This window comes from Ricinus communis, chromosome 10 (genome assembly GCF_019578655.1).
Source record: "Ricinus communis isolate WT05 ecotype wild-type chromosome 10, ASM1957865v1, whole genome shotgun sequence".
In the NCBI taxonomy this organism is placed as follows: domain Eukaryota; kingdom Viridiplantae; phylum Streptophyta; class Magnoliopsida; order Malpighiales; family Euphorbiaceae; genus Ricinus; species Ricinus communis.
The window spans coordinates 19,095,750-19,361,665 of record NC_063265.1 but is presented as its reverse complement, the minus strand read 5'-3'; the positions used below and the strand labels follow the sequence as shown (position 1 = coordinate 19,361,665).

Below are 265,916 nucleotides of genomic sequence, written 5' to 3'. Positions count from 1 at the left end.
ACCTGATTCTTTTTAAATAATCATTATATGGATATATGAGAACTTATTAGTGCAATAAAATAGATATAAAATTAATGTTGGTAAATATATATACTTCTCATGTTTATTTGCCTTAGCATATAATAAATATAAAAATTTCGTAAGACTATACTATATGATTTTTATAAATGACTAATATAGATATAAATAGAAGTATCATAAAGATAAAAGTAAAAAAGTTATTTTATACTAATATTATTATAATTTAGATTATATATAATATATAAAATAAAAAATTTAAATATAAAATAAATAAAATAATCACGTGATAGCATGAATAAGTTGCTAGTATATATATATATATATATATATGTCAAGTTTTTTCACGAGACTCTACTTGGCAACATTTTATAAAGTCACATCATGTAGAATTTTAATAAAAAAATATATGTGGGTTTGATGTGATTATATATTAATTTATTATGACATTAAATACTAATCAAATCAAGTGATATATTAAATGCATTTTAATTTTAAATACTAATAAAATAAAATGATATAATTAAATATTTATTAAAATTAAATAGTAGGTAAATATAATAAAAAGATTAATGATTATATAATGCCATTAATTTATTATATATGTATTATTTTTATGACTATTGAAGTTTAATGTTATTAAAGTAAAATGGTAATATTAAGTATGTATTAAAGTAAGATAATAGCTAAATATAATTATTTTTTATAATATAATATATTTATAATTAAAATAAAATACTTTAAACTAAAAATTTAAATAATAAGATCATCAAAAATTATGCATTAGCACATTAGTCTCTCTAAATATTAGTTCCTACATGTTACTATCTAGGATTATTTCCTCGTATATTAGCACAATTATTGATAGTAATCGAGTCGTTATTCGGTGTCACATGATACCCATATGAATTTTATTTTTAATAATCGGTAGAATCAATATTCTTTAAAAAAAATTGTATAACCTACGAGTAAAATATTAGTTTTATTGAATTCTTCATTCGTATTATTTGTACTAAAAAGAGTAGCAGTTAGCAAGTTTTAAGTTTAATAGTTATAATTAAACTTATTAAATTTTATATGACAGTAGAATGAATGTGTAATCCATGAGGATTTGGTTCCACCACAACTTGTATACTTGGATTCGGTTCTACCTAACCTAGTAACCTTCAGCTGGTAAGTCTACTCCAGGAGGTAGGACTCGGACTCGTTTGGCGAACAAGTGAGGAGAGTCAAGGGTCCCTATATGAAGAAGGTCAAGCAGGTATCTGGAGGTAGAAGAAGATAATAAATTATATTCTTTTAAAAATATTTATCTAATTTGATTGTCTGAGTAAATATAAAGCTTGTATCAATTTCCTTGGACAGTCATCAATTACCATAATTATTTGTAACTATTTCATTTAAATATCATGAAAATGTAAAACCAATTATTAATGAAAATAACAATTAGTTTTCACATGGTATCATGATATTTTTTTATCTAAAAAGAATTAATTACTCTTTGAGACATATTTATTACTTCAAAGCACCAATAATGATAAAATAGTAAATCAAAATAATGTTTAATGAAGAAAAATTCAAGATTAATAGTAAAAACAATTTCAATATCTTTTGAAATCTTATAAAAAAGGAAAAAAAATTTCTAAATATTAAACATTTTAATTACTTAAGATTATAGTTTAATAGATATTAGATATACCCAATTAGTCGTTAGATTACATTTAAAAGTTTATTTTATGAAAACTATGCAAAATTTAATGTTCTTTCACTTTAAATTTAATAATTATTTTATCATTGATTGTATAAAATCTAACAAGTCTAACTATTATTATTTACATACAAAGCAAGTGAATCAAAATCTAATATATTTAAGTCTATAAGTTAACAATTTATTTAAAATCAAAATTATGAAGTACTGAAACTACATAGTTTTGATGTAAGCAATGAAGTGAAAGTTAGAGAAAGAAACACACTAACACAACATACAATACAACCCTAATTTTATTTTCTTTCAAGCCTCTATTGCCCTCTAACTTGTGGCACTCATCTCATCTGTGCTTCTTCTACTACGTTTACTAGTAATCAAGGTCACTTTCTTGTACTTATGGGATTTTTCTTAATTTAAGGTTTTTCAAAAAACTATTCCCATTTTTGGGTGATATTTTACATAATACCAATTTTATAGTGATTTTTAATAGTCTAAATAGGTGGATTGAAAAAATAAGGTAGTTCCCTCACGTACAGATAGATATAAATTTTGCAAGCTTTGTCCGCTACTCTTCTAAGCGGATATAGTTTTATATTTTTTTTTTATCTTTTTGTATTCTTTTTAGTTTTATTGTATTTGTTTTAAATTTTTTACAATTGTAATAAATTTAAAAATTAATTTTATTGCATGATGCTATTTCTAATTTTTGTAGGTAGATGTAATCATTTAGTTTAAAATATTTTGATAAATAATTCATTAATAATTGAATTAATTTTATTAATTAACTACTATTACAGTATATTTTCAAATTAAAAGCATATTATAATAAACATTAATGGCTAACTAGTCATTTATTCGTGGGTTGCATGGCTATTGTAATTATTTTTTGATTAATAGACAGAGTTTAATAAATTTTTTAATATTTTATAATTACCTATAATATTTTAAAAAGTAATAATTAATTAAATATTTTTAAATATCTTTCTTAAAATTCTTTTAATATTTTAAGATTTTATTAGTTTCAAAAAGTCTTCTAATACAATTATTTAAAAATTAGTTAATTAATTTTTAATGTTATATAAATTATACTATAATTATAATTAATATTACTATTTTTAGGATTAAAAATTATTAGATATCAATAAATAAAATATTAAGAATATAATGAAAAATATTAATTTTTTTAAATCAGAATTATTATTTAATTAAAAATTAATTTATTATTTGATATAATACTAAAAATATAATTAAAATACTATTTTCTAGAATTAAACTAAATTTATTAATTAAAAATTTGATTATTAATTAATAAATTAATATAAAATTAAACTTAAATATCATGTATAAAAAATAAGTTCACATGTAAAAGCAAAAATCTTATATATTAAAATACAGTAATATATGATAAAATTTTATGTCTCAAAATTTTATATATATATACAATAAATATATCACTTATAAATTTTATAGTAATTACAATTATATATCTCTAAATAAATTTGGATAATAATCCTAAAACTCCTGGCCTTCTGAAATTTTTTTTTTTTAAAAGAAATTAATTTTCTTAAAAAAGTTGAGCATGGACTAGAAGACAGGAGTTGTCCACTAGTTCTCGATTCTCACCCCTCTCCACATCTTAAAAAACCAGCATGAAGTAGAAAAGTTTTTTCAAACTATTTTAAAAATAAAATCAGTGAAATTCTAAAAAGTAAATTTATAATAATAAATTAAATTATATTATTAATATTTTATAGATATATTTTTAATTTTTCTTTCGATTGAAATTTTAAAAAGTAAATTTATAATAATATAAATTAAAATAAAAAAAAATTCGGTATATATTTTTAGCATTTTTTTATTTTGATTTTAATGCCAATTATTCACTTCATGCTTGTTTTGATTTTGTTTTATCCACTGAGCAGCATATATGAATTAGTGAAACCATGGACTATAAAAAAATCTGTCTTCAATTTGACTGCCCCAAGAAATGGTGTGCTGTTTAGTTAGTTCATAGCCTGTCTTCTTCATTCGTTACATAACTTCGCTAAACTTCCCTATTTTTCTAATAGCTGCCCTAATGCTGGTCGCCCATGAGAAGCTGTTATCTACTTTCTTGCTTCGGAGGATCTGCATTCTGATCTTGCTGGAAGTGTCACTCTCCGTCAGTTAATCATAGCTGAGGTCACATCGCTAATAGCTATGGGAATCAGATTGGAGCACAGTGACAAGTATCAGTTGCTTCGAACAATCAAGGGAAAGATTGTGGTTATGATGCATTTATCGCAATTGTTTGAAATATTTGAGAGGGCCTGTAATCAACTCGCAGCATTTCTTAAGCTAGAGCGATCTGAGGTATGAATTTTGTATCCACTCTTTGATTTCAGAAGCTTGTTCTTTTTCGACATCCTTGCAGTAAGGAAAACTAATGTGATTGCTACTTCTACAACTTCAACCTCACAAGTCTTTCTGGATGCTTATCATTTAATATTCTGCTGTTCACTATTGTACGTGTTTTTGGTGCAACCTGCTTTCTGTTATCTGATTTGATTCACCATAATTTGCTACACCATAGCAAATTGCTGATTATGCAAAAGGTGCATTATTAGTAATTAAGAACACAATGTAATGTCATAGCTACAAGAAGTCTTTTCATTTCACAGCTTCTTAGTGATACTGTAGTTATTTGCTTATTGTTCTGTTAGATTTTTGTCAAATACTAGTTTGCTATTCTTCTTGCTTCGAGTTCCATCTAACCTAAGTTCTGCAAATATTCTAAATGAATGATCTGTAACTGTGGATATTTATAGGATACCTTGTCTATACCATATTTATCTAACATAATTAAATGTTTGGTTGGTTTGTCCATGCAGGGTTCAGAAAAGCAGGTATGTGAAGAAGTTGCATGGATTATGAAAGAAGCAGGCTTTACTGTGAAGCATGAAGATTTGGATCTATCTCAATATGAGGTGGATATGGTTCGAGATTTTCGTTATAGATCTAAGTACACACAGGAGGAGCTGCTTGAAAGATGCAAGAATGGGAAAAATGTTGCTGATATGAGGCTTTCAGTTGATCTGCTGTCTTTCCTCACATCAATTCCTTGATTCCAGATAATAGGAGAGTAGATAACACGACGCGAGTTTGAATAAAGTTTATCTAAGTATTCCTTTTAACACAGTTAAGCCTAAAGATCTGGCACTTGCAGAATTTGACTTGCGGTACTACATGGATCAAAGCAGTTCACAGCCATTTCAAACAGAGAGAAATGGAAAGTCGCGAAGAAGGGAAGTGAAGAACTGCAAAGAGAGCATTTTAGATATAATGTCCTGCCCCGCCGTAGCCTATATTATGAAGACAGGGACTTAAGGTAAAGGCTTTCATTCTAGGACAGAAGGATGTTTTCAACCAACGAGAAAATGAAACTTTTCTAAAAAAAATGCTATGTACAGAGGTATCAGTAGGTATGAGGCGTGTTCATTTTGTCTCCCGAGCTATACAATGCATCAGCATGAAGGCGATGTTTTTTTCTTTGGGTTGGGGTCATACCTGGTTTTTCTCATTAGCCATATCCAATTGATGCCCGGTGTTGAATTGAGTAATCTGTAAAGAAGTATTGTATTATTGAAGAATTCTAAGATTACAATTTGATTATTTTAGCATATATATACAAGTGTGCAACGGTAGCCTAATCTATATAGTTGGTTGCCTTGTAAACTCTGACCAACGTCCATTTCTTCTTAAGGGAAGGTTGAAGTGACCTTTCCCTGTCACAGGGATGGTTGCTCCCTCCTCTATGTGCCTGTAATGAGTAAACCTGCACAGGTTTTTCTGCCTGTGCAGTGTTTGAGGCTACTTCCCTTTCTCTCTTTTCTTTTTACTGATTTCAACACTCCCCCTCAAGTTGGGTTCGTAGAGGTTGATGGAACCCATCTTGTTGAAAATGGTTTGATAATTATTTTTGTTGAGCGCTTTCGTGAACACGTCGGCTAGCTAGTCATGACTTCTGACAAATGGTGTTTCAATTTCGCCTAATTGAACTTTTTCTCTGATGAAGTGGCAAGTCACTTCAATGTGTTTGGTACGTTCATGAAACACTGGATTGGATGCAATATGACGTGCTACCTGGTTGTCACAGTACAGCTTCATCGATTCGTTGCATTCAATTTTTAAATCCTGTAGGACTTGCTTGATCCAGGTGAGCTCACTGGCTGTAGAAGCCGTGGCCCGATACTCAGCCTCTGCACTTGATCTTGCAACAACACTTTGCTTCTTACTCTTCCATGTTACCAAGTTTCACCCTACGAAGGTGCAAAAGCCTGTAGTTGATTTTCTATCATAGCTTCCTGCCCAATCTGCATCAGAGGAACTAACTATGGTGTTAGTATTATTTTTCTTCATCCAAATTCCTTGACCCGGGGTGCCCTTAAGATACCTAAGTATCCTGTCAATTGCTTCCGAGCGACTAGTGTGAGGAGCATGCATGAATTGGCTTACCATACTTACTGCATATATAATATCAGGCCTTGTAACGGTTAGGTAGATTAATTTATCTACTAGGCATTGATATTAACCGATGTTAGAGACAAGCTCACCGTCTTCCAAATTAAGTTTGACATTGGTTTCCATTGGAGTGTTGGCTGGTTTTGCTCCCAGTTTCCCAGTCTCTTTTAGTTGGTTAAGGACATACTTTCTCTGAGATAGGAACAACCCTTTGTCAGATTTGGTAATTTCTATTCCAAGGAAGTATGACAGTTGACCTAGGTCTTTGATGTAGAATTCTCTTTTTAGACTTTGCTTAACCTTTTTAATTTCTTGGTTGTCATTTCCTATTATTATGATGTCATCAACATATACAAGGGTAACAATAGTATGTGTGTGTGTGTGTGTGTGTATATTTGAAAAACATAGAAGAATCTGAAGTGCTTTTACTGAAATTAATATTTAAGAAAAAGAGGCTTAGTTTGGCATACCACGCTCTTGGAGATTGTTTCAATCCATAGATTGCCTTTTTTAGTTTACATACCAGCGAAGAGTCTGACGTGGATTTATGTCTTGGAGAAAGGGTCATGTAAACTTCTTCTTCTAGGTTACCTTGAAGAAATGTGTTTTTCATGTCCATTTGAAAAATGTTCCATCCTAGATTAGTGGCAACAGATAAAAGAATCCGAACGGTGTTCATTTTTGCAACAGGGGCAAAGGTTTCTTGGTAATCAACCCCATAGGTTTGAGTGAATCCTTTGGCTACTAGCCTAGCTTTGTACATTTCAACTGTCCCATCACAGTTAGACTTTATTTTGTACACCCATTTGCACCCTACAGATTTTTTGGTTAGTGGAAGAGGCATGATGTCCCATGTGTTATTTTTTCTAGGGCTTGGAGTTCTTCTTCCATGGCCTTACACCATGTTGGGTTGGTGTTGGCTTCATAGAAGGATGTAGGTTCATGTAGGTTCGGTATGGGTTGTGATGTTACTTAGGTATGTCTGATATTGATTCGAGAACTTATCATATGCAATGAAGTGTTGAATTGGGTACGATACCTTATGAGACACATAGTCTCAGAGTTTTACAGGGGGCGTGTCTGTCGAGTGGATCGCCTCAAGACAATTTCTTCTGCTTGAGTGGATTCAGATTCGTCTTCCAGTCTTTCACTTCCTCCCCCTGAAGAAATTATGCTTGAGTGGATATTTTGCTCCCCCTCTGAGGGAACATCTTAATTGTGATGACTGCTGTCAGAAAAAATAAAGTTATACAGAAATAGTGGAGTGTGTGGCCCATGAGTGTGAGATGGAGAGGGATAATAAGAGTCATTTTCAACAAAGGAAACATCCCGTGAGATATATGTTTTGTGAGTAGTAGAATCATAGCATTTATACTCCTTCTTTTGAGAAGAGTATCCTAAAAATATGGTTTTAACTGAACTTTTTGTCAAACTTATGGAGTCGTTTGATATGAACGTAACAGAGACAACTAAAAACTCTTATATGCCCTAATTCTATTTTTCGTCCTTTTAGAATTTCTAAGGGACTGAGGTTCTGTAAAGTGACACTTGGCAATCGATTGATAAGATATGTGGCAGTAAGAATAGCATCAGACCAAAATATGTTGAGAACATGATTTTGGAAAAGTAAAGTTCTGGTGACTTCAAGAAGATGCCGATTTTTTCTTTCAGAAATCTCGTTTTGTTCAGGAGTATTAATGCACGTAGTTTGATGCAAAATGCCATTTTGTTTAAAAAAGTCAGTAAAGTGTTTGTTGATATATTCAGTGCCATTATCTGATCGGAAAATTTTAATGTTGGCATCGTACTAATTTTGAATAAAGTGAAAAAAATCTTGAAAGCAAGTGAAGATCTCATGTTTCCCTTTGAGTAAAAAAACCCAAGTGGTGCGAGAATAATCATCAATAAATGTAACAAAATACCTGTAATGATTATAGGACTCAACAGGGACAGGTCCCCAAACATCAGAGTGAATTAGTTCAAAAAGTTTGGTAGAAATAGTGGAAGATAAAGGAAAAGGTAAACGAGTATGTTTGGAAAATTTGCACACATCACAACAACTAGAATTTAATTTATAATAAAAGAGTTTATTCAAGACAGAATCAGAAGGGTGCCCAAATTGCCATGCATCAACATATCTTGACCAACAGGTGGAGTGGCCATGAGGCATTGGCTGGTTGGGTCTTTAAGATAATATAGCCCGTTTTCTAGTCGTCCTTCACCAATCGTCTTCCCTGTAATTCGGTCCTGAAATTGCACTGTGGATGGTGAGAATATAACATTGCAATTTAAATCACGAGTGATTTACCAACAGATAGCAAATTTGATTTAAATTCAAGGAGTAGTAAAACATTGTGTATTTTTTTATTAAGTAAGTTGGCAGTGCCTTGGCCATAAATGATGGCCTTGTTCCCATTAGCAACTGTCACATATTGGGAATCAGCAATGGGGGTAAAATTTTACAAATTCATTAGATTTCAAGACATGTGATCAGTGGCTCCGGAATCAATGATCTAGTTATTTTTATTTTGATAGAGATTAGCAATTTTTAGAGAAGAGTGTGATACTGAACCTAACCCATTAGACTGCTGCTAAACCAGGGCTTGAATTTGGGACAACAATTGTGTGAGATGCATGGTGGAGACTGTTGGGTCGGGTTTTTAGGTCCGGTCAGTGGTTCCAGGTAGGCTCGAGTTGGTGGAGGTGGATCCGGGTAAGGTTGGTTGTCCGGGTCAGGTGGCCATGTGGCCTTCTGATCCAGGTCGGGTCTGGTGTCCGAGTTGGGTCGGCATGTAAGGTTCGGACCCTGCATAAAACACTTCGTTTTCACCCTTGTTATTAGGGTTCCTTTCTTTTTCTTCTCTCCCAGTAGCTTTGCCAAACCTAATGGCTTTGTCACCTCTATCTCCTTTGTCCCCTCACTTCACCCCTCCTTTCTCTCATCCACGATTAGGCTTAAGCTGGGGGTGAAGATGCCAGCAATTGTCACGATGGTGACCCTGTATTTTGCAGTGGTCACATCGTTCGACATTGCTAGGCTCCCCCTTTAGTCGGGCAGTATCATGGGTAGGGAATCGTCGAGTGGAGCACGCTCGGTTTTCAGCAGCATCGAGGGAGAGAGGAACATTTATTAAATTTTTGCAAGTCTCTTCTGGCTGGATGTTTGCTATTACAGCATCAATCTTCGGGAGTTTGGTCGACAGGAGGATTTATGACCTCAAGCTCTAGTAGCTTGAGTCCAATCCTCCTAGGTAAGTGTACACTAGATCCTGTTCTGCTTTTTTCTGGGTTTCTTCTGGGTCAGTTGTCGGGGGAAGATAATTTTGTAGTTCTTCCCATCGGGTTAGAGCTTCTGTGGCATATTCTGAGCTATTTTTTGTGCCTTGCGTGATTTATGCCAGTTCTTGCTTGAGATTGAAAATATGTGCAAAATTTTATTGGTGCCCGTATAGCCCTTTCATTTTTGTCCAAATGGCCTGTGATGATTATAGCAGCATGCACAGCCTGGAAATTTGGGGCTCTATTATGTTGGTTAGCGTTGACATGACCATATGGTCAGTTGTTTGCCATTCTTCTATCTTTTCTGTTTCTTCTTCTGTCGGGGCCTCTGACCTTTCTGGTTTGGGTCTGGGTTTTGTTCCTGTGATGAATCCCAGTTTCCTTCTGCCACTGAGACCGATATAAACAGATTTCGACCATTCGAAATAATTTTGATTACCTTTCAAAATTACACTGGTAAATTTGTTATCACTTTGAGACATGATGAAATTCTGAAAAGAATTCTAAAATAGTTGTGGGGTTTGATTTTTTATTTGATATTCACAAGTCTGAAGCTTGCTCTGATACCATGTTGAATTTGAAGTAATCTGTGAAGAAGTATTGTATTATTAAAGAATTTTAAGATTACAATTTGATTGTTCTAGTATATATATACAAGTGTGCAATGGTAGTGTAATCTATACAGTTGGTTGCCTTGTAAACTCTGTCCAACGTCCCTTTCTTCTTTAGGGAAAGTTGAAGTGACATTTTCCTGTCACAGGGATGATTGCTCCCTTCTCTATGTGCCTGTGATGAGTAACCATGCACAAGCTTTTCTGGTTGTGTTGTGTCTGAGGCTACTTCCCTTTCTCTCTTTTCTTCTTACTGTTTTCAATACCCGGTTTTATGAAAACTGGAGGTTCACTTCAGCGAACCTCTGTGGATCTCATAGTTTCTTTGTACAAATTTTCGGAACATTGCCATTTGTGGAGGATATCTTGAGTACTTGTTGTGAGAGTGGTGGATCAATTACAAATACGAGTACTTGTCTAATTAAGTTTAATGTCCTATCCTGTGATTCATGCTTACATATGATTCCTGAGGGACTAAGCTCAACTGATTGAGATCAATTATGTAACTGGTAATGCAAGTGGATACTGATATTATCTTTTCTTTGTATTTTGCAGCTGCCTTTTGAATGTTGATGGGGGGCGACCATACATGCTTAATATTTTCAAGAACTGTCTTTATTTCATTATTTCATCTCTGCATGATAATGGACAATCATGCTTTGGTGTCGCAGCAGCTAATGGACAAATCAACTATCACCAGCAAAAGTTCATCGTAGAGAAGCACTTAATACCAACCTCCTATAATTGTTTTTCCCAATTAGTAGCTAAATTAGTAGGTAATTTAAATTTATATTAAAAAAAATAAGAAATAGAAGAAATAGATTTTTTTGGGGAAATTACATGGTTTATTTATTTTTATTCTTTTGACAAAATACCATTTATAGGGTGTTTTTGTATTTCTTTATTTTTACTTTAGTTTTTTTTTCTTCCTTTTATACTGTTCACCAAAATCAATTGCTTCAACCTCAAGCAATGGATAATCATGCAATAGCTTCATGATTCCAGTACTGAGATGGGATTACACGATTCATTGCAAGAGAGTTAAAAGTAGAAATTGAGTCGACGTACATATGTTATTTTAGGCTTGAAAAGGGAAACTGACGAGAAACTGAATTATTTTACATACCATCACCTCTTGTTAGTATTCCTTCAAAGTAATTCTCTTCATTTTCAGTACAGAATTGTAAGTAATGTAAGTTTTGAAGCTGATGAAGAAGCATGCTCTGGGTTTAATTGGCAGTGTCGCAAGAAATTCTTCCATTAAATCTTCCTTGTAAATAGTGTTTGTTGGAGCCAAGTTGGTGAGGATAAATGCACACTGGTGACAGGAGGATCAAATGGGGTATTACAAATTCATGAAAGTTTTATTGAATAAGTAAATGATAGGAATTATTTATAAATTGAAAGTCTCATTATTTAAGAATTATAAATTTTGTAATACAATTTTAAAAATAATTTTTTAAATTTTTTTTTACTTAGTTGTATTTTAATTATATTTGAATATAAAAGTAGAATATATGAATAAAAAATAGTCATTAATAAATTGACTACAGTAATAAAAAAACTCTAGTGTCAGTTTTTTAGGCGGAAATCATTTTATATGAATAAAGTATGGCTGGATACATAAATGGGTTTCTAAATTTGCTTTGTTTTGCAATTTGTCCTACAATCTCAACTTTAACTCAATTAAACTTTTTAATTACAGGTTATTAATCTTATACCCTTTAATCACAGACATTATGCACGTATATTTTACGTCATCTAAGAACATGTATTTTTGAATAAAATAATATCTTTAAAATATAAAATAACGACTAAATACATAAATTCAATTGAACTTGTCTCATGTTTGCAATTGGCTCTTCGAATTCAATTTTGATTCAATTGAACCTCTCTCAACTTCACTGATTGTTATTTTTAAATCCTTCAATCACAAATATTAAGGGTGTGTGTTTTATGTCATCTAAAAAATTGCATAAATTTGAATAAAATAATAATAATATATTTAAAATATAAAAATAAGTAAAAAAATAAAATAAAACAATAAGTTTTAGTTCTCAAACAAAACTTATCATTTTTTGATATCTGTTAAATATTTCATTTATGGTTACTGATATGAGCATAGCCCGTGAGAATAAAAAGAAACACTTGATGACAAAAAAGTTAAATGAATATAATGGTTTATTTTAGTTCTTTAGAAAATATAACTTTTATTTTATTTAATAAATTAACAAAATAATTTTAATGTACGATAACTAATATATTAGAATTAATGGAACACATTTTTCATAAAAGATTAATCTAAAGCGCTTAATTTCCATATATGAAGGATTTAAATATAACAGTTCGTGAAGTTCATATGCACAATTGAATTAAAGTTGAGTTTAAGGGGTTAATTATGAAAATAAGACAAGTTTAAAGTTTAATTATATATTTTTCCTATTATAAGTAACGTCTTTAGTGAAAATATTAATTATTTATTACTATCATTAGTGGAGATATTAAAAATAATAGTCTGTAAAGTTAAGAAGTCCAATTGAATTAAAATTGAGTTCGGATGGCCAATTACAAAAATAGAACAAGTTCAAGAAGGATGCATTTATATATTTAGCTACAAAGTATTTATGTAAATTAGACATTAATATGGATGTAATGGTTTATTAATCATAATTTATTTAGATATATATACAAATCTTTATATAAAAACGTAAAATTAAAGTTTGTTTTATGAAATCAAATAAAAATTAAATTAAAAAATATATTAAAAATATTAGTATAATTCTTATGAAAGAGAGTAAGGAAAAGACTTCAAAATAATTAAATAAATAAAAGAAAAATTATAGAAATTTTTTATAAAAATTAGATTAAATTTATAATTCTAAGAAATAAATTAAAAAATTTAGATTAATTCTTATGATGACAGAGTGAGGAAAATAATTTAAAGTAATTAAATGGTTAAGTATAAAATTATAACACTTTTAGTACTAATTAATATAAATATTTCTAAAATAGTTAATGCATTTCTTTAATACTCATATAATTATTATTTTTTAGTAGTTTTTTCATATAAATTTTTAAATTCACTATAATTTAAAAATTATTGAAAAACTCATGTGAAGAGAAAAAAAAATTACAACTTTACACACACACACATATATATATATATATATATATATATATATATATATATATATATATATATATATGGTAAATGAGTTTCTTCCTCAGTAAATAGATAAAAAAAAAAAAAAAGTTTTTTCTCGGTAGAAAACATCAAGATTCTGTTTGTCTTTTAAATTATTTGATAGAGAATTAAATTTGTATGAAATAAATGTGTGGGTTGTTTGGATGTGCCAACTTATACATATGTTGCAAGTGAGAGTTTTTCTTTTAATAATTTGCCCATCTTTAATTTCTTTTCTTAAAAAGGTCTGATATTTAAATAATAAAAAAGTTGCATTTGCGCCTATAATGTCTTGCAGTGGTGTAAATTGTGAAGAGCAGAGTTTGGGACCTCGGCCTCCTCATAAGTTGCCAGCAAGTATTCTGTTAACATTCCTACTTTTCATTCTTTTTATAGTGAAATTTGATATATTTTTTAATGCTAGATATAAATAAAAAATATATACTAAATATTTTTACTAAATGTTATAAATATTTTAAATATTTATATTAAAATATGTGGAATAAATAAAAATAATTTCAGATACTGATTATGTATTAAATATATACTAATATATATTAAATAGTTTCTATAACATATAAAATTAATACTAAAAGTACAAAATAAATTTAAAAAATAATTTTAAATATTAGTTATGTATTAACTATATATTTAATATCTATAAAATATATATTAGAATAAATAAAATAGTTATTTAAAAATAATTTTAAATTTTAGTCATATATATTAAATTAATATTGTCAAATGGATATCAAACATTTACTAAATAATTCAATAGTATAAGAATCATAAAAACATATATTAAATTATTAATAATATAAATTATTATATAAAAAATATTTCTAATGTTTACTATCATATTTTTAAAATAAAATTTTAATTTACAGTATTTTGAAAGAACAATATTTTGATAAATAAAAAATGATAATTTTATTATTTTATAAAATATCTCTAAATTTTATTTTTTTATTTATGGATATTTTTAAGTTGTTTCCACCGAACACTTTATGAGCCTTATTAAATGTTAGAATAATATCATCCCAATGGATTCTAAGGATGTTCTATAACTAATAAGATAATCATAATGCTCAAACAAGATATTAATCACCTCATGGAATTCTATTAATACATAAAATGGCACCTTTAAATATTAGCATGCCTACAAAATAAGATAATTTATTCTGCATTTTTGTTTACATAAGAATTTTCCACTCTTTACCTTGGAAGAGGTGCCTTCTAGGATTGATGCTTTTGTAATGAACCATTTGGTTGTTTCTTGAGGTTTTTTTTATGCATTTTTTCCATGAAATAAAACTTTTACCAATAGATACTAAGAGTATATTGAATTGAAATTTATAAAATTTATAAAATTTATTTATAAATTTAAAGTTAATAAAATAAAAATTAATTTAAAATTTTATATAATTAAAATTATATGAAATTAGTTATAGCTAAATTAAATTCTAACAGTATAAATGAAATAGATTTCATAATAGTAAATCAATATATTCCGTAGCATTAAAATATCTCTTTTAATTTATTATTTTTATTTTATATTTTCTCTTATGTCCTTTTCTTAAATGAAATAAATTTTTTAATGGATTTCAATTATATATAGCATTTAAATTGTGTTTAGTTGAAATCTATAAAATTTATTGAATTTATTTACAAATTTAAAGTTTATGTGCTTTAAATTAAGTAAAAACTAATTTAGAATTTTACACAATCAAATTTGTGCGGAATTAGTTATAGCTACATTGAAGGTCTGTTTGGTTTGACTGATTAATGCAGCTGGTAGCTAGTGGCTGATAACTAGTAGTTGATGGCTGATAAATTAAACTATTTGGTAAATTTTTATTAGAAATTGTTGTTAGTACGTTAAATGACTATTGAAAGTATAATTTACTATTAAAAATAATTATTTTATTTTATTATATTTAATAATATAAATTAATAAAAATAAATTATAATAATTAAAATTATTATAGTTAATTTTCTTAGCTCAGTTGTATTTATTATTAAAATATTTATAAAAATTATTTTAAAAATAAAATTTTAAATTTCTACTAATAAGAATTTCTAATTTCAAATACTATAATTATATATATTATAATTATTTAATAATTAAGAATAATTTCAAAATAATAATTAATTATATAAAATTAGTTTAAAATAAATTATCAATAAATTTTAATAAGGATAATAATATCTAAATAAATAATAAAATCAAATAAGCTATTAACTAATAAAAAAAGTTTTAAAATAGAGCTGATACAATCAGCAATTAATTAGCATTAAATCAACTATCAGCTGCTATTTTTTAAGTTTTTACCAAATACTTTAATACAACTATTCAATGTAAAAAAACTATCGGCTGCGTTAAACCTATGAACCAAATGCCCTCTAAATTCTAATAAAATTAGTATAATTTTCAAATGAATTCCACGTTAAAATTTAATATATTATATAACATCAAAATATCTCATTTAATTTTGTCATCTTTATTTTATTTGTTTTTCATATTTTTTGTAAAATGAAATAAAATTTTGTCCGAAATTGAACCAAACAAAGCGTTTTGCAACTGATTATTGTTTTCTTTTGTTGTGGGCTTGACATTTGCGTGTTACCAGTTTCTTGGAAAAACCACAACCAGAAGAATTAGGTGCTTCTGTTGAAACCATACTTCTGATCGATGAAGAGGAAATGACCCTGAGATAGGGAAATACACTGTCACACTTGTTCGCAGAGAGATAAGGGCACATTTTGATATTGCCATATCTTTTCCAGAAAGCCTCAAGGGGTTAGAAATTGCAACTGTTCCCCTTTGAAGATAAGATCTAATCTCTGTGGTTAACAAGTTTTTCCTAACTGCATCAATTGAGAAATGCCAAGAAAGGGCGACTTGGCATTGATCTTTTGCAAGTAATACATTTGCACTTTATATTTTTACTTGGACAAGTTGAAATCCTTGAATTTGGTATTATATATATGGAATGAATCATAAAATAATTCCTTTGCAATGAATCTAATTGGTATGCTTTATATTGGTTCCAAGGTTAGAAGTAGTAACATAGACTTGGTTTCTGAACAATTTTTCTCTGGAAGATCAAACGAAGGTAGAGGGTTTGAGTCCACAATCAAATGCTTGTAATTCTTCGATCGATAACAAGTTTTTAGTGATTGTTCTTGCATTTTCTGTGATACAATTCAACCATATAGTGTGAAGCCTTGGACAATCAGGCATAAGTTCTTTGCTGTTTCAGGTGTAAATTCGAAATTTTTTAACTTTTTCTTTATCTTATCAGCAGTACCAAGTTTGAATCACTTACATCTGATGTTTAGATTCCAACCCTTGTTAATTTTTTAGGACAAGACATCAAAAGGACCCTTACTCAAGATAGTGTTCATGTCTATTGCTAGTAGTGTCAGTCGTGCACTGCTACAGCCTTAGATGTTTTAACTTTTTCTTGTCTGTTTTGATTCCTTTGCTTTCGTGTGCTAGCTGCAATGTTCATATCATTTCTTGTCTGTTCATTCAAGCACTCTTCAATATTTCTTTTTCTAAAAAAGAACTAATAGATATGTGTTTTCACCAGGCTTTTATTTGATACGTGACTTTAAAAATATGAAATGGTTATTTCTTTTTTTTTTTTTTTTTTTTTTTTTTTTTTTTTTTTCTGCTGATTCCTTGTCCAGAAAATCGGCGTGGGCTATACTTGCATTATTCTTTCCATGCCTCAACCCACATGCCTGCAATCCATTTCAATTGCTTTGTCCCTCCTCCTTTCCTTATTGATGTAATTTCTTCTGATTTGATTTAATGAAAGTTCATGTTTGTATCAGCCAAAATATCATACAAAACTTAACTTGATACAGGTGTCATCTCTTGCTCTCTCTCACTACCAATCCTTTTTCTTATCTAAATTTGGTAGATATTATTTTGGCTGAAAATGGGGTAATTGCCCAAGCCATAAACCCTTAGAGACTGTAGGGATGATAAAAATAGAAAGAAATATTCACACCATTAGGCAACAGGGCAGCAGCATTTGTCAAGGCATGAGCATCTCTCACCATGTTGAAGTCACTATTCACCCTAGATTCTCCCCCATTGATCAAGCTTGCCGCACTAGCACTAGCACTTCAAGACTGCTCAACCCTGTATTCCAAGCAATGTTCAGGATGCCAAGTTCCCCAGAGCTCGACAGCTATCTGAGCATAAGAAGCAGCCTTTGCTTCAGAACCAGTGATCGATATTCAGGCGTTCCTGCATGCTCTAACCCACTGCTATCCTTTAACTGCCCCGTCAGAATTGATAGGAGAAATTATAAGAAAATGTAATATTGGTAACATATTATGGATGTGTTAGCATTATTGATATAATTAATGGGATTATTTAGCTTAATTGTAGATATTACATTCCCTTGATTGTAGTTCTGTGTAGATATTATGAGTTATCTTGTAAAAAAGAAAAGGCTATTTCCTTGCTACTATATACACACAATTTTCAATGATACAATGGGGTCCCTCTGATTTCCTGTGTTCTTGTAACAGGTAATCCCTTTGAGCTTCAACAATGGATTGCATTTATGGTCAAAACTCTGAATCTCTGCACTAGAATATTTATGCTTCTTCAGTCATTCCAACTGTACCTGAGCTTGAGTGATGACTAATTAACCAAAACTGGGTTGCTCCTAACCACTCCCCTAGTTGGTCAAGTTCATAAATCTAGCTCGTACTGCTCGTCAATCTGTGAATTCCTGGAACTCAGTACCCTCGGTACTCACTTCCACAATCTCAACTGCTTGCACCAATCGCTGGAATTGACTTGCACTTGGCACCCAAACCGCCCATTTCTTAGAAAATGACCCTGCTTTCTCCCAGAAATAGGTCACCTTTTGATGATAAAAGTAGATTATATCAATAATATTATTTTATAAATTAAAAGAAAAATGGAATGCAGTGATAAATGGAAATAGTGCTAACATTCCAGCCTTTCTAAATTTAGAAAAAAAGAGCCAATAGAATGTTATTTAGGAAAATATCGGAAATTTAGGAACTCCTCCCATAAATAATTAATTATTTATGGTATTTTAAGTTATATTTTATTAGCCCTAGCATTAAAAACAAAAGGGAGAAATTATATTTTATGTGTAAGAAAGTCATGTATTTCTATTTTTGGTGCGTCACGTTTTATTTCCCTCGTGATTTGACTATAAACAATTAACTGGAATTGATAAGAGCTTTCAAGTCCGTTCCCGTACACTTACAAACAAAACCCAGACTCTATTTATTTCTCTTTTTTCTTTATATATATACATATATATCTGCTTTTATTGGCGGACCCCAATTCCCACATTCAATTCCAGTTAATTCAACCCCCTCGTGCACGCGCCCCTCAACCTTATCACCGGCTTTTCCGGTCACCTTTATTTTCTTTTCTTACCTAACTACCCCAGTTTCCCGCTCCGATTTCCCACCTCCCCAACGGGTTCCCAATTCCTTCAAATACATGTACTCCACTAGGCGGCCGCCTATTGGCTGCTTGGATCCAAATTCAAACTTTTACATATTAATTTTTTAAAATTAATTTATGTGCCTTTTAATTATTAATCTTTATTTTCCATAAAATTAAAAAAGATTACCCATGTTATTTTTTTCCTAAAGACATTAAAAATACAATTTTCAAATTAATAAATCACATTATATAATGCTAAGAAATCAATAAATTATTAATAAAATATCTTAAAATTATTTAAATTAAAATATACACTGCTGTCAACTCAATAAATTTATGAATATCTAGTCTATTATGGTGGATGTTTATTTTCAAAGGGGTTTCAACTTTTGATAATTACCTTTGAAAATGAACCTGGACATTATCTTGAAGAGAAAAGAAAGAAAAAAGGGCAGAGAGAGAATTTGGACATTAGAAGAATACCAGTGGATGAGGAGTTAATTTAGGATGAATTTCCATACAATTTGACCCATACTTGGAACATAAATCTTAAATTATTACAAAATCCAATTTTAACTACAATATTAAGTTCTACCCTACTTACTATTAATCATTAACCAATAAGATATCGCCAACTTATCCACTAGTGTCAGTGGTTGACCTTTCAAATGACAGTTTTGCCCCTAAGTGGGTAATTCCGTCAGAATACTCCTGACGTGGCAGAGTACTTTTATTTGGTAAGTTCATAAAAAAATTAGCAAATACATCACTAGAATATTCAATCAAACCCCATATTTGTTAAAGTCTAATTCTTTTCTCAATTTTTTAATAAGATTTAATTTTCTTTTATTAAAGGTCTTGGAAAAGAAATACCGAATTATTTGTTTTCCTAAAGGTAAAACTTTAAGCTTATTTTTTCAAGAAAAAAACTGATCTAAGACAAAGTTAAATTGAATCATTAATTAATTTTAAGAAACAACTTATATGCTTAATACCATTCAATTATTAAATGGTTAATCAATAAAATGTTTTATCTTTTGAGAATTATGTATTTTATTTGTTTAACTAATATTATTTTGTTGGTTTACTTTTATAGGAGACATAACTATTATATATTATTTTACAAATATCGATAATTATTTAAATATAAATTATGCAATGGTTAGGTATATAATGAAAAATGTTAAATTTTGAAATTATTTTTCCTAAATTATTAAAATTATTATTTTTGTATTTTTTCACGAAAGAAAGCATAGAAATTGGAGAAGGAAGAGAAAGAAGCTCTTTTTTTCTCCTCCTTCTCTCTCTGTGTCAAAGACTGTCTCTTTTGTTTTCTTTTTCTCGGAAACAAACTTTTCTCGAGAAGTTTTTTGAAGTTTAACTTTGTAGAGAGAGGCTTAAGCATAAGTAACTACTTCAATACAGACAGACAGATAGATCTGTGAAACTTGGTGTTTTCACTTCCTTAGCTGGAACTAATAAGTGAAGAGGTAAGATTCTATTTCTATAACCTTAAAAAAACATTGTTTGCGTCTTCCTTTTCTTTTATGTCTACTTCTGATCATGTTTTTCTTTGTCTTTCTCTCTCTATATGCATACGTATATACTGATTATTTGATCACATGAAAGGAAAGATCTTCGATTCTTGTGTCACGGGTCTGTTTCTTTTCTTGTTGGGTTTTCTTTTGTTGCTTAAAAGCTAGATCTTTTTTACTAATTGTTGATCTGGGTATTCTTTTTTTGTTTGTTTATTTGGTTTCTCGCTAAACTTATTGATGTTACTGTAGTTGTTGCTATGTACTTTTGACTGTGGATTACTTGTTTATTTGACTGTCATAGCTGCTGAATCTGAGTCTTTGGATCTCTTGTTTTTGTTTTTGAGCTTTGGGGTTTCTTCTGCTGCTGGGTATTTGGTCTCTTGAAATATCTTGCTGTCTGTTTTTACTCTTCTTTGTTTTTTTCTGTTTGGGTTCTGAGAAAAATTGATGAAAGTGAAAATGAAAAATGAAATGATCGTTTCTTTTTTCTTTTTACCTGAATAACAAAATCCAGTAAGCTCAGTTTGCTTTTGGTATTTTGATTAGTATGCAAATCAAAAAGAACATAAAAGTTTCAATTTTTCTCCCTTTTTCCTATAAGTAGACTTTAAATTGTTATTCTTGGAAAAAAAATATTATAACCTACAATTTGGTTTATTTTCAAAATGAAACTTGAGGTTATGAACTACTGAAATAAGCCATTTTTAGAATTTTTTTTCTTTCAACATTTTTGTGCCCAAATCTGTTATATAATGATAAACTTTCTCAGAGAATCTAAGCGAAGAAAGAAGTCCTTTATCATGTTGTTTCGCAAATATTCGAAGTAGATGTACTCCATTTCTGCCCCTTTATCTACACAATGAAGGCCTTCATTTCCTTGCTTCAGTGCTGCTTGCAGTTGTAATTGTAGTTTCTTTTATTTTCATGGTGTGGGTTAGAAAGTAACTGGTCCTCTTTCTATGTTGTGCAATTTAGTCCATCAAAATAATGGTTAGATATAGGGTTATTAATATTTGGCGTTCTTTGCTCTGATAAAAGCACAATCATTATATGTATTTGCAGGTTGATTCCAATGGGGTTGGTTTACAGTTTCAGTTATAGTTTTAGCAAATGAAAGTATGTGCTGTGAATTGGAGCATTGGAAGCCCACACCATCCCCGATAGTACCTCTGATTTCTCTTCAAGAAAGTAGACAAACCAGCATAGACATGAATCACTTGACTGTTGAGACTGCTGATACTTTTGCAAGCTTGCTTGAGCTCGCTGCTAACAATGACGTTGAAGGCTTTAAGAGATCAATCAAACGTGAACCTTCATGTGTTGATGAGGTTGGATTATGGTATGGTCGTAAGAAAGGCTCCAAGCAAATGGTTAATGAACTCAGAACCCCGTTGATGGTTGCTGCTACTTATGGTAGTATTGATGTTATAAAGCTAATTCTTTCTCTATCAGATGCTGATGTCAATCGCCCTTGCGGCCTTGACAACAGCACTGCCCTGCATTGTGCCGCTTCAGGTGGGGCAGTGAACGCTGGAGATGTTGTGAAACTGCTTTTAGCAGCAGGTGCTGATCCTAATTTGACAGATGCCAATGGTCATCGTCCTATTGATGTTATTGTTGTTCCTCCAAAGCTCCGAAATGTAAAATTTACTCTTGAAGAGCTTCTTGCCATTGATAGGGCAGTCATTGGGCACAATCTAAGGATTTCCACAAGCACATCAGATTCAAATTCTCCGCCTCTCTCACCTTCTGTGGAGAATGGCTCTCCATTGTCTTCATTAGATTCCCCAATGAAGTCAAAACTCAATGATGGACCTACTGCTTCAGAGAAAAAAGAATACCCAGTTGATCCATCTCTGCCTGACATCAAGAACAGTATCTATTCGACCGATGAGTTCCGAATGTATTCATTCAAGGTCCGACCTTGTTCTCGTGCATACTCTCACGATTGGACTGAATGCCCATTTGTTCATCCAGGGGAAAATGCTCGAAGAAGAGATCCTAGGAAGTTTCATTACAGTTGTGTACCCTGTCCTGATTTCCGCAAAGGGGCATGTAGACGAGGAGACATGTGTGAATATGCTCATGGAGTTTTTGAATGCTGGCTTCATCCCGCTCAGTATCGAACCCGACTTTGCAAAGATGGTACAAGTTGTGCGAGGAGAGTTTGCTTCTTTGCCCACACTGTGGAGGAACTCCGTCCATTGTATGTATCCACTGGTTCTGCTGTTCCCTCTCCTCGCTCGAGCACCTCTGGTGCTACTGCCATGGATTTTGCTGCTGCCATGAACCTCTTGCCAGGTTCTCCTTCATCAGTATCTGTTATGTCTCCTACACCATTTACTCCACCGATGTCTCCATCCGCGAACAGCATGTCTCATTCTTCTGTGGCTTGGCCCCAACCAAACGTCCCAGCCTTACATCTCCCTGGAAGCAATCTCCAGTCTAGTCGCTTGAGATCATCACTTAATGCAAGAGACATACCTGCTGGGGACTATAGTATGTTGCCTGATTTTGATGTGCAGCAGCAACAGCTTCTAAATGAATTATCCAGTCTCACTCAACCACCTTTGAGTAATAATTCATTGAATCGTTCTGGTCGTTTAAAGATTCTAACTCCTTCAAACCTTGATGATCTGTTTTTTGCGGAGAGCTCTTCTCCTCGGTATGCTGATCAAGCATTGGCCTCAGCAGTTTTCTCGCCAAGCCACAAGTCTGCAGTTCTGAATCAATTCCAGCAGCAGCAGAGTATGTTGTCACCAATCAACACAAATTTTTCTCCTAAAAATGTTGATCCCCATTTGTTGCAGGCCTCTTTTGCATCAGGCAGGATGTCTCCCCGAAATGTGGAACCTATCTCACCTATGAGCTCTCGAGTGTCTTTGTTGGCTCAACGCGAGAAGCAGCAACAGCAGCTTCGCAGCCTCAGTTCTCGAGAATTAGGCACCAATTCTGCTGCCATCGTTGGCTCCCCAGTGAACTCTTGGATAAAATGGGGTTCTTCAAATGGGAAACCAGACTGGACTACTAGTAATAATGAATTCGGTAAGCTTCGAAGGTCAAATTCATTTGAGCTTGGTAATGGAGAGGAGCCTGATCTATCATGGGTCCAATCACTTGTTAAAGAATCTCCTACGGAGATGAAAGAAATAATGGCCATGCCTGTCTCCACTAACGGTGCAGCTTCTTCGAGGGAGAGTTCAAATGTGAATTCCCAAATTGAATCAGTTGATCACATGGTGGGGGCATGGATTGAGCAATTCCAGATTGATCAGCTTGTGGCTCAGCAAAATTGAAATTGATTTTAGTGAGTCCTGAGGTAGTGAAATGAGGCTAAGTTCTGGTAAATACGTTCATTTTTTGGGGGGTTTTGTTGTTAGTGGTGTTGAAGGTAACAGTAACAGAAAGGTCATTTTGGAAAAGGAAAATATTCATTTCACCAATTTATTGTTACAGCAGAAGTTAGAGAGAGAGAGAGAGAGAGGACAAAAGAAAAGGTGAGACAACCTCTGGGTTGGAGTCAAAGAAATTAAGCCCAGAGTAGGTGTATTTTTTGTTTTTTCTTTCCCAATATTTTGAAATTTTAGATTTCTGTCATTGTCATTTTTTTAACCTTTCTTTTTAAGATGAGCAACATATTAAAGTTGCTATGTAACTGATTTGCTATGTCTGGACAAGTCTTATATTTTCACCATGACTTTCAAAATCTATAGAAAGCCATGAGACTAATGAAAGAAAATTTTCAAGGTTATACTATACTTCTGGGAATGGAACAGGTTACAGGTGATTGTATTTGATGAATGTGAGTGCTTTTAATTGTAGATTTAAAACTTTAGGAGCAGTGGCAGCAGAACTACAGACATGGGAAGGACCGGATCAACTTATTCTTGGCGCATGTTTTTCGTAGACATCGGTTGATTTGGCTGTTACTGTAGCTAATAGCTTGTGTTTGGCATGAAGTAGCATATCAGGTTACAGGTTGAACACCAACCATTTTTCAGTGTTGCTGCTCCAATGCTACTCTGTACTACTAGAATCAGATTTTTCCTAAGGATGATATATGGGGTTCAATGGCCGATCTGCTAGCAGCTCCACAGTCTCGAATGTTTGTGTTAGATTGCAGAAATTGTGGGTTTTCATTTTCTTGTGTTAGAATGCAGAAATTGTGGGTTTTCATTTGGAAGTAAGTAAAGATCACAGCTCCCGGGAATAGCTTCCTGTTCCATTCCTGCAGATATAGAAAGTACTACAGTTTAAAGCAATTGCAGCCAAGGGGCATTGATCAAATGCAGCAAAAATAACTTCTCCAAGGATAGCAAAGTTACAGTCTTTCTCCCATATTCTTGGCAGCCAAACTAGTATTTTCTTAGGAAACCATGAAACCTGTTACACTTATTTTATGAATAGGAAAAATTCCTCTCATAATACCCCCAACTAAAAATTCCACTCTAAACATATATATATATATATTATTATTGCCTGGCCGACAAGGCAAACGATAACAATATAAATCCAATAACTGACCTATGAAAAAACTTAGTCCAGGTGTAGAATCTCAACTACACATTCATTTAATGTGTAATTATTACTTGAATGTCATTGCTCATCGGTTTATGTACCTTCAGTCAAATTTTGTTCACAACTGAAATAAAAGGGAGTTTCAGAATTGATCCATTTAAAATCAAACGTGACGTTAAGATCATATTCTAAAAACGAATAAGAAAGTATTACAAGAAATTTGTAGCCACAAGACTCCAAATTCTCATCTAAACTTCTCAGTTAGCTTCAGGACAAGGAATAGTACAATGTCTCTATTCTGTCACAATTCTTTTTTCTTTTTCTGCATACTGTATTTTATATTTTATTTTAGAATTATAGATTAGAGTGCTATTTTTTTAATTAGAAATTTAAAGGGTCTTACGTTTATTCAATAAAGACAATCATATCTATGCCAATGGCAATCAGGCATGATGTATATTTGCTCAAAGAGATTGTTTAGATGTCAAAGGATCACTCGTATTGAGAGACTTAAGCTTCGACGTATCAATATAATCCTTTAAATATGATACTAATTTAAATATTGGAATGGTTTTCCAGACACATCCTGAACCGTTAACTTGTGTGAAATCAACATTTATTTAGCAGGTCCCTGTTATTATTAGCCGTAGAAGGCAACACAGTTCTTTTTTTCTAAAAAAAAAAAAGAAAGGAGGAGAGAGTAAAAGTTTTTACGGCCAATCACAAGGAATTATGAACAGTGAATTCCAGGAGCTACTTGGCCGTATAGACATTCATCAAGTCGCCGAAAGTGACCCATGAGTGAGTAAGATCATCCCATGTGTTTAACTCTTCACCACACACCAAATCTTTTCTTTTTCACTTCTGCTGTTGATTTTACAATTCAATTTTGTCCCTTTATATGATAGTCTTCTTTCTTTATATTAAGGGAAATTAATTATTTAGATGTAGCCGTGGTCCTTGGCCATTTGGACTATAATCGAGGGTGAAAGCAAAAGAATTTAGATAAATAGATATATAATATATCTTTAGTTATTATATTTATATTAATTTATTTTTAATTATAAATGATCAATAATAATAAATTACCCAATTTAAATATAAAATTTAATTAATAATATTACATGTCAGTATTTAATACAATTTATTTCTAAATAATATAGTAAACTAAATTTATTTTTTTTGTTAATAATTTTTTTAAATATTTTCAGCAATATCAATTATATTTGTATAGCAATAAATGAGATTTATTACAGAACCAATTAGGTTATGGTTTCAATAAAAAATTAATATAAAGTTATAAACTCTTACTTTTACAATTTGCTCAGACTTTATTATTTGGAATGCATGGAAAACCAATGGATATTAAAGGTGTAAATGGAACTGAGGAAATTCTTAATTTAACAAAATGAGAGATTTTATAAACACTCAAATCCTGAATATAAGTTTCATAATCCAGAGTTTTTGTGGAGGGGACATTTTACAAATCTATAAATCTCCTCTTTTTCTTTAACTAAAATATAAATTTTTAACCAAATTCATAATTCTGAGAAATCTTTAAAACCTCTCAAAAAAAAAAAAAAAAAACCTACTGTTACTTTAAGCTATCTTTCAAGGTAATAATTTGTATATTTATAGTAATTTATTTTTATAATAAGATAAAGTTTCTATTAAAAAAAGTTTGTATTACTATGAGATCTTTTTTTTTTTAATCTTTTACTATAAAAATTAGAAAATTTCACAGGCACTATTCCTTCAAAAAGGATTTATTTTTTTTACTTTTAAAAAAAAAATTCATGACTTCTTTTCCAAGAGTTTTTATTTATGTTTTCTTTTAGAATTTCATCAGAAAAATAATATTAAAATTATACTTAAAACATACTGAAACAATATTAATTTTTAATTTATATTATTGTGAGTTTAATTTTTATTTTATATATTTTTTATTTTTTAGAATTTTATCAAAAAATACTAAATATATCTAAAAAATACTAAAATTTTATTATCTTTACTTGTATTAGTATAAATCAAATTTTAAAAATTTTTTAAAAAAAATATTAAAAGTATATTTAAAAGATACTGAAGAAACGTTATCTTAATTTGTATTACTATAAAATCAACCAAATGAGATAAATTTATCATTTCTAATTTATATTTTTATGTTTGGTATTTTATGCATTGAATGATATTATTATTTTTATAGTAACTAGCATTTTTGGATGAGATAAAAATATGTATTTCTAGAAAAAAAATTTATATAAAAATATAAAAATAAAATTAATAAAATCATTTAATAATATATGAAAAATATATTAAAAAAATATTAATAAACTCTTAGAATACTACAGTAAAGTTTAAGAAAAATATAGAAATAAATTCTTTTAAAAGGAGTAATAAGAAAATTATTTTATAATTCATTTCCGTATTATTTATAGGAAAAACCCCCAAAAAAAGAAAAAAACTCAAATGTTTTCTTTTTAAAATCCAAAGATTTTAGAGACTATTTTACGAGTTTTATTATTTTTTTCCCCGAAACGTAAGCGTCGGCGCCAAATTTAAGAAAAATGAAATTTGTAATCTCTAAATCTACGCAGCCTCTTATACGATTTAATATCAAATGTGAACCCTATATAAAGCCATAAACATCTGTCGAAGAGAAAAAAGGAAAACCGGAAAAGAAAAAGAAAAAGGGAGTTTCTAGCAAATTCCTGAGAAGCAAACAAAAAAAGTAATCTTTTTGATTAAAGCCGGTGGAGAGAAGAAGAGAATTACAAGTGTCCAAAATGATATAAATAAGAGTGTTGGGATCCACCAATAGTCTCCATGATAGGGAGCCAATCCAGCCGGCCATACACATTTCCATCTCATTTATATTCCTAAATATCATCTGTTAGATAATCTGTCCATTTTAGCATCTTGTCCTACACTCACCAAAATAAAATAAAATAAAGAATTTTATTTCTTTTTCTTATGGGTATTTTGATTTTTGATATGGGCTCCTCTCCAAATATATTGTACACTTATTTATTTTCTACAAAAAAAAAAAAAAAAAAACTATAAATTCAGGCCAGTCCAAGAAAGATTTGGATTGAAGAGGAAATCGAAAAGAGTGCAATCCCATCCCTTACATAGGACCAAATCTTTCAAAGTTGGGTACCGGGGACCATATTCTTATCTTAATACATGCAAAGTGAAAGTGTTTGTCAATATAGAACTTGTTCTTCTCCCATGTCTATGTCCTTGCGCCTTTGAAATTGAGAGATAGTGAAAGATAATTATACATGACCAACATCCAATTTCTATTTCTTTTTCTTTTCTTTTCTTTTTTTCTTAAAGAAAATACTAAAAGGCACGTCATGAAAAAAAAAAGAAAAAGATAATGTATTAACATTTAATTTGTTCGTCAAAAGAATTATTTAGATGTGAGGTTATATGATGCAGAAGGTGTATTTTTATTTTTGTATAAATTCTGACTGTATTACAAATAAATTTATTAAGAAATAATCTGATTAATATTCGTATTTGTCAGAATTAGGATGCAAATATACTCATCCATTGAAATTTTTATATCGTAATCTATAATTTATTAAATTTTTAATAATTAGAGTTATATTAGTAAATAAATTTAAATTTCTAATTATGTACGGGTATACAAATATTGCACTAATCATATTATATATATGTTTTATTAAATTACTTTAAAAAATAATTTTAACGCTAGTGAAAACATAAATTTAAAATTATGAAATTGCAAGTGTACAACAACACAATAGCGAGCAAGTGAATTTGAGGAATATATAATATGAATGAAAGCAAATAGAAAAAGAGATTTCTTAAGAATGAAGTATTGACCTGAGTGGAGAATATGAATTACAAAAGTCCAACTCATTATAGTGACATTTTTAATGGACGCGGCCAACCTCATAGAGTTGGCACTTCTCTGTTGTTGCAACTCCAACATGTTCCTTTCTTCTTCTTTTCTTTTCTTTTTTTGCACTTTGACCTTATAAACTTTTTAGCCATGGCTAAATTAGTCCTTTCAATCTCTTGGTTCATTTAGATCTGGAATTTAATTTTTTTTAGACTAATTGATTTCTTTTTCTTTTTTTTTTTCAAAACATAAAAGTGTGATTTCCACTTTCATAAAGAAAAAACCATAAAACTATTTTCAAAATTAAATTTAATACATAATTAATTGTTTAATAATAAGAAGGCGTCGGTCCAGTTGAAATATTTCAGTGCATCTTTAAAACTATTTTCTCAGTTTTATTAAATAAATAAATAATAAACATGTTTCTAAGCACCATCATGAACAACAATTTTGTCATCGACAACAATACAATCGTTAATGCCGCTTCCAGCAACAAAGCCACTGTCAACACCGTATCCTACAATAAAGTCATTGTTACCGTTGCTTTCTGCAATCAAACCCTAATCAACAACTCTTTTAACAAAGTAATTGTAAAAAATGTCCCTTGTACAAAGCCATCGTCTCCTTTAACAAAGTCACCACTCCTTATAACAAATCTATTACCTCTGCAATAAGCAACCAATAATAACAGGAACATCAACTTTGTTCAAACAGATCAAATCTTTCCAATATCATCTCTTTTCATTCCCCTTTTAACTTTATGACTTTATTTGAGCTTCAAGAGAGGGATTTGATTAAACAAAGAGTTAACAGGGTTGCCTCACTCTTAACCATCGTCCTATTGCATCAGCCTGTGTCATCATTAGTTCGATATTGGCAGCACCTGCCTAAGATGTTACCTACAACTATTACCATCATCGAATCAAAAATTAAAAAGAAAAATTAAACCAAAAGAACAGATTTGGTGGTGCCGCCTCCACTTGAATTAAGAATAATTTCTTGATGGAGAAGATGATGAAAAAGATCAAGAATTGAGAAAATAAGAAGTGAAAAAGTGAGGATAGAATTATAAAAATGACGTTTCATAAGAAGTGGAACTCTTTCTTAAATTTATTTTATTTTAATTATTTTAATAACTTTACTAATAAAGTGTTTTTAACTTTATTATTTAAATTATAAGTGTAAAAAGTGGGCATGTTTTGACAAAAAAAAAAGAAAGAAAGATAAATTGAGCCCATTTTGCTAAATATTGGATTAGAATGACCTAAATAAATTGAAAGAGGTTATTTGATCCTGTGAAAAAAATTTAATGGCAAATTTGAACTTTATTCCTAAGCTGCAATGAATGCATACAAGTGGTGGTTATGTGTTGCCATTCATCTTCTGACAGCTCTTCATAAAAAATTTAATGAAAAATCTAACAAACCTTTTTTTAGAAATTTCTTCTCAAATTTTATTATTTTTATTTAGCTTAATATTAATTAAATTATTAATCTGAGATCTTTTTAATGATTTTATCTAATTTTTTCGAAATTAAAAATATATTTTTAATTAATTTCTTTTAAAAAAATTTGATGACAATTTTTATAATTTTATAATAAAATAAATAACATAATAAACCGTTTTTATTTTTTAAGAAAATTTATAAACCAATAAAAGGCTTTATCTTAAATATAACAATGAGCCATTAGAAATTTTATATATATATATATATCTTGCATATTTAAGTGTGAATTTTTTGTTAACTTATAAATATTCTTAGTAAATATAGTTGATTTACTGCATCATTTTTATTTAAAAAGTAATAAATTATAATAAAAAATATTTTCAAAAATAAATTAAAAATATGAAAATTAATTTTCAATTTCTAAAATAGTTAGCTAGATAAAATTATTAAAGAAGTATAAATTCTAGTGCCTAATAGGTAATTAGAACTTTTTATTTTTCTATGATTGTTATAAGTGGATACTTAACACTGGTGGCGGTTGACTGGTTGCATATTTTGTGCTTTTTTTCTTTTCATTATTTTGTTTATTTGAATTGAAATAGGTATCTTGTGCTTTTCTTTCTTTTTATTATTTTATTTATTTAAGTCGAAAACACATCTTTAGATTTGTTTAGTTGTTGAGATTTAATTTTCTTTTGATGATTTATATTGTTGCTTATGTTTATTTTTATTGTAATAGAAAATCATAAGAAATTTTTTTAAATGAATCCAGTTTACCATGTAGAATTATATACTTATATTACATAGCATAATTTATAATATGTTATATTAATATTCGTCGTTTTTCATTATAATCGGTAGATTTAGTGATAAGTCTAGAATATTATATCAAAACTTTCTATTCATAAGAATTTTTTTATAAAATTACTTTTAGTCAAATTATAAATGTAATGTAATATTCTATTATATATTTCGCTTTTTGTATTTATTTGTGATATTTTTTCTAAAATAAAAATAGTAACCGGCATATTTTTAGAATTATATTAAATTTTAAAAATAAGTTAACATGTTTCTACATTTTTCTTTATAAAAAAATAATTTATTTTCAAATAAAAACAAGAAGTTTTCATTTGATTTATTCCAAATCTATTCTTTATACTTAAAATACTAAATAAATAAAAAGTAAAAAATAGTCTCTTATAAACTAAATATATTTTACAAATTTTATAAATTTTCTATAAAAATAATAAAAATAAAAAATTCTCTACAAATAAACATACTCTTTTAACTTTTATCTTCGATTATCATTGCCGGCTAAATATTTCTTTCCTTGTGTATACATTTCAGAATTGGATCGAAATGTGTATATATATATAACTTCCAATTGGCTCATAATAAAGACAAAAAAGATATGTGTTATTTTCAATCTTATACTTTCGTATAAAGATATGGAAAAAATAGATGGAGTGCGGCTCCTCTTTATGTCAATTTTCAAGTGTTGTATTGGAGAATATTAAACACGTTTCTTTCTGTTTCGACAAATATTTTCCTTTTCATTTTTTAATGTGATTTTGCTTATATATGTGCTTTCCATTATCTTCAAGAATACAATAAAGTATTTTACAAATGGAAATTCATTAAAATTTGAACTTTATTCTTACAAAGAAAAAGGGTTGTTATCAGTGCCAAAAATATAATTTTGTATATCTAAAAGTACATATTTTTATGAACAAAGTAGTTAAATGTCTTAATAACGTGACCTATGCAATAATCAATATAAATTGATTAACAACTTCATCAACCAGTGAAGGGCATATTTCAATTAAAGAAAATGGTAATCTGTATAGTTTAATAAATGCCCATGCTTTGGTTTAATTAACCTTTTTTTTATTTTATTTTTTGGCTTGAAATGACAGACTTCCAACTTTGTTTTTGTCACATTATCAAGTGCTGCATGCTGCATGTATATTTTATAGGAATGATGCTATAGGAATTGTGTATCGCCACCAAGGGTAGACACCATTTGCGATTCCCCAAGTTTGAGTTTTACCATGAGAGTTCAGTTTGGGAGAAAATTGATAAATATACCTTTGCACATTGGCCTGAGATTCTGCATCTTCTACAAATTTCAGCATTGTCTTAGCATTTGGTTAGGATGCTGTATATAATTGTTAGCGTTTGGTTAAGATGTTGTATGTAATTCTATCACTAAAAAGTTTATTTTTGTAATAAAATGCGTCTCTTGTGAAATAAAGAAGAAGATGAAAAATAAAAAGTACTGTAAAATAAAGATTAAGAATAAAATAAATAAAGAGAAAATGGAGAGTACTTTTTTTATATTGTGTATATGTATGTATATGTGTTTATTTGTTTTATTTCATTGATTGTAACACCTATTTATAGGTGTAAAAGGGTTAGAGAGATGGAGTTCGATTTATACGAGAAAATCTATTCATAGACATAATGATAGGCATCAAATATAATCTAAATATTATCATAACACTCCTCTTTGGATGTCTATTATAATGAATATGTCTCGTTAAGATCTTACTAAGAAAAAACCCTGTGGGAAAAAATCTTAGTGAATGAAAAGGAACACATTATTCATGTAGAAGCTTGCGCCATAATATTGCCTCGTTAAAAACCTTGTTAGAAAAACCCAATGGGATAAAACCTAAACTAAGAAAAAAAAGAGTACAGTGCATCAAAATCTCTTCCTCATGAAAACATGACTTCTAACAAAGATCTCCTAGTCTGCAAATGCCAATTTCGTTTACCAACTTCTCAAATGTTGTTGTAGGGAGTGCTTTTATAAATAAATCTATCAGATTATTAATACATCGAATTTGATGAACATCTAGAATTTTTTGCTTTTGAAGCTCATGTATGAAAAAGAACTTTGGCGAAACGTGTTTGGTTCTATCTTGTTTAATATATCATCCTTTGAGTTGAGTAATACACAAGCATCATTATCTTTATATAATATTTTTAGACTTCCTTTATGAAATGAAAGATCACATGTTTCTTTGATATGTTGGACCATAGATCTCAACCATATGCATTCTCTACTAGCCTCGTGCACTGCTAATATTTCAGCATGATTAGATCATGTGGCAATTAGAGTTTACTTAGTAGAACGCCAAGATACAGTAGTGCCACCATATGTAAACAAGTAACCCGTTTGTGATCGAGCTTTATATGGATCAGATAAATATCCAGCATCTGCATATCCAATTAATTATGACTTTGAGTCTTATGGATAAAATAAGCTCATATCTGATGTACTACGTAAATAATAAAAAACTCATTTCACACAATTCCAATGACTTCGAGTTGGTGAGAAACTATATCTTGCTAGCAAATTCATAGAAAATGCTATATCGGATCTTGTATAATTAGCAAGATACATTAATGCTGCAATAGCACTAAAATATGGTACTTCTGGACTAAGTATTTCTTCACCATCTTTCTGATGATGAAAAGGGTTATTTTTCACATACAGGTGTCTAACAATCATAGGAGGATTCATTGGATGAGATTTATCCATATTAAAACGTTTCAATATCTTTTCAATATAAGTTGATTGATGAATAAAAATTTTTCCAAATAAATATTCGATCTGCAGGCCGAGATAAAATTTTATTCGTCCCAAATCTTTCATTTTAAATATATTTTTAAATAATTTATTATTTTTATCAACTCTTCAGGAGTCCCAATGATGTTTAAATCATTAACATAAACTGCACTTTCAGCAAAACCATAATTTATGTTCTTAATAAAAATACATGGACAAATTGAATTATCCATATATCCTTCCTTCAAAAGATATTCACTTAGGCGATTATACTACAAGATTGTTTCAATCCATACAAGGATTTTTGTAGCTTAATTCAATACTTTTCTCGTAGTTTTGAGCTACATGCTTCAAGTATTTTTAGTCATTTAGGAACTTTTATATAAATGTCATTATCAGGCGATCCATATAAATAAGTTGTAACGACATCCATAAGATGCATATAAAATCGTTCTAAACCTGTCAGGCTAATTAAGAATCTAAATGTAATTGCAGCCACTACTGGGAAATAAGTTTCTTCATAATCAATGTCAGGTCTTTGCTAGAATTCTTATGTTACAAGTTGTGCTTTGTATCTCACAATCTCATTTTTCTCATTGCTTTTACACACAAAAATTTATTTATAGCCTACTAGCTTAATATCATCAGGTGTTAAAACAATAGGCTCAAAGACTTGGTGATTTTCTAATGAGTTTTATTCTGCCTAGATTGCATCTTTCCATTTAGGTCAATCATTTCTGTGTTCATATTCAATGACGGACTTAGGTTCAATATCCTCACTTTCTTTTACAATATCAATTACCACTGCATGTGCAAATACATAGTTGATAATAGTTTAACTTTGGTTCCATCTTTTACTTGAAATGACATAGTTGATTGTTATCTTATTGTTTTCATCATCTTTAGGAACTCTTCTAGGATTATTTGTTCTTCTATATCTTTTGTTATAGACTTTTCAAGAACATCAATTTTGGCACTGTCACTTAGTTTATTTTATTTTATTTTCTTTTTTTGATTTTTATCCTTGGAACCAAGTGGCCTACCACACTTTTGGCATGTCATGAAATCATATTAATATATTATCCTACTGGAATATCAATTCTAGCCGGAGCATTTTCAACTGGTATATGAGATTTAGTAACTCTTTTTGGTTACTAAAATGCATCTGGCAATTGGTTTACTATATTCTTACAAATGAATAATCCTTTGAACTTCTAGTTCACATTGTTTTGAATAAGGATCGATATGATTTAATGATGGCTCATTTCGAACAATTTGTTTCTCTAATTTCTTATTCTCTCCCCTTAACTTAGGAAACAAAGCCTCATTAAGATGATAATCATTAAATCTCACAATAAAGACATCCCTCGTTAATGGCTCAAGATATTTAATGATAGGTGGAGATTCATATCCAATATATATTCTCAATTTTGTATATGTGGGGTCAATTGGGACATAAACAACGCATCCAAAAATTATCAAATGGGAAATATTTAGCTCCTGGCAAAAAATCAACTATAATGAAGAAAATTTATGATAACTAGTTGGCCTGATGCAAATAATAATTGGTGCATGTAAAATTACATGTTCCCAAACAATTATTGGGAGATTTATTTTCATAAGCAATGGTCTAATTACTAATTGGAGACATTTAATAAAAGATTATGCTAGACTATTTTGAGTATAAACATGAGCTACTAGATGTTCAATTGTTATTCCAATTGACATGCAATAATTATTAAAGACCTTAGATGTAAATTGACCAACATTATCAAGACGAGTTGTTTTAATAGCATATTCTGAAAACTACGCTCTTAATTGAATTATTTGAGGAAGTAATATGGCAAATGCCAGATTTTGAGTTAATAATAAATATATATGTGACCATCTTGTTAATGCATTTGTTAACACCATAAAATATTTAAATGGCCCACATAGTGGATAAATTGGTCCACAAATATTATCTTATATAGGTTCCTGGAATCTAGGTGATTCATTTTAAATTTTATCCGGTGAAGATCTAATAATCAGCTTTCCTTGAGAGCAAGTTGAACATGAGAATTCATTAGATTGAAGAATCTTCTAGTAGTAATATATTTGCTCTTCCGGAGCCTTCAGTTATTCTTTTACTATCAAATATTGTATTGACATAAGTTTCTTCCATTGTCAAGTGAGAAAAATATTTATCATCTCTTAATATGGTGAGCGTAGTAGCACTATTTGCAAGATAAAAATCTGAAAATCATTTATTCTTAATACTACTAACGATTGAGTAGGATCCATAATATTTTACCTAGGTAAAACAAATAACACGTCAATTAGTATCAATCTTTTCAAGACTAATATATTTAGTTATTCAAGAAAATAAAATATTAATTTCTTAATAAATTGGAATATTATAGGTTGATACAATACATAATTACACATTTAAATTTTGACTATTTAGATATTTTAATGCATTAACTTTCAGTTTGACCTAATAAATTTTTAAATTTAATTTTTATAATTTTTTAAATATTTTTAATTTTCATTTTAATTTAATAGACATCCGAATTTTATTTAATAATAATATTTAAATATTTATGTATAATTTAAATGGACATAATAAATGAAAAAAGATGTCAAAAAATATTTAAATATCACAGAAATTATAAATTAATATGTCTTTCAAGTTAAATAGAAATTTAAAGTGTTAGAATGACCAAATAATTAAATTTCTAATTTGGCTATTGTAAATTCTTATCAAAAATTTGTATTATTTGATGATGCCGTATGAATTGTTAGAAATAAGATGAAATACATATTGTTATAAATATTTTGATATTATTTTAACATGAAAATAGTACTCTTAGTCTTATCTTCTAAAGATTCTTAATCAAAATGGAAAGTATAAGCAACACTAAATCATAATAGTTTTTTATTGATCTATTATAATTCTTATAATAAATAACTAGTTACGTAGTTAAACACTAAAAAATAATATTACAATAAATAAAATAAATTTTAATAATTAATAGTAAGTTCACCATTAAATAGTAAATAATTTATTTCCAATTTAATAATTATTCTAAAAAAATAGAATGTTAAAACTTATTCTCTAATTAAATAATAATTCTTTATTTTTGAAAGATAATATTTTAACATTAGAAATTAGTGACTACATTAATATTATCAATAATTAAACATAATTCTTTATTCTAAAAGAATATATTATATTCATTTCTCATTGAACAAAAAAATATTATCTTAAACTGGTAACATTTTTTTTCTTATTAATATTGCTAATTAATAAATTATTGAAGTAATTTTATTTCATAAGAAAAATTAGTAGAATTTTAAGATTAGCTTCTAAGTAAATTTGTTTGCTTCTTTCTTTTACACTTTCATATATATATATATCCGAATGAATCATCCTTTCCACGGAGGTAAATCTTTACCTGCTAGGCAAGAGGATATCAAGTTACAAATTCTATACAATCAGTTTCGCTACAGCACCTTCAGCTCTAGGTAATTGTCCATCATTTCTATATTTTTTTATTGAGTGACTTATTTAAAAAGATATAAGGGCCGATGAATCAGAATAGTGAAGAAATAGTGAAGAACCAGCAAATGAAGGAACCAGCAAATTATCTCTTCACTGCTTATTATTTCCTTCTATTTCCTAGATCTCGTTCTAAATTTGGTATCAGAGCCAATTGGGTTCCGGGATTAGAAGCATATCTACATTATAAAGATTTTACATTCATTTTAGACTGCATCAGGTTTCCTATAGGCAAGTTCTGTTCATTTTATGCGCAGTAGTAAGTCCCGACGGACAGGGCAGTAAAGCTGAGAGCTGTGGTCCAGGCTTGTCTAGAAAGTTATTTTGGTTTAGGTTAAAATGAATTTAGAACCTTTCTTCTGTAGATCTTCTTCTTTCTCAAATTCTTCTGCCTCTGAATCATCGAGGTACAAAGGTCTAGTAAATAGTGAAGAAATCACTATTGAAGATTTTTCAAAGCATATTGACGATTGGGAAATACCCAAGGTCCAAAAGAAACAAATTTATGAGTTTTCAAAGTTCCCTCTCTTCAAGACTGATTTTACAATCAAGACTGAAGAAAGAGATATCCAAATTTCAAAACCTTTTGAAGAGATTTATCTCTTAAATCCAAAGACCCGCCAAAAGCATATGGAAAAGGATTATAAGTATATCCACATAGGTCTAGTCCAGGTAGGTATTAAGCCCCTTACCAGAGAAGGTCTAGATACTTCCATATTAGCCGTCCTTAGGGATGCTAGGTTTACAAATTTCTATGATTCCCTGTTAGGTACTGTTGAGTCGAGCCTCAATAAAGGACCTATTTCTTTCAATTGTTTTCCAAATGTCACGATTTCTTTAAACGATAAAAATGTTTTAAAGAGCATCGTTCTTCAAATCAAAACTCACAATTACAAAATGCTTGAAAGATCTATTCCGATAGCATTAATTTTCAAAATTCATTACAAAGCTATGATTTCTGCCTTTGGTTCCAAACACAAGCTACACTCACCAAAAGGAGAAACCCTGTTCCTTCAAACAGATCTATCCAAATCAAATACAACAATTCCAAAGACCATTCAATGGAAAGACATTACACTTCCAGAAGAATGGATCCTTGAAGGTGCAACCCAACCTACTTCTCCAAAGTAAACAGAACCAAACACAAACCTTAAACACATAGCCCAATATCCAGATGGAAAGGTAAAGATCACATTCAACAGAAAGTCAACTTCCTCTAGATTTTCTGATGATGGTTCTTCAACCTCGACCACAGATATTGGAAGGGTATCCAAAATTCCTTCTGTTATCTATGCTCCTTACAAAGAACCAATTCCATCTCAAACTCAACCCAGATTTTCAACATCTGATATTCCAAAAATACTCCAGAATGTTGATTACCAAAGCAACATCCCCAGACCAGTCTACACAAATCCAAAGAATGATGACGAAGATATAGAGATAACCTCTACCCCATCTTCACCATCACCATCAGCCATTACCCAAAACCTTGAAGCAGAGATCAACATGATTTCAAAAGAGTTTGAAATTGATAAAAAAACTCCTGCATGAAGATTTCTATTCAAAGAAAAACCATCTTAAGAAACTTTGGTTTTTTAAGAATTTTTTAAAAGAAAAAGATAGTATTCAGGAAAAATACTATCAATTTTGCATTCAAAACAAAGCCCAAATCAAATTTTTTGATTGGTTTCAAATTTACTGCAAAGAAAATGGTATCCTTTATCCCTTTAAGGATAAGTCCATTAGTCCTGTCACAGTAAGGAACAAAGCCCCTGAGTGGAAGGTAGGAGAAAACCTAACTGTCCAGTCTGAACATCCTCCCCTTAGGAAGATAACCATTCCTTATGGAGAGAGTGAGATAGAGGCTACACCTTATAAATTGGTAGGCGAAGACCTAGATAGGAATGTCAAGAACATTGTTCAGCAGAACAATTTCTCAAATACCTGTCTAAACACTATAGGAAAGCAACTGGTTAGAATAGAAAACCAGATTCAAAAGCCCCCTGTAGTGGTGACATCTCCAATCCCTAATCGGGTCAACCAAAAGAGTCGAACTAGTCAGGAAAAGCTTAAAAACCCAGTTTTTAAGCCTTATCACCTACAAAGCCGAGCCAAGACCATTTCCAAAAGCAAACTGAGTTTGCCAAAGCGTCAGAGAACAATTTAAGTAGGTTAGCAACCTCCGAGTCGTCCAACAACCTAGTACCGGATACTCCTCAAAGTAGTAGGAATATCAGTGCTATAGGACAAGCCCAAAGCGATGAGTCTAACGATTCGGAGCTTGAAAGCCCCATTCCAAAACCCTTCAATATCAATGATTGGGAATCCAAGCCCCTAGAATGACTGGAATACTCCTAGGAGTACCGCTCCGGATCTAGGAATTGAAAATAGGAACAACATCCTAACCCGGTCTAGATTCAATGCCTCCTACCATGAATGGAATATAGATGGAATGTCCGAGTACAACATCCTTGGTCTCTTGCAATGATGACCATGGCAGCCAATGCCTACAAAACCCAAAGTGGTACCTCCGATAGAGCCATTGCTGAGCTCCTGATAGTTGGATTTTCTGGCCAGTTAAAAGGATGGTGGGATTATCATCTCACTCAAGCACAGCAACTCCAAATCCTAGGTGCTATCCAAACAACAGTAGAAGGAACTCCAATCCTAGATGAAATAGGAAATCCAATTGAGGATGCGGTTTCAACCCTAATCCTCACTATTTCCCTACATTTCATAGGAGACCCTTCTCTGCTTAAAGACAAAAATGCCGAGCTCCTTAGCAATCTTACCTGTAAGAAGCTTAGCAATTTCCAAAGTTACAAAGACACTTTCCTAACCAGAGTCATGCTTAGGGAAGATTCTAGCCAACCTTTCTGGAAAGAAAAGTTCTTAGCCGGTTTGCCTAAGATTTTAGGTGAAAGAGTTAGGAATACCATAAGAGAAGCCCATAGCGGTCAAATCCCTTATGATTTCTACACTTATGGTGAGTTAGTTAGTCTAACCCAGAAAGAAGGTTTAAAGATTTGTCATGACCTTAAGCTTCAAAGACAGCTCAAATGGGAAATGAAAAAGACTAGGCAGGAACTAGGTAGTTTCTGTAACCAGTTTGAGTACAACCCAATAGAGCCCGTGTCTAGTTGCAAAGGGAAATGCAAAGTTGATTCTTACTCAAAGTCTTTCAAAAAGAAGCGATTTTCCAAATATAGAAAGCCTTCTAAAAGCAAGGAGAATTTCTATAAAAAGCCATCTTCTTCCAAATTTCATTCTAAATTTCCAAAGAAAGATTCTAAAAAAAGATTTTTCAAAAATTACATGCTTTAAATGTGGTAAGAAAGGCCATACTTCGAAGTATTGTAAGTTTTCCAAAAGACTGCTTGAGCTTCAAATAGAAGAAGAAGTTTTGCAAAGATTTCGCTCTTCTAGTTGATTCATCCGAATCGAGTTCTCAAACGTTGAGGAAGAATTTCAAATTGATGAAATCAAAACCTCAACTGATTGTTCTGAGACAGATTCAGAAAGCTCTTCAAAGAACATTAATATGCTCACTAGGCAACAAGAAGCTCTTCTTGAGGCTGTAAAGCATATTAGTGATCCTCTTATTCAAAAGCAGGTTTTAAAAGAAATTTTAAAAACTGAATCTCTGGTTCCTTCTTCTAGTAAGAGTACTTATAATCTTACTATGATTTTAGACAAAGGAAAGAAGTTGAAAAACCCTCTTCCTACTGTTCAAGAACTCCAGAAGGAGATTAAAACCATCAAAACAGAACTCAAAGAGTTGAAAGAAAAACAACAAAATGATTCTGCTTCAAAGCCCGATCCTCAAAATGAATAGTGATTCCGATTCCGATGAGGAAAATGATTTTCAAAACCTTGAAGTTTCTGAAAATGTTCCTGAAAACTTTATCAATGTTTTAAAGGAAATTACTTCAAGAAAATATTTGATTCAAATAAAGCTTGTTTTCCCTGGTGATTTCCAGATAGAAACCATCGCGTTGTTTGATACAGGAGCAGACCTCAATTGTATCAACTGCGAACTGGTTCCTAAAAGGTTTCATCAAGAAATCAAAGAAAGGCTAACTTCAGCCAATTCTTCAAAGATTAAGATTGCTGGTAAAACTGAAGCCGCAATTCTTAATAATAACATTGCTTTAAAGACTGTTTTTATTCTTACAAAGGATCTTCAAAGAAACTGTTATCTTAGGGACTCCGTTTATCAATTTGATAACTCCCTTTAAAGTGACAACTTCGGAATCATTTTCAAAGCTAAAGATTCAAAGATTGTTTTTCCTTTCTAGAAAAACCAAAAAGAGAAATTTGAATCTTATCAAAGCACATTCCATTTACAATTTTGAAATCAATGCTTTGATCAAAGGTAAACAAACCCATCTTTCTCATCTTCAACAAGATGTGGGTTTGAAGAGAATCCTAGATCAATCATGAAATGATTTTTTCAAAGAAAAATTTCCGATTTTCAAATGAAGATTGAGGATGAACTCGCTCCGATCTTCCAAATGCTTTTTGGAATCGAAGCAACATATGGTAGATTTGCCATATGAAAACGATTTTCGGATAAGCAAATCCCTACTAAAGCCGGACCCATTCGGATGAATGAGTCTTTAGAAAGCCATTGATTAGAGATTAAAGATCTTGAGTTTAAGGGTTTAATTACAAAGTCTAGATCACCTTGGTCTTGTGCAAACTTTCTATGTCAATAAGAATAGCGAAATAGAAAGAGGAACTCCTAGGCTAGTGATCAACTATAAACCCTTGAACAAAGCTCTTAAGTGGATTAGGTATCCTATTCCAAATAAGAAAGATCTTTTACAAAACTGCATTCATCTTTTCAAAGTTTGACATGAAATCAGGATTTTGGCAAATCCAGATTGATCCAAAAGATCGTTACAAAACGGCATTTACAGTCCCATTCGGTCAATATGAGTGGAATGTGATGCCTTTTGGATTAAAAAATGCCCCTTCTGAATTTCAGAAAATCATGAATGATATTTTTAATCCATTTTCAAAGTTCTGCATTGTCTACATAGATGATGTTTTAATCTTTTCAAATTCCATTGAACAACATTTTAAACACCTAGAAACATTCTTCTATGTTGTTAAGAAAAATGGTTTAGTGGTTTCAAAGTCTAAGATATCTCTTTTTCAAACGAAAATTAGATTTCTTGGTCATTACATCTCTCGGGGTACAATTACTCCAATTAAGAGATCCCTTGCATTCACTTCAAAGTTTCCAGATAAAATTTTGGAAAAAACCCAGCTTCAAAGATTTCTTGGTAGTTTAAATTATGTCATGGATTTTTATCCTAATTTAAACTGTCTTGCAAAGCCTCTGCATGATAGGCTAAGGAAAAACCCTCCTCCTCACGATCAAAGATACAAAGATTGTCCAAAGCATTAAAAACAAGTTTTAGAAATTCCTTGCATCTACTGATCCTTCCGCATTTAAGATTGTAGAAACGGATGCATCGAGTTAGGATATGGTGGGATTCTAAAGCAAGTTCAAAATTCCAAAGAATGTATTGTCCGGTTTATCGCTCACCGGAAGCGATACTCAAAAGAATTACTCTACTATCAAAAGGAAATCCTTTCGATAGTTCTCTGTATTTCTAAATTTCAAAGCGATCTTTTAAATCAAAAATTTCTTTTAAGGATTGATTGCAAGTCCTGCGAAAAGAAGTTTTACAAAAGATGTCCAAAATATAGCTTCAAAACAGATTGCAAGCTATCTTATCTGTTTTTGATTTTGAGATTGAATTTATTCGAGGAGAATCAAATTCTATTCCTGACTTTCTAACCAGAGAGTTCTTACAAAAACAGGAGTGATACACAATGCCAAGAAAGTCAAAATCCAAAGAAGAAAAGTCCATGGCTACTTCAAAGCCCCAAATCAAAGCCCGATGAAGGAAGTTCTCCCTTCCACTTCAAAGCCCATCGGGACTTGGTGAGATAATCCAAGAAGAAATTAATCAACCGGATCCGGTTTCAACAATAAATGGATCCCTTCAAAGCCGATCAAGCCAAACAAATTCAGGAATGGCTTGCCCGGTAAGACCGAATTCATTCAAAGAGTAGAAGAATACAAAGACAAATGGTTCAATCCCCTACCGAACCATCTACAAAGCAAATTATTCCAAAGCTAGAAGCAACTCCAAAGTCGTCATCTTCCTCCACAAAGGGTAAAGGTATATTATCTATCCCTTTTCAAAATACCGAGATAGAGATTTTCCCTCCAAATCTATCTCAAAACTCAAATAGTCTTTCAAAGCCAAACTCTCGGAGATTGTTTTGACGCAATCAAAACGTTTTAAATCAAATGAGTATTTGGAAAACCTATTTTCAAAATGTTTTAACCATTGAGGAAGGATTCGCAGAAAGCCCTCAAAACCCGGTTTCAAAGATTTTCCTCCAGTTGGTTTTTTAAACCCTGGAATATTTCAAAGCCTCGGGCTTATTACCGGTCAATCCTTGAGGTTACTGGTTCAGTAAATTCAAGCATTTCAAAAAGACAAAGCCCATAAAGACCCTGCATATTCAACATGCACAATCCAAAGAATCCTTCACCCGTCTGATTGGGGTATGGATTTACACTCTCTTCGTTCATTTCCTACTTCTCTAAAAAGAACCTACCCTTCAAATCTTAACACCTCTTTCTCCTATTGGGATTACCAGCAAGCCTGGTTCAATACCTTTCTTATTCAAAACGAAGGAAGAAGCCACTCCGGCTATTCTACTTCCGACACCAATATCCAAACCTCCAAAATCCCTTACTTGGTTTAAGCGGTGGGTGGAATTACTACGGTAATGCCCCTGAGACTCTTATTCCAAGTCTTACCCCTGTTCAACCTATTTAAAGCAAATTACAAACCAAATTCCATGGAAAGCGTTTTCCCCGCTCAAATTTCTTTTTACCCTGGGTATGTGTATGGTACTTTCACTTCAATCCGCTTCCGGATGGTGAGATTACACTTATCCGTCGATTCAAAGTGAAATGGTGGGATAAATTCAACCACCAAGACAAACTGTCCCTAAAAGCCGCTCAAAACTTCTTGACCAAACATACTGCCTCCTCGCAAAGAACAAACAACGTTCTTGGCAAGTCTTTTCTCCTTCCAAACCGAAGAAGATTTCCTACAACTTATAAAGCGGTTATGCGAAAGGCAAATCCAAAGCCTCATCATCATCCTCTTCCGTTAGTACTGCATTCGATTTGGATGATCCGGTGACGATTGTTATGGGATACTCAAAATCTCATAAATATTATCTCCTTCTTTAAAAGCCCATGGGTTAAAAACCAGAAATGGTAGCCCAAGGTTATTTGTGTTGGGCCAAAAAGCCCACACTAAAGCCCAGAAAAAGAAAAGAAAAAAAGAAAAGAAAAAGAAAAGAAAAAAGAAAAAAGAAAAAGAAAGGAAAAGAAAAGAAAAAGACAAAAGACAAAAGAAAAAGAAAAGTAAAAAAGCAAAAGATTCCTTCAAAGCATGGCCGACAACTTTCTCAAAAGACGGTTGGCATTATCAAAAGATTCCAAAGCATGTGAAGCATCTCCACAAGACTCCAAAGACAAGTGGAATCATTTCTTCTCCACTAAGCAAAGCATCCAAAGCCCGTGACAAGTATCCAAAGCTCCAAGACCTCTATATATAGAGGAGTCCTCCTTCTTCATCCCTCAGAATTTAGAATTCAGTAAAACATAGAAGAGAGAAGAAAGCTCTTCCTGAGTCTAATTCTCACAGAAGAGATTAGAGTAAAAAGAGTGAGTAAGAGAGAGAGAATCTTGTAACTCCTCTTGTAAGTCTATATTTTCTTCTGTTTCAAAGTTTTACAAAGTTGTATGTTTATTTAAAGCTTTCAAAGATTGTTTATATGTTTATGTTCAAAGTCTGTTATTATTATTAATAAAGCAATTCAAAGTTTATCTTCTTTATCTATCTTCTTCTTCTTTCCCCATCATCAAACGTATGCTCTGTGCTTGCCTCGTAAGAGGATCCTGCACATCAGAAACTTGCTGGTTCTTTCTGTTCAAATTTATTTATTTATTTTTTTTTATTTTCAGATCTATAAGTTTATAGGCTGGAAAACAGATTCTGCAAGAGCATTTAAAGCTCCTACAGGCTGCTTAAAGCGTGAATCTGGTTACAACGCCACGAACTTAGATCTATATCTTCACTGCTTATTATTTCCTTCTATTTCCTAGATCTCGTTCTAAATTTGGTATATATATATATATATATATATATAAATGGGGAGAGAGAGAGAGTTTTTAAATTCCTACAAAATGTTTGTATCAATTAATTGGGTTTAGGTGTGATGATTTTAATTGGGTGATACTCATAACTCAGTTATTTTATATTCCTATAAAATGTTAGTATCGAATATAAAATAACTGATTTTACTCAATCAGATGCTCATTTCAATAACTAACTCAGTAAAAGAGATTTTAAAAATAGAAAATAAAAGAGTTACGAGTATTTTCTAAATTGGGTGATAATTTTAATTCTAGAAATTAATATTTTATATGATTAATATTGTATCAATTAATAAATTAGATTAAATAATATTTTTACTTCTAAAAAATAACATATTAATTATATTTTTAATAATACATTAACTAATAAGTTAGTTTTTTAATTATAAAAGTTTAATTCTAGAAGAATAGTAATACGAGTTGTATTTATAAATTTATAACTAAAGTTAATTAACTTTTTATATTTATTACATTAAGTAATTTTATAATATTATAAATATTATTAAAAAAGATGCTTAAGAATAGTTTAGATTATTATTATATTCTAAAATGTGCTATATAATTATGCAATATTGAGAACTTTATTAATTTTATCTATAAGTACACGTTTGATTGAGTTTCGGTATATATAACAAAATTGGAACAGATGATGGAACAAAGTGATAAATTTAAACGTTCATGATAGATTTTGCAAATGGTCAAAATTCATTGTAGATAGAACCGTTTTGCCATTTACAAATAAATTGCGTAAAATTTTGAAGAATTTATTTCAACTAATTTATCTTTTTCTTTGGCTTAATTGCCTATGAGATTTCATAGGTTTATATTTTTTTTATAATATCATGTACTTGCAGATATATCTAATTTAATAATAAATTAAGATATTTATTTTAATTTTACTTATCTAATAATATTATATATTTTCTAATTTATTGTTTGACCGTCAAATAATAGTTTAAAAGATTATTAATTTGATAAGACTGATTTGACGGCCAATTAACGAAATTAAGAATCTCTAAACTTATCAAACACGAGCAATATGATAATGATACATTTTTAATGACGAGATACATGAAATATCTTTCTTTATTTGAAGAAAAAAATACATATTTAAAGTTATAAAGTAGTGAAATAATAAAGTAGATTTTTTATATTTATCCTCAAAAAATAATTATTTATGTCTAAATTATTTTGAGCGGGTTTAGATGGACTAGACAGTTATTATGTCCAAGACTTAATTAATTAAAATAAAATTAGTTATTCGTCTAGCAGCTATGTTGCTAAACAATTTAGCATTTAATAGAAAGCAAAAGTTGCATTCACACTTAATAATTAGATGAGTGTCCGCCCTTTAAGATATTATTTAAGTTAATAATAATGTTAATAATATTATTATAATATCAAAATTAATAAAAATATAATAAAATATTAGCATATTAGGCAATTATATAATATAAATTATTAGACACAATGCTTACTATCTTAAAATCCGATGAATTTTGCTTTAATTTCACTTTTCTAAAATAAATATTTGAAATAAATCGTGATAAATTTAAAAATAATTTGCATGAGTAAAAGTGAGAAAGAGAATTAATATGAATAAACTGGTGAAAAATATATATTAAAAGAACAACTAAATTAAAAAATAAAAATTATAAAGAATACCATGTCAGAAAATAATATTATACTAGAATATATGATAATAAAGTTTTACAAAAAATACTAAAAGACATAGAAAATAATAAAAATAAATTTATATGAAAAGAAAATTCTTGATGAACATGAGAATGATGAAGTTGAGTTGAAATACGTTTGTGTATAAAATAAATATATAGTAAAAAAATAAATAACTCAAATATGAGATTTAAGAGTCCATTTTTTCTTTTTTGTTTTAAATAAAAGATTAAGAGTTAAAAGAAGAATAATTATATATAGAAGAAAAAAAGCAACGAAAGAGAAAAAGATGAAAAATTTAGATAAAAGGACAATAAAATTGAAAAATACAAAATTCAGTAGCTTTTAAGTACTTCATTTTAAAGAGAAGAAAAAAACTTTAAGAGAGAAAACTATTAACAAAATATCTTAACAAATTGAATTGAATAAAATAACTATACAAGTTCACTTTATAAAATGAACTGAAAAATCAAAATAAAAAAATAAATATTACACTTCAATAGTGTTTTAAAGAGTACCTTTCTTATTAATATTAAAAATACTAAGGTTCCTTGTAAAATCTTATCTAAAAGCCATAAGAAAATCATCTTCATCTAAAATGAAGCTAGCAAGAGTAAGAACAACATTGTTGATGATATATTTGAGATTAAGTTTCATTCCCATATAAGAAAGGGCTAAGCATATTATAAATGAGAAAAGGGTTTTTCATAAATTTAGAATTCGAACATCAAAATTTGTTATAGAAAAGAAAAAAAATTAAACGCTTTTAATTTTTGAGTGAATTAGAAGAAACAAAGTTGTATGTTGATTTTTTTTTAAATTTATTAATATATGAAATAATTAAACTGATTCAGTAAATAACTGTTATTTTACCTAAATTTTAAAAATTATTTTTTAATAAAACAATAATTCATAAGAACTAGATCTAATTCTCCATTCGTTTTTGTTAAGCAATAGGGAATGTATATCTTTTTTCTTTATAACTTGCTTGCAATTCAAAGTAATTGGTTGTAAGTCCAGAGAGAGGAGTTCCTTTTTCTTGCATATTGCAAAATGTATGTTTGGTGTATTTGGCCAGAAACTTAATTTTGGAGTGGTTTGAGCCTCCAAAAAAAGTTTGGGGGTCAAATTGACACTTAAGCCCTTCTTTTTGATACATTTTACTTTATTGTTACCTTGAAAAAAATTAACCAATGTTAGAATTCCACTTTTCATGTGAGGTGAATTTAGGTTGAATTTCAATAGAATTTGACCCTAATTAGACTAAAGTTTAAAAATTGTGACAGAGGGCAATTTAGCTTCAGTATCAAGTTCTATACTACTCATTCTTCATTAACAAATAAGATTTCGCCACCTAATTCACTAATGTCAGTGGTAGACCCATCAAATGACAATTCTATCCCTTTATCAAACAAAACTTTAACGTGGCAAAATACATATGGTGAGACTGTAAAAGTAGTGAGTACTTAATTTAGAATATTCAAACCCATACTTGCTTCCTTCTTTTAGTGATGTAATTTCTTTTTTCTCTAATTGGATAGGCAATTTTTTCAAAAATCCAGGAATTAAAAATAAAAACTTTTTTCCATTTTTAAATTTATTTATATATTTTTGTATTTTTCAATGAAAGAGAGAAAGCAGAAAAAGCATAGAAATTGGAGAGGGAAGAGGAAGAAGAAGAAGAAGAAAAAGAAAAAGAAAGCTCTCTCTTTTTCGTTTGTTTTCTCTCTCTCTCTCTCCTCATTTTTTTTTTCCTTCGGAAGAGAAAATTTTCTCGGGAAAATTTAGGACTTTAACCTTGTAAAGAAAGGTTTTAAGTAACTAGTCAAATATATATACAGATCTGTGAAACTTTCTTTGTCTTTTTAACTTTGCTTAAAACTGGAACTTAGAGAAGCGGTAAGATTCTTCTCCCTTGCAACCTTAAAAAAACATTGTTTTGTACTTTTGATCATTTACATGTCTGTTTCCTCTCTGTCTGTGTGCGTATTTAAGTGGTTCATATATATGTTACATTTTATACGTTCTTTGTTTGGATACAATGAGTGTGTTTGATCACATGAAGTGAAGATCTTTGTCACGGGTCTGTTTCTCTTATTTATTTCTTAAGTTTCTCTTTTTGGGTTTTCTTTCTTTGCTTCTTTTTACTATTTTTAGCCTCCAAATGTTAGATCTTTTTACTACTTGTTGATCTGCTCATTTTATTTTACTTTTTCGGTATTTATTTTTGATTATGGGTGTTACTAACTTTTCTATTTGAGTGTTGAATCTGAGTCTTTGGATCTTTGTTTTGTTTTTCTCTTTGATTTTTTTGGGGTTTCTCCTCCTGCTACCAGTATTTGATCCTTTTTTGACTTAGTTTTCATTATCTTGTTTGGCGGCTGAGACAAATTGATGAAAAATGAAGATGATTAATGAATAGATCGCCTTTTTTTTTTTTTTTTAACAAATAACATGCTTGAGTAAGCTCAGTTACTGGGTTTATTTTAGGTATATTGACTTCTGTTCTAAAATTAAATAGAAAAATAAAAAATTTCACTTCTTCTAAGTAGACTTTCATTGCCAACCGACTTTCTCTCTAAAGTTGTAGTCTTTTACGTTATGAAATTTATTATCCTTGGAATAATTATAACCTGCAAATTTGGTTTAGTCATGGTGGTTTATACTTCATTTGGTTTTTTTTATAGGACAAGGAAAATACTACTGAAAGTAAAAGCCATTTTTAGGAGTTTCTTCTTTCAGTATTTTTGTGGCCAAATCTATTAACAATTTTAAACTGCCTTACAGAATCTATGAAAATAATTCTGTATCTGGATTTTCTTAATTTGCTCATGTGTGTCATGTAGTGTATCTGGTGTTGCGTGGATCCCATGAAACAAATTTGTACTATTACCAAGAATTGCTACTGCCTTATATGGTGATTTTGTCCTAATCTTCAAGTAGATATACTCCACCACTACTCAAATTTCTATACAACTAATAGGGCCTAGTGTTTCCTTTCTCGTGTGTTTCTTGTGGTTGGATTTAAAATTTTGCTTGACAGTGTGGATCTATTGAAAAGAATTGGTCTAGCGTTTCAAATGTATATTTTGGTCCACCAAATTTTTCTTTGCTTTTATGGTTTGGTGTTGTTTGGTCTTTTATTATGTGATCCAATTATAATTGTTATGTGTATCTGCAGGTTGAATCTGATGGGGTAGGTTTTCAGTTTCAGTTGTGCTTTTTACAAATGAAAGTATGTGCTGTGGATTGGAGCGGTTGAAGCCAACGCCGTTTCCAACATTACTGCTGATTTCTTCTGAAGATAGTAGATCCACCAACATAGACATGAATCACTTGACTGTTGAGACTGAAGATACTTTTGCGAGCTTACTTGAGCTTGCAGCTAACAATGATATCGAGGGTTTTAAGCGAACAATAGAGCGGGACCCTTCTTGTGTTGATGAAATTGGACTATGGTATGGTCGTCGGAAAGGCTCCAAACAGATGGTTAATGAACATAGAACCCCACTGATGGTTGCTGCTACTTATGGAAGTATTGACGTTATAAAGCTGATTCTCTCATCATCAGATGCTGATGTTAATCGTTCTTGTGGCCTAGATAAGAGCACTGCCCTTCATTGTGTTGCCTCTGGTGGTGCAGTGAATGCAGTGGATGTTGTTAAGCTGCTTTTAGCAGCAGGTGCTGACCCTAATTCAATAGATGCCAATGGTCATCGTCCAATTGATGTTATTGTTGTTCCACCAAAGCTTGATGGTGTGAAATTTGCTCTTGAAGAACTTCTTGTTAATGATGGATCTGTCATTGAGCGTGATCTGAGGGTTTCCACAGCAACCTCAAATTCAACTTCTCCGCCCCTTTCACCGTCTGTAGGGAATGGCTCTCCATTGTCTTCATCAGATTCCCCAGTGAAATCAAAGCTTCATGATGCAACTATTTCCACTGCATCAGAGAAGAAAGAATACCCAGTGGATCCATCTCTGCCAGACATCAAAAACAGTATTTATTCAACTGATGAATTCCGAATGTATTCATTCAAGGTTCGGCCTTGTTCTCGTGCCTACTCTCATGATTGGACCGAGTGCCCATTTGTTCATCCGGGGGAAAATGCTAGAAGAAGGGATCCTAGGAAGTTCCATTACAGTTGTGTCCCATGTCCTGATTTTCGCAAAGGGGCTTGTAGACGAGGAGATATGTGCGAGTATGCTCATGGAGTTTTTGAGTGCTGGCTTCATCCAGCTCAGTATCGAACCCGTCTTTGCAAAGATGGTACAAGTTGTGCGAGGAGAGTTTGCTTCTTTGCCCACACTGTGGAGGAACTCCGTCCATTATATGTGTCTACTGGTTCTGCTGTTCCCTCTCCTCGCTCGAGCACTTCTGGTGCTACTGCTATGGATTTTGCTGCAGCCATGAGCCTCTTGCCAGGATCTCCTTCATCAGTATCTGTTATGTCTCCTACACCATTCACTCCCCCAATGTCTCCATCTGCGAACAGCATGTCTCATTCTTCTGTTGCTTGGCCCCAACCAAATGTTCCAGCCTTACATCTCCCAGGGAGCAATCTCCAGTCCAGTCGCTTGAGATCTTCCCTTAATGCAAGAGACATTCAAGCTGACGACTACAGTATGCTGCCAGATTTTGATGTGCAGCAGCAGCAGCTCCTAAATGAATTATCCAGTCTTACTCAACCCGCTTTGAGTAATAATTCCTTGAACCGTTCAGGTCGTTTGAAACTAACCCCTTCAAATCTTGATGATTTGTTTTCTGCGGAGAGTTCTTCTCCTCGGTATGCTGATCAAGCATTGGCATCTGCTGTTTTCTCCCCAACCCACAAGTCTGCAGTTCTCAATCAGTTCCAACAGCAGCAAAGTATGTTATCACCAATCAACACAAACTTTTCTCCTAAGAATGTTGATCACCCTCTGTTGCAGGCCTCTTTTGCATCAGGCAGGATGTCTCCTCGAAATGTGGAACCTATCTCACCTATGAGCTCTCGGATGACTATGTTGGCTCAACGCGAGAAGCAGCAACAGCAGCTTCGCAGCCTCAGTTCTCGGGAACTAGGCTCAAACTCCGCTGCAATTGTTGGTTCCCCAGTAAATTCTTGGTCAAAATGGGGTTCTTCAAATGGGAAACCAGACTGGACTGTTAGCAGTGACGAGTTTGGTAAGCTTCGCAGATCAAATTCATTTGAGCTTGGTAATGGGGAGGAGCCTGATCTATCGTGGGTGCAATCACTTGTTAAAGAATCTCCTACTGAAATGAAAGAAAAACTCACCATGCCTGTCTCAACTAGTGTTGCCATGGGTGCTTCATCATGTGAGAGTTCAAATGTGAATTCCCAAATTGATTCAGTTGATCATGTGGTGGGGGCATGGATTGAGCAATTGCAGATTGATCAGCTTGTGGCTCAGCAAAATTGAATTCAATTTTACAGAGACCAAGAGGGTAGTGAAAACAGGCAAGGTTTTGGTAAATACTTCAATGTTTTTTTGGGGTTTTGTTGTTAGTGGTGTTGAAGGTAACTGTTATAGCAGAAGTAAGGGAAGTGAGCAAGGTCACTTTGGAAGAAGAAAATATTCATTTTCACCATATAATTGTTACATCAGTAAGTTAGAGAACAAGAAAAAAGAAAAGAGAGACAGGGTGAGATAGCTTTTGGTTTAGAATAAAAAAAAAAAAAAAAAAGACCCAGGCTAGGTGTATTTTTTCTCAATATTTTCAAATTTTTAGATTTCTATTATTGTCATTTTTTAACATTATGATGAGCAACATGTTAAAGTTACAGTATAACTAGATTGCCCTGTTTGTCAAACTCTTATATTCAACATGACCTTCAGAATCAATAGAAGGCCATGACATGAGACTAATGAAAAGACTTTCTTTATGGCTATGTAGTTCTTGGACTGGAATGAGCACAGGTGGATGGAGTTGTTGATGATTGTGGGGTGCTAGTAATTTAGAGAGATAATAAAGTTGACAAATGATGTATTTAGTTTATTTATTGCTATTATTCTAATACCCTTTTATTTAATGCACAACTAGTTGTTATTTCTTGTGCTACTTGATTTTTAATTTCCATTTATCCCTTCTTAGTGGGTTATTGGAGATGGATTTGGAACACCTGTGCTTTGGATTCCATATCCAAGTAGTGGGATATGGGAATTTATGTGGAATGTGCACATGAGATGGAGATTGATGAAGAAAAAAAGAAAAAAAATGCTAATCTTTTTAATCCAGATTCTTCTATTTGATCAAACATATCAGATCTTAGTTTACAATATTGTTTTTTATTACCTAGAAACCATGATTCCCTCACGGGAAATACTAGCCTTCCTTTTCTACTTCCTTCAACAAGAGATATCATAGGAGAGACCTAATTGGTAAAAAGCTGAAAAACCATTGTTTGCTTTGACAATTCTAGCCATTTTTTCAAAAAAAGATTATGATAAAGTTAATCTGATTTTATAACTATTGATATTAAAAAAATGCATCAAGTTCCGATCTGGCTATTGGTCCAAATATGAGTTATTGTTTTGAAAAACAGCAATGTGGCAAAAGCAAAAGTATATTAAAGTTGGCTTTCACCTTTCGGTGCCTCGGTTAATTAGTAAATATTTCTTTGCTTTTTCTTTATAAAATATGTTTCTTCTCTTTAATTCTCACCACTAAAGATGCCTAAGTCCATAGTTTTCAACTTTGAAACTCTTAAAATAAAAGAAGTTCACTAATGAAGAAGGACAAGAAAAAGGTAAACAGGAAAGCACAAGAAAGGGCCTAGTGCATGAGGAAGACATAAAGAAAACCAAACAAAAGAGAAACAAGAAATGCAAATAAGAATAGAGCAAAGTGGCTCGCAATGGGAGGCTTTCTTTTAGAGCAAAGTGGCTAAAATGAGATGATCCTACTAATGGGACCTCTAAGATGTTGACTAGTTTTAGGTTTTGATAATAGAATTTCATGGGTTGTATCATCACTAGTTTTTGTTTGGTTGTTAAGAAAACATTGATTTGGAATCTTGAGATTATTACCAAAACTTAAGAAAAAAAAAAAATTATATTCAATAGCTAAGCTTGAAAAGTTGGCATATTTCTGTTTTGCTAATTCCCTTCCAAGCAGAAAAGATGTAGAAATAGGTGACTAATTATCCTTTTGGTTATTCCTCCACTTGTTTTATTACTATCTTTCTTTTTCTCTCTTTTTTCCAACATTTTATTTTGTTGTTAATATTTGTCTTAATCTTCCAAATAGGCCATCCAAGTTTAATCAAGGTGGTTAATGCATGTTTTAATTAAATCCTTAATTTTCTACCTCTTGTTGTTCAATGGGTGCGTAAAAGGATAATTTGAAATTGAATTGAATCAAAAAAACTGAGAAGTCGAATTTTCTTTTTCTAAAAAAATAGAACTGAATTAAACCAAAAATAGAGATTAATAATCCAATTTAAAACTTTCAATGTTTTCTTTAATTTTTAAATTTAATTAAATTTATCTAAACATTTTAATTATATTTATTAAATTTAACAGCAATTATTTTGGTTTTAATTTTTTTTTTGTTGGTAAAACCTATAAAAACTTATTTTCTCGAATCGAACTAGAATTTATCTGCATTGATAATCGAACCAAACTGAACTTTCAGTTTGGTTTTAATCACACACCTTATCGTTATGGCATCATCATCATCATTTGATTTTATGTTGTGGTTCTTGTACATTTCATTTTAGTTTAGAGATTCTAGGTATGGTTTGGTGAGCATCTATGGGGGGTAGTTTGGTTAAATATTGGTTAGAAAATTTCCTAATCAGGCAATCATCATTGCAGTTCAATTTCATTGTCAATGTTAGAGTTAAGCTTTATAAATTTAAATAAAAATCCTTAGACACAATCTAGCTGTTGTGGAGTTGCTATGTGTGGTAGGTCAGAGTCATATTTTTGTTTAAGATATTCTGTTTCTATAGATAAGTTTAATTATATAGCTTATATTTCATTCCACCTTTTCTTTCAGGTTGCAGATAATTTAAACTCTAGTTTCCATTTTAGGCAATTTCTTTCATTATGGAGATGTCCATGTGAGTAAGATATTTTGGACTTTTGTTTTTCTACATATTTATAGAATTAATTTGAGAGTATATCGGATAGGATATTTACAAATGGCAAAATACTATTTTAAGAGTTTTAATATAGTTGTATACTCAAGGTCCGAACTCGAAAGCTTAGTTAAGTTAGAAAAAACCTTTATCATTTCATCTACAATCTCTTGATTTTTTGAATTTAAACCTTTTAAGTATGGATTTAAATTCTAAAAGAACTAGCACAAAAGGGTTTAAGAGTTTTAATATAGTTATACTCAAGGTCCGAACTCGAGAGCTTAGTTAAGTTAGAAAAAACCTTTATCATTTCATCTACAATCTCTTGATTTTTTGAATTTAAAACCTTTTAAGTATGGATTTAAATTCTAAAAGAACTAGCACAAAAGGGTCTTCTAACTCCTTGCTTATACTTTTATAAGTAGTATGATTATTTGTGATGAATAATTTTAAAAAAATTTAATTTTTATAGATCAGGTTATTTTATTTTTTTGATAGTTTTTAATAATCATAATGCATGGGTTAGGGAGAAAATTGAAAAGACAATCAATTATTAGAAAAGTTAAAAGGAAAACACTCTAAGATTTAATGGGTCATAATATTTTCAGTGATGTTGGTGACTATCTTTGTCTGAAACTAGACCTACCAAACAGTACTATTTAAAATGATTCTAGATTCTTGCAAGAACATGGGACCTCAATGAAACTACCTGTATTATAAATTAAAGTATTATGTCCTTTGAAAGGGCCAGACCACATTAAGAGATTTATAGATGCATATGCTTGAAATAACAAGTTGATATAAGAAATAGCAATAATGAAGAGTGAGGGTGGGTGGGAAGTTGGTGTGGTGTTAGCTATGGCCTAACCAATTTTCACTTCAGACCCTTTAATTAGGTCCAGAGATTAGGTTTTTGGTAACCAAATAAATGCCCTGCTACTGGGAGACCTGTCCTCATGAGATTAGGATAATCTTTTAAAGCACATCTGAATTAGAGACATCCCCTCTTTTGATGATAAGGATGTTTCAACTTGAATCAATCAATGATAAGGGATAACCACTAGAAGCTTTTTTTTTTTTTTTTTTTTAAAAGAAAAAAGAATTCTTTTTTTGCTGTCCAAAAAAAGTTAGCATTTCAAAATCTTGTTTCTTACATAAAAGAATAAAGATTTTGAAAGGTCAAATAATGTAATAATAAGATGATGGTTCAAAGAGAACTTAAATGTGATTAGATCATTGCATTTTCAGAATCTAAAGTATAGGAATCAGAGATGACAATGGTGCCAATTCCTCACCCTTGCTCAACAAAGTGGTTTTCATATTCTTGTAACCGAGTCAGATTGTCAGGAACCGGCCAAGTTAGTCAATAACAGTGGTCAAGATTTGGAACTAGAAGGATTACTGCAAGATATCAAGATGATTTTATAGAGGATCTAGATGTTTAAATAAAGAAAAAAATAACTTACTTTTGTTAGAAGACAATGCGATCAAGCAGCTCATATTGCGGCTAAATATGGTGTTAATGTATCTGAATGTAATATCTGGTACATCAAATCCTCCAACTTTAGCATCTCATGCATAAAATTTTGTTGGTTGAATGAACAGTTCTGATACACCTGTTAGTGGTAAAAATAATAGCTCTGCGTATATGCGCAGTTTGGATTACAGGCAGGACATTGTCCAGAGCAATTTTCTAGCCTTGCTTCTCAAATGCCTCTTCTCTACTGGAAACAGTTTGTACAGAAAGCTAAATAGTAGGACCATATGCAAAGGAGTTTAGCAGCCATCAGGCCAATAACTCAACAGTCAGACAATCAAATGCTCATTCATATCATAGTGCAGGAATCCTGAGGTCTAAAGCTTGATAATAGCTCTCCCATTTGAGAATTTCTGATGGAGCAAGATAACTGACTTTAGCTTGCAGGTTAGCAGGGTAGTCCATATGAACGTGAAAGTCATTGTCATGATGAATCAATAATAATGCCTGCTTGTATCAATTAATTGTGCATCTATCTAGTGTAGTACATAAATTTTGGGGCATGGAACTACATAAACAAACAATCCATTCCCCAACACATTTTACATTTTCCTCTCTTTCTACCATCAAGACTTTCATTTGTAAGACATGCAAGTTAAAAACATGTCGAACAATTGTAGATGAACAGATGGAGAAGGAAGTCAGCTCCTAAGAAAGGTCCATGGTCCCATCCCAGTTCCTATCCTGTGAATAGAAAATTACAAGTGTTGAAGCAATTTGTCATAGGAAGCATGGATCAAATGGAATGAACTAAGATCAACCCCAGGATAGCAAAGTTAGAATTTGTTTACGTGTATTACCTCAAAAAGCCAGCGATTGCACGTAAAGCCATAAAAATGATTAATGCAACCCAGATACCGACAAAACCATGACTAGAAGATAGCGTAAATAAGCATAGGATACTAATTATTGCCACCAAAACCTGGATACAGGAGGAAAAATGTTAAAAAGTGAGAAATATGATGCAAGAGAAGAAAAACTATAATGAACAAATCATATTTATTGGTGTTAAAATGGAGAAGATATATAGATCATAATACACTATTTTATGAATTCTGTTCAACGGTGGTTGCAAGATCATCAATTTCTGCTGTATTCTTGCTAACCAAAATAAGCTCTTTTTAAACACAACAGGAAAATGAATAGTTATCGTGAAGGAAAAAAAAGAAAAGGTGGAAGGCAAGCGATACCATTGAGTATGCAGAGTATGCGAAGTCTGATGCTCCATAGTTAATTCCGTCGAAAACAAATGCTAAAACATTTATCGGTTGGGTTGCTGTAACAAACTAATAAGCAAAACAAACAAAGTCTTAATCTCAAAATGATCCCAACTCCAAGCGACACAAGGCAAATACCCTTTTCTTGTAGTTAGAAGAGAAAGTGTGAAATTTACCGGCATGCCAACAGTAATAAGGTGCAAAACGCTGATGTCTTCTGTAAATAATCTTGAAGCAAACTGTAGTCCAACTAAAAGGATGACTGAGAGCAGTAGCCCAAGAACCAAACCTAACTGCACTATGATGCCATAGTAAACAACTCAAAAATATTTGAAAGGGTGATAGGTAATTCCTAAACTAAGAAATTATCACACCTGCAATACACGAGAAGCAGTGGCTTTGGCCTTGTCATAGTCGTTATTTGCAAAAGCACTAGCAAGGATTGCCTGGAAAAATGGAAATCGATTTCTATTTCATGAAAAGTTATTAAGAATCATAATACATTTCAGGATTGCAGTAAGGTTAGATATTGTAACAAAGAGAATTACAAAATTGGCAAAGACTAGGAAGCAAAAGCAATATTAAATTTTTTATCATAATGCTTATGAAAGGCTACTGTGCTTTGATTTGAAATAAATTCACATATACCTGCAAAAAACTGAAATCAATCATGCAGTGAGCAAACTTAGTCGATATTGCTTTGTAGTTCTGACTTGCCCAGAAATTTTTAGATGATAAAATGATGATTTGTCCTTCTCAAAAGTTCAAAGCATAAGACCATAGTTTGGTACTTTGTGGCAAAACATAACTAGCACAAATTATAATCAACAATAAAATTGCATGTAAGAACAAAAATATTAAACTAGCATGTTGTCATTACTCTTTCCAATAATCTATTCAACATTCAATAAAATGGGCAAGGAAATTGTGCTTCCACATTTCAAATGCATGAAGTTAACATTAAAGTAATGAATAATGAATATAAATTTATCTTCAAAATAAAGATTTCTTACTTGTCCGGCCACAGCCAGCCCATCTGCAAGCAAAGAAGTTGACATGCCAATCTGCAAGCAAACCTGAAATGCAGCCATTGAAGTAGATCCATGTCTTGCAGCAAGTGATGCTGCCAGAGTGACACAGAATGTTGAAGCTATTACCCTCATCAAAAGTAGAAATCCTTGACGAAAGCAACAAAAATAATATTGTATAGATCAGTTCAAATAGTGTATAAAGCCAGTAGGAAGAAAATGAATAGAAAGGAATTGAAAGTGTGCCATGCACACAAATACAAGGAAAGAAGGAAACAAAAAAGAAGAAAAGACTTTTACCATTTTTGAGAAACTGACTAAATTGTAGATCTTTAATGCTAGGAGGCAATAGATCAACATGTTCTATTAATTTCCATAGCAGTATCAGGGAGATTAAGTACCTATTGTAACAACTTAAGATCAATGAACTGTAGAGTCTTAACCAAATAATTCTCAAAAGCCAATATAAGTGCAAACCAGAAATTTGAAAAATGACCAGGATAGAGATTGAACTTACTGAGAAATAACATGAGCAATGGCTGCACCACTAACATCCAGCCGGAATAAGAAGATAAAAATTGGGTCCAATACGATGTTTACTGTGTCTCCCACAACTGCACCAATCCCAACAAAAGTAAATAATAACTACACTAGAATTTTAAACTGGTAAACCACAAATTCTGTTTTCTCTTTTTGAAAAAAGAGCAAGGAACAGAAGAGAATTGCTCAGTTTTTTTCAAATTAAAAGCAAGAAGACTGATAATCCAGGCGAAGGATTTGGGTCATTTGGTGAACTGACCTAAATAAAAATACATGAGTACATACACTTGGATCAAAATAATTAAACTGTGGATGGATAAAATAAAAAAGAGAGAAAAAAATCATCAGGATATTATAATTTAAGTAGTACAATTTTAAAATGTTAGAAAAAAATTATCATTTCAAATATTTTGCTCATACATTGTGTTTCTTTCTGTTTAACAATATAAGCGTGTGCGAGTGATGTGAAGATCCTATTTTCAACGTGCTTTTGCATGCAAATATAAATGAGCAAGGAAATCATTCTTGAGAAAAATATATTGACTATTGCTAAGAAGAAAAGAGGACCACTACTGTTTCAGAAATAATTAAGTGAAACCATGTTGATGAACAGACACCAAGCCAAGTGCATACTAATATCTCAAATTGATTTTCCACCAAAAGGCAACATGTTAATGGGAGAATGCAGAAAACAAAATTTCTCTCACCAGTAGCATATAAAGGAGTTTTTGTATCCTTAATTCCCCGAAAAACCCCTTGCATGGCCAAAGAAAGAAGAACAGCAGGAGCACCAAGCGACCTCAATACCAAGTATTGTTGTGCTGGTATTAACATGGGAGAATCCTGCATTAATAATGTTGGACTTAAAAAACTATTCGAAGTTCGAACAGGAATTGGTACTCGGATCTAATGTTACTTCTGAGGTGTGATGGAATGGTGAAAGAACTGGCAGCAGAAAATTTAAAATAACTTCCAGCAAGTAAACTGGAATATACAAATTCAGTAAATTATGCTTCTAACAGGTCTGATGGTACAAAACAAGCTACAAATGAATGTCAGACAAGCCATTAACAAGTTTAGCCATCAGAATAGTTATCAGGCAACAAGCTTGTAGCCAAGGAGCCCCAAGTTACCACATTTCTAAATTAAAAAGATGCAAGAGAAATGAAACATGATACTCGACATTTCAGTCACTCAAAGACCACATGAAAACACTTACAGAATATACACCCATGTAGCTCAGGATTGTTTTAGCAGAAAAAATGAGCAATAAAGCCTGAATTATTCCAAGCACACAACCAACAACCAATGCTGAAGAAGCAGATGGTATATGCCTTCTCTCATCATGCCTTTTGGTGAAAGTACTGCTTACAGAGGATGTTTTGTTTGTGGATGCTGGTTAGGAGAAAAACAAAGACGAGCACATTATTATAGACAAGCATGTTCAGGACGTTATAAAACAGTCGAACAAGAACACCAATATGTTGGCTCTATCAGAATACCAGGTATCACATATATAGGCGGATCTGTTCCATATGCAGAAGGGAAAAAATAGGACAAACATACCACCTTTAGGTAACAGCTCTTCCATTTCCTTATTGACAGTGAAACCATATTCTAATGATGCATTTTCCTGCACATGAGTACTCAGTTTTCCAGTAGCATTTTCCTCGGCAACAAAAGAAGTTGTAACACTGACAAGGGGGAATATTGCAATCTTTGATACTTGATTAAATACAGCAATAGAAACACCCACAGCAGCAAGCTCCACAGGTCCTATAAATAGCAAAATGATTGAGCCACTGATGATAACTAAAGAGAAACGTTGCATGGAAGTAGCTAATCTTTTCCCTATGTTGGCTGGTAAGCTAAGAACATTGATAGGTTATTATTTTTTTCCTGCAATCTTACCTTTTGTCCAGACAGAGTTTGTTTTCATTTGATCTAATTGTTGATGTAGAGTACTTGGAAATGAATTTAGAATCTTATAATATGCTTATACACATTTTATCCATGTTCCACATTTCAAACAAGGACCAAATGAAGAATTGAGACTATTAGAGAGGCACTAGTTTCAGCTTCCAGGTCATTTCTGCACAGCAAATTTGCCACGATACACATCAAATATAGGTACCTTTGATGCTATAGTTATTACAGTAATAGAGAGAGCAAATATATTCTCAGAAGGAAAAAAAATAGAGCAACTATCATCTGCGCAAATCCATATTTGATCATAAATATGATGGCAATAGGAAAATAGAGTCTGATTTTAACTAAAACTTGCAGACACTTGAGAAACAGAGAAAAAAATACTAAACTTTTTAGATGCTGATTAACAAACATAGATGCACTGAACATCCTCATCAATTTGCATTTGAAGTTATTAATGAGAATTAGAAAACAATCAAGAGGGCAGAAAAGTAGTCAATATGCTAGCTAGCTTTTATAAAGATTGAGAACTATTTGCGCACAAACCTAAATGGCCAATGAATGCTGTGTCAATCAGAGAAGCAACAGGATCTGCTGCTAAAGCAAGTGCTGCAGGAATTGCAATTTGTGCTATTTCTATCCCTAACTCATCCTTCCTGAAAACGTACCTGTGCAAGCCATCGTGGATTTACACATGAGATGTAATTAAATCAGTTATACCGTTCCTTATAAAAAACTACACAAACATAAACTTTCTCAAAACGCAGGATGAAGACCTACTAACAAAGAATTAAAGAAACAGAAAACAAACCCAAGTTGTACAGCATGATAATGGTTGCATCTATGAGAAGGGACAAAGCCCACATGCATCACTTGCATCAATATTTTTATGATTGATACAAGAAGTTTATCTCTGATGATAATCATGAAATGAGAATGAATAAATTAAGATGACAGCTCTAAAAAACTGTAAATGGAGGCCTAAATTTCTAATTAACACAATCTAATGGTACCTTGTGTCTCTGAAGAACATTAAAAGAGGCATACTGGCCAAGTTTTTCCACAAATTAAGAACAGCATCTGTGGCCATCAATAGAATGGCTCTTTCTCTTCTAGATGGAAATCGAATATTACAACGCCTCAATAGAGAAAATTCAAACATGGGAACAAGAAAAACCTCAAAGAACAACAGACTGCAATAATCACCAAAAGTCAAAACAACAGGGAAGAAATTGCTGCCAACAGGTTAAAATTCAACAGCTAAAGAATGGTCAATAAAGACAAAGGAACTCCATGCATGCAAATAACCCAGAAAGAATCAAGATTCAAGAACCATAATTCCCAAGAAATTCCATGCATGCAAGAACAGAGAACCCCAGAAAGAAAAAAGACTAATAACACCAAGAAATGCACTATGCTTAATTAGAAAGATAACAGACAAAAATATAGTTGAAAAATAAAAGAAATGTGGAGAGAGAAACTAACCGTGTTTGACTTAAAATCTAGGATGGACCTCCCTCAGTTCAGGAAGCCCCAGAGTGTACTAAGAATAGAGCCAAGATATATAGGTGTTATACATATATTTATATATAGTAAAACGTACGTAGAGTATATAGGCTTATATTATCTTAGTATCCACCATTAACCGCCACCTTTTCAGTTCTCACGAGGCCTAACATAGATTTAATCGAAACGTTAATTTCTTCAACAGGGAAAATTGTTTGTTTCTTCTACTGTCTAGCAAAAGTTTGATCAATATTATAATCACTTTTTAGTTGGGATTGCAATTTTAATATTTGATTAAATAATCTTGCTTGTAAACCATATAATATATTCATAAAACATATATTAGTATTACTTTATTCTATGACATTAATCTTTTTTATTATTATTTAAAATATATTTTCATTTTGTAAAATACTAATATATTCTATAATATTATTATGAATTCAGAGATTATAATTAATAACATTTCATTTTATTTTTTCAGTAACTATGTCTTAAAGTTAATTTACATATTAAATTATCATAATTGGCCAAAAAAATTAAGTTTCGTATAGATTTCCAACTGCTATGTAAATATTGTGGTCATCATATCCTTCCCAGACAACCAAACCCTTAAAGGCTCTCAAATTCTATTCCACATCACTTAATTTTAGGTCTGTATACCTTAGAGATACAGCCTCATGTCTGGTTGTCCTCATTTCCTTCTTCCAATTAGTATGCAGACTTGCTGGAACATCAGAACTACTGTTTGGGCAGAACACATGCAACTCACACGAGTAGATTATATTAACAATGCAGAAAGAGAATAAAATGAGGCATCATAATAACTTTTACTTTATTCGGCAGTGTGCTCAGTGCTTAGATTCATGGAGAGCCTCAATTTTCATTATAAAGGAGAATAAATACATCCGTCCTCACGAAGCACTTCCCTTTCTGCCAGCTGCTAGACCTATTTGGTAAGGTCTAACAGGTAAGATCCCATATCATCAGGATAAATAAAACTATTACACTTCTGTCACCAATAATCGCCACATGAGCATTTTCCATCTTCAAATCGATGGAACCGGTTATTATCCCTTACAATTATTACTCTTCCAGAGCACTGAGACATAAATTTGATTGCAGTATGGCAATTGCCACATATCCGCAAATTCTTCATAACTCTAATTGGCCTGTCTGGTGGGACAGCAATAATCCCAAATGCAATGGCCAGCCTTTCACTGTGATACCTAATTGTCTGCCTTTTCTCCTCGCCATCCACCTCTCGCAGCACAAAGCTCGTGTCTGCAACGTAACCAGCTTTCTCCATATCCTCCTCCAATTCCTCCAATTTCTGATAAATCTCATTGGTTTTCTCATGAGACCTATCACCTGCAGCAAATGTATGAACTCTATTACCTTCCTCAATCCAACTCAATCCTGTCTCCTTTTTAACACCTCGGTCCCTAAGCATCTTTCTAGCTTTGGCTGCATCGCCATATCTTTGAGCTGCTGCATAAGCATTGGCTAACAGCACAATCATACCTGAGCTCACAGGACCCAACTCAAAGATTCTATCAGCCGCAAAGGCTGCAAGTTCAGTGTTTCCATGAAGGCGGCACCCTGTCAGAAAAGCTCCCCAAACAGACTCTGTTGGATCTATGGGCATTCCCTTAATAATTGCAAGTGCTTCTTGCAATTTCCCCGCACGGCCAAGCAGGTCCACCAAGGTGGCATAATGTTGAGCCCCTGGCTCGATCCCATACTCCTTCATACGCTCAAAATAACGCTGTCCTTTTTCAATTAACCCTGCATGACTGCAAGCATAAAGCAGACATAAAAAGGTAATAAAATTGGGTTTCATCCCAACATTTTTCATCTTGTCAAACAAATAAAAAACTTTCTCTGTATGTGCATGTTGAGCACAAGCAATCAACATAGCATTCCACATACCAAGATTCTTAATAGACACCTCATCAAAAACCTTAAATGCTGCTTCAACAACACCACACCTTGAATAGAAAGAAATCAAAGAACTACCCACAAAACTCGAGGAATCGTAACTTGTTTTCAAACACAAACCTTGTATCTGCCTCCCTAATTCAAGCAAAGTCGAATCACCACATACCCTAATAACACTCGAATAAATAAAATCATTCACATCTAGGTCCTCCAATAAAGCTTCTTTAAACAGTCTTAGAGCCTCCTCATCTTCACCCACTTGAGCATATCCATAAATCATCCCACTCCAAGAAACCACATTTCTCTCAGGCATTTCATCAAATACTTTCCTCGCATCACTTAATTCCCCACATTTTGCGTACATGTCAACCGTAGAACTCCCAACAAACACATTGAAATTATACCCAGTTTTAATCACAAAACCATGTACTGATTTCCCAACATCACACCTACCCCAAAAGGCGCAAGCTTTAGTAGCACTGGGGAAAATATGATCATCAGGCCTTATATCATGTAGAAGCATTCGACGAAAGTACTCTATGGCAAGACAAGGAAGATCATTCTGAGCTAAAGAAGAGATAACAGAGCTCCAAGTAGTGGATGACTTTTGAGGGGTTTCTTCAAAAACTTGAATTGACAAAATGGGCAACTGGGTCTTTGAATAAAAGTTAATTAGATAATTAGAAACAAGTGGGATTGGTTGAAGACCTGATTTGATTATATAGGTATGAAGTTGAAGGCCATTTAAAAGTGATCTTGATTGGGTTTGAAATAAAAGAAGGTTACAAATGTATCTATATTTTTCTTCAAAAGATAAATCTTTTATTATCTGATTTTGAGAGGAATTCTGAAAAGAAGATGATTGATTAGAAGAAGTGGGTTTTTGACTTTGCTCAAAAGTGGGTTTAATCAAGACGTTTTGCAAGACTTTTGAAAGAGTGGTTTGGGCTTCTAGGGTTCTTTTGGGAACCTGGTGAAGCATCTAGCTGTTGTTAGTTCTGGAGCTTGCATCTCTCTGCAACTTTTTACATTTGGCGGGAGAGAGAGTTAAGAAGAAAATAAAAACTATGGTTTAAAACGCAGCGTTTTGGAGTAAATAGAAAATTATACATTTTCTTTTTTTCTTTTGGTTTCTCTCTATTGTTCTCCAATATTCTTTCGAAACGTGCAACTGCAAGCCCTATTTCTTTCGGTTCTTTTACAACTTATAGCACTGAAAGTTTGAAATTTTGATTACAATTTATTATAATTCTGCTAAAAATTAGTGAACATTGTTACTCTACTTAAAAAATGGAGCAAAAAGAAGGGTTGATATGGAAATCAGAGTCATCAGAATTACCAGAATCAATGGTTTCAGTGAGTATAGGCAGAGCCATAACCACTCTACTTACTGCTCGGACCAGAAATCTTAATCACTCCATTTCTCGCCTCGCTCTAGATTCTAACAAAAGACCATCAGCCGGGTCATTAGAGGATTCTTTATGGTTTCTGCATAAATTTGTTAAAGATGCGGTTGAGAGAGACCACCCTATGGATGATATTCTCATTCCCATTATACAACATGTAATCCTCATCTTAATTTTTGTTTCTTTTTCCTTTGTTTTCATGCAAAAGGACTTATTTACTTAATCTCAAGCAAAGTTTTGATTTGTATGTGGATTATTTTCTCATTCCCCTATTCAACTTGTAGTTTTTATATGATTTTATAGTTCTTTTATTTGATGATAAATAGCTCAATTGATTTCAAGTGAAGTTTTAATTTGTTATTCTATTTGGTGTGTGTATAATAGCCTTTGATGAGAAAAGACTTGAAGCATGGTGGGCAAGGAATGATACTCGTAAATTGGCTGTTTCAAGATGAATTTCTTTTCCAAGCTGTTGCTAGGAGTCTTGGTGACATAATTCTGAGAAAAGATGATCGTTTTATAGCTCTTGCTTGGTGTATTTTTATTCGTAGTCTTGTGGAGTATGAGAGTTTTATGGATCAATATGCTCTAAATGGTGAGGAGATGGCTGCCGGCTCTGCTAACCCTTTTGACCAATTATTTTTCTTTCTTGCAGTTCTGTTTTCTATGAAGATTGATGTGATTGGAATTTTGGGATTTTTTTTTCTTGTGGCAGGAATAAAGGACAATTACAGTTCTTTCTTGAAGATAAACTGCTCGTATATCCCATGTTTGTTACAAATAGTATGCAAGGGAAGGTAGATAAATCTTCTCATGTTGCGTATTAGACTGATGAATGTCGTAACAATTTATGGCCAGTTCTATACTGATTTTGCTAGTCAATGCAATGTGAATTTGCATTTCCTTTCTTGTCACCTATATTTAGTCTTGTCTGGTTGAGTTGGATACGGGTATGTTATCCGTGTGTGCATTTGCAGTTTATACTAAGTAGTTGTGGATATGATTGGCTGTGTGATTTATTATTCTATAATAATTATATTAAATTTAACAATGCACATGAGCCGTCTATAATATAAAGCTATAATATGTTTGTCACCAGCCTGGTGGCATTATAAGTTTTAGATTGAGTTTGTTTTGGAGAACGAAAGAAGGAATCATTAAGAAAAACTGCTTTTTACATTCTCTCTTAGGTGTAAAGAGTGTATAAAAACTTTTAGAGAAAAGATTAACTGAAAGAAAGGAAATCAATTAGTTATTTATCAAAGTTTCATTTATTCAATGACCAGAATTAGACGAGGATATCGTATTTGGTCAAATACCTAGCAACAAACTCCTATCTTCCTTTCATTACAGTATTTCTGAACAAGTTCCTGGATAACAAGCCTAAGGGTTTTCTTATTGATGATAGTATCTAATATTACGAAAAGTTTCTTTGTGATGGGATGAAATGTTTGTCTACAGGACCCATATTATGATCACTTTCATTATTGAGAATGAGGCCCATCATTGGAGTCATTGTTTCTACAACATCTTTGCTTGGTGCTTGATTTTGAGGTTCTGTTAGTGATATTCTTCTAAAATGATTGGTCTGTAACTAAATATAATAATTGCAATTTATGTTGTGAGTGTGTATGTGTAGCTTGAATTTGGATCAGTATGTTCATATGATGTATTCTGTTTTATGTCTCAATCAACGTGGTTTGCATGGTCATTTAATTTTTAATTACTCAGGTAGTGTTGCAAGTTATTATTCAGCTGAATGTGTATAAAAAAATGCAATGTCCATACTCCCAAGTAGTTTTTTTCTTATCTCATCTTTTATCATTTGGTATTGTAGCATTTTGCAGGATGGCTTTGAGTTGCCCTCTCGCCTCTCAGTATCTGCTGCTGATTGCATATTAGCTATCAGTGAGGCATTGACGAAGAAGCCTAAGGCATTGAATTCAAATGCATCAGATCGGCCTATCAGTCTTAAACCAACTTCCATGGGAGAGAGGAAAGTAAAACCAACCAGTAAATCATTAGATGACTCAAATTTTGACATGGCATTCTTGCTTTGGGACTTGATAAAGGAGCTTATTACTCTAGTGCAGAGACTCCTTGCTGTATGTTCTATATTTAGTTATATGACTCAAATATTTGATTTTTCTTTTTCAGATTCTTTTACTATTAGCAAATGCTAGTTTCTGATTCTAGAAAAATAGTAGAAATGTTATCTTAACTTTAACTTCTCTGATTATTTGTAATTCGTTATGTAGCACCATTAAAATTTCTGAGATCAGATTTTGTAGTCACATAGAATTCCCATTCTTTGGCCTGTGCAGTGGAGCAGAAAAAGTAGGCCTTTACACGCTAAAGGAGTGGAGCAAGTGCTTAAATGGTTGCAGGAGATTAAAGGGCAGTATGGCTTTATTCAGGATGAGGCAGGTCCTATACCTGCTGTGTGGCTTTAACAAATGAATATTCCTATTTATGTATAGCTTTTCCAATTATTATGACCTGTTTGTCTGGTATATGGAAGACAGGTGCAAACATTCACAAAACTGGAGCGTTGCTACTCTCTTCATGTTGGAAGCATTACAGCATTTTGTTGCGTTTGGAAGATCATAAGTTTTCTCAGCATTACAAAGAATTGTTGGACCAATACATATCTGGCATCCAGGTTATTTCTACCAAATCTTTGTTTTAGCAATTTTTAGTAATTCACAATGTTGCATGAGAACTAGTTTTCGCCGTTAGTCATTTACAATGGCAGGCTGCATTTGGTAGTGGATGGAAAAAGTTTAAGGAACAAGAGTATGGTATTGACAGAGTTGGTAGTTTGTGTCAGTGATAGTGGTTGTGGTGATGTGAAACCTGACAAGTGGGCGGGTTGTCATTTAATTGAAAGAAGTAGGGAACTGACAAATTTTGCCTTGTTGTAACATATATTGCGGTTCATCCCAAGTTACATACTTCTCTCTCTCTCTCTCTCTCTCTCTCTCTATCTATCTATCTATCTATCTGTTCTAGCTAAAATATTTTGTATCCTTCAAGTGATGGAGTTGTTAAATTGCTGATGAGAAAAGAAAATGCATATGCAGTATTATACAGACAGCCACGCCGAGGGCCACATAGAAGACAAGGATGGTGCTGTGGAGACTAGAAAGTTTTTCTTGAGCTGTCTATGCCTTCTTTTAGGACGTTTTGACTGCAAGAAATTTGAAATTACAATGTCAGAGTATGGGATGCAGATATCACGTATTCTCTTATCTCAGGTTTGTATCCTTGAGGTCTCAGAGAAACATTCGAACATGTAATAGTCACATTTCTGAAAAGTTAAACTATACAACCCTATGGCTGATACAATAATTATGTTTAAATTTCTTTTGATCTCTTAGTCACTTAGAGTAGGCAACTGCTATAGTTTACTTTGTTCTAGTTTATAGCACTACTTTGGACGGTTGTATCATAACTGCCTACAGAATGTTTCACTCTAGATAGAACCAGTAGTTGATTTCAACTACTTGGGAATGGCACATTCAGGAGGAGGAAAAGGAAAAAGGAATGTTGCTTAGTTAAGTGAGTTGTGGCTGTTGCCACTTGTATAAGTGATTGTGGTAAAGTGCCATATGGATGTGCGAATGCATATTGGGTCTTTATATGTTACAGATGTAATGTCAGTAGTTTAATAAAGCTTACAACCTTCAACCTTGTTTTGCACATCAAGTGAAAGAAATCAAAGGGGAAAACTGAAATATATGTGAAAATCTCTTCTTTTTCATCTTTCCCTTAATTGCTATAACTTTTATTCTGTACTAGGAAAAGTAATGTAGGAGGGATATCTGATATATTCACCTGAGCTGTATGAGCTGTTGAGTGGCTGAGACAGGCTGTACGATTGCATTCTATTTGCTGCACCATTGATACTGCCAAGAATTCATTTTTGCATTAACATATTATTTTATAAATAAATCTAAAGGTTTCTTATTTTAAAAAAAAATCTTATACTTTTACTTATTGTTCCTTTTCTTCCATTCTTGATTTGCTGTTTTTGGACTGAAGCTTCATTGTACTGATGAAGATGTCGTAGCCGTGGCTGTTTGCATATTTAAGGAAGCCATATTTAAACCAAATAATTCATCTGGCCGTGCTGACAGCAGACAGATGGATGCATTGCTACCTTTGTTGCTAAACCTTCTAGATGAGCAGGATGGCATAACTAGAGCTGTTGTTATGTTAATTGCAGAATACTGCTCCATGTAATCATTCTATTCTGTTCACCTATTAGTCCTTGATAACATAAATAAATTCTTTATATTCCATATCATGGGTCTCAAACTTTCGTGAATATTAAATGGTTGACCAGGACCATGGACAGTAACTGTCTTAAACAAGTACTGCAGCGCCTTGCTTCTGGAAATGCTCTGCAGAGAAGAAACGCTATGGATGTCGTGTCGCAACTGGTTTGCATGTCATCAGCCTCAGTAAATAAACTTTCCCATGTGTCGTGGTATAAGATTGTTTAAAAGTGAAATCCTTCAGTAATTTCTTTTTACTTTCATATTTTTCTCTGTTTTACAATTTTCCTAATGTGACTATTGCAGGCAAGATTTAGCAAACAACTTGCTTGAGCGCTTAAGTGATGAAGATATTGCAATTTGTCAACAAGCATCTAGCTTGCTTTCAGTGATAGGTTAGTTCTGACACTGTAAACTTTTCCATTTTTCTGCCTATTCAATCTCCGGGATTGGCATTCTTGAAGTATTGTCTATAAATATATTGAGTTTATGGGAGAAAATCAAGCTATTTGTGGGAGTAGATCAAGCATTTTCAGTTTTGGAGGATTGGCAAGTTTTGGATGTGATAAGTCACTGTGGGCACATTGTTTTATTGGCACATCTTAAGGAATCAATGTCAGATGTATTGCATCTTAATCGCGCTCATGCGAAGAGTGGTTGTATATGATCTTTAGAAAGTCCATTTTCTTGGAATGTACAAGGGATTGAAACATTTATTTATCACTGAATAGAGATGAATTCTGTATAGTAGCAGCAGGAAGTAGCTAGTGCCCAGTTGAGGCGTTTAGGAAGAAATAATAATTGACTGAAAAACACTCTTATGTTTATTTCATATATCTCAAGGTATTTATACAAGATACCTAGACCTATTTAAGGTAGTCAACTATATAGGAATAATTACAGGAAATGTAAGTCAACTATATAGGAATAATTACAGGAAATGTAAGTCAACTATATAGGAATAATTACAGGAAATAAATAGAGGAATATTACAGCTATAATTCCTAAATAAGTATATAGCTATATATGCTAAGTCTCCCCCTCAAGTTGGTACATAGATATCACACATGCCAAACTTGGATAATGATGCATGAAATGAGCCACTAGTAACGGCGTGAGTCATCATGTCGGCCAGCTGATCTACACTCTTAATGTAAGGAACTTCTATCATACCAGAATCCAGGTTATCCTTGTTATAATTCCTGTCAACTTCAATGTGCTTAGTTCGATCATGTTGAACCGGATTGTTAGCTATCTCAATAGCTGCAGTGTTATCACAATAAAGTACCATAGGTTTCATTGGACCAAACCCGAGTTCCTTTAAGAGAATTTTTAACCAAGCAAGCTCTGTGGTTGCATGATGAAAGAGCCCGGTATTCAGCTTCTGCACTAGACAATGACACCACATTCTGTTTCTTACTCCTCCAAGCCGCCAGATTACCTCCAACGAATGACACATAGCCTGAATTAGACTTTCTATCCAATTTAGAGCCAGCAAAGTCAGAGTCTGTGTAACCCATAATATCCAAGTGTCCATGTTTGGAGAACATAATACCTTAACCTGGAGAGGACTTCAGATAAGCCAAAATACGATTCACTGCATTCATGTGTCGATCACTTGGATTGTGCATAAACTGACTGACAACACTAACTGCATATGATAAATCAGGCCTAGTGTGAGTTAGATAAATCAACTTTCCCACTAGTCTCTGATATCTCTCCTTGTTAGTCGGAACCTGATCAGGATAGATAGATAGACCATGATTCACCTCAATGGGAGTATTTACAGGTTCACAGGCAGAATTACCAGTTTCAGCTAAGAGATCTAAAATATACTTCCGTTGGGAGAGAAAAAGTCCTTGCTTGGACCAAGATACTTCAACACCGAAGAAGTATTTTAGAACCCCCAAGTCCTTCATCTCAAACTCCTTGGCCAAGTAGCTTCGAAGTTTCTTTATCTCACTAGCATTACTACCTGTAACAATCATGTCATCAACATAAACAATAAGCAAGGTAATATCATCATGTTCCCTCTTATAAAACAGAGTATGATCTGTCAAAGCTTGCTTAAAACCATACTCCTTCATTGAGTTGCTTAACTTGCCAAACCATGCCCTTGGCAATTGTTTCAACCCATACAATACCTTTTTCAACTTGCACACCTTACCTTCTCCTAGTGTAAATCCTGGAGGAGGATCCATATACACCTCCTCTATCAAATCACCATGGAGAAAAGCATTTTTTACATCAAATTGGCGTAATGGCCAGTCTAGATTGACTGCAAAAGTCTCTTGATAGTCAATCCCATAGGTTTGAGTATAACATTTGGCCACCAATCTAGCCTTGTACCTTTCAACTGTCTCATCTGACCTGTATTTTACTGTAAACACCCATTTGCATCCTACTGTCTTCTTTTCCTGTGGCAACTCAACCATCTCCCAAGTAGAATTTTTTTGGAGAGCCTTCGTTTTCTCTTCCATAGCATCCTTCCACTTAGGATCTCTAAGGGCTTCCTGAAAGTGACTAGGAATAGACACAGAAGACAACTGGAGAGCAAAAGCTAGATGAGCCTTAGACAGACTATGATAAGAGATAAAATCAGAAATAGGATAAGTGACATTAAAAGATGACTTGGAAAAACCCAACCTATCAGGTTCTCTATGTTCACGAGGGGGATATCTCCTACCATGATCGTGATCCATAACTTGTGGATTCAAAATAGCATTTTCTAATGTTACAGGACTAGAATCTTTCTCTAAAGTTGAAGTTGTAGGAGAGGGAACACATACCTCAGGGTTAATAGTAGAAGAGTCATCTGATGGCATGGTAGTATCATCAAGAGGGGCACTAGAGTCAAGAGAAGGCATAACAGTGGCATTCTGTTTTCTTATTGTATAACTGTTGTGAAATAACCTAGCTGGTCTTTCATCCTTTTTCTCCTTAAATTCAGACTCAAACTCAACAGAATAAATATTATCTAAAGATTCCTTATTCTCCATAATAGCTGAATTCTCCCCCTTACTCGACATCCACAACTTCTTCTCTTCTAACCATAACCATTCCTCTTCCTTACTACTAATCTCCCCCTGAAGAGGAATCATAGATACATCCCCAAAAAAATAAGATACTTGTTCACAAAACTGAACATCCATGGAAACATAATATTTACCTGCAGGAGGATGAAAACATTTATAGCCTTTTTGAGAATTAGAGTAACCAAGAAAAACACATTTAAGAGCACGTGGATCAAGCTTATCCCTATATATAGAGTGTACATGAACATAACATACACAACCAAAAACCTTAGGACAAATATTTAGAGCAGAAGGAATAGAGTGAAATTGTGATAACATCCTTAAAGGGGTTTGAAAATTAATGATACGAGCAGGCATTTGATTAATAAGAAAGACAACAGTCATGACAGCCTCAGCCCAAAACCGTTTAGGAACACATGCATAGTAAAGCTTAAAGCACGGGCAACCTCAAGGATATGACGATTCTTATGCTCCACTACACCATTTTGTTGTGGTGTGTAGGCACAAGTTGTTTGGTGTAGGATGCCATGTTCTAGGAAGAAATTGGTAAGAGACTAATTTACAAACTCACGACCATTATCAAAATGGAAAACTTGGACCTGAGTATGAAACTGTGTGACAATCATTTTGTAAAATTGAGGAATTACCTGTATAACATCACTTTTAGATTTCATCAAATATACCCAGCTCACTCTAGTGCAGTCATCAATAAAAGACACAAAGTATTTATGGCCTGAGGTAGATGGAGTAGAAAAAAGGACCCCACACGTCAGTATAAACACATGAAAAAGGAATAGAACTCTTATTGAAACTGGTTTTGAAAGGAATACGATGGTTTTTAGCATAAATGCATTGTTCACATCTTAGACTAGAGATAGCAACATTGAACGCTCTAAATAAGAAAAAGATGGATGCCCCAAACGACAATGCTATAAATGAATCTTCTCTCTACTTGAAAACCATGGCTAGGTTCAGATTTAAATTTCGTAGCCCCCTCTAAGTAATAAAGACCTCATCTTTCCTTACCAATGCCAATCGTCATCTTCGTACGTTTGTCCTGAAAGACACAATGAGTATAACCAAATATTGCAGAACAATTAAGACTTTTGGTAATCTTACTAATTGAAAGAAGCCTGTTAGAAAGATCAAGGGCAAGTAAGACAGATGACATTGAGAATGTAGGAGAAAATTAGACATTCCTAACTCCTATAATTGGCATAGAAGTCCCATTAGCAACCTGTACAGACTTAACAGGTCAAGACATTAGAGAGGCAAGTATAGAAGAATTACTAGTCATATGGTCAGTAGCCCCTGAATCAATAACCCAAGTGTTAGAAGCAGTAGAAATATATGTCAAACTAGAATTACCTGGTTGAGGAGACACTTGAGAGACATGAGAAGCAGAAGGTAGAGAAGTGTCAGTAACAACAATCTAAGCATATTTTTTATTTTTCTTCTCAGCTTGTTTAAGTTTATACCACTCCGGATAGTCATGCTTCTTCCAAAAAACATCTATTGTATGCCCGATACTATTGCAATGAGTGCAGAAGCGAGAATTGGAAGCAGTAGAATTCACAGGAACATAAGTAGTCACCTGAGAGGTGCTCTTTTGGATCATTAGAGCTGAAGCCTCAGAATGATTTTTTGTTCCCATGGTGACTTGTCTCTGCACTTCACAACGAACTAAAGAGCAGGCTTCTTCCAAGCTTGGTAAAGGGGAGGTAGCCAAAACACGACTACTAACTTGATCCAAACTGTGATCAAGACCTGCGAAACATATAGATGCGATCCTCTGCAATACGCTTCCTTTGTTTCTCAATATCAGCAGCACATGTCATGTCATTGGGCCTACGATAATCAAGCTCCATGAAAATTGAATTTAACTCATTGAAATATTCTGGGAGAGGTCGACCACCCTGGCGCAATTGAAATGACCTCTTCATCAGTTCATATACTTGGGAAGAGTCAGAAACATCAAGATAGCTCTTTTTAGCTGCATCCCAAACTTCTTTAGATGTCCCACACTGAACAAAGTGCGACATCAGATTATCAGTCATGGAATTAATAAGCCAAGACTTGACAAGGGCATCTTCAGCTTCCCATTCATCATAGCCCGGATCATCTTCTGTAGGTGCAGCCTTTCTTCCAGTAATATAACCCTTCTTCTTCCTGCCAGCAATATGCATCTCTAAAATCTTTGACCAAACACGATAATTAGAACCATCCAATTTAATATGGATTGGAGAAGAGGTCTCATGAATGGTCACCATCGAGAGTTTCTTACTATCAAGAATCTCTTTGTTGTTAGTTTTAGTAGACATTGCCGCTAGATGACAGCTAGGGTTTGAACAAAAGAAGGCAGCGGAAAAAATTTTCTTTTGCTCTGATACCAAAATAATAATTGACTGAAAAACACTCTTATGTTTATTCCATATATCTCAAGGTATTTATACAAGATACCTATACCTATTTAAGGTAGTCAACTATATAGGAATAATTACAGGAAAGGTAAGTCAACTATATAGGAATAATTACAGGAAATAAATAGAGGAATATTACAGCTATAATTCCTAAATAAGTATACAGCTATATATGCTAAGTGGAAGAACAGGCTTTTCCAGCTGAATACCATAAGAATTACTGAGTTATATGTAATGCTGATGTTAATCAATTCAAATATTCACTAGTTAATAATTACTAAGGATTGTAAATTTTGAATCTATTTATGAAAGGTTGAAACTATATTAACATAACTCATTGAATTTTTATTCCATATGTGGTAGTCCTCTTGAAGCAAATTACTTTGCTTAAATAAGCAGTTAGTATCTGTCTGGAATCCATAGGAAACTGTGGTAAAGAAAACCAGTATTTGGACAAACTATCAAATAAGAGTTTATTCACTTTTAAGCTTGCAATGGGAACAATATTAAAATTTGAAGACACTACTTGGAGTTATTTTATCCCATCTTTTTTTTCCTCCTGTTCTTTCTCGATGGTGGTAATATTTATATGCATGGTATATGCAGGCATATATGAGAATTCGATGCTCTTTTCTGAAGTTCTTATTTGCTTTTGAGCTTAGATGAACCTCTCATATTGACATGGTTCAAAAAACCCAAACAACCAAAATGAGCTGCAATTCATTTATTGTGTTGTTGCTAAGACTTGTGCTTGGTTGAGTGCTTTGCTGGTTTTGTTAGTGCATTTGGTTTCATGCTATCATTGCTATATAAAAAAATTATAAGTTCAGTTTTTTTTGCCAATTTTAGAGGATTTCCATTTCATATAGGTAATCCCTGATTAAGTGTGGGAAGATTCTGAAAGATAACATAGTTCATCATATTTAAGATGTCATTTACAGAAGCAGAGTTGGTTCTATTTACCCCAGTGATGTTTGGTAGTCCAGGGATTCTGATTAGCATTTTGTAGTTCTCTCTGTGGCCTTGTGTTTCCTTAAGGATTTCAAAGTCAAAACTCTGTTTGATTCTCCTAGAAGCTCTAACCTAGGCATTTCTTGTTCTTATGTGCTGTTATATAGATTATACCGGCATGCTAGAAAGTGATACTTATCTGTGCTGGTATGCTTTTCTCGTAGTGTTTGTTTCATGCTTTTTCTTAAATTTTTCAAACCTCCTTATCTCTTCAGACCTGTGCATGTCGTGATCTATGCTTATTTGAAATATTTCCTTTTGTCTTTAGATGTTACATTATAGGTGAAGTTTCAAAAAATTGGATAGCCTTTTTGTTTTAAGTTATTCCTCTTCTATTTGTATCATTCTTATTGTTCGTGGAAGAAAGAATTTTCTTCTAAAAAACTATCTCCTTTTCTTTGTTTATAAAATATTCATATAAAAAAGAAAAGGATATTAAAGGAATTTTCTCCTTTGTTTTGCAGACCCATCATTAGTTATGCCTGCCTTGATAAGCCTTATCTACTCATCAGATAAAGGATTGCAGTCATATGGTAGTACTGCCTTTATTGGAATGCTTAAACATCATAACCAGCAGCCTGAAGTTATATGTTTACTGTTAGACTGCCTCAGGTATTTATTTCGCTTTTTCCCTACTAATTATCAGTGAAACTTCATGAGAAAACTAAGGAAAAATGGTTTGTTTATTTTTTCTTGAGTTTTCCAAGTGAGTTCTGACTCTGAACTATATTGCACCTCAGTTTTGCCTATCTACTGATCTTTTCTCCTCTCATGTTCTTGCAGCAACCTCAGCAAAGTCCCTAATGATTCAAAAACTACAGAAGATCTAAGTGAAGGTATTTCTCTCTCCAGCTTGTTACAATTTGGTAGATCAATTATGATTGTCATCTTTTTCTTTCTCTATTTTACTCCATAATTTCTTCCCTTGACGTACACGGCCAACTTGGTATTATGATATTTAAATAGTATTTTTCTGTATATCTTCACATTTTTGCTATATAGGCATAATTACTTCGATACTTAAATGTACACTGGTAGGCGATCCCTAACAAAGTATATTAAAGCATATTTATGAAAATAGATTGACTAGAATAAATGGCTATTCTTATAGAGCATACTTTGATACGAGTAATAGTATTTGACATTTTAAGTTGATGGGAAATTTTGGGAAAACGGACGAGCTCAACGGCTAATCTTCATGTATATGATATTATTGCCAAGTAATTTGGGGGTAGTATGATTGTCTAAGTGTTGGATGAGTTATGGAGGAGCTATTGCTCTTCTTTGTAACTCCTTTTCATCCTCTTTCACTTCCTCTTTCTCTCTGTCTCCCCCCAAGATTTGTAGCTAATTAACCTAAATCCAATTTGTTTACTTACAGTTTGAGCAAGGATGGTTTATTGGAATGATTCTTTTCGGGGTTTTAGTGCTGGTAACTTGAACTGTTTTGGTCTTGGTACTTGTGTAATGGTATCAGACTACATCAAACAGTAATGCTGCCGCTATCTTGAATTTTGAAAAAACATAAATGAGAATGAAAGTTATGCAATACTTAAGTTAGTAAACACCTAACTAAAGAACCTTTTTCTTTGCTTAAAATGCAAAAATTATATAAAATAGTTATGAAGAGAGTACCTATCATTAATTAAACAAGATCCATTATTTCTTATCTAAAAGAATAACTTAGATCATATATGTAAATAGTATCTAAATAATATTAATTATATAACTTAGACCATATTCATATTGAATTTAGGTTAAAAAAAATTAATCAAGCAAATAACCTTCAACATTCAAGTGCCCCTCAAATAAGAATTCACAAGCTATATGAAATTTTATATTTTTATTTACTTAATAAAGAAGAATCAAGGGAAAGAAGAAGATAGGGAAACAATTGAGTATTGGTGTTGTGATATAAGGAAATAATGTCTACATATTAGAATTATTGCTTTGTACAAAGAAAATAAAAAATATGTTAATGTCAGACTCTTCTGCCTAAAGGAATAAGATTCCAAAGTATCATCCATATTGGGCAAGACAAGTGATATAGGCTTACTGCATATGCTATTTCATAATCCCTATATCTCATATCACCTCTGCCCCATATCACCCACCCAAAATACCATTTTGTAATGGCCAATAGGGTTTGTATCGGTTGTTTCTAAACCCTGATTCTTACCAAGCAAATGTTGACAAATTTCTTTTGTGTTCTTATATTGTTGTTGGTTTATTTTCTTTGAAGGTACATTCCTGTATCTCAGCTGTTATTTATTTATTTCCTTTTTTTTTTTCTAGTGAAAGAAAGTATTTGATTTATTTTTTTCTTTCTTGCTTCATTCTTCTAGCAATTCCTGTGATTAGGTATTTGTTTTAGTCCATTATGTTCAAGAGTGACATTAGTGTTCCTCTTTGGAAGAATGTTTGTTTTGCATGTGAGCTCGTCTTGTTGTTCAATATCGCAGGACCTAAGGTGGATATCGATCGAGTACTCAAGTTGATGCCAGAGTGGTGTAAAAATGTAAGATTTATGGTTAAATAAGTTGGATATACTTTTTGCAATATTGGCCCAATTTAATGATTTCTATGAGTCGTCCACTTCCTTTTCATATTTGTTGTCTTTTTCTCCCTACATTAATGTTTCTATACGTGCGTGTGCATTGGCTTTCTCATGCATCCCTTGGGTTTTGTTACATTTTGTGTTGTTTTGGAATTGATAACACTAAGGCATATTTCTTCATTTTTGTATTCGGTTTTTTTATTTTAAAATACTAGTGTTTTAACTGCATTTTACATAGACCTAATGGAAAAAAATTTTCATGCATATATTATTAAATAGTTTATATTTCTATTTGATGAAGAGAAATGTCGCAAAGGATAGTGGAGTAAGTTTTGGAGTTCTACAGTTTCAAAATATGGCTGTATGTTGCTTTCTCGCCTTACTCTCATCCCTTCCCTTCCAACCCATTCCCCAAGCCATGTCTCCATAAACAGAAATATTTTAAGTGGGGAAAACAATAAAATTTGCCTATTATATCAAAATATCTTAAGTGTTTTTACTATACAGAAATATTGGAAACATATTAGAGATGCTGGTCAATTTCATACTTGTGTAATTTCAATAATTATTATTTTATGACATTAAGTTATTCTCTTATTTATAGTTCATTAATTCTATTTTCAAAAACTTGGTTGACTAAAAGTTCAAAGTATTCTGATTTATGTTTATACCTCTTCTACTGTTATTTATTTATAAGTAATTATTTTCATGTTGGAGAATGTAATCCCACGAGGGAAAAATACAAAAAAGATGAGGCGACATATAAGTGCAAAAGATTGGACATTAGCACAAGTCAATTTTTTTATGCAAGATGAGTTCCATCTCCACTTATATGATCACTGCTATATTTTGGCCCATATTTTCAAAACAATGGAATTTCTATATGGTACCGGAGCTAAAGATAACTCAATGGTTTGATGATCATGGGCTTGTATTTAGATACTTGGAGTTTGTGCTAGTAGAGGTGTCTAGATCCATTTGTTGACACAGGGCCTCCAAGAGTAGTCTTAGATATATCTATGATGAGCCTCCAAAGAGTAGCCCTATTTTTGGCAAGTGAGGACTAGTCTGGTCCAAATGCACTTGAAAGGAAGTGTGGGAGAATGTGTAATTCTTCTGCATGAAAAAATACAAAGAAATAAAGTGGCATATAAGTAGAGAAGATTGAGCCTTAGCACAAGCTAACTGGTTTTGTGCAAGATGGGCTTCCAACTCCACTTATATATATGGCCAGTGATTTGTTTTACCCAACACTGATAAGCTTCATGGAATTTCTACATTGTGTTTGCAAATACAATTATGAGTCATTGGATCAAATTATAAGTTAAATCATGCCAGTGAAAAATATTTTGGCTCCACCACTGCCTGCCAACCCCTTCCTCTGCAAAATAAATTTATAAAATTGCTGCACATGCATGTAATAAGTCCTGACTAAACTGTGCTGATTTCATGTCTTGCATTTCAGATATTGATCAGTTTTTCATTTAGTCTTTCTAAATACTGGAGGTCACATTTCACTATAGTCTCTTTTTTGCTTTGACCTTATCTTTTTCATATTATATTTTTCTGTAGTTTTTATTTTATATTATAATGGAAGCAACTGTCTTCTAATTTAATCTTTTAAAAAAACTATTTTCATTTAGTTGTTACTGCTGCTTCTTGTGTGTTGTTAAGATCTAATTTTGTATGAATGGCGCATCTACCTCTACACTTACCCTATTGATTGGTATGAAATTTTATAGGTTCAAAACTGGAACTCCATGATCATACTGTTGCTTGATAAGATGTTTGCTGAGCCTGCAAATGCAATAATTGTAAAGTTTTTGAGTTATATAAGCGAACGCCTAGCAGAAGCAGCAGATGTAGTACTCTATTATGTCCTATCACAGATGAAGCCACAGAAAGGGTTGGTGTATGAGAATCATTATGCTTTACAATATTTTTATAATCTCTGTACATGTTTTCCTGTTGCATTGACTTAAAGTTTTCACTGCTTTATAATTTTTGTTTGAATTCTGTTTTCATCAGTGCCTTTTGTTTTTACTGTTTTATTTAATCTTTGATAATGAGTATGGACGCTTTCACTATAGAGCTCATCTATATTCTTTCTTAACACTTCATTGGAAAGTGTTTTTGATGCCAACATATTTTTCAGATAATTTAGATTTTGTGATCCATATATAGCTGATATCGTGCAGGCTTATCTCTAATTTATCAAAATAGGGAATTCAATGTGATTTGCATATTCAACTAGTAAGGATCATAATAGATAAATAGTATTTATAATTGTACATTCAGCACAGGTATATATCAGTTTTGGTTCATTTGGTTATTTCAATGTTTGAAAATTTAGATGAGTCTTTAATAATCAATATGTTAGGAAGATGGAGAGTTTCAGTTGCAAAGAAGAAAAGATGTGAAACAAAAAATATTAGAGGATTCCAGATTCTTCTGAGACATGAAAGTACGCTTAGTAATGGTTACATACGAGGAGTGTGAGAGTGTCCCTTGATCTATATCAGGTTAGCATAAAACCTTAAACAGAACCATAGACATTGTTTAATTGGACTACTTTGTTGGCCAAGATCTTTTATTGCTGTAGCTTTGGTTCGGTTTATTAGTTTATTTGGTGCATTGAAAACCGGTATTTGTTCCGGCTATGAATTTCCCACACGCCCCAAGTGATAGGACTTGTATTTTGTGGTTTTCGTTTTCCAGCTTTAATCCAACAATAACTTTGTTTCAGGTCCAGAACAGATTTGTTATCTTCAATCTCTCCTTTTCCCTAAGCTCTCTGAAAATTAACCCTTATGTGGTTAGTACACTTTTTCTTTTCGGATACATTTTGACTTTTTCCTTGTGCAGAATCAATGAAGGTTTATTGTCCACATGGAAGAGTAGATCCTGCAACAACGAGGACTTGATGAAGATGCAGCAAACATTATTTGAGCGTCTTTGTCCATTGCTTATTATTCGACTGCTTCCACTGAGAGTTTTTAATGACCTTGAATCCTCTACTATGTATGGTCAACTTCCCAGTCAAGTCATTACTCAGGGTGTGTTTCTTTTACTTTTCTAATCTATCTATCTCTCTCCTTTCCTCTTTTTACTATCCAAAATTTCACTTTATATATACAGTTGCTTTTTGTTGTAAATCTCAATATCAGGTGCGTAATTTAATGGTTGGCCCCTTTTTACTTCTTTCAATGACATAGTTTTCTATAACTCTGAGCTAATTCTTTTAACCACACTATTCTTTGTATTGAACTTGGGTTAAGCATTCTTATTTTCAAGGATTTTTAAATAAAAATTTGGTCGTGCCTCCCTACTAGCACCTCAATACTTTGCTACATATCGCTTGATTTTATAGGTGGAAAAACTTGTTTTTCTTTTCCCAATTGAGCATTTATTTTACATTAAAAGATCTAGTAAAATGTAATTTAACAGTAGAGTTTAAAGTTATTGTTAATTGAACAATATTTTGCTATTTTGTCTTTAAGTCAGGACTCATTGTTGGTTAAAGGAACAATTTTCCTAAAGCTATAAATCAATTCAAGCATAGACTTTGATAAACTCATATTATAGTCTATCCTCTGGATTCCTTGTTTACAACAATGAATTTTCAAGTCATCTTCAAGTTAATAACTTCTTATAAGTGTTTATAACATGAGTGAATCCTAGCTATGATAGCTGCTTGATTTTCATGCGTAGTCTTTCTAATTGCTTTACTGGTAGTTTGTTGATGTCGCTAACTTTTAGCTTTTTTCAGAATGCGGAGATGTCAACATTGCTGATGACTGCATTGCTGCATTCCTTCTACAGAGGTTAATCTATGAGCATAAGCATCTTCCATCTTTAGCCACGAAAAGCAACTTGGTTTTTATTTTTATTTTTTAAATGTCATTGCAGGGCATTTAATAAGTATGAATTTGAAGATGTACGAAAACTTGCTGCTGAGCTCTGTGGCCGCCTTCATCCACAGGTACCTTGAGAGGGACATTATCTTGCCTTATTTGCTGTTAATGCATGCATCACCCTTGGCATTTTTTGGGGATCTAGTTAATATTTGGACTTCTGGCATTTTACACAAATCTGATTTAAGCTTGTTTATAAGCTAAGCTGCACATGTCTATTCACCTTAGCTGATCTGTTAAATATATGCACAAGACAAAACTTGTGTGGTTCTGCATATGTAAAATAAGCAATTTTTCATATTTATAAGTGTGATGTTATAATGTTGAAAATAATACCATATGTTATTTATAATTAAAACTCTTTTCTTATTTTTAGTTGTAATTTCAGAAAATAAAATATAGAAAAGGAAAGGAGTATCATTTGAATGCTTATTAGTGGAACTCCAAACTAACTCATCAGCAGATTTTTTTTCCTGAATTCCGCGTTATTTTTTAGTTTTTTTATATTATTAGGTTATTCTTTAGTGATATTATATATGGTTTAAGGTTAAAAGATTTTATTTGTAAATCTATATCAAAAAAATGCAACTATTGGTGAAAAGCTCCAGATTGAAGCTGCTTTGGAAGGGAGCTGTTTAGCGTCCTACTAGCTACCAGTTCAAAAAAGTAACTAAACCGTAGTTCTGTAGTTGGGAGTTGAACAGCTGATAGCTCCTCCCAACAGCTATGCGAAACACCCACTTAAGGATCCATTTCATTTTCTTCTTCCTTTATTTTAAAAGAATCATGATATTTGTTTTTGCAAAATCAGAATGAGCTTGGATCAGAGCCCTTTTTCTTTTTTCTCCATTGGACTGTTAGATACATGAAATTCCAATTTCTCCTACTAAGAAACCTTATAATGATTTCTGCCTTATATCAATTTATAAATAATCTTTCAGTTGGTGTATTATGTATGGTTATCAATGTAGTAGAGAAAGCATGTAGTTGCTAACTCCGCAAAAGTATGCAATTGCCTTAAGATGCATATTTGTGTTATCCCACTGCAATCTCTTCCCAGTCTTTTTTTTTTTTTGTCAGTACGTGTATTTAATTTATTTTGTATTGATACATTTTTTAGATTGTGTGGCTTTTGGATGCTGCATCCTCAGTTCTTATCGACTGTATTCTTATTTATTTCTCCAGTACTCGTAAACCATTCTAACTGTCTTTGCCTTTTTCATTCTGTAGGTGCTCTTTCCTGTTGTTTTGACCATATTAGAAAATGCTGCAAATTTTCACGATATACTGAAGATAAAAGCTTGTCTGTTCGCCATTTGCACTTCGCTCGTGGTAAATGTAGTCTTTTATCAATACTATGAAGTGTCATCTCAAGCAGCAAAAAGCTTTTTACTTTTGCATATATTTTCATGTCTGAGCATCTCATATCCAAGTATGTATTAGGTGATCTGAGTTGTTATCATGTTTTAAAGGTTAAAGGCAAGGATTCAGTTTATCATCCTGTTATTTTTCAAATTAGAAAAACAATAGAAGCAGTACTGCTGTGGCCGTCTTTAGATGGGGATGAAGGTAAGTTTCCCCACTCCTCTATTGCTCTCATTGGTGTAGTTCTTGATGGTTAACTTTCTCTTTTTTGTCTAATTTCAGTTTCAAAAGCACAGCATGGATGCATCGACTGCTTAGCACTAATGATATGTGCTGAACTGCAAGCTACCGAATCTCTTAAGGACTCCTCAAATAAGTTTCGCATTGCAGGGAAGATCATTGATTCTGGTAGGTATCTTACCCTAATATGAGTACTTAGGTCACTGATGAGGGCACGTTTTACCTCCTTTTATGGCCAAATGCAGGGAAGTCTACAGCAGGAAACTCTGCTCTTGCTTATGTTATCCATCAACTGGCAAATGATAAAAATGAAGTTTCTGTCTCCTCGTTGAATATTGAAAACTGTGAATTTGAGGCGACAATTCCTTGTTCCTTGCGTCTTTGTATGGCTAATGCTCTCATAAGTGCTTGTCAGAAGATCTCGGACTCTGGCAAGAAGTCTTTTGCTCGAAGATCCCTCCCAAATCTGATTCATTCTGTTGAGGTATCTTGGTTACTCTATGAGAAAACTATAATTCTCTCTCGTGCAAAGATTTAATCATTTTTTTTCTTTTATGAGAAAAATCTGATCCTTCATAATATCTTCCTGTCCTTTGTGCAGATGATTTCACATCCAGAGATTAGAGCTGCATGCATCCAGGTTATGTTTTCAGCTGTGTACCATCTAAAATCTGCAGTCGTACCATATTCAGCTGACCTTCTCAAACTCTCCCTGAAATTTCTTCGAAAAGGGTCTGACAAGGTAATAAACCCCAGTTCTAGGCATTTTTAAGTTAGCATTGAGAACTATGATGCTTTGATTTCAAGCGGTACTAATTATTCCTGAAGTACATGTATAGTTCCTCAAATTTAGGGTGTACTAAAATTACATCTGATTCTATTGTTGGATTTTTATTTTCCATTAGGAAAGAATGGCAGGTGCAAAGCTGATGGCATCGCTTATGGCAAGTGAAGATGACATTTTGGAAAGCATATCAGAGGGATTGCTAGAAGCAAGAATAGTGCTCTCAGCTATATCTTCTTCAGATCCTTCACCTGATTTGCAAGTTGTCTGTAAAAATTTACTAGCATGTATAACTTCTTCCTGAGTTACTTTTATTTCGTTTCTTACATAGCAGATAGGCTGGCCTGCTAAGAATGCCATTTGCTTTTGCTACTGATAGTGTTATATCTGGTAGAATACACTTGTGGATTACAAACATTGCAAAAATGAACCCCTCCTGTACAGTCATACCATTTTATAGAGTATTGAGCAATTCCTGTGAAAGTATTTAACTTTTTCTTTAAAGCGAAAAAAGTGCTGCATCAGCTGGAGTTAGACTCTTCTAATAGAATCAACCCATTTATTCTTCTGAAACGAAGTTTGGTTTCAAGCTGCTTCTTGAATCAGAGAAGTAGACAATGAAGTTTGATTCTAATCCGGAGTTGGAATATAAGCACACAGTGTAATATTCAAAAATCTGAATTAAAACCTAGACTGATGGTTTTTTCAAGGAATTTTAAAAATAATTTTGAAAAAGGTAAGACCTTTAGCCAAATCTTTTTCATGTAAAATCTCCTTCATTTAGTATATCTTAGATTCAGGAAAGAAAAGTTCTCTTCTTTTTTCCTTTTAGAACATTAACCATTTTCTTTTGCAAGTGGTTTAATTGGCATGTCTTGTTTAATCGGACTTGGGCTGAATTTCGAATATATAAGCTTATAGTCGAGAAGATGTTTCAAAATTACAGAGCCAAAATTGACTTGAAACACTACTTTGTAAAATTATTAGAAGCTTTATATGTTAGGAGATTTTTTAAAAATACTCTAGAATCAGCAATAATTAATGTAAATTCTTTTTTTTTTAAATGTTGTTTTTTAATTTTACTTTTTAAATAACAGTGTGATTATTCTTTTATTGTTTTTTAGTTTTTGTATTATTATTATTTTCAGTTGTTTTATTTAAAAATAATAAAACATGGACTAAAAATGTAAATTTGGAAAAAGAATTTACAAAAATTATAATTTTATATTTTAACACTTTAAAAATAAAATAATATCATAAATTTGATAAAAAGAAATTAAAAAACATATGGATATTTCTGATATTTATCCTATTTATTATCCATTCCAAATCTGCTCAGAGCTGTTCCTCCTGCCAGCCTGTAAATGTGTCTCTTTGATGTTATATTTCATCCTTTAATTTTTCTAATTCTTTTTCCAAGTAAATAAATTAAATTAGTTTCTGTCTTAAATTCGTTTTCAATTTTTTAATAAAATATTGCATATCATTTTTGTCTTTGGTCTTCACTAATTATATGGCATTACAATTTTTGGTCCTCTTCATGTAATTTTATGCGAGGCCCCGCTGGAGTTTGATTATTTGCCTTTGCCTAGCGTACTACAATAAATGCATCTCTTTCTCCCAATCATAATTAATTAATTTTATGTTTTAGTAATTTGGAAAATTTTTTAAAAAAATTATTCTATTCGCTATGAACAAAATTGTACGAAAGATAAACGCGAATGATTTTAAATAAATTATCTTTTGAATCCATAAATTATATGATTGTAACTTGTTTGTTATACATATAAAATTCAAGGGTAATTTTGAAATTGTACAAAAATAAAATTATTAAAATATTATTATCTTAACGGGCTTTAAAGATTTATAAATTGTTTGTCTATTTTATTCGCACCTAAATGATAAATTTCATTCAAATCAATAAATTTTCCAAAATTATCATCAAAATTTTTCAAACTAAACATCAATGAGTTTTATTATTCCATTTCTTTAACTATAAATTCTTCAATGATGAGTGGTTTAATTTAAGAAAAAGAAAAAAAATGAAAATGGAAATAAAATAAATAATTTTTATTATTAGTGTTCGGTTCATCAAAAATTTTTTCGAATAGCTTATATTATTACTTAGTGTTTATTTTTTCAAAAATTTTAATACAGCTGAATATCTAAAAGTTTGAATTTAAAAGCTTAATTAAACCAAAAGACACTCGAGTATAAGCTTGTACCAAAATCTCCATTTGTTGCACTCTTTTTCTTCCAATTTAAGAATTTTCCCTTTGAATTTTATCCAAACAAAATTTCTGTAACACTTAATTCTTGAATGAATATATCTTATTTTTTTCCCTTCCTTTCCCAGTGTTATTGTCGTATGATTGTATTGTATGGATGTCAAGTAGACCGGCGAAGTGGTTGTGCACTGGGCGGTGGTTGGCTGCTAGCAAGCAGCTGATTTGTTCCTCCGGATTAGTAGTTGTGAATTTTTGTTTAAAGCAGTTGTGGGCTTTGCTTGATCACTCTTTTTTCTATTCTTTAATATGTTTGTGGATCTTGATCTTGCTAGAAAAGTATATTTGCCTTCAAAATGAAAAAAAAAGAAAGTCAACTATAAAAATACCATATACATATCTATTTTTATTCGTATTAAATTCTAAGCCATTAATTATTTTTCACATAAAATTTTTATTTTAATATATTTATTTATTTTTGACAGATGAATATTAAGTTCATGTATAATTTTATGAATTTTTTTCTATTCATTAATTGATTAATAAGTTATATTTTTAATTAAACAATGATTCCAATTTAAAAAAAAATAGTATTCTACTTTTTTTTTTGAGTATTATATAATCTAATAAATTAGCTTCATTTATTTTTAAAAATAATATTTTAATATCATATTAACTAATGAATTGATTTTTTAGTTATACAATAATTTTAAATTCTAAAAAATGGTAATATAAATTTCATTGTAGTATTAATTTATATATAATAATAAATATTTTATATATAGTTTTATTTTATTGTATTAATAAAATCTTAAAATATTTATTTTCTTAAAAAAGATGCATAAAAATAATTGATTTATTATTATTTTTTAAAATATTATACATAATTATAAAATGTTAAATTTTCTATTAAACTATCTCTATAAACTTAATTTATATTATTATTTATAATCAAGATAATAACCACACAGGTAAATGACTAATAATTATAATTATGAAGTTGTTAATCTTGTTTGGTAATATATGAAATAAAAAGTAATATTTAAATAAAATTAATAAAAGGTATTTTAAAAAGAAATTAAAATCTTCTTTCTAACTTAAGAGGATGAGATTAACCAAAATACATAAATAAATAAATTAATTAATTTTTTTAAATTGAATAAAAATTTGGAAAAGATTTTCAAATCTCCCTTTCACGAATTTAGTATAGACTTCCAAAAGGAATTGATAACCAAACAAAGAGTACGAACCATAGAAGCCTAATAAATTAAATTCTATCATTTATGTTAGAGTCGAAGCAAATGCATATAAGTGATATATATATATTAATATTACTGTGTTAAAAAGAAGTGGACAAAGTGAATTAATGATTGGTTTGACCAATGGATTACATGGGAGATTTCGAGATATAGGCAAGTAATAATATCTTCTTTTCTTGCGTTTGAATAATAGGAGAACTATTCTGTTGGATATCAATTTTTTGAAATATATATGCTCAATCAATCTATTGCTTCCTATCTCTATTCTTCTATATCATAAATCCCACAACTTATTGTTCAAAAAAAATAATTAATTTTATTTTTTTATTTATTTAGCTCGAATTATTCCAGCACTCTCTTCCTAAAATAAAAAGACATATTTTACTTTTCAAGTGAGATAAAATAATATTTTTAAAAGTCATTTTATAATTTAATTTTTTTTATAAATATTACTTTTATAATTTTCTATTACTATTTTTTTATGAAGAATGAGTTAGGCGCTTTATTATTAAATGAGGTAATTTAAGTAAAAAGAGTTTAAATCTTTAAAAATTAATTAAACTAAAAAAAGTCAAAATCAGGCGAGTTAAATCTTATTCCAAAAATTGCCACGCTACTGTTTTCTCAGTATTTATTTCGTGTCGTGCTATGTTTTTTTTACAATTCGATTCAAAAGATAAATTTTGAATTTTCTTCCTTTTTCAAAAAATAGAAAAACTAATTCTATTTATTTTTCTTATGATATCGTGTGGTTAACTTATTCTCACAAAAATTATGATTATTAAGATAAAAAAAATTAATAAATGAACATAAACTTTGAAAAAAATGAATCTGAAAATTAAAAAAAAAAAATACACATATATATAATTCAGAAGATAGTCACCTTCCTTCCCCCATAGAACCATCCTATATTCAAATGTTCATCCATTTATCTCTTTTTGTAGAGCAAGCATAGAAGAATAATTTCTTCAACAACCATCTAGAATGTTGTTAACTTGAATTTATATTTTTCATATTTTGTTAGCTCACAAATTAATTAAAAAAGAAGTAGTTTTGTTTCACTAGTATAATCATTGAAAAGGAAAAAGTACTCCATTAAAAAAGGGTTTAATTACTAACAAAAATTTAAACTTCCCATTTGTTATGAATTAGTATGTAATTTTTATATTTTTTAATTTAATATTATATACTTTAATATTAATTTCAATTTTAATTTTTAATAAAATTTATTAAATTTACTGATGTAAAATTAATTTTATAATAATACAAAAAATTGAATCAATATTAAAATTATTATCTTATCTCATTATTAAAATATAATCATTTAAACACAAATATTATTTTTTTATTTTCTAAATTTATAAATTTATATATATTCAATTAAAATATTTTAATAACGAAACAACTTAATACGTATATATATGGTGCGCCCATGTACGATCCAATTCTTATATTTAAGTCACAAAAATTAAAATCTTTCTCTTTGTAAATAAAAATTGACAGCAACCTAATATTTATTTTTAAAATGTAAAAGAATTAATTCATTAATGGAACTAAATCTTTGGAAACTAATTAAATTTTGAAATGATAAAGACCTATTAGTAATCATGATATAACTTCAGGGGGTTTAATGTAATTCACCCCACGTTATAAACCTGAAAAGACTATGGACCATGGGATAAACATAACATCAAAATTTATAGACCCACTCTCTGTCTCTCTCTACTCATCGTCTGATTCCATCATTCATTGTCCTAAAAGAAAAAAAGAAATCCAAAACCAGAACCTTATGTAATTAATAATAATAAATATAATAAATTATTTCTTTTCTCGAAATTATAATATAAATATCCATTACTAATCCATACCAATTCTAATCCCACCACTCTCCCCATCTCTCTTAAAGAAACTAATAAATATAAAAAGATCCAAATCAAATGCTGCAAATATTCTTCGCGGTGGCGTTCTCGGCGGTGCCATTGACACTGTACGTACCGCCGATTCGGTCCCTAAACTTATTCTTAGAAACCATAGAAGAATTGCTCCGACAGTCGACCTCTTACACTATTCAAGCCTATCCTCGCATACGCCTCGCTTTCTCTCGTCTCTTCTCCAATCTCTTTCGCTTATCCTCCTTCGCCAGGTAGAATCATAACTACAACTTCCCATCAATATTTGTTGTACAATTTCTTTTAACCCTTTTAATCTTATCTTTTTGTTGTTAGAGGGTTTCTGTAATTTTTATTTAGTGTTCTCGTTGTTATTGTTGTTGTGTCGGTGGTGGCGTTGGTGGCGGCGGCGGCGGCGGCGGCGGTGATTCTGGATTTTTGATAAATGTATATGGATTGTACTAAATGCTGTTATTGGAAATAACACATAGTTCGAATTTCAATTTTGTTTCTTTGTCTTGTTTCATTTTGGAAAGTCAAAGTCTTTATCTTTAGTTTATGGATTAAATATATGGGTTATTTCTCTTTCTTTTTATGATCTCGAGTGAGGTTTTGAAATTTATGGTTCAAGATTTTTGTATCAAGATCATACACAATAGTGAGCTTACAAATAAAAAAATTGATTACTTTTACTCCTGTTTATTCCTCTAAGCATCACCTATTTTGGTAAATCATGATGAACAGAGGATTTAATCTCATGATCATGAACACCTTCTGTTTTGTAACAGATGATTTTAATGCTAAAGATGGGGCTTTGGAATTTTAGAGAGGCAAGTTTCATCCTCATGATTTGTACCGTAGTTGATAAGATTAAGTAATTAGTGAATCTTTAATTAATTGCTTTTGGGTCTGGTTATAGATCATGACGGTTCTTCACTATTGATGATAAACCCTCCCACCAACAGTTCAGACTTAGAATTCTGATCCTGAATTTTGTTAAGTGAATGGGGTCAGTGTAGAAGAGGTTTGGCGTTTGGTATGGAGGCTCACTAGTGTACCTGAAACATAAGGGTCCACAATAACAATTGCCTGCAAATTGGGTCTGTGATACAATATTGTTAAGTTGTCACTTCTATTTATATATATGGTGCCATTAAATTCTGCTAGTTTCAAGCTTTAGTATGAAATTGGACATGGTATTGTTGTCCTAGCATTATCCAATAACTCAGTATTAGTTGTTTGGTTATTTCCTTTTCTGCATTGTATTTAGTGTTGTGAACTTCTTTAAAAGAGAATTGATCAAGTGATTGATTAGAGGAATGCTCTTCTTAATTCTTAATTAGATGAACATCGAGGACAATCTAGAGTTGTGATAATTTAGGGCCTGATTGGATCTGGTGATAGTTGGTAGCTAAAGACCGAGAAATTAAATCGTTTAGTAAGATTTTTATTAGCAATTGCTGGTGGAATATTAAATAACTATTGATAGTATAATATTTTATTTTATTATATTATATTTAATAATATAAATTAATAAAATAATTTATAATAATTAAAAATATTATAGTTAATTTTTTTAGCTTAATTGTATTTGTTATAAAAATATTTATAAAAATAATTTTAAATATAGAAATTAAATTAAATTCTACTGATAAAAATTTATAACTTCAAATACCATAATTATAAATATTGAATATTATAATTATTTAACAATTAAGAGTAATTTTAGAATAATTATTATTTATTGTAAAGTATAAAAATTTAATTATATAAAATTAATTTAAAATAAATTATTATTAATAAGTTTTGATAAGGATAATAGTGTCAAAATAAATAAATAAATTCAATTATCAGTTGGTAAGAAAAAAATTTAAAATAGAACTGATATAATCAACAAATTGAGACTAAATTAGCTTTCAATTGTTGTTTATTAAACGTATTAATGTAGTTGTCCAGTGAGAAACAACTATCATCACACATCTGAACCAAAAAGTCAATAATATATATTAAGAAATGGAATAAAAGACTAAGTTACAAAGACTAAATCTATAAACAAATGACTTGTAAACTATGTCCTAAATCTATAAACAAATGACTTACTTGTAAACTATGTACTAAATCTATAAACAAATGACTTACTTGTAAACTATGTCTTTTATACGTGGTAATGGTAATTAATCACTTCTAGATTTGGATACGGTAGTAGCCACTTGCCAGAAAGCTTTTGTGCAATTCTGCTTTCAGAAATAAAACTGTTTAGCATAATTTGGAATTTCTTTATGAAACTGGAAGAGGTAGTTGATTGAATTGGATCGTTGCTCAGTTTAGATATTAAATGTATATATGCGAGTAGCAAGACAAAGGTAATGCAGAGTCATAGTTTTGGGAGTTGAGAGTTGATTCTTGATGGAAACAATTTTCAGCTAATCAATGCAGCTGGTAGCTAATAATAAATAATGAATAAAAAATAACTACTAATATAAATATTTAGTAAATATCTATGAATTGTTATTTTTAGTATGTAAAATAACTAATTTGGGTATAATTTAGATTTTTTTTAAAAAAAATATAGGTATAATTTATATTTAAACTATAATATATTTTATTTTATAAAAATAAAAGTATAAAAAAAAGTTAATTAAAATAAAAATAATGATTCATAAATTATTTATCAGCAAATAATTAATTCCCACATGATTGCTGTCAAGAATTAGAAGAATCACATAAAGAAAAAAAACAGCAGCAACATGGCTAAATGAACAAAGGGATTAGTAGTGATAGAAACAAATGATACGTTGTGTGCATCAAATATAGTTATAAGCACCAACCTGTTTTCATCAGTGAAATTTAAAAAGGAATAATGAATAAAATATTTTATCGGTTGTTTGTCAAAAGTTCCTAAGAGGAGCTATTCCTATCGGCTATTATTTGAGTTAGATACAGCTATTAGCAGCTAATATTAAAATCTCATCAAACAGATTTTATTACAGCTGTTAGGTATAAATCAATTACTAGCTAGTCCGAGCAGTCGAACGAAACACCTATTTAGTCATACTTGGTAGGCTTAATTATTTGAAAATTTTTATGCTTTTTGAGTGGTTTTTCTAAATTATCCAATTTTTATATAATTTTCTTTTCTATTATAAAGTTTTGATAGTTAAAGTTGAAAAATAAAAAATAAAAAATAAAAAAGCAAACCACATCAATAAATCACTTGCTGACATGGATTATTTATCAAGACAATGTGTTTTGTTGTAATGAAATTACTTCCAAGAACTTCTCGTCTCTCAATCAAGAAAAAAAGAAAAGGTGAATCGTTCTTCATAATTTTCTCTAGAACTTCCACGAACAACTTCTCTTCTCTAGTCCTACTCTCTCTTTCTTCCCAATGTGAGCAAATGATTTACTGATGTGGCTTGCTTTTTTGTTTTTCTCTTTGTATTTTTTAATTAGTTTCGGTGCCACATTAACATAAACTAACCCAATTTTCATTTTTAATATCTTTTTTCAACACAGCAAGAATGGCAATTGCTATGAAAATTTAATAAAAGAATAGGTTGCAATTAGACCAAAGAGTTAATTTTGGAGTGAATTGTACTTTTCTTAACAAGTTGAGGGGGTAAATTCTCATTCAATAACTGTAAAGAACTATTAAAAAAAAAACTTTCTGGGCACAAGACACTAGACAGCGTTCGAATCAACTTCCTTCAATTTACACCGATAGCAATAATAAACTCCTCCAGCCAGACGAACGCCGTTGTCGGTTACGGCTTCCCGCCTGCGGGTCACCGTTGTATAATTCAGCACAAACTTGTTTTCTTTGGCTGCCAAGAAAATTGAGCACACACATATCCAAGTTTGAAATCTTTTATTTTTATTATTTTTTTTTAAATCAGGGCGCAGAATCCCGAATTTCTCTTCAGTAAAGAGTTAGGGTTTTATTTGTATCGTGTAATAATTATATTACATGGATGGCTTGTTACGCTAGTGGTAGGTGATTTTGGAGACATTTTGAATTATCCGATTTCATGGCCGATACTTGTAGCGCCGATTCGGGTGTTGCGTGGCTTTGGGCCATTGAGTATCTAGCAAGCTTCAAACAAATAGACCCCTCCATTTTACATGGTAAATTAGCACGTTTGCATAATCGTTATTTACATTTCTGGTTATGTAATTGATTTTTCTTCCACGTAAAAATACTATTTTGCTTGTCGTTTTGATTGGATTTTTCTTTTCTCAGATTTGATTGATGAGGCTCCTGAATTACCTGAGGATTTAGGAAAGAACACTAGGGAAATGGTTGCTTTGAAATGTTTGGAGCATTTGTTTACTAATAATACTAATGAAGCTCCGAATGATGCCCCCTCTGTCCCGAATCAAAAGATTAAATTTGACCTCAACGAAGCTTGCGAAGATGTGCTTCAATCCATACTGAAAGAGGTAAGCTTTTATTTTTTTTGGATTTGGTTTATAGATATATGAAGCATAAATTTTATAACATTGTGCTATTAATTTCTAATGCTGTTAAGCCATGTTTTTCCTTTTCTTTTCTCCATTTTTAGATGCCTGTATCTGATTTAAAAATGGCTGGACCGGATCTGTTGAAATGGGATGTGCCTCCTTTTATCTTGCACAAAAGAGCTTCCATGCCAAAATGTGCTTTAGAACAGGTAATTAGAAATTTCTATTTTCAGTAAGTTCCCTGTTGCATAGAACTAGTAAAAGATTTTCTTTCCTTATTTATTGTTGGTCATTGTGGTCCGTTTGTTGTGTATAACAGCTGAAAGATGCAATTCTTGAAGGTACTCATCCATATGCTGCTTTCTTCGGAGAACTTAGTGGTCTGGTGCATAAAAATGATGAGAATAATAGAATCACTGTTAGTTGTGGGACTGACAGTAATGGCACTGATGCCCAAATTATGGCACCAGAAGGAAACAACATTCATTTGCCACTTGAAAATATGAATAGAATGGTGAGAGATGATTCTTGCCTGAAAAATTTATTACCCTTGAAAAGGAATGGAAATGATTTGGATAATGAGCATCCAAGTGGAGACTATCAGGAAGATCAAGGGGGCATGGATGAGAGTGATCTCCTTCTAAATGCTAAGAAGTTTAAGACTAATGCCTCGTGTGCTAAGAAGTCTAGGGAACAGATTTTAATTTCTCAACCCTGTAATGAATTGGTGGAAGATTCTTCCAGAATGATGGTTGGAGATGCACAAAAAGAAAGTTGCCATGTGGAAAGAGTTGCACAAATAGGATTAGGTGAATGCTGCTCTTTTGGGAATGGTCATGGCAAGTTTGTTGCTACAGAGAGGCTTGGGGGAATTCCTACTGCTGATGCTAATAACTTCCAGAACAATCATTCTGACCGTGTAAATAATGCCAACAAAAAGTCAGAAGGTACATTTGGAGATGGATCCCACCAATGTATCTTGGATGATGAAGTCAATAAGGCTGAACCTAGAGCATCAAACGGTGCATCCTCTCTAAGAACCCCCCAAGAAGTCTCCGCTGATGACAATAAAAACAACCATGATTATGGTAGTCAACTTAGATCACCGCAAGTTGTTTCCTTGAGTGGATTTCCCAGAGGTACCACTGTCGAAAAATCAGAAGGTGGCATAGAGAATCTTTATCAAGAAGACACATCAAGTGAAAGTGGTGGGTATCATCATGAGATGATTGATGTTGCCATGGAGAAGAGTCATTTCTTGAGCTCTCAGTGTACCCTAAGTCATGCTTCTCCATCTAACTGGACAGAGCTAAATCTTTGTGTACAATGTAGCAAAGATGGTCAGTTGTTGGTTTGTAATGCTGTTGGTTGTCCATTCGTGGTTCATGAGAAGTGCTTAGGTTGCTCACCAAAATTTGATGAGAAGGGAAACTTCTACTGTCCATTCTGTGCATATTCTTATGCCATCTCGAAGTATCTTGAAGCTAAGAAAACAGCTACTTTGGCAAGGAAGGAACTATCTGCATTTATTCATAAGCGTCCTGAGAGATCACATTTACAAAAGCTTAGTAATTTAGGACATAATGAAGATGAGGATAATATTTGCAAAATCCATGAGACTGCGGATTTGGGGGAGAGAGGATCTGATAAAAAAAATGATAAAGTGCGTGCATGTATAATCAATGGCCAAGTTGAGAAAAGAATAGGGGATAGGCAACCAGAGGAGCCTATGTTATCATGTATTGATGTGAATGTAATGTGTAGAGAACAGCTTGGTGCAACTCATGGGATAACTCATATTGCTTCTGAAGCAAATGAAAGTGAAGAGATGTCTCCAAAGTCTTCGTTTGCAAGGGGACTTGACAGAGAAGACCAAACTTCTGCTGGCCTTAAGTCTCATGGTGATAATCCAATGTCCAAAGACAAAGAGATGTTTTCTTCAAATAAAGAAGAAGCTGAAGGAAGATTTGAGAAGGAAGTTTTAGAGCAGCAAAGTAGTGATGTATTAGAGAAACCGGTTTGTGCTGGTAATGTTGATGAAGGAGAAACCTCTGACGATGAAAGTGATGAAAATATGATGTCTGATTACTCCATAAGATTACGGAGGAGAAGGATGAGAGAGATTCAATAGTAAGTTTGTAGATATTTTTCAAGTATCTTAAGTTTTCTCTAGATTATAATAATATGTCCTCTTTTTTTTTCTACTATGCTGGAGTAGAATCTTGAAAAAGACTTGAATATACCAGCTTCTTAATTTTTAGCTGTTGTCTTTGCCCTTTGTATCTGATTTCTGCATTCTTTGACCAAGTTCCGACCAACTAATTAGGTAGTAGGACTCATTGGAGTAACAACTGATAGTCTGTGTAAACCGTGATATGCAGTGCATACCCAGCAACTCCTCAGTTCAGGCGAAAGAAAGTTCCATGGACAGCTAAGGAGGAGGAGATACTAAAGGTACATAATAAGAACAAGCATTTATTATTTGACCTGCCTTTACATGGGGGCTATTATGTTGCTAGACAGTCAGCAATGAAAGATATAAAATATGTATAGCTTAGATGTCAGCTCATCAAAGTGTTTATCTGAATGTCTAGAAAGAAATCTGTTTAGCAGCGGATGTGATCTTTGTAACTCTTGCTAAGCAAATATTATGTAGTTCTGATTTTGGCTTTCAAAATAAGTTAAAAAATGAACCCTGTGGTTTAGCAATTTTTCTTTCTGGACCTTGGTTCTTTTTTTTGCATTTGTGAATTACTTGATCTTTCTCCCCATCCTTTTTGCTTTAAGTTTCATTTTTAGTTATTAAATTGCATTGATTATTATATAATGCCCATCTGGTGTAACTAACTTGGAAGGAAAATATTTTACTACTGATGTTGTATATTTCTGAAATGGGTGCTAATACTGGCGCTTCCAGACGATTTTTACACATCCAGTATCAATTTTATTGGTTAAGTTGACTTTTATGGCCTTCTTATGTTGCAGAGCTTGTAACCATATCATTGACCTTCCACATGAAAAAACCAACTCTCTTAATTGATTATTACCGCGGGGGGAGTAAAACCACAAAAATACTAAAATGTGCAACAATTGATGTTCAATATATTCAATCTTCCAGGATAGATGGGACTTGAGTAAAATGTCAAAATGAAGTCCAAAATTGTTCTTGATCACACACTATTTAAGTGTGTCTGCTTTGCATCTTTTGCTTATAGACTAATTCAAGTTTTTATCTGTCATTTTCTTTATATTTCAAAAAATATAATAAATGTGCTAAAGAAGTTCTATTCTTTGTTAGAGTTTGTGTACATAAGATACGCATGGAATTTTAGGAGTCTCTTTGATATAGAAGAGAATGCTTCTCGATATTATTTATAAAGTTGATGGTGGAAGCAATATTTGCATTCCCCGCCCTTTTAGAAAAGAAAAGATATTATTTACATTACAAAAATTTTATCCAAAAGAAGAAAAAGAATCATCAACATGGCACCAATGTAATGCCACATGATCATCCATTTAGGTGGTTGTTGCATGGATAACTTTCAAGTGTAATTTTTCTTAATGCCACATCAGGACATGTAATTTTTTCGCGTTAACTAAAAAGTATATTGCTAAAGTGATAAGGAGACGAAATCAAAAGAAGAAGGAAAAAAAATCCCCCTAAATGAAAAGGTGCTAAACTGCAGAGTTTGTCTTTTAAACAGCTTCAGAGCTTGAAATTATATTTGTATGCTTCATCGTTCAGTAGATTATTGAATTTTGATTTTGATTTTTTTTTTCATTGGTACAATTGATACTTGAGCATTTCATTTACAGGAGGGAGTGCAGAAATTTTCAAATATTAGTGACCGAACTATTTCGTGGAAGAAAATTTTGGAGTATGGTAGTGCAGTATTTTTGCATGATCGTACTACAACAGATCTTAAGGATAAATGGAGGAACATATGCAAAGGAAGTCCTAAATGCCAATAGTCTTATTATCTGATCAATTTTCATACAAGTCCTTGTATGATTCTTGGTTTCTGATAATTGGAGATTACACTAGAATCTAGATAAATCTGATCTAGATTGCTTTCATTATTGAGGGTTCCATTTGATCTGGCAGGTAGACTATAATCAAGTCAGACATTGAGAAAGATACCTGTGCTTGCGTGATAATATGATTGGTGCCAAGCATATTATGTATCTCACTGGATGTGCAATATGTAGACTCTCATGTACTCATCAAATCCAGAAACAAACACCAGTGTCAGAAATTCTAGAAGTTTTGGGTGTTATCTTTTTATTACATATCATGACAATATGATAGGTGTTGCATGTGATGGCTGTATTTGTATGGGATGGCTGTTCTCCATTTTTGCCTCTCCAACACTGTAAAAGATAGTTGTAGATATCTAAATTTCGGTATTTTTGTTGTTTATTATTTTAGTTTGATGTGTAAAGTTGCTTAATTTTTTATGAGATAAGGTACAATTTTGTTCCATTTTATCTTTTATGAAAGCAATCTATTAGTTGCATCTGCTAAGAAGGTTCTCTTGCATAAAGTCTATAATGCAAATTATTTTTAACAATCATTCAACAGGCTAGCTGTAAGGTACAGTTTTTCTAAATTAATATTTTTGCAGCAGCCAGCAAATATACTTGGAGTTCTTTCCAGTATTGTTTTCTGATTGGATCAGGTCCTCCAAATTCTTTGTTTTGCCAAATTTGTTTCATTCTTCCACTATATGTCTCCCCCCTTTTGTCAGGGTTGATACTTAAATTTTACTTCTGAAGATGCGATATGTTCTGAAAGGTAATGTAGCCAACACTGTTAGAGAACTGGTGGAAGCATGAGGAGCATTCTTATGGCCATCTTCTGTCTCTCTCTATGTCGAATCTTTTTATCATCAATCATCAGGGAGAAGTAATGGTCATGTCACTTTAACTCTTACGGTCGTTTACAAAAATAAAACCTGAAAATGAAAGATTGGAAAGGAGACTCAGTTACCAGTCAGGCAAATCTCAGGGGATTAATGCATCGCGTTGTCCATGTAAGCATAGTTGCATTAATTCATGATCATATATAGCAATGAACATCGCCATCTCATGTATTCTTTTTTCTTGGTCGTCTGTCAAACATACATGCAATTACAGTCTTTTCTTTTCTATTTGTCTTTTTTTTTGTTTTTTCTTAAACACTAAACCCTTAAAAGAGAGAGAAGGGCATGGGATAAAGGTGAAGGGTGTCTCGAGAATCAAGTCGTGAATGGCAGAAAAACATGTGAAATAGGGCTCGTGAAAGTTAAAAATGAAGGAGGTGGATTGTCCTCCTAAGTGAAAAAAAATTTAACTCGTGTAGAAAGAAACACTTGTTTAGAATCCAAGAAAGAAAGAGAAACAGAGAGAGAGAGAGAGTGGGACTTTTATTGATAGCATGATCTTCATTTCATTACTCAGAAACAGCCAAGACTTGAGAGAGTTTCTGTCTGAACCCTAAAAAATTTCTACTCCCTCCACCCCTATTCTTTATTGCAATCTTACTTACTCCCATGTTATTCTTCAGGATAATTTTGAAGGATTTGACTGGATGGCTGCTTTCTATCAGTATTTTTCTCTTTGATTTTTACATAGAATTACTGCTTTTACAATGATAAAACCATCCTCTTAATGCAGATTTCTGAGGCTGTAAACTGCATCTAATTCTGTTTTTTCTAAGAAGTCCCATGTCTTGAGTATTTTTATTTTTATTTTTTTCTATTTATAAAAAAAACGATTAAGATAAAATAATTATTCTTAAATATCTATGCTGTCTCATTAAAAAGAAATTAAAATTTAAAATAATATTTTACCAGCTAAGAGTTGTATATAATTAGGGTTGAAATTAATCGTTACTATCTCTCCCGGCTGAACTAAAAATAAGGCAGATTAAACAAAGTACACCCAACCGAGCAATCTGCAAACAAAAGGTTATGAAGCCACGTCGCAAAAACATTACAGCATGCATCATTCATTAACTGAGACATGAATATGCTTCAGCTCACCAGTTGCATCCCACTCTGCTAAAACCACCCATCATACATCTCTGTTAGGTTAATCTTTTTAGCATTATATAATTATATAAATTTGTGTTACATATCTCAATCCAATCATTTTTATACCGTTTTGTTTCATTTATTCTCTATATATGATATTTGTAGCCTTTGGTTTTTTTTCTATTTAGTGCAGCAATAATACTGCATACTGAAGTTTCTAAAATAATTAACCAAAATTCTATCTTTTAAGATACCATTTTCTAATCATAAGATGTGATTATTACTTTCTCAGATCATATCATTAGTAACTAATTAACTTGAAAAATGTGTTGTATGTAATGGATTCATCTCCTTAACTAAACCAACACTCCCAAAAAAAAAAAAATAAAAAGGGTGATATAATTGGAGAAATTATTAGATAGAATCGATGTAATATGTTATTTGTAGATTAAATTAATTATATAATAATATGTAATTATTTATTAAGTGACCTATTTATATTAATTAGTTTATTTATTACTATTTACCGAGTCTACTAATAGTGTTAACTTCTCTAATCCGGCAACTTGCATATTAAAAAAATTATTGAATAGAATTGATTTAATATGTTATTTATGAACCAAACTAATTGTATTATAATATGTAGCATTATTTATTTATTTATTACTATTAACCGATTATAGCAATAGTGTTAACTCCTCTAACATGGTATCTTCATTGTGTTCATGCATGTCAATCCATTCTCATGATTAAATGGCATTACATGATCTGCTAGAAGTGAAATCCCTAAACTATTATTAGTGTGACTTTTTCCACAATAGAAATTCTGAGTAGTTAAAGTAAAATAAAATTATGTGGTTTAAAAAGATAAGATGGTAATAATTATTTATTTTAATTATATCAGCTTTTTAAACGGTGCAAATATTTATACTAATTAATAAAATGAGTTTTTTTTTTTCTCATTTTAAAGAAAAAAATCTAAGAGAATGATGAATCAAACCAAATATAAAAATATATTTATAATTTGACCATTTATTTAAACCTGAGATTTTAAAGATTTGAAAAACTAGTAGTATTAATATTAAGTGGTAAACTCACTAACGGTAACATGGGCACGAAAACTTTGCCTAAACGTGAAAACATTTAAACCAAACTGCATTCTTCACTCCCCTACTTATCCCGCGCCTTCTCACACTATTTTCTTTCATTCCTCCACACTCACTTAACACTCTCTTCTTCTACACTTGACATTCTTCTTCTTCTTCTTCTTTTTCACTAAACTTAATACAAGAAATATCTATGGAAAATTGCAGGAGATCTCCTCTGAAGCCATGGAAAAAAGGCCCAACAAGAGGCAAAGGTGGTCCTCAAAATGCCATGTGTGAATATAGAGGTGTAAGACAAAGAACTTGGGGAAAATGGGTGGCTGAAATCAGAGAGCCAAAGAAGAGAACTAGGCTCTGGTTAGGTTCTTTTGCTACTGCTGAGGAAGCTGCTATGGCTTATGATGAAGCAGCCAGAAGATTGTATGGACCTGATGCTTATCTCAATCTACCTCATCTCCAACCTGCATGCAACAGCATTAATAATATTCCTCTTAACAACAAGCCACACAATAAGTTCAAATGGATTCCTTCCAAGAATTTCATTTCCATGTTTCCTTCTTGTGGTTTGCTTAACATACATGCACAACCTAGTATTCATGTCATCCATCAAAGGCTTCAAGAACTCAAGAAAGATGGGGTTGTTGGTCAATCCTCTAACCATGCTTCTAGCTCATCTTCTTGTGATTCACGAAATGAAGTTATGGTTGAAAATGATAAAACCCAAGTAGAAAATCTTGCAGAAGTGGAAAAGGAAGTGGAAATAACATCAGAAAAGATTGTGAGGCATGAAGAGGAGAAACCTCAGATTGATCTAAACGAGTTCCTTCAGCAGCTGGGGATACTTAAAGTGGAGAGAGTGCAGCAGCCAGAAAGCGATGATGCAACAGAAATGAGTTCTGTGGTGCAAGAATCTTCGTTAAATGATGATCATCAGGAAAATGTTGCTGCTGCACTTGCAGACAAGAGCTTCAACTGGGATTCACTCATTGAGATGCATGGAATTGGGGATCATCAAGGAGCAGAATCACTTAGTACTTTCCAAGTGTATGATGTTCAAGAAGAACTGGCTTATCCAGCTTCCATCTGGAACTTCTAGGACGATCATCTGATTTTGGTAGAATGAGTGAGTGCTTCCCGCGCTAGCTGGTTATTTGGAAAATAGGACTGTTTTCTTGCCGCTTGTTTAGACAACACTTGAGTTTTAATTATTTCTACTGCAAGTCTAGTAGTTTGCCATTTCTGTCCATTAGTGTCAGAGATTCACAATCGAAGGAAAGCATTCGTATTTGACCATGACAGAGAATCAGTGATTCATCACTTGGAGAAAAGGAAAATTCACTTGTTTTTCAGTTGTAGCAGTGAACAGTTCTTTCAACTTATGATTCATGTGAGCTCACTTCATGTTTTCTTTGGCTCACATAACTAGACAAGATTTGTGTTTCTGAGATTTAATTTTGTTAGAAAGCCATCACCAGACTTATTCTAGTAGCAGGCTATCTATATATTTATATATTATCCTATCTTAAAAGATGCCGAATATAGGGATGAAAAAAAATTCAATTCTGATAGGAATTCATCTCCAGCCTGAATTCTATAAAGATTATCCCGCCGTCTATAATGGAGCGGAAACAGGATTAACATAATTAAAATTATAATAAAAATAATGATACATGCTCTCTTTATGATACAAATTAAAAGTTAAGAGTTTTATGAATTAAACATTTCACTACCCAACCATAAGTAAAAAAACCTGGAACTAAAGATTTCACTATCCAACCATAAGTTAAAAGTCTAAAGTCTGCTAAAGTCTAGCAGTGAACAGTGAGCTATGAAATATCTTCTCAAGCAGATTAGGAAAAAGAGAATTGCTCCACGTGATGCACCATATCCCTTGCCAAGTCAATCCAGAAATCCAGACTTCTACCTAGAAATCACACATAAGACTTTTGGCAATTGCCCAGTAAAGATGAATGTTATGATAAGCCATCTTATCTTTCTTTTGCTTTCCTTTTATCCCCTTGCCTTAAAAAGGAAATTCAGATAGTCAAAGTTAATCAGCTTGCTCCCATTTGGTACAAATACAATTCCAAACTGTTGGCTACTTGTGATGCAAAATAAAATATTTGTAAGACATGGTTTATAAACTCAACATTCTGGTCAAGCAAACAACGATAAACATTAACAGGTTATGCATAATCAGCCTTCTTTCGGAAATAATTTCGCAGATAAATAATGCCAGTAAAACCAAATTTTCAGAGTATCAGATTCTTTGGCTATAATTATTTTGTTGGAACTATATCCTGCAGTAAGCAGGTCAATGATCCCTGATATGCACAGGGCCCCCCTCCATGAATCTTCTGTTATTCGTTGCAGTACTCCGCGGCACTTAGATACTCGCCATGTTCCTCAAAATATTCAATCAAGCGCTTCAAAAAGCCATCGCTAGTCACTGTCTCAGTGTCACAGACAAGGCAACACTGTCTTCTTGCTCGTGTCACAGCCACATTCATTCGCCTGCGGTCGCTCAAAAACCCCACCTGAATCATTGAGGAAAATTTATTTGTTTAACCCAGTTAGATATGCTATAAATTTAATATTTCTAACATCTAAAACCCAGAAGAAATAAAAAAAGGTGAACAATAACAATGCTTGTACTACCTCTTTCTTTGAGTTTGATCGAACCATTGAAATAATGATGGCTTCTTTCTCTCGGCCTTGAAAACCATCAACTGTTGAGATCTCCACATCCTTGAGCTTATCTTCATTGCTCCTCAATATCTTCAGCAAGACAACCTGCAGTAGTAGTTGCACAGTACGTGAGAGAAACGCCATACAAGAGAAAAGATGTGTACAGTTATTGAAAGCAGATTTCCATTTGTCTGGAAGCTATTTAGAACAGTCACTACTATATGCTGAATAGTGAAGCTCATAATTGCAGAAACTTTTATACCTGTGCAGCATAGGGGGTAATTATTCCAATATCAGAAGCCTGAACTCCATTCTCAACAAGTCTCTTAGCATGGGCCACAGCAACATCAGCTTCTCCCTCATTTAACGTGCTCTCTTCTTCATCCTTTTTTTCTTCCATGTCACACCTGAAGCACAGTATAGCAAACTAATATAATGTTACTTGGTATTTTGATAGTCTTTGAGCAACTAAGAGGTTGCAGGAATCTTCTGAATTTGTTCCGTCAATTTTGCTTCTCATAATAATAAAATGGTCTCTTGCTCTGATTGAGCTTGAATAGGTAGTTGGAAAATATTACCAACCTTTCGAATAAAGAAAAAAAAGGTTCCCTTAAAGCATTTGGAGATCAAGTAATTTCATGCAACACTGATCCTGTCAAGAATATTGATTATTAAGCAAATGGCTGCTACTACCTACCCAGCAATGTCTATGAGAAGAAGGGTTGGTTCTGTGGCTGAAGACCTCTTCACACCCTCAAGGTCAGAAAGCATATGAGCAGCAATACTAGGATGGGCCTTGATCTGGAATTTTAATTCACCAACATAAGATGAAAAGAAAAAAGGAAAAAAAAAAAAAGAACAGCAAAAGAGAAGAAATATAATATCAATGATCAAAATATTCTGTCCACCAATTAGAATATAATGATTTTCTTTTCACTAGCAATTTTACTAGGTTACCGAAATCTAATGTTAATTTAGCACCTTACTATTGTATAGCTCCTTAGACGACCAGTTCATAATAAGTTCATGCATACGGTACTGGACAGTAAGCATTGATGTAACTTCATCTCCATACAGGTCCGCAAGGCGTTCAAAGAGGGTTCTTCCTAAGCCTTTCTTCTCAGCTTCAACACTTTGGATGGTCGGAGGAAGCTGAAGATGGTCTCCAGCAAGTATACACCTTGAACCCTGGAAGAATGATCACGCTCGTCAGCTGGCACTCAAGTAAGAACAGATTAAGGAAAGCACATAAACCAGATAAACACAATCTTTATCAACCTATCCTTCAAAAGGATCAATATTTTCCTTATTTTACATAAGTGAACCACAAGCATTTCCCTAATAATTAACCAATCCTCAGTCTCAACTAGATGGGTCAGCTGCATGCATTTCAGTGGTATGAGACAGCTTATCACATCCACATCTTGAAAAAATGTCATTGGCTCTGGCCACAATGTCATTGCATATGCATGTCTTCCTGTCTCACATGTGCATCCACATCCTATGAAACATACCAGCAGTTCTAGACTTCTAGTAGACATTCAACACTTAAGAGGTTCTAAAGAAAATGAAAATGAAAGCTTTTATGTTCACACAGATACATGTTGCATCCAGGACTATGCAATAGACTACACCTTTAACAAAGCAATCCAGCAAGCTATCTCAAGTGCTTGAGCAGCTTCATCAATAATAACCAAATCAAATGATGTATTGTCCAGCTTGTGAGATAATGCACCAGTCAAAGTTGTCAATACCACATCTGCATTTTTAATTACATCTGTCACAGCTAGTTGCTGCCTTTTGCGTTCTTCTTTTGAAAGAGTCCTGAGCTCCTTCTGGATGTCCCTTCTTGTGCTTTTGTCTTTGGTTTTTAACAACTTCCCATTTAATGCCTGAACAATCGCAAAGAAAGCATGTTGGAAAAACATAGTATATTCTTAAAATTGATGCAAGTGCAAATGAAGCTCAATATTGAATAAACTTCAGAAACAAGTGCCTCCTGGTAATTTCTGCTAAATTGAAGATAGGTTTAGCTTATTCTAGGCAGAAACATATTCTTTACTGCAGGTATTTGTTTCTATCTAACTTTCAATGGTAAGAAAAAATCCAGCTATTTCTAACTACCTCAGTACCAATTCTAGAAAATGTAATTTTCATCTTGCCCCACCACTTCAGGAAAGATGTATACTACCTGAAGAGATTAACACAACAATATGTTAGCAAGAATACAACCAATTCTGAATACCATCCTTCAATTGTAATAGTGCATTGGCACGAAGAACTATATTCTTTTGCTGCTTTCCCCAAAATTAACCTGTTTTCCTCCTACAATTGGGATTTCATGTCTGAATCAGGTTGAACCTACAGAAGGTGGAAAAGGGGCATATGTAGCCATCTCAATAGAACTTAGAGGTTCAGCAATTACAAAGATATCCTCTCTTCCCCTCAACCTCCTTTATTATATTTCCCCAGGACAAAACCAGAATACAATTCAAAGGGAAAAAATGAAAACAGCGAAGAAGAAGAAGAAGAAGAAGAGGAGATTCCAACAAAATAATCAGACCACTATGCTTACATGTTGTCACCATTTTCGTTAAAAGGGAACTTATCTCCCATGTTTCTCCAATTTATACCTTGCCAGTGGCACTTTGGCCAGGCTCCAACTTCTTCATTCATTCACCACATTAGACTAAGTGAACGGATGGTATATCATTAATTTTGTTCAAATCTAAGACAGAAAATAGTCACGCTTTAAATATGTACTTTGGCTCACAAACCATAATGCCGCACAAAATTTTATAGCACAATTGAAAATGAAGGTCGAGGAAAATAAGGAATACTGTGTTCCCTACTTTATTACTAAACTTCACTGCTGCAAATAATAGCAACAACATTCTATAGTCAAATGGTCATTGTTCAGCAGCTTCAAAATTATCCTTCCATTTGAAATAGGAGAAATAGAAATCTAGCAAGTGTAAGCTGTAATCTAAAACATCTACCTTCATTTCCTTCCTGATGTCATTTGCAAGAGAGCTATTGTCTCCCTTTAGAACCTGAAAGCAGAGGACAAAATACATACATAAGAAAAAAGCACCAACCTGGTACAAATATGTGGGGAACAGTGTTACTAATTCCTAGCATTTTGAAAAAGAAATTGCAGAAAAAGAAAATAGAAAGAAGAAATTGAGGAATTTCCCATCCACATCACAGCAGAACACAGTTATTAACTCCTTCCAGTTTGAAGGAAACATTACAGGAAAAGAAAGACAAGGAAGGAACTTCCCATTTACATCACCACATTTACTATCTAGTATTTGGAAGACATGAAGAACATTTCGGAATTTATAACTGGCTGAAAGACATTTTAAGAGTATAAACTAACAATACCAAATTAACAATACCTATCTTCATAAACAAGAGCCATAAGTGGGCCCGATTACGTATCGGGGTAACAAGATGGGAGCAAAATCTTTCACTTGACTCTCCATTGATTTTTAAATGAACAATAAAAACTCGTGACTGGGAGACCATATTGACATGTGCCTCAACAGATTATCATGAAAGATAAAAAAAATCGAGCTTTTAATCTTTCTATTTTGAAAAACTGAGTAACTTGATATACCTGTGCATCAAGTGCGCTGTCCAACACTTGAGGTAGTAAGCGTGCAGGGTGCCCCAATCTCACCAACTTTACTCTAAAAAAGTTGCACAACCAAGAATGAAGTTATACATAACTCTTATCCTCCACAAAAATATACCTCCAATAATATTAAATGTGGTTAACAAACATCTGTGTCACATGGCAATGTGCATAACAAGCGAAGGATCCTTAAAATCCAAACTCAAGTGCTTATATCATTATTAGTGCACATTAAAAAAAATTCTTATGCTTATGTACTGAAATATTTTACCTTTTCAAGTCTGTAAGCTGTATCTAAAATGCTGAAAAACATAATTTTTGGGATTGCAGAGAAGCCTACGATTGCATCAATATTTTTCTGTACCTGTGAGGAACAAGTCGCTCAACAATGTTATCCACTGCAATATTTGATGCGGCGCATGCAAGGATCTTGGCTCCACGTTTTACTTCTTGTAATATGATTTCCACCACAGTTGTTGTTTTCCCAGTTCCAGGGGGCCCATGCAGCAAGAATACATCCTTTGATGACAAGGCCTTTGAAATTGCATCTTTCTTGACCAAAAAGAAAATCAAACAAAAGAAACGAGGTTCTTTAGCTTGCGGAGATTCATGAAGCCTAATTAATAACTACTGCACAGAGCAAATAATGGAGCAGCAGCATGCACATCCAAGCTCAGTGATAATCGCCATACTTCATGAATTACACTTATTATTTGAAACCAAACACATTTTCAGAGGCTTTCCTATAAAGCAAGAAAATGTACTTAGAAGAAATAATTTGAACTACTTTACCTACTTGATTCTTTGATGATAGGACAAGAAATTGAATCACCCAAATTATAGAGGATAAAAAGGAAAACAGAAATATCCTTAAGTACCAAAAATTAATAAAGACCAGAAGAAAAACATTTAAAGCATCTTGAATCATTCTTAGAGGTGTCTATATATACGCTAATGCCATCAACATCAAATTCATGACTTTAGAGGGAACATTGTAGAGTAATGAAGAATAAAAGAAATATGACACCCTTAAAATGATAAAAGGGCATGTTTATATGCAAAGCACACCTGAGAATGATCAAGATTGGAGTTAAATGGAGTAAATGTAACACCCTTCTTTGACATTGTTGGCTGTCTCTCTCCGAATAAGACAGGAACTAAATCAGCAGCAGGACCCCTTTGCACACCTTTGCTCAATTGAATTAAGGCTTCCCTCATCCTCCGATATGTTACCTGCATGACAGTCCTTTGATGTGATGACAGGGAGTTCTATCACCCATTTTCTGGACTTCATAGCTTTTCCAAACAAGCCAACATATATACTAGACTAGATAACAGATTAAGAATATGATAGTAAATAAGAAATTCGATGCTATGTGCTTGGCATAATCCAACATTGGACTGCTTATAAATATTAATGTTAATGATAGAAAATTTTTTCTAGTATGAGTTTCAAGCTCACAAAACACTTACGTTGTATTTACAATACCATTTGAAACTTGTAACAGGTAAAGCCAACAGAAGACATGCATAAGCAATTAGAAAATTTAAATTGTGTACCTCATTTGCCACCTTCTCCAGGCGCAGGGGACTATTTAAACCCTCTTCTGGTATATCATCAAAGGCAACAGTGATGGATGAGTCCTGTGCAAGGTCAAAAGTTTCAGGTACAAGTCAAGAAAAAGGATTGTCTATGACAACATCATAATACTCCATTCCTATGATAGAAAAATCTACCTTTAGCCGGTAAACCACCCCTTGTCCAAGAGCAGGAGATCCTAAATCAGCCTTGTTTGGTTTCAAAACTACCACATCATGGGTGCTAAACTGCAACAATGAAAAAAGTATAACATGAGCTTTTATGAGGGTGAAAGGGCAATTGGAAGCAAAGCGAGGTAAACAAATTAACCACATGTCAAAGAAGGTTCTTCTAGATTAAATATTTCGATTTAGTTCATTAATATTAGTCAAATATACTGATGCCAGTTCAATTCCTTGAAATTAACAATCACATATTTACTCCTTCTACTAATTACATCTTTCTAATTACAGCTTTATATTCCTAAGGTAATATGAGGAGACAACCATCCCTCCTCCCTATTGTTCCAATTTAAAATACAGGATAATACCAGCATTATGGTTCTTAAAATGATGCACAAAGTAACAAATTAACACGCATAAACTCAAAGCTGAAAACTTTAAAAGCTATGTCATCAGGCATCAATTTGAACTCCAGCTCAACTTTAGTGTAAATTACTTCAACAGTAATCTCCAATGTCAAGAATTTGATGGATAAAAAAATCGCCACATACATCAAAGCTAGCAGATAGTTTCAGTAATAGATTCCTTACCCTATGAGAAGGAAGAACATCTCCTTTATTAGATTGGAATTCAAGAAGAGTTTTCCCCATTAGCCCTGTCTAGAGTCATAACAAGAAAAAGCAAAATATTCAAATTTTAATGCAGGCAAAGAAAAACAAATAAATCATATATATATTGCATAAACAAAACAATACCTGCGCATCAACACACTTCAAATTAAGAATTGTAGAGCCTCTCTTTTGAGCATTATCCAAGTTTCTTGATGTTCCTGAACTAATAGAAGCTGATATCTCAGCTTCCTTTTCAAAATAAAGAAAAAAAAAAAGATTCAGGTTTTACCTTTCAAACAATTCATAGATAACAATCAAAATAACAATTAACAATTGAAAGTGAAAGCAGGGACATAAAAATTGAAAAAAAAAAAAAAAAGAGAAACCTTTTCCAAATCGAGTAGAGGGGAGGTGATGGAAACAAATTCTTGGAGAGAGAGTTTCTTCTTTGTCTTATCCTTCTCCATTGCCGCTGCAATCTTGTCAATGGTTGCTTCCACTTCACCTTATAATAAACCACCGGACTATGAATCCATGGGTGAAAAAGCAAGGCACTGTCGTGAATTTGTAATTAATCAATTATGTAATTTATGTCAAAACAATATATTATTGCTTTTAATGATTGTTATAATTTTGTTAATTTTGTAATTAAATGGTAGAAATTGCATAAATTAATTTTTTTAGAGAGAATTTTTATAAATTAAATAAAAATAGTAATATATTCATGCTGCAGATTATTAATTCTCTATAAAAAAGAATTACAAAATTTAAATATCCCTAATGATTATTAAAATTCATAAAATTATAGTTTAAAATAATCCTTAATTAAAATTATTTTCATGTTTATTATTTTTAAACTGTCTGTTTTAGTTACTGATGTTAAAATAATATTACCCCAGAGTTCATGGGAATCATTGTCATTTTTGTAAACTAAATAACACCCATTAGAAAACACAATAATTTATAAAAAAAAAAAAAAGAATTACTAACCTCTTCTTTTTTTATGATGACAATTTATGCTTGAAAAAATAAATAATACCAAAATAACTAAAAATAAGATTTTTTTTTTTATCTATTGTTAGTATTATTTAATAACAATGATTATATAATAAAATCCTAATCTATGTACAATTTAACTTAAAAACATATTAAAATCCTATCCAAAATATTACCTTAAAAGTATTATTAAAATCTTAATCCAAATATAATTAAATTCAAAAATTATTCATTAATTGAAAAACTAATGGAAAAAGGAATTTAACTAACTGATTAAAGCTAATGGAAAAGGGATTGAAACTTTATGAAAAACGTAACATAATTAAGAACTTAATTATGAAAAATGTAAGTTAAGCTTAATAATTATTGTTTTTATTATATTATCAAATTCATGCAATTAAAGCTAATGAAAAGGGATTGAATTCTTATTACAAAATTTAGATAAACATTTTTTACTTTTTATTCATAATTTATTAGTATTCTAGTTGTATACAACCTTTATTTTTATATTATATTTTTTATTGATTATTATTACTTTATTTACCCCAATATTACTACTACATATTATTTTTTATTAATTATTATTACAAATTTTAAATAAATGTTTATTTGATTTTTATATTCATAATCTTTTAGTATTATAGTTATATATAAATATTATTCCTATACTACTACTATATATTATCTTTTGTTAATTATATTAAATTATTAAAAGACCAAATTAACTAATCTTAACACAAATTTTATCCCTATATTACTAATACATATTATTTTTTTTATAGATTATATTAAATTATTAAAGATTAAATCAATCAATATTAACAACATTGATTATAAGCATGTTTCAGTAATTTTATTTATTTGTCTCTTTATATTTTTATATATATTATAATTATGATTATGATAAAAAATTGAATGTCTCAAAAAAATACTTTTTGAAGTTAAATTGTTAATATGATATGTCTGTTTAAATAGTTTGTTGACAAATTTACAAATAAATAAGACCTAATAGAAATCAAATTTAAATTAAATGAAAATTTTAATAAAACTTATTAAGAAATTGGTTAATATTTTTTTAATCAATATTGATGCACAAATTAGAAAAAAAAAAGTAATATTCCAGAAATTTAACAAAATATATATTCACCATAATCAGCTGTCATTATTGTGCTAACTCTAGTTATGATACTAGCTATCTTTTGATGTAACAGTAGCTTTTGTTTAATGGTTACATCCTTAATCACTATATCATATTTTTTCTAGCATAGGTTAAATAATTATATTATTTTTAGGTGATTATTAGTATTTATACTATATTAATATTTATTGGTTAATTTTGTCTTTTAATAATTTAATATAATTAATAAACAAAGATAATATATAGTTGTAATATAGGAATAGAATTTATATACAAGTAAGATACTAATAGATTATGAATAAAAATCTTTAAAAAATTATTTAAAATTTATATACAACTAAGAATATTAAAATATTATAAATAAAAAAATGGAAAAAATTATTTTTTTTTTTTAAAAAAAAAGGAAAAGGCAACAGAAAAAAGTAAGAAAAGAACTTACATACATTTGGTACCATTTTAGTGCAATTAACATTTATTGGAATGGATCTTTTCACATAATGCATATCACATGTTGAAATAGAATATCGAGATAGAATGTTAAAATATTGAAAATAAAAGGATTAAATCTTTTTTTATAGAAAACGAAAAAAAAGCCATTACAATTTCCTTGAATAACTATTAAATCAGTTTTTGTAATGTATTAGCTATATTCATGGGAACATCATTAAGCTTCAGCTGTGTTGAAAGATATTTAAATTTAGATTTTTTTTTACTTACAATTAAGAAGTTGAAGATTTTTTTTGAGTCTATTTGAATAAGTTTTTTGTTTGAGTATCTAGTTTTAATTGTAAATTTTTATTATAAATTAATAAAAGTTTAATCATCAAAACGAGAAAGAAGTATAATTTAATTATAATACATAAATTATTTAATATTTTATTTATTTTAATAATTCAACTAATTATTAAAATTTATTGGTACTAAGATATGAATTTGTTAATTAATTAACTGCACAACTGTTTATAACTGACATGACAAATTCAAAATAAATCACCAACTTTATATATTAACATCCTCTATGAAAAATCAAAATTTTGAATATTTAAGGAAAATGTAAAATAAGAAATACAAAAAATGAATTAGGATGAAGCTAAAAAAATAAATCTAAAATAGATTAATATTTTTATAATATTATTTTCTAAAATTGATATATTAATAATTAATATGTTTCATGGTAACTCTATGTTGTAGTTGATAATATACGAATTTTATAATGATAGTGATAAATAATATTATAAAAAAAAAAAGAAGAAGAAAAAAATTGAAAAAAAGTGATAAGTCAAGATTTAATGTATATCAATACTAGAATAGAGATTTAATAAAAAAAAAGTTTGATGAAAGTTAAATAGAGAAAGTCTTATTACATTACCCTTATTAGAAATGTTAATTTTAATATTACTATACTATTTTATTAAATTAATATACTTTTACACTATATGTGAATTTTTAAATTTTAATAATATATTAAATTTATTTATTATTAGTTGTAAAAATGATTAGCATAAATTGTATAAGTTATAAATTAGTTTATTTTTATAAATAAATTTACTATAATAAAAGAATTTTGTCATTATCTTAACAATAAAAATATTTATAATATTAAAATTTATATTTTATTTTATTTTTTAAATAATAACGAGTCTAATAATTAATATTCACGTACGATGCAAGTGAATAAAAAAATTAATAATAAATAACTGTTTTAGCCGATAAATCATGTTATTTCCTTTAGTGGGTATATTTTCCTTTTCCAATTAAAAAATTCTCATTCAAAAAAAGTTTGATCCTAGAACTTAAAATTATATAAAACTTAATAACATAATAGAAAAATAAATAAAAATTATTTAAATTTCTTGAATTAACAAAGTCTAAATTTTTCAAAGAAAATACACTCCATTGGATCGATTTTATTGTCTTTTGATAATTCAGATGTATGAATATTAAAAATAATTTATATTAAATACATTAAAACTATATAAATAATAATAAAATATCTAAAAAATATTAAAAAAATTGTATTATTTTTTAATATAAAAATTTCGCTGTCCCTCAAATTAAAAGGTCAAAATTACAGAGTAATTTTTTAAACTTTTTCTTATATAATAAGTTCCATAAATGCTCCCACAACGTATATTTTTACTCAAATAACAGAAAAGGAGCAAAGCATAAATAATTAACGTAAACAAATCTAGCTATATTTTCTTATTCATTATCATCAATGCTCTTTCTCGTCCCAGCACTGATAATTCGATTTTTAGATATCGTTTAGGTTGAAATATTTTTAGAATTGATGTATTTAACTAAATTTATAGATCCTTAAATTATATTTATTTAAATAATATAAATTATATAATGTTATTAAAAATAATATTAAAATAAAAAAATATTATAATAATTCATCAATCATTTAAATAGTAAATTTTAAAATTTCTATCGTCTTAAATAAAAAAATTAAAATCCTTAAAAATAAAAAGTTTTAAAAAATGAAAAATATCTTAAAATCTATAAAATTTAAACTATTTTTTATTTTCTAAATAATAAAATTAAATTAAAATTATAGACTTTATTAAATCATTCATTTCTCAATCCTAACAATCTGAATAGTTGTAAATCCTTAGGAAATGATAATAGGCAATTGTGATTTTACATTTGTGGAAAGATCAGTTAACATAGTCGAGCTCCCCATTTATTGAAGTTATATCAGGAGGAGTTGAACATTGCTAAATGTGATGTGAGGACATAAAGACACAGTGATAAAAGCAGTTGTAGAAGCAATTAGAGTATGCCTGCTTGTGATCCCTTACTAACATAATTGTTCATGTTATTGCAAAACTTGGTCTAACTTGATACTAGTGGTTCTTTGTTTGATTTACTCTTGGTAAGAGTGAAAGTTGAAGGATTAATAGGGGTAATGTGCCATGTTCTGTTGAGCGATTGTCTTCAGCAGCAATAGGTATCAATTATTTATTACATCAGGTTTAATAGCAGATTCAGAGTGTACAAAAGTTTAAATTTTTGCTTGATAAGGTATTTTTACACCTGAAATCTTATCTGTATGCCATAAGATTCTACATTATAGCTTGCGAAACCAGCTAATCCCAGCTTTTTTAATATCATTCAGAAGTTTTCTTCAATGCGATAAGGGTGTTATCTGTGCTAAAATGCCTTTCATAGATTCTGCTTCCCCACATTGATATCTTTGTCATATCTAACATTAAAACATTGCATGACAGTGGATTGCCAGAATGAAGTATGGTTTGGCTATTTAAATATCATCCTACTTCTTTATTAATAAGCTCAAATTGATGACATATATTTATTGAAGAAGTAGAGGGGATAGGGTTAAATCCTTTACTAGAAAATTATGGAATGGGAGTCTTCATCTATTGCACTATATCCACTACTCATCAGATTGAGCTTAAAAAGGAGAGTTATACCACAATGTTCTGTTATACAGGTTGCGCTGTCTAAATTACTAATCAGATTGACTAGCTTAGCTTCGTTGTTGCTAATTGATTTCTGATAACCTGTTCCTGCATAAGTTTCTGAAACCTTTGACTTATGAGGAAGAAGCTCCGAAGTTAATCATCAGGAGGAAGTTGAGTGTTACTAAATGCTAGCAAAGGTAAAGGTGAAATGGGGATGAAGCAGTTCTGGTGGTAGCCGTAATATGCTTAAAATCCTTTTCTCTGACACAAGTTTTTATTGACCCTGATAATTAGTTTTGTTGTTTTTGTCTTTGATCATAAGAAGTTGAAGGGACTTACAAGGGTCGGTGCCTCATGTTTGCTTTGGCACAGTAGTATGCTTGGAGCAACAGAAATTATTTTGGATAACTTCAGTTTTATGAATGGCAGGCTAGAAATAGGAAAAACAAAATTCAGAACGTTGCTTGATAAGGTGGTCTTCACAAATTCTTTCTCCTGAAGGCATCACTATCCCAGAACCATGTTCCCAGGTGCAAAATAGAGCATTCACTAAAGACACTCGGATGATTTCTATGTTGTTTTGTAGCATTGGTTTTCCTGGTGAGAATAATTATAATCTTCTCCATCTTGATGGCATAGACATCTGAATATAATCCCTTGGTAGCTGATGAACTATGAATCAAGACTGGCCTTTTCTACTGAGCAACAAAATTTTCAAATCAGACTAAGCTTCAAATGAAAACTATCCCTTTTGTGATGGCATTGTCTTTTTGTTTAATGTATTATCGGCCCACTCAATAGCCTTTTAGCTTTTTATTTTGAGATTTTGTGTATTCATAGAGTTGGCAATATGGCATACCGGAAAAGTGGCATTCCTCTTGTAAAAACTCTAGATCCATTTTCTCTACTGTAGGAAAAAAATTCATTTTTTTTAGGAAAAATTACAAAAATTACCTATATATTTTTATTTTTTATAAAAAATATGGTGTAATCTTTTTTTTTTTTACTGCATGAAAATATCAAAAATATGATTTTTTTAACTTTTTTTTGAAAAGTACGGTATTGTTTTTTTTTTTTGGCTTTTCTTTGATTTTTTTTATAAAACAACTAAAAAATAACCACACTGTAATTTTCAAAAAAAAAAAAAAGTAAAAAAACATATTTTTGAAAAAAAATATTTACACAGCAAAAATGATATTTTTTTGTTGATTTAAGAATATTTTTGAAAAGTTTCCTTATTTTTATTCTTGCCTTGGGACAGTTTCTAAACAGGATTAAAACCAAAATTGTTTCTATAAATATAGACCAGGTAGCGAAAATAGTAAAGATTGAAAATTCAAATATTATTAGTGCAATTGTTTTCAATATACATATATAAAACATTTTAAGGTAATTTTTATATTTAATTAGGAATGACACTTATAATAAATAATAATTATTTTAACATATATGACATATAATTATGACTATTAGTTTTTATAAATTCATTTTTATATTTTTATATATAATTAAAATGATAAGAGTAATTATACAATTCGCCAACAAATTAGCTAAATTTAGATTTTATTTAAGTCCTATTTGTTTTTTATTTGAAAAATGACTTTCATAAAAGAATAATAGATTTTATTAAAGTATTATTGTGGAGTTATATTATTATAAATTTATATTTTAATTATTGATAATTAATTAATATTATTTCAAATAATTTATTAATTTTATATGTCATTATATTAATTTAAAATATAAATAAATTTACATATAATTTTTAATTATTTATACAAAATAAAATTACATATGAATTTTATAATTATCAAGTATCATCAGTTAAATTCTAAAAATAGATAAAAATCTTTAATAAATAAAATAATATATTTAGCTGATTAATAACTAAGTTGTATATAAAATCGACTAAACTAGAAATTAATTTTATTAATAAATTATTAAATAGTCTTTATAAATTTATATGATACTGTATAATTTATGATATATTGAAATGATTTAAAGACTATACTTTTAATAATATTTTTTTAAAATCAATTCTTTAAAAAAGATTTTATAAAATAAAAAATAAAAGAATTTAAACTCTCATTTTTCTTAACCTATTTGGTGGATAGAAATTTGAAAATTTTAAAAATAAAAGAATTAGTATTTCTTTTTTAAAACAAAACTTAAGATTTTGAAAACTTTTAAAAATCTGTTTGGAATTGCAATTGGATATTAAAAAAATAGATTAAATTTTTTTTAATTTAGTATATTGATTTTTAAATTTATTTATAAACTATTTTTTAAAATATATTTTTAAAAAAATATCGATTCATTTATTTTTTCTAAGAAATTAATTTAAAAATTTTAAAGTCATTCAAAATAAAAATTAAAATATAGATAAACGCTTTTCCAAACTCTCCAAACTCAGGCTTCTGATATGGTACATATAATGAGGGATGGGAGAACTCCACAAAGCTACTCACAATTTACTGATACATATCCAACAAAGTGATACTAACACACAACAAAGCATGTAAATTAAGACATTAAAATAGTCAAACATGACACTAATATAAAATATTTAAGATACTAAAATAGAGACAATCTAACACTACTAAATTGAAGCAAGGACACAAAAGTTGCTTGCTCTAAACAAAAGACACCAAAAGATACTACTAATAATAAAATTTAATTACAATATCCAAAATAAACTTCACGACTAATAATTTTTCTAATCTATTTTATATATTATCTTTATATTTTTCACTCATAGTTAATGTTAAATAATTAAATACTAAATCAATGAAAAATAAAAAGACCTTAATTATTTTTCTAATGACTTCCTAACAATAAAATTAAAAAATATTGCATTTATTTTAGTGAAAGAGATAATAAATAAATAAATAGAAATTTATGTGTTTTCTTTAACTTTTTTTATCCAAAGCTAATAAAAGTATTTCATGTAACAAGAAAAAATACGGAAAATAATAATAAGAATAAAAAGTTAAGACACTAAAATAGTCATACATCACACTAATGTATAATATTTAAGATAATAAAATAGAGACAGTCTAACACTATTAAAGTGAAGCAATGACACAAAAGTTACTTGTTTTTAAGAAAAGACACTAAAGATACTAACAATAATAAAAACTTAATTATTATATTCACAATAAACTTAATAATTAATAATTTTTTAATTTGTTTTATATATTATTTTTATATTTTTCACTCATAGTTCATGTTAAATAATTAAATACTAAACAATGAAAAATAAAAAGATCTTAATTATTTTTTAATAACTTCCTAACAATAAAATTTAAAAATATTGCATTTATTTTAGTGCAAAAAATAATAAATAAATAATGAAAAAAAAAATTATTTACTGTCATATGATGAGAATGTTATTTGTGCTATTAAAAAGTTTCAAAGCATTGTGCTTTCTCATCTTGAATTCTATGTCGTACCTAATATCAAAATGTTAAAAGACAGTGGATTACCAGATTCACGTATTGTTTGGCTACTTAGAGCGCATCCTATGATATTTATAACAAGCTTGGATCGATTTGCTGAGATTGTAGGAGAAATAAAAGAAATGGGGCTTAATCCTTCGCAAAAAAACTTTGTTTCTGCAATATGTGTAATGAGGAAATTGAGGAAATTCACATGGAAAAAGAAATTTGATGTTTATGAGAAGTGGGGTTGGTCTGAGGAAGAAACTCTTGTCGCTTTTGGGAAGTATCCACTGGTTATGATGTGCTCTGAGAAAAAGATAATGGAAATGATGGACTTTTATATCAACAAAATGAGGTGGGATTCATCATCCGTTGCAAATCATCCAGTACTCATCTCACTGAGCTTGGAGAAGAGGGTTATACCATGCTGTTCTGTTTTACGGGTTCTGTTGTCAAAAGGTCTAATCAGATTGACTAGCTTAGCAACATCATTGAAGATTTTTGAAGAGTTGTTCCTGCATAAGTTTGTGATGCCTTATGGGGAAGAAGCTCCCAACTTGTTGAGGTTATATCAGGAGAAGTTGAATGTTGCTAAGTGTGAGGCAAGGCGGTAAAGGATTGACTGGGTTGAAGCAGTTGTGGCTGTAATTATAGAATGACAGCTTAAGTCCATTTCTTTTTAGGAAACAAGTTTTCATGTCCCCATACGAATTGGTTTGATCTGATGCTAATGGTCCTGGCTTCTATTCACACTCTATGACATATTTGCTCACAATTGCATTTGTGTTTGATGATAAGAAGGGTTTACAGAGGTTGGTAGCCTTGTTTCCTTTGGCACAATAGCGCTCTTGCAGCAACAGAAACTATTTTCGATAACATCAGTTTATGGATGGCAAGCTAAAAAAATAAAACAGAAGGTTCAGAATTTTGCTTGATAAAATGGGCTTCATAGTTTTTTTTTTTTCCTTTCTAGTGCATCACTGTTCACTGCTATTATTCATTGGAGTAAGAATTTGACTGATTCCTATCCCCAAATCATGGCTTCATGTCTTGAGTTTATTCTCAATTGCAAAATAGAGCATTCTTTAAAGACCTCCTCAAGCCACCCATTTAATGGATTGAGATTTGAAGTGTTTTGAAAATTTTTAGAAATTTTCAAAAACTTTTATTCCTGAATTATACTTTGTTCTCAAAAACAAGGATTGGAGGTTTTAAAACTTTATAAGATCTGCAAAAATTCTGTCCAAAGAGGCTGAAGTTAAATATATGTTCAATATTATTTTTCCCCTCATGCAAATAAGAAATTATGATTGATGCCACGCTTGAAAACTTATGAAGGAAAGCTAAGAAAAGGCTAAATATATAAATGATCCTATGAATTTATCCTATTTTTGCTGTTAGCCATTCAACCCAATTTTAATTTAATTAGATTTTTTAATTTTACCCGCTATTGTTTTTAATTCCTTTAATTATATATGTTATGCACGTAAATTTTATACCATATGAAAAAAAAACATAAATTTAAATAAAATAATGATATATTTAAATATCAAATAATGGCTAAATATATAAAAAGTCTCCTAAATTTATGTTGTTTTTACAATTGGTCTTCTGAACTCAATCTTTATTCAGTTATACCTTTTAACTTTATTGGTTGTTATTTTTAACCTCTTCAGTCATATATGTTATTAGGGACAGCAAATGATAGGTACTCGCCCATTTAATGCTATCCAAATCCGAACCCATTTAAATTATACTTATCCGAACCTGTCCTAAATTTATTTAAAAAGTTATTCTCGTTACTCGAACCCGTCCTAAATCCTAATAGGAATACCCGCATACTACCCGAACCCGATTAAAATCTGTTTCAATTAAATGAGTATAAATAAATTTTATAGTCATTTAAATAAGTAGTCGGTACCCTATCCGTTAAAAATCCATTTATATAAATATTTAGGTAATTAAATAGTACCAGTTTACGAACTCGTTTACAATAATTCAAATTAATAAAAATAAAAAAATTACAAAATATAAACTAATCAAGTCTATGTATTCAACATTAAATGTTTAATACATTAATACAATCCAAACATAAATTCAATAGAATTTAAAATAATGTTATAGATAATAAAAAGTAAATAAAATGCAATATTTATTAGAGTTAATTACTAAATAAACTCAAGCCTTTTCGCGTTTTCTTAATTTTATACAAACCTTCTAATTTCGACAATTTTATCCTAATTTCAAAACTTGATTTCAATTGTATCCAACTGGGTTAAATTGAGAATTTGAGTTGTCTGTTTGGTTGACGTGTTTGCCAACTAGGAAAAGGAAAGAGTATTTTCAATAATATCATTGCTTATGTGGCATGTAATATAAATCCATCTTATAAAACTTCGAGCTACTGCAATTCTCCCTCAATTTGTAATATTTTTAGAAATGTTCTTCTTCATCTCAAAAATTAGAGTTTTAAATTGATAATAAAAAAAATTTAAATTGTACTCTCTTTTTTACTTTCCACATCATAAATAATATAAGTAATTAAAAAAATTATTCTTTTCCCAGGTAGCAGACACGTCAACCATAGACACAAACCAATTTATTTATTTAACCCGACCGAATACAATTAAAATCAATTTTCTAAATTAGGATAAAATTGTAAAAATTAAAAGGTTTGGATATATCTGAAAAAATATGAAAATATTTGAATTTATTTAGTCATTTAGCCTATTTATTATTATTTGTGATTCTTCCAACTCCTTCAAAGTGCTTATTTATCACATTAGAAAAAAAAAACACAATTAGCATCTTAAATACTAAATAATAGATTTAAATATATCCTAAATATTAATATAAAATAGTTTTAACTCCTAAACAAGTTTTTGCAACTTCTTCAATGCTCATATTAACCGTGCTCAAATAGGCTTCCATTTTATCAAAAAAAGAATACATAGTTCATATTCATGACTCCATACAAGAACTTAATTAAATAAAAATTAGCCTAAAGTCATTTATTTAGCTAAAACACTAATAATAATTTTCAATTTTGTTTACAATAATACTAAATTTTTATTTTATTAAAACATTCAGCATCTAGCAAATCATAAAAGCTCAAATAGACCAAACAAACACTAAAGTTTTATTTTCAATTTTAGTTGATAAAAGGGTTTTTTAAAAATAAAATATGTTATTTAGCTAAAACACTATAGAAGTGTATTAAGACTACAACACTACCGACAACGGCGAAGAGGGCAAGCGCGAAGTGGCGGAAGAGAATAACAGCGGCGTGAGGTGACACGAAAGACAACATCAACAGCATGAGGCGGCATGGACGGCAACATCAGTGGCGTGAAGAAGATGGTTTGTGGGGGTGGATGGTGGAGACTTTGAGAGTGTAATACCCGAAATTTTTTCCTTAATAATGATTATATTAATAATAATTAATAAATGAGTTTTTATTTAAATTAGTTTTATTTTATTTTTATTTGGTTTAATTTGAAATGATTTAATATAAATTTTAATATTAGACAATTAAATGAGTTATTTTTCTATACCCAATTAATTGGATCTTTAAGAAATTAATTAAGTAAATTATTTGACGAATAAATTATATTTTTGGTTATTCAAATTTTTTCCAAATGTATATATATATTATATATTGGAGAATTATGAAAGAATTTGTAAAGGGTGTTTTTATAAAAGAATTTTGGAAAAATTGATATTTTAATTAGCTAGTGGTATTTAATTTTAAGTTAGAAAATATTTAGCAAATTGGCTATTTAATTTAATTGTGTGTTAGGACTAAATTAGAAATTTATTTTGGAATAAGGATTAAAAGTATAATTTTATTATTATGGGGTTTTAATGGAAATTTGTAAGTTTGGTATTTTTGTAAATAAATATGTCGGTCAAGGGTATTTATGTAATTATATATTTTCAATAATTCTAATTTGTCCCAAATTAAATAGTTAGGGGCTTAATTGAAAGGCTAAATAAAACTTTAGGGGTTAAATTGAATTTCACTGGACGAAATTATAAGTAATTAAAAAAAGTTGTAGGGCTAAATCATAATTAAAAAAGTTAAGGGACCTAATGGTAATGAAGGAAAGTTCAAGAGCTACTTGTCGATATGGAGAAGAAGAAAAGAGAAGAAGAATCGGGGAGAGAGGATACGCGCGGGGGAGAAGAGGAAGGTGGAGTACGCGGGCATCGAGGCCGATCCGGGCGTGGAGCCGTGGCCGACGGTGAGCATATGATCCGGAATCGCGCAAAGGGCAACGACTTCTAGAGGCCATTTCAGCCGTTTCCGGCGGCGTTGGCGGCTGAGTCGGGTCGTGATCGGCTCCTCTCGGTGAGGGCTCGCTTTTGGCACCAGCGGCGACGCCTGTGGTGGCCAGAGACGGAAGATCCGGTAAAGTGAATTTAGGAGGGGCAGCCAGCATTTTTTAGCTTTTCCGGCGAGCTCCGGCGGAGGATGGATGATCAGAGGACATATCCCGACTCTTCTCAGCTCAAGCTTCGCAATGGCACTGGTTTCGTGGCGATCGGACTTCGTTTGCAAATCGACGGCCGAGATCGTCCGAAAATCTCTCTGGATGATCGGGGATCAGAAAATCGGAATCGGGAATCATCATCAGCGCGTCATTTCGAGTCCGATGGTGTGTTCGGATCGTCGATCGGACTCCGGCGGCTGGAGGCGAGTCGACCGAGCGATCAAGCGTTTCGGTAATTTTCTCTGGCCCGTTAATTTTGGAATTCTTGGTTTAATTGTGTGTCTATTGAATTGTGTTGTGTATTAGATGATATTTGTGAGTCAAAAATAATTATTTGTCGGACTGCCTGCCTTGGTTGTGTTTTGTGATGTGTGGCGGAGTCGGAAAAAATGTGAAGTCTGAAGACCCGATTCCCGTTGTTTTGAATTGTTGGATATTTGTAGTGTTTTTCTGGCAGGTCCTGGACCCATTTTACGGGGGGTAAATATCCGTAATTTAGGGGAGGTTCTGTAGATTTTCTGCAGATTCCTCGAGTCTAATTTAAATTTAGGCACTCTACTCTAGGGTCTAAGTTTAGGAAAAATTTACGAATGTTTATTAATTGTATATCTTTTGTTACTAGATAATTCAGTCTTCCTGCCAGCTCTACCCGAGGCGTAGGAGCGAACTGCAGAACGTGTCAAATTTGTGAGTTAAAGTCACTTAATCGTTGCACTATTGCTAAATCTGAATTTAATATGCTATTTTAGAAATTTATGCTTAATATGATTATTAGTATTGCAATATAAATAAATTTCACTTGATTATTAATTATTGAAAATAATATCAATATTATTATTAGTAACGTTATAATAATACAAATATTATTATTATTTTTCTACACGAATTGCATGTCGCTTTACCCTAAATTTTTAATTTTTATTTCGATATGTATTGAATGATTTCTTTAGATAATGATATTTATTAAATGTGATGATTGCGATTTGGAAAATGTGGCTTTCGTAGAACATGCCACCTGATGGGTTACATCAGGACCGCGTGCGCACCAGTAATGATCATGGACAGGTAACAAGATTATTATGAGTTTTGCCCTGGTCGAGTATGGCTCTCTGGGCTGATTTGAGTAAATTGCCAGAGGTAAGGTCCCTGGTCGAGCATTGCTCTCTGGGCGCCGGCTTATTTGGATACTTAAGTGACCAGACTAGAGGTAAGGTCCCTGGTCGAGCATTGCTCTATGGGCGCGAGTCTTATTGGATTAAGAGAGCCAAAAGGCTACTAGAATTTGGGGTTAGGGTTCTACTGAGCTACTCATCCCGTAAAAGTAAAAATATATTTTTATTTATTTATTTATTTTCTTTATTATGGTATGATGATATTATGATTTGTGTTTATGTTCAGGGTTTGATATATTGATTCGAATAACTAATATTTTCTGTGAAGACTGCAATAGTCTCTAGATTATTTGATTTTAACTCACTCTCGAGACTGACCGTCTCATTTTTACTGTTTTTCAGATCCGTGATTGTTACTCTTCCCGCGACTCTTATCTAGTAACCCGACTCCTTCATCATCGGGTGGTGTATTCGATTTGGTATGTTAATTTGTAAAATCTTAGATTCTCCGCAGTAGTAACAGTAGATGTATCAGTTATAAATTTTCTGAGTTTCGGGTCTCGCCAAATTCTTCTAGCAGACCGAATTAGTTATGTAAAATTTAATTGTTAAGATAATTATGACATTAATAACATTAATTGAGATGAGATTTGTTTAAGTCAGTGAGTGTCAGGCTTACTACGGGATTCGGTGGCCTTACGCCTACCTATTCCATAGTGCCGGTCATGGGCCCACAGATGGGGTCGTGACAAAGAGGGTTTATGTGAGTTAGAGATGAGAAAACGAGAATAGAATTACGGTTTAGTTTGTGATAGATTTTGTTTAGTCTGGTATATCAAAACTATGTAGTTTTATTCAGAACTAGAACTACATAGTTTTATTCAAATTATGTAGATTACTTTGAAATTACGTAGTTTTATTTAAATTATGTAAATTATTTTGAAACTATGTAGTTTTACTTAAAACTATATTTTTTTATTTTCAATTTACATGTAATATTTTTTTTAATCTATTAATAAAAGAAATATATTTTTTAAAATTTATTAATAAAATATTTATTAAGTTCATGTATAATATTTCTATTTTCATATAAATATTGAGTTTTGATATTATAAAAATAAAAATCAAATTATATAATATATTCAAGTTTTGAAAAATTATCTTATATTTCTAAATATAATAACACAATACATATACTTATTAATACTTTATCTTAATATAAAAGTAAGATTTATTAATCAAAATTAAAAATTTAAGGCTAAAACTTAAATTCTACTGTATAACAATATGGTATTGGATTCTTTTATATCATATTAATTAGTTAAAAGACATAAAAATTAGTCAAAATTATTTAATAAATATAATTAATGTCATATTAGTACTACATAATCATAAGTTAATAATGCTAATATGTTGGGTTGATCATTATAATAATTTTTTTTCTTGAACTCATATAATATTCTCTTATATCTTAGTATAATAATACTATATGAATAAATAGTTAGCATTATGATGATTGATGACGTAGTGTTGGTTTTATTAAAGAGATTAACAAAAGAAATCATATTAATTAAAAAATATATTACTAATAAATATTATTTATTTAATATATAAATATATAAATATATATATATGATTAATTTCATATTAGTACTATATAATTATAAGTTTAAATATTAATAGATTGGATACTAATAGTAATACTTTCTAAATGATTTTTTTTTTTGACAATAAGTAAAATTTAATTTTCACTAGTAATAAAATTAATAAAAATTAATAATTTTATTTCATATCATATATATATATATATATATATATATATATATGTGTGTATGTATGTGTATATATATATGTATTATATATATGTTTATATATGTATATGTATGTATATATAGATGTACATATATACATATTGTATATATATGTATAAATGTATATATATGTCTATGTATATGTATATAAATATATATATATATATATATATATATGTATAGGTATATGTATATATATTTATATGTATTTGTCTATATATATATGTATGTATCATTTTAACAAAAAATATTAAATGCTTTAGTGGTAGAATGGCCTTTTTTTTTTTTATAAAAGGTCAGGTTTAATATTTATTAGAAATAAAATGATAAAAAATATTTTTAATAGGTCTAATAGGGTAGGGTATCTGTGGGTAGAATATTTATTTAAACGGGTAGGATATCCGTTTAAATAAACAGATAGCTGGTACCCTGTATCCGTATCTGTTTACATAATAGGGTTCGAATAACAGATATTCGCATGTTGAAACCGGAACTCAATATGAATAATAAAATTAAATCCTAAATTCGTTTACTACTATCTAAATTTGTCCTAATAAGGTTCGATTGAATCGGGTACCCGGAAATACCTGCCCAACTGCTATCCCTAGATGTTATACACGTGCATTTTACGTCATCTAAAAAATACATAAATCTAAATAAGATAATTATATATTTAAAATATAAATTAAGTAAATAATATAAAATAAAATAAAAAGTAAAACTGTGAGTTTTAGTTCCTAAACAAAATTCATCGTTTTTATCGTGCAGTAAACATGTTCTGGCGTGGATATCAACTGTAAGCTTAAATAGAAGGCCTTTGTGACAAAAAAACTAAAGGATTACAATGGTTCATTTTAGTTTTTAGAAAATATCTTTCTTATTTTATTTAATGAATTTAATAAATTAATGGAATACACTTTTTACATAAAATTATTTCAACGCGCTTAACTTCCGTTTGTAAAATGTTTAAATATAACAATTCGTGATTGAAACAAAGTTGAATTCAAGAGACCAATTATAAAAAATAATAAGTTCAAAATCTCAATTATATATTTTCCATATTATAGTTAACACCATCAATGATAATATTAATTTCTTATTATTATTGTTAGTGAAAGAGTTAAAAATAAAAATTTATAAAATTGAAAAATCTAATTAAATTAAAGTTGAATTAGAAGGTCCAACTGCAAAAATAGAACAAATTTAAAGAGCCGCTTATATATTTAGAGCATCCTTAACAATACTTCTATATATCCCTATTAAAATATAAAAAAATTAATCTCTATTTTAATTTATCTTGAAATATATATATTCTAATAATACTTTTATTTTATAATATAGTTAACTTTTTATTAAAAGTATAAAAAGAGAAAGAAATGAATTAGTAGAGAATGTGAATTTTAAAGAAAAAATAAAATTAAAAGCTACTTATGAGTTATTTTCTCTAGAGTCATTTTAGGAAGAAAAAAAATGATAGATTTACGAGGTTTTTGGAATGCTCATAGCCTTGAAAGAAGAATTGGTTCTTATTTTTCAAAAAAAAAAAAAAGAATTGGCTATAATTAGTAAATTTGACAAACATCTTACTTCTCCAGATATACAATCCCTGAAGTACACTATACCCTAGAAATAAAAGATTGAGAAATCTAAAGCTCAAAATTTAGCTTCGAAATCATAATAGCAGCACATTTGCAATTGACAGCTCAAGTCACAAGTTATTCGCAATTAAACCGGTTGCTGTCAGTGGTGAACTGTTGTCTGCAATTTTATTATCAGGGGTAAGTTCGTTCTTCATTTTGGATTTTTCAGTGTAAAAAGATTGAGTCCGATAATGATCAGTGATACCCATCTCTGCAAATTTCTACGCCATGTAAAATGTGCTACTAGGGCTTCACCAACACATGCAATTTGTTGCTCTCGAAAGTGCCCATCTTTATTATTATCTTCTGTTAGATGCATCTCAAGCAAAGCGAGTGTTGATAAGCAGTCTTTTATAGTGACTTACCTCATTAATAATTGTGGGTTATCTCCAAAATCTGCTCTTTCAGCTTCTAAGTATCTTCGCTTTAAAACCCCACATAAACCGGACTCTACTCTTGCCTTTTTGAAGAGCCATGGATTCTCAAAGACCCAGATCACAAAAGTTATCCATACACGTCCAGCAGTGCTTTCCTCAGATCCTGAGAGAACCCTTTTGCCCAAAATCCAATTTTTTCACTCTAAAGGATTCTCAGGCCCTGACATTGCCAAAATCTTATCCGCGTGCCCTGAGATTCTGCATACTAGCATAGAAAACCAATTAATTCCTGCTGTTAATTTCATACAAAATTTACTTCCATCCAATGACAAAGTTGTTTATGCAATAAAACGGCTTCCAAAAATTATGCTTTCTCAACCTCTAGGCTACGCCATATGTAATATGAAGTTGCTGAAAGAGGCTGGATTGCCACAGTCAAGTATTGTTTGGCTGCTTAGGTATCATCCGACGACATTAATGACAAAGTTGGATCGATTTGCTGAGATTATAGAAGGAGTAAAAGGATTGGGGTTAAATCCTTCTGTAATAAGCTTTGTTATTGCAATCCATGCCATGCGGGGAATGAGCAAATCAACATGGGAAAAGAAATTTGATATTTATGAGAAGTGGGGTTGGTCACAAGAAGAGACCCTTGTGGTTTTTGGGAAGTTTCCATGGGTTATGATGTACTCTGAGAAGAAGATAATGAAAATGATGGACTATTATATCAATAAAATGGGGTGGGATTCATCATATATTGCAAAACATCCACTCCTCATCGCATTGAGCTTGGAGAATAGAGTTATACCACGGTGCTCTGTTTTACAGGTTCTGCTATCAAAAAATCTTATCAGATTGACTAGCATAGCAACACCGTTGAGGATTTCTGACAAGTTATTCCTGCATAAGTTTGTTACACCTTACAAGGAAGAAGCTCCCCATTTGTTGAAGTTATATCAGAAGAAATTGAATGTTGCTAAATGTGAGGGTAAAGGAAAGACGGAACAAAAGCAGCTGCAGAGGCAATGATTGTATGCATGCTTAAAAGCCTTTGTTTTTTCAACACAGGGTTCTCATTTTCTGGACAAGTTGATACCAATTATCCTGGCTTTTATTTAGACAGATGAAATATTTGCTTATATTGAAGTTATTGTCTTGATGATAAGAGTTGAAGTTGAAGGATTTGTAGGGGCTGGTGTGCCATGTTTCCCTTTGTATAAAAGTACACTGGCAGCGACAGGTATTATTTCCATATCATCAATTTTATGAATGACTAGAAAAAGAAAAAAAAAAAAAAGAGAAAGAGAAGATGTTCAGAATTTTGCTTGATAAGTGATTTTAACACTTCATGTTGAGTGCATCACGGCTAACATGCTTTGAAGTAAGAATTTGATTCCTAAGCCCAGATCATGTCTTCATATCCTGTTTATTCTCAAATCTAGTGTTGATTGAAATACTGACCTCCGCGTTTGAATCCATACTTTTGATTTGGATTTCCAAATTTGACTTTGAAATGTTTAATTTTGAATACAAGGATTTCAAATACATTTTATGTTTAGGTGTTATTTCAAACCCTTATTAATACAATTCTATGCAGTTCCCTAACAAAGGGTTTGTTACAAAACCAAATCCAGAGTCTGAATCTTGATATCCAAACGCAACATAGGTTAATTCCTGTTTGACAATTATTTGTTTAACAATGCTTTTTCTTGGTGACAATGATAAGCGTTTTGCTTTATTGAGCAAGTCACTGGGATATATAGGAGTTTGCTGTTCATTTTGATAAAGGAATACAAGAGGAGATATGTGTCTTGCTTGAGAGCTCTTCTTTTGCACATTTCTTAAGCAATGTCTTGAGCAGTCCTCAGATTCTCAAAGATTATAACCAGAAAGCAACTTGAGAGATACAGGAAATTTACAATAAGGTTGTTGGTCATATCTTGGACGTAGTGCCTTGGTCACATTGGCTGATGATTACTGAAGCAGTTCTTTTTAACATTATTTGGAATTCACAGGGGGACACATCAAGTAGCAGTGGCTTTGGCATGGCTCTCTTTTTGAAGCCTTGGATTAATTTTAGCATGCTGGAATCTCAACACTTCCAATTGTTTGGCAATGGCATGTCTATGGCAGTGTAGTTCTCTTTATTGCTTTCGTGTTTTCTTATAAAGTGATTCCTTCTTTTAATCCAGTATCGAATGAAAAACTTGAAGGTACAGTGTGCCGAACCACTTATTTCATTCAAGGTCTCCAAAGACAAATCCCACATAAGAACCTAGTAGGGATTGAAATTTCCCTTGGAGACACTTGGCATTTTCTTTTTCTGAAAGGGAAAACACTGACATTTTTTAAAGTTCAGTGTCATATTTGTGTCCTATGTCCATTCTTTTTAGAAGCCCCCCTAAACCATTCTTCATATACACTTGCACTATGCAAGAGGAACCAGAAACAATTTTGTTTTACCAAAAATTTTAGAAAGAGAAATAAACACACGGATAGTGATTTTCTTTCATCTTCCTATCATCCACTTGCACTATGCAAGAGGAACCAGAAGCCATCATGTTTTCCTAAAAAGTTTTATAAGGGGAATAAAAGGAAGGATAATGATTTCTTTTTTCATCAACCTTATAAATCAAAATTTAGAATATAAAAAATTTAAATTTATGAAAAAAATTAAACATTAATTATGTATATTTTTTATTGCAATAATTTTAATGACAATACATCTTGACTACTAAGTAAAAGATTTTATCTTCCTCCCCTTTCAATTCTCTTCTGTTCCCTTCCCCTTTAAAATACCTACCTTCCCCTCTCCTGCGCTCCTTATTACTAGAAAGAAAAGACATGTGCTAATCATTGCAACAAAATATGATATCAAAAGCTAAAAACAAAAATTGGTGCTTAACTATATTATAGCACTCCAAAAATAACTGGAACTGAATTTCTTTTCCCACATAGCATTAAACAAACAATAACCCCACTGAGATCTCCTAATGGTTTAACAAATGAAAACATCCAATTCAAAGTAAATTCCCAATGGAAAGCATGAATTGGATAGCTAATTCACTTCACCTAATTAAAAATTGTTTGTTCTGGCCAAAAATGTTCCTTGAAAGTGATAATGTTAAAATGTTGCAGTTGATATCAAAATGAGTGAAATAACAGTTGAATTACTTGTATATGAGAGCATCACGTCCGGGCCCAACACCAATATAATGGACAGGGACACCGACAAGCTCTTCTATTCTCTCCACGTATTGTTGTGCAGCTTTTGGAAAGTCTGCATAGTTTCTAATAGAAGATATATCGCTCTTCCATCCAGGTAAAACTTCATATTCAACCTGCACGAATCCGAAATAGATAATTACAGAGTTTTATTTCATAAAGCACTATAGGTGATACACTTTAGTCTACAATCAAAGGTATAGACACTTTTTTCTGCGAACAAAGTATAGAATATAGACACTAGGCAGATGATCACTATTTTGACATCAGGTTTGTACTAATAACACCATTAATGATGTAAAGGCTAGCTATTGCATAAAAAGTATTTGACTTTATAAAAGATAAACTTGCCTTCAACTGTTCAAGCAGACGAAGATCAGCTGGGAATGATTTAAATGGTGTACCATCAGCGTGTTTATAAGCAACCCCTAACTGAATTTCAGGAAGATCCGACAGAACGTCAAGCTTGGTCAAATTTAAAGAGGAAAATCCATTAATTTGACAGCAATACTTTAGTGCAACTATATCAAGCCAACCACAACGTCGCGGACGACCTGTAGTGGTGCCAAACTCTTGCCCAGCAAACCTAAGTAGGTCACCCCCTTGACCCAAGATCTCTGTGGGGAAAGGCCCGGAGCCAACCCTTGTAGTGTATGCTTTAACCTGAAAGGTAAATTAACACAAACAGGTTGAGAAAACACCAAAAAGCCATTTAAGATGTTTACTATTTGTGATTTATTGAAAGCATTGAAATTGGTTTTCTATCTAGTTTATTTCAGCTAAAAATATATAATAACAAAAGCAAACAAATGCACTCTTGAGACCTCATATAGATCTCCTAAAGACACAAGAAAGATTTCCTATGCTAAAAGGAATGTCTTACATTCGTACTAATTATATATCATTGCACACTAACTATTATTTATGCAACTAACAATAACAAGACATTCTCCAACAAACTCTTATGCAATGCAAACAAGATTTTCAAGCATCTCCAGTAAGCCAAAAGAGGGGAAAAATACTACACAAAGTAGTAGAAGAATGAAAAAAAGAAAATGTAAATTACTAACCACTCCAATTAGATCACCGACAGCTCTTGGGGCAATACCAAGACCAGTGCAAATCCCACCTGCTGATGGGCTAGAAGAAGTCACAAAAGGATAAGTTCCAAAATCAATGTCCAGCATAGTGGCTTGACCACCTTCAACCAAAATCTTCTTTTTCTGTTCAATAGATTCATTCATGACATGCACTGTATCTGCAATAAAAGGCTCCAACCTTTCTGCATATCTCTTGTATTTCTCAACTTCTTCCCTGAGCATTTCTGGGCCATATTTAAAACCTTGAAATCTTGAAGCAGCATCTGATAATAGAATATCAAGCTTTTGGGGGAAAGTGTCCATGTGCCTCAAATCACTTACTCTAATACCATTACGAATTGCCTTACTGGCATAACAAGGTCCAATCCCTCTTCTAGTAGTACCAATAAATGATTTAGCAAGCTCAGCTTCTCTAAGCCCATCAACTTCTTGATGGAAATCAAATAACAAGTGAGCACGATCTGATACTAATATCCTTCCCGTACATGAAACACCACTAGATTCCAAACCATCAATTTCCTTAAACAAACCAGGTAAATGCACCACGACTCCATTCCCAATAACACAAAGAGTGTCCTCATTAAGAATACCAGATGGAACAAGGTGAAGCGCAAACTTCTTACCCTCTGAATTATAGATGGTATGACCAGCATTAGCTCCACCCTGTTTTGCAATCAACAAAAAATCATATAACCCAATAGATTTCAGTTTTTCAAGTATCACATATTCAAACAATTCAATTATGCTAAAACTTAGCATCTTTTTACCACACAAATTCGTTAAAAAGTAGCATCTTTACTCCCATAACTTCATTCACAAATCATTCTTTCTCATCTGGTCTTCAAAAGAAAAGCTTACCGTTTTTGTCTCCTAGCATACCTAGACATTAGCTATTCCACAATTCAATTACGCTGAAAGCTAGCATCTCTGACACATAACTTCCTTTAAAAAATAAAAATTTGGGTCTTAGAAAAAATATACCTTTTACTTTGGTCCTAGAAAAGAAGAAACTCATTTGATTATTAAAAAAAGCACCTGTTTTTTTGTATTGGCGATTTGGTTAAAAGATTACATAGTGTGGGGAAAAGCAACAAAATGAAAATACCTGGCAACGAGCAACGATGTCGAAGTGTTGAGCTAAGATGTCGACGAGTTTACCTTTACCTTCATCGCCCCACTGGCAACCCAACACCCCCGATACTTGACTCAATGAATTTATTCGACTCAGTGAGTCAGTGCTGGCCGAGTCAGTAGCCAAATTCAACGACGGCGTGGAGGGGGACTTTATGGAGCATACTACGAAGTTTCGATGGGGACGGAGAGGGACCTGACGGTGGACCCACTTTGGTGAAGTGATAGGGTTTGTGTCCAGACGCAGAGAAGAAGTGAAGCTCATAGTGAAAAGAAATTGAGAGTGAGAGAGAGAGAAGGGAAAGAGAGAGAGAAGACAAAAAGAGAGGGTTTATATTGAGAACGAAGAGTGATAGAGTGACTTGCGGGTGACAGACAAAGGAGTCGTGACCCACTGGAAATAGCGTCGAGTGGACGCGGGTTCTGTTTTCTATAGCGGCGGTGACTTTCAAAAGATTCGGCTTGACTGATGACCGTTTTGCTCAAAAATATAAGGCCATCTGCTTCCGTTTTAACTACCGGATTTTTATTACTGTTATTCCCGAGCTCCGTACAAGTCTATTTCAATATTAAATCCGTTTACTGATTTTTAATAAATAATAATAATATCTATAAATCTATATATTTCAAAAGAATAACAAGATTGTAAATTTCAAACAAAATAAATAAAGAGAGATACACTAGTGGTACTAATAATAAAATCTATTTAAATGAATATTTGAACATCTAAAATTTTAATTATTTAGTCAGTTTAATATTTTAATTTTTTAATTTAATTTAAACACATGAATTCTATTTTTATAACATCTTAAATACTTTTAATTTCTATTTAGCTTAAAAGACACAAATTTTATTATTTATAATATTAAATACTTAGCTTAAAGTCACATATTAAAAAAAATCAAATATCATAAAACTTACAAATTGATATATTTATTGAATTATGTAAAAAATTTAAATTTTAAAATAATTAAATAATTAAAATTTAAGTATTTAAATATACATTTAATTTTATTTTATTTATATATTACCAGTACCCTATTCAAATCCATTATCAACATTAATTCTAGTAGTATTACATATCCATTATCTATTAACTACCAATAATCTTTTTATATATTAGGGTCAAGTAATATCAAATACTTTATGCTATCATACTTATTGATGTTCCTAATTGCCCTCAAATTTCTTAGGGAAAAGAAAAGGAAAAAAGAAAAGGCCTTTTATTTGAGATATATATCGAAAAACAGTTTCTAGTTTGAAGAGTTACAACCCTGAATGGATATATTTAAGACATGAACAAATAAATTAGGTAATTCTAGCCAGAAAGATGCAGTGAATTTCAGCTGAATCATGAATCAATGTCAATTCATTTTTATACCTTTACAATGTAGATTTGCTAAGAAAAATAAAAAGGAAAGTATAATGGTGAAATAAGAGTGAAATATTTTAATTTAGAAATAATATCTTCAGTTAATACAAATTGGAATTTTTACACTTAAGATCTATTATCATTAATAATAGCATTTACTTTTAGAAGTGAGAGGTTTTAAACTTAAAATTTTTTATATATTAAATAATTTTTTATCCTTATAACTAGTGTTAGGAAATGACGATCTTTTATTGCGTAATCTATGTTTTTTCATTAATAAAAAGAAATCAAATTTTTTTATGGAATTTGAACGGCCAACAATGTCCCTAGAAAAAGTATACTAAGTAATGGTATTTATATATTTTGGAAAAAAGATAAAATTATTTAAAGTCTTGTATAGCCCAAATATTTATAAATAAGTTTACAGGTTCGACAATTAAATAAACTTGTATCTAATTTCACCCTTTATACTTAATATTAAATAATGACCTTATCTTTAGTATTCTGAACCTAAAATAGAAAATTAAGTTATTCTAAAGGTACTCTCTTTTTTACCAATAAATATAGAATTTCCCTTTTTCTCTTCTTTCTACTAGTTTAAAGAAGATATCATGGTCGATAAAGAAGTTTTGTAACTTTTAATTTTAATCCCTCTTTAATTAAAAATAAATTGTTTATCTTTAATCATGGGTTAAATGATATGTTTATACACAAACTATATGTAACTTAGTAAGAGCCGAAAAAAATTATTTTTTATGAGGAAAAGATAAAATATTCTTTAAAAATCCGATTCAATTATATTACTAAATTCACATAGAGACTTAATAGTAAGAAAAACTAAATAATTTATGAATGATTGGAAAGGATTACTCTATTAACAGTTTCACTTTCTATTCTACTGTGATGAGACGGTCCAAAAAGAATGCATAGCCATCAAAATACACAATTGCCTTTTTGCATCTATTGGCATGTGATTGGATGCTTTAAGTTTCCTTCCTATCTTAAGAATCTAATGAATTTCCAGCAAACAACCTACAGAACAACACAACTCTGAAAATATGAAGCATATGTTCATCGGGAGCGATTATACATCATGATGCAGGTGACTCTGGTGAAAGTCTGTCTTCTTTTTTCTTTTTTTTTGAGGTGAAAGCTACAATCTTTTTCTACCTGTAGGTATCTGTGGTTAGTAAGCTAGAAGAATTTGGCAGAATGGGAGAATTTGGCTTTAAAGGGCAGTACCCGCCACCGGTTCGGTTTTCCAAGAAGTAAACAAGCTGTCATTTGTGCTCTCTTTCACTTCAGGAACCCATCAGTTACAGCAATATTTTTCTATATGTGTTTTAGCTCTTCAATTGGTTCTTAGACATTCTTGTGGTAACCCAAAGTCCTTCTTTAGATGACTAAGTTGTCTCCTCCAAGGGTCATTGTGCAGCTTGTAGTGCAGAATCTTATCAAGCAAAGTAACAATCAGCAAGAGTAACACAAATGAATATAAATACCCTAGTGCAAACAGTTCAAGTTCAAATCTGAAAGCCTTGTTCCCCCTCTGCAGAGCAAACAATTTTGTACCTTGTACTTGAAGGATAGATTTTTGAATAAATAAACATGAACTTGCTGTTTCGACTTGCAAATGAACATTCAGCAAAGAGAGTAGCATACCTGTATAAATGTTGTGAAGACGTCATCATTAACTAATTGTAAGAATTCAACTTCCCAATCTTCCTCATGACCAAAAGCAGTTTTCTGTCTCTTAGCTTCAAGCAACACTGTATCACGATACAAGAATCTTTGCCAGATTTTTCGTACATTTGCCAACTTGAACTCCTTTTCTGTCTCATTAAATCCCTAGAAGACGCAAGCACCAGAAAACAGTCAAATTTCCATATTATAGATCATTCGTTTTATGTGAACAAACCCAAAGCAAATGCAATTACCCGAAGAATCTTTAACAAATTTGAAATTTCATCTTCACGGATTCTAACAGCAAAGCTCTCGTAGTTGAGCACATTCTCATATGGCAGGAAAATCCCATCCTAAACAGAAAATGAAACAAAATAAACTAAATAAGATGCTCTAGTTCAATTGCCATGGACCCACAATTTTTTCAAAACAGAAAGCTGCAATATATATAATGATAGTGTCATCATAATCAAAGGATATAGGCAGCTACCTTCTGTTTCTTCATAACCCCCAAGATAACAGAAAAGTGAAAAACAAAACTAGTATTGCTATTCTATGGAGCATAAATGTAGAGTTCCAATTTGCTACTCTAAAGCCTTAAGGGGGCAAAAGTTGTAAGCTTTTACAAGCTAAAACTAAAGAGGCTTTTGACTTCACTGTTCGTTGCAGAACTACAGTACCTGAATGATCACAGGAATGCACCCTTGCAAAATGCTGTCTTCCATACGGCCACTCCAACCATCCCCAGGCAGCACCCCACAGAAAATAGAACTGGCTAAATCCTCATGATAGTTTTCAGAACGCAAAGGGGTCACAATTACATCTTCTGCATGCTGTTTCCCAAGTTTTCCATCCTTGTTAGGGCTCGATCCAAACTCTTCTGCTAGTTTCTGTCTGATCCCCATGCTATACCTGCATATATGCCATTGACAAACTATCAGATCTGCTGCAATATTTGGATTAATTGCATGCGCAACACCTGCTGTTTGGTTAACAAGAAGAAAGACCAGCCAGAAAAGTGCAACAGGACATGTTTACCAAGCATGGAAAATTATTCATTGGTCTAAAAGGATACGTAAAACATATTAACATTGCAGGCTTTGTAATAGAAGGAATGAGAAGATGCAACATGTAAGTGGCTGAACCATGTTGCTCTGGGTCCACTATCAGTGTCTTTTATGGAATCCAGCTACCTATTTCAAAAGAATTTTAAACAGCTATCAATTACTTACGAAAGTTCTGGCCTTCCATTGGGATATGCAGGTCCAAGATTTCCATTAAAAAAGAACAATGTCTTGCGCCTTTCAAGGGGCCTGAAAACAAATGACTTAGTTGTTAAGTATTTCTTGCATGATTTTGAAATATTAACACTACATTGTTCAACCAAGCAAGAAAATAATTAATTTTTTTTCCTTAAGAATAAAACAGCAAAAGGAAGCAAAAGAAGAAAGCTAGAGAAGTAATCATAAGAACATGACTGGTAAGAGAGGTACCTAGCCCAAAGTTTGGTGCTCAAAGCACTGACATCAGGACGTTTCCAAGCAGGGAGCACAAGATCTTTATCAGGATCAAAGCACGGATGCCTGCCTCTTCTATCAGAAGATATCTTATCCCAGTTATCAGCCCAGTAGGCTGTGGTTGAATGGTTATGCTTTGAATTTGTATTACCCCAGTGAACCAACATCATACTATTCCATATCTCCTTAGGGGCATAGCAAGCACCTTCATCCCATGAAAAAAACTGCCTTCAGATATAAAGGTGCCATGATTAGCATACGCATGAAAATATTACGTGGTAGAAGGATAAGACAATATGCACTATCGCCATTAAAGGAAAACCTCAGCAACATCATACCCAAATATGGTCCCTTCCTGATGTGCGGTTCCAGTAAGGATAATGCTCAACAATGTGATCATATGCCTTTCTGTAGTATTCCAGAGTAAGAGAGCTCCTCAAGCCCATATGATCCTGAGATTAACAAGTAACAAACAGATAATAATGTAGAATTTAGTGGATTTACATGCATACAACTGCAAATAGGTCACATGAACAAGAAGATGCTTCATCAGTTTTGAACACATGCAACTTACTGGACTACTGGATGATTGTGATTTCAAATTGATCTACTCTAGTTGACAAAAACCTAGTTGGTATTATATTTACAACAAGTACTAAATTGTCTACATCTACCACTTTCTTTTGATGTTAAAAATGTCACATGTGATGGAACTTATTAAACCAACATCCATATATATGGTATCTTTAAACAGTAATACATAATCTTCTAATCTTGAACCACCTTCCTATATCTGCAGATTCAAAAGCCACCTCTCTTAGCCTTTAAATCTTTTCATTCTTGCAACAGATCAAGGTGATTTCTCAAGGTCTCTCTACTAGCATAAGAACCAAAGCATGTATGTAAAAGCAAATCTATAGTGTTGTTCATTCAGATATATCCCATTTTCCCCTCGTAATTATTTTTCTTGACCATTTGATAATGAATTCTAGTAAAACTTCATCAAAAAGAATGATCACCAGATCATGTTTAAATATTCAATTCTAAGCACCCAACATGGACAGGAAGAGAAATTTCTAAATACTATGGTAGAACAGATGAGAATATATGGTGGGAGAAACTTAGACAAACAGCTATAAGTGTGAGTGGTTCATATGAAAAACTTGAACAATTGAAAATGATATATCCACTTTTTGGATGCTATGCAATGACTGGATAAGAATTAAAGTAAAGAGTGGGAAGGAATTCAGTTCACAAGGATTTAGACAATATCTGACAATCTGAGAAGGGAAATTATGATGCTAGTAAAGATGGCAGGGAGAGCATATGGGGTAAATTAGTAAAGAGGGTGAACTATATCATGGAAGCATTTTGTGGGGAGAAATACAGCTTTAAAATTCTGTTTTTTCCCTATTGAAAGCACATAGTAAACATAGTAAAGAGATTATATCACTATACTATGACAACCCACGACAACTTATACAGCAAAAGAAAATCTATTTGTGATTACAACTGATAGGAATCAGCATATGATGGTTCAGATCTATTCATTAAATGGGCCACAAAATCATTGCACACGCAGATGTACGAGAACGCAAGCATACAAAGCAGCTCATCTTCAGTTTGTTTTCTCCCCCAATTAAAGAATACAAAAATAGAATTGCATATTTACTTGTGCATGCACAAATGACAGCTATAGAAAGTAACCTGCATACTCAAGTGGGGAGCATCATCTGCACGTGTTATGATGCATGAATCGAGAATTGGAACAAAGAAAAAGTCAGCTTCTTCTCCATTTAATGTTCGATATGGACTGGCTAAAAGACTTTCATACAGTGCCATCTGCAATTATTGAGAGACACAGAGTCTTTTTGAGCTATAGTTTATATTATAAGCTGAATTGATGTCAATCTCATTTTAAACAATACCTGTGCACCATAAAGGTGATCAGTCCATATTGTTGCGTTCCTACCATCATAAATTCTGTTTACGCATTCGAACTTAAAATGTCGCCCCTATAAAAATATACAATAGGTGGTAAACATAACAAGTTTGCTCCTAAGATATATCAAGAAGCAAAAGTGAAACTATTTTACCTCAAGAAGTAGACTGTTGAACTCAGGTGGTAAATCATATACGTATATAAGGGGCCTCTTCTTCTCGACCACAGCATTGAGATTGACAAGTTTCTGGATGACATGTGAATTATCAGGAACATCAAGGAGAGCAGGTCTTAGCCACTGAGGCCACTCGCTTACTGATGATACAACCGATGGAATACTGCAGTCTGTTCCATACCAGCCATTGTCACACTGAAAAATAGTGTTGATACAATTAGAAAATAGGTCAGTAACAAGCACAAGAATGGCATAAATTCATTGAATTGTTCATTTACAGCATAGCTTAAGATAATTCTTTTACCTTAATAATATGATAAAAAGATTTCTCATATGCCCCGATAAGCTTCTATCTTTATTATAATTAATATGCAAGGATTTGTCGATTCCCGCAAATATCATATCATTTTAATATCCAAAGCTGTTGCTTCGAATTATTACCCATCAAGATAAAAGAGAACTTGTGAGGCAATTTAATGGGGACCAGATGCTTCAATTACAAGAGTTTACAAATATGGTTGGATATGTTATGAAAGTGGTGGTTGGTGTAACTTGCACCAAATTGAATTTCAGGAGATGTATGAACTTTAAATTTAAAATGTCAACCACGTATAATTTTCATTACTTTATATGATATTGTCCAACTTTTCTTTTTGTTCTGTTTGAAAGTAAGTTTATGGACCTGAGAATTCTGTGCTTTTCATGTCACTAAGCATTCACATGATGATTCTCTCAGTCAAACTGTCTTTCAATTATTCAGCATTACCTACCATAACTTTATCCATATAGACAGTTTCTTGCCAATAAAGATAATTTGGGGGCATCAACTTAGAAGCTCACTGCTCAACTAGATGGGTACCTACACAAGAAGGCCCTGTTAAACTATACTTTTGTTACATTTAATGTGACGTCACAATTAGGTTGATCATATGAACTGTAGGTGTCATACAATTTTCTAGTATCTGAATGACATGTTGGTTTCTAACAATACAAACCAGTTAAAGCAAAATGAAGATTGAAGAATTACCAATAATACATCAGTCAACTTGCAATCAACAATAGGAAAAGTATTAATTTAAATTTGTGCATCAAAATGTTGCTCCACAAGGAGCGACATTTACACCTCCAGGCCAATAAAAATTAACTAGGTTTTGACAGCAAAATACACTAGTGCTTAATTAGTGGCAGTAATCTATTGATTTGCATGAGAAGGTGGTTAATAAAGTTTAGAATAGTTCTGTTCTGCCTACACAGCCATGAAGATGTAATGAGAAAAGTAAGACATGCTAGAAAAATGATTCTCTCTTTTTCCTCTAATGAAGATGCTCTTTGAAAAAAATGGCAATATGTTGATTATTGTAGTAATAAGTCAAGAGCCTTAAACATTTTCCCACATTAATGATTTATAAATACTATTACTTCATTATTCTCTATTTTTGCTTGTTGAGTGTTGGTAAAGCAAATCAAATTCCATGTTTGAAATAAAAAGAAAAAGAAAAACTGGTACCTGACAAAATCCGCCCCGGCAATATCCATGTCCAGAGCATTGATTGATACAAATACTTTGCACAGGCACTTCACAGAAACGCCCAAAAAGACCATCATATTTGCAGTCACATTCCTCTTTAAATTTCACCTTTGAAGCATATGCTTCGTGTGGATCCACATTACACCACCCTAGTTTGCTTTTATTTGTTGTAAAGATATTGTCCAAATCAGCCTTTCCCCAGTCAGTCAATTTCGGACCACCAGATTCAGAAGGTAAGCTGAAAGGGAGATTAAGGAGTCATGACTCGTAAGGTTGAGGGGAAAACAACCAAAGCCCATCCTATGATCTATATTCACTCACTTCACTTGAAACCCACATGCCTCTGCCACGGGACGATTGGGGTATTTTGTGCCTTCTCCACAGAAGCACATTGCTCTTGTTGTGTCACAATAAGCAGGGCAAATGGAGACAACCCACCGCCCATAAGGTAGCTCTGGTGTTTTGGGGTAATTACATTCCAATTGCAGTTTCTCAGAGCATTCTTCCCCTACTCCATCAGAAACAATAACAATGTCAGAAGAGAATATTATTCGGAACACGCTGTTTTCTGTCTTTCTATTTCTTACCTATAATTACTCTATAAATTCTGTCCAGTTCAGGTAATAGTGAGTAATGACCCATCAATTTCTAAGTAATATATTTACTCTTTTCTTGCAGAATAATGAATCAAAAGTTTATTGTTCCTAAATAGTGTTGTTGTATTGGTAGCCTCATGGGTTCTTGCTGGGTCTTTTGCTATCAAAGAAATATAAAGCCAAGAAGTGTAATATTTTAAATTTAACAGAAGTTCTCAAGTTTCAAATTCATAAAATCAGTTGGAAATATTGATTATTGTGACAAATGAATTTTCTACTTTCCCACAAGAGCTTGAAATCCTAACTAAAATAGTGCCATGTCTCACTGCTTTAGCTCCCATGGACCAATCTAGTTCATTGAAATATTGAGGGAATAAGCTCATGGCTCTAATTTTGTGCATAATCAAATGAACATGTCATACTATAAGTTTCTAGTTGCTGCTTCATATTCAACATTTGACACATTTTCTGCCATAAATGTGGGATGAGTATTGGAAAAGCTAGGGAACACACTTACCACTAAATCCATGAAAGCACCGGCATTCCCCCAATTCATGGTTACAAACACCTTGACCACTACAATCATTTTTGCACGTCCTACCACCTATTATCTGCCAACAGAACAGTTCATCGCATATGGATAAAAATTCGGCCACTGAAATTGAGATTGGATGTCAAAATAAGCCATCTATAGGTATCCTGAAACAACCTCTAGTTTATAAACATAAGAAAATAGCAAGATGATGATGAATTTCTCAAATGACACTCATGCACGGATAGAACCATCAGATCTTTATGTCAGCAGTGTCACAATTGCAAGAAAAATGAATTTAGCATCAGTGAAAGAAAAATAAATTTAACACGTAAAGTCTCAATATTATAATCATTACCTCCACAACTTTGACTTCCTTAGTAATTGAATCACAACCAGAAAGCCACTGTCCAACCTCAGCTTTCCATGGTGCATCACGATAAACAACTCCCTTATGTGAATCAACTGGGAATCGATGATCTAAAGCAACAGTAGGTAGTAAATTTTCCAAAACAGTATTTCCTTCATCTGATCGATTAATAGGAGCACATAAATCCTGAGCTTGTCGAGCAGTGAAGTAATCAAAGGAAGGAACCACAGGAAACAGGGATAAATGAACTATAGAAAGCAAAGCTACTATAGAAGCAACTATAGCTATCAGAGACCATGAGCACCTCCATTTCTGATTAGAGATCATTATCTGGAAAGACTATCCAGCAATAAGCACAGAATTAGAGTTGCCAACTTATATGAACCAATCCTTCCTCTTTGACCCCTGAAGCTCTCTACAAGCACCCAGAAACTGAAAACAAAATAAAGAAACGTATTAAAAGGAGAAAAGAAAGAAAAGAAAAGAACCAGAAACAGAAAATGTTACAGTTCGTTGCTATCCAATGAGCCAAGAAAATAGAAAATGCCTAGTTCTTAGTTGCAGACGACCTGAAGAAGGGCAAACTAAAGTCAAAATGAAAAGGTCAAGTTGAAATGCAACTAAAATGATTCTGAATTTTCACCAACTACGGCCATGAGGCCTTGTTTGGAATAAATCATGTGCAAGAAATCAATTGAATTAAATTCTAGCAAAATCATTTCATTTTATGCATGATTCCATTCCTTTTAAAACCCTCTTTTCTTTTTTAAGTTCGAAAGAACTGAATTATAGCAAGTGTAAGCTTTCTACACACAAGAATTAACAAAACAAAATTCAATTCTTGCATTTCTAGATTTTCGAAACACACTCTAGAAGTTAAGTATCTAAATCAATGAATAAAAAACCATATAGAAACTGAAATCTCTCTTGGCAAAAAAAGCGCCAAAATTTCAACATAATAGCCTGTACGAGAACTGATAACAACAACATTCAAAATTTATTCAAATTAATTTACAATGGCAACCGAAACTGACCATTAAAACTGAACGGGAATTGCAAAATATGCAAGAAAAGAACCTAAAAACAAAAATGGTTAAGCAACAAATCTGTGAAACTGAGGGATTTGAGGATACACACAGAAACAAATATAGAAAGAAACATAGAGAGAAAGAGAGAGATTACCGAATGAGAAAGAGGTTGCAAGGAAGATTCCAAAAAATGCAATTCAATAAGAGAAATAAATAATTGAATCATGATTTGCCTAATTATATATTATCATAATCGCAATCAGACAGAGAAAGAGAGGGGCCAACAACAATTGGCGAAGCCGCCAACTCCAAGGCTGGCTGCAAATTTTTGAACGGAAGGTGAATTTACTATATTGTCGTTATTTGAGTTTTTTCTTTTTTTTTTTTTTTTTTGAGAAGAGAGATTTACTTTTACTATAAATGCCCTTCATGTTACCTTCTTTTTCTTTTAAATTCATTTTTTTCCTTCTTTTAGCAACCTTCCACTTTACCTTGCTTTTAAATAATTTTGTTTATTTTTTTATTTCAGAAGCTTTTTTTGTATCAATTAATTCAAAAGTTATTTAATTTATTATTTCAAGGAACAACCTGAAAATTTGGATTATTATTTTCACTCATAAAAATTTAAAACATTCAAATTTAATTTTCTCATTTATTATCAAATGACATAAAAATTTAGTATGAAAAATAAATAAATGGATGAAGCTATTGGATTAATGGGTTAATTAGAGTTTCCTATAATCTAAATTTATTTTCATAAATGTACATAAGAAATTCAATATTGCCTTAATCTTTTATTTTAATAAAATCATAGTCAATTCAAGAAAAAAAATGAGTAGCTAATTTGTTCCGAGTGTATGTCATTTACATTTGATTAATTAATATTTTATGTGTTTGAAAGAAAATGTAAAAAAGTAATTATTCAAAAAGAAAAATGTAGATTTTAAAAGAAAAGTACAAAAATATAAAAAAATAAAAAATAAGGTAAAAATGCAAGGAAACAAAAAAAAAAAAAGGAAATTATCGATATGGTTTGGTAAGAACTTCATATAGAATGTAATTTTTTTTCAAAGATATTTGAATAATAATCTCAACCAAAAGCACAATATGAAATGTGTCAAGATCTAATTCTAATTTGAAGTATGTCATCAACCAATAGATTTGTGTTTTAAAACATGACATCTTTTTCATCCTAAACCTTGATTTTAGGATCCATGTCCATGAGAAAGCTATAAATAAGTATTATGGGTAAGAATCATTAACAATATAAAATGATTGTTGATGAGACTAAGGGGAAATGTCATTTTCATAACAATTTAATAATGTCTAAATATGAAATATATTATTGAAACCCTTTTATGTATTATAACATGGAATCACACTAGGGGAATTGCTGACCCATTTGTTTATTAGAAAGTCAAAAGTCTTCTCTATGCAATAAAATTTAGCAATCACTTCTCTTAAACAACTAATGCTCCACTAGCATTCCTTAACGACTTAATTCAATGAAGTCATGTTATATATAATTAATATATATTTATTAATATTAATTATTTTTTATTATTACTGTCACATATATATATATATATATATATATATGTGTGTGACTTTGACAAAATCCTTAAATGGGCCATTGTAAATTGTAGTGTTGACAAATAAGCAAGTCCAAAGTATCATCACTCATCATTCATTGCATCATACATAGCGGCTCGTGGTCGTGTCCCAGTCTGGCAATGGTTGTGAAAGTCATGGATTTTATTTACCTATCTTGTTTGTTTGTGTATTACCTTTACATTCTTTCTTCTTCTTCTTCTTCTTTTTTGTTAAAATTCATAAAATATAAAATTTATCTATAAATTTAAAATTTATATATTTTAAATAAAATAAAAATTAATTTATAATTTTATATATTTAAATTTATGTAGAATTAATTGTAGCTAAACTAAATTATAATAAATAAATAAATATTTTTAATATATTTTATAGTATTAAAATATCTCTTTCAATTTTATTATTTTTATTTTATTTTCTTTTTTATGTATTTTTTTTTAAATGAAATAAACTCTTTAATGGATTTCAACCAAATATTGCATTATTCAACTTTTTAATTTTTATTTCAATAAAAAAGATGGCATTCTTTTATGATTAATCGCCGAAGTGCAAAATGATGAAATTCTTGAACTAGGATCATTGCATGTTCTTACCCAAAATTATAAAAGTACATGTGATCCGACAAAATAACTTGATCAGTCAAAAATATATGAACATAAATTTGAGATTTAATAAAAATTTAGCCTTTTATTGGAATTAATTTCTTATGTTTGATGTTGTGTTTAACATGCATGAAAAAGAAAAAGTTAGTTACAAACAATTTCACATTAAAAAAATTGTTCAAGATATATATGATAAGTAGTTTTTCAATATATATAATAAGAAAATTTTATGTACAAAAAAGTATAAGTAAGATATCATAAAATTATTAATAACATTATCCTGAGAAAATATATAATGACTCATGAATTTTAATAAATTATTAAAAAAATTATTTTTGTTATACATATCGAAAAATATCATTATTATAAATAAAGTGCTAATTATGTGATATCATTGCAAATGAGATAATAATTGAATCTATAACACTAAGATTTATTATGAGACTCTACTCGGCAACATTCTATAAAACTGTATTATATATAATTTTTTCGAAATTTAACTTCAAAATGCTGAAATACTCAGAATACTTTGTAGAATGATGAAAACATTGATACTTTTCACTACTGTCAAGATATACAAGGCAAAGAGCAAGTGTCAAATTTAGTTTCACATTGTTGCAAAGTTATATATATACATAAACAAGAACCAAATACTCTAATATTAGTATAATCAAATTTCCCTTTTAACAAAGAACATAATATGGACTTTGTATTTGTCTTATTATAGAAGCAAGTTGTTAATTAAAATACTAATAATTGTAAAAAAAAAAAATCCCAATAGTAAAGGTGCATAAATACTTTAAAGAGAATATCAAAGACCAAGTTCGGTGTTTTGTCTCAATGACCCAATTTTGCTCCATGATAATTGATGATGAATGCCTTAATTAATGAGATAATTGATAAAAGGTAACAAATATAGATAAATCTTTTAATTATTGGCTGAAATCTAATTGAATCTCTGGATTTAGAAATAGTTTGATTATATTTCTAATATTTTAAAAATATAGAAATTATATTTTTGAAATTAATTTCATATTTTACAGTATAATAATACGAGACTCAATTAATTTTAGACGTCAAAAGAAATCGATTTAACTCATTTTTTTCATGTGCCTTTTTAACTAGTATAAACTATAAATTAATAATTTCTTCTTCTTCACTTTGGCAAAAGAAAAAAAGAGAGATCACTAGTTAAAAAGAAAAGTTAGTTTCAAAAATATAATTATCTAATTTTTCAAATTTGAAGAATGTATTTGATCTATTTTAAAATATAAAAACTAAATTGTGTTTTGGCCAACAGTTCAATTTATCCGTACATTTACTTGGGAAAGATTTATCCGTACTAAATTGAATTTGCCCTTATGAACCAAAATAAACGTTTTTTTTTTTTTTGTAAAGAAAATTAGAAATCTAGGCTGTGAACATACGTAGAAAGGCAACTTATGCAACTCTTGATCGCCTTCTGTATCTGCCTAATCTCGTCTGAAAATACCCAGATTTGGACACTTTTTTATTTTCCAATTTTAGAATTATTTTTTTAAATGGTTTTGAAAATATCATTTCTTTGAAAATTCGAGACCAGGCCAAAATGCTTTTTTATATTAAAAAACTAGGACTTAGCAGTTCTTATAAATCTAATTTATTGAGATTCCGTCTAGTAAAACGGAAGAATTATAAATCTCCAAAATAATAGTGGGCTTAGTATTTTCGACAATTGCGATGGTTTTTTTATTTCTTTATATTCAAAAAAATAATTTTTTTTAGATTCAATTGGTTTTAACGGAAGTAGTTTTTTTTTTTTTCAAGACGTAGGTCCATCTAATAAATCTAGCTTAAATCTAACACGATTCAAAATTTAAATAAAACTACTTTAAATTATAAAATCTTTGAGAATTAGTATCCTTTGGTGAGTCTTGAAGCTCTTGATAAAGAAAATAATAAAGTAACATGAATAGAAAGTAGAATTTCATATTCTCGTGATTTTTTCTTTACTAATATGAGTAATTTAAAGAGATTTACCGTTGCTTACCGTTACGCCAACAAATCCTTTGTAAGGAACTAAGTTTATGAGATTACTTATTTGTCTGAGACGTGATTATGTTAATCAATATCTTGTAAATTAGAAATATGAAGAGCCATTAGACCTTGTGGTTAATCATCAATTTATAGCTCGGATGCAATCAATGTCATTAAATATTTTCATAATTCGATTTGATTGGTTCATAATTATAACTAAACTAGTTGATTGATTTATAAATAATTTCAATTATATTCAAATTTGTAATAATAAAATTTTATTTAAATTAAACCCGCTTAATTTCAATTTGGATATTCAATTTAGTTAATTTATATTATTTATCAAATTTTATATAATGCTAATTTTTGAAAAGATTAGATTGTATATGTGCATAAGAAGATTTCATGCCATAAAAATGTAAACTGTTCATATTTAAGTATGAAAAAATATATAAATTTTAATTTATTAAACTAAATATAATCTTTTTATGATAAAATATCATATTAGTAAATTAAAAATATTGAAAGAATATATATATAAATAAGGTATGAAATCCATATATTCAATCAACGCCAATCGAAAAACATATCCGGATACGAATTCCATTTATTTAATGCCTACCGAGAGGATTAGATAGTAATAATAAATTTATATATATTGGAATACTGTTTAATTTACTCTCTAAACTTATTGTCGCCCTTTTAATCTTTTTTTATCAATTTAACACATAAATTGTCATTTTTGGCTCATATTGCTCCAATTTATCATCACTAAAGAGTATGATTTACTATATTTTAAAAAAATAATTTGATGTAAAAAAAGGATAAAATTGTTATTTAAATATTTTTTCATCGTCAACAACAAAAATTAAACATAATAGTCACGAGACCAAACCACCAGCACCATTGGCTGCGCCATCCTTACCATCAATGCCACTACCTTTCCCAACATAAAAAACAACATCAACAGCAACAACTAGAACATCAAAAATCGAACAAAAAAGAAAAGCATTAAATCCAAATTGACCACAAAAATCCTTCACTACCAATTACTACCGGCTCTCATTTCACTTAGCAAATTATGGTTAAAATTGCAGTCTGGACCCATTTGCATTTTTCTTTGATAACAAAATTGCTAGGCTTCTTGGTGACTTCTTTAAAAGAGTTGTTTGCTTTATGGATGTGTAAGGGGATAAGGTAGTGTTAAGGGGCTTTATGCTAAGCTCTTTAGTTGTAGATCATGGATTAAAAGAGATTGCATGGATAAATTTATAAGAAGCAAGTGCATGGATAACATTTTCTTCTTTATTCCCTCTCATCCTTGACAATGCAAAGGAGAGAGATGATGGTGATTTTGAGGAGGAGATAGCAGTAGGTGTTGATGAGGTTTTGCTATTAATCAAGAAAAATATTAGCTTGAAATTATTTTAAATGGATTTGGGTGTTGCTGGCGTGATTTGAATTGAATTTATGATAGTAGAATTTAGTGATTTGTAACTAAAGAAAAGAAAAAGATACAGATAAAAAGAAAATTAGATATAATATTAATTAATGCAACTCACGACTTCTATGAGAATTGCAAAATACGGCTTTTTTAATTCTCTAAAACATTGGTTACTTGAGCCAAATATGACGAGTTGTTTGCTAAATTGATCCAAAAAGCTCAAAAGGGTGGATTTGATCTTTTTGGATAAGTTTAGGGGGTAAATTGACCTTATTCCTTTTCACCTTTTCCGTTTCTCGCAGTTGAAGAAACTCGAAGAAAAACTGCTGTCACGCACAGAGCACACTCACTCTCTCTTTGGATTTCTCCTTGAAATTGTGTTTAAAATCTTTCTTTCTCTTTTTACTCTTTACACACACATTCACTGCTTGACAACCTGACAAAAAAAAAAAAAAATCAATCTACCCATCCGTCCATTCTTTAATTAAAACCCATACGGAAGCAATACCCAATTCGATACTTCCAAGAAAAAGATTTTCTTCATCCTCCTAAACATACTCACACAAAAAGATATTCACTGATTTAATTAAAACCCTCTTCTATAGGCTTTGGTGTTTTTGTTTTCTGTAATAATATAAATCTCTCTTTCTTGCAATTTCTTTTTTATCTCAACCAAAATTGATTGAGGGAGCATGGCTGTTGCAGCTGTAGCTGTTATCTTACCATTGGGTGTTCTCTTTTTCTTGTCTGGTTTAGTTGTTAATCTCTTTCAGGTACATAGATACTTCCCTTTTGTTTCTTTTTGATATATTACCCATTTCATTTAGATTTCGTTTTATAAGGTTGTTTGTCAAGTAGTATATAGATATTTGGGCTAATCGTATCTTTGTTCTATGTGAGTTTATTCGATTTCTAGGTTTTTGTTTTTAGTTTTGTAGGTCTGGCTTTTGAATCTTCAGTTGGGAACTCAATGTTTATGTTATTAACTAAGCTACTTTTCGATGTTTCAGGCAATCTGCTTTGTTCTGATTAGGCCAATCTCAAAGAGTAGTTACAGAATGATCAATAGAGCTTTAGCTGAGTTGTTATGGCTGGAACTTGTATGGCTCGTTGACTGGTGGGCTAAAATTAAGGTTTCTACCTCAAAAACCTCTTTCCATATCATGCCTTTTTATTTATTTATTTACTGGGTTTGTAAAAAATTTCTTACATGGCAAATCACTTGAGGTAGAAGTTTGTATGATGCTGCTGATCTGTTACTACAAAATTGTTTGTAGATTGATTAGGTGGTGTAATTTCATTTCAGTCTGAGTGTGCTCTCTTCTATTATTGGTCCTTGGTTGGTGATGGGGGAAGCAAGTTATTGAAATTTTCTATAAATCAGAAGTTAGTACTAATTGGGTCTATATCATAAACTATTTCAGTTTAGTCTAGTATGTTCTTTTGTTAAGTCTCTGTTCTCATTCTATGCAAACCAACCCAAGTTGTGTGCTAAACCATATTTCTATTTGATCTGATTCATGTATAGTTAATTTCCGTATATTATCAAACCAACCCAATTTTCTGTAGTATGTGTAAAGCATGTCAAACTTGCTGCTTACTTCTTCTCCTCTCAACGGACAAAAAGATGGAACATTATTGAGTTCGGTTAGACGTATGTAGATTTTGAGAATATAAATATATGTTGCTACTTGGGAAGTGAAGATCAGTATGTAGAAATTGGAATTTTAACCATGCAGTGCATTTTGTAACCAATTCTAAACACTGTTGATGATGTGCACTTTTATTTCTTGCATTTGGTGGTGGTCTTTCTCCAAATGGGTACAAGTGTACCTCATGAGCCATTCCATTTCCTTATGACGCCCCTCCCCAAATGGGAACAGTTCCTTCTTTTTCTTGCTCTTTATCCCTTCACTTTATTTGAGTGAGATGCTTTTTGTATAATAGTAAGTACAATGGAGTCAATAGCATGCAAGAAATAGCTTCTGACAGTTGGGTTTGTTGTTTCAGTTCTACCTCCTGGAAAGTTAAATCTTAATCATTTGTGTATGCAGATCCAAGTATATACAGATCGAGAGACATTGTGCTTGATGGGTAGGCAAAAATTTCATGAACTGAGATGGTGGCTGCTTGTTTTTTTTTTCTCATGTTGTTGAGATAGGTATAGGTCTAGTTCATAAATCTGCTCTGTTACTTACTTGTATGCTCATGCTGTGAATTTTTCAGGCAAAGAACATGCGCTTATCTTAGCCAACCACAGAAGCGACATTGATTGGCTTGTTGGATGGATGTTGGCTCAGGTACATTGCTGATGCATAGCAACTTGATTGGATCCAGACATAAACACTAAACATTGATGATTTGACTTCAAATAGCCGTCTTATGCCTTCTGATTTATGAATTCATGTTCTCCAGTGTGCCCCTCATCCACCCCCATTCTTTTTTTTCTTCCTCCTCTTCCACCCCTTTCTTTCTTTTCTCCTTTAAAATTCTTTATACTGTTTGTGCTGACTAATGACTGAAATTGCTTATGACAGCGCGCAGGATGTCTTGGCAGTGCATTAGCTGTCATGAAGAAATCATCAAAATTTCTTCCGGTAAGTTACATGTCTTAATGGCATAATTGAGTTTGGTACCTGAATTTTAGTTCTATTTGCAGTTATACACTTTGGTGCTGTGCCCGTTAAGAGAACTAGACTAGAATCATTAATATTTAAATCTCACAAATTAATGTGTTTGGAACTTGGAGTAATTTAGAACAAAATAGTTCGTATCAGACATCAATGTATGTCATAAAAGGAGAGTCTGCAAATTTCTGAAGATTAAACATCGATGTTAATTATGAGAATATGTGAATTACTAGCAAGTATAGCATGTTGCCAAATTTAATTCCATCTCCTGCACTTCTTCCATTTAAATGCATGCTTTAAAATTGCATTTCATTTGTTTTTTCTTTACTGGTACTTGCATGTCTATGGAGGTTAATTGCTTTTGCAACATGATGCAGGTCATAGGCTGGTCCATGTGGTTTTCCGAGTACCTATTCCTGGAAAGAAGCTGGGCCAAGGATGAAAGCACATTAAAGGTACGAATGCATTCTATTACATAATGTTTGTCCACATGCATATTACTGCTGATATTTGATTAATGTTCATTAAATTGCCATGGGCACATCTGTATCTCGCTTTTATATGCTTCTTGATCCTGTTCTGAATTTTATGGATTCTATCTGCAGTCAGGTATCCAACGGCTAAAGGACTTCCCTCGACCCTTTTGGTTGGGTCTCTTTGTTGAAGGAACTCGCTTTACGAAGGCAAAGCTTTTAGCAGCTCAGCAATATGCTGCTTCACAAGGGCTGCCGATCCCTAGAAATGTTTTGATTCCTCGTACCAAGGTCAAATTCTCATTGCAGCCCTTTCCCATAATTCATCTTTGTTGTTGGGCAGAAAATAATAGAAACAGACGCCCAAGTAAGATAAATAGTAAACAATAGCTGAAAAACTCTTCAATTTTAAATCTGAAGTGAAGAAGAAAGGAACTAAAAGATAGATGGTACTAACTTGAAATCAAATTTTTGAAAGATTTCATTGCAACTGATATACTAATAATAAGTCTAGATTTGTGTTTGGCCTTCTGCTTTGGTTGTGCCATTTCTAAGTCATCCAGAACAAGTGTTTCCCTGTTTACATCTGTTTGATATTAGAACTTTATTTATGGTGTGTACCAGCTGCATAGAAGCAGAAGCATAATGGTCAACCCTGGTTTAGGATCTAATAAACTGCATTCTTTGAATATTATCATTGTATTCACTGAAAGGAAGTATATTTGGATAATACTGTGGCCCTTGGGGTTATGATATGGTGCAAATACAGTTTACTACTAAGAATTATAAGAGGTAATAGAACACAAAATCATTTGCAGTTGTTTTCAAGATGACCTGGAAATTGGTCTCACAATCGCTACATCAGTTTATTCTCGTACTTCAGTTAAAAAAAAAAAAAATCTGATGGAAAGTAATTTGCTAATGTAAATATTTTCAACCTGATACCCATGGGGGAAGCTTGTTCTGAGAAAGACTTGCTTAGGTGATTGGAGGATTTCTTCTATTTTCCGCCATTGGTTGTTTTGATTGCTTGATAAGGAGGCCTAATTTTGCAGATTGATGTGCAATATTGCTTAGGTTTCTTGAAGTTTTTTAATCTACACACTTCATGCAATATGATTCATTTCTATTTTTTTTATTGCCTCAAAAAGATAGATTGATAAAGGAAAGGCTTGTGGAGATTCTGAATGAGTCCCATAAAGGAACATCAGCTGGACATGTTTGGAGCATAATAGCGCATATACACGCCTTATCATTTTACTCACTGATTTATTCATATATGTCATATGTTTGCACATAAACTTTGGTCTCATTCCAATCTACTAACTTAACAAGAAATTGCATATATTGTTGGACTGTAACCTTACTTGTTCCCAGAAAAAGAATTAAATATTGGAACAAACAAAAAGAAAACACCCGGATAAATAACCTGTTAAATGATGGTCCGTGTTGGTTATAAGATTTCCCCTTGAGCCAAGTTTCAGCACTCCACCTCTGCCCCCTGCCCCTTTCTCTTTTCTTGGAAAAAAAAAATTGATGCTTTTAAATGTTCTATTCAAATTTATATGAGCTAGCTTACATCTTGATGGCTTTGATCTTTGTTGTTTTCAGGGTTTTGTTTCAGCAGTAAGTAATATGCGCTCGTTTGTCCCAGCCATTTATGATGTAACAGTTGCTATTCCAAAAAATTCACCTCAACCCACAATGCTCAGGCTTTTCAAGGGGCAATCTTCAGTGGTAAGTGCTGAATCTCAAGGTTTGTTCGACAAGCATGTGATGCTTGGTACAATTGATTATTGATCTGTTGTCCTGTGTTGGTTTCCCCTTGCAACATTTATTTAGTTGGAGCAATGAAGTTATATCATCTTTGGAATTGGAAATAAAAGTAACCTCTAATATTGTTAAGGCAGTTAAATACAAGTGAAGTATGGCTCCAATGTTTGTCACCATCAATTGTTGCAGCTGTTAGAGTATCCTGAATTTTCCTACTAATTTGACCCTTGGGTCATTGTGTGTTATCATTATCAATTTCAATGTGGGGCACAAAAAACAACTGCTTGATTCATTTAAGCATGCAATAGTGCTGTCATAATCAAGTGGTTGGCGAGAGTGGGTAATGGTACAGATTTGAGTTTGATGGGTGCCCAATATTGTATGTAAAGAGTATTTACGTAATCTGCATGGTGAAAAACTGGAACTTCTAGGCTAGTGGGCAATTCTAAAATTGACATCCAAGTAGTTTCATCATAAGCTTTTTGGCTTAGGGTTTTGTCATTTATTAATGAAATGGAATTAATGAATTTCATTAGTAATATGGTGAATATGTATGGAGCCAGCTCAATGAACTGGCTTCTTCATGCACTCTTTTCTTCCTTTATATAAGCATATTAGTACATTTGGAGAGAGTTGGGTGGGGGTTGGAGTAGACTTCTCCTTAACAGATATCCTGTACAAAATGGGAACTGAATGCTTGCTTGTTTATGCATTTCAGTTTTTGCCTTTTGCATGAGTGGAGGGCATATTATTTGGCAAATGATCAAATAATGATGGACTTTCTGGATGGTTTAAATACCTTTCAAGAAAGAAGCATATGCAAATATATTTGGTTTCTGTTAACATTAGTGGTACCCTGTCACTCACATGCAGGTGCATGTACACATTAAACGGCATTTGATGAAGGATTTGCCTGAAACAGATGATGCTGTTGCTCAATGGTGTAAAGATCTATTTGTGGCGAAGGTATGAGACTTACTGGTCAACTTGGGTTTAGGGTCTGCCTTGTGTTTTTATATTGTTTCACCATTTTGGTTGATGTACTAGGATGCATTATTGGACAAGCATATTGCTGAGGACACATTCAGCGAGCAAGAACTGCAGGATATTGGCCGACCAAAGAAGTCTCTTGTGGTGAGACACTGATTGTAGTAGACCAATTAAAATGCAGCTAGCATCCTTTTATTTTCCTCCTTTTTATGTTCAGAGGTTGCAGATTCTATTATTATATACTCATCTAATTGCTTGGGACCAGGTTGTTACCTTGTGGTCGTGCTTGCTTATCTTTGGGACTTTGAAGTTCCTCCAGTGGTCATCACTTTTGTCATCATGGAAGGGTATTGCGTTGTCAATGTCTGCCCTGGCAATCGTTACTGTCCTTATGCACATCTTGATACGCTTTTCGCAATCGGAGCATTCAACCCCTGCTCAGGTTGCCCCAGCAAACCATGCTCAGGTTGCCCCGGAAAACCCCCAAAATGGAGGAGGGCCTTCAGAAAAAGCAGAAAACAAACAGGACTAGAGTCGCCCTCTGTTCCTTTCCATAAATCTTATAAAATATTGTTGACTTGAGAGAGTCATTTTTGTGATGATACATGTAGTGTTTACTCTCTTTACAACTTTATGTGTTTTTGTTATAGACTAGTTTGAGCAGTTTTGTCTGTGGGTTTCATACCTTGGGCATATCAATTCATTTGACGATGAAGTTAGGTTAGGTTACTTCTGTAGAATGTATCAACCGTGCCTGTAGCATGATGTATGTATGAGTGCTCAGATGAGGCTAGTGCATTGCCCTTTAGTGTTTCTTTTTTGTCAATCTTTTAGTTCTTATATCTTTCTTTTTCTTTTTTTACCTCTGTAAGATTTTTGGATGAGCATATCTTTTTATAATAGAACAACGAATCCTTGTATGATTGTGAAAAAGCCTAAATCCTATTAGATAAAAAGAGGATAAAAAGAGTTGAGAATTTTCCTTATGTAATCAGGATTTTGACAAAAAGAAAAACACTTAATACTTTTATGAGATTATCCTGTGGCAATTAGGAGTCTAAAAGTCTAATCCCAAAAGGATTTAGATATTTAGATAGTAATATTATACTCATTAAATCCTCCAAAAGTCTTCACATTCTAACATCTAATCTTTACAAACCCCACAAACCCTTAAAGAAAATTATGGCAATAGGCATAGCAGAGGTAGAACGAGTCAATGGAAGGACAAAGAGGAACTCCGACAAGATTGAGGTTTCTTCTACGGAAACATCAAATTCTTGGTTTGAAATAAAAGCAAAGAGGCTAAGGACCAAAACAAAAATAATAGGTGTGGGACGAAAGCATGCTTATTCTTCTGTGAGGTCTGAAATTGAAAGAATTATGCCAGTGGAATAGGAGTAGGAAATCTCATTCTTCTGATAGTTACGAAAATGAAACAATTATGCCACAATGGAGTAGGAAAAAGAGACGTAGCAAGAATAAATGCAGAAAACTGAGTACATCTCCACACAATCCATTCCCATGTATTTCAGAACTTGTGATTCCAGGACCTATTCCAGATCTTGATTCTTTACTTTGGGATGACAGCATCTTCGTGGACTTCTTTAAAGACATTCCAGAACTTGAATATTAGATTTTTTTTTTTTTCAATTTCTTTTACTGTATTTTTGACTTTACACATTATTATAAGAGAAATACACCTGATTTTACTCGCAAACATAATATTTTTTTTTCCAGATAAATTGATTATTAAATACATATAATGAAGCAAGTATAATTTCGTTAAAAACTTAATTTAAATGTATTAATTTTTTTTTATGGAATAGAAGACTTGATTAAGAACGAAAACCAGCATCCAACAGAACAAGTTCGGTGGACTCATTTGGGTCCTCCTCCAACCTTATTTGCAGCGACCAGAACAAGACGGTTTGCATCGCGAATCACCATCCCCATACTCCATTTACCATCCTTATTTTTGCCCGCATCCATATTCATTTTTATTCTTCCCTCCACAGGCGCTTCCAACGAGGCTTAATATTGCCAGATTCCCTATCCTGAACATCCTGAGAACTATTAGCACCTCCAAACTCTGCACAAGCTCTATAAGCAAGAGCAAGAACATTACCACAGCTTACCACTCTCTGTTCATAGATGTACATATTACGAGCATACCACAGCGCCCATAACACAATACAAAAGAGACCCAACGACTCATCATCTAATTTCTTCGCTACTATATCAAAACCATCAATTAAAGGCCAAACCAGTAGAAGGACGCACATCTAAGCCCAAGCTGTATGCAAACCACACTTCCTTTGTTAGCTGGCAATCTCTAAGCACATGACAAATGGTTTCCGATTCAGTACCACTGCGATCGCACTTCAAATTAAGCTTAATTCTTCTTTTCCACAACAAGCAAGAACTGCAGGATCTTGGCCGACCAGACCCAAGAAGTCTCATGGTGAGACACTAGTTTTAGTGAACCAATCAATATGCAGCTTACATCCATTTATTTTCCTCCTTTTTTATGTTCAGAGGTTGCAGTTCTTTTATTATTTATCATCTAAATGCTTGGGACCAGGTTGTTACCTTATGGTCATGCTTGCTTATCTTTGGGACTTTGAAGTTCCTCCAGTGTTCGTCACTTTCGTCATCATGGAAGGGTATTGCATTGTCAGTGTCTGCTCTTTCAAACATTACTGTCTTTATGCACATGTTGATACGCTTTTTGCACTCGGAGCATTCAACCCCTGCCCAGGTTGCCCCTGCAAACCCCAAAAATGAAGGAGAGCCTTCAAAAAAAGCAGAAAGCAAACAGGACTAGAGTCGCCCTCTGTTCCATAAATCATAAAAATATTGTTGACTTGAGAGAGTCATTTTTGTGATGATACATGTAGCGTTTACTCTCTTTACAACTTGTGTGTTTTTGTTATAGCCAATTTTGAGCAGTTTATATCGGTCGGTTTCATAGCTTGCGAATATCAATTCATTATTGGCGATGAAGTTAGGTCAGGTTATGTCTGTAGAATGTATCAATAATACCTGTAGCATGTATGTGTGTGCTCAGATGAGGCTAGTGCATTGCCCTTTATTTTGTTTTTTTGCCACTGCCTTTTATTTCTCATCTCTTTTTTTTACCTCATAAGCTTTTTGGATTAGCAAACGAAATCCTTTTCCTTGAACTCCTAGTAATATCCTGACATACTAACCTTTCTAACCAAATCTTCATTTCCAAGGGAGTGAATGCAAGTTCATATCAAGCCAAGTTAATTCAGGTTGTGTGTCAGCCCTTAGATCTTGATCTCTAAAGCATCTGCATAAAGAAAACTACAATCCCAACCTTAATGCCATTATAATTGAGATTGCAAACTTCCCCATCCCTAAAGAAAAGGCAATAGACCCACACCCCAAACCAAAAAGGAAATTATTACAACATGTCTGTCTTGCTATAAATACAGAACAAAATAGTCAAATGAAACTAAGTTCAGATAAAGCTCACTGGTTCTCTCTGAGGCATGCATAAACGGTCCACAAGTCAAAAATTTATCGGCGAGGGAAAGAAAAAAAAGGATGATCACAATTGAACAGGCAATAATAATGCAATAAAAGGCAGGAAAAGTTACCTTGCAATTTGATAATATTTGTCAAAACCAGAGACCATCAGCGTCTGCTAAAAAAGGTGAGGACTTTGGGGCAAAGCATAGAATGTTCCTGGCTTCAAAATGCACATTAGAGTGAATCAGAGAAGCAAGCCATGCACAAAGTATCCCAAGTAAATGTAGCCAAAAGAATCTATTTTTAAGTACATCTCAACAAATGGTATAACTAAAACAACCCAAAACTCAGTGTTAAAGTATTAAGGGGTATGTGAGAAAGACACATCAATGTCTTTCTGCTGTACATCTACCTCTATGGGTTTACCTCTTTAGTTCATGATTTATTAATTTTCCTACTTGATCTAACCTCTTCATGTACATCAGACAGCCAAGACATTGAAATATCATTTTATTTTAAAGAATGACTTTTTGTAGAAAGACCATCTTAAAGTGCAGAAACTATGAAAGTCTAAATTAAGCTGAGCAATCGGCAATGATAGAAAGCATATCTATAAGAGTAGCATACCACAGCCATAATTAACCCATCGAGTAAAATATTAACCTCTGCTGAATAAAAATGACAAATACCTGAACTCCCTCTCGAGGGTACCAACTAATCTCGACCACCTTCTGGAGTAGATCTACCTTATAACCATGAAAAGGTCACCATCAAAACAGAGTCTAACATAAACAAGGAAAAAGAATCCAGCAGTCCCAAAGGAGAAGAACATAATTAAAGCAAATGATCTGCCAGGGTATACCCTCCACAAATCCATATACATCCTCTAGATATCTTCGAATCAGTTTAACTACTCTGTGCCTCAGCATTATATTCAAATTCATTTGCTGCCGCCGTAAATCAAGGCACCCAACAAGTTACTTTAACAACATGAACTTCAAAAATATAAACCAACGGTAAGAAAATAAAAACAAAAAAGTGAAACCTTATCTGAGAAAGCCTATATCCTACAGGATAAAGGATTTAACTATTTTCCTTGTGTTATCAGGATTCTGACAAAAAGAAAAACACTTAATACTCTTATTATGAGATTCTCCCTGTCCAATTAGGAGTGTAAAAGTCTAATCCCAAAAGGATTAGGATATTTAGAAAGTAATATTAGACTCGTTAACCCTCCAAGTCATCACATTATAACATCTAATCTTTACAAACCCCACAAACTCTAACATTTATTCTTTACAAACCCCAAAAGAACATTATGGTTATAGTCATGGCAGAGGTAGAACAAGTCAGTGGAAGGACAAAGGGGAACTCCAATAAGATTGAGGTCTCTTCTCCAGAAAATACAGCAGAAACTGATGTCTCTTCTTCGGAAACATCAAATTCTTGGTTTGAAATAAAAACAAAGAGGCAAAGGACCAAAACCAAAATAATAGGTGTCAAACGAAAGTATGCTTATTCTCCTGTTAGGTCTGAAATTGAAAGAATTATGCCACAATGGGGTAGGAAAAAGAGACGTAACATGAACAAATACAGAAAAGTGAGTCCATCTCCAACCTCATTAGACAATCCATTTCCCTGTATTTCAGGACTTGTGATTCCAGGAACTATTCCAGATCTTGATTCTTTAGTTTGGGATGACAGCATCTTCGTGGACTTCTTTAAAGACATCCCAGAATTTGAAGATTAGACTTTGTTTTTAATTCAATTTCTTTTACTGTATATTTTTTATATTACTCATTATTAATAAGGGAAATACATATGATTTTACTCGTTAACAAAAATTGATTTTCTTTTCAAAGAAATTGATTATTCATTACATATAATGAAGTAAGGATTTTGGTTTTAAATATATTTGCATATGTTTTAGTAGTTTATTGAAATTATTTTAGTAAATATTTTAAATTCTTACCCGGATGAAGTTCTAACGATTTGTCAGAGAAAAAAGAACGAATGGATCTTGTAGGATTTCCAAGAAATTCTTCGATTTCTTCCGGAAGTAGATGATTATTTATCTCATTCTCACCTTCCGTGAATAGCTGGGACATTGAGGAATATCCAGAAAGGTAGGAGTAATCAATATAATTGTACTTTAAAGGATTAGAATTTATCGTTTATAAGTATAATTTTGTCAAAATCTTAACGTTCATGTATTGACTTTATATCATCAAAAGACCATCACAATTTTATTAAAAAAAAAAAGAGTAAAATTCAAGCACGAATAAACTATTATAGTACATGTTGAAAGGCTAAAGTAGTCCTAAGAAAATTAAGGAATGCTTGTGAAATAATAATAGGGGTGAGTATTAATTCGGTTCTTTTCAAAATGAACCGAATTAGATCTATCGAATACATCGAATTAATTTTGAAAATCAACCGAATCGAATTGAATTTTCTAACAAATCAAAATAATCAAATCTAAATAACCAAATTATATATAAATATGAACCGAGCCGAATATGGTGTAAATCATAACAAATCGAGCCGAATAAATCAAACTGAACTTCAAATTATTTTAAAATAAAATTATATATGAATAATAAAAATAATATTTAGTAAATAATTAAATAATTGATCATTCTACTTAATTCATATTTTTTAGTATAAAACAAAACCAAAATGGTATAGTTTTGATTTTTAAGAAAGGTAAACCGAATAAACCGAATTTATAAAAAAATAATTGAATCTAACCGAATAAAAATTAGTTTAGTTCGGTTTTGGTCTTTTCAGAATTTTACTCACCATTATGATAATAAAATTCAAGAATCTAAAAGATTTAAAGTATCAATTTGCCCCCTGAATCTAGAATCAATGAAAAATTAGCCTATATTTTAATTTTCTGACAAATTTACCTAACAACTTGATAAAAGCGGTCAATTCCCTCGTTCAAAAAATTTAACCAACATTAAAAAGTTCAATTTGGTCATTCAGCTTCACACTGAATCTCAAGTTGTATAAAATAATTTCTCATTGAATTAGAATATAATTATTTAATTTTAATATAATTTACTCTTAATAAATAATATTTTTAATTAAAAATTTAAAATTAAATAATATTACCAAACCCATATAAAATTATACTTTATATAATTAATATTGCTAAAAATTATTTGAAATATTTTCTTTCAATTTTTTAAATTATAAATATACTTTTTTATAAATATTATAAATTATCATAATTAATAGTTATTGATAAAAAAAATTATTACTAAAAAATATATAGAAAAATCACATATCACATAAAATTTATGACTAATATAAAATAATATCGTGATATATTTTAACTCCAGCAAGAATTTAAATAGATATAACTGTTAATTGAAGTTAATTTAAAACTTTCAACTAAAAGTATTATCTAATTATTTCTATTAAATAATGAGTAAATTAAGTTAGAATTGAATAATTTTACTTTGACTAATAAGAAATTATTTTATATAATTTGGAAGTTAGTATAAGTTTAAGAATTAAATTTAACTCTTCATGTTGAATATATTCTTTAATTGGGTTGAATGAAATATTTTTGTAAAATGTACTGAACAAATTAATAAAAAATTAAAATTTAAGCTAATTGGTCATTAGTTATAAGTTCAAGGGGCAATTTAAGATTTTAGCCAATCTAAAAGTATACTATGAATTTGTTTAAGAAAAAGGGTATATACTATGAAAAGAGTTCCTCTTGATATTAATTATCAATTTACTATTCATATTTTATCTAAATATCATTTTACAAGAGAAAGCTAGTTACGGTTACCTTTCGGCTGGTTTAGAACAAGTGTACAGAGTTTCTTCATACTCGCATGAGTTTTTCTCTAATTGGGGTTTTTTTTTTAAATATTTATTATTTTAGAATAAAATTTTATTTTTAGAACAGTTTAAAAAGAATTTTCTTTTTCTTTTTATTTTAGAGTGCTTTTTATGACATCAGAAGAGGTGGAGCTCTATCCACTAGTCCAACTAGCAAATAGAGTTTAAATTTAAGAAAATAATTGACATAGTTATTAGAGGTTTTTAGGGTATTGGGAATCTTAGGGAATTTTGTTCATATTTATTTAGAAATTTATAAAATCTATTTATCAATTAGATTTTAAATTTTTTTTTTAATATATGTCATTTTGAGATGTGTCATTATTTTAAGAATTCTCATTTTGATATATGTATCAACTTTTTACACATAAAATTTAAGTTTACTTATAAGTTTATAATTCTTTCTACTAATTTATTAATTAATAAAATTACATTCTTAATTAAATAAATAATTCTCATCCTAGAGAATAGTATATAATTATATTTCTAATATTATATTAATTAATAAATTATTTTTTAATTAAATAATGAATTTAATTCTAAAAATAATATTTTAAATACTATTATTGATTAATCAAATAATTTTTGGACTACGTGTTAATTGTTAATCTTAAAATTAGTAATATTTATAATATTAATTTATATAATATTAAAAATTAATTAATAAATATTTATAAAATAATTTATATATTATTCCACTAATATTAATTCTAAAATATTAAAAAACACAACTAAAAGTATTTAATTTATTATTAATTCTTAAAAAATTATATATTAAAAATTCTATTATATTTTGTCTATAAAATCCATTTATAGTAAAATCTATCTATAGTCATAGATTTGAAATCAAATAAGATTTATGACTATAAAAATGTTATAACTTAATAGAGGTTTGAGTATTAATTTTTTTTTCTTAATTTAATACGTAATCATATTAGGTAAAATGAGAGTAACTAAATATAAAATATATTAATATTTTGCTATATTATAAAAATAAAATTGATGAGATAAAATAATAATATAGTAAGATAAAATATAGTACAATATAGAAAAGGTTTAAAAATTTATAACTTATTACAATATATAGTTTATTCATGTTTATAATTGATATAAATTGAAATCAAAATCTTTTATTACTGCATAAAGGTTATTCATATATAAAGTATCAATATACAGATTTTACTATATATAATTATTTATAATTAAAATAATAACAACAAGTGTACAATACATAAGTAAATGATTAGTTACTCTAAAATTTATAAGTGAGGTATATATCTAATTAGATATTAAATATTTTCATTTTATTAACTTTTCAATTTGAAACATACTTCAATTGTAGTTAATTTATAAAATTTAGATAATGAATTATTTATGAATAATTTTTTAAAGATAAATGATTAAATCAAAGTAATTTATACAACTACGAAAATTATAAATATACTACAATGAAATTGAATTTTAAATTTGTTACAAGAAAGATAGAAAAGAATGAAACAAAGCTAGAAGACAACAGAAAATAGAAGAAAGAAAGAAAGAAAACTGTAATGAAATAAAGACAACTTGCGAAATTTTGTCTGCACCCCTGTGTTGCTTCAACCCTCTGTCCGCTGTCCGCCTAGACGAGCAATAAACAGAGCTTGCAGAACTTTTGTCTGTCTCAATTAGGACAACTTTTTCTTGTCTCAACGAACCCTTTAACTATCCAAATCACTATGTAAAATTTCATTCTAAAATGGGAAATATTTAAACCAAAAAGAAAATCTTAAATTAAGAAAAATCCAAGCTTGCTTGTAGTTTTTTCAGCAATCATACTTTTGAAGGAGTGTGCTATGGTTGTGATGGTGAGGGAGTAACAGAAACAATGTATAAATATAAAAGAGGGAAAAATAAATTTCTAAACTCCTTTTATCACAGTTTGCTTAGATCCTAGCTCTTCACATCTATGAATAAATTGAAATGGAAATAAATGAACAATAAGCTGACTTATGTCTTATTATCCAAATATACTTCCTTTCAGTGAAAAAAGCGATAGTATTTGAAGAATGCAATTCATTCAAGGTTGTCCAATATGCTTCTGCTCCAATGCAGTCAGATATAAATAAGGAAAAACCAATTCTAAACGACTCAGAAATGGCCCAACCCGATTAAAGCAGAAGGTCAAACTCTAATCTAGACTTACTTTTAGTATATCAGTTGCAATAAAATCATTCAAAATATATAAATTCCAGTGGGAAACAACTATTATTTTCGTCTTTACTTCAGATAAAATTGAAGATTTTTTCAAATTGATGTAAACAAACAGAACGAAGTCATATACAAATATTTCTACATCACAAAACGGATGCCTTAAGGCAGGTAAAACTAGACAAAACAGCGACTATTTGGCGAACCGTTGAAGTGGACTTGTGTCCTTTTACAAGCGTATTGCTGAGGACACATTCAGCGAGCAAGAACTGCAACATATTGGCCGACGAGACTAAAGAAGTCTCTCATGGCGAGACGCTTGTTTTAGTGAACCAATTAAGATGCAGCTTACATCCTTCTATTTTCTTCCTTTTTATGTTTAGAGGTTGCAGTTCTATTACTATTTACTCATCTAAATGCTTGGGACCAGGCTGTCGCCTTATGGTCATGCTTGCTTATTTTTGGAACTCTTAAGTTCCTCCAGTGGTCGTCACTTTTGCCATCATGGAAGGATATTGCACTGTCAGTGTCTGCCCTGGCAATCGTTTATGCACATCTTGGTACGCTTTTCCCAGTCGGAGCATTCAACCCCCGCCCAGGTTGCCCCTGCGAACCCCCAAAAAATGGAGGAGAACCTGAACTCTCTCTCGAGGGAACCAAATAATCTCGACCACCTTCACAAGGGGGCCTTAGAACTACGAAAAGATCACGATCAAACCAGAGTGTAAGATAACAAGGAAAAGAATCTAGTGACAAAGGAGAAGAATATAATTAAAGCAAATGATCTGCCACGGTATGCCCCCCTCAACATTATATTCAAATTCATTTGCCGCACCGAACAAGTTACTTTAACAACATGAACTTCAAACATATAAAATCAACGGTTAAAACATAAAAACAAAAATGTGGAACCTTATCTGAGAAAGCCTAAATCCTACAGTATAAAATAATTAAGAATTTTCCTTATGTAATCAGGATTTTGACAAAAAGAAAAACACTTAATACTCTTATTATGAGATTATCCCTGTCCAATCAGGAGTGTAAAAGTCTAATCCCAAAAGGATTAGAATATATAGAAAGTAATATTAGACTCATTAAATCCTCCAAGTCTTCACATTCTAACATCTAATCTTTACAAATCCCACAAACCCTAAAAGAATATGGCAATAGTCATAGCAGAGGTAGAACGAGTTTATGGAAGGACAAAGAGGAACTCCGACAAGATTGAGGTTTCTTCTCCGGAAACATCAAATTCTTGGTTTGAAATAAAAGCAAAGAGGCAAAGGACCAAAACCCAAATAATAGGTGTGGGACGAAAGCATGCTTATTCTTCCGTGAGGTCTGAAATTGAAAGAATTATGCCACAGTGGAATAGGAGTAGGAAATCTAATTCTTCTGATAGTTACGAAAATGAAACAATTATGCCACAATGGAGTAGGAAAAAGAGACGTAGCAAGAATAAATGCAGAAAACTGAGTACATCTCCACACAATCCATTCCCATGTATTTCAGAACTTGTGATTCCAGGAACTATTCCAGATCTCGATTCTCTAGTTTGGGATGACAGCATCTTCGTGGACTTCTTTAGAGACATTCCAGAATTTGAATATTAGATTTGTTCTAATTCAATTGCTTTTACTGTATATTTTTGACTTTACACATGATTATAAGAGAAATACAACTGATTTTACTCGCAAACATAAATATATATTTTTCAGATAAATTGATTATCAATTACATAAATTAAGTCAGTTTTAAATATATTTGTATTATATTTTAGTAAATTATTGAAATTATTTATTAAATTTTTTGAAATTCTTACTAAGTTTGATAAAAAAGTAACGGAGATTCCAGATCTTGATTCTTTCTTTTGGGATGATAATATGTTTTAAAGACATCCCATAATTTGAAGATTAGACTCCTTTTGTTCTAATTTCTTTTACTGTATATTTTTTAAATTACTCGTTATTATAAGAGAAATACACCTGATTTTACTTGTGAATAGGGTTTTTTTTTTCAGATAAATTGATTATTAATCACATAAAATGAAGCAATTATTAAATTTCAGATTTTCTGTATTAGTAATTTATTGAAATTATTTAATTTTTTTTTTTTGAAAGGGAATGCATCATTAAATCAGAAAATCAAAATGAAGTACATCAGTTTTGGCTGCCACAAAATTACCTACTGCATCTAAATTCTTATGAATTTGATAAACAAGTAATCCACATAATTGTACATTAAATTAAATAAAGTTCTTAAACAGTTAAAATTTACGGTTATAATTTTATTTTGCTTTAAAGAATTTACCACTATAAGTATAGTCAGTAAAAACTTTTCTTTTTTAAAAATTAATTCTCTTAAAAAACTTAATTCAGATGGATAAATTTGTAGCACTATTATATTAAAAATCTAGCTCAAGTGGCAAGAACGTTCATTCTTGATAATAGAAGATTTTATGTTTGAATCATCTTCTTTGTACTCATTAAATGAGTTTTCACATGTATGATGAGTATAAGGTTATAGTACCGTTATATTTGAGGTCTAGCTCAACTAGCAATAACGTTCACCTGTAAGAATAGAAGGCTTTATGTTTGAACTATTTAAATAAGTTTTCGTATTTATAATGAGTACAAGAAGTTGACTATCTTGTGTTGTGTCGAAAACGAATATAAGGAACTGATTACTCGCTATTGTATAGTTAACTGCTCCTTTTCTTGGGGTATTTTTCTTTCTTGATATGTATTCCCCACTTCTCTTAGGATATTTTCCTTTTTTGGCATATGCATTCCCCATTTTGGTACCAAAAATAAAAGTTTATGACACCAAAACTCTGCAAAAAGGACCTTAAATCATCGAATAATGATGTACTTTATTGAAAAGAAAAGGTTCCAGCATAAATAAACTAGTGTAATATATATTCATAGGTCAAAGTAGTGCTAAAAGGATTAATGAGTGTGACATGATAATATTCTAAAATCGAAATGTATATTATGAAACTTCTAATTATGATCTTTCAACAAAAATAATTTAACTGTAAATTAAATATTGTTTATCTATATATTGTATGATTGTTGTTATTATTTTAATTATAAATAATAATATAAAATAAATTTATAAAAAAATTAATAATTTTTTGAATATTTTAAAATTTTATTAATGTATTAAATATAAATTATTTATAAAAAGTCTATCAATTTTATTAAATATATATATATATAATCAATACTATAAATATCCTTTTTATTGATTGTTTTTATTATACCCACTATCATGACATGTATAGGACCATTTATATTATTATTTACATTGGAATATTATTTTTACATAAATGGCTAAATACATTAATGACTCTTTAAATCTTTTTTTTTTTTAAATTGGTCCTCTAAACTTGATTTCGGTTTTAATCAAACCATCAGACTTTGCCTTTTATTATTTTTAAATCCTTCTCTAACTGTTACTAAATCAGGTTCAAATAATTTAATTGAATTTTTAAAAATTAGAAATAAAATAACAATAATATATCTGAAAACTAAAACAACATGCGATTATCAGTTTTAATATTAGATGGAAAATAAGCCTTGTGTTATTCACTTGGAATTTATGATATTAATAAATACTTTTCCTGCTAAATTACTGATTGATATTTGAGAATTTTTTGTCTAAATCAATTAGAGCATAATATTGCTTATTATTATTTCTTCTTCGTTTTTTTCATTGAAAAAAATATTTAACTGTTAATTAGGATTCATAGTCAGTTTCAACACATAATACCCATAGTTTAACCTCATATATTTAGAATTTAGGATTTAGGATTTAGGATAATGACTACAAGCTCTTAAATTTTATTATTATACATATGTTTTGTGTTTAGTCTTTAGGATTAATTAATACTTTATAATCTAACTAGTCTTTATGTTTGATTATAGGGTGGATTGTTATATAATGATTTATATAACAGTTAATTGTTGTGTTTTATATTTAATTGTATTGTAATTAGAAATAACTATCAATTAATAGAATAAAAATATCTAAAGGAATAGTAGAATAGAGAATTAAGAAATGGTAGGGTTACAAAACATACAAAATGACAATCAGATTTACTTTGTTTAAGTGCATATAGACTATTATTAGTTTGAACCATAAATATTATATATACATATAAGAAATTAGTCGTAAAAGAATACAATTCAAAATCTTTAAGTAATAAAAATAAAACTAAATATTTAATAATAAAATTATTAAATCATACAACTAATTAATTTCTATGATACACAAAAGATATTTATATTGATATATAAGTTTATTAATAAAACTATTAATTGAGATTTTAATATAATCAAGTAAACATAATAAAAATTACTAACCTGAAAAGAAAATAATATTAATTGGATTTAATATAATTTTAAAAATAAAAAATATTATTCTTTCATAAAAGTAAGAAACTTGCTACAATCTAAAGAATTATCTTAAAAATTATAACAAAAAAAGAAAACTTGAAGTGCATAGAGAGAAAGCAAGGGACACGCACAAAGTTGAAAATAAAGAAGAATATGAAAGGTTGTACTTACAATTGAGACTATTAAGTGTAAAATTTATGATTTAATAAATAATTAAGCTTTCTAAAAAAGAATATAACAAAGAGTTTAATAATAAAGAAATAGAAGAAAAATTGTGCTTTTAAATGGCATTAAAGAGGCTATTAAGTTTTAATTATTTTTATGAGATAATTGAAGATCACAATTAAAGTGTTGTAATTTAAAAATTGAGATAAATATATTAGGATAGATATAGTATATTAAGAATTGAGAAAATAAAGTTAAAAATCATACACTCTTCCATGTAAGATGGAGAAAAGGTTTAATAAATAATTTTAAGTTTGACCTATGGTACTTTTAGACTTTCATTCTAACAAATAACATATACATGCTTTCATTTAATTGATTTCATCCCTGTAGCTTAATTAAGATTATACTATTTCATTTATTTGGTGTTTTAATGAAAAATAGTATGGTTATAAACGATGTCTAGCACGCAAGGTGAATTATCTTAGCTGATGTGGACACATAAAAAATTCATAGAGCATTTTATTAAATAAAATGAAAAATACCTTATTTACCAAAAAAAAAAACCACTGCATGTGCTTAATAAAAAAGTAAAAAGCTTACTTTAATAACCACTACATTTAAAAATCTCACATTGCATTTCTAAATCCTGAGCAGACTGCCGGTGATAAGCCAGAGGAAGGTGAGGATGACGTCAAGTCAATACCAAATAAGTAACGAGGACGATTTATGAAGGTTAACTTGCCTTTTCAAAGCTTCAAATTTTTCACTGGATCTCATTTACCATCCACACACTTCATCAGCTTTCCGGCAAGAATTTCGACTGCTTCAATTCTCCATTGAATTGTACTTCATCGTGGAGATTCAATAGCTTTAATTTCCAGTAATCAATCAATGAAATGTTGAACTAAGAATTTTTGGTTTTGATTTGTAATTTTAATTCAGAGATTTCAATTCACTTATTTAGGGATTGTAATCTTTTTACTATTTTTTATCTTATTTTTTATTAATATACATGCGTCATTTGTCTAACTCAATAAATTTTATTCTTGTTTAATACGCGACTTATTAAATCAATTGAAAAGTCCAGGAGTGTCAGAGGTCAAACATGAAAAGTATATGGGGTGAAATTATATATTAAGCTAAAAAAACAATATTAAAACCTTACTTTCATATATAAAATAAATAATGTTAAAAATAATAGTTAAATATTAAAATAATCGCTAACAAAAGTTTATCTTTATTTTAAATAAAAGTAGAAAAGGTTTGAGATAGAATGAAATGAGAGACAAAAAAGAATAAGAATAAATATATGACTATTAAAAATAAAAAAATAATTATCAATTATTAAGGTAATTAATTTCAATGACAATAAAAAATAAAATATTATAAAAGGGTTTGAAAATAAAGAAGAATATAAAAGGTTGTGCCTTCAAATACCATTAAATAGGCTATTAGGTGTCAACTAATTCTCATAAGAATATAAAAATGTTAAAAAAGAGTGTAACAAAGAGTTTGAAAAAGAGAAAATAAATATAAAAAAAGTTATGCTTTCAAATGACACTAAATCGGCTATTAAGTCTCAATTATTCTAATGGGGTAATTAAATATCACAACTAAAGTTTTGTAATTAAGAATTGAAAAAAAATATGTTATGATAGATTTACTATACTAAGAATTGATAAAATAAAGTTAAAAAATTCTACACTCTTCCATGTAGGATAGAAATAGCAATATTAAAACACTGCTTTCATACACATATATATATAGAACGTGTGATTTTAATTATATTTCAAAAAGCGTATTATATAAATTTATAATTACTGATATTTTTAAGGCTGTTAATTTTTTATATTTTTATGGCCTAATTATCTAAAAATCTTACACATTTTGAATATTTTAACAATTTTAACTAGTATTATCAATTTATTATACAAAGCACTAATTTTTAATTTTTTTTCTAAAATACTATCGGACCACCAAAAGCGTTAGTTTTTCCTGATTATGTAATTTTTTTAAATAAAAAATAAGAAAGAAACATGGGAACAACAACTCATCTTATTAACTTAAAAGGCATAGAAGCCTATAACACTAAAAAAAAAAAAAAAGAAGCTTCAATTAAGCTCCGCCAAATCTCCATCTATTTAGCAATGAAGAAGGGCACTGACTTTCATCAATTAGCAAACTATGATTTTCAATTGAAATTACCACCTTCAGCTTTTCTGGGCTTTTATCTATCTATGAAGTCTCTTTTTCTTCCATGCTCATTTATAGAATTTTTAAGTAGATTTGAATGCACTTTATCACTAGAATTATCTCCTCTTTTGTATTTCAAACTCTATCTCTTCTTAAATGGAAGTTGAACAACAATGGTTGCAATCTCAAGGTTTGTATGTAAAACTGCACATCGCCTGGGTATAAGGATTTAAAGAATAGCATACTACCAATCTTTTAATTCTGAGCATAAATAGCATGGCCTATTGCACAAATAAGCCCGTGAACTATAGGCCAGAATGCATATATCACCCTAATGTTCAGTGTTGCCTATACATGCCTTTAAACTTTTCGAAAATCACTTTTCAAGCCCTTTACCCTTAGTTAAATCTTTTGCTACATAAGAAAATAAGAAAATAATATTGTGGATCACACTCTTTTTGTTTCCTTTTTTTTTTTTCTTCACTAGCTTTCCTTCTCTTTCTTTTTCTTTCTTCTCCTTTGGTTGTTCTTTATTCTTTTCAATAGCCTCCATTAATGACTTCCAATATAAATCCTCAATATCCATCAACTAATAATTATCTTAATTAATTTAATACTGTAAACAAAGAGGACAGATTGTAAGATTAAATTGAAATCAAGAAAATGTATTATAAGTAATATATCAAATTCTTAATTACCAAAGAGACTGGCAGTAAAGACGATGGTAGTCATGCTAGTTAGAATTTTTTTTTTTTAAATTCAATTTGTTGGTTAGGAACTAAAAAACGAGGGAGAGATTATAAAAAGAAAAGAAGAAAGAAAATGAAAGAGAATATGACTTGCTATTTACTTTTTCATTATTTTTTTAACCAAGTAAATGATTGATTGACGGTATAGTTGGTCAAAGGGCTTGAATTATGAATTTCGAAAAGTATAAAGGCCCTTATAGGTAAAAGTAAATATTGGGGTGATATGCATTTTGGCCTATAGATCAGGGGCTTATTTGTGCAATAGGCCTAAATAGCATGAAACTTGCATCTGTCTCACTACCAATAAATCTTTATTGCCATCAATCAGCCCTCTTCATTTGGCATTGACTTTCTTTCTACTGCTAATGGAATGAAATGTATGAACTCAATTAAAAATATTATTTGCTTTCCATGCCTTGTAAATAAAAATTTCTTATAGGCACTCCAACGAGAACTCAAAATGTGGAACCCCATATTTATTGCTATTCAAGTGAAGTTAAGAAAGCCTCTAGCGATGACGATCTTCATCATCGACGGAAATATCGCCACTGACACCATATTTGTATCTAATTGTAGAGATTCTTTTGAAGTAGTAAGGATACTTTTGTTAATTCTATTTGCTTTTTAGCTAAATCAAGATCTTTGTAGCTTCTTATTTGTTTACTTTATGTTGAAATAAAAAAAGAAACAAAATAGAGAAAGAACAAGGGGAAAGAAGAGAGGATGGGTTCCTCTTTATTATGGGTATCGTTAGTTTGAGTCTTTAAGAGAGGAAAATAATATGATTATTATAAAGAAAATATGAAAACTTTTAAAAGAGAATTGCCGAATTAATGTTTTTAAGGGAGCGAGAGAAATGCAGGAAATGAAGGGAAGGGTTGCGAGAGTTATAATATACAGGTCAAATAGTGTGTTTAGGTTAATTAGATGAGTCAACATCTATTGCTCATTCATTTTAAAAAATTAAAAAAATTGCACAATCAATAAAAACCACCACTTCTGGTGGTCGAATAATATTTTAAGAAAAAATAGAATATTGTTACTTTTTATAATAAAGTTGAAAATACTGACTAAAATTTTTAAAATGTCCAAAATTAAATTTCTTTTAGGTAATTAGGCCTTTTTTTATTGAATTAAAGGCTAAATATCTAACTTGTATTTTTTTTTTTCTCAAAATGTAACTTCCTTTTTTCTTAATACTTTTTACAACTTTTAGCCAATATGTATATATATTTTGATTATTACATATTTTTGAGTAAAATGAATGAATTTTGATATTTTGGACTATTTTTGTAACTTCAGCGTCTCTAAGGTATTCTATTTTGTTTTCCTTTTAAAGTTCAGACTTCAGACAATTTTCTTTCTTAAACCTCTCATAGACCCTAAATTTTCCTTCTTTGTGCCGCCCTCAATTCCTCCTCCAAGACAAAACCTCTTCGCCTCATCGTCGCTGTCTCCTCCTTACCGGAACGGCACTCTATTATTTTCCGGACACCGTTTGCCTCCATAACTCTTGCTAACCGCAGGAACACCTAATATGGCCACCACAGAGGTCCTCACCTCTCTCTCTCTCTCTCTCTCTCTTATTTGATTATTTATATTTCTAAATTCTTGAGTTTGTACTAACTTCAATCTTGAGGAAATTAGCGTTCTGTTTTTCAAATTAGAATCTATGTAGAGAAAATTGGAACGGAAAAATTGGCACTTTTGTTATGCTTGAAATACATTACTTGAAGTTATATGCACTTTTGGGAGCTTTTGTCTTGCTTAAGTATGAGAGCTTTTTAACTAGTCTCTGATTCTGTTTGATTCTCTTACTAGTCAAGCGCAGTGAAAAGTAGTGCAAAGATTGTATATTTATTTATTTATTTATAAAACTTTAGTTTGTCTTAGCTATTAATTGACTGTATTTGATTTTGTTGATTTGGAATTTGCTGCAGGGTGCAACTGAGTCCATTGACTCGATATCTTTCAGTTTCTTAACTGACGAAGAGGTTCGAAAGCATAGTTTTGTAAAGATAACAAACCCCAGATTGCTTGATCTTGTGGAGAGGCCTGTTCCTGGTGGACTATATGATCCAGCACTAGGGCCATTAAGTGAGAGGACAATGTATATTTCTTCACGTCAAAATATTTCCATTAATCTCGCTGATCATAAATGTTTCCATAGTAGACAAGATGATTCTACATATTAGTTCAAGGACCCTGTTTCCCCAACCCAAATCCTTTCTCCTTTTTTCATGTGAGCTGAAAGAATATGATTGAATCCTATATTCGTAATTTCATTCTGTCAGAGTGTTGGCATCTCTTGATAAAGATCTCAAAGTATAATGTAATAACGATTTAACGTTGTTTTGGCAAAATTAAATTCTAATAGCTTTAAAATCTTCATCCATAGTACTTATCCAATATTTCAAACTCTAGTGACATAACTTGGAAAATTGCCTTAGCTTTATGACTTTGTTCCTCTCTGCTGCATTAGTCTGATTTTAAAGTATATTTCTTGTTTTCATTTTTCTGATAGTGTCACGTCTCCAGGAAAGGTTACAAATATGTAATTTGATCCTTTAGTAATGATGAATGATTTCAAATATTAAAATATGCAATATCATGGTCTTATTTTGTGACATATGGTTGATGCTGTTAGTTCCTTACTGTAATGCAGTTGCAAGACATGTGGCCAACGCTCAACCAATTGCCCCGGCCATTGTGGCCATATTGACCTCGTTTCTCCAGTTTACAATCCCCTGCTCTTCAATTTTCTTCATAAACTTCTGCAGAGGACATGTTTCCTTTGCTTTCATTTTAGAATGCAGAGGGGCCAGGTAATTTCACTCAACTAGGTTAATCTGAAAATATTGCAATTAGTTGGTCGCCGCTACTTTCTTGAGAATCTTGCCTTTTTCTTTTTTCGTTTTAATGCCTTCTTTCTTCTGATTTTTTTTTTAATCCTGACACATTTTTGTGAATTGAAGGTTGAGAAATGTATTAAACAACTGGAACTCATTGTAAAAGGTGATATTGTTGGGGCTAAGAGATTAGAATCGGTCTCACCAAGTGAAGCTTTGTATCCAGAGGAAAGTGATTTGAGCCATGAATCTTGTCCTACAATACACTCAGGAGTCCAATGTAACGATGGTGAGCATACAAGGCAACAAGGATGGACATCTCTTCAGTTTACTGAAGCAATGTCTGTTTTAAATAATTTTCTGAAGCCAAAATTTAAGAAGTGTAAGAACTGTGAGAGCAGTAATCCAAACATTACTAAACCTACTTTTGGATGGTTTCACACGGTATATTTTTATCACACTTCCTGCCTGAACTTTTACATCTATTTTTATTTTAAATGGATTTATTATTTTGAACATATGTGCTTCCTTAGATTGTGGCACAAGTGATTGGGCTTCCTCTTGTTTATGGAAATGCCATAAATTATATTCTTAAGGCATTTTCACTTTAGAAAAGAATATTTTTGTCTCTGATTCCATGTGGAAACTTTTTGCTAACTGGATCTAGCCGATCTCTTGCATATGGACTTCTCACAGTTCATGGATGCATTTCCCTGATATTTGCCTTGATTCTTATGCTGATGGAGACTTTTGGTGGTCCTGCTTTTCACTTCTCAATGGTGGACTTTCTTTTGCTCATTCTTTAACATCTCTTTGCTAACTGGAGCCAACATCTTAGCTGTAATGATGTAGTATTTTTTTGAATTTGGTTATTTGAATATGAAATCTTACATCCTGACATTGTTTGCTAGTGCAAGTTGTGCCCAATGCCCCATAGTTTGCTGTGAATTTCAATTACTACTCTGAGATTTCTTATTGGCAAAATCTGCATTTTATATATTAAAGAAGGTGCCAGCATGAGCCGTCTATCTATTACTATTGGCCTTAGATTAGATACTAGAATTCTCTTGTGTAATATTATGGTCAGCTTGGGTGACAGAAAAGTTGTATTGTTCACTCTTTTATGCTTCTGAATCAAACAAGTAAATATATCCTGTAGAAGAAAATCTTGAGAGTTGGAGGATAGGGAAAGGATGAACACAAGAGAGTGGTTAGTTATGCTTTTTTATTTTTTGTTTATTTGGGCATATGTTCCCTCCTCCCCACAAAGCCCAGAAAGAAAAAGAGGGTGAATGGTATGCGCATATACATCAATATCGACAGCCATACAACATCCACATCCATACAATCTGAATATAATTAAAAGAGAACTCAATAATTGATATCTGGTGGTTTGGTGTTAGAGTTTAGCTTCTGGATAAGTTCTTAGCTACCCAAATTGTATCACAATATGGGCTCTTTTTTAAGCCAGTTTAATGACAATGTAAGAACACCTAAGATTGATGTACCTCTGGTATTTTCTCGAATAAGTTGCTTCGGTTTCTAGCTGGGGTTTACTGAAACTCAATAGTGACTACAAATTACAAACTATAAACACAAGTAATGCTTTTCCTTGAAATTTGTCTTTAAGGATCAAATATATAGAAAAAAAATGAAAATCAGAATATGAAATCCTGTATGCAAAATAATTATTTATTTATCCTAAACATTCTTCATTTGTAAGTTCATTGACTGCAAATCATCTACAGATGTATGGAATGTCTGTAATATTTAAGTTTGTCCACTTCTAAAATTGATTATCTTGTTTCGTATACAACTTTGGCAAAATTCATTCTGAAATTGTGTTTGGTTGGTTGGCGGTGACAATTACCTGATGTGAGTTCTTATATTCATATTTTTTGTTAATTTCATAGCATCTCTTTCATCTGAGACATTTGCCTCATACTGCTATTACATATGTTCCTAACCTAATGTGTCACATTTTAATTGTTATAAACGTATTATACTGTGATGATCCCCTATTAATATAGCACTTTATCAATGTTTGGAAAGTGGGAACAATACTGTCAACATGTGTTTATCTTTCTCTTCTACAACATTGATGAATCAAAGTTCTTTGTTGTCTTTGTTGTTGTTGCTCATCTTTTCTGATATCCTGCTTACACCAGTGGAATTTCAGACAGTGATGTTGGAACATTACAGCTTGTAACAGTCTTTTAGAATGTGCTGTAATCCCATATCTTTATTTCTTTAGCATGTGGTGACCATTTTACTCTGATTCATGGTTGCAGAGTGGCATGTCAGATGCCAGTATTAGAGCAAATGTGATAACAGGACACCAGCTGGGAGGACTATTAGGCAGCGAAATTGAAGGGACGACAGATGTCGAAGATGCTGCTGAACCAGGAGACCAACATAGTGGGACAAAAAAGCATAAGAAAAAAGAGCGGAAAGAGGTTCTTGAGTTCACTAGGCAGAAAAGTACTTTTTCCAAGCAGCTTCTACCATCTGAGGTATGTATCTTACCACTATTTTCAAGTGCTCCTTTTTGATGCCTTTGGCTGATTATATGTTATTTTATCCCCTGTACCAAGAAAACTACTATGATTGGAAAATTAAATTATTGCAGGTTAAAGAAAAATTAGAGCTTTTGTGGAAAAATGAGGCCCGCATCTGCTCATTTATAAGTGATCTTCAGCAGCAAGAATTTGGAAAGAGAAAAGCGGGCCCTGCTATGTTTTTCTTAGAGACCATTCTAGTACCTCCCATCAAATTCAGGCCACCAACGAAGGGAGGTGATTCTGTAAGTGCTTGTGGAAATTCTTTTGGAGAGCCGCACTTAATGAATTTTTGAGAGTGGATTTCATGTTGGCACTCCATTGAAATTACTAATATTATACATTGTCATTTTGGAAGTTTTTGAATAAATGATGGAACTTTTTACATCATAAATATGAACAGTGTAGCAGACCCATTCTTAATGCTGTTTGGGTAGAATTTGCAGAACTTACTTCTTGTTTCAATTTTCATTTCTAAGCAGAAGTTTGGACATAGGACTGGAGTTAAATGTTTCTTGTTTGATAAACTTGTGCATTAATGTTCTGATCTTAAACATCTCCTCCTTTGTCTTCTTTGATTTTCTTTAGGTTCTTTATTCCCCCTTTCTTTTTTTTCCCAGGGCAGGTACAGGGAGAAGGGATGTTAGGGGACGGAGAAAAGAAAGAGGGAGAGGGTGGGTAGGGGTAGGTGGTTCAAGTGAGCAACATCTTTTACATTTTGCTTATTGATTCCTGTTGCAGGTGATGGAGCATCCTCAAACTGTTTTGCTTAGCAAGGTGCTACAGTCCAACATATCTTTGGGAGATGCTCATATTAACAAAGAGCATTCAAAAATAGTCAGGCGATGGTTGGATCTTCAGCAGTCTATAAACACGTTATTCGATAGCAAAACTGCCAAGGGTGATTATTACTCTTGTACCCTGCTGCACTGTTTCTGCCTTGTTTGGATTCTTTTTAATTTGGCTAGATGACTTTCTAACAAATGCTTATAATGTGGACCATGGGCAGTGTTGTCCTACCTCTTATATCAATCATTGTCCATATCAGATTTGGTTGGGAAAAATGATTAAGCATTATGTTTATCTTGTAATGGGATACATAGATTCCTTTGAGTTTAGGATTGAAGTAGATTCCTTTGAATTTTGGGATCAAAACTCTTACGGTTCTCCTCCTTCAGTACATTTTGCATATACATTATCTATGAATTGGTATTTTCTAATGAATATGGGACTTTTATAAGTAGGAAAAAGATTATTACAAAACTTATAATTTTCACCAGATTACAAGTTTAAACTTGTGAAACTTCGTGCAAGACATGCCATATAGGTAGATTGCGATACAACTTCTTTTATTTGAAAGTTTGGATTGTGTTTATTTGATTTCTGCTGGTTAATTTGATTCTCTTAATCTATTGCAGCCAGTTTAGGCTGGGATACCTTTAATATTGGCTGTCTCTCATGTTAGAGGAAACATACTATTAAATGGTCATACCTGGAGGTCGTAATATTTAACAAAAGTTGTAAAACCTTTTAATCTGACCCTAACCTGTCCTATAAAGTAAGATCGCAGTTATGTTTTGTATCTCAATGGAAATGGAACAAAAAATAACAAACAAGCAGAAATGGTCAAGTCTATCCTTCTTTTACACTTTGTACCTCTTTCTGTAAATTCAACAGTGGTATTCTTCAATCTTATAAAATTTCTTAAAATTATTATTTCTAAGCTAATGTGTTATTGGGTCCATTTTGAAATCAACTGTAGCAACAAGGGGCCTAGGTCTGAAGTTGTACGCAACTCGAGGAGTAAAATGTTGAATTTGGAAAAAGAATGAGCCAACCGTGTATAGCTAGATCTATGATATTTAAGCCTATATCTAGTTGTTGCATGCCATTACTTTCAAATGTAATCAAAATGGCATGGTTTCAAGCTCAACTAAGAAGTGAGCTGTTTGCTCTTTATAATAGGTCCTGGTCAAAGGGAAGGGGCTCCTGGAATATGTCAGTTGCTTGAGAAGAAAGAAGGTCTATTTCGCCAGAAAATGATGGGAAAGAGGGTTAATTATGCATGCCGATCTGTTATCTCCCCAGATCCATATATAGGTGTTAATGAAATTGGAATTCCTCCATGCTTCGCCGTGAAGTTAACATATCCTGAGGTAAGTTCTTGCTATGTATTAACTTTTAATCCTTATAAATTCTTAATTTAATTTTTTGTTAGGTTAATTAAGTGAGCTTACAGTGGCTTTTAGTTACTTGGCTTATGTTTCTTATAATCTACATTAAATAATGTGTGTTTGATGTAGACTTTGCAAGATTATTATATATCACCTGAAGTTGTGCCTTTAAACTGGTCACAAAGGAATTATATTGTATCAGGTTCTGTCATGTGTTTCATGTTTGAATTTTTTTTTACTTAATTACCTCATTAGGCAAACAACTAGATAATAGATTTTCTTTCTTTTTCTTTCTTTTGGTTGCATGATGAGCTTTTTTCTGAAAGCCTTTCAGGGATGCACCAGCTCTACAGGGGCAACACTAATTCTTTGCCGAAGCTTTGTATCATCTTTGGAAATAGTGCAATTATTTATTTAAGAAATTGGGGTTTATTGTAGTGAATCGAAAGCAAAAGGGGATGAAATTGCGTTTGTTTCTGTAATGTGAACAACACTAACAATGGGCTGATTTGATAGTTTTCGAATTTGAATTTTGGTATCTCACTAAAGCTAGCTAGGAGTCCTTCCTAGGGAGATTTGAGGCTCCCTCATTCCCTCTGTCAAAATATTGTAAACCATGAAGTGAAATTTAACTCTAGAGGTATCTTCAAGAATTGAATATGATGGTCCCTTAACAAAGGGTCAGAGTAAAATTCTAATGTGATAGGAGATTTTAAAAGATCCCATTGTATAAAGACTCTTAACAACTAAAAAGACCTATTGAAATATGGAAGATGTCCATGAAATCATTTTGGCTTTGCCCAGTTTAGAATTACCATTAAAATCATGGTCTTTATGTTTTTGGCCTTAATAAAGTGGCGTTAATGCTGAATTTAAGTTCTCTTTGAAGTCACATTAGATTGTATCTATGTAACATGTTGATCTATGTGTGTTCTTTTGTGGGTGGGGTATTGTGGTATGTGATCTAGATGTGGGTAAGGATATATTCAATCTTTCATATTACAAACACATATTATTATTATTATTTTTAATCTTTGAATCAGAGTTGCTTTTCTTCCTATAAAGAGATTTCTCTCTGCCAAAGTTGAGATATTAATGATCACATCTTGAAAGCATATTTAAATAAAAATTTTGTTTTTTGTTGTTTCTTAGTTTTGTTTAGAAATATGCCTAGAGATGATACTTCTGAATGGCATCATTTTTCTGGCTTTAGGTGAAGTGAAAACCTTTATTACAAGTGGTCAGTATTATGTTGGATTTTTTTTCTTTGTTTCTTTGCTGATTCTAAAGTTAGTATCGTTACAGAGAGTGACTCCTTGGAACATTGCCAAGTTGAGGAATGCTGTGATCAACGGATCTGAATGTCACCCTGGAGCTACACATTATGTAGATAAGTTGTCTATTAACAAACTGCCCCCTGCCCGAAAAGCACGAATTTCCATATCACGGAAATTACCTTCCTCAAGAGGTGCTGTTACACAAGCTGGGAAGGGCTCTGAATGTGAATTTGAAGGCAAGATTGTTTATCGCCATTTGCAAGATGGAGATGTTGTTCTTGTAAATCGTCAGGTATTTAACCATCAACCTTATGAGTAGATTATATTTATTATCACATGCTTGGTGGTATCTACAATAGGTTTATCTGCTTTTAAATGCAAGTTACACCTTTGCTGTTCTTACAATATCAGAAATTCAGAACTATGGGTTTGCATGAGCTATGGGTTATCTGCTGTATTTTGCTCCTGGTGCTTTTGTTCTTTTCACTGGACATGGAAAAATAGCTTGTTTCCTTGTAATTGCTATATTTGATTTAAACTTGTGCATGGCAGCCAACACTTCATAAGCCCAGTATAATGGCACATGTAGTTCGTGTCTTGAAGGGGGAGAAAACGCTTCGTATGCACTATGCGAATTGCAGGTATGTAAATTCTAACAATACAAGTGCATGTTTCTGTGCAATTCAATGTGTATAGTTGAGATTGTTCTGCTTTTTAATATCGTTTTTTTTCTTCTTTTATAGTACTTACAATGCAGATTTTGATGGTGATGAAATGAATGTTCATTTCCCACAAGATGAAGTTTCTCGTGCTGAAGCTTACAACATTGTTAATGCTAATAATCAATTTGTCAGGCCTTCCAATGGTGAACCACTTAGAGGCTTGATTCAGGTTTCAGTATTTCTTTGATAAATATCCTTAGCTATGACCATTCTCCCCTCTTGGTTTTGATTCATGTTTCTATGTATAGCTTCCATTGGCATCTTATACATTTGTTCTTATATATTATCAGGACCATATTGTTAGTGCTGTACTGCTCACGAAAAAGGATACTTTCTTAAGTCAAGATGAGTTCAATCAACTACTTTATAGTTCTGGGGTATCCACAGTTGGGCCAAATTCTTTCCATGGCAGGCCTGGCCAGAAAGTTTTATGGTCACGTTCTGAAGATGAGATTCAGACTCTTCCGCCTGCAATTTGGAAACCCAAGCCTCTTTGGACAGGAAAACAGGTAATTTTTTTATTTAAAATTCTCAAATTAATTCTTTAGAACTTTTGTTGCATTCTAAATGTTCGACAGCTTAAAAATTATTAATATTATTATTTGAAAGTATTTCTAATTTCTTTTTCAAGGACGTTGGACAACCAAATCAAATTTCTATCAATTATCATGAATGATTTTATTTATGGTTTTATTTTTCTTATTTTTCTTGTCTCTTAGGTTATTACTGCCATATTAAATCACATTACAAGCGATCATCCCCCATTTACTGTTGAAAAGGATGCGAAGATCCCTTCTAATTTTTTTAAAAGTAGAGCCAATGAAGATAAGCCCTGCCAGGAAGAGAAGTCTGATAAAGATGCTCCTGCTGAAAAGGAGCCCGATGAAGAGAAGATGTTGGTCTATAAGAATGAATTGGTTCGTGGTGTGATTGACAAGGGTCAGTTTGGTGAATATGGTTTGGTTCATACAGTTCATGAACTCCTTGGCTCACATACTGCAGGAATTTTGCTCTCTGTATTAAGTCGGCTGTTCACTGCTTATTTGCAGGTCAGGAAGCTTAGATTGATATTATTTATTTACTTTTCTTGTTGATAAGTGTTGACTTTATTATTAGGCATCATCTTGTAACTGTTTTAATTATGCAGATGCATGGATTTACATGTGGGGTGGATGACCTTTTGATATTAACAAATAAAGATGAAGAAAGGAAGAAGCAACTTGAATGGTGTGAAAAAAGCGGGGAAGCAGTTCATCGGAATTTCATTGGAATCAAGGATGAAAAGATTAAGATAGGTATTGCTTTTTCCCTCCTATTTCCTGCTGCTGCCTAGCTTGGAATTGGTATCAGCAACTTCAAATTAATGTTCACTTGATAACTGAGAACATCTTAAAGCGGGAATTTGAATTTCAAATGTAGGGGAATAATGCAGTTGGATCTGTCTGATTCAGTGAAAAGTTCTATTAGAATTGAGCAACTTAGATGAGCCTTACCTTCAACATTTTCAATTTCCTCTCAGCTTTGGATGAATTATAGGAAGAAACGTACATATGAGAATTTTCTTGAATTGCTTCTTAACTTGGTTAATCATAATGTTATTATTGCATTTAAGGAATGTGAGATAACCAGGAGATTTACTTGATACATTGTGAAACTTGTTTTCTATTTATCAGCATATTCTCTTGTTTCAGTTGAGTCCACCTGCCATATAAATGCACCATGTTTATCAATAATCTGATGGGTTTTCATGCTTTTAGTATGATCACATTTTGTTTCATTCCTGAAGTTCTTTGGATATCTAAGATTCTGAAGTTCTCAACAAGAGAATAGACAAGGAACTTGTGCTGTTCTTTATATACCTCTGCCGTCATATATGACAGTTGATTTATCAAGGATATGATTTGGGATTCTTTGTTCAAACTTCGAGTGGATTAATTGACGATATGCTTGTACATGTTCCAATAAAATGGGTGTGTATTTGACATTGCTTGTTTGGTAAGCATTTCAAATTGATCAACAAGTCCATCATCTTTAATGAAATTGTCTATAATGAATCTAAGCAACCTAGATATATCAATGCATTCTGAACCTCATCTAAATCTTACTCCTTTTGTTTCAGTTCTTACGTGTTCACCCTAATATTTGTTTCAGTTTCTTACCTGTCTACCTTGACATATATCTGTTCTGTTTTTATTGATCATGAAACTCAAGTTATATGTTTGATTAGTGCATGATTTCATTCCTTGAAAATGTAACTTATTAATTTTCACTTCCAGGATGCACATTATTATCCTTACTTCAATATGTAATTTAAAATCATTGAACATTTATTTTATTATCTATAATATACCCGAAGTCGGAATTTGGCGAACCTGCATAAGCTCACAAAACAAACTCAATATAAAGGATTTTTGGGTTTAGGAAAGCCATAGAAGCAAGAGAAATAAAATGACAGGTAAGGAAAGTGAAAGACTGAGGAGAGAGAAATTAGAGAAAGGAAAACTAGAAAAAAATAATGAAATGAGCGAGACATATTAGGTCTTGGTTGGTGGGGGGCATTTTGAAAATATTTAAAAAACCCCTTAGTGGAGTACATGCCAGCAATTTGGTCGTAAGTTCGTTGTACTTTAGTGTCATGGATATTATTGAGTATGAAATAAAAATTTGATGATTTTTAAGTTACAACTTGAAGCTTAGGTATATTAATGTGCATCAATCAAGTTCAGGGACGATCAGTGAAACTTTGCTGAATTTACTGTATGTGAAGTTTTTTGGGCGGATATATGCATGTTTTTCCTTCGCTAATATGCGGCCAATTGATCTACATGCTATTCATATTCATGAGTCTGCCATTAGAGTTCTGGTATTCTGTTCCATGAACAAATGTAAGCATATGTTTTATGAAGCCCTCGTGCAATAGTTGATGTCACACCATATTCTGTAGTTAAAAACTTTAATTCTGATTTGCTAGATTTCCAGGCTTACTTGATGTGTACTTGTCTTTTTATTCTATTCATGGAGGTACATCTTGTATTTGGTTTGCAGATCCAGTGGCAATGCAATTGAATATTGAAAAAACTATACGCAGTGATGGAGATTCTGCCTTGGCATATTTGGACAGGCAGATGAGTAATGAACTTAATACTAAAACAAGCTCAGGGGTCATCAGTAATTTATTATCTGATGGATTACTAAAACCCTCTGGAAAGAATTGTATATCTCTTATGACCACATCTGGGGCTAAAGGTAGCAAGGTGAGTTTTTGTCATTCTGTCAATGTCTATGGACTCCTAATAGTATTCAGGATTGATAAGACGATCTTTATCTCTACTCTTGTGTAGAGTGTCTAGTAACTCCTTGACCAGTAGCAGCAGGAATACTCTGGAATGTAATGATTTTAATTGCTCAATTAATTTCTTGAGTAATCTTGATGCCTTGTGGTCATTTAGTTGTCTTTAATTAGTATATGTCAGAGTTCATTGAATCCTTGGTCCTATGGTATTGAGTATAGTCTAGAGTCTAAGCATTTAATGCTGTATATAAATTGTGGAGTCAGTAATTGGTTTATTGAGTGATCTTGATACGTAGTGACCTCATATCCCCAAATCTTGTACATATCATTAAATTACTGTAGGATTGGTAATATGTGGAATCTTAGAATTTGAAATTTCTCAATATTTATTTTGAGGATCTTGATTCGTGATGTCCTATCTCTTCTTTTGCTCCTTTATTTAAAATCCAACAATGCAATATTTACCACAAATTGGCTGGAATATTTTGGAGTTCTAAATATTATAATCTCTGATCATTGACCTGTGGCTGAAAGATGTATTCTGAAAACCCTAGCCATTACCTCCATTAAACTGCCAATCCTGACTGGACACAATTTTCTCACTACAAAATCCCATTTCTCAGTTTTTGTTTAGACAGCATATTACATCACTAATATTATCTAGATTATATACTTTGTCCAATCTTTCAGGCTATTAGCTATCATGATATACTTCAAAGCCTTCTTGCCGAGACCTAAAATTTTATGTTTTCTTTATTTTCTTTCATCCTCTTGGGCTTCCAATTGTTGATAAATTATGGCTTCCTTTAAAATTATTTAAAGGAAACAAAGGAAAACAATATGGAAAAATATATGATGGGAGGCTGGATGGTGAAGAGGGAAGTTGAGCAAGAGGAAGAACATGCAAAAAAACTGGGTATTAACTTCTTATAGAAAGTAGGCAGCTGATGCCTAATGTACTGTGGAACCATAGATATCTGTACCTGTTATAGGAGTAATGGGCTTTCTAGTCATCTTCATGTTAGCGAGGCCAAAAAAATGCTTTTATTGGGTTATGATGCCATGGGGCTGACAATAGTTGAGAAATGATGTTTTTCTTTTCTTAGAATAAAAGGAGAGAGTCTAGATCATGAGTGCTCATATAAAGGTACCTTCCTGCATGAGTGAGTGAAGCTTTAATCCGCTGTTGACATCTGGAGATATTATCCTGATGCCAAAGTTGAACAAATATGACATCTGGAGATATTATCCTTTTGTGATCTAAGTCATCATGTTTGACCTTTAAATGTTAGCCACATGATAACCTATGATATACCATAAATCTAAGAGTTATAAACTAATTGCCTCATGCTTTGCACAGGTCAATTTCCAACAGATTTCTTCTTTTCTAGGACAACAAGAGTTGGAAGGAAAAAGAGTCCCTCGAATGGTTTCTGGAAAGACCTTGCCCTGCTTTCATCCATGGGATTGGGCTGCTCGTTCTGGTGGCTATATTACTGATCGGTTTCTTACTGGTCTTCGTCCACAAGAATATTATTTTCATTGCATGGCTGGTCGGGAAGGGTAAATAAGCTCTGTATTCACCTTTTCCCAGTTTATCTTAATTTATAGCTATGTTGATTTGACGATATGGTGTGTATTTACATATGCAGTCAGATATTTGTGTGATAATAACCCGTTTATTGGAATTCTTGGAAAACAGTTTGTTATGCACCTTGTGTATGAGTATTTACAAGCTGAATCAGAAAGTAGTTTTTGAGTTGTCGAGTGGACTAATCTCGTAAATAATATTTGAAGAAGTGGTCAAATTGAAATTATTCTGATGTAGACACTAATGTAAGAATATAAATATTGATAAACTTAGGCTGAATATTCAGTTATCTATAATTTGGCTGTCTCGATTTTTTCTTATTGCAAGTTAAGCCTGTCTCACAATGGACTCAACAGATGAAACTATGATATTCATGTAATTTTCAGTATACGCATTGTATTGTAATAAATATGCCATTGGGTGATTTCCATAGTCATATTTTTGACCACCAAAACATATAACTTATGTATATCTAAAGGGTTTGTACCATGTGCGTTGGTGCCACTAGTTATTACTTAGAACCTATTCCTCAATTTATGCAACATGGTTGACTAGTAACTTCTTATATTTTCTCCTCTTGCTACTTTGAGTTGGGTATGTAGGAGTGTCTTAACAGTGCTTTTAATTGGTACTCAAATTCCTTAATGTTATTTACTGTATGCAAAGGTGTCATGATATGGCACCTTGGTAATAGAGTGAGGCTTCAAATTATACCATGTGATTGTTTTTCTCGTTACTGATTATGGTAAAATTAACTTTTCCAGGCTTGTTGATACAGCAGTCAAAACATCTCGTAGTGGATACCTGCAAAGATGCCTAATAAAAAATCTTGAGTGTCTTAAAATTGGTTATGATCACACAGTTCGTGATGCTGATGGCTCAGTTGTTCAGTTCTACTATGGAGAAGATGGTGTGGATGTTCATCAGACAAGCTTCATAGCAAAATTCAAAGAACTGGCATTGGTGAGACATTGTATATGATTTTTGGAGTCTCGATTTTTGTCTTAAATTTCAAAACTATCATTTTGGGAATTTGAATTATGAATGTTTCCTCTTGCTATCTGTTTATTTTCAGAACCAAGATATGATGTACAAAAGAAGTGGTGGTCAGCTAGGCGCATTTAACTCTTATATTTCAGAATTGCCTGAGGCTCTTAAAGAAAAAGCAGACAGATTCCTTGATGATTTTTCTATAATGGGGCGAATTGCTTCTAATTTAGTGAAGCGTGAGGACTTACATAATTTAATGAAGCAAAAGTTTCTCTTGAGCCTTGCACAGCCAGGAGAACCAGTAGGTGTGCTGGCTGCTCAGTCTGTAGGAGAGCCATCAACACAGATGACGTGAGATTTCTTCTACACGTGTGTGTGTGTGTCTGTGCATTCATTCTTCCTTCAGTAAATAACAAATATGTTCTTTGAACTCATGATTGCATGAATTCACTTTCGAGGTTAAATTTGCTCTATCTTATGAAACTGTGTGATGCTTGTCTAATGGAAGTTTTTTGATATCCATAAGATCTTTTTATGCCATTGTTGTTTGTATTTAAGTTTTGAGAAGACACTTAGTAGGATTTTGGTGCTGACTTGAAAAATAATTAATCTTTAGCTCCTAATTGGGGAATTACTTAAGGACATAATTTGCAGGTTTAATTATAATGTTGTTTTGTAAGTTTCATTATGAAAGCATCCATTGAAAATTGTATTACTTTTTTTCGGTTCAATTGTTTGATGGTTATGTTTGTGTTAAAAAAAATTGTTTGTCTAGGAGCTATTTTCAAATTATTTGGTTTTTGTAACTGTTCATCCTTTTGGAATCCGTTTTCTCTTATCGGAAATGATATAATTTATTCTCTTGTAGTTTGTAACTGAAAAATGTGAGGAAGAGCTCATAGATGTTAGTAGCAGATGAAAGGTTGTACTAAATTGAATATTTATTAGATGACTAATTGAAATTCGTAATAAGTGCATTTCTACATTTTGGGTGTCGGTGATTGATCAAATAATAAATTTGGGAAGGCATGACAAATTTAGATGACTGCAGAGGATTCTGAAAGTTCCATAAGTAATGGATTTTAGATAAATGAAACTCAACAGTGACATACCAAATGTTTTTGATGGTAAATAATTAATTGGAAGCATACAGAGTAAACCCCAAGAGGAATGCAAAATCCCAAGTGAGTTCGAATATTAACGAATCTAGCTCTTTACCGAAAAAGCGAAGGCTGAAGGATTGCAATGGAATGATGAATTGGTGTAGTGGCTATGAGTGAAAGCAAACATGCATGCATACGTGCATAAATACATACAATATATTATTTTTTCCCATTTTTTGCATGCTTTTGCTGCAATATGGCTTGCTTAGGGGCAGCATCCATTGTAATTGAGCTAATTGAATTTTGTTTTTTTATGTGGACTTCATTAAGCGAATATTTATTTTTTCATTTTGATGTTGGCATTGATTTACAGGTTAAACACTTTCCATCTGGCTGGGCGAGGTGAAATGAATGTCACACTTGGGATCCCACGACTTCAAGAGATCTTGATGACAGCTTCCATTGATATTAAAACACCAATTATGACCTGCCCCTTGCAGGAGGGGAGAACAAAGTAAATTGCTTCAACTTTATTGCTTTGCACTAGACTTTTTGTCCATTCTCATTGTTACTTCTGGCAACTATTGTTGGCCTTGCCCTTGATTAAATACCTTTGCACAAATGTGGTTGGTTTTGCATTTCTTCCAATGAATGGCATCTAGACATGCTCCACATGAGTCTGAACACGATTTTAGAATTGAATTGTATCTGGATCCTTGTTAGAAAGTTTTGAACTATTTTTTCCTCCAATTTTTCTTAATGAGGCATCCTTGCACATCAAATTAAATTGGAGAACTGGGTACAGTAACGAACATCTATAATACTAGAGCTACCCAGCTAAAAATAGAGCTATAAGTGAACTAGTGTGCGCAATAAACAACTCATGAACAAGCTTGAAATACCTCATGTATTTTTGTTTATAAAATTAACGAGTTCAAACACTCATTTAGTTGCTCATCTAAAGTTTGGTGTACGTTAACAAATATTTAACTTTAGGCTATGAAATTTCATGAATGGTAACAGATCTAATAAAAATTTTGGTCTAAATTATAATTCATTATTCCAGTTCTAGTTTACGTATGTAATTTTGTCCTCATATTTAACAACCCATCCAATTTTATATTGACACCTCATCTAGTTTTAGTTATAAAATTAATTTTTAAGTTCAAACACTTGTTTAGTTGCTCATCTAAAGTTTGGTATAAGTTGAAAAAATATATTTAACTTTAGGCTATGAAATTTCATGACATGGTAGCAGATCCAATGAGACATTAGGCCTATAGTATACCTCATTATTCTATTTCTAGTTCATGTATGTCGATTTTTCCTCATATTGTACATCCCATTCAATTTTATATAAGTCAATGGATCAACTGCGTTTTCTAAATTATTATATTTACTAATTTTTGCAAGCTTTTAAGGGCACGCTTTTTCTTTAATCATAACATAAACCTATTATTGAAAGCGAGGTCAACTTTGTTGTCTAAGTTCTAATATTGACTAACCTTGAAAGCTTTTAAAGCAATTAATCGCTTTAAGATAAAGTTGCATATTTGATGCATGAGTGAGAGGGCTACAAAGACAGACAGACAGAGTCCACTGATACCAAATAGCAAATTTATTTTTTTTTGTTGCCTGCAGCGAGGATGCCGATCATCTTGCTGATAAGTTGAGGAAGGTCACTGTGGCAGACATTGTGGAGAGTATGGAAGTATCCGTAGTGCCATTTGCTATTCAAGATGGTGGCGTTTGCAGAATTTATAAACTGAAAATGAAGCTGTACAGACCTGCACACTATCCACAATATGCTAATATATCAGTAGAAGACTGGGAAGAAACCTTAGAGGTGGTGTTTTTAAGGGAGTTGGAGGATGCTATTCAAAATCATATGTTTTTGCTCTCTAGAATTAGCGGCATTAAAGACTTTTTGCCAGAATCACGATCAAGGGCTTCAGGTGAGGCTGATGAAGATGTTGCTGGTGATATGTCACATAGGGAAGAACGTGATGATGATAATGATGATGATGATGGTGAAAGGGCTGATGATCTTGGTTTAGATGCACAGAAAAGAAAGCTTCAGGCAACAGATGAGATGGACTATGATGATGGCTTTGAGGAGGAGCTGAATGAAGGGGAATCTACAGCCAGTGAAGAGGAGTCTGGATTCGAAAGCGAAATTGATCAGGGTGATAATGAAACCGAGATTAGTAATGATGTGATGCTTGACAATGAAGCTTCTGAAACTCTACCCCTTAGAAAGCCCTCTAAGCCCAAGTCAAAGAAAAAAGCTGCTGAAAGTCCATCACATGGTGAAAAATCGAAGGATAAGAAGAAGAAACCAAAAGCCAAACGAAAGAGCAGGATAAGTAAGGACTTTGATAGAGCAATTTTTGTGGAAGCTAGGAAAATGCACTTCGAAGTCCACTTCAAATTCACAAATGAGCCACATATTTTACTGGCTGAGGTATAGTCAAATATATGCTATTTTATGTTTGCCATTGTTTTATTTTTTTTAGCCGGATAATAGTGATTTATGCTTTGAATTTGTTTACTCAGTTTTAACCGTCTATTAAAAGTGCCTCACATTCAATTCAATGAATTTTCTACACTTTTTGTTTTTATGTTTATGTTATTGATCCTCAACTTTTCTGTTTGAATCTATTTTAAATATATGATATTGATTTATGAGACATTCTTTTTGTGATTTAGTTGCACTGCTTTTCTATTGCTGGAATTTACTCTTTTTTTTTTTTTTTCATTTTGTATTCCAAGGGAGATGCTGCTAATAGTATCCTTCTACCCATCATATGCATGTTTTGCACACAGCAAGCATGCCAATGTGCATATAGAAATTTTCTCTATAGTTTTATTCGAGAGAAGTGTGGAGTGAATGCATGTTGCAACTTCACTTGAATAGATGTCTTCACTTTCATCTTTTGATGCTCCTCTTTATTTGCTCAGTGCTGTTGTCAAGTAGCATCATCTGTTAAGCAGCTGATTTCCTTCAACATGCGAGTTAAAGATAATTTGACCAGTATGCTTTGAAATGTAACTTAGATATTCTTCATAATTCTTTTACGTGTTACACGTAAAAAGTTAAAATACTTGTCAGACAAGGAATGGAGAATCAGAATAATCTTCTGTCTTCTGTTTGATGACTTGAGCTGATTAGCATGATCAGAACAGGCTTACATGTGTTCTGCAAGAACCATCTATTTGTCTTGCACGCTCCCATTTCTTGTTGAAGTATTAGCTCATATCATTCTCAGAAAGATTTTAGTTGAGCACATCCTTGGATGTTTTCTTGCTCATATGCTATTTTGTTGAATTTTTAAAATTTCATATTGTCTGCAACTTGTCCGAATTGACATCCTAGTTGAAACTAAAATGCTTTATTTATTTATTTATTTATTTTTATTTTTGTCATTCTGCAGATTGCTCAGAAGACGGCCAAGAAGGTCTATATCCAGAACCCCGGCAAGATTGAACAATGTCGAGTGACTGATTGCAAAGAAAGTCAAGTAATTTACTATGGAAAAGATCCAAAGGAAAGGGTGGACTTAAAACCTGATGTAAAAGAAAAGGTTCCTGCACTGCATGCAACTGGTGTAGATTTTAATACTTTCTGGAAAATGCAAGATCACTTGGATGTTAGGTACATATATTCTAATAACATTCATGCTATGCTTAAAACTTATGGAGTAGAAGCGGCCCGGGAAACCATCATCAGGGAGATAAATCATGTGTTCAAGTCTTATGGTATAGCTGTTAGTAACAGGCACTTGTCTCTTATTGCTGATTTTATGACCCATACGGGTGGGTATCGCCCAATGAGCCGTATGGGTGGAATAGCAGAGTCAATATCACCTTTTAGTAAAATGTCTTTTGAGACGGCTTCCAAATTCATTGTTGAAGCAGCACTACATGGTGAAATTGACAACTTGGAGACTCCATCAGCTAGGATTTGTCTTGGATTGCCAGTGAAAATGGGTACAGGATCTTTTGATTTGATGCAAAAACTGGAAATCTGATGGGCAATTTGATTTTTTAAGAACTCTGATTCTGATTTTGTTTCTGTTTTTTCATTAAATTATACATGTCAATATTTTTTGCCCCTAATTGGCCTCATTGTGCATCGTTCAAGATTTCTGATGTCAGAAAGTTGGACGAGACTAAATACTTTAAACTTCTTTCTGATAATCAGCAGCTCAATTTGTGCAACTGTAAATTTATTACTATGATAATATAACAAAGTTAAATGATATAATATTTGTTTATCAGATTGAACTGAATCCTGATTGACAAAATAAGAAAGGAAAATAACTGTTTGACACCAACCTTGAATTGTAGGGTGTTTTTGTTTTTTATGGATTTGGAGGATAACAACTAACAAGCACAACTCACCGTCTTCATTTGACCATATAATTACTTTAATTTTGCACTTCTATTTTTTGTTCATCAGCCATAATGAAAATTGGTAGCTTAGTTGCAGGTATTTCAGTATCAGATTGTCATTAACCAGAATGTTGTTCCACAAAATCCTTCCCATTTGGTGACTTCATGAAGCTAAGCTATTAATGATCATATATATATATATACTCGGACGTCATTTCTCTGTATGAATAGTTCCTTCCAATTACTCTCTTGCAATATTCCTTGTTGGTCTGTTTGTCTTCTTGCATGGCAGTCGGTCCTGTTCTTCTGCCCAACTGGATCTGATCAAGAAGCACACAGCAATACTCAGCATTTACAATCTAAACTTAAATAAATATACAACACATACCCATATGTCAAAGATAAAACAAAGAGACAACATAGATAATGTTTAAGCCCTGGAGATTGATATGATTAACATTCTCATCCCAAAAGACTAATTTCACAGAAAACTAGATTAGCACTGTCTGAGATTATTAAGATCAAAGAACCTGAATAGCTGTAATGACAAGAAGTTAACAGTCTCGAGTTTTCTTTTATTCATTTATTTATTTATCAAGATTTCAGCATTTGACGTCCTTTGCATGAATTCTTGATTCATACATGGGACACATGTCTAAACTCGTATGATACCGACTCCTTGAAACGCTAAATTACACGTCATCCAAGTGCTGAACGAGCAGCACCAAACCGCCCTGTCCGGTCCTTCACAAGTGTCCAACTCTATTGGGTATCCAGCTTTTGAGTGCTCTGACCCGGCTTTCGGTCTGTGGGAAGCACTAGCCATGCTCCTTAATTTCTTCCATTCTGTGATGCATGGATATCCGGGTACGCAATTGTTGATGAGTACATTTTGGCTTCGGTTGAGCAACTATCAGCCTGATTTTTAGCTTACAATATGTTCACAAAGAACTGGAAACTTATGGAGATGGTTGAAATCAGTGAAAGCCCCACAAAACACTTATCGTCCTTTTGATAGGTAGAGCTGAATATGGTAGATGATAAAATTTATCTCTATATGTACAGAATATGGTGTTCGAGTTTGCTTTGGAAAAACTTAAAAGGACAATCTGCAGTTACATTACACCCTCCAATTCAGTTAAATGGTTTAGATCGTGGTGTCTCCTATTTGTTGAGCTGATAGAGAAGGGATCTTCACAGTGCATGGCCCATTTAGGGGCGGTAATGGCAGCATGAGTGTCAAGCGTTGCTATCTTTGCTATCAATAAATCCAGGCACATTCAGACTTTGCAATCTTCTGCACATGTTCTATATGCAAAGACGGCCTTGGTTCTGCTATTATTTTATGCTTTCTTTTTCCAGTATCAATGTGTACTGTCATTTTCCTCATCTTTCTTGGCATCTATGCGTTTCATTCTCAGTCCACAACCTATGCCAGCGGGCATGTGCGATACCAAACTCGAACCTGATATAGAGTAATCTTCCATGTCTTATTAGTTAGCAGGCAAGGAGAGTGTGACCAGGGAGAGACATCTGGAATTTAGCTGAAGAAGAGCATCTAACGGTCCTCTCCAATGTCTTGAGGTGTCCTTGTGTATTAGACACAGTTTTTGACGTTATCTTGCTGTTGTCCGTTGGACGGCAATTGTTTTAATTTGAACACTAATTTCAGCAGGGGTAATTCTTACCACCGCAAAATAAGAATATGATTCGTATATTCGATACTAAATAATTAATATTAAAATTAATTAATATATTATCTTTTATTGATTTAATATATAAATTGAATAATTCTTTTGTTAATAGAATATTCTTTTATAAATTTAATTTATTAACCGGATATTTAATTATTTATTATTATTATCTTAAATTATAAATAATAATGTAAAATTAAATTTATAATAAAATTTAGTATTTCATAATTATTTATAATATTATAGAAAATAATAATAAATTACAAATATTTTTATAAAAAATATATTTTAGAATTTTATTAATCTAATAGTATAAAATTACTTTAAAAGTATTTATTAATCAACTTTTAGTGTTATACAGATTAACTATAGATATAATCGATATTATAAATTTTTTAGAATTAAAAATTATTTATAATTAAAAATTTATTTATTAATTGATATTAATATCTAAAATATTATTTCTTAAAATTAAAACTATTATCAAACTAGAGACTAATTTATTAATGAATATAATATTAAAAATATATTAAAATATTATCTTATAAAATTATATTATTATTTAATAAAAATTTTAATTTATTTTAATTAATAAATTAATATAAAATTACATATAAATCTAAACTCCATATTTCAAAATTAAATATTCATATCAAAATAAAAATTATTAAATTTCAGAATTTATATATATATATTTGTTCAATGGCGCCCACAAGAAGCAGTGCAACGGGAGTCTACTGGATTGGTGATAGATGTGTTCCACTATACTTATACCTTCATAGTACCTTGATGCCAGCCAAGCACAACTCCGTTGTGGATTCTTGGTTCGTAAAGCCATCCTTTTCACCGAGATGGGGATTTGGGAAGACCTACAGGAGAGTCTTCTACGTGAACAGCAGGGAACGGAGGAAAAAGGCGATCATGAGAAGACGGGGTGTAGACCTTGCCAGTGTGCATGCTAGGCGTACCAATTTTGGTTTCGAAGGCAGAGAGATCCCTTTCCTCGTGAGCTCATGCCTTTAGGGTTGCCTTTCAAGAGTTCTACCGTATCAGAGTTGAGGTAGCCCTATTAAATGATAAGACAAGGCAGAGAATATATATACATCGTAACCACGGCCAATTATCCCCATAAGTTTATTTGTGCAGTTGGTTTTTTGGGTTATTAGAATGGCATGTACTCATGTACTCATGTAATATCGAAAAAGACTATTACAAAAACAGTTTACTGATTTATTCAGATTAGTTGTTTATTTGTTTGTTGTATGACCGTTATTATTATTTGGATTATAAAATTAAGCTGATAGATACAATTTAATAATACATATTAAATAAATTTTGAGTTTCAAAACTATTGGGCAATTATATATGTGCATATGCATTTTCTTGTTAATTGCATTAATTTGCTCATCGCTGGTGTGCTATATATATGTTAAAGCTGACACAAGGTAAATGGATATATAATTCTTATTGTAAATTTTAAAATTAATTTATTTCCTTTTTTTGTGGTATTTATTTAATTGTCACTGACATTACTTGAGAACAAGAGAAGTAGAGTAGAAAATAGTAAATTAATTTTAAAATTTAAAATAACGCTTATGTATCCAATTTGTCCGAGAATAACTGTTGTTATTAACATTTAATAACTATTTAATTACAAATTAAAATCTTGATATTCTTTTTCTTACAAAATAAAAAATCTAATAACATTTCATATAATTTACTCACATATTAGTCGGAATATTCACAAGTATTACTAAAATTAATGTTTAGTAACTACGACTAAATTTTGTTACAAAGTACAAATTTAGTCGCTGTTGATATAATTTACCCTATTATTAGTGCATTAATAATAATAATAATAATAATCATCATCATCACTATAAGAAAAAATACGCTGTTGATATAATTTACCCTATTATTAGTGCATTAATAATAATAATAATAATAATCATCATCATCACTATAAGAAAAAATTGTATTTAGCGATGCAAATTAGTGATGAACAAAAACCATCGCTACATGGTGAAAGATTAACAATAAATCACTGACAGATTTTAGCTTGACGAAAGCTACGACGATATAGCGACAACCTAGTGATGGGAATTTACTGATGGAAAACATGCCATCGCTAATTAGAGTGCGAAATTTTGACGCTAGGTGCAGCGACGATATATTGATGCCTTTTAGCGACGACGCTACCAGTCGTTGCTAAGTTTTCGCGGAAATATGACGCGTTGATATAGCATGATGTTAGTGACGAATTTTGTTCGTCGCTAAATGGAACAAACAAATAAGTTATTGTTTTCATTTATATCCATAAAAATAGATAGCCATCACTAAATTTTTAAATGAAACGGTGCACTTCGTACACTTAATATTTACCAACAAATAGTATCATGTTAGGTATATGTGACTCTTCCACCTTCATATCTCTTTTCTTTTTTCTATTTTTCTCTCTTTTTTCTTTCTCTCTTCCCTCCCTCCTTTCCCTTAATCCCTCCCCTTCTCCCTCTCCCTGTAATACCCGAAATTTTTTCTTTAATAAAAAGATAATATTAATAATAATTAATCAATGTGTTTTTATTTAAATTAATTTTACCTTATTTTTATTTGGTTTAAATTGGAATGATTTAAATGGCTATATCCAATTAGTTTGATTTCTAAGTAGTTAATTAAGTAAATTATTTGAGAAATAAATTATATTTTTGGTTATTCAAATTTTTCCCTTAAATGAATATATATAAATTAAACTCTATATTTGAGAATATGGAAGAATTTGTAAAGGATATTTTATAAAAGAGTTATTGGGAAAAATGACATTTTAATTAGCTAGTGGTATTAAATTTTAAGTTGAAAAATATTTAGCAAATTGATTAATTAAATTAATTGCGTGTTAGGACTAAATTGAAAATTTATTTTGGGATAAGGATTAAAAGTATTATTTTATTAATATGGGGTTTTAATGAAAATTTATAAGTTTGAAATTTTTATAATTAAATATGTCGGCAATAGCTTTTTGGTAATTTCACATTTAAAAGTAAGGGTAAATATGTATTTGAGTATTTTTAATAATTCTAATTTGGCTCAAATTAAATAGTCAGGGGCTCAATTGAAAAGCTAAAAAAAAGTTCAAGGGTTAATTGGAATTTCTGCAGGATAAAATTGTTGTAATTAAAAAGTTGAGGGACTAAATGGTAAAGAATAAAAGTGCAGGGACCTAAAGTCGATATAAAAGAAAAGAAAGAAGAAAAGAAAGAAGGAAGAAGAAGAAGAAGAAGAAGAAGAAGGAGAAGGCATCGAGCTTCGATGGCAGGCGGGGGAAGGCGTCGGTAGGCGGCAAAGCGGAAGGAAAAGTGGCAGCCTTTTTGGACCTCGATCGTGGCGTTTCCGGCGCCGGTAGCCACAAATTATGGTGGCGATCGACTCCCCTCGGCGTGAGCTCTCTTTTGGCGACGCTTTTGGTGGCCGAAATTAGAAGATCCGATGGAGTGAGAAAGAAGGGGGCAACCGACATTTTCTAGCTTTTCCTGCAAGCTTTGGCGAGCTTTGGCTGATCGGAGGACGTATCTGGACTCTCCTCATCTCAAGCTTCGCAATGGCACCAGTTTCGTGGCGATCAGACTCCGTTTGCAAATCGACGGCCAAGATCGTTCGTAAATCTATCCGGTTGATCGGGGTGGGATCGAAAAATTCGAAGCAGGGATCGTCATCAGCGCGTTGTTTCGAGTCCGTTTGTGTGTTTGGATTGTCGATCGGACTCCGGCGGCTAGAGGCGAGTCGACCGAGCGATTAAGCGCCTCAGTAATTTTCTCTGGCCTGTTGATTTTAAAATTGTTTGGTAAACTTATATGTTTATTGAATTGTGTTGAATGTTACAAAATATTGTGAGTCAAAATAATTGTTTGTTGGACTGCCTGTCTTGGATCGTGTTTTGTGATGTGTGGCGGAGTCGAGAAAATAATGAAGTCTTGGGGACCCGACTCCCGTTAAAATGAAATGTTGATTATTCGAAGTATTTTCTGGCAGGTTCTGGACCCGTTTTACGGGGGTAAATGTTCGTATTTTAGGGGAGGTTCTGCCGGATTTTCGGTAGAATTCTTTCGAGTCGAGATTTTTAGACAGTCAGTCCTAGGAATCTAAACCTAGGGTTAATTGTCAACTGTTTCAGCATTATTGATAAATTTTCTTTCGTGATTAGATAAATCCGTAAGTTCGGCTCGCTCCACCCGAGGCATCGGAGCAGAGCTAGGAGGTCGTCAAAGCTGTGATTTAAAGTCATATATCTATTATGCACGTGTCATGCATAAATTTTAAATAACTATTGTGATTAATTGATTGCAAGTTTAAATTATTCATTTAATTATTATTCATTTGTATCATACTCTTTGATTACTATTCACATATATCATATTCTTCATCACTGAATTTATTATTGTCTGATGACTCTGGGATGAGACGGCAGTAGAACATACTATTTGATGAGTGAACCAGTATAAATCCGAGATTGATAGATAAAGGGTAAAATGGTAAATTTAAAAATGAAAGTTTAGGACTTGCCCTGGTCGAGCATCACTCTCTGAGCTTAGTAGAGTGTGTTTACCGGAGTAAAGGTCCCTGGTCGAACATTGCTCTCTAGGCGCCGGCTTATTTGGAACCTAAGTGACCAGACTAGAGTTAAGGACCCTAGTCGAGCTTCGCTCTCTGGGAGCCAGTTTTATTAGAGTAAGAGAACCGAAAGGCTAAGAGTGTTTGAACTGGATTTAAGGACTCTGGTCGAGCCTCGCTCTCTGAGAGCCAGTTCTGTTAGAATGAGAGAGAGTCGAGATGTTTAGTATTAGGATTAGGGTTCTGCTGAGGTACTCCGTCCCGTAGTATGTGAAAATTATTTTATTTAAGCATGACATGACACGTTTATTTCTGCATGATTTATTATTTATTTCAAATTAAATAAATGTGTTATGGAAGTATTGTAAATGTTTTTGGATATATGATTTTAACTCACTCTCGAGACTAACAGTCTCAATTTTTACTGTTTTTCAGATCCGTGATTGTTAGTCTTCCCGCGGCTCTTATCTAGCAACCCGACTCCTTCATCATCGGGTGATATAATTGATTTGGTATGTTAAATTGTAAAATTCTTAGATTCTCCGCAGTAGAAATAATAGATTTGTCAGTTGTAAATTATTGTAGTTTTGAGACTTGCCTATTGCTTCGAGCAGACCTAATTAAATATGTAAAATTAACGATTGAGATAAATTGTGGCATCAATAATTTTAGATGAATTTTTTTTAAGTCAGTGAGTGTCAAACTTACTACGGGATTCGATGGCCTTACGCCTACCCATTCCCTAGTACCGGTCACGGGCCCACAGATCAGGTCGTGACACACCCTTTCCGCCGCCACCGATTCTGCCCTATGTTGGTAAGTATTTTTGTTAGTTTTTCTTTTTTAAAACCCACTCCCATCGATCACCGCTACCACCACTGCCATCTTCATCGCTGCTGTCGCTTCCACTACTGCCCTACACTAGTTTCTTTAGAATTATGTTATTTTTTTATATATATTTTGAATTTAAAATTGAAATCACTTTATATTGGTTTTCTAGTTAGTATTTTTAGGAATTTTTATTTATGTTATTTTATTTATATAATTTTTTATTTTATTTTAATGTATTTTATATGTTTAACTTTTTTGTTAAGTTTTTTAGTTAGTATTTTTGGTTTTTTATTTATTTATATTTTTATATTTTTTTAGTTTTTGTTATGTTATTTTATTTTATGTTATATGTTTAATTTTTTTGGTTATTATGTTTTTTTTTATTTGGTAATTAATTTACTTAAATTTTATCTTAGGTTTAGTTTAATCTTTTCTAAAATTTCTGTTTACTTAATTTTTATTTAGTTGTTTTAACATTATTATTAATTTGTTATTATATATATTTTACTTTATTATTTATTTATTTTACAATTTTCTTGATATAAATTTTTAGATATATTTTTAATTTATTTTAAATTTATGTTATTATTAACTTTAGATTTGTTTAGTTTTTTTAAAATATTTATGTCAATTTAGTATTTTTAGGTTAATTTTTGTTTTTATTTTTTTTGTTAAATTTTTTATTTAGTTTTTAATTATTTCATATTAAATTAATTTATATTCATATGTATTTTTGTTTTATTTTTTAGATATTTTTTTGTTAGAAGACGAATATGGAGATTGGAGATTAGCAAGTAGTATGTATAGAATTATTTAGTTTTTTATATTATTTTATTTTTGTTGTGAGAATAAATATTGAATGTAAAATTATCTTTTAATTTTTTTAATTTTATTATACAATAAATTATTAAATTTATTATTAATGAAAATAGATATGCATAATTTAATTTTGTGAAAATTAGTGATTTATAAGTATTTTTGACATATTTTAAGTGTTTTATATTCGACTGAATATTTGAATTATTTTTTAATTAGAAATACTTTACCTGAAAATAGCTGATGTTATAAAATTAAAATTTAGCAATAATTGAATTATAAATAAAAAAATTAGTCTTTTTAGTAATAAAACGAGAAATTTGACAATTTTTCATGTAATTTATTTACATTCAACGATATTATTAAGATTAAAGTTTAATAATATTTAATTAAATATTTCATAATTTTGTGTTGTAAAATATAAAATTTAGTGACAGCCGCTATAATTTACTATATTATCAACGCATCACAAATAATAAATAATGATAAGAACAATAATAATAATATTATTATTAATCAAGTTGGTAATTAAGCATAGACTGTGTAGCATGTAGTTTTGTCCACTATTATACACACTTGTCCCTTCTCTCATGAAGCAAGTAGAAGCTCTCTCTCTCTAGTCTCTACAAAGAGAAGCTTCCGTGGAACTTACTAATGGACACCACCCACGTAGTCCTCTAAAACACTTGTCTTTTGGAAAATATATAAACTCTTTATCAGGAACCCGCAGAGTCCTCTTTTCTACTACTCTTTTTCCTCCACATTTCAATCATCTGTCGGCCTCAGCTCTCTCTCTCTCTCTCTCTATTACAGAACTCCACCGACGAAGCTGTAATGTCACTGGGGCCTCCGCAGTTTTTTTTTCTTAGTTGCTGTTCACTGACCATTTTTCAACTCATCCAGTTCTTGATTTGTCAAAAGACTTTCGGATGATGACGATGATTGTTTATCCACCTTTGTACTTTGTCTTAAATATGCTTACTAATTAATTAGAATCTTGTGAAGGAAACAGAACAATGTCGTATCCGAACTAGCATTAAGGTGTTAGGTAGAGAGGGTTAGCTGTGTTTGGAAAGTTTAGAAATGCAGAAATATACTCGAATTTATTTCTATTTAATCAGTTGTGGCATCTGGTGCAGAAAAGTGACATGATTTTGCATAAATTTAGTTCATACTTGTATGCAAGATTTTATTCTGTCACTAAAATAGAAATTAATAATCACTCCTTGTAACATTGCACTTGTAGTTCATGAAAATTGATAGCACACTTGCAGGTAGTTCAGCATGATGTTGTCATCTTATAGTGGGACCAGAATGCTTGAAAGAAGAAGTTTAGCCATTAATGATCATAATAAATGTATCATCAGATGTCATTTCTAATTTATGTCAATAGTTCCTTTCCATTGTTCTCTTCTTGCAATATTCTTTTAATTCTTGGTCTGTTCTTTTCTTGCACAGTAGTATATATAATAATATAATACAAATGGGTCCTGATTTTTTATTATATATCTTCAGTTTTATATGCTTGTCCATGATTCTCTCTAAATTTCAACTAAAAGTTTGCTGGTAACTACAGTTCCTTGATCCGAAGTCTAGAAAGGTCAACCCTCTTTTAAGTTTAGGGTAAATTACAGAGCGGTGACTGAATTTTATATTTTTAATTCAAAACTAAAAATTAATAAATTTTAATTTCAGTAACACCTAACAAATTTTTGGCATATAAAGGTAAATTAATTGCTAAAACTTTGGATTTTGTAACAATAGAATATCAAAATTTTGATTTTCATAATAGACTTGTTAGATGACACTTGAGCTGACACATAATAATCGCTTAACTACCACTTAAATTTAGAAATTGAGATATAGTTTTATTTTTCAAATTTTATGAAATATTATACTATGTATTATTAAAATGATAAGTAATTAATATAATTAAAATACATGTAAAATCAGTTTTAATAAATAAGTAAATAGACAATTACATGTGACCATATGATTGGTTTTGTGGTTTCTGTTATTACATGTTATGTTTGTAAACTAGTCTAATTTGTGCAGCTTGCAAAAAGGAAAAAGTTTCTTATCTTATTGTCATTTTCAATAACTTCATCGTATAATTATTACAACATTATATATCTTTAATCATGTATTTATTAGAATTGATTTGAGATAGATTTTGATTAAATGTCATAAATTAATTTTTATCATAACTTTTTCTAAGAATAGATATACTATAAATATTTCAAAATGTTTGAAAAATTTAAATTGCTTATCAAATTAATTTTCATAAATTTTTTATTAAAGGAATTTTTTATATACATATTTAAAATAATTTAGAACATATTTGAATAAAAATACACAAATCTGGAAATCTATAAAATTTATTAAATTCATTTGCAAACCTAAATTTTATGTCTTTCGAATGAAGTGAAAGTTAATTTAAAATTATACATATTCAAATTTGTATGGAATTCATTATAACTAAATTAAATTCTACCAAAATATATAGAATTTATAAATGAATTCCACATTAATTTAAAATTTCTCCTTCAATTTTATTATTTCCATTTTAATTTTTTTCTCATGTGTTTCTCTCAAATAAAATGAATTTTTTTAATGAATTTCAACTTAACATAGGATTATCATAATTTTCAAATAACACCGATGACATGTCAGCTGATGGAATGTTTATTATATAAATATTTTTCCTAATTTCCATGTCATTAAGAATTAATTATGTTTTCTTTAGTACCTTTTTTTCTTGAAACCAAAATTGAACTTTAAGTATAAAAAATATATAAATAAAAAATAAAATAAATATATGTTTAGTGTGAATTTAAAAAAGGAGCTATTTACCATCTACTCCTCACTTTTGAGAATGAGATATTCATTTTTCTTATTTTATATATTAGAATAGTTTTTAAAATGAATGATATGTCAAAGTTTATACAATGTTTGTGTTAGGTATGCGATCATTAAATTATTATATTAATTAGTTAAAGTAATTTAGTTATTAAGAAAAAGTTAAAGGGTATTAAATAAAACATCTCCACTTCTATTACTCGTTATCTTCAAATGGGATTGTGAAGTAGGAGAAATCTTTTAATTGAGGGATGGAAAAAGGAACATATAAGAAAATGACTCTTTACTTGACTTGAATAAAGAGAATTGGTTCCTCTTGATGTAGGGCCTGTTTGGCGTTGGATTCAACTGTTGTTGTACTTAAAAATGTTGATTAGAAAACGTTGATTAGATTAACATTTTAAGTGTTTGAAAATAATGTTAAATAAAAAATTATTTATTAAGTATTTGATTAAAATCACTGTTTGAAGTGTTGCTATAACTAAAATTATTAAAACGGACAAATATTTATAAAAATGAAATACTTAATGACTTTTAATAAATAAAAAAAATTTTCATAGTTAATATAAACTACATAAAATTAATTAATTAAATTTTTGAAAATACTAAAATGATAAAATACTAAAAAATAAAGATAATAAAATAAAACATGAATTAAATGTTCAGTTAATTAATAAGAAATATGAATTATTTAATAAAATTAATTCTCACCTGACAATAAACTATAACGGATATTATTCATTTTGCACAATCCATCATATCTTTCGATTTTTATTTGAAAGATTTGGTAAAGAATATGCTTTTTAGCTTATATATTGGCAATAATGTAATAATCAAAAAATCAATTTTAATTTATAACTATAAACTTTTTTTTCTTAAAAAAAAAACTGTTTTCTTCACCCTAATCGACTCTTTTAATTCTTCAACAGCAATGTCAAACGTGGTCATAGCTTGCTCTTTCTTGACCTGCCAGAAACCTCAGAGAAATTCAATTTGGTATTATATTAATGGCAGCTTTAAAAGAGGATAATGTATTACATTTGTAATAACAGGGCAGAAATGTTTGGAGATCACAATACAAGACATATACATGGAAAACTCAACAGTGATGTTTTTGTAAAACGTTTCACAATGCAAAAGCACACTCGTGCCATCTTGAAAACATAACCTGAATACAGAAGCATGGGATCTCTGGTCAATACTGGCACTCTTTTTTACTGTTTTTTTTTTTTCCTTTTTTCTTAAGTTTTTTATTTCACATTGCTGGGAAGTGAAATCTGCTGAAATCATTAACAATAATCCAATTAATGTTAGAAATGTTTGCATATACCCAGATGCTTCCAGTGCTTCTTCCCACTGCATGTTCCTCTTGGACTGAATTTATGGTTCCATGTTGGATTTTGTTTAGAGATTTGTGATTTGTTTTCTTATCCCAAACAATTCTAGGTACCTGTAAAGTTGAAACCTACAGGCTTTGAGCTTGGTGAACATTTCTTTTTTATACAGGAAATATATTTTTTAAGGTTGGTCAAATTTGAACTCTTGCTTCCATTTTTAAAATGATTGTAACTTATCATTATGTTAAAAAATATTTAAGCAAAGTTTTTCTAAAAAGAAATATTTAAATGGGGTTTCAGCTAAGTTAAAAATAATAAATATATACTGTCTTGAAAATGATTTTACCCATTTGTTCTCTGTAGCATCCAACTTCAAAGCATTGAAGATGAAAATTGGCAGAACAACTGTGTAGATCACAAGCATGTAGGGTTACATATTATAATTGCTAGGTAGTCTAGACTACTACAGTTTGGCTCATAATCCATGGCAATATTACAGGCCATGAAAATTAAATAAGTTATGTTTGGCTTAAGTTAGAGAGGGGTTGCTCAAGTGCATGATATGTGGGGACAAATTTTGGGAGATTGGTTCAACCATCATAGATTTAATAGACAATGCACATGCACATATTACTGAGGGCCATTACCACCCTTTTCTTCTTTGCTTTAAGGAAAAGGAGATAAAGTGAAATTTATTTATTTTATTTTTTTTCTTCTTTCTTAACCTTTAAGAAAATGTGTGATCCAACATTTATCGAGGACAAGTGAATGAGAAGAATAGGTAAAGCCTTAAATTAAGGTGAAACCATTTCTTTCCTATGGCCACAAATTGCAGAGAATTAGTACCTAAGTCTCAGGCATAATGTCCACTTCAATATACATGTCCTTAGCCCACTTAAATTGTCACAAAAACCCATCTCATGCCCAATATCAAGTGACAATTGGGTCCACTTCATTTATAGAAGATGAAGTTAAACTCTTTCTCTCTTGATGCACTTTGTTTGATTATATGTGAAATCTCAAACTAGAGTTTGCTTCTTTTAACTAGAGATGCATTTGCTACATTCTTTTTTTGGCATCCCAAGACAATTAGATTTTGCTCCTTTAATGTTAGATTTGCTTCACTAGTGTTAGAATTTTGGAACTAGACTTTCTTATTTTTCTAGTCAACTGCTAGTTAATTACTTCAAGTTTGCCCTTCATTCCCAGCAAGATTTTAACAAAAAGAGAACAACCTTACTATATGGCAAATTCTTAACTAGCTCTAGTTGTCCAACTTCATCAAAATATCATCTTAGTTTGCCCACATGGGTTAATCTACTACTTATGCATTTGAACTTAAATTAGTTTGTCTCATAAAGTTATAAATGTATGGGTTGAAAGTGATTATGAATTAGCAAAATTAGAGGTGAAGAAATACTCTTAATTTTAGAAATCTCATTACGCCAGTTTGATATATTGAGTGAGAATTTCAATGGAAAACTAGATAAGATTAAATTAAAGACTTTTGAAGTATTATCAGAATGGGTTATAGAAAAAGTTGTCCTTTAGAAAGTAAAAAAAAAATAATAAAAATGAAAAATCTCTTGGGAAAAGGCATATATGTATGTTTCTGTGTAAATTTGAGATAAGAAAATGACAAAGGTTATTGCTAGAACATGTCCCATTAACATAAAGATCAAATTAGCTTTTGATAAATAATGTTTATTAATTACATCCATTGATCCACACACAAAGCTGTCAATTAAAAAGACAAAAAGCATACTGACATAGACTTGGGTTTGCATGCCACTACCTTCCTTCTTAACCTTCATACCTTAATTTTTGAGGTTCATAGCTGGATTGCAGTGTTATTATCCCTTTCCTTTCTTTCCCTTTTCCCCTTTTATTTGATTTGTTAACTATAGAGGATCATTTATAGATATACCACTTCGAATTCTATTTCTAATTTAGTACAAAAGATGGATTTAGAGCATTCATTCAAGAAAAATATAAATGGTGCAATTCTCTTAATAGTATTAATCACATCATTTTCTAATGAGTTTGCATAAGTGTAAAATCACAATTTGGAAATCCTTCTTGAGATATATATGTCAAAAGAAAAAACAAGAAAATGGATTCTATCTGTAATTTCTCTGTGGAAAAAGAATTTAGGCAGTAAAATAATGGACAACCTCAAAACTATGATTTTAATCTTTGACCGGAGATTGTATATACACTTTTCCAACAGTTAAAAAGAAATCAGTCCCCTAATTGCAGTGATTAGTACTAAAAACATAGTTTTTCTAGTTCATTTAAGTCCAACAAACGAAGATTAGAGAATTAAAAATAAATATCTCTTTATGTTCACAATAAAAATTATAATTCAACGAATTTAAATTTAAAAACCCATTTTCTCATAAAGAAATATTCTTACCGCTTAAAAATAAGCACTATAAATGTCTCTTAAAATTATATATAAAATCTTTTTTGAAAGGTATATATATATATGAAAGCTTGAGTGCCACATATTCCGCATCAGAAAGATGTATCCATCAACAAAATTGACTGCAATGTTATTAAATTATTTTTCAAACAGAAAATAATAAATTAAGAAATTAAAAAGAAAAAGAATATATAGTATATATAGTATATAAAAAGAAAAAGAAAAAATAAAATTTGGGAGTGATGATGGATTTTGGAGGGGAGCAGTGAGAAGAAGCAGTGGTGGGGATTGAGACAATCTCTTGGGTTCAGATTGAGGCCAAGCCGACCAGTGTACGCACATCCATATTATTGTTTCCCTTCTTTCTTAACTATTTGCTTCTTGCTTCCTCCTGTCTCTGCATATGTCTCTCTCTCTTTCCCTTCCTCCCTCCCCATTTATTTCTTCTTTTATTTGTTTGTATATTCATAATTAAATATTTAAATGTTGGGCTGCATTCCTTTTCACACATAATACAGTCTCTCACTTGGGATGGGTGCCGATCTTCATTTCGATTATCCTTTATACTATTAGTTTCTTTTTTATTGCTTTTATGATAATGAAATAGTACCCAAATATGTGTGTTCATTCAATCTTTTAGACTGGGAGTGGACTGTAATACCCAACATTGGAGGAGTTATGAGTTCTTCAAAATCACATTCAGCAGTAGCAATTAGCCTGACACCTTAAAAATTTTAATTATATAATCAGAAAACATTTTACTCTAAAGTTGTATGTATAAAATATAAAGTGCTAAAACCATAATCTCTTTTTTCTTTTTAACACAAAGATATTATTTACATGAAAAAAAATAAAAATTACAGACCTACCAATTTATAGTATTCTAAACCTAATTAAGTTTTGGCTATGTTTATATATAATTTAAAGTAATAGGTAGAATGACGAAAGGTCATGTTTTACGCAGTTAATCACTGTGTGATTGTATTTAAATAGGGTGGTGGAAGAAGAGGAAGATCATATGATGAATGAGAGTGAGATGGACCTTTGCCTGTTTTTTCTTTTCTTTCATGGGTTTATAGTTTCAAGCTTTTAATGGCAGTTAATGAGGGTTAGCCGACTGTCCTTACTTCAATCATTGATTCTTTATTTACCCACAAATCCCTTTTCTCTTTTCTAAATTTTGATACTTGAAATCATTCCAAAATACTCTATATACTACATATTTGTAAGTGATCGTAATATTAATTTAAGTAATATTGAAATTTAACCCTAATAACCTTCTTCTACGTTTCTGTGTTTTTTTTTTTTTTGCTGATATTTAATAGCAGCCAGATATCTCTCATTACACAAACAAAATAGAATACAATAAAGGGGGTGCAAATCTTGGAGGTTTGTATATAATACAAGGGTGCAATGATTTAGAGAAGAATATTTAATAAAACGGCTGCAATGATTCTTTACTCAATTGGGTTTCTAAAAGTATATTCACCAAGAGGGGAAATTCTACCAGTAATTCTATTATTTGCAAAGTAAACTTTACTTTAATTGTTAATAATTACTATCAGGATGATCGCTGTTTGGTTAATCCAATGGTTGGTAATCTAATTAAATATATCGGCTTATAATTTTTAAATCTAAACTGTTAATACAGGTTTTTAAATCTAAACTGTTAATACAGGTTATTAGTTAATCGATATTGACAGAATGGTTAGGTCTTTTAATTATATTAAATTTTATATAGTAACTTAAATGTATAATTATGCATGATAGAACATAAGTTTTCTGCATAATAAAGCTAAATAAGTCAGCACATTATTAGAATTTTGCATGATAAAGCTCAATAAATTGTACATTTGAATAAATAAATCCGCACATTATTATATATAAAAACTGTATATGAAATCGTAAATTAAATATTAAAAAAATAAAATAAAACTGAAATCATTTATCCGATTAATTTATTTTCGATATAGTTGTTCAGTTTTGAGCTGATGTTTTTCCGGTTTTTTTTTAAATTCTTTTTTTTTCTCACCTTTGATTACTATTAGACAATAAGGAAGTGCAATCCTACAATTATTATTTAAAAAATTAAAAAAATAGTGTGAAAAGAATAAAATAATTGTAAAAAAAAGGCATCTCACTAAAGCAAGTAAAATTTATCTCGTTACATAAAATTAAAATTAAAATCGAAGTATATTTACTATATATTCTATTTATTTATTCAATTAATATCTTTTTATTTACTACTTTTGATATATGATGCTTTAGTAACACTGATACGATAGTTATAAAATATTTTGAGAAAATTGGAAGACTTTTTTTTTTTTTTGAAAATATTTTGATATAAAACTTTCATCAAAATATAATTGGCCCACCAAAATCACATGAACTGAATCAAGTGACAAATTGACAAAGGTGTGACATGTAAAGTTTAAATTGGCAAACACCAAAGTGAAAAAGAGAATAAAACCAAAATAAAAAGGGGCATTACAACTAGCATACAGACAGCAAAATACAGCAGGAGGACTTCACCAAAAAAATCTTGTAAAAAATAGGTCACTTAATTTAATTACCATCATTAAGGAACACTTAAGCTGGATGGGATTTTCTTTAATCAACTCTTAATGATATTTTCAAATATAAAATCTTGCAAAATGAAGTACTAATTCAAAACTGGCAATGCTAACTGGTATGGTGTTAAATAGAAAGATATAGAGTTTATTAATGTAAAGTTAGATTGGTGCATTAACTGAACAGGATGAAAATAGCTTATCTAATCAAAGATAAAAGTTCTTTCACCATAAGGTAACAATCATTTTTAAAAGCAAAGGCCACCAAATTGATCAAATTAGGTAACCAGAAAATAATGAAATCTAATTTTAGGATGATATATACTTATATCTATATAGAATTTGAACCTAAAATTGCTTAGTCAGAATTTTAACATGTTTATAGCCTATTTTATTTTCTATCATAAGTTTAGGCTCCATTCATATGTAAAATAATTTATTTTCTTTTAACTACTCTTTTACATAATTCTTAAATATTGAAAATGTTATCATGGTTGGATTATACTCAAAATTTATATTAAAATAATATTTATAATTAAAATAATAATAACAATCCACGTCATATAAATATCAAGGGCATTTAAGTCATTGTATTAATGTTATAAATTGTAAAAGAATAGGTAAAAAAAGATTAATGGAAACCAAACCTAATTATATATCCAACACAGCTAGTATATTTTTATCTAAGTTTGGTACATGTAATAAATTATGTGTCAATTATTTAATATTCAAATATAAAATACGTATATATATTATTTTTCTTATTAATTGTGGCATATACAACAAGTATACGTAAGAATCTCGATTATTAGATTGTATTTATATTTTTTTAAAGAAAAAATACAGATTTTTTCCTCACTTCTAGTGACATGATTAAAAGAAATATTTATGTATGTATTACCGTACACTATTATCTTATACTCTTCGTCTACTTGAGTAAATTTTATTTTATAATTATTTCTATCTTCTTCTTTTTTTCGTTGTTGTTGTTGTTTCCTTTACTTTGTTTCAGTACTAATAATGATTTCTCTCTCTTCACTCTCCACCATCCAAACTCTCTTCAGTCATCTTGTACTCTCTCTCTCTCTCTCTCTCTCTTTGGTCTATAAAAGCAAACCCATTTGTCTAAAACTATTCCTCTCACTACTTTTCAACCATGGCTGACCCTTACTCTAATTTCTTTACTGGTTTTTTCAAGTTCAATAACAACCCTTTTCATCATCATTACCCATCTTCAAATCCAATTCCTCCACAATTTTCTTATAATACTTATAACAACAGCAACTTTTATACAACAAATCCCTTCACTATCAATGACCAAGATCAGTATAACCCTTTTCTTAGTTATCAGAATAGACCTCCTTCTCCTCCTTTAAGAGAAGCCCTACCTCTTTTAAGTTTAAGTCCAGCCAGAAATGAAAAAGACCACCAAGAACAAGATCAAGATCAAGATCAAGAAGATGAAGATCAAGAACAAGAACAAGAACAAGGTTGCACTAGTGCAGCTATGGATGTGGACAAGATTAACAACAAAGCTAATCATCATGAGATTATGAGCTTCTTTTCTACTGCTGCTACTACTAGTACTACTACTACCAATAACAACAACAATAACAATAGTAATAGCAGTACTTATAATGATGATGAAGATGATGATACTGTTACTGTTGCACTGCATATAGGGTTACCAAGCCCTAGTGCTGCAGAGATGGCCTCTGTGTTATCTTCTTCATCAGACGTAATTACTGAGAAAGATATTGGAGATGGTGATGATTCTACCACTGAGTACCCTATTAACAGGCTTAATAAGGGTCAGTATTGGATCCCTACTCCTTCCCAGATTCTGATTGGCCCTACTCAGTTTTCCTGTCCTGTTTGCTGCAAGACCTTCAATAGATACAATAACATGCAGGTAAATTATACTTTCTTCAATTCCTTCACGGCATCCGACTACTTTGTCCCTCTGAACAATAAAGATTCCTTTTCCTTCCTTTTCTTTTCTTTTGCCCATGACTTTCTTTCCAGATTTGAATCTTTAACTGTTTCCATATGCTTGGTTTCAAAGAGGAAAAATTAGATGGGCATGAAATTCTGTTCTCCTTGATCTTCTTTTATGTTTTTCTGGGAATTATGTTTTTCTTTTCTTTTGGTTTCTTGCTGATGCAATTTGCTCAAACTTTCTTTTTTCTTTTTTTCGGTTTTTGCATGGTCTATATGGGTTTTTGGAGTTCCAATAAATCTTCCTGATCAAACTGAGACTAGTACCTTTCCTTTATGTGATTGAACAACTCAGGCAATGTTCCTTATGCCTTTAGTACTTTGAAGTTTGTGCTCTCTAAACATTGACAGGTGTTGGTTTAACTGAAATTTTTTGCAGTTTTTCAGATATGATCTTTAATTAATAAAACAAATTTCTATATGTGAATCTCCAGTCCATAAACAAACAGTTTTTATACAGACATGAAAACCCCACAAATAGGAAAGACCATCTCTCTATATTTCTTTATCCATCTCCTAGATAATGAATCTAAAGAAAATGGACAACAGTACTCTACTCATCAGTCCTTTTCTTTTTTCTCCCCTTGAATTTTCAAGAAAAAAGATACAAAGGAAAATTTTATGTCACTTTGGCTCCTTCTCTACTACTGACGACGATGATGATGATGATCTTATGGAGTTAAAAAGGAAAAAACACTTCTTGAGTCCATACTTCCATTAAAGCACTCTATTCATCTTTATTTTTTTGAATTTATTTTTCTTTCTGTTTATCTAAATTCAATTTGCAGAAGAAAGTGTAAAGACTATGCTTTGTACACGCTCCACAAAATTGAGCTATAAAAATCTTAGTAATTCAGTAGAAAAATAGAATTAATTAATTTTAAAACACCAAACATGGTAACCTTCGATAAATATATTTGCTATAGTTTATTTAGTAAAATCTCCTATATCTAGTAAAAGAAAAGAAACAAGAAATTGATTAAACATGGCCCATACTTAATTAAATCTTAACTTTATAAACAGGTAGAACGAAATTAAATGTTTTTTTTTTCTTTAGACACGGTTATGTAGATGATTAAGATTTTGTACGTACCATTAAATCCTGCTTTTGGACGATATGAGGTTCAAATCCTTCCAAATTTACCTTTGGTTTTTTAGTGTGATTAGATAGCACTTTTGCTTTGATTTTTATTGCTTCTTTTTTTTCTTGAATTGTTTTTTTTTTTAAACTGAATTAATGCAGATGCATATGTGGGGGCATGGATCTCAATACAGAAAAGGGCCTGAATCATTAAGAGGAACACAGCCAACGGGAATGCTTAGGCTACCTTGCTATTGCTGTGCACCTGGTTGCAGGAGCAATATTGACCATCCCAGAGCTAAGCCACTTAAGGACTTTAGAACCCTTCAAACACATTACAAAAGGAAGCACGGAATTAAGCCTTTTATGTGTAGAAAATGCGGTAAGGCTTTCGCAGTGAGAGGAGACTGGAGAACCCATGAAAAGAATTGTGGAAAGCTTTGGTATTGTATTTGTGGATCGGATTTTAAGCATAAGAGATCACTTAAAGATCATATTAAAGCTTTTGGGAATGGCCATGCAGCTTATGGGATTGATGGATTTGAAGAAGAAGATGAACCTGCATCTGAAGTAGAACAAGATAATGTCTCCGTGCAGTGAAAGTGGAAGATTTTGAGTTGGTACTCGGATTAATTAGTAATCTACTAGCTAGCTAGCTAGCCAAAGCTGGTGAATTATCTTAATTTTATGAGCTTATTTATATTGGAGCTGGTAGGCATAGCCAAGGCTTGTTTCAAGTAAGAACTGTATAAGCATCAATATTACTTGGAAAGCCACCTTTATTTCCTTCTTTTTTAATTTTATTTTTCCCTTTTACCTTCTATGTTCTTTCCTTTTCTAACATGTAGGATCCGATAAACACATTTAGGATAAGTTCCTGTAAATCCTTCTTTTTATTATATATTTTATTACATATTTTATATATATTTTAATTTTGGTTAGACCTGTAAATCCATTTTCCTTCCAACTATTGTTGATGCCCTCCCTTTTCTTGTTCTTTTTTCTTTTTTGGTTGAGCTTTTAGAAAATTGTTATGTGAGAATGCTTGTTGCAGGTACACAAGGTGAACCTATATATATTTAGATAGAATGTGAGAAAACTTGTTGTTAGAAGCATTAGTACAATTTGTATATGTATGTTTCCACAATCTATTTGCAGAGGATTTCAAGTATGTTCTAGAGAAAACTCTTTTGGAAAAAGAAATCTCTACTGCAAGACTATGGAAGACAAATATAGAAGAAGCTTTCACGAAGCAAGAAGATTACCCTCTTGAGACCCTTTAGCCAGAGATGATGATGGTGATGTATAGATAAGATTTTCATGCATGGATATGAATTAAGTCGAATTTTGAGAACATTTTGTACTTTTAATGATTCAGTTCTCTCATCTTCATACATATATTTACACAAAGGTCTCAAAGGTGTAGTCAAGAATGTACAAAGAAAAAAGAGAAGAGGCAAAGCTAAAATAGAGAACAAGACAGGTGAGGTGAGTAAGTATATTTTGTTCCAAATGTAGTTGAAATATGCTTTTCATATCCTGCAAATGCATCAGCTTTTTGAGAAGGTGCATATGATATGATGCCCCTTCTTTTTTGGCTTTCCCTTTGATTAGTGTTAGTGGGAAAGATATGTCTACATTGATGGATGGAACATATACCATTTGGGATTCACTATTTGCTTGGAAAATTCAAAACAAATGATTATGAAAGTGATCAGACTAAAGAGCATGTATGTATATTAGCACCCAATAAGGAGAAACTAAAGCAAGAGAAAAAGAAAAAGAAAAATTAAAGATAGAGGTGGTAGCAATAATAATAGTAAAAAAATTTCTCAAATTCGAACCTCAATCTCGATTGAAGACTAATTAGAAAAGAAGAAAGTACAATCTATATTGCTAGCTAATTGGATATTGTTGGCAGCTTTTGTGTATGGGGAGAGAGAGAGAGGATGGGCAAAGATGAGGCTGAAAACCAGAAGAGAGTGGAGGGCAAGTTCTATTGGTTGGGCAAATTGGCAACACATATTGATGCCTCCTACAGTACATGCAGACCTCTTCTCAGGGATAAACTGTAGACTGAAACGACATCTCAATGACTCTTTGACCACCTCCCTTTGAAACTCTGCCTGCAACTCCTATTTAATACTTCATATTTATATGTAAATTGGCACACAACTGCTGCTGAAGAACGTGCAACAATAATAGCGAAGAGGAGAGGCAAGAAAAAGAAAATTAAAATAAATTTCAATTCACCATAGATATATATAATTTTTCTAATTATACTTTTATAGTATGACATTTTATGTGTCCTCGCAATTATTAATTTATATACATACATATATATAAAACACAGTACCAAAAAGTTAAATTGGAAAACTGGCATTATAAGTTGATGGGTACAGGTGGGGTTCTGTACTAATCTTGTTTATAGATATATAAACTATTTTGCAAATAAAAATCCAGATCAACCAGCCAAAGCAGATTTACAGCCAAAAGATCAGAGCTGATCCGGCATTGGTCGATAATCAATAATAACTTACACACTTTGGTGTTGGCATGATCTAACCCTACCATACTTTTGACCTCATCATGCTCCCTTTCTTATAACCATAAATATTTCAATTAATTCATATATTCAAACAGCTGAATTTTACGAAAATGTTTAATAAATTATTCTTTTATTTTTCTCATACAATTTATTGTTATAGTATTTGGTTTAAAATCAAATAGATACACGTATATATATATATATATATATATGTGTGTGTATTAGGCATGCATGGATATACATGCACGACTGGTATGGGGGCCAGTCATTCAAACAAAAAGAAAGAAAGAAAGAAATCTTTGGTATCTCTTTAAGTAAAGAAAAAGGCAGAGACTGGCCCGATTATGGAGCAGATTACAAGAGAATGGTTTATTATTTACTCTTATATATGTTAGACCCGAACCATTTCCTTTGCTTATATAATCCCAATAGAGACAGCCAGCTACTACAAGCTAGCCCTTTTTTTTTTTTTTTCTTTCTAGCCATTAAATACATTAAAATAAGAAAATTGGGTTCCATAATTTCCTTATTGTTGTTGGCTTGATCACACTGTCAAGGAGAGAGCAAGCAAGCTCTTATGAGTGAGAGAATATATACCTATTATATTTTTATTCTCTCCTTTGTATTCATATTCCTATACAAAGGGGACAGCTTTGTCTCCTTGCCTCATTTCTTTGTATTTTACTTCCTTTATATATACAGGCACCACGTATATTTGTTTTGAGAAATAATATGGTCTCCAACCAGAAAGAAAGAATTGGTATTATATGATCATTTTAAAGTAATTAAACTTTTTCTTAGGGAGTAATGTTATGACATGGAAATTTTGTACATTTTAATTGACTATCAGAGGCTGTACGATAATGAATTTTCTGCTGGAGTTGGTAAAGCGAGAGATTTTTCACATTGAGACAAAAAGATCCAAAAGTGAATAATAATAAAAAAAAACATAATAATTATAATAAAAACACACACACAAAGAAGAAGACAGTTACTTTACCATCCATCAGTCCATGCCACCAGTATAAAAGGTGAAGCATGTCACGATAATAAAAGCTGAAAATTAAACGACCCAACTTAATCAGAATATTGACACATATATGCAACTGTGTTTAAAGCTTTATTTTTTGGGTAAATTCTATCGCCATACCTTTCCTTCAAAGGGTAATAATACAGGGGAAAAAAATATCATATATGTATATAAGCCCTAATATATATGTAGATATGATGTTAAAGTAAATGAGACAACTTTGTTAGAGAAAGGACCCAATGAAGAAAAGAAAAAGGGGAAAAGGCAAAAGAAAAAATAATAATCTTGACCCATAATCATGATATAAGTATATGTGCAACTTTGGAGTATAAAAATCAAAATAAAAGTATATAAATGGTCCAAAAATCCTTGTTTTGGACTATGCCTAGAGATGTATCTGTTTTGTTCTGAGGATCATTATCCATGACATATGCATTTTCTTCTGCTAAAGTTACTCTGCTTTGGAGATTCTAGCTCCAAGTTGTAGGTATTGGACTGGGTATCTTTGCTATAAGGGAATATATAAAAACATAGAGAGAAAAGAAAAAAACTTCATGAGGAAGAAAGAGAGCATATAGGCAAGCCATGTATTATCTACTTAACACAACAAATTTACATGAATGAATGAGAGAGATTGAATTGAAGCATATCTAGGCCTCTTTTTCTCTTCTCAAGGTCAGTGGAACAAGTCTTGTTTGACATTCATGTCTATCAAATCACATAGGTATACACCAATCTTGTAAAAGGACATTTATTTTGACACATATAATCAAGGTATCTATGTAACTATATGGTTTTCTTTTTCTTTTCTCTAGTGAGCAAGTGTGCCTCCTAGGTCATTTAATTATTTAATGTTCAGAATATGTATGATATAGCATCCGATTGGCGAGCCGATCCGTAAATAAGTGGTAGAGACGCTAAAATAGAAAAAGAGAAACTAATTCACTAAAATCTAAATATTATTTTATAGAAGAAATTATAGTAAAAATATCACAATCAATTATGATCCTCTAATTGAATTATATGGTTGTAAGTGTTTTTCCATTGAGCAATAGTTTCTCTCCAAATAACATATTATAATAAGGACATAATAGTAATTCAAATGTTTATATATATGTACAAATGAGAAATCACTTTAAGTACATTTGTATTTTCCAAAAAAAAAGAAAAGGTTTTCTATTGGTCGTTTATGCCAATAAATGAAAATAATACCCAAAAGAAAAATAAAGAGCAGGACCTCATCATGATCATTATTTGCAAAAGGTTTGCAACTTAAACGTTAAACATTAAACATTAATTCTAGCTTTTCTAAAATAGATTTTTTTTAGAAAAAAAAAAAAGTAGATGGCCAACTTTATTATTATTATTATTATTATTATTATCAATTCAGAGTTTAGAGTTAATTTTCATTAATTAAAACTGTGATGATGAGGGTAATTAGTATAATCATATGCATGGCATTGCATGATTTGGATCCATTCTTAATTTGTTGGGTAATGTTTGATTGAAAACAGTAGGGCCTATTTGAAAATGATAGTTATTACCTTTTAAGATCTTTATAACTTTTCTCAAAAAACAAACCAGAGAAAAATACAGAGGGAACCTTTGTTTTTTTTTTTTTTTTTTTTTTGCCTTCTTTTAAAAAAGAGAACTTTCAGTAGTTTCCTAGAAGGATCCTATCCTCGGAAATAATTAGTGTAATATAAAAAGGAAGAGAAAATAATGGTGAAAAGAAATCATGGATTTTATTTTAATTACATTGTGCTAGCTAATAGACATTTAATTCATAGAAAAAGAAAATGCACAAATTTTAAAAAAGCTAGTTTCTAAACTAATTGTGAATGAAAAATGGAGGATAATCTTAAGCTAGTTTGTATATTTGTTTCAACCTATTCCTTACAATGGAAATAGTTATTAAAATTGAGTTTTTATTTCTTTTACTTCTTATAAAATTATAGTCTGATTAGTATTTAGCTTAATTATTAGGATTCGGAAAAGATTTTATATTCTAGTTTTTTCACCATCTTTATTAATATAAATAAACAAATAATATCTTAAATATATGACCGTCGCTTATTATGTATTTCAAAGTTATATAATAAATGAAAAGACTATTGATAAAAATTTAGTTTTTATTTTATATGTGTTGTATTAATTAGTGTAAGTGTGTAACATTTTCAAAAAAAGGCTATGGGTCTATTTTGTTATTGTGTAATACCCTGGAAATGCAAGAATTTTTCAGATAATTAGATGAGCAAGTTGATTCATAATCATTAATTCATTCCAAAGGTATAGGAAAAAGTTTAGCAATTGGAAATTCCTGAAGGTCATGTGTCTTAGTCTATAAGGCAGGAAATTGTTCTCCCTGAATATTTATTTGCATCTCAAAAATGAATTGGGATCTAATTCCTGATCACTAGGCCTATCAATGGCATGGGAATACAAGAGAATATAAGTAAATTTCTTCCACCAAATTACCTTCTTTGAAAATGTTTCCTTTCTACATTATGGAGATTATAATATTTTGTGCAGTATTAATTATGTTCATTTTTTATATTTTATTAATCTCTCTGAATTAATAGGACCCATCATAGTAAATTTTAATTAGTTGAGGTGTATTAAATTGTAGAATTTAATTTAAAATAATAAATAGTAATTCACATAAATATATTGGTCTTACTACACCCTTCTTACAAGTCAGTTTCATTCATTCTAATTTATCATCTATTTATTATTTATAAGCTGCCAATGAGTTCAGCATATATCTCAAATTATAAATTAAAAAAAAAAAAAAAAAAAAAAAGAGAAAACAAATATCAAACAGAAAGACTGTGAATTTTATTTACCCTTTAACTCATGTATTTCTCTTTTTGACCTTTTAAGTCCCCCCATTATTATAGTTCATAAGATACCTGAAGTATAAGGTTTGAGATAAAAGCAACCAAGAAGAGACATACTATTTTAAATAGATGGTTTTCTAAGGAACTTGAGTCTGCCAATTAATACTTGTTTTTAATATTTTATATTGATTATTTGATGGTGTAAATATTAAATTATATCTATAGAAAGTCATAGGTTTCACAGAATTTTATTAAATATAATATGTTATTAATTATGGAGGTCTTGGATGTCAAATAGTTAAGAAAAAAAATCTCTTTTCTATCTTGCAAAATCTTTATTAATCCTTTTTTTTTTCTCTGGTTTTACTTTGAAAAATAAGCATTTCTTATGTATTATAAAATTTTGAATTTTATTTATTTTTTTATTCTTAAATAGTCTCTCTTAGTAATTATTTTTTTTAGAGGAAGATATAGGACTTCAGTTCTAACTCCATTCTGAAACTAACCTATCCTTGGCTACCACGTGTCATACCTCCTAAATTGTCTAAATTGTGTGAATATTATATTTTTATATTATTCATTAGGTCTAGTGATTCATGAAGATAATCAACCTCGATATTTATTAAAAGGAAAAAACTTATACCAATTTGAATAAACAGTAAATAAGAAAAATTTAATTTTAAGATCTCTTAAATCTTAGAGAATGAAATTATTGTACGATAATAATTATCAATCAAAATCAAATAACTAAATTTTTAAATTATTTTTTCTTTTCATATCCTACAAACAAATAGAATATTGTAATAGCATTATATCAATGTCAAACTCGCCTTTAACTATTTTAAGTCAATAGAAATACTTTCAACTTTTATTTGAAAAGCTAAAAAATAGAGGAATGAAAATGGAAAAGGTGAAAATGAGAAGATATTCTCACTTTCTCTCATTATTTGATAGTGGAATAAAGAAGGCCTATATGATATTTTTTTAATCTCCAATTTTAAAATGAAAATAGATGGAAATTAAATAAAATATATTTCTCCATCATAACTCTCCTGAAAAACACAAAGGGCAAAATTTCAATTTTGGTTATTATAACTCAGTTTCTCCTCTCTTTCAAGCAAGAAAGTTTTTGTAACTTCATAATTTTCAATCTATTTTCATCCCTCTCATTTTCTTTCCTCACTTGTTTTATTTCTTTTTTTTCTCAAACAATGGGTAAATGTCACTAAAACACTGAAAAACACATTTTTTTCTCTTGAAATGATTGAAAAACTTTTCTTGGTTAGGGATTTGAAGTAAGAGAGACAGTCCATTCATGATTCCCCTGAAATAAGGGAAAAGGGTCAAGGAACCCAAATAGAGTATTGGAGACAGATAGAATAAAAACCCAAGAGCTAAGGACCTAAAAATGTGATGGGAAGACCCTACAAGAAGTGATTTTGTCTAACAAGAAGCAAATGTAGGAGGGCATATACACATGCCTATAAATAAAAGGACCCTATATATACTCTTAGGATCATAAATGAATGAATAAAGGGCAGTAGGCAGCTAAGGACTAAGGTAGACCCAACAAAAGAAAGAAGGGAAAAAAAAAAAAAAGAAGAAGAAAGGAGGAATTTGACATTTTGAATTCTCTCTTCTTTGTCTTGTAAAATTTAATGTCATTTTAGTCCTCTCTTTTACTTCTCAAAGACTTTTTACTCTAAAATCTTAGGGACCCCATTTTGAAATTGGATATAGACAAAAGAACTCTCTGCCTTTTGTCAGTTGTTCTTAACCATCAATTGATTGACATTCTCAATTATTAGATTTCTCCCTTTGATTTGGCTCTTTAATTTTTATTTTTTTCTTTTACTTTTGTTTTCACTTTATTTTGCTTTTCCTTTGTTTTCTTAACTTGCAAAATATAAGAGCAAATTATTGAAATCCCATTAATTTTTCAGTAAATGCACACCAATGTTCTTTTTATTCAAAATTTAATATTTTACTCAGAACACACTTTAGTTCTTTTGTTAAACTAATATATTTTTTGGTCTCCTTAAATTTTTACAAAGTGTTATTAGATTTTTAATAGACAAAAAATACAAATTTATTTTATAAATGATTAAAAGTTGAGGAAGTTTTAATAGTGTTTTCTTTTTTCCGAAGGCCTGATGAAAAATAGTGCAATTTTAAAAAATTTCATCTTATTAATTAAAAAAAAAAATTCAAATAATTTTAATTTTGTCTCAAATGAAAGCTTTTTAGCCCTTGGATATAACAATCTTCAATTGGCCAAAAATGGTCTAAAAGGCTTCAATTACATATTGGTCCAACCACCAATAATTCCCTTTTCAATTCTATATGAAAAACTAACCAACTCTAAGAAAACAAATGAAAATAAAACTTCATATCATTAATTGGCTAGTGAGCTCCAAATTTATTCTAAAGTGCTATGTGATTTAATTAAATTAAAATATTAAATTCATGTATTTAATTGATAGAACTTAAAAGCTTATGATAGAATTGAAAAATCAATGGAAGTTGACTATTCTTCTATCGATCATTAGCCTTTTTTTCTCAAACCATTGTTCTCATGGTACCATTTCACATGCTTTTGGATTTGAATTAAATTTTCTAATTTCCAGGTCTAATTTTTATTGTCCCGAGTGCAGAAAGAAATTGGAATTTTCCAACTCAATCCTGTGGAATTTGAAATAACTCAAAACGGGTTTTTAACAATTTTTAAATTGTAACCCATTACATGTATATTTATTAACTAATAAAAAGAAAAACAAGTGTCAAATTATGAGAAGCTGCATACAAAGTGACAAACAATTCTTTTAGGTTTTTTTTTTTAATTTATGAGAGACGAGAGGCTCAATTGAGCGTGAATCATATAATATGGATAGTCACTCTTTTAAACGCGCTATAAAAATGAAAACTCATATTATTTAAAAGAAGTGTCTCGAACTCAATATCTCTCCATTTTAAAAAATGAGGCATTGAATTAGATTTAAATGTATTTTTTATTTTTACTTTATAAATAATAAAAAAGAATATTTTAGAATATAGACAAAATATTTAAAAGATATCTGCAAAAACTTGATAATGTGTTAGATTAATGTATTAGACTTTAATGATTTCATGTATCAAAGCTTTTGGTTGCTTATAAAAGAAAAAAAAAGATTAACAAAAAAGATCGCTCTATTAACAACTTGATCTAAGAGATAAGTTATCAACAAGATTTTCTGGTTTAATTCGAGCTCCGAAGTATTTGAAATAAAAATTAAAAAGTATTGAATGAAATCATCCGGTCATTCACTCAGTAATTGTATGAAGATATATAATGTGCATTGGATGTGTAAAGTAGCATGTCATAAAATACTTTATGAATAATAAAATTTATTATTGGAAAAGTAAAAGAAAAACAAAGGAAAAAAAATAAAGGAATAAAGCACTGAAGTAATGGAGAAGGACATCAATCATGGCTTCCTGACGAAGAAGAGAGGAAATTGAAAAATTGAGATTTTTTACTTACAGCTTTTCAACTTTTAATGGCTGCATGCTCATATATGGATATAGACAAACGTTCACTCAGTGTGGGCACTGTTCACACACACACATTCATGCATAGAGAAGAGAAGAAGGAGAGAAGAACTTCCAGTGCAAATGGGTTCCCACGACTTAACCAAATTGAGGCCCAAATAGATGAAAGTAGTGGCTAAGTACCAAAATAAAGCTTATGTACCCATTAACTCTGTCAGTTCTTCTTTATGTCCTGCATTGGAACTTCCACCTCTTTTGTAATATTCTAGGATTCAAAACCTAAATTTAAGTTAAAAAGAAAAACATAATCTCATGTAATTAAGAAACTTAGTTTGAGTTCAATGGATGATGGATTAGTAAAGCTGTGAGCTCCGGTAATTGTAGATCTCACTGTTCTAGACGTCCAAACTGAGAGATGCTGACCAGTGACTCAGCCTCTTTTGCTGGGCGGTCCACAAATGAGTGGCTGTTGGGTGGCAAACTGGCCTGTTCTAGGTTGTACTTCTGCTGCTCATTGAGAGATCATTATTCTTAAAAAAAAAAAAAGGAGAAAGGAAAAGAAAAGAGAAAGGAGTGTAATTCTAGGCTCAACTTAATTGGAGAATTATATTTTCTTATGAAATAAATATGCTAGTATTAGGTTTTGATGATGATCACATAGTAGCATAGTTTAGTACAAATTGAAATATATGGAATCTTTACTACTATATATTGAAATAATATGCTAGTTTTAGGTTAACTCAAATGTTTTTGTAGCTCCCCTTTAATGGCACAAGTTGAAGCTCTTAAGAATGCAGTCAGTAAGGCAAGCTATGGGAAGCTTCAAAAGATAGCTTGTGAGACTGACTTCTTAGTAGTTGTTGAGTGTCTAAGAAACCATAAGGAAGTCCCTTGAGAGATTAGTGCAATTATTCAAGATATTAAAAGGATGTGAAAGGATTTTGCTTTTATTTTTTTATTTTTATCTATACGATAGATCTACTGATCAGTTGTTCAATGAAAAGCAGTTATTAGCTGCATCAGATTTTAAATTAAACACTGTTAATATAGCTGAATAATTAATTAAAGATGATCGGATTGTAAATAATTCTTGGGAGCTGCAAAAGCTCATATTCAAAGCAATAATTATATATATCATTTTTGGCAAAAAAAATTGAAATATAATTGCTATACCCAAATTAGGCTTGGAAAACCATCCACAATAGTATAATCTTAAAAGTGAAGAGTGAGGTTAAAACGAGAAAATGCTTGTAATGGATACTTAAATATACATTATTCATGTGCTACAAACTGGATTTTAATTGGTAACACCAAACTTTTTCAATGATTTCAAATACCCATAAAAGTCTGAATTTAATTTCAAACGTGACAATTATGTAACAAATTAAACCTCATTTTATTTTCAATTTTTATACTTTTATATTTTTACACTTTATTCTTAGATAAGTACATTTTTTTACACTTTTTTTTAATATAAAATAAACCTAATATAAAACTAATAAAAATCAAACATAAACCTAATATGAATTAGAGTGTAAAACAATAGTAAAAAACAGAAAGAGTTAAACTAATGTCTTCTTATTTTAAATAAACTTGTTATAAATCAACTATAAACCAAACAGAAACTAGACATAAAATTAGCAAAAGCCAATTTGATACTAAACAATAACCATTTAGAAACTAATATGTTATTGTATAATAGTCAAATAATTTAACGAAAGCATTATTGTGTTGTTGTTTTAAATAAATCTAGCATAAATCTAATAGAAACTAAACGTTAACTTAGCAAAAACTAATCAGTTACTAAACAAAGACCAATCAGAAATCAATATGTTATCATATAATGTCCTAATAAATTTGATATAAAGTCTAAATAATAAAAAGAATCAAGAATTACAGTATTTCAAGCAATATTTATATGGTTGCTGATGTTTTTTTCTTAAATATTGTTAAAACATGTATACATGGAAGCTGATGTTTATTGTATACAATTTTTTTATTTTCTAACTAATTAAAACTCAATATAAACTAAAAATAAATAAAAGTATTATGTATGACTCAAATATATTAGTGAGTGGAGATCTGCTAAAGTAGAGCGGAGAGCAGAATCTAGTCATAAATATTTTTTGATCATAATAAATTTTTTAGCCGCTTTGTTCTCAAGGATGTAGGCATATTGTCGAATCTCATTAAATTTTATATTTTTTATATTTTCTTTATCTTTTATATTTATGTTATTTTTCAATAAAAATAAAAACTCGATATAAACTAAATAAAAACTAAACATAAACAAACAAAAAAAATTAACATATTGAATCATAAATCAAAATAATTATCGTAATGAATATCAGAAATTTAAGATTTGAAAACTAATATTTTGTTTTAAGCAGTCACTTTAATTTTTATTAGGCATATCTTTGTATTTTCTTTTATTAGTGTTGTGAATATTACATTTGCTATAAGCTTCTATTAGCACAATTTCATTCTTGTATCAAAGCATCTAAGTACTCTAATCAAATTATAATTGATACATCTCTAGTTGTATTATTAAAAATTCAATAATTTCACTATATTTAATATCATGTTGTTGATTGAGTGTGTTTTTGCCCATTGTTAATAGCCTATATTTTTAAAATATGGCTGATGAACTAAAGATAAACTTATGAGAGACCAATCAGTAACTAAATATAAACCAATTAGCAAATCAATAAAATTAAAAAATAAATTGTTTTATTACTTTTTTTTGCTTAAAAAATTATTTGATTTTAGTTTGGATTCTATAAAAATGTTCTGGAATTAATAGAAAATAATGATACAAATGATGTATTTTTATAAAAAAATCAGAATAATTTTATGCAATTTCCAATAGCCCAATAAAATATTTGTAGACCTCATGTGATGTTGCTCATTGGGGATGGCTCTGTATCTATTATTTCCCAATTGATTATGATGTGCTACTGTAATATTTCTAGAAATCTTTCTTTTTTCTTTCTCCTGTCTGAATATTGAACATCAAATCAAGTTTGGCTTGAGTTACATTTCCTTTTTCATATCAAGCAACCAGTGATTTTATATTCCCAATAGACCATAAAAATGGCCTTGTGTAAGGCATGGGCTCTGTTGCCACTTGCCAACAAGGTCTGTCTTACCCTGGTCCTCAAGACCCAGTCCTCATTGGATTCACTCTTCACATCACATGTTCTTTTAATTAATGTACATATAACTATGTTACTTTATTTATTAAAAATTAACTGTGAAGTACTTTACTTTGTATTTGATTAAAAAAATAAAAAAGGCATGGCTTGATTTCACTATGTTGGCTAAATTATAGCTGAATTTAGGCATAACTGTTGAAATTTTAATATTTACAATGACATACTCAATTTTAATGAAATCATAATCATTTCTAATAATTCTCTTTTTTTTTTAAAATTTTTTTGATGATATGAGAAGAAGTTGTATATGAAATGAAACAGTATCTCAATGATTAGAATTAGAATTAGCTCACAGAGGAAGCAATATTAATAAAAAGCAACAAATAAAACAAAATTGACAATGTCTTTTCAGTAACAAATTTGTTGTATTTGGGAAATAATTTAACCCACTTAACTTGTAGCTATGTCTTTTCAGCTTTAAGTGAAGGTGACTTTACATTTATCTTTCCCATTTCCTTTCTCCAAGCAACTTTGGCAAATCCAATCAAAATGTCAAAATTATTAAAGTACCAAAAATAAAAGACAAATCTTATCCCAATGAGTCACAAATTTATGTCCTTTACATGTGTTTTGTAGCTATTTATAATTCCAAATTTTCCAATCTACAAGTAAGAAAAAAAAAAAAAAGACATTCTGTAATTTGTAATAAAATCCCATGTGCTAGTAATTGCAAAGAGAATGTGACCTTACCCAATTACTTTCAATCACAATTAAAATACAAACAAGATTCAAGAATGTTGTGTTGAAAATTAATGGGATGTGGTGACATTCTTGTTACATAAATTCAAAGCTCTAGAATATTTGGGGGTTATTAATTAGTTTCTTGGCCACTTTAGAGTTAGTAATTGTCGTTTTGCCTTTTTTCTTTTTCATTTTCTGAGCTTTCCTTGTAAGATTTTGTTTATAGTTGTCATGATCATCTTCTCCTAGATTTCAGTAAGATTCTGATAGCTAGCACATGGAATGTGGGATGACATTTTACTTAAATTATGCCTGTGTACATGCATGGAAAAAGACTTCTGATATTAACACAATAGTTATTGCTCTATACAGGAACAAGGTTTATATAGGCCCTAAAATTTTACTATTTTACTATTTCACTTTGAAATTTATTCTTTCTATTTCAAAATTTTACTTTTTTCTTTATTGTTAAAGGAGAGTGGCTGGAGTAAATTGAGCTAAAATAGTCTAAGAATTAAAAAAAAATTATTTGACCTGTAAAGTTTAGAGGCCTATTTAAACCTCATTCCCTTTATGTATTATAAAATCCTTAGCCTGTTCTTCTAAAAGATAAAAAACTTGGCTTAAACATAAATATAATATCAACCATTATTAAATTATAATTTTATAAGTAATTTGATATCTGAAAATGTATTATAGATTTGAAAAATATATTAAAATTTAATTTAAAAAATTATTTTTTGAATTTGATTAAAATTTAAAAATATATATGTTTTAATAATTTATTACGATTATAAAGTATCTAATCGGATGCTAAAATATTTATGTCATTAAAAGTTTATATTTCTATTAATATTTACAATCTAAAGAAAAAGTAAAAAAAATAATGATGTACCTAAAAAATGATAAGAAAATAAAATACATGTTACTCATTTGATACAAAAAATGCATATCCTCTTCAACTATAAAAACTTTAAACCACAAGGTATTTTTTTAGACTTTACCTTTATTATATCTATTAGGGCTAATGACCTTTAGTAATTTTTTGCAAATATAATATTATGGAGTTCCCCAAGCATAACTGGGAGCTGCTAAACAATCCATCTTGGTTATATATATATAACCAAACCACTTGCAGCTAGTTAAACTTGGAGGAATCTGCTTAAAATGAGAAATGAAAATGTTTTAAGTATACTGTAAGTAGAGGTGACTTTTCATTCTGGTATGACCCTTGGATAGAGAGGCAATCTGTAGCTGCTTGGGAATACATAAGTTTTGCTGAGAAGCTTAATTACTGTTTCAAGGTGGAGAGTTTAACCACATACCACGCCGAAGTCTTATTGATGGTTGGCTATAAGAAATAAATTCAAAATTAAATGTAGCTTGGTGAAGTGGGTAATTGTACAGGATGATTCACGTGTTTTCTGCAGAACTCAAAAGGGAAACTACTGAAATTTCATTCTTTCAATGTCCATTTTCTGCGCCATCTTTCACAAACTATTAAAAGCTTGTGCCAGTAGCAGACAAGCTTGCTGCTGAAGAAGAGAATGGAGTTGGTGTAGCAGAAAGCCCAAACGAAAAAGTTTGCTAATCAGGTTAAACGTATTGCTTTCACCGCTACTATACTATATATCCTATCTGGAGGGAGAAGAATGCAGTGGTTTTCAGTAACAAAGTTGCATTTTATGATTCATGTAGCAGCCAGAAAAAAAGAGGCTTCTGCTAAAATTATATTCTGAGATGTAAAACACACAGAAAATCTTATGATTTATATAGATATTGTCGAGCTTCATGAGTATCTCCTCCAACTAATCAAGCTCATTATTCATATTTAAAATTTTTTTCACTTGGCTTTCTCTGTATTTAAGGAAATATTGGCCAACTTTTTGATAAATAAATAGCTGTAAGACCATTACAAATTATTCTTTCAAAAATAACCAAAAAAATGTTAAAAATATCATTTTCATTGTTAACTTTTTTTTCAAAAATATTATAAAATAAAAATTATTTTAAAAATATGGTGGTATGTATTAGGTGTACTTTTCTTACAAAATAATATATGTTATTAGCAATTTAGTATATGGTTTCATAACTTTTATGATATTTATTTTTTAGTATATATTAGTATATGTCTGACATATATTTAGTATCTATTCAATAATATTAATTTGATTACGAGTCAAACCATCGGGGGCCAAATATAAATATAACTAGTAGCTAAAACTATTTTTTAAGAATATAATTTATTTTATATATAAATCACATTTGTTTAAAAAATTTGAAAATCATCATAAAGAGAACTTTCTTTTATAAATGTACAATAAAAAGTATAATATTAGGTATATGTTAGATATATATTAATCAAAATTCTATTTTTTAATTTAGATATTTTAATTTTAAACATTATTCTTCTCAATAAATATAATATTAGTTTTTAATTGATTTATTTAGTTAAAATTTATATAATAACTCTCTTTGATTATTAGAAATTAAGAAAATATTATTATGATAATTATTTTATTATTCTATTTTTCTATGAAATTATTCAATATTCTGTATACTTATAACATGATATAATAAACAAGTAAAAGCAAATGAGATCCATTCTACAAAATGTGAAATACATTAAATATAAATTTGATACTTGAAATATTTTAATATTTTTTTTATTTATTTATTTTAAATATAAAAACTAGAAAGGTAAACTCTAAAAATTGGTATACATTATATTTATTTTTGTATCTGTTGTATATATTTATAGCATATTTGAAATACTTATAGCTTTAAAAAAAAAAGCTAAAAATAGTAGCAAATGATATATGCTCAACAAGATATGATATAGATTAAATATATATTTAGTATTTGTAACTATTTTAATTCATATATATATATATATATATATATATATATATATATATATATATATAAAGTATACTCTTAAGAAATATTATACATTACATATATTGTATTATATGTTGAGTATAAAATGTACACGTCAGCTATATATTAGATATATGCTAGGTAATTTTTAATTAAAATTTTAATTTATTTAATATATTTTTATTCCAAAATTTAGTTTTTTTTCTAGTAGCAAAGATATAATATCAGTGTTTATTCAAAATAATGGAATATATTTAATTTATTTTAATATATGTTCCTTATATATAATAAATTCACTATGTTTATATCTTTAGAAAAAAAAGGAAAAGTTAAAGTAAATGGTGTACATTTTATAGATTTTAGTATATATTTCATATATATTTGATATACATATAGTATATAAATAGTATTCCAAATTAATCTTTGGTTTCAACTTGTATCTTTGGTATCTATGTACCTGTAAGTTTGGCCACTATTCAAAAAGTTTTGTCAATTTTTAAAATAAGCATATTATCAAACATCATAAGTGCAAATCACAATCTCATTTAATTCAATTTATTGACCAACTCAAATAGTCATTTTATTGTTTGTTCATACATAGGTAACATGGATAGTAAAATACATTCTAAACTAATTTAACACTTACAGTGTCCCAAAAAATAAAAAAAAGAAAAAGAAAATTTAATGTGCACAAACAACATATCAAAAACTAAAAAATTTAAAAAAATCATACTTAAAATTCATGTACATTTCTGTAAAAAAATAAAAAATAAAAAGTTAATAACAAACTATTTTATGGTTCAAGCATATTAACAAACAGTTGGAAGGCAAGAGAATTTGAATTTATAAGTTACCGTTTTATTCAATTTAAGACATTCAAAAAACTATTTAGCTTTTCAATATTTGTATTCACATTTTATTCTACAATACCACAATATAAAATTTGAATCAAATATCAGTAAAACCATTCAAACAAATCAAGATTAAATAATTTTGAAGACCAAACTATTTCTTAATTGTTTCTTCAAATCAAACCAAGTTAAATAATAAAACTTAATGTCAAAAAAGATACAACTCATAAAAATTATAAGAGCTTTTGCCAACTAAATACCCATACATCTTCATCACCAATGATTGTTGCTCTATAATTATGTAGCTTCAATATGAGCTTTGAAGTTGTTAAATTGTCTTTCTTCTTAATATTGATTTAAATATTTCTTTTATTTTTTATACTTGTTGAAGTTTTGTGCAACACACCAGATGATGGTGAAAAAAAAGAGCTTTGATATTCTCCTTTGGTATTGTTACATTTGTAATAAAAAAAGGAATAAGAATAAGAGAAAGAGAAGATGATTACAGGAGTGTCAAAAGAGATGCAATATCATAAGAGAAAGTATCATATAAATGAAATAAAAAAAGTCAAAAAAAATATAAATAAAGTAAAAATGAAAGCAAAATAACACTACAATATAAATGATGTTTTAAAAAAAAAAAAAGTATGTAATGTAATTTTCTTATTATTTTTTACAATCTCTTTTAAGTGTGTGATAAAATATGGTTGGGTAGCCCAATCCAAAAAATGATAATTTTCATATTTTGAACTATGGGCCTATTCATTGGAAAGCCCTTTCTTTTGGGAAAAGCAATCTAACTTTGCATTAGATTTTTTTAAAGAAAAAAACTAGAGGAATTTCACCATTTATCTTTTTATTTTTAAATAAGTATAATAATATCTTCTTTTTTTAAAAGAAATTATCCACAACTAGTTTAGAAATATTTGTCCTTCACATTTTTCGTCTTTTCCATTAGTCTCCAATTAAATAGCGATGTCAAGTGCTATTGTGACTCATCTGAAGGTTTTTAGAGGTGGAGAATTCATTCTGAACGGACGATGTCAGCAAAAGAGAAATAAACTTTAAATTTGCATCGTTGCATTAGACCTAGGCCGTTTCAAGCGAAATAAAATATGTAAGGGAGTTCGCAACCTTGAAAAGACTATGGTCAGAGTTTAGGAGGCTAAGGTGACTAAAGAAGAGAGAAAAACAGTAAAGGAAATTACGATAAGAGAGAAAAAATCAAAGAAAAAAAAACTATATATAAGTCAAAATTGATTTTCTGCTTTATGAAAATTAGTTACTAATATTTAACGTATATCATATCTTAGTAAAAATATATGTTTTACTATTGAATATTTTTTTGAGTTAAATTTTATTTTATTTAAAAAAAATTATATACTTAAAATATAATATTATTTGAAAAATGTATCCCTTTTGCTATTCAATTTTTATGAGATTTGCATTCTGTAACATTTGAAAAAAGTTGAGATAACTAATTTATACTTAATATACACTATTTTTTATTAAACATATATCTCTTGATGTTATTTTTTTTTATTTTATAAACATTTCAAATTCTTTTTATTTTTTTAAGATCCTTACAGATACTGTAAATATTGATTATATTATATTTATTTATTTAAATTTTAATATTAAAAAATTGGTATTTTATATTATTAATATTTAAACATAAATATTATTAAAATCAATATATATTTTATTTAATTTATACCAAAAATATATAAGATATATTTTTTTTTCTTTAATGTATACACAACATATACTTTTTTTCACTTTATAGCAATTTATCTCATCTTTCAAATATGACATTCTCAACACATCTTTAAATTCTTAACCCAGCTAAATACTTTTTAGATTAGTTATTTATTTATTCATCACTAGCATCATAAAATAAAAATATAACAATTTTTTATAAAAATTAATATATTTTTATTCATTATTTATCAAAAGTATATATATATATATATATATATATATATATATATATATATATATATATATATATATATTTAAATATATTCAACTCATACCTTTTTCTTTGAAAAACTAAATCTATGTATTTTTGTAAATAAATTCCCATTTTTGAATTTTTATTGTCAACAATATTTGTGAGTATTCTTATAATTATTTTATATTTTTGTAGCATTTACGAAAGAAATCCAAAGAAAAAATAACGAACTCATGGCCCATCATATATATATATATATATATTAATTTCTCTGACCTAAATTATTTTTGACACGTGTGCTTAATTTTTGACACGTAGAATTTTTATTTTGATATGTGTAGTATTTTAACATATAGAATCAAGCTTATGTATACTTTTGTGATTTTTTCTATTAATTTATTAATTAATAAGTTACATTCCTAATTAAACATTCATTCTAATCCTAAGAAATAATATATTACTAATAAATTAATTTTCTAATTAGATAATCATTAGTTTTCTAATTCGATAATTAATAATTATTTTAAAGATAGCATATTAATTATATATTAATATAATATTAACTAACAAATTATTTTTCTAATTAGATAATGATTCTAATTATAAAAATTATATTTTTAAATATTATAATCACTATTAAATTAATTTTTAATTTTTTAGAAAATATTAATATTAATTATATTGATAGTATTAATTTATATAATATTGGAGTTAATAAATAAATATTTTAAAAATAATTTATGGATAATATTAATAAATAAATATTTTATTAATGTAATAATATAAATAAAATTTTAAAAAAATTAAAGACATTCAAAAATAGTTAGTTTGCTATTATTTTTAAAATTATTATAAATCAATATTAAATATTAAATAATTGATTGAATTATATCTATAAATTTAATTTTATAATCAAAATAATAATAACAGTCGTACAACGCATAGATAAACGACTAGTAAAATTTAATTCCTTACTTTTAAATTATAATTTTACTTTTGTTTTCCATATTACTAAATTCCTAGACAAATTAATTGAGTTACCGTCTGTGAGTGGGGTTTTTAGAATTTTTTTATTTTATTTGAAAGAGCATTTTTGTTTAATAAAAAATATATTTATTTATATTTAAATATAAAAATAGCAAACTTTATTGATTCAAACGGTTTCTTTTTATTTTATCTTTCTTTTTATTTTACGCAATAATTATTAATTTTTAATTATTCTTTCTTTTTCTTTAAGAGAAAAAAGTTATTTTTAGAGAAACAAAGCTAAAAATAGTAGATATTAATTAATAAAATGTATAAAAATTTATAGGGTATTAATTAAAATAAAAATAAAAAATAAAATTTGACTCTCTAAAATATAGAGAGTCAAACTCACTCTTTATTTTATATTTAAAAGACAAAGAGTGGGTTACAATCTTATTTTATTAAATAAATTTTTATAATAAAAAATTTTGTTCATATTATAATATTTTTATTTAAAATTCAGAATTTTTTACTTTAAATCAACATATAAATCCATAATAATAACAATAATAATAAGTAAGATTAAGGAAAGAAAACCTTGTGTTGATGAAAAAGACAATTAAGAAACAAGTGAATGCAAGAGCTGTGTGGCTTTTGGAAGAGATGAGAAAATAAAAAGAATTAAAAAAATAAAGCTAAAATAGAATTATTGATAAAATATATTAATTTATTAATATAGACATGATGAATTTATTTATTTATTTATTAATAATAAATTCTGTAAAATTTATATAGATATAATTCTAAATAAATTCTCATTTGAATCAAATCCATAAAATCTGAATTTTTTAAAAAGATGTATAAGATTTTATAGAAAAATTCATTCATACCAAATATATAATTATTTATCATATTAATTATTTTTGTAATCCGACTTCATCAATCGAGTCAATCAAGTATTTTTAATTCTAATTTTAAGCATATAAAATTATCATCTTTTTTTTTCTTAAAGTTATAAACTAACTTATTGAGTAAATTATGAAATTAAAAAAAAAGAGTAAAATTTAATCGAGCTGGAGTCAAAGTTACATCATTAGAATTTTCAGGTATCATATTGAAATATTGTATTTCACTAAACCACCTGCAATTTCATTTTTTAAATACTTTTCCCAAGTATACAAAAAAAGTTAAACACGTGTACAAATAGTTGAGGCTGTTTTAGATTCTCAAACACGCAACGCAACGCAACTGATTCCATTGCCACAAGTTCACTTCAGATTCTTATGGGACCCTCCTCACAACAGCAAAAAATAACGGTCAATCATTTTTACAATTTCTGCCCTTTTTCTTTTTTTAAGTTTTCGATAATAATCCTTCTTGTTTCTTTAATTTTCTTTCAGCAGTACCAACCAGCACAGCAATGGAGTCTCTGTGTCCAAAACCATTGTTTCCTGTATTCTTCTCTTCACGTCATATTATTTATAAGCCAAATCTTGTTGTGAGCAGGAAATTATGGCCCTGTGCTAATCATCACACGGTTAGAACGGAGTCTTCCAAATCACAATCAACGCCTCGAGATTTTATCAAATCTGTCAAAAAGGGTTTCATTGGGTTTGCTGCTGCAGCTGCTACTCTGTCTTCTATCTGTTATGGCTCTCCGGCTTTCGCGGAGTCACTAACGGTAGCTTTTCCTGTTTCCCGCGCTCGCGAGGTGATTATGATTTCGTAATCAGATGATTTTATTTTTTATTATATTAATCATAAAGTGAGTTGAATAAGGTTTGATTGTTAGGTGAATACAGTTCAAAGAACACTTGTGGAGGCTTGGGGTTTGATTAGAGAGAGTTTTATCGACCCAACATTCAATCATCAAGGTATATGTATATATCGAGACGGGTCATGATCAGGCCTATATAAGAATAACAAATTATTTTATTTTTGCATGCAGATTGGGATCTGAAGTTGCAGCAGACAATGGTGGAGATGTTTCCACTGAATTCAGCTGATGCAGCATACACAAAAATAAGTGGAATGCTGTCCACTCTGGGGGACCCCTTTACTAGAATTATCAGTCCAAAGGTATTATTATAATGAATTTTTCTTTCAATTCATCTCATTTTGATCTAAGTTGGTAACTGCAAAATACTGTGGCTAGTTACTATTAGTAATTCATTTAGTGGCAGATTTAATTCAATTTAATTCTTAATACTGACCACTTTGCATTTGCATTGAAATAAACAGCATCCTTTTACTCAAAAGATTTATGCTGAAATGATATCACTTTTGGCTGCTAAATTACCAGGAGTACCAGAGTTTTAGAATTGGAAGTGATGGAAATTTGCAAGGAGTTGGAATCTTCATAAATGTTGAACCAAAGACGGGCCACTTGGTCAGTGATATCCCATCTATTTTATTCATTTTTGTTTTGAATGTTTCAGTCTGGTAAATTTTCGTGGTACCACACAATATTGTTCAATCATTGTGCCAGTGGTTTCCCATATAAAGATTCGTGAAGTAAACTCGGACAATCTTTGTCGGGAAAATTGTAGTGACCATATGTAATATAATTTATTCTTATTTCTGTCTTGGCTAAAACTCTATTGCTGATTTTCATGATATATTCCCTTACCAAAAGATCATTATTGCAGGTTGTTTTGTCCTGTATAGATGGTAGCCCAGCTGCTCGTGCTGGCATACATGAAGGAGATGAACTGGTTGAGATTAATGGTATTTTTCAATCAAGTACACTTAACCTCTTCTCTTCATGATACTGAAAATATGGTTCAGTTTACTGCTTGATACAATCTAACTAGGTAAAATATTGACCACGAACATCATGCTATCAGCTTTGTCACGACGATACTGTAGAATCTTTTTCATGATAATCAAAATTTTCGGTCAATGAAATGCCAAAATGACGCTGCTATTGGCTGTCAGATAGTTATGGTAGCCCAGCTGCTCGTGCTGGCATACATGAAGGAGATGAACTGGTTGAGATTAATGGTATTTTTCAATCAAGTACACTTAACCTCTTCTCTTCATGATACTGAAAATATGGTTCAGTTTACTGCTTGATACAATCTAACTAGGTAAAATATTGACCACGAACATCATGCTATCAGCTTTGTCACGACGATACTGTAGAATCTTTTTCATGATAATCAAAATTTTCGGTCAATGAAATGCCAAAATGACGCTGCTATTGGCTGTCAGATAGTTATCCCTGCTTGTAGTAATCTGTGACAAATGCGTGCTAGGCATCCTGACTGACCTAGTTATGATCAATATCTTTAGATTATACCATTACAAAGTAAAAAACTTCATAAGTTTGAGCTTCAGCACCTCGCCAATTTCTGGACAATCCTTGCTTCCACATATGTCCTTCATGAAATTTGACAAGCCATATATTATATTCTTTAACAGACAAACAAAGGAGTCTGTTTCTAGAGCTGAAGTGTTCCCAGGGGCCAGGGCTACCATCGGTCTTCACATTTTGGGATTTCAGTTCACATTAAACTCTTTAAATCTGAAAGTCTGTTCATGCATTACCAGGGGAGAGACTTGATGGCATTGATAGTGAAGCTGCAGCACGGAAGCTTAGAGGGCGTGCTGGCACATCTGTTACAGTTAAAGTTCACAGTGTAATCATCAACTCTCACTAAAATATTCTTTGCTATGTCTACTTGTTGCCGTGGATAGGATTTATATGGACTTGTTCTGACATATCTTTGGGCAGATATTGCATGTTGGAATCTCACTTTTGTTACTGAAGTTTTTTTTTTCTATAACATTGTCAAAATGAACCATAATGTCACGTAATACATATGAAATTTGTCAATTGTTAATATCTTTCTGAATTCAAAATAAAGGACCTGCTGTATACTGCTGATAAAAAATGCATAGAGCTAGTTCTTGGATAATCTTATGGCTGACAGGATTAAGCAGCATAGCTCTGTGGAATTTAATGTCAAGACTTCATCTCAACTAACAAAAAGTTCAGAATAGCACTCTACTAGTCAAGAAACCATTTTCTCAGTTACATCTCAACTAACAAAACGTTCAGAATAGCACTCTACTAGTCAAGAAACCATTTTCTCAGTTATTTTATAAATAATAGATTCCTTTGTGCTTTTTATTAGTTACAGAAAAATCTTACAAAGAGATAATTCAAGTTGATGAATGCTATCATCTGTGAAACATTTGGTCTTACAATTTTCCACCGCCAAATGATCCTAATTGTTATTCTTTTCTTCTTTATTTCTCTTCTTTTTTTAATTGTTTCAAGCTAAAATGTGATGTTTTTTCACATTGCAAATTTGATTAAGACAAGTGATTTCATATTCTTTTCCCCAGGTGAAAGATTCAGCAAGCGATTCTAATATCAGAGAGGTATTAAATCTTTCATTGTTTTTGCAGTGTTGATTAGTTTTTATGCTTTTGCCGTCTTTCTGGCTTATCTAGAAAACTTGCTAATTCTCTAACATAACATGGTGTAGTGCTGAATTATACACATATGATCTGTTTGTTGGTATGCCCCTATAAATTTTTAACTTTTTTTTTTCTTGAGAACTAATAAGAATTATGTGCTTTTGGCATGAAGGTCAACCTGCCTCGTGAGTACATTAAGCTGTCCCCAATATCTAGCACCATCATCCCGCATAGAACACCAGATGGCCGTCAAATCAAGACTGGTTATGTGAAGCTGTCAACCTTCTCTCAGGTAACTAAACAACTTGGACCGAGCAAGAATTCCCAGTTACAATGTTTAGCGCACTCTTTGGAAATTGCTTGATATATTCTGTTCCTAACTTCAAAGTTCTTTTTATCTCATTTTGACAGAGTGCTGCTGCAGATATGGCAAACGCAATACATGAATTGGAAACCGAGGGTGTACAATCATACATTCTGGATCTGCGGAACAACCCAGTAAGGAACTTGAGAGGTTGAACATCTGACCTTCCCATTTAGACTAGTACAGCCCTTATGTTTCCTTCAATTCATCCTGCAGGGGGGTCTGGTAAAAGCAGGACTAGATGTTGCCCAGATATGGCTGGATGGAGATGAGACTCTTGTGAACACCATTGATAGGGAAGGGAATATGCTCCCCATCAACATGGTTAATGGGCATGCCATAACACATGATCCACTTGTTGTGCTTGTAAGAATCCATTGAAAACTTCCCTTTCTAGCAAGTTGCATAAATAATTCTCAGTATGTGCCGAATTGCTACTGATATTCTAACTTAAGTTGTTCTCTGGATATTTGATTACATAAGCACCTTTAAAGCAAATCTCTCAAATTTCAGATATTCTATGTTATATGATGGCTTACAACTTTTATTACTTGAAACAGATCAATGAAGGAAGCGCAAGTGCAAGCGAGATATTAGCTGGAGCTCTGCACGACAATGGCCGAGCTATCCTTGTGGGGCACAAAACATTTGGCAAAGGAAAAATCCAAGTATAATCTTGAATAACCTTTTCTAAAATAAAAATAAAAACAAAAGAAAGAAAGCCATATACTTCATTCTTCTATCCCATCCTAAGAGAGTCCTGACATATGGTATTTGTGTTTTGTTCCGGCAGAGCGTGACAGAGTTGCATGATGGATCTGCTCTATTTGTTACGGTTGCAAAGTATTTATCACCTGCACTTCATGACATAGATCAGGTGGGCATAATGCCTGACGTGCAGTGCACAGCAGACATGCTCAGTTCACCCAGAGATTCATTGTTGAAGAACAAGAGCTCAGCCTCAACTCTTGAAGCAGATTCTTGCATCATGATTGCAGAACATGAGTTGGACATTCAAGAATCCAAAGGAACTGCATCTTAGAAGGTAGGACTCTGCAATCTGCAGTTGTTTAAGCTTCATTCAATAATTCTCATTGAATGTACAGATTTGTGTGAAGAAATTGAAGCCTCTTTGTACATGTATAGTTATTGTATATTGTATGTTAGAAGAACAAACCACAATAAAATAAAATAAATGAAAATCCATAGCGACTTTATTATCCTTTATTTCAATAGTCTCTGTAAATAATTAACAAGAAAGAATGAATAAAATATAATAGAATACAGTCCTCAAACCACTCTCAAAGATCAGGAAATGATCCAAAACAGTAACAGCTCGTCTTGTTCCAGAATATATATAGAGTTAATGCCTCAAGAGGGCAGCAAAAGATAGAACAAGGGAAGATGCAACAACAGTAGCAGATACCGGAAGAGAAAATCCTGCCCCGGTATCCATGGAAGGACCTGGCGCGGGGGCCATCTGAGCAGACACATCACTAGCTGCCAGGAGGAAAGCTGCAATGCAGGCAACCATAAGGGTCTTGAAGCTGCTAAACTGTGCCATTGTTAGTGAAAGATAAGGAAGAGAGAAATGTATATCTTTGTTTTGGATAGAATTGTAGAAAATATAGAGAGAGAGGTATTGGAGGCAAGAAAGAGCAGAAGGAAAGGGGATATATGAAGAAGATGGAATGTGCGTAGTGTATATATAGAGAGAGGTGGCTAAGGCAAGAAACTGAGCTGGGACAGGTAAGCTGACTGGTCCACTGCGCGTAGCTTGGACGGTATGATGACTGACCAGGTCCCACTGTTGTGGACGGCGCCCCATAGAATCCTGACACGTTGAAACATGGTAGTTGGCTTTCCAATGTTAATGTTTGTTGGGATATTTCCAGAGAAGTGCCAGAACAGGTGATGATATTTAGTCATTATATGATTTACAAATTTACTCATAATATCAATAAATATGTATATTAAATAACTAATTATTATCAATTTTACTTATTCATATATGATTATTATCAATTAGAGGTTGGTCAGCAAATATTTTAATTGAATCAATCATTGAAAAAGATGTGCGGCTCGGGGCACATAATCACATATTCACATTTGCTCCATGTGGGTTTTTTTTTTCTTTTTCCATTTTCTTTTCATTTGAGATAAGTAAGGAATTAGATGAGAAGCTTGTTATGAAACCAGGTAATTAGGACTTATTTGGTGCTTCTGAAAAAGTCATGGTTAGGTGTTGAATTGGCATTCTACAAGTCACCAAGTTTCTTTTTTTCTTTTCTTGGTTCTTTTAATTACTGGTATGGTATATCATAGTATAGAAAAAAAATATTCTTATTATGTTTAGGAACATCTTATTAAATCATCTACCAATAATGGGATATAATTAGTATAATAAAGATACTACTAAAATTAAATTTAGGTTTAAATTTCACTGAGTTGAAAGAAAAAAGAAACCCACAAATAAGTAGAAACATATCATAGTATTACCAAAATATTATTAAAACATTAGAGAATTGATGTCTTCAGATTATAGGAAATATCAATAAAATTGAGTCTTATTAATTAATTAGAGCAGCAGCCCTTCTAACATATCATCATAAAATAGATGACGAGTATCAAATTTTACATCCAAATGCATCAGTGAAAGAAACAATATTGTGATGCAAATCATACCCAATTTTAATATCCCTCAGCTGATGCATCCCAATAATAGACATGCCATTGGTTCTAAACATAGCCAAACACATCTGGCTGCGACCATTTGGGGTCCAAGCATTTCTGGTATTGAACGAAAAGTAAGTGTCTTTGTTATCTGTAAACCTGAGCTCAATATCAGGCAAAGTAGCACCAAGAAAATCATCTGAAAAATAACACAACTCAAAACCAGAATTGCTGTAGTCTTTTTCAGGAACTATTGTAATGTGCTCTTCTAGTAACTTGATTAGAGGATCCATAACTGAATTGTGAAGTTCTGTATATGTTGTTCCTGTATCCATCGTCAGCCCTCCCTGGCCTCCTTCAGTGTACTTGAATACCCAGGCAGGATATCCCTCTACTTCAAATTCATTCACATAGATCCCATCTACGTTTTTGAAGATATACCATCCGTCACTGTTTGGTACTAATTGAGTTGAATGCCCAGAAATACTAGCTGCTAAACCGAACCGGATTTCCATGCTACCTTTCAGATTTTGTTCAGTATCTATTGACACACAGTATGAGAATTGATCGACGTCCATCTGTCCGACTAAAGAAGCCTTATTATTTGTCAAGCCTACCAGTCCTGGAGGATAAAAGTGTTGAGGATCTGAATTATTATACCCACATCCGAATATAATTCTCAATGTGTAATTACCAAATCCTGAAATGTGTTCAGGAAATGTGAAAATGTCTGTAGAAATAACTCCCTCTGTATAGGAATCATCAAGGTAATCTTCATGGTATTTACATATTTGATTAGGCTTTTTGCATCTCCAATACTCATCGCCTAGAGCAACTCTGCACTCAGCAGTATTACAGAGTCTTTTCATATAAGTTACTGACTTGCTTGGATTAAACAGGGGAATCTTTTGCCTGTAGCAGTTTCTGCAATAAGGGGTGCCGCATTGTAACCAAACAAGAGAACTACCAGAGTCAGGAATTGCATATGTGTCCACAGCAGGACTTCCGATGCTAAATTTCATTACATAAGCCTTGTCTGTATAACTCATTCGTGAAATAGGATATTTCATGGAGCTTGTGATGTTCCCTGACATAATACTGCGTATGGAGTCGCCCCTGGCACCAGAAGTACGTATGGAGGCCTGCGTAAGCTCTGCAAGAGTTAGGTTGGGTTCGTAGAATGGGGATTCAGTGGATAACCAGTGAAGTAGAGGTACTTTGAAACCAAGTCTATTGTCTTTTAGAAGTACGTGGTCTGGTAAAGAGGAAGAGAAACAAAGGAGAGTTTGAATACATATCATAAAAAAGAACAACCTGAAGGAACCCATGATTCTGTTAAAGAGTATATAAACTGAGAAGCGAGTAGAATCCTGAAAGGAATAGTGGCTACTTATAGTCATACTCTGCATGTCATAATAGGAATTTTATAGGAATAATCATCAGTCATTAATGATATTATATAGGAAATTATGATTGTAAATATTATATAGGAAATCACTAACTGCAAATCTCTTTTTAATTCTTGTTTTATCTTATTGTTGTCCATCAACACAGTGGATACAAATATAGTAACAAATCATGACACTAATTGTTTGAGAAATATTACGACTATTAATCCACAAAACATATATGGGGTTGCTTAATTAGTACCATTAGATTTCCTGTATCGTTTTAGAAGGCAGATATATACCACCCTCTTTTCCTATATAATTTATTAGTCTTCGATTAATAAAGTTAAATCATAATGAGGAATTCTCCTTTTCTCAATACTCTCGCATAAGAAAGTAAACAACATTAAATAAACAGACAAAAAGTATTTAATTAGAGTGAATCTGTATATATAAGTTTGGAATAGATCCTAATTTGCCGAGTAATTTATCATTCGGGTCCAATTTGGCCGTTGTTTAAATTTATAAATATTTTACCCAAATCTTTACATGCTTAACTCGAAATAATTTATTTTTGTAATTACTATTTACACCCTGATTTTTATGCTAATATATAAGTTGCACCCCAGTGTAGGTTTTATTATATTAAAGGAAAAAATACATAAACATATCTTGTGATTAGGTATTTTTGCACTTAAAAGACTGTAGTTTTTTTCGTGATAAAAAAATATTCTGTAATTTAGTTTACTTACATTTTTACTACCTTACAAATTAATATCTTTAGATTTCTATGATTTAATATTAGTATAATATTCATTTTCAATAATAAAATTATTTTATAGGTGATTTACCACCAAATCAGCTATCATGATGCTTTTAAAAATATTATAATTTTATTTTAAAAATTATTTCTTTTTATTCTTAATAAAATTAAAAATATATATATATTAATTTTATTTAACATGAATACAGTGTAGTTAGTTATATGTTTAATCACTTAATAAATGATTTAGTTATTAAAAATGAATATTATACTAATATTTAATAATAGAAAATCTAAAGATATTAGTTTATAAAGTAGTAAAAATGTAAGGAGACTAAATCACATGGTACTTCTTTGTCACGAAAAAAACCAGTCCCTTAAGTACAAAAGCGCTAGACCACTTTTCCTTATTTTAAATTTCTTTTATGTTCTTACAAAATTAACTATTACCTCAATCCACCTAAAATCAAGAAAGTCAGAGGATCAAATTGATAGATAAAATTATAATTTGGCCCTCAAACGTCTCATCGAATATCAAATTTATTAAAAATTAGTTCTTTTTATCAAATTAGAATAAAAATTTTATTTTTATTATAATTTAATTATAAATTCTATCAAATAATAATAATAAATAAATATTCTAAATATAAATATGTATTTTCAATAATTTAGATAACATTATATAATAATTTGATATTATTGCTATACATATAAGTGAATATTATAATATAATTAGTACGTTAGTGAATATGTTATCTTTTCTAATTAAAAAGTGATTTTATTTCTAATAAGTTAATAAATTAGTTAATAAATTACTTTCTCAATTAAATAATAATTCGGTATTCTGAATAAATAATATATTTTAAATTATTTTGTATAAATATAATTAATATAATATTAATTATACTTTTCGTTAAATTATAACTATATGAATTTAATTTAATTATTAATTAAAATTATATATATATATATATAGATAAAATATTTTTTAAATAAAAAATTCAGTGTAAATTTTATGAAATGAATATATTTAGCAACACGTGGACTCGTAAAAACTCTTCTTGTTGAGAATAAGCTCCTACTTTTGCTCAAGATGCAATTACACCCTCAACATTTTCAAAATGACTCAATTAAGTTGAGCCCAGTAAAAAGAATATCAAGAGCAGTGGTTACCATAAAGAATTTGTTATCCTTTTATTTCAACAATCACCATAAATAATCAACATCAAAAGAATGAGTAGAATACAAGATGATCCTCAAACCATTAGCAAGAAATCAAGAACACCTCATCTTGTTCCAAAACATATATAGTGTTAATGCCTGAAGAGAGCAAGAAAACATAGAACTAGTGAAGATGCGACAACGGTAGCAGACATCGGAAGAGAGAAACCTGCTCCAGTGTCCATTGAAGGAGCCGGCGCCGGGGCCATCTGTGCAGACACATCAGTAGCTGCCAAGAAGAAAGCTGCAATGCAGGCAACAAACATAAGGGTATTGAGGTTGCTCCATTCTGCCATTGCTAGTGACGAAAATGTGTATTACCCTTTTATCGGAGAGACTGAAGAAATACAGAGAGGTACCAACTGCAGGCAAGAAAGAGCAGTGAGGGAGTATAATAATGTGCAAGAAGATGGAATGTGCATAAAGTATATATATACATAAAGAGAGAGAGAGAGAGAGAGAGAGAGAGGTGGCAAGCTAGTGCAAGAAATCGAGCTATGACAGAGGTAATCTGACTGGTCCCATCATTGTGGACGGCGGCTCATGGGATATTGACACGTTGCACTCGCGGTAGTTGGCTCTCTAACGTTAATGTTTTCTTGGGATTGGGATGTCTCCAGAAAAGGAAGTGCCAAAACAGGTCATGACATGATATGAAAATTTTAAAAATTTACTTATAAAATAATTATTTTTTATCAAATTAATTAAGTGTTATACATATATGATTATTAAACCAGAGGTTGTCTAACAAACATGTTAATTGAATTAATGATTGAAGAAGGTGGAGAAACATAATTACATATTCAAATTGGCTCCATGTGCTCTCTCTCTTTTTTCTTTTTTCTAATATGAGATTATTATTTTTAAGGGTTCCCTTTTATTTGTTCTTATTTTTCACTGGATCTCCATAATCTTTCATATAGTTTTTATTGTTATAAGTTTCAATTAATTTAATGTTTAAGAAGCATCAAATCAATTAAACTGATTTGGTGCCTGTCTATAAGTCGATGGGTTGCAGACATTTATAATTATAACTAATTATTTCAATACCACACTATATTTTTTTTATAAAAAAAAAAAAAAACCATAAAATAAAACCTCAAGATGATTAGGAAAAAAGGAGAACTTTGATTTCTATAAAAAAAAATACATTCATAATCACAAACACCTAACATAGTTTTAGATACGTGTTAGATTGAAACCTCTATGCTTAAAGTTTTCTTTTTTCATCTTAATTTGGAGAATTATTATTTTAAAAAATTATAATTTTTTAATATAATCCATTTATATATATCATCTAAGTTTTTAAATCATCATCACCAACTGTTTTTAGGAATTAATTGCATAAAAGTTTGTCACCAATATACACATTATCATATTTAGCCTTAGATACTTATGTAAGAATAGTTATAATTGGATAGAAATCGAAATACGAACCCTTTTTAGGAAATTTACAAAACCAAAATAAACTCTAAATATCTATAAAAGGAAATCCTAAATTGCAAGGATAATATTAACAACAGTATTTAAATCAATGAACGAATACATTTGAGTTAGAAATTCACATAAGAAAAGATAAAAGCTTAAGTTCCGTATATAGATTGATAGATAGATACTACAAATAGATAAAAATATATTATTATAATCATAAATGTGGAATAATATATAATAAATAAAAGAATTTATTACAGTAATAAAAATCACACTAAGAAATTAGACTGAATATCTTAGGAAATATATTAACTACATTCTCATTATAGCAGCAACCGTTCTGAATATACGAACGATCAAGATTAAAAACATCCAAACATTTCAGTGAAAGAAACAAGATTATATTTTAAATCATACCCAATTTTAATGTCCCTATGTTGATATATCCCAATAATAGATATGCCACTGGTACCAAACATGGCCAAGCAATACTGATCATTGCCATTATCTATCCAAGCATTTCTTAAAGTGAATGGAAAGTATGCCTCTTTGTTGTCAGTGAACTTGAGCTCAATAGCAGGCACGTAAGTTAGAAGGAAATTTGCTGCATTATAGCATAAGCTATAATTAGAATTGCTGTGGTCTTGTGTGTCAGGGGCTAATTCAATCTGCTCTTTCAATTCCCCGATCAGAGCATCCAAGGCTGAAAAGTAAAGTTCTGTGTACGTTGTTCCTGAGTCCATTATTAGTCCTCCAATTCCTCCTTCGGCAAACTGGAAAACCCACTCAGGATATCCCTTTACTTTCGTGTCATCCACGTAGATCCCATCTACGTTTTGGAAAATATACCATCCTTCCAGATTATTTGCTAATGCAGTTGAATGCCCTGAAATACTAGCGGCTAAACCAAACCGGATTTCAATAGTACCGTTTGGTTTTTGTACATCAGGTGTTGAAATACAGTATGAGAATTGGCCTAAAGTTAACTGTCCGACTAGTGAAGCCATTTCATTGCCCAAGCCTACTACTCCTGGGGCAGTAAACGAGTTAGGATCTTGTCCTGGGGTTTCTGAGTTATTGTACCCACATCCAAAAAACATTCTCAATGAGTAATTGCCAAATTCTGCGATGTGTTCAGGGAATGTGATGATATCTGTAGATATAGTTCCTTCTGAAAAGGAATGATCTTCATACGATATGTGGTACCTACATACTTGAACAGAACTTTTGCAGCCTAAATATTCTCCTAGTCCCCACAGGGCTTGTTTGCACTCACGATGACCACAAAGTCTTATTGCATAAGTAGATGACTTGGTAGGATTAAACAAGGGGATCTTTTGCTTGTAGCAGTTGGTGCAAATAGGGCTGCCACATTGTATCCAAACAATATTACTACCCGTGTCAGGAATTGCGTAGGTTTCCACAGGAGGACTTCCAATGTTAAATTTCATTACATAAACCTTGTCTATGATACTAATTCGCGAAACAGGATATTTCCTGGAGTTTGAAATGCCACTTGACCTGATCTTGCGAATGCGATCGCCCCTGGCACGCGAGGTACGTACTGAGGCCCGCATAAGCTCTCCAGGAGTGAGGTTTGGTTCATAGAATGGGGATTCAGGGGATGACCAGTGAATCAGAGGTGCTTTGAAACCATATGCTTTGCCTTTTGCAAGTTCTTTCAAGGGTAAAGAAAAAGAAGAGGAAAGTGGAAATGGAATGTGTAGAATCAAAAGGAACAACCTGAAAATGGCAGAAGGAATCCCGAAAGAATCCATAATTTATGAAAAACCCTGAAAGCAAAAATGGTTACTCTTATAGTCATATTCTGCACGGCTAGTTTGGGAAAAATTTAAAGAGTCTTTTAGGATTCTATGCATCAGGAATGATGCTATTATATAAAATTAAATATAGATACATTGCATTAAAAGATTACGTGCTATAATTTACCCAAATTATTTCTTGCAGTTATAGTTTTTTTTTTCTTGTATATGGTATTAATTCAATGTAAGTTTATTGGCAAATCCCTCCTGATAATTTTATTTTCTTTTTGTACAAACGACAGAATTAAGTACAAAAGAAAATGCAATTACAGATTGTTCATGAAACTGATTCCGGCCAGAAAGGAGGCTAGTATTAGGGGTATACACCCATGTACATAATCAACGTTAATTATTGCCTGCCGTATGATTAATATACTATAAGTTGAGAAGTACCCCTTGGCTGTCACTAAAACCGGGTCTCTGACAGAAGATTTTATTCCATATGAACCTGGAATACTTCTGATTGAGATCAGTCTAGTTAATACTTATGCAAATTATACACACACTATAAAAAGAAGTTCGGTTAATAGGGTTTATATTAATAAATAGTGTATAATAGAATTAATGTCATAAATTAGATTTTGTGCCACTTAATATATTAAAAAATAAAGTAAGAAGTTTTACTGCCATATATGTCAAGTACAGATAATACTATTGAAATATATATATAAAATATTAAATCAATCAAAAGAATTTACATTACAGTCAAATAAAAAATATTATTAAAAAATAAATTAAATTATGCCGACAGATTAAAGATAATTTTAAAGGTATATAATTGAAAAAGTTTTGCTAATTTAGCATCCAACAAGTGTCCATTGCTAAATTTAACTACAGATCTTTTGTTACTAATTTGTAGCTAAACTAGGGACGAATGTATAGTACCTAGTAGAACGACTATGGATAAATTCGGTATCGAATACGGATAGATTTTTCTGTCGCTGCTAAAAATACCGTCCCTAAAAGGTGATTCTATTGTAGTGTTGTTATTAGCTTTTTTTTTTTTTTTTTGAGAAATTGGTAGGTAAATTCAGTCTATCACGTTACTTGCATACTAAATTAATTCTATGATATAAATGTGACTTTATTTATTAATTGTAGTATTTTTATTGGTCAATATATTTATACCAATAACAACTCATGATTAAAATTCAATTATTAAAAATGCTACAGTTAATAAATACAACCAATTGATTTAGTCTACGAATGCGTAACAGATTAAATCTGTCTAAGAATGGTGTATTTAATTAAGATTTTTATAGAATTTTTCTAAATGAAATACTTTTAAAGAATTTTTAAATTTTTAATGTCTTTTACAGAGTTTATAATTTTATGAATAACTTTCACACACTTTACTTAACAATATTTTACAAACATTGATAGAATTTTATTAATTTTCACAGACTATAATTTATCTATTATTTAATTATTTAAAATGAATTTAATCACTGTTGTATAAATTCTACCAGTTTTAAAATTTTTATATCACAACATGAACACTTTTTCTTTGTTAAAATAATTTTTTTAAAAAATTATCATATTATAATGTATCTCCAATTAAACCACCAAATTCATATCATACTCGTTATATTTGTTTATTACTTTTTTGATAAATACTTAAAACTTAGAAGTCTATATATGGTAAAGTTGTTTACTCAAAACAATTCATTAAATGCTTTATTTAAAACTTATATTTTTATGAGGGTCATTCTAAAATTAAATAAAAAAATTTAATTAATTCTTTTATATATGTAAATACAACAAAATATTATTAGTAAGTGATTTTTAGTTTCTAAAATTTCATTTAACTTTTTATATCTTTAAAGATGAAGAATATAGTAAAAGGAAATGAAAGAGAATTTAAAAAGAAATCTATTGAAATCTTGAAGAAAAATGAAAGAAAAATCTTAAGAATATTTATTCACAATAATACATAAAAATTATTAAAAATATATAAAAATTAATGTCTATAAAAATCAATAACTTTTTAAATACTAGCTTATTTTTAAAGACTTTTTAAAAATTGTAATTGAATATCTTTTTATTTTTATCAATTTTTTAAAATTTTTTAAAATTATTATCAAATACGCCGTAACTTTTAAACTCCATCAAATTTTTAAAATGCCCTATTCCTTTATTTTCAATCAATTTTTTATATCATCCGAACCGGATAATAATATTTGACGAGTGAACAAAGGAATAGTAACAATTAAATGAAATGACATCACCTTTAAGTAGGAAAACTGTGGCAGCAAATAGATATTGCAAGTGCTTTTTCACTAGACAAAGAAAACAATCAAAATAAAGAAGACAAAAACAAAATCTTCCAATAGGAAAATGTAACGAATGATTTATTTCATAAAATCAAAACGGTATATAATTCAATATCAAAAGAAAAGGTTTATTATACAAACAATGCAGTATCCAATCTCTATCCTATAACAATCAAATTAATCCAAATTGTATATATATATATATATATATATATATAATCAAATCACAATCCTCAATCCTAAAAAGAAGAGATGCAATTTTAATGATTCTTCAAGAATGCAAGAAAAGATAAGACGAGAGAGAATCCAATAACAGCGGTAGAAACTGGCGAAGAAAATCCAGCTCCAGTGTCCATGGACGGTGCCGGAGCGGAGGCCAACTGGGCAGAGGTAGTTGCAAAAGAAAAGACAGCAGCAATAAGCAAAACCATAACGGCTCTAGAAAGGGCAACTCGCTCCATAATTAGTAACTCTGACAATGTTGGAGAATTATAGAAGAAAATATTAGGACAGTTAAAGAGAGAGTCTTAATAATTTTCTTAGAATGTAAGAAAGATATAGTAATAAGATGTTGCATATGTTGGTATATATATATATATATATATATAAATTTTTATCTGACACGTTCTAATAAATTAATAAAAATAATGTATGTAAGAGGCTAATATTTATGAATGTGAGTTGGCCACATCTGGAACAGCTAAAGCCTTTGATATTTGGTGCGCAGTGTGAATTGGTCTCTTGGGGTTGGGGTTGTATGTTTGGTAACTGGTTGGTCTGGACGGCGCCGTATAAGCAAGCTTTTGTAGCTGGCATTTCACTGTTGAGTCGGTTGGTGCAGTGATGGAAGACCTCACCTAACTCCATGTGCCATGACCTGTGTCTGTGGGCCGATGGGTCCAACCACATGTTTTTGCCCTTTGATTTTTTCTCTTTGATTTTTCTTTTTGGTGGAATTTTTCTCTTTGATTAGTAAATGGGAAATGGTTTTTCTTTTCTTTTCTTTTTCTTTTCTTACTGTTTGTTAGACGATGAATAGCCGGATAGAGTAGATTAATAAGAGTAGTTCTCGTTCATAATTTTTAAATAAAAATATTAACTAAGCCATTCTTTGTTTAATGGAAAAATATTCATAATGGCTTTTTATATTTTTGGAGTTATTATTTTCTATTAATTTTAGTTTTTAAAATATAGAGAAACTTTTAAAAATATTTTAGAATTAATAAAAATTTAAAACTGTATTTTTTATATTTTAACATAGTAAAAATAAAAATAAAATCGCAAAATTGATAAAATAATATGAATATCTTTTCAAAAATATACAAAGGAAAACAATTATTATTAAAGCTTAAACCAGAATATAGATCGAATATAATTAAACTATCAGAGAGAAGCTGTGATTGTTACTATATTATATAAATATATATTGGAAAATGAAAATGGATGGGTTAAGAAGACGATGATGAAGAATTGAGGTAGAAAGTTCAAAATGGGAAAGATGAAGGTTCGTTTTCTTTTGCAAATTGCAATGCAAGTACAAAACCTTTGATTCTTGTTTCAACAACAGAGACATCTGATTTTTCTCTAAAGTAGAGTTCAAAAGTACCCGAGAAAATAATTGGAGATGTCTCCATGAAGCTACCACAAATTTTATCACTCAAAATCTCAATTACCGTTTTCTGGAAGTTTCTACTCAGAGAATGACTCAATAATCTTTAAATTTAATTACTCGTATATTATTAAGTAATTTACCCTTTAAAGATTGTATTCTGCGATTCTCAAACTTTTAATGGTTTAGTTATTTAGTAAAGAAAAACAGAAAACATTAACTGGATTATATATTGGAATGGTCTGTCATGGACCCGGTCTAACTTGCTTGATTTTTTTGTTTTTTCTTTTTTTTATCAAGGGCCTAACTGGCTTGTTATTTCGAGTTCTTAAGCATTTGATTTGAAGAAATATTAAGAAAGTTCTTATTGCCATAGCTAACTTAATCAATAAGTGAAGTTATTTACAAGTGATTCAAATATTGATGAAGTTACCAAATGGGGATAAAAATATAAACAAATAAACCATCAATTAATAATGTCATTAATATCGTATACATATACATCAATAAATAATAATAAAACGGCAACCATAATAGCAACAAAGAATGAATCAACCTCAAAAAAAAAAAAAAGGAAAGAAAGAAAAAGCACCCTCTCTCCAAAATTTATAACATAACATTACTCCAATTCAGAACATCTAATGCTTCAAAAGACCCATAAGAGAAACCAAAAGAGATGCTCCAATTACAGCACCAGAAACTGGCAAAGAAAACCCAGCTCCAGCATCCATCCCAGGAGCAGGTGCAGGTGCCTCTTGAGCAGAAACCGCCACCACCAAAGCTGCCATTACAGCAATCAGAGCAAATACATTGAAGATGCTAACTTGGGCCATTGCTAAATTCACCAAAGAAAACACAGAGAAACAAAAATAGAAAACTAAATGAAAGATAGAGAGAGAGAGAGAGAGATTGATTTGATATGTTTCTTTGGTTGGGTTTAGCAGAAGAAGAGAGGATGTGTTATGTTTATGTTGTGAGCTGTGAGATAATGGGTATTTATAGGGCCTTAAAAGACAGTTTCTTTTGAGGAGGACTGAAATGTAATTACGGGTTTTGTCTGCAACGTTCGATTAACGGTAACAACCGTACTTTTTTAAAACAATTTTGGGTAGCGTGTATAGCACAGCTGTCCCACACGTGGCTGGGAAATAAGTGGTGTAAGAAGCGCAGTCAGCGGACGGCGCCGTATCTTATTTTGACACTTTAGATGGTTTATTCCTTTTCTTTTGGGTTCTTTGAAATTCAATTCTGTGTCTTGCAAAATCTATGTCCGTAGCAATTATTAGATGGATACACCACCGCATTTAGCTTCCTCATTTGGACCGTTAGTTTTTTTCTTTTTCCTTTTTTTGTTAAACCGTGTTAATTTTTCAATGCTGATTAAAATTCTCAATAGGAAGAAATATTTAAGAATCTATAATCCAATGCTTAAAATAAATATTAAAAAGGCACCTATAAAACTAAATAAAAAGAATATCTTAAAATTATTTTCAAAATCCTTAATTTATGTAAGAGCATGCAAATAAAATGATAAAATCTATTTTAATTTAATTATCATTTTAAGTTCGAGTAATAAATATGCAATATGCAGTTTTGAATTTTGATTATTCAAAAAATTTATATGATATGTTTTAAATTAGTTAAATTAATTTTAAATAAAAATAATTATAAATTTAGTAGTTGAACTTTTCGATTTATTCTATTTTAATGTTTGAATTATTTTTTATTCAATCAATTGTCCATATTTGCTAATTTATATATATCATGTGTTTCTTATAGATTTCCCAAGTTAAAGTAATAATTTAACTCATTTTATACATAAAATAATTTAAATATCTTTACTTACAGTTTTTTTCTTTTTTTATAATTTTTTTATTATAATTTTCTATCAAATCTTCTTTTATCACTAAAGAAATGTTGGATTAAATTCTTTTAATTTTTATTCATTTAAAAAAAAAAATTACTCATCATCTTTTGTTTTTTAAAAATTATATTTTTTAAAAGACTTAATACATTCTTCTTTCTCCTCTTATTGTTTTGAAGTAAAAGAGTATATTTAATTTTTCTTTTTAAGGTGAATGCATGAAAATAAAAAAAATAAAATAAATGAAATGTAATATTTTTAAATTTTATTTGAATAAATGAAAGAAATAAAATAATTTTATTCTTTTCTTTTAATCTTTAGAACTTTTAAAAAATAGTGCTGAAAATGGATAAAAGTAAGAAAAATAAAAGAAATATGATATTATTTTAAAGGAGAATATTTAAGTTAATCTACTATTCAGAATAAGTCAATTAAGCATTTTAACATATAAAACCAGCTAGAGACACTATATTGAACATTTTTAGTAGGTTCGGGCACTTAATTAAACAAAAAGATAGTTTAGACACTAAAATAGAAGGCCTGTTTGATTCAAATTGACCAAATGCACGTAATTGGTGGTACGTAGCTAGTGGTGATAGAATTGGTGATGGTGATAAATTAAACCATTTGGTAAAATTTTTTTTAGCGGCCGATGTTAATATGTTAAATGACCATTGAAGGTATAATTTATTATTAAATATATATTTTTTTATTATATTATATTTAATAATACAAATTAATAAAAATAACTTATAATAATTAAAAAATTCATAGTTAATTTTTTTTAGCTCAATTGTATTTATTATTAAAAATATTTATAAAAATTATTTTAGAAGTAGAAATTTATATTTAAATTTACCCACAACTTCTAATTTCAAATACCATAATTTTAAATATTATAATTATTTGGCTATTAAAAATAATTTTAAAATAATAACTATTTATTTTAAAATATAAAATTTAATTATATGAGATCAATTTAAAATAAGTTATTGTTAATAAGTTTTAATAAGTACAATAGTGTTAAAAAAATAAAAAAATCAAATCAACTATGAGCTGATAAGAAAAAAAAATTTAAAATAGAACTGATGCAATCAGCAGCTGATTGAGACTAAATCAACTATTGTCTGCTAATTCTTAAGTCTTTATTAAATACTTTAATATAGCTGTTCAGTGAGAAACAGCTATCAGCTGCATCAAACCTTTGAACCAAACACCCTCAGAAAAAATTAAAAAATTAAAACACTGAATTTATAATTTTTCCAATTAAATACTAAATAAAATGCTTAATTTCTGTATAAAGGATACTTCCGACTAGAGGAAATTCACATGTGGATATTATGGATGAATCGATCCTCAAGAATTTCGATAGAAAAGCTACAATTGTGTTTCAGTTGAAAATTTAGAAAAAGAGAAAGTCTCTAAAAAGCTCCTAAAAGTTGTATCTATAACTTCCTACCGGGGGCGGTACTCTTCTTCACTAAGTATCAAAAACAGGGTGATTGAAGATGAATCCTTAATTTAACAACTAATTGGAGCACCTGGTACCTTAATTCATACAATTCCTCATCTTTCTTCTATAATTCTTTTCCTTTTCAACCCATGACATATCGCAACCAGAAAAACACCGTATAAACGGTCGAAATATTATTGAGAAAAAAGAAAAAACCCATAAAAATCAATAACAGAAAGCACCGACACTTCAGAATAGGGGAAGTGGCCATGTCAAACATTTCACAAATAGGAAGACGAGTCCAACACATGGTTAAGTAATTTAATAATCATTAGCTCTAAATTACATTTTTAATTTAAACCACATATTATATATATATAATTATAAAAAAAAAAAGACTTAAATATACTAAACTTAAAAGATGTTATTATCTATATAAAATAGATAGAATCTCTATTCTATTTTTCTATTTTATGCATCTACTCTATAGGATAATCACATCATACAACTTAGCAATGAGTAGTCAATAGAAAGAAAAGATACAAGATTTTTAAGTTGATACCTCACTTTCAACTCTGTCAAAGTAAACAAAAATGGATCTTCTTTCGATGCTAATGTCTTCTTAACTAGTGCTTCTATCGTAAGAAACCTTGATACAGATTTGTCTTACCAAACATCAAATTCTTCTTATTCCATGATACTTCAACAGAAAAACACCATCGCATTTAAGGTGGAACTTAGCTAAGTTTTCTTTCCACCCACACAAGAAACAATCTCATTTCTAAGACAGAATATAAAATCTCTCATTTTATTAATAATAATGGCCAACCACACAAGTTATATTACAAATCATCATAATCCTAAATTAACAACATATAAAGAAACAAAAATCAACAATGTATATATAATATCAAACCCATCAACCATAAAAGAGAGAAAAACAAAAAATCCATTTTCCAAATATTACAAACACTCTATATATAAACTCCAAAGGAACGAACCAAATATATACCTCATTTGAAAACTCTACAATTTAGTGCAAGAAAATGGCAAAAAGAGACACGATAATAGAAGAACATATAAAATTGACAGAAACCGGCAAGGCGAATCCGGCTCCGGTGTCCATTGCAGGTGTAGGAGAGATATCTTGTGCCATTACTGCAAAAGTGCACAACAAAAATAATGCTAGAAGGATGTGAACAGTTGAAGCTCCAAAATTTGCCATTTTGCTTAATTACCAAAAGGCTATTTTGTAGGAGGAGAAGAAAGGGAGAAGAGGATTAGTGCAAGGGTTGAGCAATGATTTTGTATTGGTAGGGAAAGAGTATGAGACTGAATTTATAGGGAGTTATGTTGCCTTTGTTATGAAGGGTTGTGGGAGCCATGCACAGTTGTAGACCAAGTGATGATGCAATCATCTATGGATTTGGAGTATCTCCATGTATTGACGTGGTAGTAGGTGATTGGTTCTTGCATCTTCTTAAAATGAGCCTGGCTAGCGCATGGCTATTGCCACTCGTCCACAGGTATTCCGCATCCCCGCCCACGTACCAACTCAGATTGCAACCTTACTCTTTGCTTTTGTTTCATTTGAAAGACAGTAGGCCCTTAAACCTGGACAGGTTTTATGGACATTTCCAAATTCATAAAGTTTATATTTTACGGCAAAGCAGTACAAATGAATTTCATTAGGTATTTTTCGTTGTGTGCAACAGGGCATGCCTGTAAATACTGCAAGAATAATTTATATTCCGGTAAAGAATGTGAGCTATTATTGCTAACACAAATTGAATAGAAAATATTTATGTTTTCTAATTATTTTTATAAACACTTTTTTATTATAAATTTTACAATTTTAAATTTATAGCGGAATCATATCATCTTCGGATTTGATTCAATTTAATTTTTTAAATTAAAATTAAAATTTAATTGTATTTAACTGTTTGAATTTGAAAATTCGACAAAATCTTATTTGTAATTAAAAATTATTTTGACTGAACTTATTATGCATATTTTTTTTTTTAAAACAACATTCATAAATCTGTTTGTTAACCTGTTCAAAAAATAAAATTAAATTTCTTTAAGTTTGCATCCGAATAGAACTCGATAAAACTGATATATCGAGTATGAATATTTTTTAAATCGGTCGGATAGACTGGATGGATGCGTGCAACCATAAATAAGTGTGCAGCTCTAACGAAATAACAAAAACTGTTCAAGCTAAGATCAATATCCTCAATCGAACTAAAAAGCAAAGAGTTTTTTGTTTTTTGTTTTTTTTTTTTATAAAAAAAAAAGAAAAAGGAAAAGAGTTTCTGCAGTCACAGGAAGGTTACTATTTGAGTTAGTGGGAGTTTGAGAGACTTCTATTTTTATGCAGATGGGAACTCTCTATCGCCAGCTATATGATGACCGTTGGAACCTGACAAGTTGGCTACACGACCAATCTGATGACCCATCTCTTGATTTTAATTTTTGTTTTTTTTTTTTATATTGATTTCTTTTTTCTTTTTCATTTTTGAGTTAGCTGAGACCAATATATTAGTTTGTTTTAAATATTATTTTGTTTCAATTTGCAGTCTTGTCTTTAATATAATAATTTTCAAGGAATTATGAAGTTTATGTTTCAATTCTCATGCCCAAGCATCAAATCTAAGTTGAGATGTCCCTTCAAAAAAAGAAAAAAAATAGAAAATCTTAAGTTTATCATAAATGTCCTATCCTTGGACTAAAATACTTGGAGAAAATTATAGCTAAAACACATGAGACTTACATTCCAACTTATTGTTTTGAAGCTTAATTTCCACATTAATGTGCAAAATGGATTAGTCAAATATATAATTAACACTCATTTGTGTATATATATATATATATACCACTACTGCCACTACAAATTAGAATAATGTCATGTAAGATAATTGAGATAATAAAAAGTTATTAAAACAAGTAGAGGTTGTTAATTGAGAAGCCATAAATGTTCCTAATTAAAATTAATCACTATCATTATGGTCATCTTAGTCTACAAAAGGTAAGGTGGAATGTCAAAGGGTGAGGTGGGAGGTCTGCTCTAGTCATGTTAATAATGAGAATAAGGTAAATAAATTGCTTGCCAATTGTTAAATAGCAAACATAGAGAAATTTGGTATCAACTATAACTACTCCTTAACTGATTTCTTTTTAACTTTTTTTAGAATTTCCCACTTGAGGTAGGACCCGATTTTTAATTATTCCTTTACAATCAATACATTCATAATTAAGACTTAATCCTTGCACCATCTTTGGGTTAATTGATTAATTACCAAACTTTATTCAATCTCTAATCTTTTCTGTTTCCTTGATTTGACATAGAAATTATTTCTGCTGATTTGAAATATTCAAACTAATAATTCATTTTTCTTTTTGAGTTCAAATTAATAGTTCTAATGATAATGAATTGGCTATTTCTGATATAGCACATCTATTAAATGAGTGAGAATACCTTCAGATTGCTATACTTAAATAACATAAGAGTGATTTTTATTTTAAATTTTATAATTATCAAACTTATAGCAGACTTCTAACGTTGGGTGTAAAAGCAACCAGGGAAATTCATTTTGCTAATATTCATATTAGTTTTGGCTCTATAATTCAATCAAAGTGACTTGAGATTATGATTTGGAGACCTATTCATTTCACCACTATCAAAAAAGAATCAAGGTGGTGCCAAAAATAATTCCTTTCAAGAGTATTATTCAATATTTATTATTAGAACGTAATGTAATTAATTATATACTTAATTATAATATAATGTATTATAATAATCATTTTATTATATTTTTTATTTATTAGAATAATAATTGGATATGAAAGGAGTCTTTTACTTAAAGATTGTGTTATTAAAAAAATATCATTTAACAATTTTTAGTATGTGATATTTTTTCAGATAAAAAAAGACACGTAGTTGTAAATTGTAAAGAAGTATTATCGTTAAAAAATATCGATTTGTAAGAATCCAGCCACTTTTACATTGATCGGTTATCATTATCATGTGTGAGTTTGGAGCTTAAGAATTTCTAATTCCAATATTTGATTGTTAGATTACGATTTAAGAAGTCATTAATTTGATGATGTCGATTTAATGGTCAATGACATTTTAAGTTGTTAAGCTCTAAACTCATATTATCAAATATAAAAAATATGATAATGATGGCTGATCAAAATAAAAATGACTAAATCATTATCAATTTAGACTTTTAATAATAAAATATATTTTTTTTACAATTTATAACCACGTACATTTTTTTTATATAAAAATATCAAATACTTAAAGATATTAAATTATATAATATTTTTATATACCCATCTCAAAAAAAAAAAAAAAAACACTATGTGCAACAAAACTTTATAAAGGAAAAAGGGGGCAATCGATCATGGTACAGTGGTACAAAACTCATCCAATACAAACTAAAACTTACAAGACATCAAATAAAATAAGGTCATGAGTCAACCGACTTCATCCTCGATAAAAACGGTAGCCATATCTAAGGAGAATCCGAACTTAGCTAGAGAATGTGCATCACATCTAATAGCACCACGATGCAATTTTGATAAATATCTGAGACAATTAAACCTGCATAATTAAACCTGTATCAATATAATAATCATTCTATTACAATGTTTAATGTTTAGTCATAATAAGAAAAATATTTATTCAATCATTTTTGTTTTATTATTTTATTTTATAATAGTGAATTTAGAAAATAAAATATTAAATTAAATTATTTAAAAATATCATTAATCTTTTTTAAAATCATTAAAATAATCCGCTACTGAAATCTGGTGATTGATTGTCGGAATTTGTTAAAGGAAAAACACATATTTTCGTCCCTGTACTTATCAACTTTGTTTCATATGGTCCTTATTCATCTATTTCATTTTAAATAGTCCTTCTATTTTTATTTTCTGGTTCCCTTAATCCTTAATTGAGTGCGCATGCAGAAATCTTAACCTCCCGTTAAATCATGTACACATCAGCAGTTTATGAGTAAGTAAATGACATGCCATCCAATAATGGATAGATACGTGGAAATGATCATGAACAAGTCCCATAACCATCTTCATCATCGAACTTATCTATTCCCTCCTCTAATAGCTTCTCCTCGTACCGGGATTCACTGCTGCAAAATGATTTTTCACCTGTGCAATAAAATTAACCCATTACTTAAGAGGAGACATAATAAGGATGATTATGCATCAGAATTTTACACTATTGTCAATTAAACCAATTTTACCTATGTAAAAGCTACACTTTTTGTGATTGCTGCCGCTAAATTTTAAGTCAAAAATCTCATTTTAGATGAGAAAGCACTGAACAGGCAAAGTTGCACATTAATTATATCAAAAGAATGGAAAACATTTCATAAATGGTAGCTTAAAACCAACCTGTACATGTAGATGTCTTTTCCCTGCCCAAGATTCTTCTTGCAAGCATAACAGAAGCTTAAGAAATTGTCGGATAACTTGATCCATCACCCAAAAATCCAACAACACTACAGCAGCTCTCAACAATGTAATGCCTAAGATCGCTCCATCTCAATAGCAGAGAGGGAGGAGAACTCGGAGTAAACATACCCGAATTGGCTGAACCACATACTGATTTCTTAACTGGAGAATGAGACAGCCTAGAAGAGAAAGAACCTAATTGATAATATCTTGTTTTGATGTCAAAATCAGCAGGAGATTTAGGAGATTGATCTGTTGGTGAAACATGCAAAGGAGGAACTTGGATCTTTAGTGCGACCCGGGTAGAACCATTCTGCTTTCCAGTTTTGATAAATTCGAATCAGTTTTATCATCATAATTGAGAGCATCAACAATGCCAAGACCAATGCCTTTTCAGTCAATCTTAGAGAAAAGAGATAGAGCAAGAGAGAAAGAGAGAGAGAGTAGGGAGCGTGACAGAGAAGAACGCAAGAGGGAGAAAGAGAGACAGAGAAGAGAAAGTGACAGAGAAGAAAGAGAGAAAGGGAAGCATAGGGAGAGGGAAAGAGAGAATGACACACATTGGGACTCGCGCCTAGTGCACAGTCGCATATAATGATGATAGCATCCACACGCCTAACTCCCGTCCAACTAAGGACCAATGGATTCAAATAATAAAAGTATAAGGAGTGAATGGGGGCTATATGAAATGAAGTCTAAAAGTACGGGGACGAAAGTATGTATTTTGCCTTTGTTAAATGGCTGCTAGAATCTAACCATTGGTTGCTAAATTCTAGTAACCAACCATCACATGATGATGGTGGTGAGGTAGTTAAAAATGTTGTGATTATATTGATAATAAACTAGATATAAAATATGAATATAAATATTATATATATAGATTAAAGCTCAATGCATATCTTCTATGTCTAACAAATCTACCTGTGGTATTTTAATACTGTTCATGAGAATTACTTGCTCCAAAATGAAAAAAATCTCTATAGAAACCCTCTCTATCTCTCTAAAGGAAAAGTTTTTATAATTGGGTTTTTGTAAGGCTATTGTTGGTCATCCATGGCCGACAGTAGCCTTCCTCATTCCCCATTTACGAATTATGCTTTTGACTTACTTTTCTGCTGTAATAAAAGAGGTCTCTCTTTGACGTAGTCTTCTCCTTGTTGGGTGTAGTTAGGGATCTTTCCCTTTGTACAGTTCATTTTGTCCTTTTGGTTCTTCCACTGGAGCTTTTGTTTCTTGAGATCTCATATTTAGAAGACTGCTCACGTCTTTGGAGGATTTCACATTTAGGGCTTACTACGCTTCTAGCTTTAACTTCGAAAAAGATTATATTATGAACCTGAGATTTCATGTAAGACAATTGGTTCGAATAATAAATTAATTAGATATCCACATGTTATAAATGATTTTTTTTTAAAAAATACCCTACTCCAATGGTCATATTTATATTCATTTGTCAAGAGAAAAGGAGTGTATATGCAAAACTAAGAATTATCCATTCATAGTATAATTTGTTAAGTGTAATTATCTTGATCTAGTTTATGGAGAAAATATCAAATGTTCTTTATTTTTTATCAATTTTTTTATTTTTTTATTTTTACTGTGTTAAAATTTTAATTTTAGTTGATTTTTTATTTTATTTTTGTCTTTTTTAGCAAAACAATCAAAAAATAATTGAAAAATAATTAAAAAAAGTCATACCCTAAATTTTTAAAAAATTTACACAGTAAATATTTTCTATTGATTTTAAAGTATTTTTAAAAAGTTGCCTAAGTTTTAACAGGCAATGTGTTTGTTTATTTGGGTTTTATAAAGCTTTGAGCTCTTCCTTTAATAGGTTCTTCAATGAAACAAATATCATTTCCTCGATTAAAAAATAAAGTGAAAATTAATATTCAGTTCAATATTTTCTATTAATTTACTACACAAATTAATATAATATAAATTTATTTATCAAAATCCCTTTTTAAAACATATCATTTAGTTATTAAAAAAAAGCATCAATCAATATCTTAGCCACGTATTATGTAACACATTGAGTTTTTTTTCTTATTCAATATGATATATTAAGTCATTAAAAAAGGAATAGATTAAATAATATTAATAAAGAATAAAATATCAAAATAAGATGTTGAGAAATTTGTATCTATCTTTATGTAAACTAAATCAATTACATAGTGACATGTAACGTTATTTATTAATTGTTATATTTTTTATTAATTTATTTATTACCATTAAATTATAATTAAAAATCAATAAATAAAAATATAATAATTATTAAATAAAATTATATTTTATTATGTAATTAATTTAATCCATAAATGACATCCATTTGAATAATTCATAAGTGGTGTTAATTGAGCTTCTTAAAATAGTATAATTCTAAATTTGACTTTTCCACTTATTAAGTAACTAATCCTTCAAAATAGCTGCAGAAAAATACTATACTCCTATTTTCTTACTGCTTTCTTAGTAATTAATAAAATTATTTCACTAAAATAACTGGTGCCATAAATAAATAAAATAGAAAAAAATGGCAATTTTCCTGCAAAAGAAAAAAAAAGACCAAATACAAATTTCACCACAAAACCAACAAAACATGCATCCAAAACTGACCATTTCTTTTA

The 265,916-nt window shown here is 30.8% G+C and overlaps 18 protein-coding genes, 1 long non-coding RNA gene, 1 other non-coding gene and 1 pseudogene across 40 annotated transcripts; 12 read left to right on the top strand and 9 right to left on the bottom strand.

The window, feature by feature from the left end:
- The first annotated feature begins 20,001 nt into the window (after positions 1 to 20,001).
- Positions 20,002 to 24,044, top strand: LOC8278943 (zinc finger CCCH domain-containing protein 30). 2 transcript variants are annotated; one of them, XM_002526671.4, is made up of 2 exons: positions 20,002 to 20,245; positions 21,356 to 24,044. In XM_002526671.4, the coding sequence occupies exon 2, from the start codon at positions 21,412 to 21,414 to the stop codon at positions 23,587 to 23,589; it is 2,178 nt and encodes a 725-aa protein (XP_002526717.2). In that variant the 5' UTR covers positions 20,002 to 20,245; positions 21,356 to 21,411; the 3' UTR covers positions 23,590 to 24,044. The 2 variants fall into 2 exon arrangements, with proteins under 2 accessions (XP_002526717.2, XP_015579398.2); XM_015723912.3 differs by lacking the exon at positions 20,002 to 20,245 and adding an exon at positions 20,271 to 20,411.
- Positions 24,045 to 48,809: 24,765 nt separating this feature from the next.
- LOC8278944 (zinc finger CCCH domain-containing protein 30) lies at positions 48,810 to 53,182 on the top strand. 3 transcript variants are annotated; one of them, XM_002526672.4, is made up of 2 exons: positions 48,810 to 49,080; positions 50,363 to 53,182. In XM_002526672.4, the coding sequence occupies exon 2, from the start codon at positions 50,419 to 50,421 to the stop codon at positions 52,603 to 52,605; it is 2,187 nt and encodes a 728-aa protein (XP_002526718.1). In that variant the 5' UTR covers positions 48,810 to 49,080; positions 50,363 to 50,418; the 3' UTR covers positions 52,606 to 53,182. The 3 variants fall into 3 exon arrangements, with proteins under 3 accessions (XP_002526718.1, XP_015579395.1, XP_015579394.1); XM_015723909.3 differs by lacking the exon at positions 48,810 to 49,080 and adding an exon at positions 49,118 to 49,264; XM_015723908.3 differs by lacking the exon at positions 48,810 to 49,080 and adding an exon at positions 49,286 to 50,263.
- A 4,031-nt stretch (positions 53,183 to 57,213) lies between these two features.
- LOC8278945 (protein DETOXIFICATION 42-like) lies at positions 57,214 to 62,969 on the bottom strand. Of its 2 annotated transcripts, none has more exons than XM_015723900.3 (13): positions 62,533 to 62,969; positions 62,066 to 62,187; positions 61,157 to 61,366; positions 60,810 to 60,985; positions 60,298 to 60,433; positions 59,568 to 59,664; positions 59,351 to 59,451; positions 59,036 to 59,199; positions 58,397 to 58,468; positions 58,199 to 58,315; positions 57,996 to 58,091; positions 57,606 to 57,727; positions 57,214 to 57,489 (listed from the first exon to the last, which is right to left on the bottom strand). In XM_015723900.3, the coding sequence occupies exons 1-13, from the start codon at positions 62,679 to 62,681 to the stop codon at positions 57,447 to 57,449; spliced, it is 1,605 nt and encodes a 534-aa protein (XP_015579386.1). In that variant the 5' UTR covers positions 62,682 to 62,969; the 3' UTR covers positions 57,214 to 57,446. The 2 variants fall into 2 exon arrangements, with proteins under 2 accessions (XP_015579386.1, XP_015579387.1); XM_015723901.3 differs by having other exon boundaries at positions 61,160 to 61,366.
- An 869-nt stretch (positions 62,970 to 63,838) lies between these two features.
- Positions 63,839 to 65,948, bottom strand: LOC107261846 (putative pentatricopeptide repeat-containing protein At5g52630). Its single transcript, XM_015723888.3, has one exon. It carries the CDS (start codon positions 65,946 to 65,948, stop codon positions 64,041 to 64,043), a length of 1,908 nt encoding a protein of 635 aa, XP_015579374.2. The 3' UTR covers positions 63,839 to 64,040.
- A 281-nt stretch (positions 65,949 to 66,229) lies between these two features.
- LOC8278946 lies at positions 66,230 to 86,461 on the top strand. Of its 5 annotated transcripts, none has more exons than XM_015723907.2 (23): positions 66,230 to 66,529; positions 66,757 to 66,967; positions 67,088 to 67,169; positions 68,210 to 68,477; positions 68,697 to 68,795; positions 68,894 to 69,034; positions 69,456 to 69,629; positions 70,417 to 70,613; positions 70,721 to 70,864; positions 70,959 to 71,047; positions 77,583 to 77,730; positions 77,902 to 77,954; positions 79,581 to 79,636; positions 81,418 to 81,581; positions 82,541 to 82,731; positions 83,445 to 83,499; positions 83,585 to 83,657; positions 84,820 to 84,921; positions 85,062 to 85,158; positions 85,237 to 85,362; positions 85,440 to 85,678; positions 85,796 to 85,936; positions 86,100 to 86,461. In XM_015723907.2, the coding sequence occupies exons 1-23, from the start codon at positions 66,257 to 66,259 to the stop codon at positions 86,280 to 86,282; spliced, it is 3,306 nt and encodes a 1,101-aa protein (XP_015579393.1). In that variant the 5' UTR covers positions 66,230 to 66,256; the 3' UTR covers positions 86,283 to 86,461. The 5 variants fall into 5 exon arrangements, with proteins under 5 accessions (XP_015579393.1, XP_048236035.1, XP_015579391.1 ...); XM_048380078.1 differs by having other exon boundaries at positions 81,418 to 81,587; XM_015723905.2 differs by having other exon boundaries at positions 68,697 to 68,799; positions 68,898 to 69,034.
- Positions 86,462 to 90,975: 4,514 nt separating this feature from the next.
- LOC8278947 lies at positions 90,976 to 92,671 on the top strand. Its single transcript, XR_007217599.1, has 2 exons — positions 90,976 to 91,605; positions 92,140 to 92,671. It is a non-coding gene; the product is annotated as an uncharacterized LOC8278947 (transcript).
- Positions 92,672 to 94,956: 2,285 nt separating this feature from the next.
- LOC8278948 lies at positions 94,957 to 100,295 on the top strand. Of its 4 annotated transcripts, none has more exons than XM_048369560.1 (6): positions 94,961 to 95,476; positions 95,592 to 95,791; positions 95,914 to 96,021; positions 96,132 to 97,942; positions 98,194 to 98,266; positions 99,918 to 100,295. In XM_048369560.1, the coding sequence occupies exons 1-6, from the start codon at positions 95,380 to 95,382 to the stop codon at positions 99,942 to 99,944; spliced, it is 2,316 nt and encodes a 771-aa protein (XP_048225517.1). In that variant the 5' UTR covers positions 94,961 to 95,379; the 3' UTR covers positions 99,945 to 100,295. The 4 variants fall into 4 exon arrangements, with proteins under 4 accessions (XP_048225518.1, XP_048225517.1, XP_002526722.2 ...); XM_002526676.4 differs by having other exon boundaries at positions 94,974 to 95,476; positions 99,629 to 100,295; XM_048369561.1 differs by lacking the exon at positions 99,918 to 100,295 and having other exon boundaries at positions 94,957 to 95,476; positions 98,139 to 98,267.
- A 2,734-nt stretch (positions 100,296 to 103,029) lies between these two features.
- LOC8278949 (dehydration-responsive element-binding protein 2F) lies at positions 103,030 to 104,518 on the top strand. The gene has a single exon (XM_002526677.3). The coding sequence runs from the start codon at positions 103,126 to 103,128 to the stop codon at positions 104,026 to 104,028; it is 903 nt and encodes a 300-aa protein (XP_002526723.1). The 5' UTR covers positions 103,030 to 103,125; the 3' UTR covers positions 104,029 to 104,518.
- A 522-nt stretch (positions 104,519 to 105,040) lies between these two features.
- LOC8278950 (DNA-binding protein SMUBP-2) lies at positions 105,041 to 112,191 on the bottom strand. 3 transcript variants are annotated; one of them, XM_015723917.2, is made up of 15 exons: positions 112,019 to 112,191; positions 111,777 to 111,881; positions 111,612 to 111,680; positions 110,998 to 111,087; positions 110,821 to 110,904; positions 110,329 to 110,493; positions 109,625 to 109,812; positions 109,243 to 109,315; positions 108,620 to 108,673; positions 107,375 to 107,512; positions 106,602 to 106,808; positions 106,318 to 106,421; positions 105,883 to 106,027; positions 105,591 to 105,725; positions 105,041 to 105,469 (listed from the first exon to the last, which is right to left on the bottom strand). In XM_015723917.2, exons 1-15 carry the CDS (start codon positions 112,097 to 112,099, stop codon positions 105,293 to 105,295), a joined length of 1,815 nt encoding a protein of 604 aa, XP_015579403.2. In that variant the 5' UTR covers positions 112,100 to 112,191; the 3' UTR covers positions 105,041 to 105,292. The 3 variants fall into 3 exon arrangements, with proteins under 3 accessions (XP_015579403.2, XP_048225846.1, XP_002526724.2); XM_048369889.1 differs by having other exon boundaries at positions 107,396 to 107,512; XM_002526678.4 differs by having other exon boundaries at positions 107,255 to 107,512; positions 112,019 to 112,190.
- Positions 112,192 to 116,792: 4,601 nt separating this feature from the next.
- On the top strand, positions 116,793 to 121,248 carry LOC107261847 (the record flags this gene model as incomplete). The annotated part of the gene is made up of 2 exons (XM_048380373.1): positions 116,793 to 116,872; positions 120,543 to 121,248. Coding segments are annotated over 2 exons (786 nt in total), but the record flags the coding sequence as incomplete, so codon positions are not given.
- An 8,179-nt stretch (positions 121,249 to 129,427) lies between these two features.
- LOC8278952 (transcription termination factor MTERF8, chloroplastic) lies at positions 129,428 to 131,472 on the top strand. The gene has a single exon (XM_015723898.3). It carries the CDS (start codon positions 129,882 to 129,884, stop codon positions 131,094 to 131,096), a length of 1,215 nt encoding a protein of 404 aa, XP_015579384.2. The 5' UTR covers positions 129,428 to 129,881; the 3' UTR covers positions 131,097 to 131,472.
- A 1,477-nt stretch (positions 131,473 to 132,949) lies between these two features.
- Positions 132,950 to 135,844, bottom strand: LOC8278953 (adenylosuccinate synthetase 2, chloroplastic). Its single transcript, XM_002526681.4, has 4 exons — positions 135,498 to 135,844; positions 134,363 to 135,055; positions 133,644 to 133,955; positions 132,950 to 133,408 (listed from the first exon to the last, which is right to left on the bottom strand). The coding sequence occupies exons 1-4, from the start codon at positions 135,786 to 135,788 to the stop codon at positions 133,238 to 133,240; spliced, it is 1,467 nt and encodes a 488-aa protein (XP_002526727.1). The 5' UTR covers positions 135,789 to 135,844; the 3' UTR covers positions 132,950 to 133,237.
- A 1,917-nt stretch (positions 135,845 to 137,761) lies between these two features.
- Positions 137,762 to 146,807, bottom strand: LOC8278954. Of its 3 annotated transcripts, none has more exons than XM_048369927.1 (15): positions 146,421 to 146,807; positions 145,227 to 145,670; positions 144,854 to 144,947; positions 144,062 to 144,248; positions 143,720 to 143,978; positions 142,192 to 142,407; positions 142,024 to 142,110; positions 141,803 to 141,937; positions 140,434 to 140,547; positions 140,072 to 140,319; positions 139,811 to 139,891; positions 139,259 to 139,490; positions 138,833 to 138,931; positions 138,558 to 138,743; positions 137,762 to 138,345 (listed from the first exon to the last, which is right to left on the bottom strand). In XM_048369927.1, the coding sequence occupies exons 2-15, from the start codon at positions 145,563 to 145,565 to the stop codon at positions 138,247 to 138,249; spliced, it is 2,376 nt and encodes a 791-aa protein (XP_048225884.1). In that variant the 5' UTR covers positions 145,566 to 145,670; positions 146,421 to 146,807; the 3' UTR covers positions 137,762 to 138,246. The 3 variants fall into 3 exon arrangements, with proteins under 3 accessions (XP_048225884.1, XP_048225883.1, XP_048225885.1); XM_048369926.1 differs by lacking the exon at positions 146,421 to 146,807 and adding an exon at positions 146,273 to 146,414; XM_048369928.1 differs by lacking the exon at positions 146,421 to 146,807 and having other exon boundaries at positions 145,227 to 145,424; positions 145,543 to 146,226.
- Positions 146,808 to 152,262: 5,455 nt separating this feature from the next.
- LOC8278956 (1-acyl-sn-glycerol-3-phosphate acyltransferase 2) lies at positions 152,263 to 160,904 on the top strand. Of its 2 annotated transcripts, XM_025158696.2 has the most exons (12): positions 152,263 to 152,712; positions 152,950 to 153,072; positions 153,994 to 154,033; positions 154,166 to 154,239; positions 154,477 to 154,536; positions 154,947 to 155,024; positions 155,175 to 155,333; positions 156,654 to 156,779; positions 157,689 to 157,781; positions 157,863 to 157,949; positions 158,071 to 158,247; positions 160,564 to 160,904. In XM_025158696.2, exons 1-12 carry the CDS (start codon positions 152,632 to 152,634, stop codon positions 160,627 to 160,629), a joined length of 1,164 nt encoding a protein of 387 aa, XP_025014464.1. In that variant the 5' UTR covers positions 152,263 to 152,631; the 3' UTR covers positions 160,630 to 160,904.
- LOC8278958 lies at positions 159,588 to 163,052 on the bottom strand. 3 transcript variants are annotated; one of them, XR_003080179.2, is made up of 5 exons: positions 162,918 to 163,052; positions 161,990 to 162,046; positions 161,429 to 161,520; positions 161,015 to 161,118; positions 159,588 to 160,570 (listed from the first exon to the last, which is right to left on the bottom strand). It is a non-coding gene; the product is annotated as an uncharacterized LOC8278958 (long non-coding RNA). The 3 variants fall into 3 exon arrangements; XR_003080178.2 differs by having other exon boundaries at positions 161,015 to 161,132; positions 162,918 to 163,046; XR_007217713.1 differs by lacking the exon at positions 161,015 to 161,118 and having other exon boundaries at positions 162,918 to 163,046.
- Positions 163,053 to 176,216: 13,164 nt separating this feature from the next.
- On the top strand, positions 176,217 to 195,697 carry LOC8278960 (DNA-directed RNA polymerase I subunit 1). Of its 2 annotated transcripts, XM_048379997.1 has the most exons (21): positions 176,217 to 176,413; positions 176,802 to 176,971; positions 177,527 to 177,686; positions 177,837 to 178,154; positions 180,002 to 180,223; positions 180,340 to 180,513; positions 181,010 to 181,169; positions 182,234 to 182,424; positions 183,748 to 184,011; positions 184,272 to 184,360; positions 184,463 to 184,610; positions 184,732 to 184,950; positions 185,161 to 185,490; positions 185,589 to 185,736; positions 187,487 to 187,695; positions 189,094 to 189,296; positions 190,089 to 190,287; positions 190,400 to 190,665; positions 191,791 to 191,931; positions 193,059 to 193,881; positions 194,852 to 195,697. In XM_048379997.1, the coding sequence occupies exons 1-21, from the start codon at positions 176,399 to 176,401 to the stop codon at positions 195,446 to 195,448; spliced, it is 5,046 nt and encodes a 1,681-aa protein (XP_048235954.1). In that variant the 5' UTR covers positions 176,217 to 176,398; the 3' UTR covers positions 195,449 to 195,697. The 2 variants fall into 2 exon arrangements, with proteins under 2 accessions (XP_048235954.1, XP_048235955.1); XM_048379998.1 differs by lacking the exons at positions 176,217 to 176,413; positions 176,802 to 176,971 and having other exon boundaries at positions 177,545 to 177,686; positions 177,837 to 177,999.
- Positions 195,698 to 214,020: 18,323 nt separating this feature from the next.
- On the top strand, positions 214,021 to 216,969 carry LOC8278961 (zinc finger protein WIP2). The gene is made up of 2 exons (XM_015723903.3): positions 214,021 to 214,861; positions 216,191 to 216,969. The coding sequence occupies exons 1-2, from the start codon at positions 214,106 to 214,108 to the stop codon at positions 216,626 to 216,628; spliced, it is 1,194 nt and encodes a 397-aa protein (XP_015579389.2). The 5' UTR covers positions 214,021 to 214,105; the 3' UTR covers positions 216,629 to 216,969.
- A 20,902-nt stretch (positions 216,970 to 237,871) lies between these two features.
- LOC8278962 (carboxyl-terminal-processing peptidase 3, chloroplastic) lies at positions 237,872 to 242,540 on the top strand. 2 transcript variants are annotated; one of them, XM_048370156.1, is made up of 13 exons: positions 237,872 to 238,232; positions 238,314 to 238,395; positions 238,470 to 238,600; positions 238,824 to 238,910; positions 239,170 to 239,248; positions 239,459 to 239,524; positions 240,074 to 240,162; positions 240,875 to 240,910; positions 241,122 to 241,241; positions 241,361 to 241,447; positions 241,530 to 241,679; positions 241,874 to 241,981; positions 242,107 to 242,540. In XM_048370156.1, the coding sequence occupies exons 1-13, from the start codon at positions 237,942 to 237,944 to the stop codon at positions 242,353 to 242,355; spliced, it is 1,575 nt and encodes a 524-aa protein (XP_048226113.1). In that variant the 5' UTR covers positions 237,872 to 237,941; the 3' UTR covers positions 242,356 to 242,540. The 2 variants fall into 2 exon arrangements, with proteins under 2 accessions (XP_048226113.1, XP_048226114.1); XM_048370157.1 differs by lacking the exon at positions 239,459 to 239,524 and having other exon boundaries at positions 237,873 to 238,232.
- Positions 242,541 to 243,940: 1,400 nt separating this feature from the next.
- Positions 243,941 to 247,654, bottom strand: LOC8278965 (probable aspartic protease At2g35615). Its single transcript, XM_015723894.1, has 2 exons — positions 247,528 to 247,654; positions 243,941 to 245,241 (listed from the first exon to the last, which is right to left on the bottom strand). The coding sequence occupies exons 1-2, from the start codon at positions 247,652 to 247,654 to the stop codon at positions 243,941 to 243,943; spliced, it is 1,428 nt and encodes a 475-aa protein (XP_015579380.1).
- Positions 247,655 to 249,151: 1,497 nt separating this feature from the next.
- Positions 249,152 to 250,567, bottom strand: LOC8278966 (probable aspartic protease At2g35615). Its single transcript, XM_002526694.1, has one exon. The coding sequence runs from the start codon at positions 250,565 to 250,567 to the stop codon at positions 249,152 to 249,154; it is 1,416 nt and encodes a 471-aa protein (XP_002526740.1).
- Positions 250,568 to 262,882: 12,315 nt separating this feature from the next.
- Positions 262,883 to 263,883, bottom strand: LOC112536115 (annotated as a pseudogene).
- Positions 263,884 to 265,916: the final 2,033 nt, after the last annotated feature.

What these genes read in the sequence shown, in the direction of transcription:
- LOC8278943 (XM_002526671.4), top strand. Translation starts at nt 21,412, where the DNA reads ATGTGCTGTGAATTGGAGCATTGGAAGCCCACACCATCCCCGATAGTA.
- LOC8278944 (XM_002526672.4), top strand. Translation starts at nt 50,419, where the DNA reads ATGTGCTGTGGATTGGAGCGGTTGAAGCCAACGCCGTTTCCAACATTA.
- LOC8278945 (XM_015723900.3), bottom strand. Translation starts at nt 62,681, where the DNA reads ATGTTTGAATTTTCTCTATTGAGGCGTTGTAATATTCGATTTCCATCT. An exon ending in ATGTTCTTCAGAGACACAAG is followed by an intron (nt 62,188 to 62,532) that starts GTACCATTAGAT and finishes TGGCTTGCACAG; the next exon opens with GTACGTTTTCAGGAAGGATG. An exon ending in AGAGCTGTTACCTAAAGGTG is followed by an intron (nt 60,986 to 61,156) that starts GTATGTTTGTCC and finishes TCTCCTAACCAG; the next exon opens with CATCCACAAACAAAACATCC.
- LOC107261846 (XM_015723888.3), bottom strand. Translation starts at nt 65,948, where the DNA reads ATGCTTCACCAGGTTCCCAAAAGAACCCTAGAAGCCCAAACCACTCTT.
- LOC8278946 (XM_048380078.1), top strand. Translation starts at nt 66,257, where the DNA reads ATGGAGCAAAAAGAAGGGTTGATATGGAAATCAGAGTCATCAGAATTA. An exon ending in GGATCAATATGCTCTAAATG is followed by an intron (nt 66,968 to 67,087) that starts GTGAGGAGATGG and finishes TTCTTGTGGCAG; the next exon opens with GAATAAAGGACAATTACAGT. An exon ending in CAAATAGTATGCAAGGGAAG is followed by an intron (nt 67,170 to 68,209) that starts GTAGATAAATCT and finishes TTGGTATTGTAG; the next exon opens with CATTTTGCAGGATGGCTTTG.
- LOC8278948 (XM_002526676.4), top strand. Translation starts at nt 95,380, where the DNA reads ATGGCCGATACTTGTAGCGCCGATTCGGGTGTTGCGTGGCTTTGGGCC. An exon ending in AGACCCCTCCATTTTACATG is followed by an intron (nt 95,477 to 95,591) that starts GTAAATTAGCAC and finishes TTCTTTTCTCAG; the next exon opens with ATTTGATTGATGAGGCTCCT. An exon ending in CAAAATGTGCTTTAGAACAG is followed by an intron (nt 96,022 to 96,131) that starts GTAATTAGAAAT and finishes TGTGTATAACAG; the next exon opens with CTGAAAGATGCAATTCTTGA.
- LOC8278949 (XM_002526677.3), top strand. Translation starts at nt 103,126, where the DNA reads ATGGAAAATTGCAGGAGATCTCCTCTGAAGCCATGGAAAAAAGGCCCA.
- LOC8278950 (XM_002526678.4), bottom strand. Translation starts at nt 112,099, where the DNA reads ATGGAGAAGGATAAGACAAAGAAGAAACTCTCTCTCCAAGAATTTGTT. An exon ending in ATGTTCTTCCTTCTCATAGG is followed by an intron (nt 111,088 to 111,611) that starts GTAAGGAATCTA and finishes TCATTGTTGCAG; the next exon opens with TTTAGCACCCATGATGTGGT. An exon ending in GAGCGACTTGTTCCTCACAG is followed by an intron (nt 109,316 to 109,624) that starts GTACAGAAAAAT and finishes CAACTTTTTTAG; the next exon opens with AGTAAAGTTGGTGAGATTGG.
- LOC8278952 (XM_015723898.3), top strand. Translation starts at nt 129,882, where the DNA reads ATGATCAGTGATACCCATCTCTGCAAATTTCTACGCCATGTAAAATGT.
- LOC8278953 (XM_002526681.4), bottom strand. Translation starts at nt 135,788, where the DNA reads ATGAGCTTCACTTCTTCTCTGCGTCTGGACACAAACCCTATCACTTCA. An exon ending in ACATCGTTGCTCGTTGCCAG is followed by an intron (nt 135,056 to 135,497) that starts GTATTTTCATTT and finishes ATTGCAAAACAG; the next exon opens with GGTGGAGCTAATGCTGGTCA. An exon ending in TCGGTGATCTAATTGGAGTG is followed by an intron (nt 133,956 to 134,362) that starts GTTAGTAATTTA and finishes TTTACCTTTCAG; the next exon opens with GTTAAAGCATACACTACAAG.
- LOC8278954 (XM_048369927.1), bottom strand. Translation starts at nt 145,565, where the DNA reads ATGATCTCTAATCAGAAATGGAGGTGCTCATGGTCTCTGATAGCTATA. An exon ending in AGCACCAAACTTTGGGCTAG is followed by an intron (nt 139,892 to 140,071) that starts GTACCTCTCTTA and finishes ATTTGTTTTCAG; the next exon opens with GCCCCTTGAAAGGCGCAAGA. An exon ending in AATGGAAGGCCAGAACTTTC is followed by an intron (nt 139,491 to 139,810) that starts GTAAGTAATTGA and finishes GCATATATGCAG; the next exon opens with GTATAGCATGGGGATCAGAC.
- LOC8278956 (XM_025158696.2), top strand. Translation starts at nt 152,632, where the DNA reads ATGGCTGTTGCAGCTGTAGCTGTTATCTTACCATTGGGTGTTCTCTTT. An exon ending in AGAGACATTGTGCTTGATGG is followed by an intron (nt 154,034 to 154,165) that starts GTAGGCAAAAAT and finishes TGAATTTTTCAG; the next exon opens with GCAAAGAACATGCGCTTATC. An exon ending in AGGATGAAAGCACATTAAAG is followed by an intron (nt 155,025 to 155,174) that starts GTACGAATGCAT and finishes TTCTATCTGCAG; the next exon opens with TCAGGTATCCAACGGCTAAA.
- LOC8278960 (XM_048379997.1), top strand. An exon ending in TTGCAGGAGGGGAGAACAAA is followed by an intron (nt 191,932 to 193,058) that starts GTAAATTGCTTC and finishes TGTTGCCTGCAG; the next exon opens with CGAGGATGCCGATCATCTTG. An exon ending in CACATATTTTACTGGCTGAG is followed by an intron (nt 193,882 to 194,851) that starts GTATAGTCAAAT and finishes GTCATTCTGCAG; the next exon opens with ATTGCTCAGAAGACGGCCAA.
- LOC8278961 (XM_015723903.3), top strand. Translation starts at nt 214,106, where the DNA reads ATGGCTGACCCTTACTCTAATTTCTTTACTGGTTTTTTCAAGTTCAAT. An exon ending in ATAGATACAATAACATGCAG is followed by an intron (nt 214,862 to 216,190) that starts GTAAATTATACT and finishes GAATTAATGCAG; the next exon opens with ATGCATATGTGGGGGCATGG.
- LOC8278962 (XM_048370156.1), top strand. Translation starts at nt 237,942, where the DNA reads ATGGAGTCTCTGTGTCCAAAACCATTGTTTCCTGTATTCTTCTCTTCA. An exon ending in CTGTTTCCCGCGCTCGCGAG is followed by an intron (nt 238,233 to 238,313) that starts GTGATTATGATT and finishes TTTGATTGTTAG; the next exon opens with GTGAATACAGTTCAAAGAAC. An exon ending in TGAACTGGTTGAGATTAATG is followed by an intron (nt 239,525 to 240,073) that starts GTATTTTTCAAT and finishes ATGCATTACCAG; the next exon opens with GGGAGAGACTTGATGGCATT.
- LOC8278965 (XM_015723894.1), bottom strand. Translation starts at nt 247,654, where the DNA reads ATGGCAGAATGGAGCAACCTCAATACCCTTATGTTTGTTGCCTGCATT. An exon ending in TTCAATGGACACTGGAGCAG is followed by an intron (nt 245,242 to 247,527) that starts GTTTCTCTCTTC and finishes CCTCTTTACCAG; the next exon opens with ACCACGTACTTCTAAAAGAC.
- LOC8278966 (XM_002526694.1), bottom strand. Translation starts at nt 250,567, where the DNA reads ATGGATTCTTTCGGGATTCCTTCTGCCATTTTCAGGTTGTTCCTTTTG.